This window comes from Camelus bactrianus, chromosome 29, assembly GCF_048773025.1.
Source record: "Camelus bactrianus isolate YW-2024 breed Bactrian camel chromosome 29, ASM4877302v1, whole genome shotgun sequence".
In the NCBI taxonomy this organism is placed as follows: domain Eukaryota; kingdom Metazoa; phylum Chordata; class Mammalia; order Artiodactyla; family Camelidae; genus Camelus; species Camelus bactrianus.
In genome coordinates this window covers 18216723-18455334 of record NC_133567.1, presented here as the reverse complement: position 1 = coordinate 18455334, position 238612 = coordinate 18216723, and the positions used below count along the sequence as shown (strand labels likewise).

Sequence of the window (238612 nt, the reverse complement as noted above, 5' to 3'; positions counted from 1 at the left end):
TGCTCTGAAAAGGGTCCCAAAACTATCACAAATAAAAAGAGCTTGGTTTGCAGAGCATCTGATAAGGTGAAGTAAAAGTTTTCTAGTAGAACCGGAAAGATCTGCCAGGAAAGTACAAAACAATGATTATTTACTCTCATCTCCTTCGTTGGCATTTCCTTGCTGTGAGAAATCTTAAATGTGTAGACCAGTACAACTTTCTGCTTAAGAAAGAGTTATTAATTTCACTCATGGGAAGTTAGATAACCAGGGTTGGGACTAATATACTCACAGCCAAGTGGATTTAAAGAAGAAGCTCCAACTTCTGGATATAAACCACTTAACAGGAAGATGCAACACAAATACAGATAATTCATTCACTCAACAAATACTTACTAAGCATCCATCTCTAATGTGATGACCCTGATCCCATGGGTACAATAAAAATCTGTGCCTTCATGGAACATATACTCCAGAAGAGCAAACAGTAAACAGTAAGTAAACAAAATTTTTATAGAAAACAAGTTATAAGGAAAAAAAAAAAAAACAGACTGGTAGAGAAAGGTAGTATTTTAGGTGATCAAGGAAGACTTCCTCTTTGAAGAGAAGACACCTGAAGATACTCTTATTAGTCTTAAACGATTTAACATATAATACATGACTGGCAATATTTATATGTTTAATAAATTTCATTGAAGGAGTCAAGTGATTTTACAACACAGATCGAAACAGAATACTTCAACTACAGTGTGTGATGCTGTCATAGAGATAAATTATGAAATTATCAAAGGTTTGACTTTGAAGTTGTCTGTTGTCCTAAAGCAGTGGTACACAAGCTTTACTTTTTAGTTGAAATAATTTCAGAGAGTTGAAATAATTTCAGCATAGAGATAGTACAGCATGTTCCCATATACCCTTTACCATAATTCCTCTAATGCTGCTACCTTACAAAATCATAGTACATTTATCCAAACTAAAAAAATTAGCATTCTTTGTTGTGGGTGTGGCTGTGCTATGCATTGTAGGATGTTTAGAAGCATCCCTGGTCTTTACCCACTAGATACCAATAGTATCCTCCTCTAAGTAGTGACAGTAAAAAAAAAAAAAAGTCTCCAGCCATTGCTAACATGTCCCAGGGAGATGTCTGAAACCACTGTCCTGGAAGTTTTTAGGGTCATATGTTTTACAATTAGGTCCTTGACTCATTTAAGTTATCTTTTAATATTAGGTGTGTATTAAGGTTCAGTTTTTTGCATATGGACATCCAATTGTTTGCCATTTGTTGGAAAGACTATACTTTATCAACTGAATTGCTTTTGTGCTTTTGTAAAACTCAGTTAAGTGTATTTGTGTGGATCGATTAATGGATGGTCTGTTCTATTCCAATGATCTGTATCTTTTCTCCAACACCACACTGACTTGATTACTATGGGTTTAAAATATCTAGAGATTGGGTTGAATGAGTCCTCCAATTTTTCCTTTTTCAGAATTGTTTTGGCTATTCTAGCTCTTTTGCCTTTCCACATACATTTTAGAATCAGCCTGTCAAACCACAAAAACAAACAAATAAAAAGAAAACAAAAATAATTGCTGGAAGTTTCATTGAGATTGCATTGAATCCATAGATTCATTTGGGGGAGAACTGACATCTTTACTGTATGTATTCTTTGAATTAATAAACACAATATATTTCTCTAGTTAGATTTTTGAGTTCTATCATCAGTGTTTTATGGTTTTAGCATACACGTATTTTGTTAGATTTATGCATAACTATTCATTTGTGTGTGTGTGTGTGTGTGTGTGCGTGCGTGCATGCCTGAACACTACTGGAGTTTAAAATTCAAATTCCTACTGTTTATTTCTGGTATACAGAATTGACTGACTTTTTTTTTTTTTTTTTCATTGTTCTTGTAGCCTATGACCTTGTTAGAACTAAACTTGTAAGTTCTAGCTTTTGTGGTGGATTCCTTGAGATTTCCTACAAAGACAAACATGTTATCTGCAAATAGAGGTCATGTCTTCCATGAATGTAGAAACTTCTAAAATCTAATTTTTAAATTCTTAATTTACCTCCAGAGCAGCTGCACCAGCCAAGATTGTCAAGCTTTACTTACGAGGTTTCGATTATGAAGATAGTAGGTATAATGAATTTGCTTTTTTAAATTATTCATTACCCTGCACCCCCAGCATCAGAAAACCTGGATGCATATTTCCCAGGAGTTTGTCTCTTGACTGCCACTGAGAATCTTTGAGCTAGACTAATACTAATAGAGAGTTGTTGACACAATCCTACATAAAACATTTCCCCTCAACCAGTTTTCAAATTTACTAGTTTGAAGACTATTACAAATATAAACAAATAACTTGTTTTCTGAACATGTCAATCATTCCCTGACATGACCACACCTCCTGTCAGGAATTCTGCACCTTTCTGCTAAGTGATGCTGTTCTAAACCATGTGAAATCACGCCTTTAATCTAACTAATAGGGGGACCGTATAGGGCATCTGCCCAAAGTACAACTAACTGGTAAGACTGGCTAATGATCTGTGATGTATGTTACGTAGCTTGAAAAGATGAACTAGTTCAGGTGCTCTGTTCCAGAAATTTGAGCCACAATCCTAAATAAATTTGCCCCAAATAAATCTGAAATAGAGAGGAAGTTTTAAGGTTTTATTAAGCTGGGCACTGGCAAGCTGAAGGAATGGGAGAACAGAAAATGTACACAGCAGAGAGAGAAGACAGGCAACAGGGAACGGACAGATGAACTTAGAGGAGCAACAGGCTGGCAGATGGACCAATCCTTAGAGCTTCCTCAGGACCTAATGACCTTCCAGTTTTAATTCACATGCATCTTTCATTATTTAATCCTCCCTCCCCCTTTTCAAGGTATCTTAGGATTTCTGTCCCTTACATTTGAAGGTTATGTTGAGAATATCATATGTTGATGAATGAGGAAATGAGAATGAAATGTTAAGTTTATGAATTATGAATATTAGGTACTATAATAAGAAGGTAAAATTAATGACTAAACTTTGCCTCCCTAAGTAAGATAAAGTAGCTGAGTCAATCACAAATAGGGCTGTATTTCTAACGTGTGGGAGATTAGGGGATGGGACGGTAGTGTTGTGAAATGAGGAAAACAGCTTCTTTTTGTGTTATACTCAGGTGGGGTTGGAAAGTTTCAGTTTGTTTTAACTTTAAATTGTACAGTATAACTCTTTTGTGAAAGCTGAGTGTTAAGAGAACTTAATTTGATCAATACATATGGACACTTCAGGGTAGAATGGGTGACAACTATTTTCTCTAGCCTTTTATTTCTCATAAATTTAGGGGCCAAAGAACACAAATTCAAATTATATATTTAAGCTAGATCACACTCCCCAATCCTGTCATACTCTGAGTAAGCCAGAATCATTTTAGTGGCCTCTGGAGCACGCACAATCTGGCTACCTCAACATTCTAATCTATTCCTTGCTCCACCATTCCACAGGTACTGGGCTCCCACCTCAGAGCCTTTATTCTTTTTTACCTTCTGCATAAAATACTCTTTTCTTTCTTTTCCACCTGCATGCTTCAACATATTAAATACTCTTTAACAGGAAGCACTAAAAGTTCAGGGAAACAATCCAGTAAAAAATTCAACACAGTACACAAAAAGGATAAACAGGAGGGGCTCAGCCCTCTTTCAGGTATGTGCTCCAACATCACTTTTGCAATCCCTGAACATCCTATTTAAAATTGTGACCTGCTTGCACCCTCCTTCCCATTTCATTCTGACCACCTCTTGCCCACTTTCCATAGCACTCATCACATTCTAATGTAAAATACATCTATTGATTTATCTTTTTTTTTTAAATCTTCTTCCACTAGAATATGAACTTCAAAAGGGCATGGATATTTGACTGTTTTGTTCACTGCTCCTAAAACAATGCCTAGGTCATAAAAGGAATTAAATATTTGAGGAGTACATAATATGCACATGATATAGTAAATAACTGATGTCATTTATTGACAGCCTGTTAAGTATCAGACATTGTGGCAAAGACTTTATACACATTGCCTATAATCCTCAGATTAGCCCTGCCAGATAGGTATAATTATACTCAAAGCATGTTTCTTAAAATATTTGTGATTCAGTTTGTGATTCTCTAACACCATGACTGAGATGAGGAAAGGTGTCTTAACTCAGGATGTCAAAGAGTCCCTCCTGTAGGATATGGGTTTAAGCCCTTCTCCTGTTACCACAGCCACTGTAAAAGGGACGCCCAGGTCATATCAAATGTTACCACTGAAGAGTTTTTTGAGTGCAAATAACAGATCCCAGTTGAGTTAGTTTAAGCAAAAAGGAATTTATTAAGAGCTATGAGGTAATTTACAGAATCTCTGGGAGAGTCAGCTAATCAAGTTTGGCAGTTATTTGGCCAGAAATGGGGAAATGTGGCTTTAAATTTTAAAGTTAAAACTAAAACAACTTCATATTGCATGAATCAACTAATTCATGAATGGGTTGATGAGTAAATATGAGACAGCATTCCTCTTGGCTTTTATCTATTCTAATGAAAGTTCCTAAGAAGTACCCTCTCGTGATAAGTGCTGGTTTGCACAGACTATGACAAAATTAATGTGACAGTAGAATACAGTAGGCCCAATTAGCTGAAGTGCCAGTACGTGCATCACTGAACTGCAGAAAGTTGAAGCTGAAAAGAACTTGACCATCAGACAGTTTGGTGTCCTCATTTGATGAGCACGTATCCCTGAGACGAGTGGAGACTGGGAGGTGGCACATCAGCTCTGGAGAGCTGGATCTGCTGACAGTTTTGGTTAATTTAACCCTCTTGCAATAAATCTGAAGTCCTGTGTTTCCCCCGAATTAATGAATACTTATTGCAGTATATGCTACAGTTTTCTCAAAATAAGATGTTGGGGAAAGTGTTAACATAGTCTCAATTTAAAGAAAAAAAGTAAAGCAACTTTAAATCATTTAGCTTCTGGACTTACATCTGAAGCTCCGGGCTCACATTCTAGGGCTGCTGTCACAGCTACCATGTATACAGAATAACAAGTAAGATTCCCAATTACCTTTGAAAAAGCATCATTCAACACTGGTATTTTAATAACCTATTACCTTTAATCCATTTGGTGTCATGTGACTTCTTCAGATGAATCAGATGCTCTTCCTGCTTTTCCCCTTGGCACAGTCACTGGTTCAGAGTTAAAGAGTGACAAGTCACATCGTGTAATAAGGGTGTCACTTCTCGACTCTGCCACAGCTGCCTTTGAAGCTAGATGTCTCTCCACCATCCTCAACAGAAAACCAGTGTCTGCTTCACATTACTTGCTTCAAAATCCAAGTCTGATGGGTAGTTCCAAGGTCACATGACTACTCCCTAGCTGAAAGAAAGGATGGAAAACTAAACTCTGGCAACGATTTTAAGGCAGTAAGATTCAAAACAGAGAATTCACCAAACATGGGATTTTTAAAAGATGCTAGCCACAAACAGGACAAATGTCCGGTTTAGGTTTAAAATAGAGTAAGATAATTTTTCACTACTAGGCACGTTTTGGGCAGTGTTTAATTTCTAGAATTGTTCACTGTTTTCTACTTAAATTATACTAAAGTATCTAAGGCAATTAATGATAAGTCCCCCTTCTCCTCATATAACAGCTTCCTGGTAATGGCATCAGTGAGAAACAATCTTTCTAGTGATACCAGAGGGAGAACCACAAAACTGTTGATTAAAAGCAAAGACCATGAGAATATAGTGCCTCTCCAGGGATGCAGAGCTCGTCTAGCACCTATGTTGCTCATTCAAATGGTGTTTTGATTGTCTACAGTAAGACATATGTTGAAAAACAAACCTATTGTTTTACAATTTCAAATTAATAGTTAAGCGCATGTGTCCAAAGAGAATCACCCTTGAAGAATTAAGTGTTCAAAATAAAATAACGAATTCCTGATGTTTCTTATGTGGTGCATATGAATTTCCCTATAAGAACGCTTAAGTTTGAGAAGATGAGTAAAAATAAAAATGTACTTTTAAAACTTTCTGGTTCTTAAAGTATTCTTTTTGACTAAAATAACAAGTAGAAGAAAATAACTTTAAAAAATCTTTAAAGTTTTAAAATATAATAGGTAAATATGTGAAAATAGATCTAAACGTTCTAAATATATTTTGCTCTCACAGCTCAACAACAGAATGGCAAAAAAAAAATCTCTAAAATACCTATACCAGGTTTAATTTTTATTTTATGCTCTATGAATTAAAAACTCATGTATTCCTTGGACTCTTCAAATCACAGCTGATAAAGTTAAGGGAGGGAGAGGTATATTAAAATGTAATATAATTTGAGAAAAATTAGGAAAAATAATCTTATTAAAATTATACACAGATTTGACAGACACCACTTTCAGCAACAAAAGTATTACAGAAACAAACTAGTTTAACTATAAAGGGTATCACCTACATTTGTGAATGTCAGAAAATAATGGAAGATGTGGTAGTGATTTAAATAAACTATTACCACATGCAAGTGATTCTGAAAAACATAACCCTATTTTTTAAAGACTACGGAAGTATTATATATATTTAAAAACTAATACCAAAAATATAAAGAGTATATAACATCATAAATCCTTTCAGTCGAAACAAGCACAATATTGAGGGATATACTTCAAACCTTTTTAGCTGTGCAATCCTTTACATAGTTGGAATCATATTTTATACACATTCACTACTTTAGGCTAGTTTTCTGTCCTAATAATAAAATATAATCTTGTTATACCATTAAAAATTATTTTAAAGTGATTTATTAACTTACTAATTTTTATCACTACAAATAATAGCACTATTAAATGTGTTCTGCATAAATATTTTTCTACACTTCAGATTACTCCTTCAAGAATAAATACACCTTAGAAAATAAAATTTCTGAGTTATGAGGCGTGTGTATTTTAAAAGCTTTTACAGCAAATTTAGTCAACTTCTTCCAAAAGCATCATCAATTTGTATCTCCACTGTCAGCAGATGAGGGCATTCACCTTAATGCCCCAGGCAGTATTCAGTTTTATTATAATTTAAGATCCCTGATTCGATGAACGAAAGTCAGCATTTCATTGTTGAGTATACTCACCACTGCTGGCAGCCTCTTATCCCAGCCTTATTGCTGCAAATTCAAAACAGACATAGAAACTGAAACATTTGAGCAGAGAGAGAGAAAAAAAAAAAAAGGAGAATGAAAGTGAAAGTGAAGAGTTATGTGAAGTAAGACTGAACAGCTGGAATTTTCGGTAAGTTTTACTCAGTATTGATTTTCTTCAGTCCTCAGGACAGCCCAAGTCGTTCATGTCTTGCAGCTCTGCGGGACCTCACCTCACACATCCTCTTCACTGCCAGTCACCTTTTCCCCACTAAAAGGTACTGCAGCTCTTGCTCATATTCTACCGGCGTTCCTCCTAAGCCCTGGGACAGGGAAGGGAAAAAAAAAATAGGAAATGGTCAACTGTATAACTTGTGATAAGGAAGAAGCTTCAACATTTGTAAAGCACTTTGTTGGTAACTTTATAATAAAGAAATTTTCCATTAAAATGAGTCCTTCTTTTTTCCTAAGTTGTAATTGTCTGTTTTTATTATCGGCTTCTCCAAATAAATTATCGTTGACTTCCAGGGACTTAATCACATCTTACTTCTCTTGATTCCTAACATTTCATAGAATGAAGAACATATAAAACATTTTTAAAAATGTTTATAAGTATAAAGCTTTAGCTTTCTGCATTTTACATTAGTTGGTCTAACCACTCATTTTGCTATTTAAATAGATGTCACTTGTATATGTTAGATGTTAAGTTAGGTTAGCTAACTGAAGGAAAAAAAACTTGAGAGATTTTAACTGTTGTGTAAGTACGATGAAATGTAATAGTAATAGTATAAGAATTATTTGGCAATGTGCATAAGCAGTAGTCTGAGATGCATAATTTTGCTAACAAAATTATGTGAGGTGTAAATATTAAATATTTCTATCAAAAACTACCAGGATGATGCCCAAAATCAAAATATGGGTTATTAAAGTCACAACAAAATAAACAACAAAAAGTACTCCATAAATCTCTGTCATTTCATGTTATCAAAAAGAAAAAAAAATCACATCTAGATTGCTGACATGTCTTTAAAATAATTGGAGGCTGTCAATATTAAATTACTCAAAAGCACCCTCTAGTGGCAAAAAAGCAATTCACATATAAGCCAAGCAAGCAAAGTTGTATAGAAATGAGTATTGTGACAATAATATTTAACTGAAAATGTTCTAAATGAAAATAAAAATGTGTGGCTAGCATCAATTTTGTTTTAATGATTCTCAACTGCTCTGTTCAATAATACTGTCAATCAGAAAAATCAACCTTAGTACTAAAAATATACTTACCATATAAAACTAAAAATATACTTACCATTTAAAATGCATATACCTGCATTGCAAATAAAGACACAAGAGTTCTGCTGGTGCTTTGTAGCTATGTATCTATTCCACTGAGCTTCTACTCATGGTAGAAGTTTTCAACTCTAGCCTAAGGAAAACTGAGTTCAAATTAAATATGTCTCATCTGATCATATTTCTACTAGACACAACACCTGTTTAAAATGTTAAATATGATGGTCGAATCACAAAGCATTCATCACAAATATTTTTTGCCTTTGAATTGTATATTACGTAATTACAAATATCCAAGTTTCCTATCAACCTTGACTTCTCTGTTTTCAACTGCTAAATTTTATTGGCTCTAATGTTTCTATGCTTTAAAAATCTTGTGAAGAAACATATCTGTAATACTTTGAAATCATAAAACACTTCAATTCAATAAAATAGTAATAACTTTCTTGAAAAGCTGATGGGACCAAAAAAACTGCCAATGAAAACTGTTTTCTCTTTGAAAAGCCTGTGTTTCAACTTTGAATATTTTCTTTATATTTCAGTACATTTCCATCTTTTTACCTGTGTCTAGATAAAAGAAAAGACATCAGTGATAATCAACTAGCATTTTTTGCTTCATGTCTTTATTGAATAGGTTCAAACGTGAAGACATTATTTGTAATAAAAAACAGAGTGAACAAGACACAACAGCAGCCATAATAATCTTACTTTTTCAAGCTAGTAACTTCCAGAATAACATAAAAGCAATTTTTACAATTTTAATTTAGGCTTACAGTCATTTTTTTTTTTAATTCTACCACACTGGCAAATACTTAGGAAAATAAATAAAAATAAAATAAATGATGCATAGATCTAGGAAAATTTCTTAAAATCTGAACTATTGCACAATAAATCAATGTGAGAATAATATATGCAAGTAATATAAAAATGCATTTAAATACATTGCATCAACATGTTTTATAATTCATAAATATATTTCACCTACTTACTGTTTATAATAATCTCTGGATTCTAGAATTGGATGATTTCTTAACAACTCATTCCTATGTAGTACATTATAACATTTACTTGCTACTGTGAGAAACAAACATGTGCCACTTTGTTTAAGCTCATTTACCTACCCCCTTTCTTGAGCAGACAAAAATTACGTGGTCTTTGAAAATCTACTTGAAGGAAAATAGTGCTCAATCCTCAGCAAAACAAAAGTTTAAAGTTCTTCTTCATATGATTTATAACAATTAGAACAGAAGAACATAAACTATTGAAATGCAATCCTAATACGTACATTATTCTCCCAAATTTATTACAGCTTATTCTAGTTGATGCACCCTTTCTTTTGACCAATATGACTGAATAAAGACAACCAAGAAAAAAATTAGTAGAAAGTCAGGAAAGAAATTATAAGGTAAACAATTCCACTAACTCTGAGTTATCCCCCGCCCAAATGAAAAACAAAATTAAAAAACTAATGAATAAAATTATAAAGTATAAACACATTGCAGAGAAAGTTATAAGCCACAAATTTCTACACTGATCCTTACAGTTGATCAGAATCATAAATAAGAGGCTAGAAATTGCCTGTTAAAGATTTACTTGTACCTTTGTAAGATCAAGGCTCTTTTAGGTTTGACACAACAGAAATGACTACTGAATTACTGAATATGGCTGTACAAGCAATCAAGGACATCTACTACTAAATACTATGTTACACCGAAAGTGACAATGATTAAAAGCCCTATTTTAGTCAAAGTTAAAGAGAATGTATAATTAATTTTTTGTGAATGTTTAATTACATAACAAAACAGCCATTCATTAAAGCAATACATTTTCAGTGGCTTTTTATGGTGATGTAAATGGTGTTTCAGCATTAAACACTAAAAAGAAAATGTGAGTAGGAAAAATTAGATATTCCCTTAACTTACTCATAACTACATCTAACTATACTTCAAGTGACTAAAATTCAAATACTTTTTATCTGCATGCCCTGCACTATTATTGAAACTACTATTTATTAGGTAAGATGGTTTGCTTTAAAACCCACTGTAATAATTTCTTCTGAATTCAAATACATAGAAATAAACACAGGATTCTGCAAGGAATTTTGTGCATCTTATATTAAATAATTACATTTACAAAGTTTGCAAAAATGAAGCTGAAGTTGTCAATTAAAACTACTCTTCAGACATGAGATTGTGGAAAAGAAAGAAAAAAAGTTAAATTTGAAGACAAAAGTAGAAAGGATATATGCTCAACTAATACACACTGAGCACACTGATTTAAAAAAAAATCATTAAGCTCTAACTAGAATAAGATACATTTGTATTTTCAGCCTTGTGTCTCTGAAAAGAAAATTGCATAATTACATTTTAAAGAATGAGTAAAGATCTCTAAATTATATAATCAATAATATTCCGAATAAAGGACAACATAGACCTGTAGGGGTTTTTTCCTTTTTAAAGTATTTATAAATTTGTTAAAGAGCTCTACAGAAAAATGACCTACATAACTAACTGAAACTAAAAATATTCTCTTCGGTTCCAAAATTCCAAGCATCCCATCCTGCAATGATACTATCTGAAAATAGGCACCAATAATAAAAATGTTTATTCTGATTTTTCTCTCAAGCAATGACCATCCTAAAGCTTGACGGGCTAACAAGCACTAGCGTTCGAGAGCCCGGGGAGGTATGCTTCATGTGCTTTAACAACAGCAAAAAACAACACCAAACGTAATGATTCCACTTGAAGTTACTTTCTGACCTATGATACGTGATTATTTCCTTGAATGGCACGGTCTGGGTTATCAGGTATTTATTATGTACAGTATATACACACACCTACACACATACATTAAACAGCCAAAGGATTATGCTCCAAAAATTGTTGAAAAAAGTATTTTGAATAATTTTAGCACAAAGTCACTTAGAGGAAGTGCTCTAGATGTCCCAGCAGTGAGTCGTAAATCTGGACTTAGCTCTTTTTCTTTGTGGATTCTGTTCACAGAACCATTCTTCGAACGCCACATTCACAGCAGAACTTTGCCCATTCTACTGGGTATTTAGTCCCACACTCGTGGCAGAATTTTGATAAGTGTCCTGTTGAATTTCCTTCAATGCCTTTAATGTTTCCGCCATTAAGTGAAGATACATAGTCTCCATCTGGCCTGGAGAGGGACCGAAAAAAAAGCAGAAACACAAAGTTCATGTCAGTAGTTTTTAACCCATAACCCTTGGGAAAGAGAACATAATAGTAAATATAACTAAAGCTTGCTTAATCTCATAGTTAATATTCTTCTAGTTCAGATTAAAAAAGAATCACAAATGAACTCGTTTACAAAACAGAAACAGACTCACACACATAGAAAACAAACTTATGTTTACAGGGGAGGGGGAGGGAGGGATAAACTGGGAGTTTGGGATTGGCAGATACAAACTATGTACAGAATAGACAAACAGCAAGGTCCTACTGTAGAGCACAGGGAACTGTATTCAATGGCTGGTAGTAACCTATAATGGAAAATAATATGAAAAGAAATGTATGTGTGTCATTGTAAACTATACTTCAATTAAAACAAACAAAAAAAAGAATTCATGGGGTCTTTTTCTAATCACTCCATCATGATCCACTATTCTATTTAGTTACTCTTGAATCAGTATCACACTTTCTTAATTACTATAGCTTCATAAATCATCCATGCATTCTTCTTTAACTTGCCCTAGCTAAGTTCATATGAAAAGAACTTCTCAGGATTCATATATTTTGCTTGAAAATTGCACTGAATTTATGCACTGATTTAAGGGATAATAGATAGCTTTACAAAAAGTTTCATAATATTGAATTTTCTATTTTATAAAGAAGGTACATTTTTACTTAGGTTTCACCATCTTTGAAGTTGTGTCATTCTCTCTATCAAAATTAAAGTTCTTGCTTGGTTTTCAGTTTTATTCCTGTGCACCCTGAATCTGTGTGTATCTGTGCATGGGTATTTCTAAAAACTGCATTTTCTGTTTGTTGCTGATAGACTGCAATAACTTTCAATATACTAATAACAAAACCAGTGAATTTACTAAAAGACAATTATATTTATTCATTCATTTTTTTGGATATTCTAAATATGATCATATTATATATAAGTTTTGTGTCCTTTCCATGTCTTGTAATTTTAATGTTTTTTTTCTTACTAGTTAGGTTAAAATAGAAATGATTATAGCTGACATTCTTGTGCTATTTCTGTTTTGACAGAAAACGCTTCTTTTATTCACCACCAAATATGAAGACTGATGTAGGGTTCTAGTAAATCTAGTGTTCTTGGCAATTTCTTCTATTCCTAATTTTCTAAGCTCTTCTTTTAAATTAAAAATAGGTGGTAAATCATGTGTGTGTATACATATATAAAAACTGACCAATTTTTTTAATCCTTTAATCTGTTGATGTGATTAAGTTATATTAACACTTTCTGAAATTAAATCAATTTTATTTTCTGTGATAAATCTAGAGAGTCATGAATTTCATGTTTGTGGATTGGGTCTGCTAAAATTCTTAGAGATTTTATGCATTTTTTCAAGTTTATAAGTAGGACTGATCATAATTTTACATTCTCTTATTAGTCTGGGTATCAAAGTTTCCTAACCTTTGAAAAGAAGTTGAAGAATGTTGTTTTTCACTTCCTTCCCCCCGGAAAAGTTTAATTACTGAATCAATTTCTTCAATGATCATAATTTCAAGTTTGTTTGAAATCAGGTTTTGTAAGTTATCTTTTTCTAGGAAATCATGCGTTTCATCTAAGTTTCAAATTACTGGCATGATGTTCTTGTAATTTTAAATCTCTGCTGTGTCTGCAGTTACATTTCTCTTTTCATTCTGCATATTATTTGCATCTTCTCCCGAACCAAATTTTTTGCTTTGTTAGTCCTCCTCATGTATTATTCATTCACTTATTTAAAAAAATATTTACTGAGAGCCTAGTTTCTGTCAAGTACTCCTCCTGATCCTAGAGTTAGAGCCGTACAAAACAGATTAAACTCCTTGTGCTTAGGGAGCTTACTGTTTTATGGAGAAGACAAAACACAGCATAAATAACATATACAGCATGTCAGCTAGCAAACAATAAAGCAAAGGGGACACAGTACAGGGTGGCAGTGAGATTGTTCAGAGCCCTGAGGACTGCAACACAGGGGACGAAGGATGAAAGAAGAGTCTGCAGCATGTAGTGACGACTAAGTAAATTAGAACAAAGGGCCTGGCAAAATTCAACTTGATGACAGTAGTGATGAGCAGGGAAGTTAAAGGTGAAGTATCACAAAGAACTCTGAAGTTCCCTCTCTACTCCTGCCAACAACGATGCAGAGGCCAAGATTCAGAGTGCTCTAATCAGGATCTCTAGCAGCTGCTGGGCACCATATTGGAGGAAGCTCCCATTGACCACCAGGTTTTTCCTTAATGCTGTTATAATCTTTTTATTTCATTAATTTCTGTTTTATCTTTACTATTTCATGTACTCAGTACTAATTTAGATTTACTTATTTGTCAACTTCGTTGCTCACCAGTCCTTCTTGCAAAATTCCACCTCTTTTGGACACTTTCCTCTTTTCTAAGGTACACTCTTTGAATGGTCTTTTAGTCATGGTCTACAGATGATAAATTTTCTCAATACTTTTTTGTCTGAAAATGGCTTTATTTCATTCTCATTCTTTGATAGTTTAGGTCACTGGTTCACAAGTGATGTCCTCAATCTGGCAGCATCAGCATTATCTGAAACTTACTATCAATGCAAAACCTTGTGCCCCATTCGAGACTCACTGAGTGAGAAATCCTTGAGTGAGGCCAACAAGCTGTGTTAAAATTAGTGCTCTGGGTGATTCTGATGCACAGTAAAGTTGGAGAACCACTGGTTCAGTTGGTATACAATCAAAGGTCAGCAGTTAACTTCCCTCAACACCCTGAATGTGCTGATTCCACTGTCTTTGGCTCCACAAGTGAGCTGTGTACTAGCCGGGGGATCCTCACATTGTCTAAGTAATATTCTTTCCCTGTGGCTGCTTTTAAGATCTTCTCACAGTCTGTCTTCCCAAGTTTCATTACAGTTCCATCTATATGTTGTTTTCATTTTATTCATCCTGCTTGGGATTGTTGTTCTTTGATTTTGAGAACTTGTGTTTTTCATTAATCCTGGATTATTTTCAGGTATAAATTATTCAAAAATGCTGTCTCTCACTCGATTTTCTTCTTTTGACCCCTGATTCAACAATCTTAGACTTTAAAAATTAAAAATCTCCCTCACATCTCCCTTCTCTCTTGGGACTCCACTCTAGATAATGCCTTTAAATCTATCCTTTAGCTTATTTCTCTCTTCTTCAGCTGTGTCTAATCTACAATTTAAACACTATATTTTGAGTTTTTTCCTTATATTGAGTTCTGTTTGGTTCTTTTGTAAAGATGCTCTAATCTTTTTGTGATGGTATATTGTCACAGAGACTTCAATTCCCTCTCTTTTTTCTTTATATACTTTAAACTGACTTACTTTATAAGATTTATCTGATGATTTCAATATTTAAAGTCATGGGTACTTGTGTTTTTTTTTTTTGCTCTCACTTATGACTGCTTATTTCTTCAAATAGTTTGAAGTTTCCATGTGTGATTTATAATTTAGAATTGTGAGCTCACATTTGCTCACTGTGAGAATCAGGAAGTCTAGGTTAAGGGTATTTCACACCAAAGATGATTTGCTTTGGTTTTGCTTTTACAGGCTCCAAGGGAACACCTAATCAAAAGTATCTTTTTTTTTTTTTTCAGTTAAGAATTTCTTAGAATATGCAGATACTGTACTTTTAAACCTTACACTTCCGTGCAGGTGAGCCTATAGTTAATCAATTATCAGCGGGAATTCTCGCATCCCTCTGAGCCATGCTAAGATAGACAAGTCTTCTTGGGTCTCTTTTCCTGGTTAGTGGATTTTTTTTTTCTAATCCACCCTTTCACTGAGAGATGACCCTCTGAATACTATGACAGAAGGATTAACACAACCTTTTCCACTTTTCTGTGGACCTATTTGACCTTGGGAAAACTCCCTAGCTCTGTTTAATGAAAATCCAACACAGGTGAAATGTCAGTTTCTAGGCAACAGCACTTATAAGCGGTCCACTGAAACTAGACATGGCCCTCAGGACAACCGGGAAGCTATGCCTATGGAACTGTTATAAGAGATACTGCTTCCCTTTGGGGACAAAGGATTGCTAATTAAACTGTCCCTACACCCACCTATGAGATCTTGCTCTCTCATACCTAAGCTGTCAGCTGGACAGCTAAGGAAGATGAGCTCCAGGACTGCTGCAAGGGCTCCCATGAAAGAGAAAACACCTGATGCTGCCCTGCTATCATCCCACATTTCCTGTAAATATTTCCAATGACAAAAGTAATGTACCATCATATGAGTATCTCTGGCCAAGCTTAAGACCCCTTGCTGAGCACTGCAACAACCCTGGCTTAGAGCAAGAGGCAAGGTGAGGAAGGGAAGGGAAAGTTGAGTTTTTGACACTGCATTTCTGTACCAGAAATTAATTCTTCTCTTCCACAATGACATTAAAACCCAAGCCTCTGCACAGTGAAAATTACTGAAAACCTCAAAAGCAACTGCAGTGTCACAGTTAAAATACCAATTTGATCTCTACCTTCCTTTATATTTTTATTCTGTGGCAGTTACCCTTACTTTCCTGAGAGCTAAGATATACGTTAAAAAAGATACTTGTTCTTTTCAATACAACATTTCTAGATGTTTTAGGTGGAAGGGTTATCCAGGAAATGCAATCTACCATACCTTCAGAAAAATAAATCTCTTGAGATTTCTCCATGTTATGATTATAATTATTTCTGTCTGGAATGAGGGTAGAGTATAAGTCAAGTGAATAAGGCTCAGGGCTTCCCATCACATATAAACCATTGAAAAAGAAAAAGAAAAACAAAAACAAAAGAATAACCCAAACTTATTTTTTTTAATGTGATGTTTTGCTCCAGCCTGTTGACACTTCTTTTGTCTACTTCTTTGGAAAGATAAAATAATCCTTTTATTTAAGCATATGTATTTATTAAGTTTTCCATTTTATAATAGAATGCTAACCCTATACTCAGCATTGATTCAAATCACATGGCTCCACACATATTCAGTAACATAGTAGAGCCACACTCCAGGACTCCAAGAAACCTAAGTTCACTTCTTTGATATTCAATGTATCAAAATCTCAGGTGAAACAAACAGCATTTATTAAAAACACCTAGCTGAAAAAACAGCAATTCACCAGTTCCTCTATAGTTCTCATTTTATGCATAAGCAACACCCTTAAAACTTTTTAAATGGCAGATGCCCAGATCCCACTCTCCAAGCCAAAGAAATCAAAATTTCTGGGAGGAACCTCAACATATTCATTTTTAGAAAGCTCCACAGATGCTTCTTTCTAATGAGCAATGAAGCTTGAGATCTACCATCTTAGATACTTGAAAAATCTGTCCCTGGATGAAATCTGAATAATGGATAGCTGTATATGTTATATACTTATAACAAAAGCAGACAATATACATATAGTTATACATAACACACCCACATTACAACTGTTTTTAGTGAATCATAGGATATCATGTTGTAGGCCTGCATCGAAGGCATCCTAAAAAAAAAAATTAACTAGGAAATCTATTGCCATATTTAGCATGGATTCAGTAGGGATGCTAATTAAGAAATTATCCATTAAATTATCCAGTGCTTCCTTATGAGAAATCACAGGAGAAATTTTGGGGCCTCAAGACTAGTTGTACTTTTAGAAAGAAAGAGATTTATTTTTTTGTTTCAGACATCATGAATCATGTAACTAAGTACTTCTATCTTCTCTTGTAAATTGGCTGCCAATTTTTGGCCCAGGGCTCATCTATCTGCAGGGCTCATGACAGATATTTTTGTGGACTAATCAAACTCCTTTTTTCACTGTTTCTTTTAATTCTTGTCTTTCCTTTTCCTATTCTTCTTTCATTAAAAAAAAATTATCTCACTATACATCATGGCCTTCCGTATCTTTCCTTAAAACTTTTTCAAATAAGATGGGATACATATAAAAAAATAAATAACTGGAACGATTTCATTATATGCTTAAAAATAGAGTGAATGTTGAAGTTGTGCAAATATTTTCACAGAATAGAAACAGAAGTACATGGATAATCACAATTTCAGCAGGGGAGTTTAAATGTATTAAAATGAGGCTGAAAATTATAATAGCAGTGGTATAAAGGGTCTATTATTCAATTTGTAAAGGTAAAAATAATCATGTTGTAGTTAAAATTAAGACATAAAAAACACCAAATGCATCTAGTGGAACTGAACAAATTGTCCCTGAGCATTTACCATAAAACTTACAAGTACAAGAAAACATTATTTATGTCCAAACTATTTCTTTAATGTATAATGTAAAAGCCAAATTAAATAATATAGCAAAGGAAATATTTGATTTTCTATGAATGGCCTGATAGAAATTTTTGTATATGTCCCTTGGAAAACTGCATAACACTCATTTTTATTTATTATAATATCAGAGCTAAATATACCTGGTCATGTAGTTCTCCGTATATGTTTTCCTTTTGCTTGTAAGCACACCTGAGGCAGGATTTCGAGCCAAACTAGGTGGTGTGGAATTTCGAGGTTTGATGTTAGCTCTAGAAGAGAGAAAGAGAGGCCATAATGAAAAAACTATTGAATAGTAAGCATTTATTTCTCAAATTGCTTATTTGCGTGACTAGAAAAATAATTAGAAGCTGTAGAGAAGTAAGTTCAAAAGATTAAAATCCAAATAATTATTTCAAATCTGAAATCCTTAATACCAAGGATAAACCAAAGCATTCTGCATTTAGTAACGGTGCCTGGGGCAAAAAATCACTGAAACATGTATATGTTCTTTACACGAAATTTATAAGTTAATCATTCTAAAAGCCTTCAAATTTAAGTTTAAATATATAGTTTTCTCAAAATAGAAATGTGTTTGTTCAGTGCCTATGAATAACTGTTAAATAATAATGTGAAGCATACGAAATGTGGTTAAAAAATTAGCTAACCATTTTAAGAGGATAATATTCTATTTATGAAAGTCTGTTCTTGGAAACAGCAACTAAAATAAGTGGGTTAATATAATTTTGCCTTTAAAGATTTCATTTCACCAACTATACAGCCTGGGCTATTTGTTATCAGTAAAGAGTTTTGGTTGGATCATCACTGAATTCCCTTTCTGAAACTTCAGGAATCAAAGAAAGCTTAGATGGCTATATGATGGTCTAATGGTAAAAGTAAAGGCTTTGGAATTCAGATGAATCTGGGTTCAAATCCCAATTGCTCTCTGAGTCCAATTTCCCTCATTTATAAAATGTGACCATCATCATTATCTTATAGGAAGTCAGATATATAAACTGTAATTTATATAAACATTTAGCATAGTTGATTATGATGATGGTAATACTATTATTACTACTACGGCTATTGCTACTACAAGTTAACATTTATATAAAAGTGCTTACTACATGTGGTAGAGCTACATTTCTCTTTCATGTAAAATTTATTTAATCCTCATAATAATCCTATGAAGTAGGAAGGATTACTAATTCCATTTACAAATGTGCCAACTGAGGAAGAGTAGTTAAGTAACTTACTCAAGGGGACACAGCTAGTATGTTGCAGAACCAGGGGTCAGATGTTCAATAAAATGTTAGTTCCCTTCCCCTCTTTAGAAATTTCGTCAACTCTTCATTTCAGAGATAATCAATGTTGTGTTATATGAACAATCAGAATACTTTAAAAAATTCCTTTAGATTGGAAGTTCTCAAACTTTTGCTGAAAATCTTCCTTCTCTACTTACATAGCAAAGTTAAAGACCTACCTCCCACATACAGGCAGGTAATAACATCTACTATTTTTCGAGCTGCAGTTACATGCCAAATACGATGCTAAGTACTATACCTATTTTGCTTTGTTTAATCTTCACAAAAATCTCAGAAGATAACACTCCCATTTTAAAGTTGAAGAGACTCATATTCAGACAGACTAAGTAAACTGCAAAACTATTACATGGCTAGAGTATTTGAACTTGAATTTAGGTGGGTCTTTTTACAAATCTTATTTTCAATACTCAATACTGTCACTCAAAGGGAGGCTCCCTTGAATAGTTACTTTAAATTATTTCTAAACTTGGACAGGAATCATCCTGATGCATGGATGAGTTACCCTGGACCGCTTCAAGAAATGGCCTTCAAATGATCACTACAAGTCCATCCATGAGGTATTCCTACTCTACTTTTACACAGCCCTGCTAGGGATGTTTCAGAACTGCCATGTGCCTTTTTAGGAATTCAATCTCTAAAAATTCATTGGAAGAACGGCAGTTCTTCCCGTAAGAGTCATAAGAGGAATGGGAAGCACTTTTTTTTTTTTTGGCTATAGAACAGTCTTGTTAGAAATCCTATCACCTTCACATAATGTGTACATGAGATATATAGAAAATACACTGGGATTTCAAAATTATAGAATAGATAAGCAAGATGATACTGTATAGCACAGGGAAATATATACAAGACCTTATGGCAGCTCACAGAGAAAAAAATGTGACAATGAATATATATATTCACGTATAACTGAAAAATTGTGCTCTACACTGGAATTTGACACAACATTGTAAAATGATTATAAATCAATAAAAAATGTTAAAAAAATACAAACACACCCACACATATACACACACAATTTATCAATAAAGTTATTCAAATAATTAGAAAATTATTTTAAAAATTAAAGAAAAATATGATTATCAACAACAGCTGCAATTATTAAATGCCTGTCATGTATTTTTAGTAACATCCGCTATGAGGTGAAATCAGCATGACAAGAACCATCCTTAAGAGACTGGGTAGAACTGTTTTGATCAGTACTTAAAACACATGGCCCTAGTCTCACATGGTCAACACATTTTTCTTTCTGGCCAGAGTCTGAAAAGTGCTACTCTTACTATGTGTCTATAATCAGCCTGCTATACAGTTCAAACAATAATAAAAGGAGGTTTAATTTTGGAATTGTACTTTATCCTAATGGCTAATCAATGTTTCTTTGAGATCTGCTTCAGAGGGTACAGACAGCAGTAGTAGTACAAAGAAAAATGGCCCAGGGCACAAATTCTTCCTCCTAGGATTTATCACTAACTACTTAAAAATAACACATGATGGCTGCTAACATATTAAAGACTTTTCCCAACTTTGTTTTATTGTATATCTAGTTAAATATATTATTTATTGGTAAGAATAGGCCTTGGTTTAAAAGTTAACCAAGGGAACTCTATTTAATAACATTTTTCAATTTTAGTAAGTAATTTAATTTATTAGATCCTAATTTCATCATTTTAAAATGAGAAGGCTAGACTTGGTTTTGGGGCCCAAACTAGTAAAGCTCGAAGACGTACTTGGAAGTTCCAAGACTGCCACTGCCACTCTAGCCTCTCTTCACAGTTTGCTGGGCCAGCATGAAGATGGGTGTCTGCCTGGCAGTGTCATGTCCTTTACCTGCTTTATGTGGAATTTGTAACCATCTAACAAAAAGACTGAAGATCCCTGAGTTGAATGCTTTCTAAGATCTTTTTTCCCTGCTTTTTTATATTACTCATCGTCTGTTTAACTAAAAGATAATCTAGCAATATTATACATTATATATGGCATAATATACCCTATACTCTTCTTTTTAAAAATATTACTCCAAAAAAAAAGCTTCATAAAAGTAACTATTGAAGGTGACTTCTATTTCAATCCTCTAAAAATTAAAATTAATGGATTAAAATGTACTCTTTAAAAACAGATTTAGTACAATAGAAATGCTCATCAAAAATTAAAGTGTTATAAGTCCTAGAAGATTATTTAGCACTTATTGGCTTAAAAATGATGAAATAAAAAAAAATTTAAGTATAGGAATGTACAAATTTATAGGATTCCATTATATAAAGTCTTTAAGGAAATATCTGAAAAAGATTAGCTATACTGCGTTACAAATACTTACTTGTAAATGGGTAATAACTCATGTCTTTTGATGGCACTGTCTGATTTTGTATCACTGTCATACAACCTTTGCACATGTCTTCCAGTTCGAAGTGGAGGGCCTAACTTGTCCATCTTACTATTAAAATATATAAAGGTGTACCCCATAAGGAGAATGCTACTGTTTGTGTCTTTATATTAAAAAAAAATTTAAGACATTATTTTGGTTCATCAGAAATCTACCCACCAAGCTCTTAATTATCTGACTACCAGAGTAAGGACTGATGTCAAAAAGAATCCTCAGATAATTCATACAATGTCTGTTATTAGATATGAAAATTCTGACTATGAAGGCCACCCTGCCAGTTTCGATAAACATCCAAATAAGTTCCACATTTACACAGAGCAGGACAACGGAATCAACAACAACAACACAAACTTAAGAAGGGCAACAACTGTTTCAAATAAAATTTATGCAGCTAGAGTTGAACTAAAAGTTGTTATTCTGCTAAATAAAAGACAGATTTGATGTTTGTTCTCATGGAGCTCACTTAATCCAATTTTCCCCTTCCCTAAATTCACAGAACTTTTCTCTTTTTCCTTCTTTATTATTTCATGACTTTTTCCACATTTAAAAATTCCAACTATAAAATAAGAAATCAACTAATACATATTATTATTTTTATCCCTGTCTGACTTTCTAACAAAGAATAACTATTTCTGAAATTTATCCAGAGAAATGTAAAACACGATCCTATGTGAAAAACATGGATGGCCATTCTGAAAAATCACAAGTCAAAATGTTAAGCGGACATGCCATCTGAAGCTTTCTAATTTTTTTTTAACCAAAAGCATAAAGGATCTCCATCTAGAAGATAACAGAAAAAACTGCAGGATTGCAGAGATTTCTTTGTTTTATATCAACGAAATAATATATATTACGACCAACCAATATCCATTCATAGTAGGTAGCAGGAAAAATTAATAAATTAGAGCTACCTTAAATGACACATCATTGCTTGATAATTTAAAAAGTATACTCGTTTTAAGGGGTGCTTGCTTACTCACTGAAATCCTGAGCACCCACTATACGTATCAGGCACTGTGCGACATTCAGGGAATATTGTGGTAAGACAGACAGACCCGATGCCTGTTCTTATAAGAGAGTGTAGTGTCTAAAAAGAATCTGATCATTTCTCTAAATAAGTATCTATAAGGAGGGACACGTTTTACCCACTATTCGTTCCTTCAGTATCCTACACACAGCAGGTATTTTGTTGTAAAAATTGACATTAATACTTCGCTGGTGGAGGTGCTTATATTAGATGGTGTTTACATTAGGTGCTTACATCACATTATTTAAAATATTTTAAATGCCTCCATTAAATATATACATATACATAACAAAAATTTCTAAAATGTTTGAGATTAAATTTTATAGGTTTTATTTGTGAAAGATTACCAGAAAATTCACCTATTTAGAATTTTATTTAATAAATCAGATTTTTGTTTGAATTACTTAACAGTAATCAAAATATTAGTAATCCAAAGATTTATTGTTCCAAATAGCGTTTATCTTATAAAAGAAATCTGTGGATTTGGAAAAAGAAATAAAGATCTTACTTTCTCAGAAAAAAGAGCTATTGAAATTAAAATTTAGAAAATTTTAAAATTTGGAAGTATTTAAAAAAATCAATTCCTTTAATATGATAAGAACTACTAAAATCTTACAAATAATACAACAAAGGAGATGGACAAAATCTAATAAAAATCTAAAGGTAATTGTCTAGTGGAAACATTACATATTTACCATATATAAGAGAATTGATACTATTTTCAGATTTCAAAAACCTAATTAAAAGGCAGGTTCCAATGATGATTTTACTGTATTACATACCCGTGTTATGAAATTCAACTCAATTGATCTACCTATGTATATGTATGTGTACACACACACACACACACACACACACACAATTCAAATGTTACTTAGGCTGAATGTTAGTAAATATTGTTACTAAGCTCAAATCACCTGAACTTACGTTCTGCTATAATTTGTTACCATTATGCTATCATCAAGGTCTAACCATACAAAAACAAAATTAAAAATCTCAATAATGTAATCAAGATCATATAATATCTAAATTTATGTTACATAAATACATTTTATATAATTTTAATGATAATTTTAATACAAACATATTTATATATAAGTTTTAATTTACATTCCTTTTAAGTAGTTTTATATATAAAATCTTGATTATATGTTGTTTAGATACCATGAAATTACAGTCAATGTTGGGGTAATTAATTTTAAAATTATCCTGGGACCTAATTAAACTTAAAAGCTTTTGCACAGCAAAGGAAACCATCAACAAAACAAAGACAACCTACTGAATGGAAGAAAATATTTGCAAGTGATATGATCTATAAGGCATTAATTTCCAACATATATAAATAGTGGATACAACTCAACATCAAAAAAATAAACAACTCAATTAAAAAATGGGTAGAAGACCTGAATAGACATTTTTCTAAAGAAGACATACAGATGGCCAACAGGCACAGGAAAAGATGCTCAATACTGTTAATCATCAGAGAAATGCAAATTAAAACCACAATTATTTCTTCCAAGATGCAGGGCCTCCCACTGTGTGCTGAGGAAGTTACTGCAACCCCTATCTCCACTCAAAAGAAAGAAAAACCACAGTTAGGTACCACTTCATATCTGCCTAAATGGCTATCATCAAAAAGACCACAAATAATAATGCTGATGAGGATGCGGAAAAAAAGGTAATACTCGTAACACTGTTGGTGGGAATGTAAATTGGTGCAGCCACTGTGGAAAGTAGTAGGGAGGGTCCTCAAAAATCCAAAAACAGAACTACCATACGATCCAACAACTCCACTCCTGGGGATATATTTTTAAAAAATTGTGAAAACACTCATTTGAAAAGATGCATGCACCTTTGTTCACAGTAGCATTATTTACAATTGCCAAAATAGGGAAGAAACATAAGTGGCCATTAACAGATGAATAAATAAAGAAGATGTGAGATACACACACACACACACACACACACACACACACTACACACAAAATAGAATACTTCTCAGCCATAATAAAGATATTTTGCCATTTGGAATAACATGGATGAACTTGGAGGTTATTATGCTAAGTGAAGTAAGACAAAGAAAGACAAATACTGCATGATAACACTTATATGTGGAATCTAAAAAAAAATGAAATAAAGTGATAAATATAACAAAAAAGGAAAAGACTCACAGATATAGAGAACAAACTAGTGGTTACCAGTGAGGAGAAGGAAGGAAGGAAGGGCAAGATAGGCACAGGGAATTAAGAGGTACAACCTGTTATGCATAAAACAAGTTACAAGGATATATCGTACAACATGGGGACTACAGCCAATATTTTACAGTAACTATAAATGGACTATAACCTTTAAACATTGTGAATCACTAGTTTTGTACCTGAAACTTATATAATATTTTACATCAACTATACCTTACCAAAAAATTAAAAATAATCATTTATGAAAGAAGACCTTTCAAATACTTAAATCTTTCCATAAACTATCTCAGATCATATGTATAACAGACCATTTCTTATGTACCATGTTCGTATATACATTTTAGTGAACATGAACACTTCCTTGCTTCCATCTCCTTTTCTATTGAACCCCTTCTTTTCTGTCCCTCAAGCTTCAGCAGCACTAAAGGTAAATCAAAGAATCAACAAGATAAAGGAATATTTGGAAAGAGATTGAAATTTTTACAAAAATGGTGACATATTTTCAAAAGGAATATAAAGTTTTATACCCAACTGACTGCTCTTCGGTTGAAATTTCTTCACTATGTCTTTCTTGGTCTTGCAAAACCTTCAGTAACTGATTTAAGGATGTGAATAAAATGAGTACAGGAACTAGGAAGCCTCTGTCTATTACATGTTTTGCCCTGTCCTCAGAGGCCTTACATGTTTTAGGATATGAAAAAAAAAATCACCTTTGTTGATTTTAATATTGAATTTATACATTATCTACATCTGGGGTTACTCTGACAATAAATTTTGGGAAAGTACAATGAAAAATCTACCTTATTAAGTATTTTTACATTATTCACAAAGTTTGAGGACTGTAATTTCAATTTAATAGTAACCATTACAAAACTATCATTATCAATGTTTTTAGAGTGCCTCTATGCTATTTTTCTTTTAAAGGGTCGAATTCAGTAATGATGATGATACACCCCACGTCTGAAAGAAACTGAGGCAGGAATAAAATCCATTCAGCAGTTAAAGTAGTCTTGTTGCTACTGAGGAAAAAAAGGAAGGTATTTTGAAGTCACCCAAGCACACCTACATAGTGTAAATTTGGTGCAGAGCAAGCAATCTGATATATAACGGAACTCTCGTATGAAATTCAAGGATAGGTCCCTAAATTGGCACTAGATCTAGTCAGTCAACATGAAAATGTAGTTGTAATAACCCCTCACTATTCTTTCAATTCAACCACAGAAATGTGTTTCAATGAATTTTTAAAAGTTAAAAAAAAAAAAAACCCTTTGGTTCTGTGGAACATTAATCTATGGCCTATCTTCCTAGATATTCCACATGACTTAAAAAAATCATTCCATCATTGGGAATAAATAAAGAATCCTTAAAACTCCTATCTTCAAACTATAAATATCTAATTCCTTCAATAACTTATTCTAAAAAAGGGAGTGGTGAACTTTTCCTACGAAAAGCCAGACAAGAAATATTTTAGGCTCTGTGAGCTATACTGTTTCTGTCATAAAGACTCAACCTTGCTACTGCAGCATGAAAACAGCCACAGACAAAGCAGAAACAATTGGGTGTGGCCATGTTCCAATAAAAACAGCTGGGCAGGATTTGGCCCTCAGGCCGTAGTTTAAAAAGATCACCTGCTCTAAAATATCAAATTTCCATACATGAGAGGATACCAGTATTTTAAGACTTGGAAAATCTAAACAAAACGTAGATTCCAATGATAATTTTTAAAATTTCACCATAATTAATGATAAGTATCACTACTTTATCCTGTATTCCTAGATAAAAATACATTACCTTTTGTCAAGCTGATCCATTTCTATAGATGATAAACTACTCAATTTTGACCTAGACTTTTAAAAGGACTATCTCTAGTAGGATGTAACTGCCGTGATATGAGTAAGATTATCTAGAAAGGAACAATAATTTGGCAGGCTTTCTAAATATTCATAGCTGAATGAGCATTTTCAGAACTATTTGGCACTGATATCAATCTATTTCTAATTTGGGATAAACAAACCCAGGGAAGGTCCTTGTTTACTGTTAATACTGTAAGAGTGAATTCTTAGAAAATAAGCCACTCAATCTTGTAGGCCTGTAACTAGCAGAGTAGGTAAAATAAAAAGATGAGTTTTGAAATAATACTGGGAAAAATTTTACCAAGTGATATTTTGTGTCTTTGTAGACATCCATAGCTATGACATTCTGAGGCACTCAAAGTTTTGAAATCTGTCATACTTCTACTTTTGATTCTAAACTCATCAATCCTATACGGATAATTTAGTATCTCAACTCCCTGGCGAAGTTAGCTTCCCTAATCCAATAGCCTAAAAATCATCGTTATCCACATAAGAAGCCAAACTCTGCAATTCTAGGTTGTTTTAGACATTTCCAGATCAATCATAAAAGACAGAGAAGTTTATAAAAATCTAAGTAATGATCCAAACAAACTACACGCATCAAAAAATGGCTTATGAGAAAAGCCTGCTTCCACTCATACAAAAATATACTTAAAAACTAGACATTTCTCCTCACTTTTAATATAAAGAATGAGAAACCAACTTCATTTATTAAGAAATGTTCCTCACATGCATTGTTTCTCTAGTTTAACCACACCTACTATAGCCTATCTCCAAAGTAAACTCCCATTTTTCACAGTAACTGAACAGAAGTAAATCTCTGAAACTGGATATTTTAGCTATTGAAAATTATCAGCTGAAATATCCATTTAAGCTGGTAATTAACCATTAAGAAAACACAATTCTCAAGGCATGACTGTACACTCTCTGACGCAATTCGAGTGTGGTAATATTTATTTTAAAATGCTGTTTCATCATATTTCTAAAATCTCCTAGGAGTAAAGAAAATCATCTTTTAGCATAAGAAAACAGTTTTCCATTGGGGGTATGCCTTGCTTAAGAAAAGTTGTTAAAATCAGTTGACCCACAGATTGTGAAGTTAATTATTCAAACATGAGAATTTTTCCTAGGAAAAAGATAAATTTTTCTGTGGTATGACCCCAATAAATACTAAATATTACAGAGCACTGGTTTGTATGATTAAAGCTGACCACAATAAAAATTTTACATACCAGGCTTTAAGTAATCCCAACCTACTGAAGTGACTTCATTTTCCTAATCTCAGAGGATGCTCAATTTCTTAAACAGTACAGCTAACCAGATGTCTGAATCCTATCTTTATTCAATCCTGAATTGTCTGTCCAATAATAATACTGTCATAAAAACCACAAATAATTATCTCACCAGTACCAGAACCATGATTTGGTGATGTGCCAAAAGGTTGACAAATGAGAAATTTAATTTACTGATTCACTATTTTTTCATTTATTCACCAAAAGTTTGTGTGCCTATGCCAAACATCATACCACATTTGAGAGCTGTACCTGTAAGCAAGGCAGACACACAGAACTTTGCCATCAGAACTTCTAATCTAGCAAGGGAAACACAAATCATGACCTCAATAATTCTAAAAAAGGAACAAGTTCTGCCACTAAAGAGGCAGCCATGATTGGTTCTATTTAATATACTAATGTCCCACTTAATATAGTTAATATATCTGTCCAATAATATTGGCCAGAAGCACATACCACTACTCTCTTTCCAGTAGTTGGAAACACTCCTATAATATGTAAGGATCGTATATAGAATGGACAATTGGGACTTAAATAGTTATTTTTGACAATTTAATATTGTATGGGACAACCAAAATTTTTAAATCTTTATAGCATTGTAGCAGTGCATAACTTATGAAATTATTGTGCCCAAAGTCTTTGCTTGTTAGTGAAAACATTTTCTCCTAGATATCAAAAAATGTTGGTCAGATTTCCTTAGATCAGTTGTCAAGGTGTAAGCAGAGTTACAGAATGTTGTCAGAGTGAGACAGAGAAAAGACCTTTGAACAAAGTCTATAGTTATTTAGTGACAAAGTAGGATCTAGAAACCTAGTTTTTGAATCCACAGTCAGTAACCCTTTTCACTATACCAGCCAGCTTCACATGCCCTACTAAAATTACAGAGTGTCAGTACAACTTAATATTGCCAACTGATACAATTGATAGTCAAGGCACTAAAAATTATCAGCCTTTTAATTCATAATTGACTATAAATGAAACTATTGTTTGTAAAGCTGAAACGTATTGCTATGTCTGTACTTTAAATATCTAATCAGTCAACTCAGTAGAGAAGTGAAAAAAAAATCAAATCGGTTTTTTTAGTGCTGGAAGAAGAGAACCTTTTACTTTTCAACCACCTGTTCTACTGATAACCTGTCTCTTTCTTAAGGATAACCTGTCTCTTGGAAGCACAACAAAAGGAAAAAACATTTAACTAATCAGATCTTGTTAGTTGACCGTTTTCTTTTTCTACAACGATACTTACATTAAACTCCTTTTCAGTCTTACACTTTCTATGTAGTCCAAATTAGGAGACAAAAGGGAGCTACTCTATTGATAGATACCATTGTATATATTTCCCACATAAAAACCAAAATAACATAGATTTGAAAATAATGTGTGCTGTATTTCCTAAATCAACTTTATCAGTATCTATAAAGACATAAGGCCACATTCTAATGCTCTCGTGGCAATCCTTCAATTTTCTGATTTATCAAAGTGGAAAGTGAGTTTCTACTGGAATAAAGGGACTTCTATTAAAATCTCTAGTGCTATCAACAACTTTTCCCATATTAAAATAACTGGTGAAAGCTTAATTATGCTACTTTATTAAAAGCCATGTATATAAAACTGAAGACAGATTAAAAAGTATTTTAAAAGTATTAAACAAACAGAAAAGAACCCACAGATAATATTTCAGCATATTTTCTTTCTTGTCTACATACATTTTTATAGTTTCTATCAAAGTACACATGGAGTTTGTATCCTACATAATTTGTAACAGCAGAAGAATCTTTTTAAAATGTGTACATATTTTAGGATCATATAATATCCCTTTGGAGATTTTCATAATTTGTTATTCAAAGCAAGACATACAGGTGATTCTACTTCTTTTTCACATTATTATAAAACCATGCCAGAGGAGTCCAGCATTTAGATCCAAAGAGACTCCATTTGTATTCCACTTCCAACTCTTAAGAGCTGTGTGGCTTCGAGCATATTACTTCGCTTCTCTGATCCTCTCATCCTATGGCAGTGGGGAGGTTTTAGTAAAAATAATGTAAAATGTCTAGCACAGTGTCTGATACATGCTTAATAAATAATGGTTATTATAAAAATCATTCATATTTTAAGTCATTTCCTTAGACTAGATAGATTCCCAGAAGTAAAACCATTCAATGGAAAATATGAATGTTTTTAAGGCTCTTGCTAAACACCACCGTATTTTCTTCCAAACTGGTTATATTAATTTACACTCTCAGCAGCAGTGAGCTCCTGATCAGCAGTATGTTAAAAGACACACTTAGAAAATTAAGATTAATGAAAAAGCCAATTACCTAAACAAAATAAAATCTTAGTATCATTTATATATGCATATATATATATGAATCACCAATAAATTAAATTCAATGTAGACTTACCCTACATGAGGGGCTGCTATCCCTTTATGGGAGGGAGATAAGGTCTGAAGTTTGCTTCCCAAAAAGCTGCTAACTGAAGACACTTTACCTGAAGGAACACCTTATAATAAAAAAGGTATTAGTTTTAACAACACTCTGAAAAAGAGAAATCACGTAAAACAGAGAAACTGACCAAGAAAACAATGCTTTAGTGGCAATATATTTTTGTGGCAATAAATAAAAACAAAAGGAACAACACACAGCAGCCTTCATTTCTAATGTCTGTATTTCTTTCTTACAACTTACATACAAATAAAGATACACTTTGGTAATCAATATCATCTTTAAACCACTAAAGATTTTTCCATTAAGGATAATTGTCAAGTTCAGAGAGGTAAATGCAGAAAAGAGGGGGAAAACACTGTGGTCAAAGAGTCAAGAAAAGAACGTGGCAGACAATTCTGAAGAGATGATACAGCAGTAACAGCATGAAGAACAGACATAGAAGCTAAAAAAAGAAAAAAAGAACTATAATATATCTAAAGTAGAAGCTATTGAAAGTTACTTTATTTTTACCCAAAGTAATTACTTACCCTCCACATTTCATCATAATTACAAATCTATTTTTAATAACCCAGAACAGACTACAATCATCATTTCCTTCTCTACCTACACTGTTTAAAGAAAACAAGTTATTTTATTGATTTCATTACCTACAACACTTTTGCTAGTGCCACTTGGCTGGGGTAGTCGTGAAGATCCTGCTGAGGTGGTTCCAGGAGAATTTGACTTTTTAAGTGCAGGTGGCTTATACTAAAATAATGAAAATAAAACATTTTATCAACATCACTTTTTGATTATGGATTGTAAACCAATATTTCAAAAGTGAACATTCCTTTAAATGAGTAATCTTTTTATTAGCTACTGAATTACCCAAATTGAGAAACTATAGATTAAAATACATCTCCTTAGAGAGAAGTTTCCCAAAATATGTTTCTTCTCAAAACTGGAGTACTAAAAGTTTGGCTCAAATGTTCCACTGCAAAAATAAACTAAGTGCAGCTTTTCCCAGTTCAAAGAAAAACAAAATAGATCAGATGGAAAAAATTTCCTCAATGTCAAGATTTTTAACACCAAACAAATAATAGAAAAACTTAGAAACATCCAGTGATGCTCACTTGGTGGTGCAGCTTTAAAAGTCAAGATTTTTCCACATTCCTGAGTGTGGTTTTATATTTCATATATTATAATCTAGCCACATTTCCTACTGATAAAAATTGGTTAGAGTATATATCAGTCTCAAGAAGTTTTACAATAGCTGCCTGATGGATTGCCCCAATGTGGAGAGAAAGAGGTAATTCTGGATTCACTAATCTCACCAGACCATGTTAGATGAATGGGATATGGACTGATAAAAGAGTATTTCAGCTTATGTTGTTTTGTTTATTTTCCTCTCCCCCTCCCACTCTCTAGAGGGATATCATCATTAATTTTATTTCACTGTATTTTATTTCAGTCAAATTTTGCTCTGTTACTGAACATGAAAGTATCTTATTGATCATTCACTCCAATATAAAGAGATGAATTTGCCCAGGGTTATACCCCAACTTAACAACAGAACAGGAATTAAGACTCATGCCACCTTAGTTCTAGCCCTTGGTTTCAACTATAAGGCAATTACTGTATTTGTAGGTGTACCTGGGCCCAATGCATTATTTAGATTGCTTTGGACTTCATGAAAAAAAACTGGTTTTAAACCTAATTTTCAAAAATCAAGTCATATTTACAACCAATAATCAGTATAAAATTTAAGATGCACTACTACCAAAAACTACTGGCTAAACACATTTTTAAGTCAAAAATGTAACTCTTCAAAATTCAGTATTTGACCTTTTATGAAAACAAATCTTGGTAAAAGGGTCATACACATATAAAAAAACCCCAAAAAACATGCCTATTTGGCACTATTATGCCAGAAACTGCAATTTTTAAAGCACTTGGAAACTAGGAAACTTTCAATAACTGTCTATCAAATGAACAAATGACTTTGGAGATGACCCATATAAAGATACTGTTTCTCTGAAAACCTAAGAGGTTTTTCTGGTTTAAAAGAGCATCTGGTTAGTGTTAGTCTCTCCCACTAAAATACCAATGAGGCTATTAGGAAAGACTTTAAAACTAGTAACTTGGAAAACAAGACCCAACAATGACTTGTGAAAATATTAGAGGCATGTCTACTAAAAAAACAGTCAATAAAACTGGATTAAGAAACAGGATTGGTGACCCACTCATATTGTGCTAATTGCCAAAGAAAAAAAAAAAAAGGAAAATGATTACCACAAATAAAAGATGCTGGTACAGCATATGACATATTGAGAGGTCAAGTTTTAGGCAGGAAGGGCCCTAGTAGCATTACATACTGGGATTTTTATGTACATATTAGGAATTACTAACCTAATGGCTTACAAACAGGAGAAAAAAACAGAATATTCCTTTCAAGAGGTGATTTGTTTTTTCCCCTCTCTTATTAGGCCTCCCACTATTTTACTCAATTTTTTAGTCAGGTTTTCTGAGATGATCAGAACCTAGCCCAACCTTACCTATCTCTTATAATATTTCCTATTACTTTCAACCAGAACTAGTTAGGTTAGTTTCCTTACTGAATTCTTATACCACTCTGAATGCCCCTTGTTTAAAACATGTTCACCTGCCTCTCAGTAACTTGCTGTTCCCCTGACCTAGATAATCTGACTCTTTACTGAGCTGTATTTTATCTATTCTACAATATCCAGCTGAAATTCTACCGATATTATAAAGGCTTTCAAGATAACTCTAGATAGCAGATTTTTGTATAAATTCATTTTAATGATCAGAAGAACAAAATTTATTTTTATAGTTATATACATTATTTCATTCGTAATGTTAGTATTGTTAGGTGATTATTTCATTTGTTCTCATACAGATCACAAATCTAATAAATTTCCTTAGTAAAATATTTATATTTACAAAGACTTTTTACTGAAATTGGAAAAAGCTTAAAGAACATGGAGGATGTGCATTTCTGATAAAACTGGTAGAAGGCACTATTTGGACCACTAGTTCAACTAAAAAAGTAAAAATGCTATCATTTTAAAAGGACTGAATGTCACATGAGAGGAAAAAGCACTGGCAGGCCAACACCATATGAGACTGTACAACAGTCTGTCCATCACATAGATTTGCTGAATGATTATGCATCACCAGGTGGCCGAGGAAACTAAAGCCAATAATTTAATTTAAAGAGTTCCCAGACTGGTAGCACTCGTAGATACCTGGAAGAAACATGTACAGATCTCTGAAAGAAGTTGCTTCCCAAGAATAATCCTCACGAATAACTTTTTAAGGGAAATAGCAGCAAACAGTCCATAATAATTACAGACTTATTGATTAACAAGGAACCATGAACAAGTAAAACAAGCAAGAACATATCCATAAAGGTCATATGATACAATTATCAGACACATAAGGTAAAAGAACTGTGCTTACTACATTCAAAGAAATTTTTAAAAAAACTTCTTTAGCAGAGAATTGGAAACTACAAAAAGTAAAATAGAAAATTAGAAAAATATTTGACTTCAAGAAATTAAAAATACAATAACAGATTACAAACACAGTGGTAGAGGAGTGAAGCAGCTGTATTACCCTTCTACAGATAACAATTTTTAAAAGACGATTTTTAAAAAAGAAGATTTTTAGAGATTGGAAATCACCCAAAAAGCAGTCTTTCTGGAAACCATGTACCTCTGGGTTTAACTATAGGAAATGGGAAAAAGAAGAGAATGGGAAGAGAAGAAGAAAGAGGAGAAGGGAAAAGGGGAGACATGAAAAGGAAAGAAAAATAAAAACAGTAAAGTATGACCCATGTTCAGCAAAGACAGTCAGCAGAAACTGACTCCAAGTGGGCACAGGTATGTTAGATTTAGCAGTAAAGAGTTTCATCTATAAAAGTAAACTTCAAAAACTAAAGGAACATATACACAAGAATTAAAGGGAAATACGGTAATAGTGAATGAACATATAGGGAATCTCAACAGAGAAATGAAGGTAAACTACAGGAATTTTTTCAGATAACCAAAAACAGAGAATTTATTGCCAGCAAATCTGTACAAAGGCTAGAGAAACTTTTTCAGGCTTAAGGGAAATGACAAAACATGGCAACTGAGATTTACAAGAAGAAATAAGGAGGTCTGGAAATGATAACATGAGTAAGTATAAAATGCAAAGTATACACATGTATGCACAAATACATACGTGTATGTATAAAACTGTGCATGGGCTATCTCAATATAATTTGTTCTTCCAAAATAATCAGACTAATTTAGCATATTTATTAGATGACATTTTTGGTTTGCTATGTCTTCATGGGTCTAATTTAACACAACTATACGTGAATTTGATAAAATTCCTAATGAAGACGAGTTATGAAAGTTTAACTAAATGGTAGAACTTGTTTTTTACTTATAGGAATAGATCTTCATTGTATTTGCATCATTATTTTGATCAGAGAAGGGTGGAAAGGTGGGCTGTAGTCAGGCCAGGTTACAGGTGCTAAATATGACAAGGGAGAATTTAAGAATCTTTAGGAAAAGTATCCTACTTACTTTACTAATACAGACCCAGTACTTGGCAAAACATCTGGTTCAAAAAGGATGCTCAAAAACTTCTTGAATGAACAGAGATGAGAAAATATGGGGTTAGTCTGAGACTATAAAATATACATGCCCAGCCATGGAATTGGAATTGACACTATTTAAGGTGGGAACTAGCAGCTACTTGGATTTCATATTCAAGAATCATTTGGCACCAAGTCGCTGGAATACACAAATCCTATTTCCTTTGCTTTACTGACTATTTTAATCTTAAAACAAAAAATCGTATTAGTGTTCTTAAGTGTTTGAAAGACATGTTGTTTGACATCTGTTTTGGAAATTCTTCAAAATGAGTTTTCTTTGCTGTTCTTTCCCCACAATGATGGCAATAGTGATATGCTCTGTTTCCAATAATACTAACAAAAATTCAGTAAGGTAACTATCTCAAGGAGGTCCCAATTATAATGGAGTCTTTTAATCCAATATTTTATTCCTAAGTAACAAGAGCAATTAATTTGATTATTTACTGGCTGGTAAATTTACAGTGCTAAAAAACACTGAATAGAAATGAAAGCTTTGTGAAAAATGAAATTTGCTCAAAAGTATAACACTATCAAAGTTTTCATGTAACAATACGTTTAAAGAAAAACAACAGTACTGTAAAAATTAACTCCACATAACAAAATCCTTAGATGATGTATGGTTCTCTAAGTGCTTTCACATACATCATTTCATTTCCTTCTCACAGTAGTCACATAGATTACCACTTCAAAGATGAAGAAATAAAGGCTTACGTACATGAATGTTATTGGCCTAAAAGTTGGAAAGTAGAAGTCTGAATTTGACCCCAGGTTTTCATTCTCTCAAATGTGTTACTCATATGTAACATGGAAACATTCAGTCTTTACATGCTTTTCAAATGTGGATTTTTATTGCCATTTTTTCACTTTTCCAACCCCTCTGGCTTCCTATGAATCTGCTTCACCGATTTTTAACTACTTTTCTCATTTTTTTCCTCTGTACTTTCAAGTCTATACTAACTTAAGTCCATTTCAAATTGTGTTCTCAATTAGCCAAACTTCTAACTAAATTTCAGAACAGTAATACATAAATTTTAGCAGGTAAGAAAATTGTAGCCAAATGTTCTATAAAGCATAAACACAAAATTGTGAACTCAAAGTCATTTTCTCATTTATTTGAGGAAATGATTACATTGAGCATGTTACCTGTGTCCGAGAAGCTGATTTTCCTTTGGTATCAGTAGAAAATTTGCCTTTATTACTAATACGTGCTGCCTGTTCTTTACAGAAATTTATATGCCTATCAGCTGCATTTTCATTAAATCTCCTCTGACAATATGGGCACTGAATATAATCTAAAACAGAAAAAAGAAACATTAATAACATCATACTTGAAATGGGACATAAAGAATTTTAAGTTTTATGAACTGTAATTTAAGACATGTAACATAAATAGTAACATTTGATAAGCAAAAACGCTCACTTCCTTAAAACTACCCAACCTGACTTATCTAAACTTAATAAAGAGGTTTAAGAGAAAAGTCTCCTATATGATAAATTTCAATTTTCTCCCAGCTTAGAATCAAATTTGAGGGAAAAAAACCAAATCCTCACTATAAAAAAAGAAAAATGTTCTTTTTTGCCTCTATAATACCATATGTTTTCATCATATATATTATTTTCATATGGTAGACTAGGTTAAGCAATAATAAAACATTACATTAAAAACATTTTAAAATTAGGGCTCATCTGTTAAAATCTCTCATTCTAATCAGAGAAAACCTGTCAAGAAATAGTTTAATAGTCTTTTTACAGTTTTATTTTCTCTTAGAGGCTCTGACAGATGGAAGAAGTGATAAAAATATATCTCATTAACACAACTAATTCAAATTTAAGAAACAGAGAATGTTTTAAAGGTAAAATATTCTCCCAAAATGCAATGCATACAGTAAACAAAATTTCTTTTAAAATTAAATCTTAAAGTTATCCCAGACAGAATCAAACTTTGTAGCACTGTAAAAGATTTCAGCTCTATGAGCTACTGAGAAGACATAAATGTAATAACTTTGCACTGTCAAAAAAAAAATCTATTTATTTCAACAGGTTTACTTGTTGAGATGGAGTTTGTCTTTTAGATTTCACACTCATCTGAAGCTCAGAAATCTGTCCTGCTAACTAGTGGAATAGGTCTAAAATCTCTAATAACAAATAAGTTTTGTCAGGACTAAGAGCTTAAAAAAATTTCTAAAGCCCAAATCATCCTGAAGAACTGCCACTATCTCTGACTTACGTAAACATGAGAAATACAGCTACGTTGAATAAGATGCAAAATACAAATTCCTCTAAAGCAAAAAGAGAATTCAACTTCATGTGGAAATTAAGGTAGAAATAGAAGAGACCCAAATAAAAATGGAACACCCCAGAAAGACACATAGCACTAAAGTTAATTATTAAGACTTAAAACAGAGGCTGGCAAACTAGGGACCATGGGCCAAATCCAGCCTGCCTGCTGCATGTTTTTACATATATAAATAGTTTTACTGGCACACAGCCACACCCATTCATTTACATATTTTCTGTGGCTGATTTCTTGCAACAGTGGCCAGGTAGAGTAGTTGCAACAGAAATCTATGGCCTGTAAAACCTAAGATATTAACTAGCGGCCCTTTATAGAAACTGTTTATCAACCACTCCTCTACAATAAAATGTTATAAAGGATCATATCTAACATTCTCTTTACTAAGAAATGAATCCCAATCTAGAATACTAATACAATTTTAACACAGCTAACTTGTTATATTAAAATAACTACCTCTTGAGGCTACTCTATTAACCAATGTTAAAGTGTCAACTGTGCTATTTTAAATCTTTCAGTATCTCAGTTATCTCATGAATGTGGTTGCCACCATCTTGCTTTGCTTTTGTGTAATAGTAAACAAGTAACTTTTACCCATCCAATGAAGAAAATATAAAAATACATGAATTCAGGGCATAATTTAGGTGTATCAGTCTAAATGATACTTAATCCACTAGAATGATACATCTTTAGAGGCAAAATTATCACTTTTTTTCTTCCCAAATGAGACGATACCAAAGAACTAGGAAACATAACTATCTGAATTTTACTGAATGACTACATATAAATTGACAGTATGCATGACTAAAATATTTCCTGGAATATTAACATTTAATAGTTACCACAATCATTTTTTAAATGATATTAAATGTTTTATGTTTAAATAAAAGTATTGAGCTTAAAAGACAGTGCATTTCTATGTTCAACACTGATGTGTCTTTTTAGCCTAAATGCCTGGATTGTCACCATTATTTTATAGGAAAACTCTTTTTTCACATTTTTTTTAAATTGAAGTAAACTGGATTTACAACATTGTATTAGTTTTGGTGTACAGCATAGTGATTCAGTTATACATATAAATATACACACATACTCTTTTTCATTTCAGGTTACTACAAGCCACTGGATATAGTTCCCTGTGTTGTACAGTAGGATCTTGTTGTTTATCTGTTCTGTACATAGTAGTCTGCATCTGCCAATCCCAAACTCCTAGGTTATTCCTCCCTATCGCCATCCCCCTCTGGTAACCATAAGTTTGTTTTCTATGTCTGTGAGTCTCTTTCTGCTTAAAATTTTTAAAGATTATGCTCCATCAGAGTCTATTATTATTATTATTTAATAGTATCTCAAAATTTATAGAAATTCTATCAATACTATCAATATTTTCTCCCCACATAAACATTTCTGTCAGCAATTCGCCATATACCAGGATCATAAGTAGGTGGAGGAGGGGGAGGAAGTTTGCCACCCTCTTTAAGTGCCTGATCAAGGCCTTTAGCTGCTCTTATGGTGGCAATGAACTCTTCATGCTTTCTTCTCCAATTAGATGGCTTCTTTGGTGGTTCAGGCTATAAACAAATTTAAAAAAAAGTTTCAAAACTTTTAAAAAATAAATTGGAATAAAATTCAAGAAATACCATATTATTTTAAATGTTCTCTTATCAGGAGTCCTTAAATGATCTCCTTCCCAAATTTATAATTTTAAAAAGAAATTTTATACAACTGTATTATATACAATTTTTAAAATGCAATTGTAGTTGTGACACACACTGCTAAACTGTCTCCTGTAGTTGTTATATTTAAGCCCCAACTAAGAGTGTACTGCCCTATTTTCCCATAATTTCTCTAACATAGTATGATACTGAACTTTTGGTTTTTTAACTGATTAGACAGGAGAAAAATAGTTCTCTGTGGTTTTAACTGGCTTTTCTCTTACAATGAGTGAGAGTGAGCATCTTTTCCTAGCATTAAATAATCATTAATATTGCCTTTTCTGTGAACTGCTTATATATGGCTGGTGGTCATCATTATGTTAGGTTATTACCCCCCCACCCTTTAACAACTTATGGTAACTGTAGACTACCCCGCCACAGGTTTCCTTTAACCTTGTTGAGGGTCTTCTGATATGCAGAACTGTGTTTTAAATGTAGTCTTACTCTTTTCTGACTCTTGAGCCAGCTCCTAAACCCACCAGTTATACTACCTCCAAAGATTTAATTAATTTATCTAAGCTAATTAAAGCTAATACAATCATCTATCTGGTAGGTTAGTAAGAAAAACTTCATATAATAATTTATGTACCTTATCCAAGCTTCTCCATCCTTCCCTTAAATATTCATAAACTGAAAAACAAAAATAAACTGACTTTTCTATTATCAAATGACTTTATTAATAAGACTAATTGCCCCATAGGGAAATATGTTTTCCTGTACCACTAGGAAAGTTATTACCACTGAAAGCTGTTTGTTTCAAAAATCTATTTAAACCAGGTACTCAAATTTTGACTATTAGAACTGAAATGACTCTTTATAACTATGTCAGACAAAGTATTTACATTATCTATTCTTAGCAAATAAGACATTGTGACGGGTAGTATTAAGGAGAGATTAGCATAGGAGATTCATTATTTTAGTTACAAAGAAGAAAATAAGCCCTCAATGGCCATATGTGAACAACTGAGCAACTGGTAAAACTTCTCCCTAGAGAGCACAGTAAGCTCACAAATGCTGAAAAATCAATAAATCAAGAGAATATTTATTATGCTAAGATGCTTGTAAATAATAGCTTTGCTGTTGTATACTATAGGGATTACACTTCCAATAAGAGAAACGTAAATTATACCTAAAGTAATTAACAATGACTTAGGAAGAACAAAGAACATGTGAGGACTTTTCATTTATTTCCAGCCTACAGCTAAGCAATTGGCTCTCCAATGCTACTAAAACCTTATTGTATTGGTTAAACACTATCTGGTTTCCCCTTTGCTAAAGTTTAAAGTAAACAAATCTCTGATCACTTCTAAATTGAGAACATGACACAGAATTCTGGTTGTTCTTCAACTTAGTACAACAGATAATTATAATTTTTTTCATTATATATAGCAGCAAGGTCCATACTGTTCAAGAGGTCACATAATTACCCTAGGTTTAAGAGGTTTTACTGTTGGAATATCAGTTCCTTCAGCTCTTTGTCTGCTTGAATCAAAAGTTTTCCGTTTTTTAGTGGCAGTTTTCTGGCAAATAGGTCCATGCTTTTTCTGTTAAGATGAAGAAACAAAACATGTAATTTTCTTTTCTACAAAGAGACTATAAAACTTTAAATTGTCATTTGAGACCAGTTTAAAATCCTGAAAAAGAAATAAATAATACTAATAATAAGTAAGACATAGCATGCTTTAACTAAAATTGTTAAAAAGTATATATAATACATGCTACAAGTTATCTTCCTCACAACAGGAAAGTATAGATAAATGCTCTTCCAAAATTCTATTAAGAGTTATTTAATACTCCTGGTGTTCACACTGCTGAGAATAAGGAATTAATGTAATCAAGTCAAAGCTATTAAAGTGGGGGAGGAGGGGCGTGATCTTTATCACTAAATACCTGAAAATAGATACTAGAAAAATAATGTAAATGGAAAACACATTAGCATTAGGATTACAAAACCTAACATAATAGTAATAGTTTGGATTACTCAAGTTAACATAATAGTAGTTTGTTAACATAAAATAATAGGACAAGGTGGTCAGATGTGTGTCCTTCCTCCACAATCATCCCGTTTCCCCTTCTGGACCTCAAGTTTTCTACTTTTTCTTTAACCAAAGATTTTTCTTGTGCTACCTAGTATTCCACTCCTATAGTTTTTTTGTTGTTGTTGTTCTAATATGGTTGCCCACTCATTCATTCAATCATTCATGTATTCATTTTAAGGAAATTACAATGGAAGCTCTCTTAATTGACCTCCAATTAACTACTGGATAAATAATAACTCTCCCTCCCCTAAATAAAACATGTTGACTAATAACAGAGTATAATAAATGTATTTTTTCTTTCATATTTTGATAAACAACAAACAAGCTGGAACTGTTATAGTTTATCAGGGAAAAAAGGAATCCTCAGAACTGCTTGATTCGATGTCATGGAGCCTCTAACGTTTTCAATACACAATCAGTAATCAACTGTTTTACATATTTGTTTTCAGATTTCATTCTGACAAACAAGCACAGTAATTATAACTATTAGGATAAAATCTCCTATATATTAAAAAAAAAAAAAGTGTGGCTAACAGGCAACTTTCTAGTAGATGTCTGTTCTCATATTGAGTCCTGTTAATGTCCAAAGCATGTAGCGCTTGTTCAAAAACTGATGTATTATACAAATTGTAATTTTTATATTGTTTATATCATTTAATTAAATATTAAATAAGTACATAAATTAAGACAAAGACATCTTTTTTCCTGTGAAAATTCAGCTTAATGCTTTGAAAATGGTTTGAAAAATAGTGAATTGACAACAACAACAAATTACTGAATTAAGCATGGACAAGATGTTTATAAAGGATTAAGAAAATAACTATTTACATTTAAAAGGAGTCTGTAGTCAGATGGACATTTGGGATCATTAATTTCTCATTTCATTTTAATAAAACAAACTAGAAATAGTGAGAAAATGTAAAAAATTGTAGCAAAATTCTCATCAGCAGACCCACACTCAAAGAAAAATCTTTATTCTACACCTAATTATTAATAATATATATTTATATTTGAAGTTAAAATAAAACATATAAGGCACATTGGCTTTTTAAAATTCTCTATTTAGCTAGATATTTTATATTAAAATCAGTTAAAAGTGCTCCTGTTTGTATATACTAAGTATCTAAAGAATGCATAATATATTTTAAAGGCACTTTTAATTGAAACTTTTTTCTTTGTACTATTTCAAACATACCTAAAAATTGACAGAACAGTGTAATTAGCTCCATTTACTCATCCTCTGCTTCAACAATTACCAATATTTTAGCAATCTTGTTTCATCCATCCCAGTCCCAGCTTTTTTTTTCCCTGAAATTTAAAGCAAATCGTATCTTTCTGTATCTTTAAATACGTTATTTCTTAAGAGTTCCTTTCTAAGAGCATTTCTAAGAGTTTTTTGTTTTTGTTTTGTTTTTGTTAAGAGTCCCACAAAAGAAGGAATACTTTAATACTTTAATAGAGAAGTTCTGAAGAAAGACCAGTCAAATTCTGAAGGAAAGAGAGCACTCTGGGAAGAATGACACAGATGGAACTGATACCCGTGAACAAAGAACACTAGCCAGTGTCTCTTCAAATTTTTCCAGAGGTTCTTTCCGTTGTCCTGAAGTTTTAAACAATTAAAGATCTATCAAACCCCAAAGGAAAAAGGTACTCACTAATGCCACTGGAAAGAATGTTCTTCCGCAAATCTTGCAAGGTAACAATTCTCCAACTTGGACACTTCCATTTTCTAAAACAGAAAAGAATATAATCAATAAATTCAATAGCTCAAATTCTGAAACTTCCAAATTTTAATGTCTTTAGTTTCTTACGTAAGTTGTCAGTTCTTGGGAAAAATGTGTCATTTTGAAATAAGCAACATTATCAATTAAAATGGGCTCAAGACTTAAATTTATTAGTGGTCAAAAAGGCAATGCCAAATACAGAAATCAAATACTGGAAATGTCTGGTTTTCTTCTATTTTAACCAAGTCAATTTGTCATGGTCTTTTAATTTATAGGCTGTCTCTGTTGTAAATTATTAAAGTTTAAAAACCAAATTTACCTGAAAGTTAATGTTATATATTATAAATCTTCAAAGGGTTAAAAAAAATAACATTGGTGGCTACAATGGGACTGGATAAGATGAGAGTAAGAAAACTCCAAGTTCACTTCCTTCCATAAACACAACAAAACTATAACTATTTACAGAGCAACTATCATGATGAGAACAATCTGAAGACTACAGAAAAGATATTCCACAACTAAAGACATAAAGAAGGAACTACAATGAGACAAGTAAGAGGGGTGGAGACATGGTGGTACAGTCAGACCCACGTACCCGCAAACATGAGGATAACCACAATTGCGGGGGTTCTCCCAAGGAGCGAGTAGTCGGAGCCCCATACTGGACTGCCCAACCTGGGGGGCCCTGCAACAGGAAGATCAGCCAGCCCCAAGAACGTCTAGCTTTGAAGGCCAAGAGGGGTTACTTTCAGGAGATCCAGAGAGCTGTGGGAAACAGAGTCTCCACTGCTAAAGGGTGCACACAAATCTAAATGCTCCGAAACCCAGGGCAGAAGCAGTCGTTTTAAAGTGGTCTTCAAAAAATTTGGGATGATGAAAAGTTTGGGAGATGGAAAGTTATAATGATTGCACAACAGCATGAATGGACTTAATACCACTGAACTGTACACTTAAAACTGGCGAAAATGGTAAAATTTTATGTCTATTTTTCCACAATACAAAATTTTTTAAAACTTATAAAAAAGTAAGAAATAACACTGGAGATCAGTGAGATGGCTTCCTGATATGATTAGGGAGTTTAGGATACAAAGAATGTTGCCCTGCCAGACAAAAGGAAGCATTATGCTTTAAGGAAAAGATCACCTAGTTTCTAAGCAAACTGCCTGCACTATGTGAACTGTTCATTATTTCCTACATATAACATTATGTTAAGATTCACTAGACCAGCAAATTGAGAAGCTCTGACTTAATGGGCACAATTCATTAAACAAGGAAGAAGCAGGTGCAAGTTTAACTCAATCAAAAATTTAAAAAATAATAATAAAATAAGATAAACAGCAAGGTCCTACTGTATAGCACAGGGAAATACATGCAATATCTTATAATAATCTATAATGAAAAAGAATATGAAAGAGAATATATATGTATAACTGAGTCACTATGCTGTACACAAGAAACTAACACAACATTGTAAATCCAATATACTTCAGTAAGTCTCTACTCTAAAAAAAAATAAATCTATCATGTACTTAAATATAACAAATTTCATCACACACATAAAAAAACTGTTCTTTGGGATTCCACATAAGTCAATTTTTCATTTTATTATACAGCCAAATATCACACCTAAATTTATTTCCATACTTGTAATTTCCATAAAAATGATGATATATTTATTATATTTTCTGCTGAATATATTGATTGTTAAAATTCTTTTATCATATGAAAGACAAGTAGAGAGCCATCTTCTTTTAGAAATAACATAAATAAACTCATGAAAAAAGTACAATTATGAACTTCTTATCATTTGTTCCAAGGCATTTTAGTGAGTCCACAGAAAACTAATCAGGAGAATCAAAATAGACATTGGCAGGAACACAATCAAACAGTAACAGAACTGTTTTGTTCTCTCATTCTCCTAGTACTCCACTGCCCTATTTCAGTGGTAGATAGTGACTCCCTGTCACTTCAGATGGAGGCAATGCCTGTATGGCGGCAGTCAGGTTGTGAACACTACAAAAGCAAAGCTAAGATTTGCCTGCTTTGTCCCTTCCAATAGCAGAGTAGGTTATTTAGGGAGAGCAAAGCAACTTCATTGATCTGTATCACTTAATTCCACTAATTATCCAGAAAGTTGAGGCAGTTGCTGGATGGACTCCATTAGGTACATTAAGATTAGAATGTCTTCATAATGATTGTCAAAGTGATACCACAGGCTGCATAATCTATTAGGCTTATTTATTAGACTTTTTATGTCTTCCTTTAAATGCCTAACAACGATTTAAAAATTTATCAATATAAAATGTTGAAAACTACCACATATTTTACTTGCTTAATAGTGTATTTCAATATTTCCTTGTTAAATAGATAACAAAGCAAAATCTTAACAAAAACATTAACTATTGAAGAAGTCTACCCAACACATGGAAATAACGTGAATGGCTACCTGAGTACGTACTACTTGCAAAGCATGTACCAGGTAATAGTGACACAAGGGTGAAGTTACACAATCATTGATTCATAAAGCCAACAGTCTACATGATTTAGTTCTTCACTATCTAAGAAGCAAATCATCTTCCATGTTTTTTAATACAAAAACTTAAAACTTTAACAGAACAGCAACTAGAATACTACCATATAGTAAAATCCAACTCCTGGATTAATTCCTATAAGTCATCAAACATGGTCAAATTGTCTTTAAAGGAAAAGAAAATCATTATCACTAAAAGGCATAAAAAAGAGGAAATAGCACTGAAAATATTTAAAAATAATTATCTCAAAAAAGGAAAATAGTAAAAAGTCATTACTTTATTCAACATAAATAAAATATATATAAATGTATAATTTCCTCTTTTATTAGCTGGTCATAGAGCATAGCCCTACAATCCACAAAATATGGCATGTGTGTTGGTATCAACACCCTCTGGAAAGAACTTCTATCAACAGGTCATGATAAGCAGCTGAGGCATTAGTCACAAAGCCACATTTTGTTCTAATGGCATTCATTAAAAATACACTGCAGTGTGGTAGAAAAAGGCACTGGAATTTGTCTCATATTATCTAAGTTCAAGTCCCAGATCTGTCACTTAAAACTATGAGTTGTTGGGCAAAATATTTAACCTCTCTGAAGTTCAGATTCCTCTTGTATAAAATAAGAAAGTTAGGTTAAATGACCTACGTAGTCCCCTTCCATCTCTAATATACCATAATAATTATACCATATTTAATAAAATCTACCTTAAGAACACATTAGTAAGAAAAGTAAATGGATGACAAGACACCTCCCTTACTTGTATTATATTAATTTTTAAAAGCTGGTCATATATAAGAATGATTAAACCAAGTGACCAATGACAGAGAGTAGAATGAGTGTTTCAGGCAGTGTACAGTATGTTGAGGAAATCACTTCTACTTGTCTCCATACAGAACTGAGAATCTGCAAGGACTTACAGCAAAGAACATGACGTCCCTCTCCTTGATGGAAAAATTTTCACTGAGTAAACTAGAAGAAAATGTATGACGAATCATATAGGTAGCCTCAAGTTTAATATCTGTTAAATGAGGATTACATCTGGTCAATCTACCTTAAAATTTAAGAGGATTTACTGAGATGTTATATATAAAAATACTTCACAACCGATGAAATAAAAACTACTACTCTCCAGGGCATGCAGGCAAACTCCACTACTCTCTCCTGGGTGGCAAAAGCTGGTTAATTGTGCAACTTACACAGTAAAAAGATGATATTCAGAGGGTGAGTACTGTAGTGAAGAACAAAGACTCTTGAAAGAAGCACTAAAACTGATGGACAGAACCAAGTGAATAAAGTACTTAATAGTCTATAACTTTAAAGAAGCCCATTTCTCTTTATAAAATTTATCTTGTACACATTATTGACTCTGTTATGAGCTGCTATATTGAGCAATTTCAAAACCTGCACAGTAATAACAGGCCAGAAAAATGGTAACTTTATATAATACTAATATATAGGTGATATGAAATAATGTTATCTAAAATAGCTATGACATTCTAAAATATGTACATTTAAGAAATAAAGAACATTTCCAAAAGAAAAGAAATCTTGGAAATTAAGAATAGTTCTGTCCTCTGTATTTATTTATGTCTATTCCTTCATCTCTGGTCACTCCTTATCTGAAATCAACCTTTAAAACTCAACAAATCACTATTTTGAAGTACACAGCATCTGTTTTTACCACTTTCTTCCTACAGTTCTTTTTAAAAATCTAATTACTCCAAGTCAACAATCCCGCAAGATATTCCTTTTCAGCTCAACCTAGATTTCAATATTTCAACATTCACACTTAACCTACTCAATACATAACCTTCACCTTCCACTCCATTTTAGTGATCAGCACTCCAGTTCAGCAAAAACAACCAGGGCTAAAACGACTCAGAAAGATCCACCTTTGGACTCTCAAAATACACAAGCTCTCACTCTAATTACAGACTTCTACCTTCTACCTTTCTCTAAATCAGCTTCTTGATCTGAGTGACTTGCATTTTCTTGATAATCTATTCCTTGCTGCACTTCGCTTCCTACCCAGTCTGAATCTGAGTAGTCATTTCCACTACTTCCACCAATCACTCTCAAATCCTTTGCTCATGGTCAAATGCCTGGAAAATGCTAGATTAAACAAACGGGTTTTCTTAGAGCAGAACTTCCTCAGTCTTCAAAACAAGCCAAAAAAAACAAAAACCAAAAATCAAAAACCAAAAAACGGTTTAGCATGCTGTTATTTCCCCAGTAGAAATCCTTTCTGCCCCTAAAAGGTATTTAGTGCCAATGGAAACAATGATGGAAAAAAACACAGACCCTGATCTTATGGAGCTTCTACTCTTTGGAAATAGGTAAGTAAAAACAATTCAATATATAAAATGTGGTGAAAAGCACAATGTAGAAAAATAGAGCAGAGAAAGGGGAGAGAATACAGTCGTAATACTACGTGTGCCTGAGAAGTGGGTAAGATCAGGGAAAGCGTCTTTAATAAAGAGGCATTAGAGTAAAGACCTTAAGAAACAGAGACAACTGATCACCATTAATCTATTAATTGTCAAATTGAAAGCCCTCTTTTGAATCCTCATCCTACTAGACCTTTCTACATCATGAGGCACTGCTGATCAATCCCTTCCAACTTTGAAGTCCTTTCTCTCGTAGCTTCAGTGACATTTCTCTCTCCCAAGTTTTTCAGATTTTATAAGCCAAGCAGAGTTTGACCTGGTTAATACTTAAATCTCCAGGAATAGCAGGTGCTATAGGCTTTTTCTAGCACATACTCACTACTCAATAAACATTAGTTCTCCCCCACTTCCCTTTCTTCACAATTTTTAAATCTATTTAAAGACTGCCCCTTAACTTCAATTCCCTGTTCTGCTCAATCCTAAAGCTGGTATCAGTTCCTCCCCAAGTTTTTTTTTTCCTTTTTTCCCCTTCATTTTGTTAAATATTGCTTCCCTGGGCAAACGCATCCATTTGTTGTCACTCATATGTTGATGACTACTAAACTAAAACCTCCAGATAGATATTTATAAGTAGCTATAAAACTTTTCCATCAGATATGCCCCAAGAACAGTACACACACAACATTTCTGAAGCCAAACTCATTACATCATCTTCCAAACTTGTCTTTCTCTTGGTTAAAGATATCAACATTTCCTTAGTCCAAGCTAGAAGGCTGCTTTATCTTTGATTCCTTTTTCCCTCTCACATTCAGCAGTTCTCTCTCATTTTTCCATCTCAGAAATGTCTTCTGAATCTATTCCCCCTTTTTAATTCCTGCTACTTTTGCCTCAGTTCAAATCCTTATCACATTTGTGTTGGTCCAGCCTCTCTTTTCTCCAATCTGTTCTGCTGCCATAATTATCTGGTGAGACTGCCCAGTCTCTTCCAAGCCTGCTATGTTTCACCTGTACTGAACCACTCTTAAGCTCCTAATACACTTCCTGTAATTTTATCCATCCAATAAACGTGTACTGGAGGGGGACTTCTATGTACTAGGCAGTTTGTTAAATGCTTTATATATGTTACATCATTTCATATTTAATATAGTTCAGATAGATTGGTATTTATTAGCTCCATTTTTTACAGCTGAGGAAACTGAAGTTCAGATCAACCAAATCACAGCACTAAAAAAGAAACAAAGCAAAGATCCACAGGCCTCTCCAACACACTGCCTATTATGATAACCTAGCATCAGATTCAATACCAAAAAAAAAAAAAAAACTAGGTAAATTAATAAAGATGAAGAATTATTCAGTAAACTAGTGCTTAGATTAGGGAAAAACAAAGCACCTCAATGGGACAGCATGGCTGTCTTCAACTACATCAAGAGCTATATTAGAAAAGAGTGATCAGAATTCTAATCAAGTTTTAGAGGGCAGTACACTAAGATCTACTAATTTCAGCAGTCCAAAAGAGGAATAGGCAGCCTGATCTCTGTCACAATTGTCAACAACTATTTATCAAGATCTTATGACAGGAAAAACAATACATATGGATAAAACCTGCTTAGGGTTTAGCATCTCTCCATTTTACAGATGAAAAGCTCATAAGAGACTGCAACTCTCCCAAGTCTGGAACTACTTCTGTTGCCCTTAGACATATCTATAGAGGACGAGATTTAGGAGAAAAGGAATTAGAGGCTTTATTCTAATTGCACATACAACACAGAAGTGCTCGGATACAGATTATATAGAATCATTAGCAATAATTTATACTTGGCTTTCAAATACAGTGTTCAGCCTAATAGTTCATCTCTCGGAAGCTTAAGTTCCAGAAAGACCAAAAATAATGTGATATCTGATCTATATGTAAGTAATTTTTAAAAAGAGTACGATAAACTTCAATAATATTTTACAGGGGTCCAAATATTTTCTGGTTTTGCAATCAAGATTAGTCTGTTAAATGGCTTCAACTAGCTTCTCTATGGGTCTATTGTCAAGCAGTAAATATTTGCTCAATTATTATGCTATATGTTAAGCAAACTTGAAGATTTTCTACTGGACACGGCAATATAATGTTCATCAGACACCTTCAAAGTGCTAGACTTTATCTTCCAATAGGGAAAAACTTTATCTTATATATCACTGTACTAACGTATCACTGGTTATTAAGTGAAGGCATGGATGACTGAATTAATGCATGGTAACCTTAAAACTCAAAACCGATTTTTGCAAAGTGTGACTTAACAGGGACCAATTTTAAAAGAGAAGGAAAAGAAGTATAAGATGAAAGAAAAGAAAGGAACCATCTAACTTCAACAAAAGATTCTTAGAACGTTTGTTTTATTAGTTTAAACCACTTGTAATTACAAATATTCAATTGTTTTGCCCTAAAAAAAGAATAATTTCATGTTTTAATTCATTACAATTAAACATATCATAGTTAATGACAGCAAATCATTTTGTTAAAAAAAATCAAACGAGTAAAGAACAAATATTGTTTAATGATAATCCATCACAACCTGGGTCCCTAAAATATGCCCATGATAACATAGCCCATTAGATCAGAATTTATGTATTTCTCCACCCATGTAACTGAATATTATAATGGGTTTTCATTATATTTTAAAAGCATTCATAGTAAGAGTTCACTAGTAATGTAATGTAATAGTAATGTCTTAGCACTGCTAAAATATAAGGTTCACTAAAAGGTAAGCTCAATGAGAGCAGGGCTTTAACTTTTTATTTTTGCTGCATCCCCAGGGCCTACAATGGTGGCCATCATAGACAAAGTCATTTATTTAACAACAAATATTTATTGAATACCTACTTTCAGTCAGACACTGTTTCAGGTGTTTAGCAAACAAATGAAAAATTAGGTGAAAACCTTTGCCTTAATTACAAATGTTGACTAGAAATCCGCAGAAAAACTGTTCTAAAGAACTTCATATGCATTACAACTTCATGAGAATTCCAGAACCCATGATCCCACCCACATTGCTACAATACCATGATGTTTGAAAATTTATTAAAAAATAAATAAACTGCCTCCAAGTTCTCAAAACAAAAGTGTCTTGAGTAAGGAATACTATCATTATAATTCCTATTTCATGGAAATGTGAGTGATCCGCCTAAAATAAATAAGCAAAGAACAAGAACTTCATTTGTCACAGCATACGGTAGCTGTCCACAAACGGAACATCATCATATCATCCTCAAGGTGTTTACTGTGAGTTTCCCCTCGGAGCAAAAGCATGAAATACTATCATATTCATTACTGCATTTGCTTTTTAGTGAGCTTAGGTCACTGCGGAAAGTTTTATTACTTTTCACTTCATAACCCAACCTGACAAAATTTACTCTACCATGCAACAAACAGGGCTCATATGCCTCTGCTTATTAATTCCACCTGAATCTATGTAAATTAAGAGAGAAAAAAAGGCTAAATCGAGACAACAGGATCCTTCAATTCTGCAGGCTTATTCTTCATCAGAAATATTAACCACAGTTTGGAAAGGAATCTTAAAACTGTCGTTGCTAATGCTAGCTGGTTTTTTTTTTCCTTTGTTGTTTTTAAAGGAATGCTGTATTACACAGGATAAAATGCGTGAAGAGAATACAGAAGTGAAAGAACTGGGAACAAAGCAATTCTGGAGTCGTGGTTACAGCACAGGGATAAACCTAAAGATAAGGAATCAATGCTGGCTCTCTCTAACAGAGTTCTCCTGAATAAGCCCTTAAATCCTTCTGTTAATCTATTGTCCCGGCTCTAAAGCTGGCCAGTGACACTTCCTTGAGAGATGCTCCTGGCATCTCTCCGATAGAAGATGCTCTAGAAATGCAAAAATGGTTACCTAGGGAAACCAAGGAAAGTATCAGAAGCTCTAGGTTGGAGACACACCCTGGAGCCGCATCAAAGGCTGGCCGTGGGGAAGCCATCGACCTTAACGGAGAATCCACTTTGCAAGGAAAATAAAATCTGGTCGGAGGCTGTGATTACCGAAAGAACACTCAGGGAGTGAGGCAAGAGGAGAAAATGGTAGGAGGGGATTTGCAGGCGTATACCAGAGGCAAGATCTTGCTCGGGGCGAGGAACCACTAGGTGAAGACCGTCTGAAGAGGGGCAGCCTGAGGATCATTAGCTCCACCGAGTCGGGGGCTGCAGGGCGCCCGCACGCCCGGGCCTTGGGAGAAGCGGCGGAGTCCACCCCTCCGGACCTGCCCTCGCCTCTTCAGAACTGAGGTCTACAGCAGCCCCCTCCTCCCCGCCACCTCACTCTCAGTCCCCCGGCCCGCACTCCTTCACCTCCTCACCTTCCAGCCCCTCCATTGCGCCACCGCCTCGGGCTCGGCGAGACGCCTAAGGCAACACCCGCCGCCGCCGCCGCCGCCACCGCCGCCGCCGCCGCCACCGCCGCCGCCACCGCCGCCGCCACCACCGCCCAGCTCCGGCTGTAGCAACCCGGCCGCACCTCCCACCCGCTAACATCCCGAGCTCCCATTGGTCCTGCGCTGGCGGGGCGGGGCTACGGCGGGGCGGGGGCTCGGGGAGGCGCGCCTTCAGCGGCCGCTGCACAGCTGCCTGCCGGCGCCGGGCTTTCGTGGTCGTCCTCGGGGTAGGCCTACACCGCTGCAGATTGCGTCCTGCCGCCCAGGGGCGCCTTTGTTCGACTCCAGGCTTGTTTGCCTCACGCCTTAGCTTCCGGTTTCGAATATCCCAGCACCTCAGGGTTCTCAAACCCAGTCCCTCAGTCAGTGCAGTTCTGCCTCCCCGTCTGTCCCTCTCTGAGGACCTAAAGCAAACGAGCGAACCAGACGCTCTTCGCAGCGTGACCCTCTCCCCTTCCCGCCGTTCAGTCGCGCGACCTCACCTGAGTGTATTCCCTAGACTTTATCCTCATACACAGGTGTCTGAGTGGAGGCACCTTTCTTCCTAGAGAAATCCTACTTTCCATCTGGGATTGAGGAACTGAGGTTGCTCTCAGCCCTTGGAAGCAGCTTCCTCAGCATGAAAGCTTGGGCCCAAACTTCGAGGTGAAAGCAGCTGTCCCTTCACCCCCGGCTCCTCTTGGCCTCCCCCGGCCCGGGCTTTATCATTTTTCAGCTAAAGTTTTGAGCTGGCCTCGCAGCTGATGAGGTAACGTCAGAACTATGTCTGCTGAGGGCTTTTAAGGGCGGAACTAACCTGGACGTGTCAGAGGGAGGCCTGTTTCTGGCAGGGTCCAAACCTCCAGGGGATGAAGGTAACTTCGAAACCAGCTAAAACCTCTGCTTGACAGCCTAACACCTTTCACCAGAACTAAATTTCTTGGGAATTAGCAGTGATAGGCCGTATTGTTAGTTAACTCTAGCATACCCACTAGCAAGTTGTCACTATCAATGTAATTTTCATAACAAATCTTACAGCTATTTCATTAATCTGTTCCGTTGCAAAGTTTTGAAAGCATTTCTCACTTTGTCCACTGTTGAAAGCATGTCTCTTACAAACGGGTAGCTTTTAGGAAGCCAGAGTCCTCCTCTCCACTCAAATGAGAGTCTTACCATCCAGTAAACAGGCACTGGAGGGGGACATCATCTCTTAGTGGGAAGGTGAGCTAAGTATGTTTGAATGGGGCATGGTCCATCTAAGAAACATGAGACAAACCTGCCTCAGCGCCTCCCCTTCCCCTGGTTCTGCCCTGGCTCTTTTGCTCCTCTTGAGATCTGAGATCCTGGGCCTAATTGGCCAGACGACAGCCCTGCCGACCACTTAGCCACCAGGGATTGAGTGTGCTAAAGGTCCCTTTTCTTTGGTGCTGCTAAAACAAGTTAGGATTGTGGAGGAATGGGAGTGCTTTAAAAGAGCTCCGAGGAGGAAAAAAAAAGCATACTTGGGAAGAAAAACCAAGAAGCAGTTTACGAATGACTAATTCTTGAACTGAAGTCAAGCCAAAATTCAAGTTGGCTGGTACACATCCTTTTGAGCATAAAAGCTACAATAACAACAAAAACAATAGTAATGATAACAGTAACAATTTTAAAAAATCATGTTAAGTATATGTTAGGTCTTTTTCATATATTTGCTTATTTAATCTTCAGAACAGTTCTACAGCGTAGGTACTTACAATTTTCATTTTTGAGAATTAAAGTCTTCATTTTCTAGATACCTCAGAGGATTAATTTTTTGATAATATTTATACTATTAGTGAATAGTAGCTTGAATTTAAACTCTGGTTGGTCTGATTCTACCTATGACAATTTCATGGGACTCCTCACTTCCCTCCCTCCTCATCTTGCTTTCTAGCTGCCTCAAATGTAAATCCAAATATTCAGATTTGTGGTTTAAGGTGTATTTATATAAGCATTACTACTGTGAATCTTAATTCTCTGAAACGTACCTGCCAATCCCTACAGGTAATGGGCTGTCAATATTTTTATGCTATAGCTACCCTGGCTTCTTCAGCTTTTCCCTGGTCCTGACCCCTAGGTGAAGAGGACGATTTCTTATCTGCCTTCCTAAATTCCTTCCTCTGCCTCCTACCTGCCCAGCCTGAGAGACTCTTTGGTCTTGGTGCTCTCTTCTGACTTGACTTCCTGTTGATCTGTTCCATTTTTCTGATGCATTCATTCAACAAATATTTGTTGAGCACCTACTATGTTTCAGTCCATTTCATTACTAGCCAGTTACTAAAAAGAATGAAGCTCATTTTGTTCTCTATGTTACTAAGTTTCATCTGTTCATAATTTTTTTTTTAGCTCTCAAGTGATCTTTTTAGCTGATGATAACATTCATAGGTAAATACGAATTAGAGATCTTCCCACCTCCTTAGCGTACAAAAAAGAAAGCAAAGATTCAGAGATGGTTACTGATTTTGATCCAGATTAGAAAACTATTAAGTAGCTGAAATAGATATTGTACTCTTGCCTCATTACATCATATCCCTAATGCTTTATGCTTTGCATTACTTTCCCTTCAGCCCCCTTTCCTGGAGCCCATCCACATCTCATTTGCACCTTCCAAAGGGCTGAGCAAGCTACAGATATCTTATTTCAAAGCTCTAACCTCCTGTTGGATCTTACACAAAGATCAATTTCCCTTTCAGAGACATCCTTTGGCCCTCATTCAGATCATTTTCAGAACACAGCTAAATGAGATTCTGAATGTCAGTGAGAAACCAGTTCATTTTATAAACCCACTATGGAGGGTATTTTTTCCTCCACAGTCTCCAGGGGAATGACCCACCACAATTTGGTATATAAAAATGAATTTATATATTTGGCAATTGTAACAAAAGCGATAGTTTTCATCAAAAACAAAAGAGATGTATTTCCCTTAGAAGTGGGAATGTGTTCTAGATTAAGGAGCTACATTTTGACTTAGCTGTTATGAGTTTTACTTTGTATACTGAAGTAAAACAAAATTATTTAAGTGTTTTGGGGAAAAAAACAAAACAGTGATAGTTTTGAACAAGAAAACACTAAGAAAAGGAAAAAGAGAGGGTCCTAAAGCAAACTTCATTGCCTTTATTAATTGGAGGCATGATAGTGGTTACTCTACATCTTTATCCTCCAGTTCCAAAAGGAATTCCAGTTCCTAAAGGAGCCTCTATTCTCCTCCACTTTCAAAACTAATTCCCAGCAGCAAAAGGATGATTTTTTCAACCTTCAACTATGATCCCATCTATCCATCTCTTGCTACTGCAATTCCAAATCTCAATTGAAAAATCTATTAATTCAAATACTTACTGAATTACTCCTACATATATAACACATAGGCACAACAGTGGGCTCGACGAAGTCTCTTTGGTCTCTAGGAAGTTGATATCTATTAGAGGAAGCTTGGGTGAGACATAATACAGAGCAACAGACGACAATATATTCAATGGATTATTAAGTTTTAGATGTTGTGATACAGCTTATACAAGTAATTTGCTTTAAATAAACATTCATTAAGAGATTCACCTCTGCTGCTGTATATAACACTAATTTATTGCTTCCAAATGTTGAAAAGTATTCTGCCGTATGCATACACCACATTTTATTTACCTATTTCTGCAGTGATGGGCACCCGCTGCCTCTAACCTGCTGCTACAATGAACATCTTTGTGACTGTCCCCTTACGAACCCGGAATCAAGTTGCTCTGGGATGCATCCCTGGAATGGATTACTGGATCATATTCGTTTCCGGTGAGTATGCCCAGATTGTTCTCTACCGTGTCTGTACCAGTGTGCACTGCCATTAGCAGTGTGCAAGAGTGCCCATCTGCCTATATGTCATTAATACCTGGCTTAGCTCTAATTTTTGCCAATCTGCTGAGAATCAAGAGTTGGGCATCTCTTCATATACTTGCTAATTCAGATTTGCTTTTCAGTGAATTGCCTAGTTTTATCTACATTTTATATTGTGATTCTTACCTTTTTTGTTGTAGATTTGTAAATTCCTTCTATATTCTAGATACTAACCTCTTGCTGATTTTTATTTTAAAAATCTTTTTCTAGTTTGTCAAGTATCTGATTATTTTGTGTATGATGCCTGTCTTTGAACAGAAATCCTTAACTTAATTCTGTCAAGTCCATCAATATATTTTCCTTATGAATTATGCATTTGAGTTTTTATTAATGTTCTCTTCACCTCTAGATTATAAGGATGTTTGCTTACATGTTTCTCAGTTAGTGTAGCCAAACCTAATCCTAAGAAAATGGAGACAGTTTAGATTCAGACTGGAGAGGACAACAAAAACATTTATTTCTAGGGTCTTTTATGTTATAGTGTAATTCTAAAAATTCAAATAAGAACCAATGGCCAGAACGTTGTAAGACATCGTGAACTTCAGCTTTGTCCAATTTTGCCTGTTGTCCCCAGGGAAGACAGGTATTTTCAGGTGCTCCTTTTCCCACCTGGAGGAAGAGAAACAGAAAAAAAAAAAGAAAAATATCGAGTCCTTTCCCCCTTGCTTTACTCTTAATCATAGAGCTTCTCATGGCCTTTAAAAGAGTTCCCTTTAAAATGCTATAAAAGAGGGGAGGATATAGCTCAGTGGTAGAGCACATGCTTGTCATGCACAAGGTCCTGGGTTCATTCCCCGGTACCTCCGTTAAAAATAAATAAATAAAAACCTTATCCTCCCCCCCCCAAAAAAATTAAAATGCTATAAAGTATTGAAAATAAATATATAATGTTGATGATGTCAGGGTATTTATACTAAGGACAAAGAAGGAAAATTCTCTATTATAAATCACCTAAATGAATATCTTGGGACTTCTTTATGATTTTAAAAGCCTTATGGCTCTGTTTCTTAAAGTAATTATTAGACACTGTAGTTTCTGCAGCTACCTTTTAGTGGAAACAGCTATACAAGAATTCACTCTATAAACACATACTTGTTACTAGTATAATTGATTACTTGGTTTTGTCTTAAGAACTAACTGGTAAAAGTGAAAAACTAAAGCTCTAATTTTCATTGTGGATACACAGTGTTTTCTGCCATTAGCTATTTATACAAATACCCACATTTGCAAAGCCATCTTTCTAAGAAAAGTTGCTTTTTACAGTTTTACAATAAACTGTATCATTCTGTTTGCTTACTTTTTACTTAGAATGAATACCAAAAGTATAAGTTTGATATATTGTTGATCTAATTTTGTCATATGAATCCAACAATTGTTTGCTTGCTGTTTCTAAGAAACAGAGGTGCTCAAGCCTGTGTACATTTACGTTTCTTAGCAGCTGACAGATAAGCAACAAAACAGAAATCAGTCTCCTCTAGCTGTTTTTGAAACATAATAAAATTTATATTTTCATAAGAAAGAGAAATTCAAGGTAATAAAATATTAATATTCATGGAAATTTAATTTACATATAATTTAAGGAACACTAGTTTTCAGAGAATTTGAATACTGTAAAAGACTATCTGGATGTCAGTAAGTCTTTGAGGATTTAGAGTTCTTAATACCTTTGCAGTGCATTTGTTATTATTATGAACATAAATGTGCCTTTGTAGTAAAGGTGGTTGTTGTCCTGTTCTCAAATCCCCTTTACTAGAAGATGCATTCAACCCCAGTTGTTGAGAATGTTGGTTGATAACCCACAGCTACTTACTTCCCCTGAGAGGTTGTGGCCCTCATCATCAGGGTGGCAGACCACAGCCAGTGACTGACTGACTCTTGGGTACAATAGGCCAGCTTTGACTCAAGGTGGGCTAAAGTCAGTCTTCAGGTAAGACCACATCCTCGCTTACCTTTTGTCTTTCCTACTGCACTAACCTGCTTCCCTCGGTAAAGAGGAGTCATCTCTAACAGATCACTTCCACAGGAATCTCCCTCTGAGTCCTTGCTTCTAAGGAACCTGATGTAAGATCCTTTTGTGGATAAACAGTAGTGCCAATTTAATGGCCTAGTGCTAATATTAAAAGTCACTCCATCCCATGCCCAGTAGTACTTGAGATGAAAAGACCGATACAGAATATTAACTATTTATTCAGTGCTTTTGATAATTCTCTACATTTCCACAAGGCATTGTTGTTTTAGAGAAACTTGGTTTAATATTTCAGTCAATGGCATTCAATAAATATTTGCTAAGTGAGGGAATAGATATGAGTGAATGGTGTGGTCTTCAAAACAGTTCTTTTAGGTAAACAGAAAGGTTTTATTTAACACATAATGGTTATGGTTAGTATGTTACTATGAAGAAACCATTTCCCATATAGTTTCATGTGATCCTCATAACCTATCTGTGAGGCAGGTGTTACTTCTTTCATTTTCATATTGAAGAAACTGAACTTCAATAAGAGTAAGTGACTTTTCAAAGTTACAATGATTTAAGTGGCAGGCTTAGAATATGTAAATAGATTCTCTAACTTGAGATACACCTACGGTATGTAGCATAACTGCTTTTTGTAAGTAAGAACACTGAGTCTGTTGAGCATGACAAAGGGAAGGCATTGGATTCCTGTTCTCTCTCAGATCATGAAAGAGAGGACTGATAAACTGTCCATGGAATGAAATAAAAGGGAGCCATCTGAATTATTCTTTATTTTCTTCAATGACAGTATCTATATGCGATAGTTCTCTGTGTCAATTTGGCTAGGTCAAATATTATTCTAGATATTTCTGTGAAGGTGTTTTCTGGATGAAATTAACATTTAAATTGGTGATCTTTGAGTGAAGCAGATTGCCCTTCACTCAGTGTGGGTGGACTTCATCCAATCTATTGACGGCTTACCTCCCCTAAACAAGAAGGAATTCTGCCAGCAGAGTGCCTTTGGACTCAAACTGCAATTCTGCCCTGGGTTTTCACAGCCTAATGACCTACAGATTTTGAACTTTCCAAACCGGTACAATCACAGGAGTCAATTGCTTAAAAATCAAGCAATCAGTCAATCAGTTGCATTCTCTCTGTCTTGATCTCTTGTTCTTTCTCTAGGTATAACTATAGAGATATAAATATAGATATAATCCTATTGGTTCTGTTTCTCTGGTTAATACACTATGCTTACCCAGGTAACTGGATAACCAACACCTGGAAAGCAGCAAAGTAAAACTAGGAATATTCTCTGAAAGAATTCAAATCTTTGTGTGATCTTTGCCCTTATTCAGATACTCTATTGGCTGCTTCCAGTTGTCAGAGTGGTCCTTTGTTCCCATCCTCTTTTCAGAGGTAGATAACTTCATCTCTTTGTATATAAATTTGGACACTGTAAAAAGAGGAAACCTATGACTCAATTTCAAAAAATAAACCTATAAACTATCTTAATCTCCTATCACAGTTTTACTCTGGAGAGATCCAGGAAGGTTTGTTAAAAGAGTACCCAACATGGATGGTTGGTTGGTTAAACCATAGACTAGAACCCAGGTCTTCTGACTTCTGGCCCTTTGCCCTTCAGGCTGTAACTTTGTGTCTCTTGATATACAAATTTTTACATAGTTCAGTTCTAGACATTTTAAAGAATAAAAGCCTGTGACTTTAGGCAACTTAGATTCGAGTTAATTGAGCAAGATCATGTGAAGAATATAATAATAACAATAACAATAATAATATTAATATATTACCAATAGCATATTGGACATAATTAAAGGATAAATGAAGGATATAGAAAATAATTACTAAACAGTCAAAGTGGAGAGATTATTTTAGGCTGAGTTTCCAGGGAAAGATTAGTGAAGAAGACTGGGTACTGAGAATGGAAATTTACAATGTAGATGGGGTAATAAGATAGAAAAAAATGCTAGGAATATATGCTAACACACAGAATACATACAATGCTAACTATACTTTAAATTTAAAACAAAGTTTGGGTCAAAAAGGCAGAGAGATTATAGGGGAAAAGATACCCATATAGGTTGGAATTGGAAAAGGGATTGTAGTAAATGGATTTTGTATCTTTTAAGATGTATAGGATTATGACAGGTATTTTGGGTAAGGAGTTGATCATAGGATGAACCAAGGCCAAAAAAGCAGGAATGTAAATGATAAGTTCAAGGTACAGTGAGAAAATGTTGAAGATAGAAAATTAATTAGACAAGTATTTACTGAGCACTTATTATATGTGGGGAATTTAAATTAGGCCCAGATTATAGAGGGTCATGAATGCTAGGGTTTCAGATTAAAATTTATTTCATGACATGCTATTTGTCATGAATTATTATTATTCATAGAAGGATCTTAAGCCTTGATGAATTTTGAACAGAATGAAGCTTTTTTAAAAAGTGTAATTTAAGATGACTATATCTGGTAGTAACAGTGAGCAGGATGATCTTTTGGAAAGACACTGAAATGACCCAAGCCTAACATGATCATGGTTTGGCTTATTATTGGCAGCAGAATTAAGAGGTCCAAGAGTGTGGTTTTATAACATTTGATATTATCATTCTCCAGGACACAAGTATATGAATCGTCCCTTGTCGATTACTCCAGCCTCCAATGGGTTACCTTAAGTAGATTATCCTTAAAAAATAGTAACAAATGTAAAATAAAGTGGTTATTTATTATTGGTTAATCTAATGTCCAATAATTCCATTGTAGAACTATAATAAAGTTTGGTGGGATTCCATATTGTAAGCATTGTATTAGTCAGCTCAGGCTGCTATAACAAAATACCATAGTTTGGGTATCTTAAACAACAGAAACTTATTTTCTCAGAGTTCTGGAGGCTGGAGTCTGACATCAGGGTGGCTACAGGGCTGGGTTCTGGTGGAGACACTTCCTGGCTTGCCGATGCCAGCTTCTTGTTGTGTTCTTACATGGCAGAAAAAGAAAGATCTCCCTCTCTCCTCCTCCTCTTTTTATAAGTCCATCAGTCTATTGGAGTAGGGCCACACTCTTAGGACTTCATTTAACTTAACTACCTTCTAAAGATCCTACAACCAAATATAGTCACATGAAGGTGGGGGTGGTTAGGGCTTCAGCATGTGAATTTGAGGGGAGGAGTCTATATATTCACTCTATAGAGCATTTATTTAGACATACTATTAAAAAGTTAAAACGTGACACAAAATGTTTATGGCACTGTGATTTATAATGACTAGAATAAAATGGCTATAATAATTGAAGATTAACCATAACTCCATGACTTTCTGACAGTTAAGGTTACCCCAACTAAGAAGAAATAAACTGAATCACAAGATCTCTTTATCAGATATTAAGAAGTATTCTGATTCTTCAGAAGACTGTCTCCTAAAATTGAATTATAAAAACAATTTATACTGGGACATGAGAATTGAAGGCAAATTAGAAAATTTAAGATGACTAGTTTGGAGGATTAAAAGAATGGAAATTCTAATGGAAGAAAAGAGAAATTGGCACAGAAGTTCATTTGAAACAAAAATATACATTTGGTAATTTATAATGAGAAATTTTACAAAATGAAAATAAAGCTAAATATGGTATTTTCAATCATGCAAGAGATGTATTTGTCCAAAAAAACTTCAATTTGTGTTGCTATTTAAAAATGAATTGTTAAAGTCACTGTATTTTTTATAGATATTTCTGTGGCAAGACATGATGTAGTAAAAGTTTTAGTGCTTACTAACTAACAAGTCAAACCATTTGTATTTGGGAAATTGTAGAATAAAGATAATGAGGTCTTACTAATTATCACATGATTGGTGGGTCAATTTCACCATCCTTTTACAGCAGGAGATTCAGCCTTAAGTGAACAAATGCGTTTTTCCAAATATATCCTAGTAGTACCAATGTAGCCATGATATTTAAAGTAAATTTTATTTTGAAATTTAAAATAAGGTTTAAATATTAATACTTTACGAATGGACCTTAGGCATGCAAAAATGAAATGGGACATTTTGTTTGTGTTAGAATTTTCTTTTATTTGCTTCCTTTACACAGAATGAACCATCTTCATAGCAAACACTTTATAAGTGTTTCCTTAGAGACAAAAACAAAGAAATTTCAAAATTGCTTCTTGTGCTCCAGCTCAATAACGAGCACTTTGCACAGTAATCCTGTGAAGTCTGGCTAAAAATTACAGCAGCATCATAGCAGTTACACAGCATTAAAACAGAATTGACCTATTTGAGGTCAGTCTGTCCTTTCAGAGTTTATTTAAATTGAATATTCTTTTCTGTGGGAAGTCTTAAGATTTTTGTCAATTTACAGACTTTATAGTCTCTTAGTCATAAGACTAAGACTTATGACTCCAAGGACATAGTTCTGCTGAATTATCAACTTTACCCCTGGTGCTTGGTCTCTTCCCCATGCTCCATGGTGGTCCCTTTGTGGAAGTCAGACTCTTTTCTTTGAATCCCTAAATTGCCGTTTCCATAAATGTCTGTATGTGCAATATAGCAGCTTTGTGAAACATATATTCTTGAGAATAACACACTGAAATCACAAGTTTTGGTCACAAAACCTAGAAACTAAAATATTAAAGATATAATTGAAGATTCTTCTACAAGTCTTTAGATAAAAAGTAGCTATTAAATTTTGGTTTTATATAACAGTGTTTAACAAACTTACTAAACAGATGAAATTAAAACAGATATCTCAGCCAGATCATAGATTAATAGCATTTTGTAATCACTGGAAATTTCTGTTTTAATTAAATCACTTATTCAAATTTTAAATTTTCATGTAAAAATGAAAAAGTAAGTATCTTCTCTTAATTGTTTTAGATGTATATCTGGATAGAACTTTCAAAATATCCAAATGATTTACAGGACTTTTCACATCTCAGTGTAATGGTTCACTCTAAAAAAGCAGTGTCATCTAAGACATTTTACCTTAACTTTTAGGAATATGGGATATAAAATTGAATGAAATAAAATACTATGTTTTCTAAGTAGAAGGGTAAACACAGGAGAAGACATGCTAATGTGGTAAAGTTTCATGTATCATGAATTGTAGGACACTAAATATCTGTAAATTGATAGGATTACATAAGAATACCATTTTGAAAATAAGATTTAGGAAAACTTTATAAAAGAATTGCATCAAATAATGTTTTCTCTAGGGAAAGACAGGTTACATTCACTTTTTTCTCTCTTCTCTAATTTGTCTTTACTATTTCTCAATCCCTCAGTTTCCTTTACTGTTTCTCAGTTTCTCAGGGCAGAAATTCTAGTTGGCTACTCAACATCAGTTTTCAATTTAAGTTTGTATTGATGTTAAAGAGCATTGCTTGAAATTTCAGGAGGTAATAGAGTCAGTGATCATTCCTGGGTAATATTTTCTGGCTGGCTGTATTTTTCTATAGAGATATTTGACTGGCTGGAAATTTATCTTGTTAGTAAATTATAGGAGTTGATATAACAAAAATAAACAGTGAAAAACAACATTAACAAAACAAATAATGACAAATCTCAAATTTTAAAAAAAACCCTCATTCTGACTTTAAAAAGTATACTTTTTTCTAATAGCATAATAATATAATCACAACTGATTCTAGTTATTTGTTGCAAAGTGAGGTCGAGTTCATAGGTCTTGGTGGAAAGAAAAAAAGGTGATTTGTGTGGGGAAAAGAAGTAGTACAGAATAGTGGTTAGACCTCTGGTCTCTCCAGCAAGGCTTGGCAAACTACAGTCCGTGGATTAGCTGCGTGTTTTTATAAATAATGTTTTATTGGAACACTGCCATCCACATTTATTTACAAATGTCTGCTTTTCTGCTACAGTGTTGGAGTTGAGTATTTACAACAGAGATTGCATGGCTCACATAGCCTAAAATATTTACCATCTGGCTCTTTAAGAAAAAGTTTGCCAATCTACCTCTGCACCACAAACCTTGATTTACACCCTTCGTTTCCTTGAAAAATGGATTGAGATCCTCTGAGCCACTCATTGCACACTTACAAGATATGGATAATAGCTAATTTATGAATTATTATGTAGGTTAAATGTGGAAGTTCAGGGGAAGAACTTAGTACATTGTGAAGTGTTAATAAATATTAGCTGGAATTATGAACTTGAATCAAGCCACACTTTCTTCTGGATTATCTCACAAACTTATTTATAGATGCTTCAGTTATTAGCCAACACAATTTGTAATCATCACTAATGTTATAACCAGAAAGTTGTTAACCTGTATCGAATATTTTAAAACAAAAAAGCCATATTCATAAAATTTAATATATCATAATCAATCATTTTTCTTAACAAGTGGCTTTATTCTGATTTAAAACATTTTGAAAAGCCTTCAGTACTAGTTAAGATAGAGTAAGGACATTCCACCCTGTACCTACCACTGAATGCAGCTAAAATCCCTGGACTGATGGTATGGAACAGCTATCTGAAGACATTCACCAAGACAGACGATATCAGTAGGAAATTTGAAAGAATTGAAATTATCGAACTATATCTCTGACCATAATGAGATTAAATTAGAAATTAATTAAAAAGATATATGGAACCCCTCCTCATAGTTGGAAATTAAACAATACATTTCTGAATAACCTGGGGAAAATGCAAAATGAAACCACAATGAGATACCTACCACTACACAATATTATACATTTCTTAGAATGACTTAAACAAAAACAAACTAACAGACAGACAATACCAAGGGCTGGCATGGATACAAAGCAACTGGAAGTGCTGTATTTTGTTGATGTAAATGCAAAATGCTACAGCCACTCTGAAAAAGTTTGGTGATCATTTATAATGTTAAATGTAAATTTAACTATCTGACCCTAGGAATCCCACTAATATTTATCCTGAATAAATGAAAACCTTTGTTCATACAAAATCCTACATGTGACTTTTATACAAATTGTGTTCATAATTGCCAAAAATTGGAAACAACTGAAAAGCTCTTCAGCAGATAAAAAAGATAAACAGTTGAGACACCAATAAATAAATAAAATGGAACACTACTTAGTAATATGAAAGAACAACTATTGGTATATTCAGCAACATGAATGAATCTCAAAGCCATTATGCTGAATGACAGAAGCCAGTCTCAAAAGGTTACATTCTGTATTATTTCATTTATATGACATGGAAGAGACAAACCTACAAGGGTGGGAGGGGGAGAGTGTACAACTATAAAGGACTGCACAAGGGAATATTTTGTGGTGATGGAAATGTTCTGTATCCTGATTGTTATGGTGGTTACGTGAATCTATACATGTGTTAAAACCCAAAGAACTGTACACCAAACAAAAAACAGTTTGGCTCCATCTAAGTTTTTAAAAATTATGACAGCAAACCAAGATGCCAGTTTGTGCTTTCTTTATTTACTGCATCAGTTAGAATAGCAGTAAGTAGGAGGCAGCAGAAAGTAGGTCGAAGAGGAACTTGTTGCTTCTTCAAGCAGTATAACAGACCTACTTAGCTGACCATTTGACAAAATGTTGGCATTAAAAGTGCATTTTTAAAATGGCAGAAGAGACAAAGCCATGTGAATAACTTCTACTTGATAAAATTTTTCTCTCTCGTGGTTACATTTGGGGTTTCTTGGTATATATGCTTTTCCATTATAATTCAAATATTTTGTAAAGATTACAGTAAAATTTTCTTTTTAAATGTAAGGTTCCTGCCATAGTAGTTTGGACTTGACTGTTTAAAGATGTTTGCCAAGAGGTTCAACATAAGTGATTTTGCTCCTTTTGAATTCCAATAATTCTAGTCCAGGTTCTATCACCAACTAGCCATGTAATCCTTGAGCAAATTATTGAGCAATCTCTGCTTTCAGTTTCTTCTCTTGTAAAACAAGCATTTTAATATTAACTCTAGGACCCTTTCCATCTGAAAACATCACATTTTGTGATTCTACTAGTATTCTGTAGCCATTTATGGAAGGAATAGCTCTGGGCAGGTTTTGGTCCAACCAAAAACTTCCTATTAAAGGCTTACCTATCCCTTGCCTGATGTATTGCTACATCAGTCAGTATAAAGCCTCATTAGTGTCAAGTATCATTAGTAATGCCTTGACTCTGAGCCAAATTGTTAAGGTTGGGCACATTCGCTATATAAAAAGGCTTTGTTGATTAATTGCTAGGTCTCTGGATACGGACAGATGCATGTTAGCATCATCACCTTATCTCCTATCGCCAATGACTTTCAACAGCCTCATCTGTTTCTGTTTCTTAACCTGTAGATAGAAGTAGTAAGATCTTTTAAAAAGGTTGTTGTGTAGAGTAAATCAAATAATACATGAATATTTCTAATACAATGCCTGGAACATAATTTGCAATTATTAGACGTATGTGAATTCTAATTTCTATTTTTTCTTGAAATTGCATAAATGAGAACTCAGAACAGTACTCTGCATTTTCAGCACACCAGACTGAAAAGCATAGCATTGAAGTTTCATCAGGAAACGCATGCACCACCACTTCTATATTTGTGGGAGGAGGGGCCAGGACAAATATATCTGTTAAAATGTGATGGAACTGAGAGAAAAACCAGGTGAAGAAATCAGTATCTTAAACTGTGAACGTTAAATCACAATTTCATTATTGGTGACATGTGTCACCAACAGTGAACATAAAAATAAAACCAAGGAAAATCTAGGAGCATTTTGGAAAACTTATCTGTCACTGACACTTCAATTAGGCCGTCTCCATTCAACTGCAAAATTTTGCATTAGTCATATTAGCAAGACCAAGCTCACAGTACTCACCATTGTGACAGGCCAGTAAATTGAGAGACGGGGTGTTGGAGCAAGGAAGAGCGAATTTATTATGAAATCCAGCAGACCGAGAAGAATGTGGACTAGTATCCCAAAGAGCCATCTTACCCGAGTTAGAATTCAGGGTTCTTTTATACTAAAAGCTTTGGCTGGTTATTGCAGACTTCCTGGTGCTGGCCGGACCGGGGAGGGGATGTGATAATCCTTTGTTTTTGCAGCCGTCCACCTAGTTTCTGGTCAGGATGCTCCTGTAAACCTCAAGAAGACAAATGTTACTCTGTTCTGCAACTTTTTGTCTTGATATTAATAAAAACTGTTATACCCCGTAAAGGTCAAGCCTGGGGGGCAGAGCCCTGAGATAGGGTTGTACATTTCAAGCTACAGGCAACATTCTTTTACAGAGGTGCAGAACCTGCATGACTCAGCACAGGCAACAGAGCACAGAGCTTAGCGCTAAAGGAATAGATCCAATATGGAGTCAGGTGTGTTATTTGTTACACTCAGTATACACATTTCTTATGTAAAGCTTTCAGTTTTACAGCTCTAATCATTTATGTATTTCTGGGCAATCATGATGATATGAAAGGAAGTCCCTTTGTGTCTATTTTCTAGGCTGCTGTAAAAAAAAAGTTACAACCTAAGTGGCTTAAAACAACAGACATTTAATTTCTTTTCCTCTCCTCTCCTCTCCTCTCCTCTCCTCCTATCAACTACTCTAGCTTGTTCTCATCTTTGAAGATAGAGACCATGTTTTTATATTTTATTTCAGTGCCTCATTGAATCCAGCATAGTGCCAGGCCTTGAGTGTGGGTTTATAATCATTACGGTTCTATTTTATGATTCCAAAATGTTTTGTTGCATTAAATTAAGTGTCCAAAGTCCTTGAAATGGAATATTTTGAGACAGCTATAAAGGAGAATTAGAAAACTAAGAGAGGAGGAAATGATATATACTAGAGGAGGGATTGTATATAATAGTAACTCATCTGTCTGTGAGACATGGTAGGAGTACTGTGAGGATGATGCACTTTGGCCAGACCACTGCTCAAGATGCAGAGCTTCTCCCTTAATAGTAATTCTACATTTATTGAGCGGAAGCTCTGTGCCAGGCATGCTGCTTAACGCATCATCCACAGTATCTCAGCTAATCCACTGAGCAATCCTATGAGAGAGGAACTATTTATTCTCCCCACTGTAGCTTAGAGAGGTTAACTAGTTTTCTCAAGGTCACACAATTAGCAAATGATAGAGCTTGATTTCAGAGCTCAGCAGTTTGACTCCAGAAGCACATTCTGCCTGGAAAATAAGAGGATGGCATTGGCTTGTTTATTTATAACAGCCTGTTTCATGATTCAAAGTCTGGGAGAATTGACAAGTAAATTTTTTTTAACCACTTCTCTTTCTTTTTTCACTGATTTAAATAATAAATATTTATTCCATTTTTGGAAATAAAAGTCTTCCTTATTATATAGTTGATTATTGTTTCAGAAATGTCCATAGATAATTTATATTTTCACAAATTTCTTATTAAGCTTCAGACTATTGAGAATGGAAATTATTAAAACTTTATTTTTAAAGATACAATTTTTCTATTTGTGATTATTAATACATATTTTGTTAAATTTTCTTAAGCTTCAGTAAAAAGTAGAATAAAACAAAAATTTATCTCTATGCCAACCAGTTGATTACTTTTCTCAAAATAGACTTAATGTTTATTGTTGTGTCTGTTAAATTAGCACATAATTTTTCAAATGCTAGGAAATGTTAAGCCTCGTTTCCATGTTACATATTTTATTTTTAAATTTATAACTTATGTAATATATAATCCCAGAGGGAATAAAAAATGCACTTCTGTAAACAATTCATTGTTCACATTTGACCTTTATTCAGATTTTAAGATTGCAACTCTTTAATCAAATGCTTTAAGTCCAAACAAAATGGGGGCTTTGGAAATACTTAAACCTCTGTGACTAATTTGTGTTGGATTAAATTTTGTTCAAACATTTCTAGTAACTTGGAAAATCTCCAGGAATACCTATAAATTAATTTATAGTGAAACATTTATACAATGTTAGTATTATCTAAGTACTATTAGTAACCAGAGCAAGAGAAGAAAAGGAAATGGTGCTTGGTTGCCCCCTAGTGGTTTCTCATTGGGAATTAACTGGAAGAAACTGCACTAGCACAGGAACCACACAAAAAGAAAATACAGATGTATTCACATGTATATGTAAATATATATTTAATTATGTATGTAAAATGACAGTTATTGGGATCATTTGATTATATTAAACCTTCATCATATTCTAAGATGTCAGTAAATAACTGTGGAAATAAATAATAACTTAAAAACAGCTTCTCAAAAAGTAATTTAAATTTTTCTTTTGGAAAATAAAATGTATTTAATAACTACTCATAGAACTGTCATAATCTTACTCTAAAATTACAGTTATTATGGGGTGTTTATTTTATTTTACTTTTCTTATTAACAAATTAATACATTTAGGAATTATGTTTATATTTTAATAATGTAACCAGATTTGATAGTGTCATTATTTACTGGATCTACTGATTTTTCATGCTGTTTTTTAATGAATAAATAATCAATTTTCAATGTCATTTTATACATGTATAAAATTTGAATTTTACAAATCTTATTTCTGATCAAAGTATAAAAATGCCTGAAATAAATTTTTAGGTTTTGAAAGTGAAGTAAAAAACCTGTTGTATCTTCCAGGATGAAATGCTTACATTTGCCTATCACTTTATAGTTTCTGATAGGCACTTATGTTCGGCAGTTAGGAGAAAAGTTTGATTTTTGAATTCTGTTTTGGCCAATTACCAGTATGGTTTGAGGCAAGTAACGACATTATATCTCTGTGTCTGTGTTCTCATCTGTGAAACAGAAATGCATATCTATAGTGAGAAGAAGATATAATAAGGATCAGATACTTTGTACTTTCAAGTAGTCAAAGGATAATATTACGACTTTTTTCTTGAATGTATTTCTATCCATATTAGCATCAGCTTAGTTTTTTTTAAGCAAAGAGATTTGCTTTGTTCCTTAGAATTATTTAATTTTTTGATTTTCATTTTTAATTAGTGTTGTTTAGCCTATGCCCAGTAAGAACAATGAAAGATATTTATAAAATGGATAACTTGTGTTCTGCTATGATTTAGAGTTTCCAAGTTCTGCAAAAATACTCTTGTTTCAAAATCTGAGAACTTTCTGTGAAATGGAGATTTGATTTAAAAAAAAGAGTGCTTGAAGAAAGAGCGGAGGATTGTAGATGTTAGGAAAGGGTGGTAGAAATAGTATGTAACCTTTGCCAATATTTGTAAGAAAAGAAGAAAGGTGGGAAAACTATTTAGATGCTATAGTTAGAGCATTGTTCTATTCATTATTTTTTACTTTAGGGCAAAAAAATTGGCGCCTGGGGTTAAAAAGAATATAGATACATCATAGAAGTATATTTCATATTTTATTTTTAGTACAGAAATCCAATAGTGGTACAGAAGATGTTTAAGAAGTGTAATCTTTAAAACTTCACATATGCTGAGTTCTCACGGTTAGGTTAAGAGTAATCATAATGCCAGCATAGTTGTTAACAGAGCTCTAGGCATTCCCATTTCTGATGGCCTGTAGGACATTTTCTCTTGAGTATCCTGTCATGATCTTAAACAAAATATATTTAAAATTAAATGTATCAAAATCCCCTCAAAGTCATTCTCATTTCAGAGTTTCCCCAATTTCTGTCAGTGATTAGTACCATTTTTCAGGGCTAGCGACCACAATCAACTTCAGTCTGTTCTTTTTTCCCTTGTGGTAAACTAATTTCAAAATAAAATTTCAAATCTGTGAAAGGTTTTAATTATGCATTTTTAAAATCACACTTGATGTAAACTTGCATTTATAACAAGGAGACCATTTGATTTGGAAGACATGTAGCTGATCCTATATGTGAGATGGTTATTAGGGGTAATTCAAATTTCTAAGTAAATCAATTTGAATTACTACTAGGAAACACTGCAACTAGCAGTAAAATTCATACTGGGAGAGGAAAGTTACTTTTTTCTACATGAAGAGCCAAAATTACTGAGTTAAACATTTAAAAATAAAAATCCTGTATTTCCATAATCCCTTTCTCCCAGCACATGGAGGAAAAACAGGAGGCAGCATCTTTTAGAATAACATGACAGACTTAGACCTTTTCCTCCCTACCGAAGTTTTCCTCCTTTAATCACACATGCTATAAGCATGGCTGTGAGGATAGTTTCAGGAACTTTAATTCAAAAACACACCAGAAAAACTGAGTGGATCTGGGAGGGTTCAATACTGAAAAGCCTAAGCAAAAGAAAGAAACAAAACACAAGGGCTATGTTGCTAAAAGCTGTCAGGACACACAGTATACTTTATTAAAAAAAAAAAAGATATTACGGTTGCTGCCCTCAAAGGAAATTACAATTTGGAAGATGGTTGTATTCACAAATGTACAAAGGAATAAACAAACACATGCTCACAGGAGGAAACTGAGGGAAGAGAGGAGGGTTTTGGTGGGGGTGTTTTTTTCCTAATAGGCTTTTAGACTGTCAAAGCAAGATATATCTACTACAAAAATATGAATTCTTCACAAATAAGGACTAGATGATAAACTGGATATCATTTTGGTTTCCTATTGCCCACATTATTGCTCTGTTATGGTGTGTTTAAGGATCCTCCCTGGATTCCTTCTAATAAGGCCTGGGTCTGTTGTGGAGACACAGTGGGGGCACTGAGTTGAAGAAACACGGGCAACAGTTGCTGCTAAATATAAACCTGACGCCTATGCAACCATTATACCAAGGGTAGGGGGAGTTGTTTAGTTCCTCTCCATGGAGCATGTATCAGAATATTTCTAACAAACTGAATTTGAACGTACAATACCAAAAAATCAGCCTTTGCATCACAAAAAGCAAATTCAAAGATGGAGGAGAGTTTGGGGAGCAAAGAAAAGAGCAGCTTTATTGCTTTGTCTGGCTAAGGGAGTCACAGCAGGCCTTAAAGACTGTGAGCCCCTGCTGGGGTTGGTGCTTGGCGATTACACAGGCAAACTGATGGAGCATATCAGAGATACCGAATAACAGAATCTTTGTTATCTGTGTCATGGGAACTTTTGGTGGTCCCTTAAGTCATTGCCTGAGGCCTTGGTGTTATCTGGTCTGATCCTTCTGGTGTCACAGGGGCTCCTGGAGGATCTGTTCCTTCAGGGTTATTGTTTATGACCTTCTTTTTGGAAAACAGCTCCTAGGTTTAAATACAAGTTAGTTACGGATAGGGTTGGGGTTGCTAAGCATGTAGTCACTCAGGCAAATTAAATGATAGCAAGGAGGAAAACAAGTTGGTCAATTAGAAGTAACTTAAAGCTGCCTTAATGTCGGGGAAGCCATTTGTGACTCGTTCAGGAGCTTTAGAAAAAAGAGCTCATTTCTATACATCTTAGTGTCCACTAGCTACAACACTCAGGGCTGCTATGAGGACCAGGTGTGGAGACCTTTCGCACATATTGGCCTCTCCTCTGCTTCCTGACTTAAAAATTATTCATTGGTAACAAACTTATTTTCTTAAAGTTGTCCTTGATATTTCACGTTAGCCTAAATTTACCTGCATGATTTAGGAGCTAAGAAGAAGAAGATACCCTGTAATTTGTCCAGCAGTACTCACTGGATGGCTCTTTTTATAGTTGAATTTTATAGTCTACAAAACTTGCAAAATATTTAATCTGTGACAATTTCGGAGCAGTGTGACAGGGTACATTTAACCACAATTGAAATCAAATAATTGCCTCAGACCTTTAATATTATTTTATCCCAAATCCTAAGGATAGTAAATTTCTGAGGCAACTATTGATAAGAGTTTCTTTCCTAAAGGGAATGTTCTCTGTGGATTTGTAGCTTTGGATTTATTACTAAACCTTATATTATTCACAATCATGTGCCTTTTTTTGTTGTTTTTTATGAAATAAATGTGGTCATTCTCAACCAAGTTTATGAAAGAATAATAACTCTGTTATTCTTTAAATTAAGATGCTTTCTATTCCCAAGCAAATAGCCTATCCTAGTAAGCAAACTGGGACATAAAGGGGCCATTTGATGTCTTGCTTCACAGACAAAGACAACTGCAGGACAGCCAGGAGATAAATTTAAATACTGTTAAGAATAGCAGGAAGTATTTTGGTTGTCAGCAGGATAGCACCACTTGTGGTTTTGTTAAGCACACAAGACAAGTCAGCTCAAGTCTGTGAATTTTTTGTGTGAATGGAAACAGCTTCCTCTGTCCTAGTACTTGGCACTGGAATGCTGACATATGCAAAGCTTGAGAATTCAGATCATTTTATCGGAATCAGCCAGAGTTTACTCTGGCAGTTGAAAAAAAGGAAACTATTTCAATAGTATACCTCAGTGTCCATTTTTATGTTAGCAGAAGGCATATAATAATATTCAGAAATGTGAGATTTGGTTATGTTGCTTTCATGGTGACATAAGTACAGTATGGTAGATGAAGAGAAGAGAAATCATGGTTAGCTGTTACATTTCTTAAATTTGGCAGAAGAACAATTAAGAAATACTATCCCTCATATTAAAATTCTAGAATGTAGAGAATTTATGAATCTTAGATTAAAATTCTTCATACATTTCACTAGTACTCCACAAATTTGAACCTTTCCAAGTCTGTGACTGTGATTGTGGGTCTTTCAAGTACTTTTGGGCTCTACTTCTGTTGACTGCCATGGGCACAAATGCTGCCCAGTGGAAAAAAATCAAGTGGAAAATAGAAGTATAATTGGTAATTAAGATAAAAGTAAAAATTTATTGAGCACAATCTAAAGATTGAGAATTATGTCTTATTTGGTGGACTTACTGAGGACTTAAGCCTGGGATACAGCCTCCGAGAGGTTCCAGGGAACTGCTCCAAAGAAGTAAGGGAGGGAGCCAGGATATTTATGAGTTTTTGCAAGAAAAAAAAAATCCAGATAGTTGGAATATCAGAAAATTACTGTTGGAAGATTGGCAATTTCTTACAAAATTAAACATAGTCTTGTCTGTTTAGACATATAATCTGGTAATTATGATTTTAGGTATCTACCAAATTGAGTTGAAAATTTTTGTCCACACAAAAACCTGCCCCTCAAAATTTACAGGAGTTTTTCCATGACTACCCAAACTGGAAGCAACCCAGATGACCTTCAATAGGTGAATGGATAAGCAAACTCTGGGTAGGGTGGAATATTATTCAGCTATAAAAAGAAAATGAGCTATCATGTCATGAAGAGACATGGATAACTGCATAGTGCTTAAATGCATATTGCTAGATGAAAGAAGCCAATCTGAAAAGGCTGAATACTATACAATTCCAATTATATGTCATTCTGGAAAAAGCAAAACTATAGATACAATAAAAACTTAAGTGGTTGCTTGTGCTTCTGACAAATAGATGAAGCACAGGTGATTCTTAAGTAGCAAAACTATTCTGTATGATATTGTAATAATGCATATATGACATTATGCATTTATAAAAACCCATAGAATTTTACAGCACAAAGACTAAACATTAATGTATGTAAATTTTTAAAAATTATTACAAAGTTAGGAGATCCCAAGGAAAGAATGCAAAATGTGATGGGACTCTAACTATATTACAAATGTACAAAACAGCCTTATTGAAGGTGGTGGAGGAAATGGTGCTGACTTGAGTAAACTTGGAAACAAATGGAGTCTGTAAGGCTAAAGGCAAAAGGAACTATACATATGAGCACTATAGTCTAGTTGATAAATTTGTGTCCCATGTAAATAACAATTCTGATAAAGTTATATATGTAAACTGGAATGGAACAATTAAATAAATGGATGGCGGATGGTGGGAGCAAGGTTTCTCTATTTTGGAATGGGAATTTATATATAAGCCAGGAGAGAAGAATAGGAAGATTTGTGTAGTAATGATTAGAGTTGGAGACCTCTGTATGAACTCATGTTTAATGTAATATATATACTGATAATTACATCTACAAATATGTATAGATATGTGTATATACACAGGTTAGAATGCATCGTATATTTGTCTGCTGTCTCAGCTGAGAAAGGTTAAGAGAAATGAGACTACAGTAGCAACAGGCACATTTAGCACTCAGATCTTGGTTTCTAATCCCATTCTCCAATAAAAGAACAAGGGCTTCTTGGGGAAATGACCAATTCTGAGATGGGGCAGGAAATATACAAGATATCCCTGGGTCATCTTGTAGCGCCAGAAAGGAAGTACTCAAAACTAAATCCACATTGGTAGGAATAGGTCAAAGGGGCACAGGAGCCAACTGAGAGAGTCCCCAGTGGCCAAAACTGGAATTATATAAGTAACAAGGAAAGCGGTATTGTTTTAGATTACATATTATATATTGTATTGTTTGGAATATAACCAAAATATAAAATAAAAATCTATGGTCCATAAATGAGACTGAATAAATAGGGAAAAGAGACAAATCTCTATGCAGAATTCCGAATGAATTATGTAGATATTCCAGCCCTAAATAAGGGGTTGCATCACTCTCCACTCAGTGTGGGCTGTGCACGATGATTACATATCTTCTTTCTAAAGATCAAACATCTTCTTTCTAAAGGGCACAGTGTGGAAAAGGGAAAGGATAAGAGAAACTTTACAAAGGAGAAGCCTGCCTAAAAGAACTATCAGGAAATCAAAAACAACAACAACAAGACATCAGCTATATGTCACATTGCTAGTATGTATCTTTGATATGATGTAATGAAAATGGCACTTTATCTTTGGGATCTTATTCCCCAAAACCCATAACCTCAATTTATGTTGAGAAAAAGCATCAGACAAATTTCAGTTGAGGGATATTTTACAAAATATCTGACCAGAATTCATCAAAATTACCAAGTTATTAAAAACAAGTAAATAAGCAAGCCATAAGCAAGAAAAGCCTAAGGAGACCAGACAATATACATATGCGGTAACCTGGAATAGAGTTAGGACATTAGGTAAAAACCAGGAAATATGAATAATATATGGACTTTAGGTATTAATAATTTATCAATATTTGTCAATTCTAACAAAGGTGCCATATTAGCGCAAGATGTTAATATTGGGAAAACTGTGTGCCACTTGCATACAGGAACTCTCTGTACTATCTGTTCAATCTCCAACTCTAAAACTGCTCTAAAGAATAAAATCTATTATTATAAAAAGGACTAGACACTTATCAATAATTAAAATACGCAGACCTATTATGAACCCATATTCAAACTAACTAATGATAGAATCATTTGTGAGACAGTTGTAAACTGGAACAGCGACTAAATATTTGATAGTAAGACTTTTTTTCTTTAGTTATGACAATGCTATTGTGATAATATATAAAACAGTCTTTATTTTTTAGAGATACAAACTGAAGTATTTAAAATTAGAACAATGTGATGTCTGGGCCTTCCTCAAATTAATCTAGTTGGGTTGTGGAGTGTGGTAGTGTAGATGAAACTAGATTCCCTAAGAACTGATAACGTTGAAGCTGGATAGTAACTAGATGGGAGTTCATCATACTACTTTTTTATTGATATATGTTTAATTTTTAAAAAATTAAAGTTTATATTAGCTGTCATGAGTAAGTGAATGTTTGTCCTTGTAAGTCAAATAATTTATTTGTTCTCATGAATTTATTGTTCCTTCAATGAGAATACAATCCTTTTATATTCCCAAAATGATAGTTAAAAAAAGAAAAAAGAACATTTCTGGTAGTGTTTAACAAAATGTTTTACATACAAGTTCGGTGATTTGGGATAAGTTAACTTACTATGTTTATTACTTATGTGAAAATGATATTCAATTCTTTCCCTTCTGCAGATCAGCACTAATCAAAGGAGCATTGTGAGATACGTAGAATAAATTATAATATTTTCTGTATCACTTTCCCAACTAAATCTTCATATTGCAATCAAAGGTGATTTAGGTGCTTAATCAGTCTTGAGTTAATTTATGTAAAAATTTCAAAATTACAGATTTTTACAAATTTATCTCAACTGTTAAGATTTTCTGTTGAAATATGTTTCTTTTATTCAAAAGTATTCAGTATCATAAGCTTATGAGTATTTAATTTAAATATTTAATAGTGACATGACATACAACATATTTTACTATTATTTCTATGGAGGCAACCCTTTAAAAATTGACTTAGATTTTGATAAGTCATGGTTTTAAAAATCACCTCAGTAAATTATTATTTTGACAAAACCTCCTGCATTTCTAACATAGTTTTAGTAAGCAATGCTATATTCCTGTGAAGGCATGTTTGATACTTCCCAAAAGGTTTTATTCTATTGCCAAGTAAAGGAATTTAACCAAACAAAGGAGCATACATTTCTTGGCCATATCTGATTAACACAAGAGATCTTACATCAGGAGAGTGTATATAAAGAATGTTCTATTTGGCTAAAAGTAATAAAGGCAAATCATACTGTAACCTTAGGACTTTGAGTCTTAAGATATTTGTGATGAATGTATTAGAATTATCAGGCAAACATTTTAGTTTTATCAAAACTGGTTTTCCTGAGGACTCGAGTTTATGTTCGTGTATTTATGCCGATTGAGTGAAAAGGGGGAATTGTCATGTTCCACAATGACCTTGGAAGGCATTCATCTCCTTGGCTGCCACTGCAGACTCTTTCCCTTCCCAAGCCAACCTATCATTGCTTTCCAAAGTGAGTAGCTTTCTAAACAAAATTCTAAAACAAAATCTATTTGTTGTGTTTTAAGAGATAAAGGCTATTTTTTTTTCCTGTAAGAACTGCATATGGCCACCAGGAGGCAGAAATCTATTACTTATTATTTATCAATATTAACAGAAATACAGATTAGAAAATAGAAATATAGAAAAATATAAAGGTATATTTTTAATTTACATTTGAGATATATGAATGATGGTTTAATTTTGTTAAATAACTTGCTTTTCCTGTCTGAGAAATGTACCTTATTTAACACAGAAATATTTATTCAAAGACAATTACAGTAAATATTGGATTAATCAGAATATATATTATATAGAATTTGCTTAGGATTAAGAGGAAAGTTTATTTAAAAATTATTATTTATAACAATAACATTTTAAAAGTCAACTTTTCTGGTTTAGTAAATAGCTTCATAATCCTGCTATATGCTGGCTGAAATTTAGAGGGCTTCAGGATCATTTTTTAAAAATCAATTAAAAAATACTTCTTAATGTTAAAAAAAAATACTCCTTTAGTATGTATAAATAAGGTGTGAAAATTATATTAATTATAAATTAATACTGTATGCTAGAAATAGATACTTATTAAAGTTAGCTTTCATGATATATCTCACTAGAGGGAGAAGAGTCTCAGCCTAGAATCTGGGATAGGAGGAAAAATCTATAGATGAAAAGGGATAATTTTCTGGATAGTGTCTCATCTCCCTTTAGAAAATCTCGTGAGTAATCAGAGGGCCTGGAGATCCTGACTGAAGTTAACTAGATTAAAATTAAGAAACCTTCCTTTAATAAGCCAATCAATCTGTCCTCTCTCTCTATTGTTAGTTACTCTTTTTGGTTTCCTTGGTGTTTACTAGACTATTTGCCTAGTCTCAGTTTTACTAAGGGGAACCAAAAGAAATGAATTTTGTCTGCATTTAAATCCGAAGTTTAAAAAGAAACTCTTAGGGGTTCCAGTAAAAAAATCAATGTCATCAAATAACTGAGTCTGTCCAGTGATACCCCCTGTTCTTCTGGTGCCGAACGCCAATGGCTTTGCATTTTATCTCCTAATGAGTACTTATGTCCTCCCCTTCTACTATCTGTTGACATTGTGAAAATGCAAAGGTAACGGTTGTAAGATAAAGTTAGTTTTCTTCTCTCTCTCTCTTTCCTCCCAGTTCAAATTTTACTCCTCAAAATTTGACTTTCCTGCAGTAGACTAGAGGAAATGCTCTAAGTATGTCAGTTGCTAGCATCCGATTAAACCAGGTTGTTTTAGTCTGTGAGCTTCACATGATCAGATATCGTCCCTGTGGTTAAACCATTGTATAGTTAGCATCCTGAAAGTATCTGGCATGTGGAAGGAACTTACTCACATTTGTACAATAAGTAAATAAGTAAAACCTCTGGGCCATTGTGTGGCACTACCCATAAAGAAGTAAAAGCCATTTGACTGTTCTGAGTTACCTAAGACTATAAATACATATTTCATATAACCACAGCAATAACAATGTTAATAGCTAATATTTATACTGTTTCAGGCACTGTTCTCAGTGCTTTATATATATTAACAAATCTCAACATTTAAAAATTCTTCTTACCTATTATTGAACATTCCTAAGGGAGCTATCATTATTTCCTTTCACAGACAAGAAACTGATACCCAGGGTAGTTAAGCAAATTGAGCAAAATCATACACTTAGTAAGAAGTCTGGGTTCTGAGCTCATGCTGTTAAAATCATTCTCTCCTAAATGTATTTGCCAGGTGTTCCTTAAAATTGTCAGGTCCACTGAATAAGCAGATGAAAAATCAAAATGTCTCTCTGATATTTGGGGACTTGTGAACATTTCTGACTTCTGGTGGTGGCACTGGGTATACTCTAACGCTTCTCCCATAGGTAATAAATGACTCATTGGAAATCTATAGTGATAGAGGTGAAAATACCCTTGCCACCAGTTTTATGCATCCCTCCCCTTCAATTTCCCTTATTCCCCTCCCCCTCCCCAATACCTAGGGCTTATTTCTATACCTCCAGCAAACTTTAGATTGATCCTAGAAACTTAGGTGTGGACCTCCTTTCCTTTTTTCTCTCTGCCATATGAAGTTAGGCAATGGCTGAGGAGTGCAGAAAGTGCTGGGCAGAGGGATTGAGGGGAAAATCTGAGATTTGGAGGATGGAAAATGACAGGCAGTTAATTGAGTATTCTTGAGGGTTGTAAGAACCATGAGGCGATAAAATGGAGGCAAGTGGTGCTAAGTGAGTAGGAGGAGAGGAACGTGGAGAGACACAATGTAAGTGAAGAAGCTTAAGTGAGAAACTGGTGGAATGAGGCAGGTGGGCCGAGTAGGATGGAGTCAAAGAGGAAGACAGCTGTGTTAGGATATTGTCAGATTGAACTATGAAGGGAGGAACAGATGGTCATGTTTTCCTATTTTCAGTTGCAAATGCTGTCTTTGCAAAGTCAGACTCATTCAAAATATTCTTGTATGGGCTGGAAGTACAACAAGGCACTGTTCTGAGAGCAGGGAAAAAACCAACACTGAAGCAATTGTGATTCCAACAAGTGGCAGGCCGAATATTGCTGGGTGTTCAACACATTGAGAATGTGTTTACTTAGGATTCATTGTAGCATGGGACTCAAGGATACAATCCGTTTTCATGTCTACTTAGGTTGGCTGGAGTTAGGAACTTTCTTAATTGATTTTTTCCCCCTAATTAAGCCAATGAGGGAACACATGGAAGACACAAATTTCAAATTTTCTTAGAAATTTATTTTAAATCTCTCCAATCTGTGGAAGGTAAATGACTAACAGGAAGAACAAATGCCATTTCCAAAGAATTGAATTTATAGAACCAGAGGGTACATGTGGTAATGAGAAGGGCTGGAGCAAAAGTTTGGGGAATTAAGTACCAAGGAAAAGGGTATAAGCCTGGGACTTATACTAAATCTTGTTCAGTAGGAAAGTGAAATCTGTGTTACAGACTGCACTAAGTTGTATCCTAGTATCAGACAGCTAAGAAGGGCTGAATGGAGATGGAGCCACTGGTTCAGGGCTGAATGGAGATTGGATCTGCCTGGACCAAAGGATATAGTGGTTTGAAGAACCTGTGTTTTCTTGGGTTAAGATCATTTAAAAGACAGATGGGCTAGCATGTGGTTTATTAGTTCTGGGGCTCCAAGTTGACCTGAGAAACCTGAGAATAAAGCCCTGCAGAGAGTAACCTGCAGTGAGCAGTAATGTATTAGGTGATAGTTCTGGGCTGAACCCCAGGGTCTGCTCTGTAAGAACAGATGTGGATTCACCATTTTGTCAGTCTCATGGGATGTAGTGGTTTGCAGGGTGTGGTGACTAGAAGGGAACCTGATGGGGGTTTCTAAGGTGTTGGAATATTCTGATCCTTGATCTGGATGAAGGTTACTTGAGTGTGATCATTTAAAAAAAAAAAAAAAAAAGAGTGCACTACTTATTACACTTCAACAAAGTTAAAACATATTGATGCCTGGACCTTACCTTGAAGTAAAATCAAAATCTAAGGAGATGGAGCCACGTTCTTAGTATGTTTAAAATTATTTTCCAGATAATTCTGACAGGAAGCCAGATTTGAGGATCACTGAGAAAGAACTACATACATATGTACCCTCTATACCCCTATGTCCCAAAAGTGAACCCTTTCTCTGCTTAACCCTTGGGAAGCAGAATAGGGTATATCATTTGTGATGGTAGCCAGACTACTTGAAATGTAGCTAGCCTGAATTGAGATGTATGTAAAACAGACACTGGATTTTGAAGAATTGATATCAAAATTAAAAAAAGGAATGTATCATTGACTTTTACATTGACTATATATTAATGGAAATACTTTAGATATATTGGACTATTTTACTGCTTTCTTTTTATTTTAATGTGGCTACTAGAAAATGTAAAATTGCATGTTTGGCTTGTGTTCTATTGGACAACTCTGTTATAGTTAAAAGAGCATGAAGATGGATATAGGTTTCAGTCCTGGCTTTATAACACAGAAACCGCATGGTCTTGAACAAGCAACTTGACCTCAGAGCCTTGGACTGGTCATTTATCAGGAGATGGTATAGTCATATTTCAGAGGGATTGTGAGAATCGGAGGTGTATAACCAAGCATCCAATACATGTTCAGAACAAGGATAGCTATTACTATCCTGAGAAAAGATCAAGAAGTCTTCCCGCTTCCTGTGGTGCTAAAAAGACCTTTTCTCCCCCTCATAGTTGCACCACATGTCGTCCCCTGAGAAGTAGGGTGCCTTTAAAAAAACTGAAGAGTACTTCAGGGCATGAATAGAAAGTGTGGATAAAGGACAGCAGCAGCTGCTTTGCCAGGCAGGGTCCTGTCTGTTCCTAGTGCTACGCATCTCTGCTGCTTCTCGCTTTTCCTCTGACGTCTGGCTTTTTCAGCTGCTGGATTCTTAACCTTGGAATAAGTCCTTGTGTCTACTTTCATCTCGAAGCCCTTAAATTGCCTTCTAAAACTTAACTCTCACTTTCAGAATTCTTTTGTTTCTGTGTTAGGCCCCTTGGTTTGGACTCCATCTGTGTCTCAGGGTCTTTGTCCCTGGGTCATGCCCCAACGCCCACACTTTTCCCTATAAGTGATCTCTTGAAGCTGGTCTGCCAGCACTGATGGGCTGTCAGCCACAATCTTGAGTTCACAGTGACTTTCATCAGCTTCTGGGGCTTCCAGGTCCCCTTCCTTAGGGTCTCAGATTTCTACTCCTCTGCCCGGCTCGGTGTCTCTCCTCTGACTTAACACGAATACTATGCTTTGTCTAACTTGGATTATTTAAAAAATATATGACCCCATGTCTTCCTACCTGTGAACATCAGTTTATTCATTTTTTTCTTCTGTGTTGAATGCCTACTCTCTGTTTCTTCAACAAATAAATATATTAAGAAATCATTCCAGTGTTCCCTGTGATCCCCAGAATCTACATGGGATATGCCATGTGCATCTATTATTGTTCATTATACATAGATATTTCTTATAGATATGTCTGTCCTTGTCTTGACATTACTGTAAATGAGTACATTTTAATAAACCGTAGGATCCCATGTAACCCTGTCTTTGTACGGAGCCACATTCAAAAGGAATCTCATCTAAAAACCAGAAATAATTGAAAAATATTCCCAATACTAAATGTACCTCTTTGAGATTATTAAAGAATGTCTAATTCACAACCTATAAAAATGCTTTTTTCTGTCCTTCCATCCATGCTATATTGATACATTTCTCTTTTTGTCTTCACTGAGGCCTCTTACTTGGCAAATCCCCTAAAGTTTCTTTTAGAAACCCGGTTTCATATCCTCTAATTCTTGCCTCTTTATTATACAAATTGAGTTAAACATGTTAGCTTGATAATTGTTTTGGTCTGCATTCACCATTAACTGATTTCTTCCCAATAAAGAATAATTCTGGTCCTGTTTCTTCATGAAATAAACCATCTTTTTCCTCTTAGCACTCTAACCTATGTCTGGATCTATCCTCCCACTTTTGTGTTACAAAGGCCTGGGCGTCAGCTGAGCAAAACGTAAATTCTCATTATAGAGTGAAATAGAAGAAAAATTCTTTATAATGAGGAATGGAGTGGTGATGGGGAAAGCTGGAAATACTGATAGAAAAAAATATGGTCACTATCACATATTTCAGTTTCTAGTGGTCAGAGATTTTGTGGTCTTTTTAAAATTTCACTTCTTACTGCACCTAGCACAGAGACTTATACTTACTAAATGCTCAATAAATATTTCCTAAATAAATCTGATGACTTACCAAATTTTATTTAGAACCATCTGGAAGGCAGGTTCTGTTTAAGTTGTCACTGCCTAGTGATAGCTATTTTTACATAACTTTTTGCTCTTAAAATTCACAGTTATATATTGTTTTATGGATTTCAAAGAGCGTGTGGGATAAAAGAAAACTTAGGAATTCAACAGGATAGTCATAATAGTCACACCATCCTACTCAAGTGAAATGTGTAAAATGAATCATGGTAGCCAAAGTGCAGACATGTGTTCTGTTAAAAATTACCTACATCATTACCTTGGCCATTCTTATTTCTTAGTTTCAGAGTCAAAAAGTATATAATACTTCTTTAGTCCTGTTAGAGTTACAGTGTTAATTTGATTATCACTATTTTTCTGTTTTTTCCAAATGATACAATATTCAGGAAAAAGAATTTAAGGTTCTATATATAAAACAATGTACTTTCTTCCTTGAGTCTGTAACAACATGTTTCTTGTATTATTTTTCCTTTTTTTTCCTATGGAGTCCTGCTATTGAAATTCATTATATTCTTATCAGAACTCCCATTTCTTTAGGCTATCAGAGTGTACTAGAGTACATTTCTGTAAATCATATTCTTAGAAACTCCAGTGTACCTTTGTTCAAGGCCCACAAATGTCTTCCCAGAGATTTTCCTCTCTGGCTAATGTGTTACTTAGGCCAGCAGATTAAGATACAACCTCCTTCTTTGGCTAGTGTGAATTCCAGAAAACTGAAGGAAATTTATACTACACAATGCCAAGAACCTCCTTTACCAAGGTCACTACTTAGCTGAATCGCATACTCTGACTTGCTCATTTGTTTATACATTGTACTATTGATCATTTCATCTCTGTAAGTCATATCAAATCTTGGTATGTATTTGTATAAATATATAGCATAGAGTTTGAGAATTAAATTTTAAAATAGTTACTCTATTGCATAGACCAGGAAAAAAGAGTGATAGAAATCAAGTGTTTATCTTCTGTAATGCAATATTATGCAGCTTTCGCTATTTTCAAACATCAACTTTATCGGACTTGCATTTTCCCTAATAATAGATCTCTGTGTAAATCTGTCTCTTAACTATATTGTGAACTTCAGGAGGGCAGACATTTATTTACAAATATTGATTGAGTATCTAATAGACAACAAGTATACAAAGATTAATAAAAGAGGGCTCCTGCCCTCAAGGAGTTCAAATTTTAGTTGGAGAGATACACATGAAAACAGATAACTGTGATCTAGTGAGGTCTATTTGCAGACCAAGTCTAGCGGAGCAAAGAATATACAGCAGTTAATTTCCTAGGGTGGGCCTTGGGAATGGGGTTGCAAGTCAAAAAGGCTCTAAAAAAAGAGTGAAATGAGGCATAATCTGAAAGGATAAATGAGAATTTGCCAATAAGCCTGAAGAAAAACATCTTGGGAACAGGAAAACAGCTAACACTGAGCAAGGAGTTATATAAAAATAAAATGTGGCACTTATACCAAAAAGTGTTGTCTGGTTAAATTTAAGTTTTTTTTTGTTTGTTTTTGTTTTTTTTTTTAATTAGAGGAGTGAAACCATCAGACTTATATATTAGAAAGATATTTCTAGTTGCAAGATGGATAGAAAGGGTGTCAGACAAGGCAGGCCATTGCTTAGACATTATATTGGATAAGTGATGATTTAAAGGGGTGAAGTGTAGGTAAAAAGAAGTGGGCAGCTTCAAGAAGTAGTTAAGAATTAAAACTGATGGACTGAAAAACAAATTGGAGGAAGAAGGGTTAAGAATTTTGATTTAACCTGCCAGTGCTACCATTATATGAGATCTGTAGCATATGAAGAAAAGCAGGGTCTGGAATGGTGTCATATACCGGATTTAGTGTTGGAATGTTTAATTTTAAGATGCTTTTGGGAAATCCATGTTGAGCTATCCAATAGTTCAGGTGATTAGGAGTGACTTCTAGCCTGAAGATGAGGATATGAGATTCATTGTGTAAAAATGATGGTTGACGTCTGCTGTGAGCCTGAAACTAATCTAAAAAAATAAAGTCTATTAATTAAAATTTTTAAAAAAATGGTGGTTGATGGTGTTAGACTGGAAGAGGAGTGAAGAATAGGATTGGAGAAGAGGAATAAGGATGGAAGTGCATTGAAGTAGTAGGGAGGTAGAGAAGGAGGATCTATCTAGTCAAGGAGATTGAGGAGTTGCCAGAAAGAAAGGGACAAAGGATAACTAACTAAATAAAAAAACAACCTGAAGAAAAAAAGGAAGACAAATGAAGCAATTCAATAACTGTTCCGTGGTGAATAGGATTAAATGTCATTGGTTAGGCTAATAAAACATATATAAACTATCCATTATATTTGACCATTGGTACTGATGCACTTGTTTAGGTCTAATTCAGAGAACTAGAGTGGGACCAGCACAAAGAAGTCAAGTGGTTTTGCTTGTATGTGACTGCTGTTTGGAGGAACTAGTAATATCACTGGCAGTCATCTCCGGGTATGATGAAACACAAAACTCTTAAAACATCACAAAATAATCTTGTCCATCTCGATATATGAGCCCAAGGTAAGTGCCTATATATGTAACAACCACCCCTATGTAGAAATGAGCACTGTAGGATCTGGGAATGTAGCAAACATAATGGGAAGAATGTGGTTAAAGAGAAAGGACACATCTATAACTAATGGAAGATGTGAACCTAGAGGAGAAGACAGACTTTTTCTTGAAATACATGGATTTCATCCTTAAGAAGACTTCATTAAGCAGCTATACCCTGTCATACTAATATCAACCTAAATTATATAATTATTAACCTTGATTTTAAGTAATGCTTGAGTCCTCTATAACATCATCAGTTATTAATTGCCACATTGTCCAGGGCTTCAGTGACAATTGCTGAGGGTCCAGGAGCTACTAATGACGTCATGATAATGAGAAAAAAATTACCTGGAAGTCAGATTGCAAAAGGATAAGAAATAAGGAAGAGAAGCATGGAAACAAGGAGCATAGGTTGCTATTTTGAGAAACTAAGTAGTGAAGGAGAGAGGGGAACTAGAAAACTGGAGCATGTTTATGGACAACGGTAGTCAGTGAAGAGAAAAGAATAATTAACACACCTCCTGTTAAAGTCAGAAAGAAAATGGTTTAAAAATCTCAGATGAAGGAATAATCTTAGACAGGAAGTGGTAAATGTCCTCTGTCCCCAGGGACATGAAAATAGAGAGCTGTACAGCACTTGTGTCTAAGCTAAGGTTGCAAACAATGGCTAAACATCGTTATACACTTTCTACAGTCATTCAGAAAACAAGTAGAGAGAAGGGAGATGGTTTGGTTGATTTTAATTGGACATTGGTGACAAGAAAGCAAGGAAATTGAAAGCACTGAAGAGAAAGATTATCAGGATTTCAGACTGGAAGGAGAGTTGCTGAGGAAATGTCCATCTTGATATGATCAGAAAGTAAATGTGATGCTAATTAGAAAGATAATGGGTGATAGTCAGGTGGTTTGTTAATTTCAACTTTACAATGAGAGATGGCCAGGATCCCAAGTCCCCGCATCCTGGATTAGACAGATGCAAAACATTTACAAGAGACAAGAGAAGCTAATATGAAGTGGTTGCACTGTTTGCTAGTATTTTGTCCCAAATCCCTATGTAGTGTTTTATCCTTGTGACCTGAGTAAGAATTTAAAGATCTACATCCTCTTATGCCTCTTTGACTTAAGTCCTTGCCTGGATTCAGGCTGAGTGCTGTCTGATGCTTTTCTCCTCAGCCTCACCCTGGTCTCTGCTTGACCTTTACTGCCTATATGGTAAAAGTAGTATTTTGAAAAGAGAGCGACACTAAGATAAAATAACTTAAACTCTCTTTGCTCCTCTACCCCAAGATGTTATTCTTAATGTGGTAAAGCTCTACGTGTCTGTGAGCAGGTTTGTTGATTCATTTTAAAACTTTTCAGTGAACAGGATGGGTGCATCAGGGAGACATGCACTTCTTCTGGGTCAGTGGTTCTCAAGTTGTGGAGGTGAAGTTGGGAGGAAAAAGGTATGAAAGTCTCACAGGGAATATTTCCAAGAGGTACAGAGTGTTTGTGCATGAATGTATCTGTGTGTGTGCGAGTGGAGGAGGGAGCATTGTAAAAACTTTCAGAGGATTCTGATAAACACCTGTCTTTCTTCTGGTTAAAAATCCCTGTCCTGCAGGTGAGCATGTAAGAATGCGGGAGTGATATTGCTGTTTAGTGTTTAAGAGGTGGAATGGCTCTGGTATGTGATAAGGTCCAGAAGTGGGCTACCAGAGTGGAATGGAGGTGAAAATTCTTGGAGCAGAGGCCAGGAAAAAGTGAGACTGGGATGCTGAGAATGTCCACCACAGGAGGGCTGAAGCTTGGGCTTTCTCTGTTATCACCCACAGCACTTTCTTGAGCACCAAGTACATAGTGTGTGTTCAATAAATACTCTTAATAGACTCTGTACATTTCAGAAAAATGTATTACTTTTAATATCAATTATGTGAGCATGCAACATTGCTAAATACAAAAGTCATACAAGCTCACAGATGACTTCGGAGACTGCCACTCTTTTAATTAAAGAACAATTTAAGGCCTATTAAGACATCATAAACATAGATCCTTTCCTGTTTTCACTTAATCACTATACATTTTCTCCCTATTACTCTTGGCTTCACTCAGAAACTTGACTGCCCGCAGTTCCATTTCTTTACCCTTTATTGCTTCTCTGAAGAGAAATAGCCATATCATTCACCTCCTAAAACGGTCCATTTGTACTTGTGTCTGAGTAAGACGCAAGTGTTGGGCATTAACAGTGTGCAACTCTAGGGATATAGATTAAAAATTGGAGGCTTCCTGTCTGTTATCTGTGGGAAAAACATTTTTGTGAATTTATGGTATCACTATATCAGCATAGGATGCTTATAATCAATTAAAGATAAATTTGAAAAGTTCACACTTGTTGCAAGTGAGTCAAAAAACTGAAATCATCACATTTCTAGTCAATTAAATAAAATGAGTAGCATGAAACATAAAAAATCTGAACCATGCTAAGTTTACAGACTTCATGTCAGGAAAATGTCTTCCGGGAAGTATAACACAAAAATACATTTTAATTAAATGTACTATTATTATTAAGTAAAAGTGCTAATCACATCTGTGTCATTATTCATCCAGGTAACCTTTAGGAAAATCAGTTGCCCTTTCTGGGACTCAATTTCCTCTTCTAAAATATGGAGGCTGATCTAGTCCATCTCTAAAAGTTCCCTTACAGATAAACATGCTCTGTAATTAGCTTCAATTTTAGGGCATGTGCAGTAGAAAACTCCCCGCAGACAGATAAACACAGGTTCAAATCTTATTTTATCACTTATTAGCTCTTCAAACTTTTAAAACGTATGCCTTATTGAGCCTTAATTTCCTGATTTGTGAAATGGTATAGACTTCTTCTTTAATCAAATTGTTTGAGGATTAAATGGGAGAATATGCGCTGTGAAGTGATGAGTATAAAGTCAGTTGGTTAATAGGCATTCAATGCATATTATCAAACCAATGCCTTAGTTTTCCACTCTTTTCTCCTTAAAAGTTCAATTCCATGTAAAGATATTATAATAAAATTTGGAAGCTACTATGAACTTTTGCTGAGCAACATTTGCAGAATGTGGGTGTTTTGGAAAGTTGATTTTTATTTTCTGGCTTGGGAATAGTTCTGGGTTTGAAATATAGCAGACAAAGTAGCAGTAAGAGGTCAAAATAATTCAAAAGCTCCATATGACTTCACAATTTAGCACTATTATCTATTCAAAGACAAGCATGATACCACATGCATTAATAATAGTATATCACATAGGAATATAAATCCTCCACATATACTCAGCACTAATCCTAAACTTTACAAAGTCACATGAAATCAGTTTAGAATTCCACAACTTTAAGGATGAAGAGAACTTTACCTACATTCACAAGAAAGCTATGAGGATATTGAAAAAAAATGATTGTATGGGTTGAATGTTTTAAATGGACTACCAGAGATTGTCTAAAATAACCTCAGGGACCTCTTTTCCCACTTGTGAGTCTATTAATAGGCAAATTTGTTTGAATTTTAACTGGACATTTTAGATCTTATTGGCCTAGACAGAAGGAAGTACTCTAAAATGTAATCTTCACTCTTTCTATTTTCTCAAAGACTCACACTGTTAACATTTTTTTCTAGTAATATATGATCGAGGACCAAGTGATACCCAGGCCCTTATCCCGCTCATTCAAAAAGTACTGTAATCTGAGGGCAGATTCACCATTCATCCTTTATGTGACTACAAGGGAGGCCTGAGTTCCTGGTATGTCCATGTAGATCACCTGTTGAAATGCTGCTTAATCTACTTCACATGGGACTGTATCTAAGACCTCGAGGACAGTTAAGTGGGTTCTTTATTGTAAAGGGTCTTCCTGTTGTCTGCTGTTTGTCCAGTAATTCATAAGCCACTGGCATATTACTGGTTCCTTATTTATTACCACTGAGAAATGATTTTGTAATACTGACCGGAGAGATTACACAGCTCACAGGACTTTCCATATAAGAACCATGATGTCAAAAAACAGGAGAGGCCATCAACGGTATTAATGAGAATTTTGTCAGCTTCTAATGATGATTATTATTGTATCAGAATGCAATTCACACTAATTATTAGTAAAAGTTTACAAACATTAAAAAGTGCATAATAACATTTGGATCTGATAGGGCTGAAAAAAGACATGAAAAACACAACAAAAGGGCTTTACTTTTGTGATTGGTGTTCACACAATTGCAAGATCATTTTCTCTGTCTTTTGCAACTCCATGGAGATAAGCTGTCCTCCAAATTTTAACAGTATCATACAGCACTATGGGAAATTATATTCCATAGAAGAAAATATGTTGATTGCTTGGATTTTCTTTCCTACCTTCCCAATTCTCCAAAATCCTCATAATTAAAAATAAAAAATATTAGTTGGAGAAAGTTCTCTGGGAATAAAACAAAATTTGCAGATTGAATTCTGGTGTGTGTAGACATTAAACAGACCAAATTCAGATAATATTCACTTAATGGATATTTTCAAATGCCTGTATAATAAGCAAAGAAGTCTTGATGAATGTTAGACTTAATTCATCAGCAGTGAATTAAGGGAAAAGATTAAGTTTTAAAAATTGTGTTCTATCCTGTGTACACCACCACACTATGGAGCAGAAAAAAAGGCAGCCCTTTTAAAAATGAGTGGTATAAAAATTCACAGTAACGTACATCATTTTTGTTTTTCATAAGCAATCAAAGAAGGGGGCAGTGCTGAGCATCTATATTGTACAATACAAAACAGTGTAAATAACACAGCAGGAACACACAGATACATAATGCTAAAAACAGTGCTTTCTGGATGGTTCTTTTACTGGGTGAATACTTGGGCCAGAGATATTTAAACTCTGGGGTTCAACCAACCCTTTGCGATTAGACACAAGTAAATCCTCTGACATTGTGAGGGGCCAGATGCTACAGGAAGAATCATCATCTAGGTCAGTGCTACTTTCTACAAGCATTTCATCATATGGTCAAGTGAAAGGATCCGTACAAAAACGACGTCCAAACACAAGCCACATGATTTCAACCATTGCTAATGCCAGAGGTAGAGAAAAGTCTGTCTGCAGCCACAGCTTCTGCCCCCATTTTTAACATGATAACACACAGGTTCCTGCAATGCAGCACAGCCTCTTTCTTTTCCCCCTTTTCACTCTTGGAAATAAATGCATTCCAGCCAGGCCTGGAGATTTGAGACATTGTCAGGTGTTGATGAAGATCAAAGTGGAGTGTTAGCTTTCAGACTTCGCTGCTTCTCCCTGGGCTTCCCCACTTTGTTCTGTCGAATTCCGCTGTGCATCTTCTTCACCTTCTGTTAGAGACATAAAAAAGGATAAAGGCAAAATGGAAACTAAGGCTTATACTTACTGATTCTCAATATATCATATTGGAAATTTCAGAAGTACTCAAGAGGTTGAAATCCTCACAAGAGTTTTTTCTTGGTAATCAATTTCCCATCAAGAAAACAGCTTAAGTGTTTCAAGGGCTAATTCTGGTCCTGGGACAGCATGGCTCAAAAACAAAATAACAACTGAATTTTTAGAGTGGTTAGTGACGCTCCATGCTTTTGATAAGTCCTAGGAAATTCATGGCATGGCATTTAGAGTTTCACAGGTTGCAGAAATCACAAGTGTCTTTAGGCAGAAGTCAGAAATTGGGGGCAAGTTTACATTTTGATGCCTGTCTTATTTTAAGAAATATTTTTAAATTATATGTTATATTATTTTGAGCACTTGATGATAACCTCACTGATTTCTCAGAGGTTTAATTAATTTAAATTAAAAGCAATGGTGGAAGGACATTATGTGTGCTGGTTAGTCCCTTATCAGATAGTTATGATGGCCTCTGGCCTGCCCTTGTAGAACATATGTACAACTCTAATAAAACCACTTTCATAACTGCACCCCTAGCAATAATTTCAGCCAGTGACAGAGTAAACACTAAAATTAAACAATGCTTTCTCTCCATATTAGGTCACTTTATCTGGGCGCAAGCTGCAGGTAATCATTCAAAGGTTCAAACGTTTGCATGTGTTAGTTTGTTACTAAACAACCAATATAGCTTAGTGGACAAAATATTTTACTGTGTTGCAATAATGTATATTATATTAATTTTTGCTAAGAGTTTATTACCATAATTTAAATGAATAGAGGTAAGTGGGGTGTCCTCTTTATTCGGATGGCAATATTGAAGGCAATTTCTCCTTACTCTTAAATACACACAAAACATCTCACCATACACCAAACTTTAGGGAAATTAAAAGCAGTTTCTCTACATAAAAATTATATTCTGTTCTAAAAGGGTTCCAAGAATATCACCATGCATTATTTATAATTTTCATTATTAGAGCAATGAACAAGCCCCCAATATGTGCAGATGGCCTGAATCTGAGATGTACAGATTAGCATAAAACAAGAACTTGATAAATAGGAGGAGCTCTTGGTAACCAAAGGAATGAAGTCATATTAGGGCAGATGCAAGACAGTAGAATATTAAGGATGAAAGTGACTGCATCAATACAAGGTGAGGAACTTGACTCCCGTGGGGCTTGGGATTTCTAAGTATCCAGGGACGCTGCTCAGGGCTCTGAATAATGCTATAAACACGGAACTATGGCTAAATAGATGCTTGTTAACAAGTCAAGATAAACATGGGGCAACAATATTGTTGAGCATAAACTAAAAAGAAGCTGAAATACTCAGAAATTACAAAGGAAGTCCCCCACTATCTCAGCTAGTGATACTTAATTTGCCACTATACAGTTGTCATTTTTTATATTTTAGACTTTCAATTGCACAGTTATTATTTTTAGCTCTTTGTACTTAGAATAAGAAAGAAAATCAGTACTGTTTATACTTTGCCTAGTTCTGGACTTTGTGATTTGAAGAGAAACAGAAAAATTTTTTCAAGGGCCTAGAGAATTGCAATTAACATGTAGAAATGTTTAGAAAATAATACATTTGGAGGCATAAAGATATCTGAATTATTTAAATTATTTAAATTATTTAATTATAACATTAATGTAAAATATAAAATGCATTTTATTGGTATCAAATATCAACTTATTTAAATTATAACATAATAATATAATATAATCTCTTGTATAAGAAAGGGCTTGGAGCTTATTGGGTCTCAACTTCAGTGAAAACAAAAAAAGAAGAAATTAAACTACACTATAAAAAAAGTCCTAAAATTAAGGGTGGCCAATATCAATGCAGATTATTTAAAATAGAATATTCATATAAAAATAAAAATACAAATGTATGAAAAAGATTGGCAAATTCTCAAAGATTACAGAAAAAATATATTTACTCAACTTATATCACCAAATTGGAGTAATTTCCTGTAGCCTTTCTCAGATCTATTTTGAAAAGTTAAGTCCGGTAGTAATAGAGAAACAATGAAATCTAAACCATACATCAGTCTATATGTTCCATGGTAGTGACTGTAAAAGTTTTATTTTCGACCTGAATTTGAAAGGACTGATCTATGACTTGCTGACCTGTAGTCACTGTATAAAGTTCTATCCCTAGGTATTTCAAGGTGATGTTGCTGAGCTATTTCATTAACACATATAAACTCTGACTCAACTTTCCAATAACTGGAAGGCTTTGCCATAAAAATTCTAATAGCAAAGAAGTATTGAGTGGTTTCCATGAGTCAGAAACTAAGTGATTTTCATGTGTGGTTTCTTAATCATGAACTACATTTTTTTTCACTTTTAAAGATTATTTTTGCACAAGTTTTTCTCAGGGAAATACATTCAGCTTTGATACTTGCAAAAGCTATGGATGGAAGAATTACCATGGGATTCATTCAAATACTCAGAAGTACTTTGACATGTCAAACCTGTTTCACTTTTTCATTGGTAAAGTTAGACTTGGTGGGCAAGAGTTCAAAGCCCAATAATAAGACTAATTTTTCAAACAGTCTATCGTGAAAGGAAAACTAAAAGAACTTTTTACCTAAGGCTTACTCATGTAATGGACTACTGTACTCCCATTCTCAATAAAATTGGTCCTGGAAACCCTTTTCTGCTGAAGTAGTTCTTAGAATTGAGACTCGTCAGACTCATCTGTGAATCTTGTTAAACATCTAGTGCTATTAAATGTTACAGGTGGCCAATATTGTCAAAAGTCGGAACTCCAGCTTTGTTAAATATTCTACATAAGAAATTTCAGAGCTTTTATAGAGATTAGGATAAAAAAAAAATGTGTTGTATTGATTACATTAGAGAAATCAGATTAAGGACTCTGCATTTGTGTGGGAAACCCTGTAAAGAGAAGTCACTGAAAACAGAGGGAGTGATTAAGAGATTAGTCCGTGACTTTCATCTTGCTTTTGATTGTTTATAACTTTTTCTATTAGGTTACTTTCAAAGGTGTTTTTTCATCCCTTAATCCTAATTAGTGAAATGCTGTAGGTCATTCCATGTGCATAGAGAGATGGGTGTCAAACGACTCACCTGTCTTGTTGATATCAAGACCTGCTAATTTCAAGGCTAATTCATTGCTGTTGCCACTTGCAGAGGAAACCAGGATATCATGTATTGCATTTCTTCTACCTGTTCTTCCTGAAGCAATAAAATCTGCATATGTAGTTTCCACATCAGTCATTGCTAACAAATATCCACATAGCAGGGGCTACAAAACAGAGAAAAATTAATAAGTAAATATAATGTCGGTCAATGGTAAACATTTAACAAAGATTATTCCATAAAGGTCAAATCATTTTGGACAGCTAATTTTGAGTAAAGACCTGATCAAAGAGGCAGTGAGAAACATTTTATAAAAATGTGTGGAGGGATTGTTGTTGTTATATGACTAGCCTGCAATATGAATGTGAAATAATTGTCCACAAAGCAAGTAATGCTTTGATTCTTAATCAAGCATCAGGGAATATTTTCTGTAAATGGCCTGATAGTAAATATTTTACACTTTGAGGGCTATGTAGTCTTTAGCCAACTATTCATCTCTGTGCTTTAGCACAAAAGGAGTCAATATATTAAATAAATGTAATAAACTGTATTTATAAAAATAGGTATAGGGACAGATTTGGCCTGCATGCCATAGTTTGTGGAGACCTCATTTAGATCATAAAGTTCTCATTCTCTAATAACATTGTAATCAGTCTTCTCTGGAGAGGAGAACTTGAAATCAGTTCTTTATCTTGAGATCACCAAGGTAATGAGGGGTGAAGTGGAAGTGGTCCATCCTAGAGGTAAGCAGTACCCAAGTGCATTGTTTGCAGAGTCTAAAAACAGTAATGAAACTGACCAAAATCCAGTTTATGCTTTATTATCACCATGCCAGCAATTCTAAACAATGTCAGTAATCAAATACTGCTCCCAGTCCAGGAGGACAGCTCCCTTGTTGCCCCTTTAGCAAGTCATTGCTTGAGAAGAAGAATATTCTTGACAGAATCTTTGAAATAAAATCTTCAGATTTACAAAGGACTCCATGAAAGTTAGTTTTCCCAAACAAACTTGGTAACACACACACTTAAAGACTTGAAGAAAATGTTTTTGATATAAAATATGAGGTATATGTAGTAACAAAAGACCACCAAATGTAAATCTTTAATTTCTTTTTCTACATTAAAAATGTGTAGTCATCCCTGAATGTCAAAAGAGGGATGAATAAGATGTGAAATAATGAATTTCTGTTGGGTTAATTTGTTTAAACACAACTTTAAAATAACATAACTTTCCTCCTATTCCTAAGCATTCCAATTACATTTTACTATAGTTTAAGATTAAAAGCCCATACCAATCATCAAAAGAAAGGAGTCTTTTCAAAATATAAGAAATAAAAGAAGAAGCTAAAAGGGTGGAACCCAAACATCACTATGGATATGCACTCTGGCACTCTGAAATAACTTGATGCCATTTACAGTGCACTTTAGGATGGCAGTCAGCAGCACATTCCTTAAGGCTTAATTCTTCTCCCAATGAATACTGAAAAGAGAGCAGTTAATTTAATCCATGGAAAACTTTTATCTTCTCTCTTCTTTAAGAGGAAACTAAAACAGGAAAGAGGGAGGAATAGCATAGTACAAGTTTTAAAATAGGAGGTATATGAATACTACATGATTTACTGTGACTATATTATGAATAACATTGGTTTCCATTCACTTGACTACATCTACCATTCTTTTTTATGGGTGTATGATTTAATGGTTGTTATCATGTTATTTAAAATTTCAAAATACTCCTCAGAAAATCCTAGGTTTAGTCCCAGCTCTGCCATTGGGTCATGGAATAACAGCCAGAAAAAATTACTTGAACTCCTGGTCTTCCATTTTCTAATAAGTAAAGTGGGACAGCTGGATGACATAATCATTAATGGCACTTTAAGTGAAAGTGTAAAAACAATGATCACTCAAAACAATCTCATTTCTAGAATCTTGAATTTTGGAATTCTCTTCTGTGACTGTAACCACCTATTCTTTTTCTCTTCCTCTTACTTGAAATGAATCTGTCCTTCCCACTGGTCATATCTTTAATTCCTTTAATCCTTTTAATTTCTGTTTCTTCTAGGTCCAGTTGAGATCAATTGCCCACCATTTCATGTAGCTTCTTAGTATCCAGAAGTCCCTTTGCTCCACTGTCACCTTGACCTGCCTAAGCCTCACCTGGAAAAACAGCACAGTGCACTTTCTCTGATCTCATTACTGGGTGGCTGAGTGTTACCAGAAAAAGTCACAAAATTGTGCCAATTGGCTCAACTAAACATTTTTTACTCTATTATTAGGATACACTCTGAGTTGTACAGAAATTCTTTTGTTCACCTCTAGCTGACTCTTCCTTATGCTTCTCTCTGTGGGGAGGGTTCCAAACCCTTTCTATTCCCTACAACTAGACACCACCTGCCTTAAGAGATACTTTGCATCTTCCTTCTTGGAGAAGATATAGGACATCTGCTGCAAGTTCTCTAAAATTTCGTCCTTTCTCAAATAATAAATCACTATTCTTTCATTTCTAGATAATCTAGCTGCTTTCTTTTTAAGCCATGCTATTCCTTCTATTTCTTATCACCTCCTGTAGGACCTTGCTCCATCTTTTTTTTTCTTTAATAATTTGAGTCTTCTTTCTCCTCTTAAGTTTAAAAGCATGTTCAGGTGTTCCCTTACTAAACAAAAAATGAACCAACCATTCAATCAAATACCCTTTCCTCAACTTTCATATATCTTTGCACTACCATCTCTTTCCTTCATTAAACATCTCAGAAGGGTTCAACTACTTTTATTTTCTCACTTTCCTTGAACAAACCTTTAGAAGTTTTGAATTCCATTGACTTTTATACAGTATGTTTTACAGAGACTACTTTCTTATAGATCACTGAAATGATGTGTATTAACATTAAGTAACTGCTCATTGTTAAAGGTTCTTGTGAGTGTCCATCCTCTTTGAACTCTCTATAATACATGACACTGCTAGCTATAGTCTCCTTGAAACTCTCCCAAGTTATAGAGGGGAATAATTATAGAGATCAGACCTACATGTATTTGAATTTAGACTTCCCATTTACTTGTTATGCTCTGTCTAATTCCTCTGTACTCAGTTCTTCATCTACAAATTGTGATAAATATACTTAGTTCTCAAGATGGTTATGAGAATTTATTTGGATTATGTATTTTAAGAGCATAACACAATGTTTGACACATGGTGGGTAAATGCTGATTTAAAAAAAAAAACAGCTGTCACTTTCTTAGCTTTCATGATACTTTTTACTATCCTGGCTCTATCCTATCTGAGCTTTGTATTCTTCACAAATTTCTCTTGCTAGGGTCACCTTTTGAAATACACATTTTGTAGGAATTTAGAATTAGTCATTGACCTTCTTTGCTTCCTGACTTGACTAACACATCTAATCCCAATGCTTCTAATTGCTCACTATGGATAATACAAAAGTATCCATCTCTTATTTAGACTGTTCTCCCAAGGTCCTCACACACAAGAGCAATTGGCTGCTGAACAGGTTTTACTTGGTTTTGCACAAGCATTTCAAATTCAGTAAAACAAAATAAGAAAACAACAAAACATACAAGTAGAGAAAACTGGCCTCATTAATACGACATGTTGGAGCATATTTTTACTTATTTCTCTCACTTGATATCCATGTCTAATCATTTGCCAGGTCATGTCGGTTTTTTATTTGATGTCCCTCATATTTATTCTCTGTAAAACATGGGAAAAAGCCTTACCGGGATTATTGCTGAGTTCTTCCACAATCTGGAAGGAACTCACTTTTGCTGCTTTAACTTTAACCACTCACTCTCATACTTGGTATGTTGCAGAAAAATGCACAATATTTTCCTAGAGCTTCTCTGATAGTGCATTTGTTCAAGTCTGCTATTCCACCTGGAATGCCTTCCCCTGACAAATCTGCTTGTTGAAATGGATTTAGTCCTCAAAATTCAGCCAAATGCCATATTCTCTTTGTCTTCTTGCCCCTATCTCTTCAGCTAGCATTCTTACGGACCTGTATACAGGGTGCTAAAATTCTAACTAGCATTATTGTTGCCTTACCTTCTACTCAGATCACAAGTTCTGCCAAGACAGGAACTGCATTTTATTAATATTTTAACTACATACAATTCCCAGTAGAGCCTTTTGCAGATAATCAGTGCTAAATAAAAGTCTGTTGAATAGAACTGAACAATGAGGAAGAAATATATTAATCACCTTTCACTGGTAGTCACAGAGAACTTCCCTATTCCCTGGTTATACTATATTACCAAATCCTAAAAACCTGGAAGTTTTTACAGACGAAGAATCTGAGGACTAGACAGTTCAAGTGATCTGCCTGTCTTCACATAGCTAGTTAATTGTTTGGAATGAAGGTCCGCAAAGTCCCAGTCCACTTTTTCTGTTTTACCAGGTTGCCTGTCTGCAAGTAAGGTACGAGTTTGGATAAAGTTTTTGACCTTGGAATAATCAACTGCTGTTAGTTATAACGATATTTTCATTACCTACACCACCACCATCACCATTAACCAACAATATTTAGTTTCCATGTTACCTTAAAGATTTAGAATTGGGCATCTTTACAGAGTTCTTTTTCTAGGGTCACCATCTGAAATAAGGTCACATTTTGTAGGAATTTAGAATCAGTCACTGACCTTCTTATATCTAGCAAATATATCTGATAAAAAGGGGAGGTGGATTGCAGAAAAAAGTTTATTTCACAGTCACCATTATTGCCTTTTACTCTTAGTCTCTTTATGGCTTTTTAAAATATAGGCTTTAAAACAGCACAATTGCTATTATTTCTCATCTGATAACAATGCTATGCAGTAGGCAAAAATATCCTCATTTTCAGTTGAAGAAAATAAGTCTCAGAGATGTTAAATGACTACTAAATAACACACAAAACTATGACTTAAATCCAGGTTTGTGGGTTTTGCATAAAGGACATTGCATTTTGTAATGAAGTCCTTGTTTTTTTGCCATTATCATTTTTTAAAAGGTAAACTGTCACAATAATACATGTGTATGTGGGGGTTTACATCTAGTTCACTTTGATGATAATAGTTTTAAGGAGATTTAGAATATCAGAGTGAGACAGAAAAAAGGGTGACATTTTCCATGAGAAGATATGAATTAAAAGATGTGCTGTGTTATAATTTGTATATCTGGGAATGTTCATTCCTGATGACAGTGGTAATTCTACTTGTAAGAGGGGAGCCAACAACTCACTTTGAATTTCACTTACTGTATGCCTAAGTAATGAGCATGTGGAAGAAGAAACAGGGTTGTGAAAGATATATTCGTGTGGTGTGTTCACCTTTAAAATGTGTATGAATAGCTTTCAGCTGAATTGAGTGAAAGACAATAATGACAATTGTGAAATGGAATTATTCCTGGAAACTCCTTTTCTCCTTAAGCTTTTATGAAATAAAATTTGCTAGATTGCTGTGCATCCAATTTTAAACCTCCAACATGACATAGCAACTAAGTACTAGGCCCTCAGTTATGGTAGTCATTATAATTAGTATTATAATAATAGTACTATAAAGTAGTACTTCATTTTTATTACATTTGCTTTCTCCAGACAATAGACTTATTTTTCTGTGACAAGAACAATAGCTGATAAATAGCACATATGTAAATACTTAGATGAAGGAAGAATATAATTACATTTTTAACAAAATACATAGATGCTATGAACTCTGTATCATTTTCACTCTCTCCATGATTATAGTTCGTAAGTGAATTTCCATTAGGTGCCCCCAAATAGTAATTTTTACATGCATGGCAGCTATGTTATTTTTTTCATTCAGCTAAACACTTAGACACAGCTCTTCAATTCAATGGTATGACAACCACAGAGTGGACATGTTTTACACCAATATATTACTGTATAATGACTTGTAGTTTGCTTAGAAATTCTGGGAAAACTGTTGCCAAATGATTATGTCTGACAAGTATTTGCCAAAAAATGACAAAGTCCAAAAAAGTCTAATAAATGTCAGCGGCTGGTAGAGGTTTAATTAAAGTAGAAATTAGCACACTTTCTGGGCTTATATAAATAAACTAATCAGAATAAAACTTAGAAAACTTACCAAAAGTGGGCTTTGATTCTTCACAAAAGTTTCCTGGTTATGTTGCTATAATTAGAATTTTATAGCTATGACAAAATGGTCATATTGGATATAAACACCATAATGTGATATTATACTTTTTTGTATCCAGTTATACAAAAGAGCCAATTACACTAATATCCAAAGTCTGATTATAGAGGAGAAAGATCATTTTATTATTTAAGTATTTTACTATTTAAAACTAGATTAAATTTTAAAGCATAGCTCTCTAAATACTGGTATGTAAAAGTCCAATGAAAATTCATGACAAAGAAATAAGCTTGTTCTTTCTTTTCTCCCTTCCTAAAAAAGTCTCACTTTCTTCCTCTTTAACAACAGAAGCAGTATATTGGTATTCTAAAAATTCTTTGTGTAATAGATTTCTAAACTGAAATTCATAATTCATGTTGGTCTTTTCTTTGTTTATGCCCTTTATCTTTTTAAATATCGTACACACATATTGAGAGAATAAATTAGAAGACTGTACCCTAGTAGAATTTATAGATTTAGATTGCAAAAGGCTAGAAAAAGTATGTACTTACGTCTCCTATATTAAGCAAATTGAAGTGTTCCACATAGATGTATCCTAAAAGAAGTTGGGTCTATGAAGCTGCTTAAATGATTTTTATAGTGACATTGAGTCATGAGCCAAATGGTGACTGGATAACATGCTAATTTTACTCCTGTAAATGGGGACACATGAAATGAGACTCACAGACTTGGAAGAAAGAATGGAGAGAATGTCATCAGCAGGCACTGAAGTCTTCTCTCTAATCTAAATGGTATGATTACTTTTAAAAGAGAAGGAAAATTCTTCCTGTCCCATAATTACAAATGCAATTACATGACTTTTCAATTGTTACTTTATGAAATAATGTGAAGTTTGTTAAGAGCCCTTGAGTAGTTTACTATGTACTTAAGGCTTGTTCCACATTAGTGTTTCTGAAACATTTCAGTTTCAGATGACCATTACATTCTCAAAAATTATTGAGAACCCCAATGAGATTTGTTTATGTGGTTATATCTGCCAATATTTGCCATATGAGAAATTAAACTGGAAAAAAATTAAATATTTATTAATTCACTTAAACTGTAAATAATAAGCCCATGTCATGTTTCCATGAATAATATATTTTTAGTGAAATGAAATATATTTTTCAAAGCCAAACAAAAAATAGTGACAAGAATGGCATTATTTTATATTTTGAAATTCTCTGGCTTAATTTTGCAACTGTCTGGCTTAATAAAAGACATCTGGTTTCTCATATCTGCTTCTGCATTCAATCTGTCTCAATATGTTGTTTTAGTTGAAGTATACAAAGAAAATCTGGCTTTACACAGATTTTTTAGTTGGAAAATGAGGAGAATTTTAATAGCTTTTTCAGACAGTTGTGGATTTTTTTTTTTTTTGCAATGTGGAATCTAAAACCATATCAATATGCTTTCCATGATGTTTTATTAAAATCTATTGTCTACTTTGCTCTTTAAATGAATCTTTTGTCCATGCATATTTTAAAAAATATCAGGCATTAGTCATTTGGAAAAATATTGATTCACTGGGTTATGCAAAATTTCCAAATGGTACCATATTTCATTATACAATATTACATTTGTTAGTAACACTGCCTATTTCATCAGAAAAGTTTTTAAGAAGTGGGAAATCGACAAGTTCACGGGGCAGATAATACATTTTCCAAAACTCTAATTTTTGTTTGAAAGCTCAGATTTTATCATTGGCAACAGAGACAGTTGGATTTTGCTTCCCTTGAAGTGACAAGCTCACTTTGTTCATTTTCAAGAAAACCTCTGCCAAATATTCAGTTTGAAAAACCACAGTTTGCCTGTCAGTTGTTCTTTCAAATAAAAATGGTGATTCATGAGAAAAGTAGCTAATTCAGTTCTCAACCTAAGCATAAGTACTTTACTTGAGACAACCATGTCACATAAGTACTTTACTTGAGACAACCATGCACTTCAGTACATGGCAAAAGTGCTCCATGTGACTTACCATTTTATCACACAGACTTATTAAAAGACCTCTACTCAAGGGTTGAGACTTGGCAATAATATTTTTTTACTGCTTCCTCAAGTACTTTCTTAGGTAAATTTTGCATTTTAAAAACTTTAACTGTGAGTGTGTGGTGGTGAAGAATACCAGGGTTGCTGGTAGAGTTTGGGGCTGCTGACTTGGTTCATGCTAAGGTGTCAGCCATATTCCCCACCGCGCTTTTGTACCACTAGTGCAAATGTAAGCCAAGTGAAAAAGGTAGATGGCATCAATATTATTATGAAAATTATTTTGAACTTGTGAACCTACTGAAAGTATCTCAGGGACTGACTGAAAGGGCTTTGGGGACATGCAGGAGTCAGAGGACCAAATTTTGAGAACCGTTGATCTGCATAGTAACAGGAAGCTATCTGATAAATATTACAGGTTACAGAAGGGAACCCTTTTGTAAACCTAACCAATAAAGTTTTTTGATTACTAAAATATTCTGAAAATATTAGCTATTTCCATGCTAAGTACTATCTTTTTCTCTTTTCCTGTATAAGAATATTAGTTATTTATCTAATTCAGGCTTATAATCAGTCTAGCTTATTTCTAAAACAACACCTCAATCTCACAAATCAGAGGGCTTCAAATTAAGTCTCCCGAGCTCAGGACAGGGTGCCAGAACTTGATGCTACCATAATTCCCTGTTTCCTTGAATTGGGCTATCTTTTAGTTACACTTTGGAGTGAGTGACAGCAAAGAAGAAATCAACAACCACATCCTGTTAATAGCAACAATTTGAAGATTTTCACAAAAGTCTCCTCTGTTAAGGCAGAATTATAATTCCTGCACCAGATCATGACATTGCATGCTCTAGAATACCATTTGGTATAACGGGACCTGTGTTGTCCTTTAAAAGAATGTGGATAATGTCCTATCAAAAGCATACTTTAAAAAAGTAATCTCATATACTGAGTTGTATCATAGAAAGATGCCAATACACATTAACTCTGTCAAGTCAAACGCTTTTTGTTCTAAATCCAAAGCATTGATCTCTTTAGAACAAAAACATTGCTAGAATAAATTTTGCCTAACATGAGAAAAATTAGTCTTTTTATGGCTTTCACAATAAGTTTTTGACTAATACTACTAGAAATAATAACCCATCTACCTTTGTTAGGACAAGTTCTTCACTTCTTCCCTGATTTTCAGTATATAATAAAAATTCTCAATTTCAAAAAGTTCCAGCATTTGATACTAATAGTTACTATGCTCAGTCTTTTTTCTGTCAGTTCATCTCTGATCCCCAGTGATATGACAACTGTGATCCTTACGCCTTCATTCAAGGTTTTATAGACGTATTTTTTCCTTGTTTTGACATGTGCACATTTTCATACTGTTTTTATAAATTCATGACCTAGTCAATTGTATTATTACTTAATTTCTTCTCTGAAACTTCCTTTAGCCCAGATTCAAATCTTTTTTCTTTTCTTTCCACAAACCTAAACAAATCAGATCTTTGTAATGAGAAATCTAAGCCTAAAAATGTTATAAAGCCAGAAGCACAGGCCATCTTCCTTGAGGAAACATTTTCACTGTCTAATTAAGGCAACAAGTGACCTCAGAGCTACTCATAAATCCCTTTGCTCATTTCTAGCTGACTTCTTTACCGTCTCTAACAACAGTAATTTTTTTTTTATTTTTTGTGTTTCTTAAGTGTTATTTATATTTCATTTTCTTACTCAATAGAAAATCTTGCCTAATGACTTTATGGGAAGATCGAGGTCCTCCTACATAAATTCCTTTAATTTCTCTTTCTTTTTCCTCACATCAAATTTGTCCATATCTTTGAGTCCTTTCGCCAACGTTAATACCTGACTAGTGTTCTTGTTTCTGTCTTCTCTCCTGTTATTGTTTCTTCAACTCTGCCTTGTGCTTCTGGAGTCTCTTCTTTTCCTTGCTTCACCAATGCCTGTAAAATTGTTTACATTTTCCCTTGTTGTAAAATATACTTTTCAGCTTTTAACTCTATGTTCTTTATGACACTCACCTTTTACTTTCATTTACTCCCAAACTTACAGAAAAAGAGGTAGGTACTAATTTTCCCACTTCCTCTACATTGCTTTATTTTTAATTTTGCAGTTCAACTTACATATCTATCAATTTATCAGAATTGTTTTCTCAGAGAACAACCATTACAGATTAATCACAAATCAATAGAGTTTTCACAATAATTGTCTATAACATTTTACATTGTTATTCCTCTCTTCTTGAAACATTTTTTCTCCCTTGGCTACCATCTACTCTTGGTACCCTCATAGTCATCTTCTTGTATTTCTTCTTGCTCTTTCCCTCGCTTACCTATTAAGTAATATTTACCCCAATTGTCTTAATTTCCATCTGGGTATAGAAGACTATCAAATCTATAATTTGGGGTGCTGATATTTTTCTGAAGCATAGCTTGAAAATTTTTACTGCCTATTGGTTACTCCACCATGGTTGTCCTTAAAAACTCAAATTCAGTAAGTTCAAATGTAATCTCTGCTGCATCTCCACCTCTACCCCCAGAGCTATTCATTTTCCTCATTATTTTAGTGTAGATTACCACTACTTTCTTAGGCATCTATGATAGGAATCTTAGAAATTGTGTTCAGTTATTCCACCTCACTAGTTCTTCACATCCAATCAATTCTCAAACCTCATTGTTTTAATTCTATCCACCCAATGTTTCTTCAGGATTCTTCATTTCCATTCTTTCTTTGGTCACTCCATTCATCATCTCTTTTTTGAGTATTGTAATTATAGGCTAACTATTTACTTAATCTAAACTTATTCTTCTCCAACTTACACTTTATACTATCCCCAGAATTACCTTTATAAAACATTAAGGTACTCAAAAATTTTCAGTGGCTCCTGGGAACCCACAGAACACAGTTTAACTTTTTTGCATGGCCTTCTAGAATTAGAAGCCAACTTTATTTACTAGCTTCTTTCCCTATACCATCTCTCCCGTGCACACTAAGATGTGATCTCAACAAGCACTTGCAATACCTCTGGTGTTCTCTTACTTGTTTCTCATGCTGTTTTTCTCAACCTGGAGTGCCCTTCTCTCCCAGTGACAACAAAATCCTTCTCATCTTTCAAGCCCAGTTTATTAGCCAAATTCCCTCCCCAGCCCAAGGTATGATGAATAATTTTATTATAGTATTTATTTAATTTGGCACTATGCAAGAATTAATTATTTCCATGTTACTCTTCTTCCTACAATATATTTTCCTTAAGATCTGGGTCTTTGATTTTTTGAGACCCCCAGAATGCTTGGCACAAGATTTTGTATGTTGTTCTTACATCTGCAAAAAATATATTGTAGATTTGTTTTTAATTATCTTACTCAAGATCCTTATTGTTAAAGTTAATTTGCCACGGTTATACCATTATCAATAGTAAAACTAGGCTCCGAAAACATGTTTCTTTATTCTTATTCAGTTTATTTTCCTCTCTCATAATACTTTTCATCAATTTAAGGAGATAAACTATAATCATTTCCTCTAATACACTTTCTCTTTTGTATCTTCTTAATTATGACAGAAGATTTTAAAAAAAATAACAGCAATAGACAGCCCTTTAAAATTTCCAACTAATCTATCTGATGTTCACTTTGTTGAGGGCTACCTAAGTTTTTTAATAAAATATATATGACTAAAGTAGCAAATTAATGCATGGAATGATTTGTTCTGTCCTTCTCTTGTTAAGGTTTTTTATATCCTTTAATATTTCAAAGGTTTTATAAATCATTTATCAGCTAATCTTTGCAATATCCCTGCTGAGACAGTCAATTAGCTGAAGAAGTACTGCTGGTTGGCAAGTGACAAGTAATAAGACTTGCATATTACAGATGAAGAAACTAAAGCAGAGAGAGGTTAATCGACTTGACCATGTCTTACACAGTAAGTGGTAGTGCTGATGTCAGAATGGGGATCTGGGGTTATTCACATCAAAATCACAAAATAACAAAAAAAAAATTAAGAGCCTGGGGCTGGTGCTGTTCTTTATTATATAATGCTTTCTAAAGCTTTTTTTTTTTTTTTTTTTTTTAATCTCCTTTTCAGGCTCTGTATGAGTCCAAGGAGGAAAGATATTTTTAAAATCTTTACCTTCTCATTAAACTAAGATTATTTTTCCTACATCAAATAAATACTTAGCTTTTGAAAGGATGTTAGAACATTGACACATATCTGCTCCAAATAACTCATTAACTTTTCCATCATTAAAATCAAAATGAAAAGTCAAATCAAGCTCAGTAGTAGTATTTTCTGGTCTGTTCCAAGTTGTAACAATGATCATAATAATGAAATAGCTATTATTAGTGCTTCTTTCAATAATAGTAACAAAAATATTAAGTATTTGCCAGATACAATAAGTTTATGTTAATTATGTAATTTAAATTTATGAACACATCTATCAAATAGGTATTCTCACTATCTTAGTATTAAAGATAAAATAATAAAGGTTTAGAAACATTGTCATGAAACTGATAGGTGATTTAACCACTTATAAAACCAGTTGCCACATTCCAACATTCATTTTGGAGCATATTAAGCTTCATTTTTTGTTGACAGTTTGCATCAATATTTCTTTTTAAGCACGTAAGCAGTTCACATGCTGTGTTGAGACATTACTGTTTAAGGTGATATTAAATTGACATCCCAAAAGAATTTGGCTTTTTAATGTTATCATCTGATATACATCATATTAATTGAAACTGCTATTTCTTCCTTGATTTCTGTATTTCTATATTTTTTTTCTACAAACACTGTGCATTCCAACATATCTGGTTTACTCATCCATGTAATGGTCTCCATCTTCAGACATCTTCCTGTCTGTGCTGTTCAGCCTTGTGACTGTAAAAGCACACTCATTAGGGACTAGGAGTTTGACAAAGACTTAGAAAATTGTTTGACACCTGAAAAAATGGTTCCAAAATATGAAAAAAAATTGCAAAACTGAGACAAAAACTTGTTTATATTTTCAACATCAGCATTAGTACCAGTCACCAGCTGCAATGTTACTCAGCTTCCATAGAGTTAGTTATCTGTAAATTATATTGAATTTGTGATTTGGGTACATTTTAATGCATTTGATAACATTTAGGTTGAAGCTTCCAAAAGTGCAATTGCCTAGTACTGAGGAAGGTTTACAAATGGCCCTGCTCACAATGAACTAGAAGTGACTTCAACAGGAGGCTGAGACAGTGATGCTGGGCTTGGAGAGTGACAGAGCAGGCCTACATTGGAGAGTTTCTGGTATAGGAGAGCCAGGTATTTGTGACTTACTGAGTGGGGAGCATGAAGGCAGAGGACCCTGACATGAGAATTCTGTGATTGCGTCTAGATTTCTAACTTGAATGAATGACAGGATGGTACTCTTTGGCGAATGCTTAAGGGAAGGCAACAGCAGCAAATGTCTAAGAATGGAATTTTAACGCCTCACAATGCTGCATTTAAAGTAAATTTGGCATTCTTTTCTTTTCTGAATGAATGAACATACATTAATTAAAAACACCTACATTTATACACATGCTATTATCTGCTCTTCTGCAATCATGTATTTTCTGCATAGTATCTAAATATCTATTCCAGTTGAAGTAGCGCTTAAACACTTCAATATGCCTCTTTTCAGCCAAAAAAGAAAAACTTTCTATAACTATGTTTCAACATATTTTAAATATATGTATAATCATTGCCAATTTATCTGCTTTGCAGATACTAGTTTCCTATACAGTATTGAATATTTCCCTTTATTGAAAATGTCATTTCTAAGTATTACAATTGATAGTTTTCATTTTTATTATGTCTGAATATGAGAATTATTAATTACTCTCTTTATTAGTGGAACAATCTTCAGCACAATGTTTAATAATCTTTTTTACCTTCTTTATATGTTATTTTAACGATTTTCCATACATATACTTTAAGTGGGACTTTCAGATTTTTCAGGCTTTTTCAAGCCAGTGGGATGGGCTCCACAGAGAAAAGGAAATACTGAAGAATAGCAATATGAATTAGACAAATTTATGTAATTGAGAAAGAAATAATCTATCCATTGAGAAATATATATTAGTATTTACATAATATATAATGGATATATAAATCAATACTTTCAAAATGAGATAATCCACTGAACAAAATATCTTAAAATATGAATTAAAAGATGTGGTAAAATCACTATATGAATAAAATAAGACAATTTTTATGAGCTGGGAAGATAAATAATAAGTGCACTTTTCTCCAGGAGACAAGTTGTTATCTGGAAAATCTCATGACATTTTGTAGATTATCAAATTCCCTTTACTATCAATCTTGAGCATTTCTTCTACCAACTCTATTATCAGTATTGGAAAGTACCATTATGATTCTATTTCATTATCAGGAACATTCAAAAAACTATTTAACTTGCTAAGCATTGGTTTTAACAAGTGAAAAACATCTCATCTGATGAAGATCTTACAGTGAACTGAGAAATTAAAAGATCTCAAAGTAGAGAAATTTCACTGGGAGCAGTATAAACTACTTGAGGGTGGAGAGTTCCTATTTTTCTTCTTTGCCCTCCAAATTTTGGAACAGTGTTATATACGCGGAGTAGGATCCTAAGGAGATACTTAACAAATGAAAATTATTGAATTCATTACCTTGTGGTACAAATTAGGATTTCTTTCGCACTGACATAACTAGAAGATTTTAATTTTAGCATTATGAACTACTAAGGTCTTTATCTAATGCTGAAGTTTGTGTCAACCAGACTTATCTGAGTGATAATTAGAAGACTTCATGCTTATTCTATCTTACAGGATTTCATTTTTGCATATCACTTCATTAATTCACACTTTTGATATTTTTATAGCACAACCAAAGACTATAAAAACACACAGAGCAAGCACTTGCCAAAGAACTCTAAATAAAACAGGTCTCAGATATGAAATTTTTAGACCCATGCTTGGTTATACTTCCATCTAAGTGCTTTATCTAAAGAGATACCTCCCAGGGTGACTTTTAAACTTACCAACGGCTGGCCCCACTATCCTGTCTGATTTTTGTCTAGATGGTAATAATTTTTTGATCAAGAACTTTATCTTACTCGTTGCAGAGGCAACACACTAGTTGATAGCAAATGTGCACACACACACATACACACAATTCTTAGTGCCTTTAAAAATTGTGGGGCAGAATTTATCATAACTATTGAGCTTAAATGCCATTTACCAACTTATTAAAGTGCAATCAAGAAGGGAAATAAGTTAAAGACAAGACTTTTGCTTTTTAATTTATTTTAAAAAGTTTTGTAGAAACTTTTAGGAAATTAATACAAAATGGTGGTACACAAAAATCTTTTTGCTTTGTTTACTCCCTCATCTGTGGCAATGCAAACAACAGAAGTTAACCTGGAATTTAAATTAAGGAATTGTATCGTATTAAGTTTAGCCAAACATTGTCTAACTTGCCATTATATTTTTTTCAAACTAATAAAATTTCTATTCTTTTCCTCTCTTTCCCTATCTCCCTTTAAAGTATGTCAACCCTAACCCACCCCCACACCGTGTTGCCTCTGACACTTATCTCCTCTACTAGAGGTGTTTCCGTACTTACTACTATGCAGTAGTTCGACAATAAAAGATAATAAATACAGGCAGAGGTGTTTCAAGAAGGAAGGAAAATGCCCTTATGCATTTTTAACATAGAAATGACATTTTTCAAAAATGAGTTACAAAACAGCAAAATTTTTGAAAAATAGTTATAGCTAAAATTTGCAGATAATGTTATCACTCCTCTTAAGAAAACAAGAGGAATAAGGTACAGAAGGAATGTGGTGTTAACAGCAGTGAAAACTAAGCAGTGAAAAATATGCTGCCTTTAACGGGTTTAGAAGACAGAGGTTTGCATGCCGTCATTATTACTTGTTTGGCATCTGATGCTGGGCAAAATGTTTAATTTCATTGGGTTTAAGTTTACATGCCTCTAAAATGTGGGTTCCCAGGCTAAATCTTTTCTAGGTCTAAAAGTCACTAACTTTTATTATGACTGTGTACTCTTTATAAAAAGGCCACATTTCACAAAACATAGCATTCTTGTAAAACACCTTTAGAGAAAGGGGAAGCTATATTTAGAAATTCCACTCAGTGTCCAGGGGTGTTCTCAAGTCTTAACTGCTATTTATAACCAGGTGTAGGTCTGTAGGACAACACACTTGCTTTAACTAATAACTGCCCAGTTTTCTTGGAGTTAAAGATAAGGTTTTCACTATTCTAAGCGTTGGCCTAAGAAATTATTGAAAACAAGAATTGTTTTAATTTACTTACTGAATTGACCAGTTGATACATGGCCTGCCATGAAATGTGATTGAAAAGGTTGCATTTAAGTTTGGATATAAAGTCTTCATCTTACTGTTTCATCATAAACCTCTTACAGGATAAACATGTGCAACCATTTTGAGTTTCTGAGTGTGAGTGTTCCTTAGTTTTTTTCCTTATAAATTTTGTACCGACTTACTCCAATTTGAATGCAGGTAGAAATTTATAAATTTCTCCAAGAACTTATTTTTATTCTTATGAATCTTACTGATTTTATTTTAATACAGATGAATTTACCAAGTTCATAGACATTTGATGGAATGAAAAACAAAAGCATAATTAGGAAAAAACAAACAAACAAAACCCCTCAAGTGCAAAATAAGATGTTATGGTGTTCGTAGCAGAAATTAGCACAAATAGACTGAGAAGCTAACTACTGTTGGCTACCATTGTAAACTGGGGTTTTTAACTGCCAGTTGCCAGGAAAAGGAAGATTACCTGACTCAGGAATCTTTTCTTTTTTCTTTATATATATATATTTTTAACAATCTTGAAAATTACAGAAAATTTGAAATGACAATAAAAATAATTTATTTCCCAAACCATCTGAGAGTAAGTTGCCAACACAATGCAAAGTCTCCCCCCGATTCTCTAGTAGTCCTTATAAACATATACCCAAGTATAATAATAAAAATCAGGAAATTAACACTGGTACATAACTTCAGTGCTATCTAATCCTCAGATCCCCTTCAAGTTTGTCAATTCTCCCAATCATGTCCTACATAATAAAAGGTTCAGCCCAGAATCGCATATTGCATTTAGTTGTCCTGTCTATTTAGTTTTTTAATCTGAAAATTTTTTGCAGACTACCCTTGAATTTCATGAACTTGAAAAATTTAAAGATTACAGACCAGTTATTTTGTAGGATTTAGCTGTCTGTATTTGTCTCATGATTAGATTCAGGGTATGTGTAGTTGGCAGGAATAATGCAATATTGAACCTCTGTTCTCACTCCTCCTATCAAACAATTTTTGTAAACTTTTAACTTGTAACCTTACTGGAATAATATTTTACTCATTTGATTAAGGGGTATTGTCCAATCTTCTCCACTGTAAAGTTATTTTTTCTCCTTCATTATTAAAAATTTTTACAGTAGGGCAGTTTGTAATTATTTAAATGTCCTGTTTCTTATAAAACTTATCATTTATTCAATTAAATTATTGATTTCAGTATGAACTCACAGACTCCTATTTTAGTCAATGGACTATAATCAGTTTCTACCATTATTTATTTTGAGGCTTAGATTGTCCAAGACTTGACCAGTGGAAACCCCTTCAATCTGGCTGATATATCCTTTGATATTTACCCATTATTCTTTGATACCTTCCTGACTTCTTGAAAGAATCATATGTTCTAGGATTACCTTATACTTTCCCTACAGTAGCTCTGGAATCAGCCACTTCTTCAAAGAGCTCTAGTTCCTTCAATTGAAGAATTGTATTTAGAAACCAAGATATGGACACTAAGTGTGTTCATTGCTATTAGGAAGTAGCAGTCCCAGGTACTCTCAATAGGCAGAGCTATGGGATTTATGTATATGTATATGTATATGTATATGTATATGTATATGTATATGTATATGTATATACACACACACATATGAAAACCATATTCATCTATATTTATATACTCATACTAACATAAACATTATGTCTCTGTTTCTATAATGTCTATATATTAAAAATCATGAGTTCACATTAATATCCTCCATTCCCTTTCAACACCAAAGAGTTCATTCTAGTTTTGCCCATGTTATATTTTAACTTCCTCCCTAGATCCTGGAAAACGCTGATTACCATATCCTTACTTATTTGATCAGTCTTCCTGTATTTAATCAAATACTTGTAGCTGCCACCCTCCCATCCCATACATTTTCTCTATCCAGCACAGGATATGACTATCTGTACAGAGTGGTTGCTGTGGCCACTTCCTCATGTGGATGCCCTTTTCACACCAATAAGACTTTGACAGCCCACCCTAGGCTCCCCTATATAGACATCCTCTCCCCTTTCTTAGGCTCTGCAGCCCAATGCCAAGCCATTGTGGTTCCCTGCATGCCCACCTTCCCTATGACAACAAAGGTTATTTACCTCACCTAATGGACTAAATTGTTCAAGAAAGGAAGGGACAAGAAAGGGGATGAGGAAAGAGAGGTGGGAAGGGATGAACAGATAAACAGGTATCTTTTTTTTCTAAATAATATTTGAAAAGGTCCCTCATTTTGAAAGTTATAAAGATTTTATGAATTATAAGCTGAAGAACTGAACTTAGACTACATCTATTTACATATCTATATGCCCTATATCTATGACACATGTACACATAATTTTACAGCAACAGAATATATGTAATGAAATTTATGATGCTTATCTATTTATTTTAATATCCAGAAACTTAAAAAAAAAATGTAGTGCCATTTGGCTGTCAGCTATCAGTCCATTTATGTGAATAGATTTGTAAAACTACTAGCCAAGAGTGCTTGGGATAGCATCCATGCTGGTCCTAATTGGACCCTTTTCCCCTTTTGTCACTTAGGTTTGAAGCCATCTATTGTTCCTTGGTTGCATCTCATTAGTGAGTTGCATGATGATTGGTAATCATATCTGGTCTCCTTGTATCTGAGCAAATACACCAGCCTGGTATCTCTCAAAGGGCTGTCTGCAAACCATTTGCAACAGAATCAACTGTGGTACTTATTAAAATTCAGGTCCATGGGCCCTGCCCTGATTACCTACTCAGAACCTCTGTAAGAGATAATGGGTATTTGGAAAACACCTCAGCTGATTCTCATGCGTTAAATATTGAAACCATGGTGTAGCTCACATGTCTACAAGTCCTCAAAGTTCAACATTTAAAACACGTAGATCTCACCAAATACAATTCTTTTGTTTTAGCTTTATCAATTTATATTTGTTATTTAACTAACTTGGAAAGTATGAATAGTCTCAGAAGTAAAATGTATCTATCTTTTGCAAAATGTCTTCTACCAAATGTTTCTACAAAATGAAATGTAAATGACTTCTAAGATCTCATTTGGAGGAATCTTACAGATTTTTTAAATCTTTCAGGTTTTAGGGAATAGCAAGTGCAAAGGCTCTGGGATGTTGGGAAAGCCTTTGTGGAAGAAAATCTGGATGTGAGTGTGTAAGAGAATAGTGTGTTTCAAAAGTAAGGCAGGAGAAACTTTGAATAAGAGGATGTAGGACACGTAAAAGAGTTTAATTTTTATTCTCAGAGTGATGAGAATAGGTTTTGAGAAATAATATGATCTGATTTATGTGTTTTCTAGATTATTCTGGTTATTGTACTGGTTATAGACGGTAAGGACCAGGGCAAGAGAGGAAGCAGGGAGGTTGTGGAAGGGGCTGCCTATTGCATTAGATGAGGCAAACAATGTTGGCTTGGAGTAAGGCGAATAGCGAGAGGTAGATGGATTCAGAATGTATTTTCAAGTTACAGCTAGCAAGAATTTCTGATGGACTGGATGTAGGAATTTTAGGAAAGTAGACTTTAAGGATGAATCCAACATTTTTGACCTGAACATCTGGATGAGTTATGGAGTCAGGAAAAACTAGAGTGCAAGGGTGGATCAAAGCAAAGTACTTTCTTCTATTTGCTGAGTCTGAAATGTCTATTATGCATAGAGTGGAGATATTTAGTGGGAAATTGGAATTAGGAGTCTGGGTGAGTGGTTAGGGTAAGAAGTATGAATTTGAAAGTCGGAGTCATCTGCCCGTTAAAGTAATGGGACTAGATTAAAACTCATGAGTAGTTAGGATTGACGGAGAGTGAAGAGAGCCAGGAATGAACATTAGGGCATTCTAACAGATGTTGAGGAATGGGAGGCATCACCAAAGTATGCTGACAAGGAATTGCAAGTGAGGAAGGGAGAAATCTGAGTAGAATAATGGCGTCCTGATAGCCAATGAAACAAAACATTAATGCTGGAAATTATGAAGCTCATTTTCCAAAGGTTCCTGAATAAATGATAATTTGAAACTTGATATTTTAAAAAGAGCTTTAGCAAACAGAAAAGGGAATAATTTTCTATCATGAGTGATTGATTTCAATAACATGGGGAACAGAAAAGTTGTGAAAAGGGAATCAACAATTTAGGTACAGCACAATTTGCAATAAAAGTATTCAGTTAAAAAACAAGTACACAATATTTAGAGATATATTTTGTCTTTGTGTCAATTTCAGCTACAGTATGCTGTATGTGAAGGATTACAGCTTAATACCAGATCAGGGAAAAAGGTGAAATACTTGAATGATTTATAGATTTTTTAATAGATTTCAAAACCTCTATAGGTTTTTGAGTATTATAATATTTTAAACATAATTTTCTAAATAAATAGAAATTAAATTTCCACATGGATAAATATGAGATTTTAGGAGAAAATAATAAAAACTGCATTTATAAGGTCGTGACACTAGCTAAATGAAATAAAGACAACTATCATGGGAATAGTATATAATTTTGAAGGTGAATTTTGAATATGAAGACTGATACAGATTGACATCCAATTACAATAAAGACCAGATAAGGTAGGGTAATAAGGGCTTCTTCTTCCAATCACAGCTTATAGGAAGAAGAGAACAATGTCCAGCATAGTATCCATTAGCCTCATATGGCTATTGAATACTTGAAATGTTGGCTAATTTGACTAAGGAACTGAAATTTTAATTTTACTGATTTTAATTTACATTAAAGTTTTTTAAAAAACAGGTGACTAATGGCTATAGTATGGGACAGCACTAAAAACATTTCCATTACCACAGAAAGTTCTATTGGCCAGAGCTGACCCATAAATTTAAAAAAATTACATTTATTCCTCTTTGCCAGGAAAATTCTCTCTTATTAGTAAGCAATCTTAGCAAGGTGGTTAGAGAGAGGTTCAGGATGCAAATACCTATTGTATTTCTATAGAACAGCAACAAAGAGAGAGCTTAAAAGTCATTTAAAATAGAAAAGAGAAGTTACCTAGGAATAAATCTAAATAATGATGTGCAGAACATTTATGGAGAAAATAACACAACGTTATTGAAAGAAATTAAATAAGTCTTGAGTAAATGGAGAGATACATTTTGTTTATGGATAGAAAGATTCATCATAATGATGTATATTTCCCCAACTTTATTTATATGTTCAATATAATTATGAAACAAAAAATACTTAACAGAGATCCTGCAGAATGGTTAATTCTGAAATTTATATGAATGCTCAAATAGACTAGATGAGATATACCTAAAAAAATCCATTCATTCTGAAATGGCCTTGGAAAACTTAATTATTCTAAGGAAACAAAGAAATTGGATAATACACACAAATCAATTCTAGATGCATTAATGGCTTTGAATACAGAACAAAGACACATAGAACTCTTAGAAGAAAATTTGCTCTTTCTATATAGCTTAAGCTAAGAAAGGACATTTTAATAAGAAAAAAAGCACTAACTTAAAAGATAAATTTTATTTCATTAATATTAAGAGCTTCTATTTATCACAAGACAACACTAAAAAAGTTAGAAGACAAATCATAGCTTATCTGTGACTAAATATAAACGCAACTACATATGGTTGACAAAGAATTATAAGCTTGTATTTAAAGAAAAATAAGAAAATAGTAAGAAAAAGATAAACAATAAAGAAATGGACAAATGATGTTCTCTGGAATTTCACAGAATAGGAAACATAGGTAACTATTAGGTAAGTGAAAGGATTCTCAACATATCAGTAATTAGGGAAACACAAATTAAAACTGTTACGGACTGGATTGTGTTCCCTAAAAGTCATATGTTGATGCCCCATCTACCAACGCGGCTGTTTGGAGATAGGGCATTTAAAAACATAATTATGGTTAAATGAGGTCCTAATGGTGGGGCCCTAATCTAGTATGACGTGTCCTTGTAAGAAGAGGAAGAGACCCCAGAGCTGTATACACACAGAGAAAAGGCCCTGTGAGAACCATAGCAAGAAGGCAGTGGTTACTGCAAGTCAAGGAGAGAGGCCTCAGGAGGAACCAAACCTGCCAACACCTTGATCCTAGACTTCTAGCCTCCAGAACTGTGGGAAGATAAATTTCTCTTTTTTAAGCCACTGAGTCTGTAGATATTTTGTTAGGGCAACTAGAGCAGGCTAAAGTAAAGACCAAAACAGAATTTATACTGACTAGATAGGCCATTCTAACTGGTAAGGCTACAGAACAAAAGGACTGAAAATGGATTCCATGACTTGGGAAAACATTTTGGCATTATCTTTTAAAGTTGGATATTTGAATTCACTCTTAGTATGTCTTCTCTTATGTTAAAATAAATCTTGCGCAAGTGTACCAGGCAACATTAAAATAAATGTTCATGGAAGTACTGGTTATAATAGATCCAAAACAATCCAAATATCGTCAATGCAATAAGAAACACATTTTCTATATTTATACAATGAAATATTATACAGTAATGAAAATGAATGAACACTAGTTAAAGCAAATGGATGAACCTTAGAAACATAATATTGAGTTAAAAGAGCAAGCCCAGAAGAGTAAAGTATGGTATCAATTTTATAAATCTCAATAATAAGTAAAATCACATAAAAATTAAGTGAATGTTGAACATAAAGCCAAGGTCAGAGTGATTTTTTTGCTGAAACCAGGAAGGTGGGATCAGGGTAGAGTACAGAGAGAAGATTCAGCAGTTTTGATTCTAGTTCTTAGTTTTGGTGGTGTGTTTGCAGGAGTTTATTTTATTATTTCTCATAAATTACATACATTTGAATATATTCTTTTGTATATTATCTAATAATATTTTAAAAATCGAAGTCCAGTAGTTACCAAAGATAACCCCTAGACCTTAATTATAAAGAAGAGAGTCCACTTTGAAACAACATACATATTTACTCATAAATCTTCTGTAATTGGAAACTTCAGCAATGAATTTCTTCCCCATTCATGTGAGGACTTTATGTTTCATAATGAAGCTTTCTACTTTGGGACAATTTTCCATCTTTATTTAAGTGGTACAAGTCCTTTGGCTGCCTAGAAATTTTAAAAACAACTGATAACAACATTCCTGCCCCCAAGAGAAAACAGGAAGAGGATGCAGCAGGGGAGGCAATGTCGTACATTATGGATAAATACATACAAAGACAATATGGGTACAAAGCTATTTCTCCATCTAGCAACTCTGAATTTTATCAACAAGTACCTATACATGTCAAACACTAAAAAATATAATTCATCAAGTATAAGTAGATTTCCTGTTATTTTGCGATGAGTTCCAGGGTAATTTTAGATTATTACTTCATATCTGAGAGAGTTTATGTATGTGCCTTTGTGTGTGTCTTTGGTTTTGTGGAAGCTTCATTATGCTAAATTTTACATTTCTTTCTTGAGTTAAATGGCTTTTATTCTCCCTTGGGAATGCAGAAGAGAGTGATAGTAGATTACTACCTACCTGTGGAAAATTGTAAATAGCAATTTTAACAGCTAGTGATTCTGAAATTGCTCTTAACTTTGTCATTATAAAAATGCTCCCCAAAATCATGTTTTGCATGTCAGGGGATTTTCTATCCATATTCAAGTCATTTACAGGGACAAAGAATGTTGCCTTCCATATCAGAAAACAAAGGATGTTGTAGCCATCAAGCCATCAGCCACTGCAGATGCCCCATCCCAACCCTCCTGGCAGTACACCCTCAGGGGGATTCAGGATGGAGAAAACAGGATACTGGCCCTAAATAGTGAAGATGCATATTAAAGAAATGATTTCAATGAGCCCAGACTCTTGCATCTTCTCATACATAGAAGAATGCTAATTTCATTAACTTGATATGTCTGGTTTCTTTAATTAACAGTAATGGTTTGATGTTCTGACTATCTGGTTTTTGTTGCAAAAACTCCTATAAATACTGGCTCCTCCTTTACCTCTTCAGAACAGTCCCTCAGAGCTCTCTGAGAGGCTGTATCCCAGCTTATGTCCTCAGTACGTCCCCTGAATAAAACATAGTTCTCAACTTTTAGGTTGTGTATTTTTTTTCAGTTGACATTTAATAGTATGTCTTATGTAGCTACTATGCCTAAATGTAATGGGATGAGCTGTAAATGATTAAAACTAGATAAATTCTGTCAGTTCTATCAGTAGTTGGGATCCAGACTTTCATCTCGTGGATACGTCTGCCATAGACCTTGGCAAATATGGGGTCTGTGTTGGTCTTAAAATTATCCTTAGACTCATTCATTCTTTCAGCAGATTTTATTGCTTACATTTGATGTGTCATTACAGTGCTGGGTCCTGAGAATACAGAAGTCAACACACAAGAAAATAAAAAGGCTAAAACACATGTTCCACCATATTAACTTTTTTTTCATTCACTCATTCATCTGTAAGTCTTTCAACATGTGTCTTCATATTGAGTACTGATTGGGAGTCAAGTGCTGTGCTGAACACCAAGTATATAACTGTAAATGAGATGGATAGGCCCTGATTTTGATCTTTTGTCCTGCCATATAATGGGACATCTTCATTACTCCCTTTACCCTAAGTTTTTATCACAAATTGCTAATGAAAGTAAAACTATTAGTGGAGTTTTGACAGGTAAAGGTAAATGAAACAGAACTCCTCTTTCCATGTGCCATTTTCCTCCAACTCCCTATGTGAACACACTTTGTGCCAAGACCAAGAAGATGTGCCCCAAAAAGAACAAAGCTGATTTCCTCACACCATTGACTGGGGCTGTTCTTCACTTAGAAGGCTTGATGCTTAATGATTTGTCTTGGGAGAAAATATCAAAGGAGTTAATCTGCTATTCTACATGCCTAACCTCCTGGGATTAACCACAGGCACAAGGATTGCTAAGTGTACTTGGCAACAACGAGCTAAAAATGGAAAAAAAGCATCATACTGTTATTTTATTCATTTTCCCCCAAGGTACTTTCTGAAAAACACCACAACCTCCAAGGGATTGGGACCAGCTTCCTTGTAATGGTAGGTTATATATCCATCTTCTTCCAAGCAGTTGTATCATACTCAGTTATCAGCATACCTTATTTAATGTGGTTGAATGTATGAGATTGTGTTCCTACCTGATTGGAAACCTTCTTGTCCTTACTTCATTGGCTGTACTGGATCTTTTTTTCTGGGGTCAGACCTTCAGATTTCTACCAGAAATTGCTCCTTTGGGGAAACAAGGCCTTCCCCAAAACTCAGGAAACTGAAATGGAGACAGCAAAAGAAAAAGAAATTACTTGTATAGATAGATCTCAATTTTTAAATTTTAAGTAGATATCCAAGCATACATCTTCTAAACAGTATAATAACTTAAGGGAAATTCATGGTTTATAAGTTTAAGTACTCAAAAACAGAACATATTATGATAAAAGTACAAGTTGTATTTTTTCCTCAAGTCAAGCAAAGACTTCAAAAAAGATCCAGTTATCCTTTGTTCATCAAGGCACAAAGTAAGGGCAAAAAGGCAAGTTTCTAAGCATTTTTCTTTAAAATGTACTTCCTTTCTTAAGTCTTCACCAAGATCTTCTGGAAATTATTAATTTGACTAAACTTAATTATTCATAAAATAAACATAGGAACCTGCAGAAGGATATTTCACAGAGACTTGTAATGTACAATACCCATTGCATACATGCACCACAAGCTTGTATTTTCTAGCATCGTCATACATAAAAATGTGTGTGTGCCCATGTCTGTCTCTTTTTGAGATGGGGTGGTGGGGATAGGATAAATCTGTTGGCTGTTAGTGATTTAGAAAGATAATTACTAGGGTAAAGGGAAAGCTACAGCAAGTAAAGCAATAAAATCTTGAGGTTGTATTTCCATAATAACGATAGCAGTTTTCTGAGTAACCAAGGGAGCAGTCTCCTCAAATTTATGGTAACACCTGTTACAGACCATCTGCTCATAAATTTCACACTATCATTAATGGAAAACAAATGGCACTGTCTCTCCTTCCCTTTATCCACTGGTCATTCTCACATAAACTATTTTTTCTCTTCAAGGTCATGCTCTTTCCTATCTGTTTAAAAACATTAGGATCTCGGAGGAGTGACACATAATGTGCCATGCCTTGATATTTTTACCAGTGATGGTTCTGTAAAGAGCACTGGATTGTTGGGAGGTTATAAATTGTTGGAGATAGTCTTAGGTGGAATTCCCCTAGAAGCAGAACCTGAAGCAAGAATTTGATAGCAAACTGTTTATCTGGGAGATGCTTCCAGAAAACTCAGAAGTGGAGTGGGAATTGAGAGTAGAGGCATGGAAGGAAGCCAAAGGAGGTGCATTACTGAACAGATCGTCCTGCAGGGAGCTGTTGTCAGTCCTTCAGGGGAGTTCTTGTGAAACTCTACAGAACATGCCTAGGAGCTATCCCAAGGATGGGTGAGAAACTTGAAGTACTTATCTTCCAATCCCCCTTTGTCCTTGGTTGAAAGCTCCACCCAGATACATTAACTCCTGGACACTTCTGGCCTGCCCTAAGGTGGATAATTGCAGCTGACAGCATGATTCTATCAATATACACTGGAATGATGAGTGCGGGGGAGATACGAGTGGAGCACTGGCACCATCTGATACAATGGGGACAGGAGATATTAATCACTGGCTTGCAAGTCCAGATGGATAACCTTAAGTTTCTGGGTTAATGGTTTTACTTTGAGGTATTTAAGCATGATGTATCAGTAACAATTTCTTCTGTTAAATCAAGTCTAGGTTGCTAAGTCCCTAATCTTCTGGAAAACTGTGTGTATCTTTTGACAGTCTTTTAAAAAGTAAAATGATTAAGATTTCAAGTTGACCATTCACTCATTCACTCATTTAACAAACATTTACTGAACATGTGAAATACGCCATGGGTTAAGCTAGGCACCAGCGTTACTGTTACTAAAATCATTATATTACTATCTCGAATTCAATGTATTGGGACATCCAGATAAGTAAATCCATAGTTACAGTAAAAATTATTACAGACTGCTATAGGAAAACATAGTGGGACCTTAATTCACATTGTAGACAGTAGTATATAGGGGATATCAGCAGGGCTTCCTATAGAAGGCAATACTTGAGATGGATAAGTAACATGAAGGAGAGGTACATTTTTGAGGCAAAGAGAAGATAAATTCATGGTTGCAAGGAAATGAATGGTGAAGGATCAGACCATAAAGGAGTTTCAGGAGTTCCAGTTACAATCAGTATAAGAAATGTTCACTGGAGTATAAGAAAAGAAGACAATGTAGATAGTGGTAGAAGCCAGCTCATGAATGGTCCATGTATGTATAGTAAGTGCTGTGGTCTAGTCTTTGTGTCTCCCTCCAAATTCATATGTTGAAATCTTAATTTCTGTAAGTGATAGTATTAGTAGGTGGGTCCTTTGGGAGGTGATTAGGTTATCAGGGTGGAGCCCTCATGAATGGGGTTAGTGCTCTTATAAGAGACCCCACAGGACTCCCCAACCTCTTCTGCCATGTGAGAATATAATGAAAAGTCTCTGACTCAGCAGAGGGACCTCATCTGACTATACTGGCACCATAATCTTGAACTTCCAGCCTCCAGAACTGTGGGAAATAAATTTCTGTTGTTCATGAGCCATCCCACCTATAATATATTCCTATAGCAGCCCAAATGGACAAAGAGTTAGGATGTGAGATTTTACTCCAAGGACGAAGGGTATCCATTGAAGGATTGTAACTGGAAACTTAGAAGAGAAGAGAGAAAAGTTGTATAACATGATCAATTGTTTTTATAAGAAAAATTCATTTGTTTCAGTTTTAGAGATCCCTCTGGAAATACTGTGGCTGGATTGTAGGAGAAGGCTGATGGCAATCCTGAATATAGAAAGATGAATTAGTAGTGGCCCATTAATGTGAGTCAAATAAGAAAGTGAATATAAAATGTGTGAGTTTGTGACTGACAGTTCTTTTCCTTCAGTACTTGAAAAATGTTATGCCAAGGCTTCTGACTCCGTAGTTTCAAAATACAGATATGCTGTCCTTGGAACTGGTGTTTCTCTATAAGTAATGCATTGTTTCTCCTTGTCTGCTTTCAAGATTTTTTTTCTTTGTCTTTACTTTTCAGAAGTTTAATTATGGTGTGTATCTTGGCAAGGGTATATTTGTGTATTTCCTTTTTGCTCAGATTCTTAAGTGTGTACATTTATGTCTTTTAAAAAAATTGAGAACTTGCTCTCTCTTTTCATTCTGGGACTTGGGTGATATGAATGTTAGCTCTTTTGTTATTGTTTACAGGTTCTCCAGATCCTGTTCCTTCCCATTCCACCTCCCAGTCTGTTTTTCTCTGTTTTTCACATTTGGTACATTCTTTTGTTCTCATGTTCATGATTCTAAGCTTTGTCATCTCCACTCTATTCTTGAGGTTGTCTAGCAAGGTTTTTATTTTGATTATTGTATTTTTCAGTTCTATTATTCTCATTTCTTTTTACTGTTATAACTTCTAGTTCTTTGCTTACATTTTCTATTTTTTCCCATTTCTTTCAAGAACACGTAATTGCTAATTGAAGCATTTATGTGATAGCTTATTTAGAATCCTTGTCAGATAATTTCAATACCTGTTTTGTCTCAGTGTTGATGCATGCTCTTTGTCTTTTCTCACTTATTTTGTGATTTCCTGGTTCTTGGTATCATGAGTAATTTTTGGTTGTATTCTAAACATTATGAATATTAGATGATTCTGAATCCTATTTAATTTTATGATTCCTTTTTTAGCAAGAAGTCCCCCTATACTGAGATGTAGTAGGAGGGCTGGGTGGGGAGATATGTACAGTTTTCCACTTGGCCCTGCTGACAATACCCCAGCAAAAGTGGGCACTTACGTTCTCTTACTGAAGACAGAGTAGAAGTTCAGTTCTCCTATTGGCTCTTCTGAACCTTCCCCCAGAAAGTGGGACCATTCATTTCATCGTGCTGCTTCTAAGTGGGAGTGGAGGTTCAGCTTCCCAATAGATTTCTTGACACCAGAGGAGGGAGAAGTGAAGTGTTAGCTGTGTTTCTTCCCACCACCTCATTCTGTCTTGTTGATGCTCGGTGTGGGCAGAGACTCAGCTACCTGCTGGGTCCCACTGACACCAGGGTAGGAGGAAGAGAACTGCCAACTAGCTTTGCTTTGTGCCATCTCATTCTGTCTTATTGCCTCAGGATGAGTATGGGGATTCAGCACCCCACTGGGTCTCACTGACACCAGGTGTCAGGGGACAGTGGAGTGCCTACTAGCTCCAACTTGCAACACCCTATTGTTATTGATGTCAGGTAGAAGTGGAGTGTAAGCTCCCCCATTGGACCCCATGACTGTGGGGCAGCTCAGTGGTAACTGGCCTGTCAGGAACCACCTTTTTAAGTCTCTTTGATGATGGAAAGGGATGGAGGCTCAACTCACAATGGACCACATGGAGACAACCCTGGTGGGGGAATCAGAGCACTGCCTCTCCTAGAGGGCAGGAGTTGGGTTGTGTGGAAGATAAATCCTCGTTTGGACCAACCGCAACCACAGGGCATAGGGGATGGTTGCGATATTTCCATTGACATTTGGCTCAAGTAGTGTGTGTATTGCCAAACAATTTTCTGTTTTTAGCAACCCCTTTCCTCATACTTTGGCAAGGGGAAACAGGGAAACAGGTTTTTTTTTTTTTTTTTTGAAGCTTTTTGTCTGTTCTATTGGTAGTTATGGATTAGAGGCTCCTGTAGTACCTGCTCCAGGATATATAGGAAGTAATAGGAAACATAGGGGACACATCACCATGTTATTCCCCAGGTCCCAATGTCCCTAGTAAGTCTACCTTCTCATTTCCACCTTTCAATGTCTTCTTATGCTTGATTGTTGTTATGTTCAGGGTTTTAGTTTTAAGTGGGAGAAATGGGCTACTTCATCTTCTTGGAAGCATAAGTCTAGAGATCTATTGATGTTAGAAAGTACTGCTGACTGTAAATTGAAGTTTGATGATGTACAGTTTGCCCTTTAAGAATTATCCTGCTAGATAATGTGGCTTCCCAAAGTTGCTACAATTTGATTTTCAGACTTTTAAAAGTCAAATATTTTGCTGGAGTTAAAGATTAAAGAGAAGCAAGAAATTAAAATTATGTGGTAATAATTAAAGTAGGAAACATTAATATACATGCATATTTAGCTTAATATTGCTTAATATTAGTTTAATGCACATGGTTATAGAGATATTTAAAGCTATGTGTATATACATGGTTAGTATACATATATACAGCTCTTTGCTCTGTTAGCTGAGAAGACCCATAAACAATACATAGCAGCAACTAGCACACCTCACATCCAGACCCTGGTGTCTTACACCATTCTCCAATAAAAAGATCTAGTTCTCCTTGAAGAAAGAGCTGGTTCTAGGACTGGAGCAGTAAATATGTACAAGAAGATCCTAGACCATCTTATAGTGTCAGAAGGTAAGGAAAGCACTAAAAATCAAAAATAAAAAAACCCCATGTAGATGGGGTTACATCAAAGTAGCACAAGAGCTAATTGAAAGAGTTCACAAGGGTCAGGACTAGGACAATTTGAGCAACAAAATACATAAAGTAGAATTAGATTATAACCCAAAGCATAAAATAAATATCCATGAGTTCTTTTTATCTAAATAAACTGGATACATAAATAAATGAGAGAGAATAGACAAATTTCCAGTGCAGAATTCCAAATAGTTCATTAGTATGAAAAAGGGAAAAGAGTAACTTTGCAATAGAGAAACCTGAAAAACACTACCTCAGCCAGGTGATCAAGGTCGACCTGAGCATTCATAGTGCATATTATATGATGTACACTTGATGTGATCTGACAAAACAGCCCTTCTACTCTGTGGTCTTCCTCCCCGAAACTGCCAAGTATCCATCGACCAATAATTTACGAGCTTCTTACTATAAAGATAATTGTTAATCATATGGCCAAACTAAGGAGCTCTCACTTTTGAACTAAGAAATCTAAAGGCTTCCAGAAGTTGAGTCCAAATTTTACACTTACGTCAGAAACCTATTACATAATTTCATAACTGAAGAGCTCTGAAAATACTGGCAGCATTCATATTAGTATGATTTCATAATGCAGATAATAGGGATTTAAGAAATTGGCAGATACATCTGCAGGCTCATTTGTTATCATTTCTCTGAAGGGCAAGATAAATGAATAAAAATGAGAAAAGTGGAAAAATGGCTAGCAATTTTAGGCAGTTTGCCCAATCTCCATACTAGGAAAGACTAAGCAAAAAAAAAAAAAAAAAAAAAAAAAAAGATCTTGAAATTATATTTTTAAAGCACCTACTAGTATTTATGATCTTTTTATACAAAATAACTTGGAAGTATGAACTATCAACTAAGTAATCTCTGATGATAAAATCTTTGATTTATTTGAAACTATGAAATGTAAAATGAGGTAATAATCAGAAAGTCTTAAGAAAAAGAATAGGAAAAAAAAACTCTGCATTACTCCTCTTAAAAAGCAAAATTATAAGAAGAATCACGTTAAACATATTTTGAAACAAAGAGAAAATCCCCATTACTGTTACAGATCTTTTAAAACTTTATTTTGCTTTAATTTTTAACAAATATTGATATGTTTACAAAGTTACTGTCACACAGTGACACAATTTTAAGTTAGCTTTCTTCATTCTTTCTTCTTTAAGCATTATTCAATTTTGTTTCATAGTCTTCTAATTATAATATAATAACTGTGTAATTTTCTACTAAGTGGATATAATTTTCTAAACTATTTTCCTGTTGTTAACAATTAAGGTGTTTCCAATTTCTTGTTATTACAAATGACATGATAACGAACACCTTTATTTATGTAATTTTCTAGATATAAATTATTTATTGGCAGAAGCTTCCAGAATTAGAATGAATGTATAAAAAGCTATTAACATTTTTATCTTGCTAGACATTGACAAATTACTTGTCAAAAGATCAAACCAAATTATATTGCAATGAACTTTGCCAACAAAATACATTAATATAATTTTTAATTTTGCTAAATTAATAAACTAGAAACCCATGTTCCATTTCTTTGAATTTTTTGATAGCTATTGAAATTGAATATCATTTGTGTATTTAAAATACTAATTGTATTTCTGGAAATATTGCTATGACTTACCAGTAACTTCTTTCTAATTCTCCTTAAGGACTATTTTCTTAGAAACTTTACCCACTCTCCTCAAATTTCCCTCCATCCTCTCTACTTCCTTCACTATCAGCTGTTGAGCTACCTTGTATCTCATTAAGAAAATAGAAGTCAGTAAATAGTCCTCTACCAAGTCCATTAATTCATTAGCATTTGCATTGATCTTTGTATTCCCTTTTACTATGGGAGTTAAAGTTAAAAGGCTGTGAGCACTACAGACAGTATTTCATTTTCTCTCTTCTTCTCAAGTACTTCACAGTACTGCATTTTCTGTAACCCATCTCCTTTTATGAGTGATTCTCACCAAAATTCACACTTGTTCTAGACTAATAACTCCTACTTACAATGCTAAAAAAAATACATGCAACATGAAACCCTCCCCTGACCCTTCCATATCTTCTTCATCTAATTCATGGCTGAGCTTTTCAAAATTATCTTCATATATTGTTTCCACTTCCTCATGTCCCATTGACTCTATAATTTACATCTATCTAGTTTCTCTCACGGCAACTTCTTTGCCTACTGCTCTGAAATTTTACTTACGAAGGTCACCAGTGATCTCCATGTCAGTACAGCCACTGGATACTTTTTGTCCTATTTCTAGCCTCTTTCCTTCTTTAAAAAAGAAAAACAACTATTTGGTTTTTTGCTTCTGTGCTTTTACACCTTCATTATCTTCTGCTTTGGTTTATTTTACTGGCTCTCCTTTAATCTGATTTTTAAATATTCTATTAGTTTCATTTATCTTCAGTGGAATATACCCCTATATGAAGGATTATTCTCAACATTTAGTTCTCGTAATAACAGTACATAGCAGCAGTCAATACTTCTGTAATGCTTACCATGTGCCAGACACTGTTCTAAGACATTGTTTTATATACACATTTATAGACACACACATATATGAGTTTATCCTCCTCATAAACCTATGAGATAAGCCTATTATTATTCCCATATTACAAATGAGAAAACTGAGGCACTGAGAGGTTAAGTATAATTTGCCCAAGGTCACACAATCAGTACTTGGTGATGACCCTGCTGAGTTGATGCTGGAACTTTAAAGAAGTTAAATCAATGTCTCAGAGATTAGTCTTAAAATGAGTAAAATAACTTAATGACTTATAAAGTATCAGGGAAAAAATGTAACATTTTATACTGAATGGGAACTACTAAGTCATGTATCAGTAACTAAGAATGATTGATTCTTACTGAAAACATTATTTTTCATTACTCCATTCATTTGAAATAAAACTATTCTTGTATTAGTGTTTCGCAGTTTTTATCCAGTCACATATTTATTCATTTATTCAACACACATTTCCTAAACACTTTCCATGTACCAGTGTCTGTTGCAAGCCTTGGAAGATTCAACAAAGCACAAAGTCCTTGCTCATAAGCAAATACCCCAGAGGTGGAAGGAGGCAAGTAAGCATGTAAATGAATGTCGTACAGTGACAGAAATATGACTGGGTTGTGGGATGGAGAGGCACTGAAGAGGTAGGTCTCTTTGGCTGAGATTGTGATGGTAGCATTTGAACTGAGACCTTAATGATCAGAGGGAAATAGATCTGGATAGAAGGATTAGCCAATCCAAAACTGTGAGAACAACAAATAGAACTTGCTGGATCTGAGGGCTTGAAAAAGGCAAATGTGCCTGGAATCAGGTGAACAAGGTCTGGGAAAGATGTAGGAAGTGGACCAGAGTACATGGTGCCTGTAAACCTTGCTATATGTTGAACATTTAGCCTCTTCACAATAGATAGCCTTTAGAGATTAGAAGCAGTCTAATGATAACATCAGATTTGTGCTTTTTAAAAGATTACTTTCACTGTTTAGTCTTCTACAAAAACAATATATGCTCTACCGACTGTAAAGACCCTAATTGAAAAGTTCAGAATTATACATACGTGGGTACAACTAACCCCAAGGCTGTTTGGGACAGACTGGCTGCTTGAAAAGGGCTGGGTTTATTAAGATGCACTTATTAAGAAGACTGTGAGGGAGGGTCCAAGAACACACTCTCTGCACTAAGGGGCAACAGAGTAAGAAAGAATTAGCCTACAGCAGTAGGCAGGCTAACAGCATGATGCTGAGGACCAAGAAACAGTTTTCCTCTCCCCTTTTAAAAAATAATTATTAAATTATTTCTACTTCAAAATATCAGAAAGAAATCCTAGTACTATGGACAGTTTGTGGAGCCACTTTAGATTGAATCCTGGCAAGTGTAGCCTTCATAGTACGCCACTGGCACCTAGGTGTAGTTAAGTAAGGTTTCATTTTTCTTTAGACCTAAAGCAAAATAATTTTCTCATAGGTATAATTTAGGAAAGTCTTCAGAGAAAATATTTAAAGCCCACCATCTCAGAGGGAAGCAATTTTGCGAAAAATCTACCAGCAAAAGCAAGGCCCAACACACCAAGTGTTTAGTGAGATTTGTACTGTTATAGCATTGCTCATGTTGTTCCTTTACGCATTTTTCTGGAAGAAGGCTCTTAATGTTTATCAATTCTCAGAGATATAGACCCACACTGATGTGTCAGAAAGAGCTTTCCTTTGGTTTTGCTACTTACTAGAATTTGATAACTTTCTTAATCTTTCTGAGTCTGTTTCCTATCTGCAAACAAGGATAACATTGTTACAGAGGGAAGTGGTTAAATTAAATGACATGTATAAATGTATATAACCTTCCAGACAGAGAACATGCCTAGTAAATGTTACGTGATCTGCAAACACTCTGCTTCCTTGAAACAGATGAAACTTGTTCTCATGTTCTTAACCAATGGACTTAATATCAAGGCAATATTTAAAAATTGTATTTGTTCTTTCACTGTCTATCTACATTTCTAATATATTCTAACATATTCTCCTTGATGAATTGTGTCAATATGAGTAACATTTATCCATTTAAGCTATTACTGTTCATAGGTTTGAGATATTTCAATGTGAGATAAGCCATTACTCAAAGGGATGACTAAGTCGGCTTTGTCAAAGATTTCAATGAGATATAAATACATCTCACTCAGAATTAACTTTCACAGAAGAGGAGAGCTATGATTCAAAATGTGGATAGGAAAAACTTTTCTTTTTGTACAAAATATTATTTCCATTTGCTCTACTAGGAAAAAAGAACAGCTTATAGTTAGTCTAATTTACACTTTATGCTTAGTCTAAAAGAGTCACATACATTTAGAATGATTAATCAGTTTTCTTTAATCAGTAATGCATATTTACAAATATCCTTTTCTGAAAAGCGCCAAAAGCAAGCACTGTTTTGCCTGTAAGTTCCCAGCCTCCACTCTAGTTGTAAAGGCTAATAACTCTAAAATGCAAATAGAATCAGAATGCTACATGTGGCAATCGGGAAATGATTTGTGCACCAGCTATTTTAACAAAGGCTTGCAAACAAATAAATGAATAATGAAAGGCAAAAGAATGCCAAATGCGTGTGAAAGCAGAACATACAGAATTATTAATTATCTTTGGGGATTAATTGTGTGACTAACTCTTATTTAAAGAGCATACACAGTGGGGGAGGGTGTAGCTCAAGTGGTAGAGCTCATGCTTAGCATACACAAGGTCCTGGGTTCAATCCCCAGTACCTCCTCTAAAAATAAGTAAATAAATAAACCTAACTACCTCACCCTCCAAAAAAAAAGGTAATAAATAAAATAAAAAATAAAGGGCATACGCATACACAGAGTCAGGTGATCTAGGTTATCATGTTGATGCTATGACATAACCAAAAATCTTCATGTGAAGGAATTTGTGGTAGGAATGAATAAAACATTACAGGAAGAACTAATTAAATGAGTTAAGATTCCACAATGTGATAATCACCTCACACCTATTAGAATGGCTATTACCAAAAACACAAGTGAGGATGTGGAGAAAAGAGAACTATTGGTAAGAATGTTAAATTGGTGTAGCTGCTATGGAAAACAGTATGAAGGTTATTAAAAAAAAAAAAAAAAGTAGAACTACCGTATGATCCAACAATTCCTCTTCTGGTTATATATCCAGAGGAAGTTAAATGACTATCTCAAAAAGATATTTGCACCCTTATATTCACTGTAGCATTATTTACAATAGCTAAGTCACGGGAAACAGCCTAAGTGTTTTGAGAGGTGAATGGATAAAGAAAATTGGGTACATACAATTGACTATTGTTCAGCCATGAGAAAGAAAGAAATTCAGCTATTTGTGACCACATATGTGGACTTTGCAGGGGGATTATGCTAAGTGAAATAAGTCAGAGAGAGAGATAAATACTTTATGATCTCACTTACATGTGAAATCTAAAAAACTGAACTCATAGATAGAATGGATTGATGGTTGCCAGAGTTAGGGGTTGGGGTGGGAAAAATGGGTGAAGATAATCAAAAGATAAAAACTTCCAGTTATAAGATACATGAGTACTGGAGATGTAATGTATAGCCTGGTCACTACACTTAACAATACTGAACTGTATGTTTGAAAGTTCCTAAGAGATTAGATCTTAAAAGTTCTTATCACAAGAAAAAAAACTATAATTATGTGAATTAATTAATGTTAACTGAACTTAACCATGGTAATCATTTCACAATATATACATATATCAAATTGTCACATTGTACACCTTGAACTAATATAACATATATTGATTTAAAATATTTCATTTATACTTTGGCATAAATATATCAAATTGGGTTTCTTGACAAGATTAATAATAACTATACATAAAAGGAAATAAGATTTTTTTGTTGCTGTTGTCTGTTTTTCCAGAGCATAAAACACTAAAAAAGGTGAGGATTGTCTATGGACTTTCAAATACTGTCCCATGGATTCTAACTCTGATAGAAACATTTATTCCAGACCTGAAAGAGAACTTGAATCATTCATTTCAACACATCTGCAAAACAGTCATGTTCAAATATAAAGAGATGAATAGATACCAGTTAATTATTTTTCACACTGCAAGACATCTGCCTTCAGTTTTCATCAGAGCCCAATTTTGGGGTTATCAGGGTCCACAGTTCTTAAGCAAGCAATAAAATGCTTACACCAGTGCTTTCTCCCTACTATGAATAACTGTTCATTCTCCCCACTAGTCCCCATCCCTTCTCTCCTTAATGTCTTGGCCAAAATTCAACTATCAGCCCAGGAAACTCTTTCCCAGTTTCATTGCCTGTACGTGATTGTGTTATTTCAATCACCTTGGCACATTTATATTACCTCCTTCCTAAGGCAGGTAGTGTATGTGTGAGATTTAAATAAAAGAAAGCGTGTAAAGTACTTAATGCTCAGCTCCTAGCACAATACTCGGTAACTGCTAAGTAGCATTATTATTATTATACCATTTACTTTAAAACTAACCTGTACTAGTTCAGGTAATTGCTTTACCATTCTACATTTCTGTCACACACCTGTATACTTTGTCCCCAGCTGCGGTAAAGGAAATAAACAAACGTTTATTGATTATCTACAGTAAAAAGCAGTGCAGGGTAAAGAATTAGTACTGTTCAAGCCTGCATTTGAATTCCAGCCCTCTCACTAACTTGGACTTTTCTATTCCCCAGTACCTTTACTGATAATTAGATAATAGATATTTCAGAGAATATTGTAAAGATTAAAAAGAACTGCAACAGTGTTTGGATCCAGAAGAAGCACTTATTACCTCATTAAGTGTAAACTATTAGATTGTTTTATCAAGTTTTGAGAATCTGGTAATGCTCCGCATCCCTTCCCTAGAAGTAAAGATAACTAACAACAAATAAATGAATAGATAGAGAAATAGAGATAGATAATTAGATAACCACATACTTCCAGGGATTTGTTAATATGAAGATCAGTCAAAGCCTTCAGTTGGCACAAACAACTCAGAGAAATTGTTACAGGGGCAAGAATTATAGTTCTTGTAAATATAAACTCTCAACATGGAGAAGGACATTTTAATGTGATCAAAATTTGAGTCAAAACTACATGCTTCCATAGTGGTGCCTCCACCAGGTCCTGATTTGACTGGAATTGAAATTCCTAACATTACTGTCCCCATCACAGGCTTGAAAACCTGGCAGGTGATCAAGTTCAACCTATGATTAAAGAGCCTTACTCGCTTGTCTATAAAATGGGTATGTCAGTACCATTCTGAAAAGAGCATTATGTAGATTAAGAGAGCACAAATAAACTCTCCTAGCACCTAACAGTCATGTAATTCACCTTTCAGCTTTTTCACTTCTTTTTTTCCTTTTCTTATTTTCTTCCCTGCACTAGTTCTCACTTTGTTTCACATCTCACAAGGCTGAAATCATAATGCTTTTACTCAGATAATCTCATGTAACAAAGAAACCCTAAGAAATCATTAAGGTAAACAGTGCCGTTATTACATTAAAACCTGATTTGTCCAGAAATGTAACTATGTGATTCTCCTTTACTTCTAGTTATTCACCATCCATGGGCACAAACTGGATGTGTATCAAATACATTAACTCCTTGGAAAATTATCTGTGGTGCCATTTTGGGTTCTGTTTATATACTACAGCTTTCCCCAAACTATCATTTTTACCCCTCTTCTGTTTTAAAACCCTCAAAATATAACTTCTAATTAATAGTTATACTAATTGGCATTATATTCATTTTTCTTTGCTTTTTCTTTGATTATAACAAGTATGATCTGATTCTTAAGTTAATAAAATGAGTTTTTTTGCATATGAAGAAGTTTGAAGAGGAAAATAGGATGCATAGTGTAAGGAGATATTCACTGTAGAATTAGAGAAAACCTTAGCAGTTACAAACATAGTGAAATTGAAGCTAATTAATTAGTAGTCAGTGAAATTTTGTCATGTGTTGCCATTAATTGGCCAAGGAGAGTAATTAGGCTCACAAACAATAGACAGCGAAGAGTGGAAAATCTATTGTTCTCACCAGCTTTTACTGCTTGTTATCAGAGTCATCTTCAACTGGTTTATAAAACAATAACAGTTTAGTATCCAAACCTAAATGTCATTGATACAATATGTGGAGATAAGTGAACTCTACTATTCTTTCTTCATAAATCTAGTGTTACAGGATCATAAATTTCACAGTAGAATGATTTAGGAGAAAGGTAAAATTCATGCAAAGTATACTAATTGTTTAAACTTTTAAAAAAATTAAAAAGGATTTCTGACTATGTCTTGGCATACTTTTCTTTGTAGAGTATGTTAGAGCCAGTCTTTTTTGGATTAAGAGCTACTGTTCTAAAGTGAATACTTTTATTCATAATCATCAGGCAGATCAGTGAGCTGACTTCCCTGTAAGTCAGTAATGCTTTTTTCCTCCCTTCTTAACAAAGAACAGAACATCTGATAAGAAAAATAAAGTGCTTCCTTTTTTTATTTAAGTATGGATGATTTACAATATTATGTTAGTTTCAGGTGTACAACAAAGTGATTCAATATTTTTATAGATTACACTACATTTAGTTATTACAAAATAATGGCTCTATTTCCCTGTGCTGCACAATAAAATCTCTCTTTTGTTAAAAAAGTAGCAAATGATGGAGTTAGAAAATTAATTTTTTTACTTTCCATGAATAATGATCAAAAACTATGAGATAGTGGCCCATGCAAGTTATATGGATTCTTCTTTTTTCATATGATTCTGAATACAAAATGTACCCATAATCAGGAATCATTTTCAAAGCAAATTTTTTTTTATAACTAAATAGCTATAATGGGTAATAAGATCAGTTTGTTTTAATTTACATAACTGCTAAATATAAACTAATAAGGTGTAAGTTTTTTTCACTTTTTCATTTTAATTTCGTATATGAGACAGAGAAAACAAACTACTTTCTATCATATTATAGTTTTTGCTCAACTACAACTACCAAAATTCTTGAAAGAACCTGTTTGTGTCATTTCAAAACAAGCCCCATAAAAAAAATTCAGTAGTCTTGAGGGACCTTTTAAGGAAGCCATTGTTATTGATTCATCCCTCAAATATGACCCAATTTAGCAATGAAATGACGTTAAAGTTTATCGTTTCTTCTCAGTGCATTACTAACTTTGGAAGGTGTAAATTTCCTTTCCTAGATGACAGAGGTGACTTCTTTACACATATACAACGGACACATACACATGCATATCATCTTGATATCCCCTGTCCACCTGTAATTCCACACTGAACCTTCCCTGCCATCAATCCATAACCAGTGCCACATTACTCAACTCCTTTCCTCTGCCAGCTGGTTTGGATTCAGGAAACAGGGAGCAATTTTAGTGCCCTTTTTAGTAAACCCTACATCCTATTTATGAACTAAGAAGAAATGGTTTTTATTTCTATTTTCTGGTGTCTTGATTCTTTCCTATGATTGCATCTCTCTCACTATATAGTTTCAGGACTAGTGTTATGACTGGAGTTGTGGAAAAGTTCTGATGCCTAAAAATGTCTTCCCATCTACTAACTGATGGTTGGCAGTCAACTCTCATCCCTTTATCTTTGAAATCTCATGCCTTTAGCTTAAATCTTTCTTTCCCGTTGAAATTCAAATATTAGCTGTGCTTTAAGGTCTTAATCATTTTGACCTCAGTCTGAATGATCCAAAAGCAAGTTTAGATACATGAAGGAGGGAGGAGAACTTGAGGGCATAAGGTTTCTGCAGAGGGTATTTGGGAATAGAAAGGATAGAGTAATAAATAGCCTCACAGGGGAAACTCAGAAACTGGAGCTTGATGAAACAAGAAAACAAGGTCTATTCTAATTAGTTGGAAAAGAAAGTTCTGAAGGTGACGGTTATTCCTGTGTAAAAGCTTGCCTGAAAAGTGTAACATATGAGTGATTTGTGCCTCTGCACATTAGGGATGCATAATGTTATTCAAACAGTGCAAGGAAAACACAGATCATGACATGGCCTCAGCCATGCTCCGTTTTGTTGCCAGCCCACTTTGAGCATCAGAAAATGGACTGTAGAAATCTGGTTCATCTTATTTTAAACTTCTCGTCCCCAAATTTGAAACAATATTTATTTAAACACCAGGCTCTTTAAAAAGACCACAAAAAGACTACAAAGTTATTCATTTACTACTGTAGTACATCATGTACAATTTATTGGCTATTTCTCCTGTATATATTTATGTATTCCATAATCTAAAGTGTATGTTAAGTATAACTATAATATGATTCTGGTATCAACTATGAAAGCCTTTCTTACAAACTGGTGAAATCCTTTGCTACAAAAATATGCCTCTGCCTTATATTGTTGTTTCAATATTAGTTTTCACATTTGCCAGAAAGTTATTTTTCATCCTGGTAAACTTCCAGTATGCCACTTCCTTGAATCATGGATGAAATACAAATTGCAGAGAATTCTCCATTTCTGTTCATAATTTAAAAATTTTAACTAAAAGTATAAAGCCTTCCTCAATTTCTGAAGCCTGCTCTTTTCCTAAATCTACTTGCTTCTTATGTCAATATTAAGTTTCTGGTTTTAAACATCTGTGGCCCTCCTTTAAAGGGTTCTCTATTAAAGGCTGCTTCTCCCTTTAGTTTTACTAGTAGGGAAGTGGTATTTTTGTGGGAAGAAAACAGCTACTACTCAGCTGTCAGGACAGTAGGGCTACATCCTCAGTTACAAAATCAAAATCCTGGCCTGGCATCAACAACTGAGATTACAAACCACTTTTTCACTTCCTTGCAATTAAAATATTTACATCAATTTCTCTTTGTTGTAACAATGGCATATAGAACCAAGTGCAGTTGTGGCTTGTGATTCTGTTTTTCTGACTCATGATCTTAGACTTCTTGCTTCCAGCTTCCTGATGAGTGCTCCCTTTACCAATTGCTGGGGGGCCAGATTTCTTTGCTGCTGTTGGTTCCCGACAGTTAAGTATCATGAAGCTTATCTTGAAATTATTTCTTTGCTGTGTCTACAAAGTAGTTCTCTCCCTTGCCCTCCCTCCACTCTTGCGTTCTGTTGCTCATTTAAACTTAACATCTGTAAATAGTCCACTGGGTTTACTTTGTTGGTGAACTGGCTGTTTTCCAAAATTTTGTTGTTGATCTTGTCTGACATTTTAAGGATGACCTTTTGGTGATGTTATAAAACTTCTCAAGAAAAGGAAAGCAGATGTGCTCATCTAATCTTTTTCTAAAGACTGTGCAAAAAAGCCAGTTGTTTTAAAACAGAATGGCTTGTGATACAAAGGGCTGCCACATATTTACATCTGCACCTGCGTGTTTTCTAGCTTCCAGAAACTAAAAATCAGCTCTGCAATATATAATCAGACACAAAGACAAACCAAAAAAAAAAAAAAGCTGGTATTGAAATTCTTCTGCCTGATATTTGAACGTTCTGGTGAACAGGCCTGCTACTTCTAGTATTTCCATAAAGACAGTGGTCAAATAACCAATTCAGTAAAACAACCAATTCTTCCATGAGAAAAAAAGCTACTTAGAGTTGATGGATATAAACTTTAGGAGTTTTAGACCTGGAAAAAGTCTTGGAGATTTTCTTTTACAGATGAGGAGTATAAGATCCAGGGTGGTTAAGTGATTTGTGCAAGCCAGAGACAGGACTAGGGTTGGAGTTGGGGTTTCCTGCCAGGATATTGAGCTTATTCTTTGATTGGACTTGCTGGGTATTTACACATTACATCACGACAGCCCATGTACATCAGATTTGTTTACATCTACTAAGAGAAGCAAGTCAGTGCTTTTATAGGTATTGTAGTATAAGGTCAGCCTATTCCATAAAAACTAGTCAAAAATTAGTGAATCTGGTATTCCCAAAAAGACAATACTTTGTAGGCTTTTTTTTTTTAAACTGGAAATGGGACTTAGATAGATAATGCATGTTTGTGTGTATGTAGTTACATAAAAACACATACACACACACACACACACACACACATATATACTTATATGTTGTTCAAATTTAAAATAAAACAATTTTATTTTTATTGTCCAGTTATATATGATGACAAAAATAAAACACTTGTAGTTAATCAGATATATTTGTAGTATTTATTTACGTAATTTTCTTTATATATCTCTACAATTTTAAAGAAAATGGGACAGCATAGAAATATTATGCACTTTCAAGCTAATACTGATAAGTAGTGTTTTGTAAGTGCCTTACATTATGTATAGACTAAAAGTACCATTGTTCTATCTATTCTTTGGAATATGGTTGATGTTTAGCTATGAAATAATGCTGTACCAATCTCAGGAAAAAATTCTTAGGTTAAAAACTCATTCTCCCCCTGACGTATTGTCTTTTCACAAAGATTTAACTCAAAGAATTTGCCTTTGTAAGATTTCGATCATTTTCCACCATTGTTCTATGCCCGTTCCTGTTAAGCGTGCCTGATTCTGTTGCTAAGCAACCTTGCAGTCTTGTTGGGGCATGATGATGAACTAATAATCATTTTACATATGTCTGTTTGGATATAGTCTCTTTAAGAACATCCTGATATTTTTGTCTAAGAGGCTGTGTAAGAGGGTTCTTCATTTCAACTTACAGTTCTACAGGAATATAAGTAATAGAATTATGTTTTCCAGAAGAGTTGGAAGAACACCAACAGTGCACTAGAAAATCACAAGGTCTTATTTCCTTACATTATGTGTCTTTCTGGGAAAGGGTAAAAATCGGTCAGAACACAAGTCAAGAAATTCACCAAAAAATTTCAAAGACATACGAGGAACATAGACATTCCTTGTATTGACTAGATTAAGTTAACTTTTTTCTTCTCACCTCAAATTCTTAAGAAAAATTGTCGAGCCATATTATATTGAAAAATAAGTTCCATATAAGCCTGACATGGGTATTTGAATTTTATCAGGCTTTCAGATCAAATTAAATTGTTGTTAATCCTCTCCATCCTGCTAGCTATTCTCCCAGACATCCCTCCCCGGTTCAGGAATATCCTCCTTTAAACAGTTTATTTAACCAGATGGGGCTGATACCAGTAGGCTTAATAGTTCCTGTCTGATATATCAGGATATAGAAGGGGACTCCTAGTACTTCTCTAGCACAGAGACTTAGTAAATAGCATTCCCAGTGTGTATCTGAAAAAACAAAAAGGTTGTTCCTTCAATCTTTTTTTTTTTTTTTGGTGATAATGCAATCAGATAAACAAAAATATCTCATTACTAAAGAATCACAGAGAATAGCCTAAGTATAAGAGAAGAGTCCCTCTAATGTGATCTCAGTGTCCATCTAACCCAGTAGCACAGAGCGGACAGTGCTGCCAAGAGACAAAGTCTATGTGCTGACACCATCTTCAAAAGCTTTGGGAGGTACCCCCAAACAACATCTGTTTTCTTTACAACCTTCCTTGTCCCTAGTACTTAGGAGACATCAGATACTGTATTGATTCTATTTCTAGTTTGAGGATGATCCCTTCTTAGTGCTATATCATCTAATATTGTAGGCATCTCTAACATGAAAAGATTTGAACACTTTTCCCTTCCTCTAAAACTTAAACTATTATAATTTATGTTTAAGGCAGCCAAGTTTAATGGATTTATGACCTGGGTTTAAAAAAGTGAGGGTTTAAATCTTGGTTCACTGTTTTGTAGATATATGGCCACTCTAGGTATCGGTTTCCTTACGTATAGGGTTTACAATGCTTTCATCAGAGATAAAGGATTAAATTTGGTATGCTAACATGGTGTGTACCATACAGTGTACATTAAATGTGAGCCCCCTTTCCTATCTTCACTGGGTGTAGCCCACTTCTAGTTTTCTAGGTTTTACTAGAAAATTTCATAACCTTCTAGGAATATATGGCTTCTGATCATATTCCCTTACTATCTTCATTGTACCAAACTAAAGGCTTTTAATTCTTTTGTAATTCCCATATTCTCATTTCTCATCTCAGTTACCTTTCTCTAAAATTTTAGAATTCAGTTTATTTTAGCAGGCATTAATTGAGGTGAGGGGCATTACAGTAGATCCTGTGGTTACAAGTATAAACAGGATCCTTGCCCTCATGTACCTTAGAGTCTAGTGTCAAGATTAGTAAATGGACAAAAAAATTCAATTTGACCTGATAAGTTCTGTGATATTGGCAAACTTGTGGCAACACAGAAGTAAAATATCTAAATCAGATTAGGAAGAAGGGAGATTCATGTACTTGCATGCTTTTCTCTAGAGCTGGCAAACAGATCTATACCTGTGTTCCAGTTTTGGATTGACAAAAGACAGCCTTAACATTCCTCTCAGCTTTAGACAGGTTTCTTCTTGACTATAGACCCCTGACCTCCCCTCATTTACAGCATTTACTCTAAAAAAACCTTGCAACTCTAAATTCTTTTTCTGCCCCTTTGACACGTGTATCTTCTTCCAGCGATCTTGCCAGTTTTACAACCAAGGAATGTCTTTCTCAAAGACCTGGGAGCTAGTTTTTTTTGGAAATGTAATCATCAAGAAAGATGGCACCCCCACCCTCTGTGTGAGGAGGCCAAGAGTCTGACTTCAGTAAGTGCTGATTAGCAAACATAGCCTAATCACACTGACCAGTCTCCCCCAGTGTCTTCCCATACTATCCCACTAGCTCACCCCAATTGAAAAACTCTCCTACCTTTTGTTTCAGCAAAGTTGAGTCCAATCTCTCGCTTCTATTGCAATAGTTTTGAACAAACATTCCCTTGCCTTTTTGATTCTTTCCTTTGACAAGATGCATCCAGGTTTTGTACAAGGGGGAAAACTGATTTTTTTGCCCAGTATTCTACTCACTGACACCTAGCACTTGGTCAACCTTTGTAATTGCTGATTAAAATAAATCCATCATGTCCATGTCTGGGAGAAATGTTTTCAAAAGCTCTAAACTCTTTCACCAGCAATAAGTGAAACCTCAGAGTTCACCAACTTCTAATTGTAACTAGAATTATTTTTCCAGAAATATATTTCTTTACACTTATGCACAAAATGTGCCTTTGCTTTAAAGAGACTCTGAGTAAGCTGAAGTATTCATTCTTCATAATAGCTTTATACTCATTCTTTTGGTATTTTGATTATTTCAAGGGTTCAGAATCATGAATAAACGGGATCAATTCATGACATTCATCATCTGTAAATTACTCAACAATGGGTCTCCCTGCTATGCTCACCATGAAGCTCTCTATAGGATTAACTCAGGTACTGGCCTCATGGGCAGTCTGGATTGAGGCAGGATTTCAAAAAATTGATGGTTTTAGCCAAAATTTTCCATTCTAAATATGGATGTAAATGCTAACTCAATCATAAAAAATTACAAATTTTCTTCAAGGAAGATGGCATAATAAATATTTCTAAAGATTACTGCAGAAATTAAGTTTAAATTCAAATTTAGTTCTAATGTAAATAAAAATATTTACTGCATTTTGGTACTTTTTTTTCGTTATAAAATTTATAAAACCAGAATTTTGCTTCTCATGTGCACATTTGCTATTTCTCTTTCCAAAAAAAGTTTTACTAACTTAAGGACATATACAGCATATGGCACCCTAGAATTAAGGAAATATGGGAGAATGATTTTGATTACCTCCTCATGCTACATGAAAACTCATTACTTCAGACTTTCTTGGACAGTTTTTAAAAAGATGTCAGTCGTCTAATTCACACAAACTTCCATATACATATGTACATCTTTATTGTTGGGGAACAGACTTATATTAGTGTAAATAAGTAGTAATTAAAGTTAATGTGTTCACTTTTTATAGTTATCATTTAAGATACAGTAGAAATATGGTTTGAATGTAAACATGTTTACCTTTTTTAAATACGCTGGAGACATATAACCACCTCACAGTGCATATATTTTGTCTATTATGAAGTTTAGACTATGCTTCACTACTTAAATGAATTGGGTATGATATTTTATAACTATACATTTGCTTTTATCACGTATTGTAGATTCAGAGTCTTTGGTCAGAAACATAACCTCTGCATTATAATAATATCACCATAGGAAAATGCAGTATTTTAATATATAATTTAACATGAAACAAGGACAGATTTTCAGCAAAACAAGGGAGTTGCATACATTTGGCTTTTGTTGGCCGACCTGTTTCTCCCCAGTAATTACCCACTCTTTACATATGCATTAAGGTTCAGTGCTTTTAAGGAAATATAGCTTTATTTGCTCTTTGATCTTTTCTTCTCACAAAATACTTGGAAAACGCATAGCTATTAGTGTGATATGAAGTGGTTGTATATATCATTTTTTTTTCACAAGTCAGTTTAACCAAGGTACAAAGGAATTTTTCCAGAATCCAAAACAAATCAGTTGAAGAGCTAAGTGTGAAAAAATTCTTTAACACACTAGATTCCAGTGAGCCCCAGTTTTAATTTGTATCACTTAGCAAACTCAGATTGGGTCTCTGGATCTTTATGCAAATGCCTAAGAGCACACTTTAAATGCAGTTACACACTGAGACCATGATAAGAAATACAAGAGGAATACAGGCAAAGAAGAAAAAAAAAATCACTCACATATGCCCTGATTTTTTCTGCCAAAGAGAGAATCTGAAAACTCCATAATGAGAATACTAATATATTACTTGTTTCTGATAATAAGTTCTTATCTTTTGAGAAAGCATTAAATGTTATATTTGTGCAGCTTAATCCTTCTTAACTTGAGATATACCTTTAGAAATAATATGTTGTTACTATAACATTTTGAGAAACTTCAACTATTACACAGCTATTTATCTAAATATTTGTGTGAGATAAGTATGAAGGCATTTTATTAATAATTTTATGAAGAAACTGTACTAACAATTTAGTCTTAGAATTTTAGAAAAGAAATAGACCAATAAAGGTACTTCTCCTGGTTCAAATTATACAAATGAAAATTCTGAAGCTAAGTAAATTAGACAAAGTATATTGCTGTTTCACAAGTTAAAGAAATTGAATTTATTTAGTTAAAATTTTTAAAAAATTTACTTATATTTGATTGGTTTATAACACATCAGTTTCATATGTGCAGTATTATATTTTGACATCTATATACACTACAGTGTGCTTACCACCAAAAGTTTAATTTTCATCTGTCATCATATTGTTGACTCCTTTACTCATTTTGCCCTCCCTCCACCCCTACCCACTATGTACCACTACTCTGTTCTATGTATCTCCTTGTTTGTTTCAGTTTGGTTTGTTCATTCATTTTGTTTTGTTTTGCTTTTATATGCCACACAAGTGAAATCATATGGTATTGGTCTTTTTCCATTTGACTTATTTCACTTAGCATAAAACCCAAAAGATCCATCCATGTTGTTGCAAATGCCAAGATTTCATCTCTTTGCTTCTGAGTAATATTCCATTGTGTGTGTATATATACGTATATACACACATATACCATATCTTCTTTATCCATTCATCCATCTATGGGCACTTAGGCTGTTTCCATATCTGGTCTATTGTAAATAATGCTGTGATGAACACAGAGGTGCATATATCTTTTCAGATTACCGTTTCCATACTCTTTAGATAAATACTCCTACATAGAATAGCTGGATCATATGATAGTTTTATTATTAATTTTTTGAGGAATCTCCATAGCATTTTACATAATCGGGGCATTGATTTACATTCCCACCAAAAGTGCACAAGGGTTCCCTTTTCTCCACTTCCACTCCCAATACTTGTTATTTCTTGTCTTTTTGATAATAGCCGTTCTAATGAGTGTGAAGTGATATCTTGCTGTGGTTTTGATTTACATTTCCCTGATAATTAGTGACGCTGAACATCTTTTCGTGTGCTTGTGGCACCTGTATGCCTTCTTTGGAAAAATATCTATTCAGCTTTTCTGCTTATTTTTTAATTGAATTGTTTGCTTTGTAGTTGTTGAGTTGTATGAATTATTTAAATGTTTTGGATATTAATCCCTTATTAGATATGTGATTTGCAAATATCTTCTCACATTTGGTAGTTTTTCATTTTGTTGATGGTTTCCTTTGCTGTACATAAACTTTTTAGTTTGATAATAGTCTTATTTGTTTAGTTTCGCTTTTGTCCCCTTGCCTGAGGAGACATATCCAGAAAGACAGTGCTAAAACTGTCAAAGCAAATGCTGCCTATGTTTTCTTCTAAGAGTTTTATGTTTTCAGGTCTTACATTTGAGTCCTTAATTCATTTTGAGTTAATATCTGTGTATGGTATAAGCATGGTGTACTTTCTTTCTTTTGCATGTGGCTGTCCAGAGAAACTAAATTTAGATGACCCCCATTCTTTCATCACATTTTAAATCCATTCAGATTAATCTGGAAAATTTCATCAAGAGATTTGAAGGTAGAGAATTTTTTACTGTCTGGCTGATTTTTAAGAGTGATTAGGGCAGAGTTGTAAATCAAAATAGAGCAAACAAGATCCTGGCTAGTCATGTGAGTCACTTTCCTAAATTTCAAGGTTATTAATTACTCAAATTATGACTTTAAATTTAGAAAACCTCAAATTAGCAACAAATTTTCACATGACTCAAAGCCGTAGGGGTTTTACAGAATGATTCTGTTAAATTAATTTTTTTCCCTCATGGAAACATAGATAATTAAGATATACATTAATTTACTACAGAAAAGTCATTATTTTTCAATGGAAAATGTCTTCCCTTCTGTACTCCCTAGGGCTTTTTGTGTGCAAAATTTAACAAATATTTGTTCCACTCTTTTTTTTTTTCTGATTCAGAACTTTAATATGAGTGACCATTAGTTGCATGACTAATGAGACAGTAATCTCAGACATTTTTTAACCCATTAGTACAGTCTTCTATATGAAGCAGCAGCTCAGTAAGTGTTGAATGTCACTTCCCATTCATATACTATCAAAATGGACAGATCCCATTCAGACAGAAGACTGAATTCTTTTTTAAGTATCTGAGGTTTAATTTTGTGGTCAAATGCTAAAAAATAGAAATAGAAGTCAAACTTCCTTTTGATTTATAACATAACCCCTGTCCTCAGTAGACTGTTAAAAAAGTTCATTTCACCAGTGGCTTCAGAAAATATACTCATAAAACATGGTGGGCAGAACCATGATATTTATGGTATATATTTGATTGGTTTGAGATCAGAGTGAAGAGATACTGCTTGTAAGGGCAGTCTGGTGCCAGTTTCAATGATGAGGCCTGAACTGCAGGGATTTCAAATTCAGCCCTACTCCTTGCTAATTCTGGCTCAACTCATAATGCTTCCTGATGCTGCCACACAGCCCCTTATTTTGAGATAATAAGTGTTTGACTGTGTTTTTTTAATGTTACATGGGAAGCTAGAGTCAAAAGTTTGTATGTGGTAGGAGAAATATGATGCTTTGGCTATGGTTATTTATGATAAACCCAGATTTACCTAAGTTTACCTCAAATGGAAAAAAAAATGCTAATTAGAATTTTCCCCTTAAGTGTAATTACTGACAATCTCTTCCTCCTTAACCATATGGCCCCATATCTAGGCTGTTTATTTGGGAAAGATACCAAAGTGGTTACTACTGGCAGAGGCAGATTTTCCAAATGAGGTCAAGAAACCACTCAAGGTTTTAGCATTATCATAAAATTAGCAATTTAGGGCATTAGTTGCTATATTGAACAAAGCCAGGGATGTCATTTGCTATTGAGGAAAACCTTCCTTGTATAAAGAGAACTTCCACATGACCAGTGGGCTGAGTCAGTATTTGCAAACTACAGGAAACCTGGGTTCATGAAATAATCTAAGGGGCATTCTTGATCTAAACTCAAACAGAATGGGGTTAATACATAAATCCTGGCAAGAAATCTAGACACTGAGAAGATCTGTCACTTAGGATGGCAATTCAGTGTAACAAATGAGCAATGAGACTGATGGAATATGCCTTCTTCAAGGAAGACATTACAATGATTTCCACTGATGTGATCAGTGTTTCCGCAGGCCTCAGTTTCCAGAGGGTTATATATAGTATCACAGGAGAACACTAAGAACAGATAATTGAGCCTTTTTAAAGAATCAGAAAAATATATTAAATGTCTCTTCACAAGGAGAATTGAACTCTTTTATTTATAATAATGATTATTATCATTATATAATTGTTATATTATTTTTCATATCTTATTATTAACTAAATAATTATTATCTGCAGGAAGGACAGATTGGAATCACATAAGTGTTACATCACCAAAAGCTAATCAATGCACAAAATGTGCTAAGCCCACACTAGGGAGACTCACCTCTGATCTTAAGTTTATGCCAGTTTACCCCAATTTCTCAACAAAACTCTTTATCAAACTTATTGTATCTAATCTCTCACTGTATCAGAACTATTTCAAATGGATCTTGTTAGTCATCTCCTTAAAAGGAAAAAGAAATCCAATCCATGCCTTTTCTATGAAATCTTTGGAGGTTGCTATGACAATGTTATTTCTAGCTCGGCCCACAATTCATATTCTTCAGCTCTTACCCAAAGTAACCTGGTTCTATTTGCTAGGTGTCATCTCCTAAGACTCCAAAAGATATTGCCAAAGTTTCCTCCAGAGACTGGGATTGGAAAAATGATGACATTATTAAATGCTGAACTTTAAAAAATCATTTCTATTTTGAGTACTCTAACATAACTATCTTCATTTTGCATAATCCTTTTTTTTTAACAAGTATGAGCATTTTTACATGGTTGCAATTACAGCAAACATACAGCTTTGCTTTATTCCTTCACTATTTCCAATAATGAAAGCATATTCCATAATATTACAGTTTGGGAATTATTTTAATATTAAAGAACATATGACAGTTACTGAATAGAATCAATATTTAATTTAATCAGGTCTCTATTACTAGCTATTTAATTTGTGTTCTTTTTTCCTTATTACAGGAAGATTCACAAGTAATATTACTATGAATATTTTTTCCCCTCAGTGAATTTGTTTCTTTAGAATGAGTCAAGGGGCTATGGTTAGTATGGCTTGTATGATAGTATTTATAAAAGTGTAAATCTGAGTGTGTTTAGGTTAATATGTAAGTACCTATATTTCCCATTACTTTCCCTCAGGCCAACACTGCACATTTAGACTACTTGCCTGACCCTGAAAGCATTTGAATTTTTGACTCCTGGATTACTGAGTCAGACTGTAAGTATTTTTATGACTTTCAATAATAAATATCATTTAAGTCCTCAAAACCAGTTACACATATATTTCAATGTCATCAACTTTCATTCATTCAAGTGCTTTCTATATGCTAGGTGCTATACAGCCATTGGGGACACAATAATAAGACAATAAACAGGGAGTACAATGCAGTGTGAATTAACAGAACTTAGAATAGGGTGCTAGGGGAAACCCATAAGAAGGGTGGAAACAAGTCTTCTCCAGACAGGGTCATTACATGAGGAAGTGGTGGCAAGTAGGTAAAGTACAGAGGAAGGAGAGAATTCCAGGCAAAGAGAGCATCACATGCAATGGCCTACAAAATATAAAGCAAAGCACATTTTAAGTATTATGAGAACGTAGAGGGTGAAGTTAGTTTTAAAAGACATGAATATGTATGACTGTGTGTATATATATATGTTGGTTTTATAACAACATGGTCGTCATTAGGTGTCGCTTAATAATAATTTTTTGTCTAGTTCATTAATTGTACTAGCATATTACATGTAAATTAGACTTAATATGCACTGCATCTGAGAAAATCAAATTCCTGGCATAATCAAAAGAATGAAAAGGGACACAGAGATTAGAAAACTCCGCAGCATTTGAGGGAAGAGAGGTTTGTGCAGTTTGATGGCAGCACAGGCCTGTGTGTAGACAGGGAGGTGATGGAGCTGCAGTGATGGGCTGGAACAGCTGAAGTATCTGGAGTGCCAGGCTCAGGAGTTTACTTTGGGTTTACTCAATGGTCAATGAAATTACACAGAGATTTTTGAAGAAATAAAATTGTAATTTAAGGAAACACTAACTCCTTTCACTAAAGCAAAATTCAGAACATCCTGCTTTTAGCACTGGAAAACAATCTCCCAGGTAATTGAAGCAGGGAAATCAGATCCACTTAGGGGTTCTCTCATTTTGATTATTACTGCTACCACCATGCCAGCTTCTAGGCCTCCAACCTAACATTTTTGTCCACATATGGAAAAAACAAAAACATCTTGGTTGGTTCACTTTAGTACAAATGATCTAGAACAGACATCAAAAGTATTTAGGAAATGATAAAAGAATAACTGGGAAGGAGAGAGTGTGAGAAATACATAAACAGTCCAGTTTACAAAGAACCAGTTTATTCTTTATAGAGCATTGTTAGTCTGTAGTCCATGGAACTCTACATTCGACTCCAAGTATCTGTTAAACCTATGAAATGAATTAGTAAGACATTATGTGCGCTTGTGTAGTCTTTGTATGAAGAATGAGCTAGAAGAGGACCTCTACCAATAGAAAAGAAATTCTTGCACTTGTCTGTTATGCAAGCCACAAGGGGATTAGGCAATTTGGCAGAAATAATACTATACAGGATAAAAGTAATTTGGTCCAAGTACACAGCTCTGTGGGTTGCATTAATCAAGAGTAAATTTTAGAATGTCTGGAAACAGAGTTCTTAACCCTTATGCTCAAGATATACAGGGTTTCTGAGAATCTCTTTGAAATCACACTGTACATCTTGTGCACATGTATATGTGTATGTATATTTTCTGAGAAGTCATGAAAAGGCTCATAAGCTCTTCTGTGGCACTTCCTCATTTCAATTCTATGCTGGGCCTCTCCATTTCTGAAGGCAGAAGCTCCAGCCTCTGACATTTTGGGCACAAGTCAGCAGGTGGTGACAGCTTTCCCCCCAACACTCTGCATCTTTGAAGTGTTCTTAAGAAAGCAAGCAGCCATAGTTATGAACATCATTCAGATGATGTTCTATATGTATGAACTCTATTTCACATTAACAGATGGAGAACTGATGGGAGGTGAGTAAGACAAGAGACTAGGGCTTAGATGAAAATGACAGAATCTAAACTATGATTGTAACTGAACAGAACCCTGTGGGGCCTTGCCGGGACCAACTCCTCCCCTATATCCTCTGCTTTAGCTCCTCTCAGACATACCTAGATAATCGTATCTGAGGCACATTTCCTGAGTTGTTTTACAGATGCTAAAATCACCACCAAATGGAAGAAATTAACTACTTGATGACCATGAGCACATAGCCCACAGGCCTACTGGCACCTAAGGATTGATAATGTTAACCCCTGTGACACTGCCCTGTTACCTCACCATCAGCTCATCAGAGAACTGTGCACAAGGTGATCACATACGCTGGGACACCCCTCTCTTACCTCGCCTTTAAAAATGCTTTGCTGAAACCCATTGAAGAGTTCAGGCTTTTTGAGTGCTAGGTGTCCCGGACTCCTTGTATGGCACCCGACAGTAAATGATGCACTGTCCTTCACCACAACCAGGTATCAGTAGATTGGCTTTACTGTGCATGGGCAAATGGACCCAAGTTTGGTTTGGTAACATAATGGGATGATTGGGAATACAAAAGTGAGAATGGGCAAATCTTGGTATTTGATAGATATATATCACAGTATTTTTTTCACCAATTTGTCATTCTGTGTTTGGAAAACAAATTTTTCAAAAATTGTCACTAATCGGGAAAAAAAATGAAATCAAAGAGTCAATCAGTGCTTGGCATGTAATAGAAACATAATAAATTTTGGAAAGAAGCAGACTACCATGGTGAAACTGCAAATTTTAGTATAATCATTTACTAATTTACAGAACATATAATACTGGACTTTTATATTACTAATGCTTATAATACTTTTTTTTATTATTGTTGCAATGGAGTTCTAATAGCTTGAATTTTGAGATGCGAATGAGAGATGAGGTCATGGCATAGATGAAGATAAGTAATAAAATTATAAAGATGGTAAGAAGCTGGGAAATTGTAGTTGACCTCGTTCAGGAAGGTGTAAGTGGGCACTGGCTCTGGAGGATACAGGAGTGGCTTGAACAGAGAGAAGGCCAACATTACTTCCTAACATTAAGTTAGAATTAGGGGAATACAGAGATGATAGAATAATAATCAGAACGTGGCACAAATGTAACAAGTAGACTGGCTCTTCTTACACTAGAGAAAGAGAAAACTAAATGTCTGTTGGAGATGGTAGGGGAATCATTTGAAACAATCCAGGTTTCAATTGAACTGAAAAGTTCAGAAAATATTAAGGATAAAGAAAGCTTAGTTTATTCATCAGGAACATGGAAATTAGAGTTAGTGAAAGCCAGTGTTAAAACATGGCTTTGCCATGCATTATCATTTGATAATTCTGGACTCATCAGAAAAAAAATATAAGTTGTAGTGCACATTAAGTCAATGTTGAGGAAGGTGATATATTTATGAAGTGCAACTTGTTGGTGTTTTGCAATGCTTTAACAAAAGTACACATTAACAATATATATACTTTTATATATAGTATATTATAGATACAGATATCTGTATGTATACTTTTTAGCATAAGAAATCACAAAATTTAAAATAAATGATTAGATCCCTTCTCATAAAGTTCTGAAATTAAAGAAAAAGTTATGAAAATATAAACTAAATTCGCTGAGTTTCTGAAATAATCAGAAAGTTTGAAAGAGAGATTGTGTTTAATAATGATGTGTTGTTGCTTGCTTCAATGGTTAAAGAAATAGAAAAATTTAATGAGACTACTTTTCCATTAATCATTCCCCTCTGGTGGCTGGTGTAATAAGGGAGCCAATATTGGCCCCCCATTTCCCTTGAATAGGGTTTAACTTCTTCGGAGAGGGTTTAACTTCAAGGTTAAGAGCATGGCCTCTGGGCTCAAACCCTTTGTGCCTAAATCCTACACTTGCTACCTGCTAACTTTGCAACTTTTGGGAAAGTACTTACCCTTTCTCAAGTCTCTTTATCTTTACTTATGTGATGTGGATAATACTTGTGAGGATTAATTGCCACTGACAAACAGGAACTGTTATATATTTAAGTGCCCAGTAAGGAGGAGTTTGGAAAGTAGATGGGGATAATAGATGGATTCATAAAGGAAATGCACAGATGTTGAGGTTGGGCTGAATTGGGTTGGAAAAAACAGTTTCAAGAAAGATAACAACTGAAAGGAGACCCCCTTCTCCTTCAGCTGCCAGAAAAAGAGGCGTGGTTAACAGGACAGAGAAAACAGTTGAAAACTGGTGGTCCTGTTGCATTTGAGTAGGGAAGCATGTTTGAAGTGTTCTATACACACAGACAGAAGCAGCCAAAATCTACCATCCAAAAGAGGTGTGGATATATACTTATGTATGTTTGTAGGTCTGTTTGTACAATGTTTCTCTTGAGAAGTCAGCAGGACCTTTGAAGACAGAGTCCCATCCTCTTTGACACATGTTTGGGGCAGGGCAGCATCAGGAGTAGCAGAGAAATCTCAGAGTGAAGACAACCTAGGATACCTGCAGGGACAGACTTACTACTCCCCCACTTTGCTCCTAGCACCAGAGCTCTCAAGGTCATTCGCACCCTTTCATTGCCTTATTCATTCTCCCCTTGCCTCTTCCACAGTGAGGCTTCTGTTTCACATTTTTTACTTCACTTTCTTCTGTGATGTTGTAATTGCAAAAAGAAGCAAACTTGCCTCAGTCTTCTTTCTTCTTGTCCTCAGTGAACTATGAACTGGTATTTTTTTTTTTTTTCTCTTTCCCTTATCTAGAAACCCACTCTTTAGGGTGTGAAATCCTATAATGCGTAAGACCAAATTGTTCTCATATTATATTTGACTATGTATATATAAACCTTCACATTCATTATATATACGATATTCCATTGTTATTCATTATTTATTACATTCATGTACATGCACAGATATATAATGAATGTGAATATTAAAATTATCCCTTTAAATTTAAGCCCTTCAAGTGATCAACATTTTTGTGTTTAAGAGCTACATACATCTGTCACATATTCTGCTTTCTTTTTTCTTTTTCTTTTCTTACAACCTTTTGAAAATAACCGTTCTGAGCCCAAGAGTGGATTTGGCCCATAGGCCAAAGTTTGCTTACTGCTGCTTTAAAATAAAAAAAATCCTGAGTTTGAGAAAAATGTAACAAAACTCAATAATCAGTTCTTGATGTTGGATATTGTGCATTTTAATGCAAGTGAGAGACAACAAGAACTATGTGAGAATATGCTTGTCAGTTTCCAACAAATCTGAGAAGTAAAGGTAAGTTATGTAAATGGAAAATCAAAATGGAGTCAGGATTGCTAGGGAGAGCTCTCCAAAATGGAGCCTCTGGGGAGGCCACTGAGGAAGTGTGACTTATGCACATCTCAGCTGGGGTGGAATCTGAACTTTGACCACCTGTTGTTGTCTTAATGCAGGCATCCAGAACATCTGCCCAAGTCTCAGAAGCTTAAGATACTTATCAGACCCTCAGCCTAAAATGAAACAGAGTATCCCTTAAGGACAAATACTTGCTTTGCTGCGTCAGAGTCCACTGTAACTTCTGCCAGGCAGCTTTAACAACCTTGTGCCTTTTATTTTCACAAGCCCCTGACTCCTTCTCTTCCATGGAACACTCTTTGAGTTTCACCCTGAATCTATGTCTCCTGAATTGCAATTCTTCAGACCTCTTTATTCTCTGCAGCCTCGATACTGGTTATTGTTTGACACTTGAGCCCCATCATTTATGAATAAATGAGGCAAGTTATTATTTCCTGGTTCATGCCTCTGAGACTCCCTTTTCTTGTTTTATTTAACTTTTATTTCCTAACAATGATTCCTTCCTTACATCGAGGTCGAGTTCTAATTTTCCCCTTAGATCTAGTCATGTGACAAAGGAATTATTTTACTCATTTTCTCAATCTCTTACGGACTGCATTCTATTTTGATACAGCAAAAATGTTACTATTGAGAAAATTATTTCTTTTGCCTGCTAATTTGATCTCATCAACCTTTTCCTGCACATTTTCTATGCTACATTTAATCAACTTAAATTACTCACAGCTGATTGTCAGGTCTATCGGTATATCACTTCTGCCTTTCAATACTCACTCACCTTGCTTCTCTGCAGTTTTTTTCTATCATTTTTGCTTCAGATTGCTCGCATTTAAAAGTCTTCTTTTGATATCACACATAATTCATTCACAGGTGTAGGAGAAACAGATGTAACACCTTTCTGCCAAGGCAAAACACTCATTCATAGTGCCCAGTGGTTTGACAGGGCTGGGTGTTTATCACCTTCAAATGTGCAAGACTAAACCACATATACTACATTAATCTCCAAATTCTACCAGTTTCCCAGGCTATACGGGTTAGAACAAGCTTTGACTCTTAAGCATCTGCTATGGTCTGAATGTTTCATATGTTGAATTCATGTGTTGAAAACCTCATGCCCAATGTGGTATTAGTAGGTGGGCCTTTGGGAAGAGCTGGAGCCATAAGGGTGGAGCTGTCATGAATGGGACTGGTGCCTTATGAAAGGGGCTCCAGGGAGATCCCCCGCCTCTTCTGCCATGTGAGGACACAGGGAGATGGTGCCAGCTTATGAACCGGAAAGAGGGTCCTCACCAGGAGGCAACCATGCTGGCACCTCCATCTTGGACATTCCAGTCTCCAGGACCATAAGCAATAAACTGCGTTGTTATAAGCTACGCAGTTGGTGGTATTCTGTTAGAGTAATGTGATTAGAATAAGACAACATCTTCTACCCTAGGGGAATAGTTCTTAGACTAATTACATAGTAAAATTTGTGTATTACCTCAGCATACACCAAATGATGCAGAAACAGGGTTGCTGAAGAATTTTATCATGCTCTCCTATCACATACCCGGGAGACACTACACATTTCATTTTTACTAGGAGCTTCCTATGGCAGTGGTTTTCTCCATGGCAGTGTGGACACCGGCATCACTGCTACTTGCTCCTCCTAGAGGAGCCTGGATGCCTCTCTCCTCTTCCTTGTTTGAGAGCTATTTCAGTTAGCTTTGACTTGGCTCATCTTCAAGCTAGTTATCCTAAGTGCCCATTCTCATACTCGTTACGCTCGTATCACTCAGGGCAATTTTTAGCAGTTTAGAGGAATGAAGAGTAGCTTTTTAGGACAGTGAAAAATAAGGTGGATTGTTGGTCATTTATTCAACGTGCATAAGTAGTTGTCATGTGCCAGGCATTTGGGCATTGTGCTTCTGGTATCCGAAAGAGCCCCTGCTTTCAAGTGGTCTGCGGTAAGGCTGGCATGAGTTTCCAGTAGACAAGAATAGTATAAGGAGTGGATAAGTGGCAGGACAGGGTGCCAGGTTGGGAAAGGGGACACAGAGAAGGAACAAGCTTATCTTTAAATATTTTTGAAGAGCAGAACACCCGATTTGAATGAAATGAACGAAATGTAGGAATTTAAAAGACAACAAAAACTTTTTAGAGACGAACATTCTAGACAGAGGCAGCAGCAAGATTTAAAAAGCAAGGAGGGCATAAAGAGCAATGGTGGTTCTAAGGAACCACCAACAGTATGAGTGGCATATAAGATCCATTTGAGCAAGTGATGAAAAAGTAATGCCAAAATTCACAGTGGATAATCAACAGTAATGATATAGCACCCTTCCTTTTTTTTTTTTTTTCATTCTTGAAATATTTACTGAGTGGCTCTTATGTGTCAATGATTGTTGTAACCAATACTTTATGCTCATGGAATTTGCTTTCTACCTGGAGAGACAGAAAATAAATCAATACCAAAATATACTGTTTGGCAGATGGGAATAAATATATGGAGAAAAGTATATCAGGGGTGGGATGGCTCAGTGTGTGCACCTGCATGGGCAGGCACAAAAGTTATTTTTTATAGGATGATCAAGGCCTCACTGGTGTGGTGACATTTGACCAGAGGCTTGTAGTCTTATCTTATTTACTATCATACCTGCTAGTATAATATTCTATTTATATGTGTATGAGTTACTTTTCTAGAACATTTCTAGAAGATGAATTTGTAAATGCAGGGGCCTTGGGATGGGAAAATGCCGAGTGTTGAAAACACAGAAATAATGCTGGTGTTCCTGGTGTGGAATGAGAAGAGCAGGGCATACACAGTGGAGAGCTGGTGGTGGAGCGGGGTGGGGTGCAGATTAGATAGGGTTTTTTAGAGTCTCTTTGAGCACTTGTTCCCTGGTGGCTCCTCACCTGTTAGGCAGAGTCAAGAAAATATATAGCCCCAGATAGTGGAGAACAGGTATTTGGCATTTATTGCTAAATAGTTCAGCTTAAAACCTTAAATATTTATGGAAAGAAAAATTTTGCTAAATTTTTGTAGCTCATCTTGGCTACATTGGGGTGGTGGATGGGTAAATCCAGAGAACTTTCCATATCGGGAAAGACCATAAAGATTTGTGTATTTTTTGTTTTGTCTTGTTTTTTAAAAGTAGGGGAGAGAAATTACGATTACTATTTTAAGTCTGAGAAAGACGAGCAAAGAGAGTGAAATGGTTCATTAACTGCAAACCTGGGCTTAAGAGTGGGAAGGTTAGGAGTTCCACACGCTGCCCTAGGCCAATTGCTTACAAAGAGGAGAGCCATTTTCCTCAAATAAGCTCCCCGGGGCAGTAGTGATTACCTTCCCAAAGAGCTTGGGCCACTCTGTGAGCTGAGTTCCCTGAGGTTGCCTTCAGCTTTTTATCGCTCTCCTTTTCCACTTCCTAAATTCCCATTCCTTTTATTTGAGCAGTCAAAGTATCTCCTAGAAACTTGTTAAAAATGCAAATTCCCAGCTGAGGCCCTGGAAATCCTTGTTTTGACAAGCCTTCTGATTCGCACTAGAGCTTGAGACCCATTGCTCTCCTGGTCTGAGAGAGAAGGAGAGAGGGAGAGAGGGAACGAGAGCAAGAGGGAGAGATAGAGAATCCCAGGAAAGTATTCTGGAAAGTAAATTCAAATAGCTTTTTATATTGAGTTTTTACTGCGGTCATTTACGAATGATTGAAAACAACCACAAATCGAAACATGTAGTTACTTGAAGGTCTCTTTAGCAGAAATCAATCTTATATCATGACAGTTCTCCTATACTCCGATCTGTTACTTAATAGATCATTTCCTCATAGGGTTGACTAACAGCAATTCAACAGAAAATGCTCTTTATATTTAAATAGCACTTTCTGTCCCAAGATGTCAAAATGCTTGACAAGTAGTCAAAATGCAGCTCACTGATATTCTCAAACCCATGGCAGTAAATAATCCAGCATCTACCAACACTGCTATTTACTGGTGATTTCTTGGCTGTGAAAGTGGAAGTGCCTTGGCTCTCTGCAGAAAGTCAATGACTAAAGGAGGAAACATCATTCATCTTGGTTCACAAATTGATAAATTACTCTCTGACTTCTATTATTGCATCTAAAAGACAGATAACGATGCTCATCAAGGACAAATCCCAAAAAACATTCTTGCGCTTTCTCTGATTAAACCTGATTTTTGAAAATCATCTGGCTCAATCTACATTTAATTATGGTATGAATGCTACATAATTCTTTATTACTTCTGATTGCACAGGATCGATGGCACTTGAAGAGTAAGAAGCAGATGCTCACTGGGGTCTCCTTGGGAGCCAAGTCAACTTTGACTCCCTAGTGACCAGCTTCATATCTAGAATAATACATGTGATCAATAATTATTTCTTGAATGTATGAGATATGAATGAATCAAGATATTTTTAGAGTTGGAGTCATGGATCAAGAGGAGGAAAAGTAGTTAAAAAAAAAAAAACTATTACATTCGCAAAACCCACTGCTGGAATGAATGCTAATAACAACTTGACAATGTCCTCTGTCATTGCAAATAATGTAATATCAACATGTACTAATCAATCAGAAAAAGACTTTCAGAATTCAATTTCAAATGTAAGCCGGGAATTCCTCTCACCTACCTTTTCTTATGATAAAACTAGGAACTGTAGGGTCAACAGATAATATGCCAGTTTTTCATTTAAAATTGGACAGTTTAATCCAATTTTGGAGACATGAAATAAAACTAATGCGCAAATATTAGAATTTTCACCAATGAAAAAAACTGATTTCCAAAATGCTAAAGGATCGTTCCTCAAAATATTAAAATTGCCTCATATCATCCATCAAAGCACCCTATGTTTACTAAATAAGGAACTATAAAGTTGCATAATTACTGTCAATGATTTTTTTTACTTGGTTTGAAAAAAAATGGCTTGTTTCAAGTAAAACAAAGTTCAACTTGACTATAAGTATCATTAATCTTGTAAAACTTTTGCTAGATTTCTTCTATCTCCAAAATGCCAACCATGCATATTAAACTGACTTTTTTTATTGTGTATGATTTCTGTACATTTGTCCTGTTTGAATTTTAATGTTAAGAACTCTTTCTTAACAATCTTGTTGAAAATTAGAGTGTGGATTGTAACTTCTCTGTTTAACTCATCACCCATACCTAGAAGATTGTCCGCTACATAATTACCACTTAAAATTTCTAAACTATCTTAATAAGATCCATCCTTATCCTAGCTTTAAGCACATGATGACAGAAGCAGTTTCCAGTGGCATTAGAACACATTAATAATCCAGAGTAAATGTTAACTATAAATAAAGTTTATCTGTTGATTAAGATACAGAACATGTCTGAGATTTGGAATTACTTCCTGATAACCCTGAGTCAGAGTTGTGGTAAAGGCTTACTGGGGGCATGTTACCATTTTCTGAGTACATTCTGAAGAAAGAAGTTGATGAGAGACCATGCAAGATTTTCCAGGCTCAAAACGGAGCTGCATGGAAATAGCCAGTGAAACACAGAAGAGTCCATTGTTCTGCTGGATTAAGCTCACCCTGGAACTAACAGAAAAGAGACTGAGATCTAAGTTTTGAGCATCTTCACAGTACTTCCCTGCTCTTATAGGACCAGGCAGTAGACAAGACAAAATCTGGGAACCGTCACTGTGTACCTTTAAACAAACACAGGTGACCCTCTGTAATAGTAAAATGTGGCTCAGTGAATGTTCAATTAAATCTGAATAGTAAGAGTAACTCCTTCTTTCTTGTTCTAGTAAGTCTGATAGAAGTGGACAGAGCTGGGCATGGCGTGGCAAGGGGGATTTTTTTCCTTTCTCCTACCTACAGGCTTTAAACTTCACTTTTCCTATGACTTAAGCCTAACTAAAATTTATGGACTTTTGAAAAAGGGTAGGAACTAAAATTAAATAAGCTGAGTTTTGAGGGTGAAAAAAATGATAATAATTGTAAGAAAAGGTAGCATTATTACTGTGAGAATTGATAGAACTGTTTTTGTTCCAAATATGAGCATGTTATAGCACTTTCATTATGATTAGAATTAAATAGAATTTCACTTGCTATCCCCCTCTGATAATATTACCAGAGACTTCACTTGAGGAAATTTAAAATATTTATTCTGTGTAAATCTCTACAAATCCTTAAATTGAATCTTATTATGAGCTATATAACACATGGTATCAATAAGTTGGCAGGATTTTGACAATTTTCCTGCCTCCCTCTAGTCCTCCTTATTTTCCTCTTCCCTTTGCTCCTTTTCTCCCTTCCTCCTCCCTCCCTTTGTTTCCACAAAGACAGTGGGCATATAACAAACAGTAGGGATCAAAATCTTATATCCATTATAGGGGTTGGGAACGTACACTCTCACCAAAACAGAGATTTGATTTTAAACACTGTATCTGTGCCTTACTAGCTGTGTGATCATGAATAATTTAATCATTCTGTGCCTCAGTTTGTCCATCTGTAAAACAGGTAATAATACCTATTTAGGTAATGCCTACCTCTTAAGATTGTTGTGAGGGGGAATTCCATTTGGTTCTAAAACAGTATTTAGCACAGAGGAAGCATAATAAGTATTATTTTTCACTTCTCAGAATATATAAAATGTTTAGTACCAGGATTCATAGCCTCAAAATCTAACATTCACTGATGTGACTATCTGATTAGCCAGATGTAGGAAAAAAAGTGATAGTAATTATTTCTTTAGTTTCTCTGTTTTTTTAACTGAAAACCAGAATCACAATTTCTTGGCATTATCTATTATTAACAAATAATATAAGACCATAAAATTATTTTTGAGAAGGCCTTGAATATTTGAAATGAAGGAAGCTAAGGAATAGTAGTAAATAAACCTTTTGATTTTACTAATCCCAAGTGAAAGATGAAATTAATGATACATGTGAAAACTCTGGAGAAGTCATACAGAAAAAACCTCAAGTACTTACAGAATGCTTGAAATGCAAATGACAGCAAATGACTAATTCTTAAATCAAGAACCTTTCACTAAAATTAAAAACATAAACGCTTTCTTTTTCTTGCTTTCTTGTAGGAGGTAAAAGAATTCTTGGTAGGTGTCAGACTATTTTAAAAAGCAGGTTATAGTGATATTTCAGGAGCATAAAAATACTAAGACAGATCTCATAATTGACCCGTTTAAAATAGCTTTATATTTAACAGAAACTTAGTGAAATACACTACAATTGTCCAATGTAATTATAGGAGAGTTTTCTGTGAATTTTAATCATTACTTTTTAAAATAAGAGATTATATGGCCATGTGTTGCAATTACATAAATAATGTTCTAGCCTGGAGGAAAAATTATTACTTAACTTAGACCTAGTTAAGTGTCTGTGTGTGTGTGTGTGTGTGTGTGTGTAAATAAAATGATATCATCTCATGAATGTCAGCATTATGTCAATGCAAATTCGGTTGGTATATTATTTAATTCAGGTTAACATCAACATTGTCAATGTTTGTTTATTAAGCAGTTTGATCCCTTAGGTAGGAGGCATGGTTCTTTGGAGAAGTTGGTAGACACAAGATACACAAACATGGTGGAAAAAAACAGACATCATAGAGTTTTTAAAAATTAAACCTAGAAACTTATTTAACATGCCCATTTCTTTGGACTGAAGAAAGAAATCCATACAGATTTTCCTAGTTCAGGCTCCAGTGAGGTCTACAGGTAAATTTGTAACTAGTTGCAGATTCTGGCCTATTTCCATTTTTGTGATTATCTCTAAACATGTCCAGTTCCTACAGCATAGAAGAAAGCAGATTGGCCATGGCATGAAACAGGCTTGAATTATGACCCTGCAACTTAAAAACTGTGCACTGCTTAAATGGGCAATTTGCTAAACTTCAAGAACTTGGATACCTCCCATCTGCAAAATAAGTTTTATCTTTTTTCTCCTAACTCTAGAGAGTTAGGATGGTCTGATGGGAGTATGTATATAAAAATGCTTTGAAAATTATATAGTGCTTTAAAAAATACTACTTATTATCATTATTTCAGGATGAGGGAAAATTCCCCCTCCTCTAATATATTCAGTATTTTTATGGCCAGCTTGGATCTTTCAGAAATCTACATAAAAATTGACATTTTAACAACATTTGGCAATGTTTAGATGTTAAAAAACTCATCCAAAGTGGCATATTTCTTAAACAGTTTTAAAAGTAATACATAGATATTGCAATGAATTTGGAAATACAGAATGAGATCAAAAGGAAGTAAAGATAACCCTTACTCTACTTCTTGAGTAAATGATTGGTAAATGATTTTTAAATTTTCTTTTGAGTCTTTTTACTGTATGTATGATATTCAAAACCAAGTTGTGAATATGCTGTATTTATTTTTAACACTCTTTTCACTTAACATTCACAGAAATAAATTTTAATTTTAGTTTCTATATTGTTTCCCATTATAAGCATCTTAAAATACTTAATAGTGAAGATTACCTGTGAGCTATTATGTTAATAAATAAAGTTCAGCATAGATAACCTAAATAAATGTATTAGAAATTCATGCATTCTAAAGGACACCCCTATGTTTTTGTGTTTGATAATTTCAAATACTGCCTACACAATTCCAATATTTATATTTGATTTAAAACTGTAAATTTTTTTAGTAGTTTTTAAATTAAAAATGTTAAATAAGGACTACTTCATTTAAAAGTTGACATAAAAGCTTTAGAAAACTTCCTTCTAATTAAGCGAGGTGGTAGATATAAAAGCACTATAGACATACAGATTGTACTTGACTTTAAATAAAAGTCTGAATAAATACTACAGCATTGTTGCCTACCTAATATTCTGTTAATAATTGGTAATATGCATATTATGGAGAATGACTGAACATTGAGTCATATGTTAGCTATTTAGATCATATTTTGTGTGATACAACAAATTTGCAAAAGTAGAATATCAGGTATATTTTATTGTCAAAGTTTGCCTGCTAACCTTTGATAAGTCATTTCATATGCAATGCCTTAAAATATATCATTTACTGATATCCAAGAGACATCTTAGTTTGTGATTGATAGAGCAGAAACTCTAAGCCAACGATATTTTTGTCTTTATAATTTATTAATTTTTATAGTATATATAATTATTAATATTTATAATTTATTAATTAGAAACCATAATAATACCAATAACCTTCATTAATTTTGATCCTAAAGTTACAGTAATTTCAAACAGAAATTAGTATATATACATACCAAATTAAAATTTCTAAACCAGTATTACAATTGATGCAGTGTTTATATGAAATATTACATGTATAATACATTCTTAAATTAATAAAGTGAAAACAGAAAAGAAATATCATAAATGTTTGTATACTCAAAAGGATTTAGGAGGAATTTCTGGTAATATAAATTAATACATGATTAATCATATTGCCTTTATTTATAACACACCCAAACGTACACACTTCTATAAGATTATATGTCTTTAACATTAAGAGAAATGTATTAGAGTTAATTTTTTTTAATTGTTTTTATTGTGTTTATATTTTCTAATTTAGAGGTCTGGCCTTTAAGCATTTTTAAATCATAGAACTAATCAGATGAAAACAGGAGAAAACCCAACAATCCAACTCACGGTGTTTGTTAATAAGCCTCTGTATAAAAGTGTTATGAAACTAAGATAAAATGAAAAAAATAGACATGATTAATCAAGAAATGGCTATTTTAAAAAATCTAGTTAATAGTATACCACCTGAGTTAGGGTGATGGGGAAGACTAAAATAAATGCCAAAGTTTTATTCTCTTACTTAAAAAAATTACTGTATATTGGGTCTATGTCCTAATTTGGGACTATGTAACTGCCACTCTCATATTTCTAGTTTTATTATGAGAGTGCATTTTTCTTAGGGGTTAAGTTTAGAAAAAGAACTGGAATGTTCCATACTACAATTTTCTTTCCTCCCTTTCCTGAATCATTTTCCAACAGAAAAAATGAGAAATACCTAATGAACACATCTGATGATTCAAAAAGGGACAAGTCTCTATTCTGAAACACTATTCAAATGAGAACATTCCAAATTAGGATTTTGTGAGACACTAGAAAATTATGGCATGAAATATAGATGTAGAAGAGTAATTTCTTATGCATTGTAAAATGTATTCCTCAAAACAAAAAAGCTGATGGAAGGCCAAAGTACCTACCTAATGGACAAAATATAATTAAATGAAACAGAAGCATGTTCCAAGCCAAATGGCAACTATACCACTGTTCTCACATAATTGGATAATAATTACAATCCAGTAAGATCAAGTTTAAAAACATTTAAGTATATAAATAGAAATATATATATACATACACATGTATATATAACATATATAGCAACCTGAAATAGGTAAATACATATTTATATTCATATCTTAAAGAATCACTTTGAAATTTAAAAAATACTCTTTTATCTTTTGAAAAATAAACAGGCAGTGAAAAAATAAGTTTTCTTTGTAAAACTTTACTCTAGAAACAAAGATTCTTCAAATGCTTCTTCTCCAGGAATGTATCTGTTTATTTTAAATGAAATCTAACTAAAATGTAATCAAATATTTGAAATAGAAGGAGAACATTCATGAAAACAGACATATATACATGCATATATGTATATACATATTTATTCACACACATAATTGGTTAAATATAATTAATGTGTAATACATATAAAATACAGCTATTCTTTGACTTACTATGGGGTTACATCCTGATAAACCCATCGTCAGTTGAAAACATCGTTAAGTTGTAAATACATTTAATACACCCAATCTACCAACCATCCTAGTTTAGCCTAGCCTATCTTAAATGTGCTCAGAACACTCACATCAGCCTCTAGTTGGGCAAAATCATCTGATACATGTCATGTAATTTATTGAGTACTGTAGAGAAACTGAAAAACAGAATGTTTGTTAAGTGTCCCTGTTGTGATGCCGTGGCTGACTGGGAGCAATGGCTCACTGCTGCTGCCCAGCATCACAAGAGAGCATCAGGCTGCATGTCGCTAGCCTTGGAAAAAAATCAAAACTCAAAATTCAAAGTATAGTTTCTACTAAATCCATATCACTTTCATACCACTGTAAAGCTGAAAAATCATAAATCAAACCATTTTAATTTGGAGAATGTCTGTATATAAACTTTTGTATAATTATGTGTATATATTCACGTACTTGTATACTTATTTAAAAACAGGTATTTTCATTGTATGCAACATCTCACCTTAGAATAAGACTATGCCCAAAATCTATGCCTCAAACCTTTGGTGAATAGCTAATAATTTCAATATTCAAACAGGGATTAAAAATATTGGTTTGGAAATTTAGCACAAACTTACTCCTACACTGTATATATGTTTTACACTTTTTACTTGAAAGAATAAAATTAAATATACATGATTAGGCTCTACCAGGTGAAATAAATTATTGAAAATTTGGCTGGAGTTTTTGATTACCACAAAATTCTCACTTGTGACCAACTATGGCTTAACATGTTAAATGGAAGGCTCTAGGCAGTTTTTATACTTGTTTCCTTAAACCAAAATGCTCCATATCAATCTTAAAAAGTCATATAAGAAAAAACATAAAATTATGTGCTTTTCAAGCCCAACAAAAATTCTTATCATACTGAAGCACGTGTGTGTACTAACTGCAATTTTTATAGCAGGTGTTGCTGGTACTAAATTTTTTACATTAATTGAGGCTGTATTTTTGATTTCAGTTTAAAGGTGTTGCTACTGATTGAATCTCATCAGTAGCACATAGTAATGAACAAGACAATATTAAAATGCCCACATGTTCTCTCTAAATTCTTTGAGCTGCAGTAAAATAGAAAGATAGCACATACCAAAAAGAGCCCTCTGTATATAATGTACAATGGAGTTGCAGATTAATTTTCCTTTTTGGACAATTTAATGATATGCATTAGCAATAAGAAACTTCTTCAATAGTTACATATTAAAAAAAAAGATTCTGGTATAAAGCAGATAATTAACAAGATTATCTTCAATGGCTTTTGTTAGAGGAAGTGAATGTTAAGAACTCTTTTTAAATTAAAGTTGACCTTTCCCAGGAATTTCAACACTGTATTACAAAAAAAAAAAAAAAAAAAAAGACAAAAAAATTGTCAACTATTGCTTTTAAGAAAGGGAACCGTCACATTTTCTATGACATTTGCTTCTGAAATCAACACCCTCATTCAACAACCTTGATATTCTGAAAATGAGTCAGTGAAAATAGTGATTAGACATATGGTACAATTCAGAAAGAAAAGAGGATGAAGAATTATTAGACAATTGACTTTTCCCAGGGCATCCAATCAACTACTCGCAGAGTTAAAAATAGAAACTAAGTCTAATTCCCACAGCTACCACCACATCAGAGCCTGACAACTTCGCATTGTCAGAGCCTCAACTTCTCACGCCCCTGGGATTACGTGCAATGAAACATCTTCCCATGAGGTTCAGAGTCATTTCAAGGCTTGGTTTAAAATGAAGAGGGGTAGGAAAATGTTCATAAATTTGGGGGAAAATTTGTGAAAATGAGATCTGGTTGTAAACTGCCCATGAGAATTACAAAGATAAAAACTGTAAACATTTATTGACCCTTAACTATGTTTCAAACACTGCGGTAAGTTCTCTTTTTATGTTATCTTCTTAAATCTTCACAACAGTCCTGTGATTTTCTTGTTTTAAATATGAAGAGACAACTCACAGAGGTTAAGTAACTGACCCTAAGTCACATAGATATAGAAAACAGGAGAGGTAGTATTCAAACTAGGTAGGATTCAAAGTTAAAATTCACTTCCTGAAAGACATGATTTGGACATAAGTAGCCAAAAATCCCCAAAATAAATAAAAAAATAAAAATAAAGAGAGAAAGGGAAGGAAGATGCCTAGTAATCAGCATACCTTCAAGATAATATTTAGAGATTTTTGATTGATGTTAAAAATGACCAAAAGCTGCCTGAGAGCTCTAAGAATAAAAATTTTTATCAAATTAAAAAAGAAATGTAGATTTTACATATACATATTTTGAGAGTAACCCAATGGCTTTGCTTTTATAACACTGTACTGCCATTTTATTTCATTTTCCATTTTATTTATTAAAGGGTAATTAAACACAAGTATTTTGACTGAATAGGTTAGTGATTTTTTTTTTTCATGTAAATAATGACCAAGAGGACAATCTTCCTCACCTTATTCAATGGACTATTTAGTGTCAGATCATTTTAGTGTCAGATTTAATTTTGGGGGTGAAATAGTGATTTTACCAACCCTGGAAGATGTTATACGTCCACTATCTCAAACCTGCATGCAGGTGGAAAAAATTTTCAACTGATAGAGATTTTGCTTTTTCTATGATTGTGTTCTTCACAATCAATGAGATTGAAAAGGACATGGAGATAAGAGAACTGCTGACTAATATTTTCTATTAAAATCTGTGTCTTGCATTTTGAATTTTCTAAAAGTCCAAATCCCTTGTGGTTGAAGAAAGAAGAGTAATGTCATAGGTTTTCCTGTCCTGTGTAAAAGGACCGTGCTTGGTTGAGTGTCTTGAACTGTCTGCCCATCATGTCTAATTTTCTAATTTCCCCCTTACCAAAACCGCAAAGGGAATAGAGTATGGTTTGGCAAGAAAAAGGGAAAGGATAGTGCCATGGCTAACTCATTCCCAGCACACCTACAAACATAATCGTAATCAGCCTGTGCAGACTACCAATTATTTTGTATTAGGAGGGCAGCTTTCAAAACAAAATAGTGTGGTTCATTTTGCTGTTCAGCAAATACCTTGTAAATGTCTATGGTAAACCCAAATACCAAACTGACTGACTGAGTTGCAGAAATTTTTATGCCCTTCATATTTCACTATTTTAAAATTACAGTTTACATTTGTGTGCTTACCATAATCTATGATACCCAGTAAGCTCCCTAGAAATTAAACATTTATGAAATATACCAAATGCTACTACTGTCTCATGCCTTACTTTGCAATTCTGGGTTGCTCTCTAATATGGAGAGGATGTAAGAAATGTAATTTAGATATCTCTTTTAAAGGCTCACCAGCCATGTCTTAACTAACTTTTATCAATGGAGAATCTCAGGAGGTACATATTTGTATATTATAAAACCCTTCAGCACTGACCATTAGGTAATTCTGGTAAACGTGGGTGTGTCACAATAGTTAAGCACGTCAGCCTCATTTCATTTCAGCTTAATGCACTGCAGGAAAGCACGAATTAGATGAAAGCAATTTCCCCAAGAACGACTCACTTCCTTGAGATGAGAGATAAACTTGGATGAACGGTGATTTCTCACAATCTATTTTTGAGGGTAGTGGTTTAAAAAAGTGCTAATGTAGTCTTTTCAAAATAAATCCTTCTAAAATGCATTATTCTTCGATTAATATATCTTATAATTGAAAACCCATACATACAATTATATTTTCTAAAATATATACATATAACATATATTACATATCTAGCAAATATTAAAATCTTTACAACCTTTAAAATTTACCTTTAAATCTGAACTTGGATTCGGTGAATCTGACAGCTTATTCTCAGTGATTCCATTAGGTACCCACCAATTCAAATTCAACATTATTTCTGCAAGTCCTAGTAGGATTAATTTCTCTGGCTGGATAGACGGTGTTACCATCCTGGTTGTTTTTCACTACATTTCAATTACTAGAGAACCCGCATGTAAAAGATCATGAAATGGCACTAAAGATATCACTGATTTCTCTCTATTTACTCAGATTCTGCAACATACAACAGAAGGAAAGAAGCAGGTTGTGTTGCTATTACTATTGAAATGACCAGAAATCCTCAGTCTCGTAGCCATTGCCGTCCATTGTTTAAGATCTGGGTTTGTTGTTGCTTATTTAGGCGAAGGTCAGAATGCTTATTTGTTTTACGCCTGTTGTTTAATGAGGATTTGATCAGACAGTTGTAAAGATGAAAGTAAATAATAGAAGTGTTTAATACGTCCCTTTATTCCAATTAACCAAAGAAAAGGCATACCTTAAAATAGTGTTGTGAAATGTCTAGGGTGTGTCTGTCTGTGTTCTTGCAACCCTTCAGTTCTAAGTAATTTTCAAAAGTATGTTATAAACATGTTGCTTCATCCTTGCCCTTTTAACATGTTAATGTCTAATTCAAGTAATACATGATGCAATCCCCAGCAAGCTCTGTTTCTCCTTTCTGGGACAATGCAAATCAAGACAATCTTCTAAGGAGTGTAGTTAAAAGTCTTGCCAATTCTGTTTATACTTCAGATATTCCAATATTCTATAGTTCAGCTTATATAAGACACTCTCATCATTGGGCTTTAATTATTCTGTTTCAGAATAAATTATAAAGGATATGTTAAAGAGAAACTAAGAAAAAACCCAACAAAATAAAAGATTTATGATAATGGAGGTGAATAAATTTGAACTAAAATATAGTTTTAGATTAAAAAGTAGTCTAACAATTTTTTTTAGTTTAGGCTGGATACAAATGATCAATTGCTGAAGCTTAAAAAATATATATAGCTATAGACATTTCCAGTTTTCTACACTGTTGTTACAAGACATAACTGACATCTGTGATGTACTCTGTAATATTTTTGCAAAGATGAAATGTGTGATTGAGAGACTTAAAATCTTTCAATACTTATGCATTGGATTTTTCTTCCATGAACTAAAAATGAATATTTCCTTGCTCAGATCATGTTACATGGATTCCCTTATATTACTTGTATTCATTTTTTAAGATAGAAATGGTCACAGAAAATACAGAAATACTATGTGTTAAAACAGTTTATGATTTTTATCATCAGTATACATACTCAAATTATAAATGTTTGTGCATAATTTATGATCCAACAATACCACTTTGTACCACTCTTAGAATTCTTCCATCAAAAGTAAAAGCACCAAAATATAAAGACACACTTCCATGTCCATTACCACATAGCGTGAAATCATAAAACAATTTCAGACTTGACAGATGTTTATCAATGGGTTTTGATTGAATAAAATTATGGCACACTCATGGTACACATTACTGGGCAACTAACAAAGGTAACATAGTAGTGTTATATGCTAGATATCTTTAATGTAATATAAGCGCAATGCAATGAGAGTATTTTCCAACTAAAACCTAACATATATGGTATATATATAATATTTTATCATAATAAAAAATAATAAAAATCTATAGCATAAAATACAAATTTGCCTCATATTAAGCATATTATGAAGTTTCCATGAAATTGCACTTACTTAAATAGCTTATACAGTTATTATCATACATTGGGAAGTGTAAAGAAAGAAACAGTTCACATTGTCCTCTTGAGTCTTCTCTCTCTCCATCTTTCCATCTCTGCTTTTTCTAGACTGATGTTCCAGTCATGCCTCTCTTCACATGGATCAGCAGGAACCACGCTAACTAGTACTGGTTTCCTCAAGTATCAGCTAAGAATTTTAATGCATTTTTATGCTGGTAATTGTTTTGGAACCTAGGAGGGATGAACATAACTTTTCATTCTTTTCTTAACTTGGCAAAAGCAAATATATTATTGTAGATAGAATTACTAGAAAGAAATAGTAACTTCGAGGCAGACATACATCCATCCTAAGATAACTAAATATATTTCAAAGTAGACTACACCACTCAACTGCTGGCAAAGTTCTACATATTTGGCAGTATAGTACTCTTAAGTCTGAGAACTGTTTCTTTTTTGTAAAAACGGTTTTGATTGGAAAACTTTAAATAAGTCATCTGGAATGTATAATATTCAGAGCTCCTTCTGGGATTCTTTTTCCATTAATCAAGGTTCTTTGACTCATTATCCTCACTGGCACTTGCTTGCTAGTCATGTCAGCTGCATTGGTGCCAGTGCTAATGAAGAGCTCTCATTTTAAGTCCTAAAGCATGGAGAGCAATAGAAAGGGAACCTCATTTCAGGTACCAGAAATGTCTGGGCTAACTGAAGGGCACATACATTGTCAAAGTGAGTCCAGAGTAGGGTGGCATCACCAAGATGGTGAAATAGGTCATTTTGGGCTTTGTTCTCCCTCACAGAAGGAACAACTAACAACTATTTGGGAATAAGACACCACTGAGAGAATCCTAGAACATGGGGTGAGACTAAAGCATTCCCTTGCACCAGAGACCAAGGCAGACTGCATTAGAAGGGTGGAAGTGGCTGCACATTGCCTGCATTGCCCCTCTTCCAGGCCTGCACAGCACCACACAGTGAAATCTGCCCTGAGCTTCTGGGAAGAGAACCTGCGAGGACAGCCAGCACACCCCCAGCATTGGGGTTACTTTGTAGGAGCCCCTGCTCTGATCTGCCCTAAAGGGTTTACAGGGGGATCTGGAGAGCTTGGCCACTGAGTTAGACTGTGATGAAGTAGGGAGGGATGTGCAACAGCCAGTTACAGGGACTGTGACAGAATGAATTCACACCTGCAGTGCCCAAGTAGTGATCACAACCAGTGGCTTTGCTCATCAGAGCCAAGTTGAGGGGTGAACTATAACCAGGGAACTAGGTGGGGTACAGATTTGCCTGGCTGAGCAAAGGTGGGAGGACAGAGCTGACTGCTCCCAAAGCAAAGCCAGTACCAAGTGTAGAAGGTTCCTGTGCTATGCACAGGCAGGAAGATTAATTAATAGCCAAGGCTGAGGGTAGCTCCCAGCCTCTCCTGACTGGGAAGCCTGTTTAACAAATTAAAAGTAGCCCAGAGTGGCTGCCCTCCTCCTACCCAGCCAAAGGAGCTGAGATTAGCCATCCCACCTGCTGGGAAATGTGTCTTCTTGTCCCATCTGACTAGAAGGGCTGGTGATAACTCCTGGAAAATGTGCAGCTCAGCAGTGCTCAAGCCTAAAGAAGGGTAGGCAGAGCTGACAGTTTGCCAAGCAAAGCCAGTGGCCCTGTGCAGCCAGGGAACTTGAGGTTTGGGTCAGCTTGAGTTAGGACAACAAAGAGCTTTAGTGGTCTTAGAGCTGCTTCTCATGCTGCACCCAGGCAGGAAATCTAATTCACAGCCTTGCTCATTGCTGAATATAGCTTTTAGCCTGTCCAAACAGGAAGCCTAACCGGAGCACATGGGAAGCTATGTAGCCCATTCAATAGCCCTACACTTGAACAGAGACCACAGCCTGTGGCCTCCTCTATCTACAGAGCAAACCCAGTGTCCTTATCTGACCAGGGAATTCAGTGCACATTCTGGCCTGATTTGAGTTCCTAAACAATGAACTATGCAAACCCTGATTCCTGTCCTGCTGCCCAGCTAGGAAGCTAATTCATAGCCCCATCCACTACTGAATATAAAGTATTCAGTAAAGTCTGGAAGAAGAGCCTGATTACTCAAATGTGCAGATACCAATGTAAGAAATCTAGGATTACCCAAAATCAGGCAAATATGTCACCACCAAAGGAAACTAATGAAATTCCAATATCTGATCTTAAAGAAATGAAGATGTATGAACTATCAAAGAATTTAGAATATCCTCATAAAGAAGTTTAGTGAGCTACAAGAAAACATAGATAACTAAAGGAAATTAGGAAAACAATATATGAACAAAATGAGAAGTTCAGCAAAGAAATAGCAACCATCAGAAAATTCCAAACAGGAATCCTAGAGTTGAAAAATATAGTAACTGAATTGAAAAATTCAATAGAGAGTTTCAAAAGTAGATTTGACCACGAACAAGAAAGAATCAGCAAACTGGAGAACAGGACCATAGAAATTATCCAGTGAGAGGAACAAAAAGAAAAAAGAACAAAAAAGAGTGAAGAAATCCTGTGGAAATCCTATGGAAATTATTAAAAAGAAACAATATTTGCATTATGGGAGCTCCAGAGGAGAAGAGAGAAAGGGACAAAAAGTACACTTAAAGAAATGATGGCTGAAAACTTTCCAGATTTGGGGAGAGAGATGGATATCCAGATCCGTGAGGCCCAAATTACTCCAAATAGGTTGAACTGAAGTAGGGCTACAACTGAGACACATTGTAATTAAATTGTCAAAAGTCAAAGATGAAGAAATAATTTCACAAGAAGCAGTAGAAAAGAGAGAAGTTACAAACAAGGTAACCCCCAGAAGGCTACTGGTGAGTTTCTCAAGGGAAGCTTTTCAGCCCAGGAAAGAATGGAATGACATACTCAAAATATTGAAAGAAAATAACTGTCAACCAAGAATTCTATACCAGGCAAAGCTGTTCTTCAGAAACAAAAAAGGGATAAAGGCTTTCCTGAACAAACAGAAGCTGAAAGAGTTTATTACCACCAGATCTGCCTTACAAGAAGCGCGAAAGGAAGTAATTTGAGTAGAAGTGAAAAAAAAAATGCTAAATGACACCATAAAAACATAAAAAGGTAGCATAAATCTCACTGATAATTGTAAATATATAGTCATAAATTTGCAATATGGTAATAGGGGTGCATAATTCACTTACAAGTTTAGTTTCACAGTTAAAAAATAGCAAAAATAACCATAACTACAATAATTTGTTACTAGTCATGCAGCATAAAAAATAGATAAGTTGTAACAGCAATAACCTAAAATGTAAAAGGGAGAAGAAATAAAAGTGTAAATTTTGCAGATTCTATTGAATTTAAGTTGTTATCACTTTAAAACAGGGTATTATAAGTTTAAGATGTTTTATGTAAGCCACATGATACCCACAAGGGAAAATCCTATAGTAATAACACAAAAGAATATGATAAAGAAGTCAAAGAATACTGATACCAAGAGACTGCAAAACACAAAAAAGAAAAATAAAAAACAAGGAACAATGGATCTACGAAACAACAAGACAACAATGAACAAAATGGCAGTAATAAGTCCTTGCCTATCAATGCTTTAAACATAACTGGATTATATTATCCAATTGAAGACATAGAATGGCTGAATGGATTTACAAAACAAGATCTAATAATATACTGCCTACCAGACCCTCACTTTTGCCTTAAAGACTCATATACTATGGGTGGAGGAATGGAAAAAGACATTTCAAGCAAATGGCACTTAAAAAGAAACAGGGGTAGCTATACTTATATCAGACAAAACAAAATAGACTTTAAACTCAAAATGATAAAAAAGAGAAAAAGAAGGTCATTACATAGTAATTAAGAGATCAATACATCCAGAAGATACAATTGTAAATGTTTCTGAATAACCAATGGCTCAAAGAAGAAATTAAACAGGAATTTAAAAGTTACTTGAGACCAACAAAAATGAAAACACAACATACCAGAACTTATGGGATTCACAAAAGCAGTTCTAAGAGGGAAGTGTATAGCAAAAAACACCTAAATTAAGAAGCAAGAAAAATCCTCAATAAACAACCTAACTCTATACCTTCTGGAACTAGAAAAAAAGAACAAGCTTAGTCCAAAATTAGCATGAGAAAGGAATTAATAAATATTAGAGCAGAAATAAGTGAAATAGAGAACAGAAAACAACAGAAAAAATTAACCAAACTGAGAGTTGGTTTTTTGAAAAGATAAACAAAATTGATAAGCCCTTAGCTAGACTGACCAAGGAAAAAGAGAAAGAAAGGATCCAAATCAACAAAATTATAAGTGAAAAAGGAGACAATACAACTGATAACATAGAAATTCGAAGGATTATAAGAGGCTACGATGAGCAACTATATACTGACAAACTGGACAACCTAGAAGTGGAAAAATTCTTAGAAACATACAACTTACCAAGACTGAATCAGGACGAAACAGAAAATCTGAAAAGACTAATTAGTAGTAAGGAGATTGAATCAGTAATCAAAAATCTCCCAATGAAGACAAGCCTAGGACCAAATGGCTTCATTAGTAAGTTTTACCAAACATTTAAAGAAGAATCACCACCAATCTTCCTCAAACTCTTCCAAAAAACTGAAGAGAAAAACTCATTTTGCCAGGCCAGCATTATTCTGACACTAAAACTAGAAAAGGACACTACTAGGAAAGAAAACTACAGGCCATTATCTCTGATGAATATAGATGCAAAGAATCTATAAATAAATAAAATATTAGCAAACTGAACTCAGCAGTACAGTAAAAGGATCTTTCACCATAATCAAGTGGGGTTTATTCCTAGGATGCAAGGATGGTATGATATATGCAAATATGCAATGAGATACAACACATTAACAGAGTGAAAGAAAAGAATCATGTGATCATCTCAACAGATGCAAAAAAAAAAAAAGCATTTGACAAAATTCAACATCCATTCATGATAAAAACTTTTAACAAATACAGAATAGAAAGAATATACTGCACCATAATAAAGGCCATCTATGATAAGCCCACAGCTAATATTATACTCAATGATTAATGGTTAAAAGCCTTTTCACAAAAAAGTATTATTTGATCTAATTTATATAAATTTGTATGTTTGTGTGAGAGGGAAAGAATACAAAAACACAAAAAAGTTATTAAGTAAAGTAAGAATGTGCTCAAGTTTATATCTCAATCTATAACAATTAACTTTTTAAAAAATTTTAATAGGTACAAAAATAAATATTAAACACTGAACAAGCAAAAAATAAAGTAGATGAGTAGAAGTCCTTAAACTGTTTGTAAAGGAGGGCTTTATCAGGTCCTTAAACACCTGTCATTATATACAAAATTCTGTGTGTGTGTTTGTGTATGTACTTGGGGAGTGGATGTATAGCCCCTATTGAATTATCAGTGGGGATGTTAGGACCCAAAAATTTAAAAAACACTGGAAAGACTGATCACAAAACAATTTTAAACAACTCTGATGGCTTGGGCGGTATGTTTTTTATCATTTTCCTTTACCCTGTTACACTTCAAAGAGCAGCATGGTAATGGGGAAAGTATCTCTGTGATTTAGGTGACACTTCTGAGTCTCATTATAAAAATAGCATACAGTAGAAGGATGAAATGAGATACCATAGATGAAAGTACCCAGAGAGGGCCTTAAAACTCGATAAGCACTTATATATAAAGGCATCTGCTCATGCTTAGTCTTTTTCAATAGAACGCAAGCATACTGAAAACAAGTACAATGTCTTCTTTAAAGTTTTGTTTTGTAACGCTTACCATGCTTTTTAATATGGATGAGCTAATACCCATTTAAGAGCATGTAGGCTCACAATAACTTTTGTTAAATGTAACTGTTTGAATATACTTTCACTATATTTATTATTATATAAGGATTTTAAACAACTAAAACGGTATTTACACACATATTTAGAGCCTATCTCGACTAGTTGAGTAGGTAGATGTACACCCCTGGAAAATACTGAACTTGTTCACTTAAATCAAATTGTTGAACATCTGTCTACCTTGCATACACATAGCTAAGCACTGTACTATGAGTTGCAGATAATAAAAAGTTATTAGTCACAGACTCTGCTCTCCAGGGCTCTTTTAGAAGAGCAAAGCATGTTCACAGAAAAGGACAGACCAAGATAGAAAGTGCCATAGGAATTTAGACAAGGGTGAAACACATTTGACGCAAGAAGGAAGGTGGGTACGGGGAAGGCTTCACGGAAGAGGCAGTATCTGATGTGAACAAAGTTTCAACATGCGGCAGAGTGAGTGAAAGGAACAGAAGACATACAGGCATGCATCGTGGGGCACAAACGGGAAATGAAGACAGGTTGGCTTAGGCTGGTCATGGGGTAATTTAAGGGGATTAGTGAGAAGCTAGATAAAGAGATATCTCAGTGCCTGATACATATTGACTATTGATAATACTTTTATAAGCATTTAATTTAAAACAAAAAAAGAACATAGGAGAGAACTTAAAAAAATAAAGACGATGAACAGGGTGAAACAACACAGAAATCTGGCAGTGAAAAAACCTTTGACAACTTTCAAAATAGCACTTTTTCTACCCATTCTCAGTGGAGGCAATGATTAAATAGAAATGACAATTCTTCTTCAGCGTTATTAATCCTACTTTTCTTTTTCTTTTTCCATTTTTCAAAATCTCAGAATAGAGCTCTTTCAATTGTAACTAAGGGCAGCAATACAGCACCAGAATATGCCTTTTGTTAGGAGAGGGCAACTTTGACTCCAAAATTTGAACCCTCTTAAGTTACTAATAACACCTGACCACGCACCAGACTAAATATTTTTTTAAATGTAATTAGAAAGCCACAGATTGATTTCAATTCTATCTTGTTAAAACTACAAAAAGTTCCTACGGTTCATTTAGCACCTAACAGTGCACATTCTTCTAGTTTGTATTCCTCCTTCATTTCTTAACACCAGGCAGTTTTTCCTTTCTCCGAGAAATGTTTAAAAAAGGGAAAGAAACTTATCAATCAGTTTCAGTCAGGAAATCATACAAACATTTCTTCCTAGGGCTCTGAAATTGGGAACTTTCTTCTAAAATTGTTTAAATATAACCAAGTCCAAATTCAGAAATCCTCTAAATTTAATTATCTTAGTTACACTGAAATGAGAAATTAAATTTTCTGTTTTCTTTATTCCCCAAAAGACTTCTCCAACCCAGTCCATCACTAAATGTATGCATCTTAGCTGTAAAATACTGGCAGGTTTGATGCCAGCCTAAATAGCACCAGTCCCCTAATCCTCACTCATTTCTTGCCAAAGAATTCAGCTCCTCCAAAAACCAAGTAATAGACACTTTTAATGTTTAACAATCATTAGGATATTTTCATGCATTACTCTTCAACATAAAGATGCTTTTTAAAATTACAGAAATTTTCATTATACTTAAGATCATTTGCACTAATCTCTATTTCATATGGTTTGGGATACTTTCTTAAAAATGAATTAGTATTTTTACTATTTTTTCACTTATTATTCAAAATAATTATTCATATAGTTCAATATTTTATGATTAGGCAAGAAAGGGGATACAAGAATGGGTTTTGCTGTTCTTGTTCTTTGTTCCCTCTTCTAGTTGGTGGGCCTGAGTTAAAATTTTAGAATCTTGAAATTTTGGTATTCTAAATCCAAACAGCATTCAACAGATTATAATAACAAAAAGCAAGCCAAAAAAAAAAAAAAAAAAATTGGTCCTGAGAGGTTTTCAAGGTCTAGGGAAACAGTTCCTGAATTGGGCTACTTGGAGTGGGATTTGCCCACCCCCTCCATTCCCTCTGCCTCATATACTGAAGGTAGAGACAAAGAAACCAACTCAAATCTTTCCAAAGTGCATTTATAAATAGAGAATTCATAATCAGAAAAACAATAATGATATATAATAGAATTAGCATGATTTTTCAGAACCAGTATCTTTGTTTAAAAGAAATATTAAAAAATGAAAATAAGCAGAGGTAATTTTTTTAGTTGTAAATCCTGCCCCTCTTCTCACTGATCTCCTGTTTTGATTTGCTAAAATAAAATTACATGGCTGTTGAGTCAGACTGTCTCTTTAATTTCAAATTTAAAGATAACCAATCTCCCTTCAAGTAGAATACTGGCACACAGACACCCCCAGTCTGGCTTATTGTAACTGTTCTCCGTTGGTGAAGTGGCACATTTGCAATCCCCATCACAGCCATCTTAACCATTTCACAGCATATCATTCAAATGTAAATCTCTAGGTGGCAACAGGAGTAGGCACTTGCGCTCAGAAGCAAGGCTTCTGTGGCAAAATCCTAGGTCAGAACCCCTAAAAGGGGAGACTAACTTGAAGGTGCTCAAATAACTTGAGGCTTAGATTGGCCAGTTCCACTGGCTTGCTAACTGCCTGTGGGGAAAGCCTCTCTGGAAACTCTTTCGAGGTTACTGGGGAATCCTAGGACAAACACACTGCTTGCTTTGGGGGGAGGACTAGCCCCATATTCTGCCCAGGTAGGTGACTCACAACCCCGCTGGACTTAAAAAAGCTTCAAGAAAAACTGGATAGACTGACATTCTCGTTTCTACTTCTACCTATTCCTACGCACAGGGAGTGAAATATGTAGGTATAACCCTCTTTCTCATGCCCCATCAGATTCTGCTGTCCCCTAAACGCCTCTGGTAGCCGCAGTGACTACAATGAAGGGAGTTATCGGAAACCATGTTGGTACTGGGCTAAAAGGATTTTTTTTTTCATGCTATGTATTTGGGGGAAGGACACAGGTAACAGTGTATAGAGAGAATACCAAAAGTGGTGTAGGGCAATGCCCTTTCTGGGTGCTTGACAAAATCAGTCATGGAACAGAGGTGGTAGACAGGAACTGACAAGAGTTGGCCTGTGAATGGGCAAAGCATCCCTGAGGGGGGTAAAAAATCAATGAAATGATTGACAGACAAGATGGTAAATGAAGGGAGAAGTGGAGACAAGTGCTGCTCAACCCAAGCTGAACTCCAGGAGATAAGTTTCTCCTCTAATTTGAGACTCTTTCTAGAGATTCAGTATTGAAGTGTTTGACATTGAAATGTGCACAGACCCATTTCGATAACTGGAAAGGGAGAAGACAGAGGAAGGCAGGAGAGGGAAGATTTCTGATTACTTCCCCGGGCTGCTGTCAGGGACCTGCGGCTCCCAAACCAGCAAACAACCAAGTGAAGGTTGAAGGTAGCAACGTAAAAGTGCAACTCAAATTATTTTACATTTTGAATCCTCTTTCATTCTCTAAGCGAGTCTGGCATTGCAATGGTCGATCATCTTTGAGTACAGAGGGCTGACCGCCTTCTTTGTTTGCCCAATAACACTGCTCCTCCAATCTCAGGCACTTGGCTGATTAACATTTCAATTCCAGTTGTTGCTCCTTTTCCCACTGCAGAATGCAGCAGGGATATTTCCCTTTCTTCCCTCTGTAACACAAACCCCTTTATTAACCGAGCGGAAAGCAACGCGCATGGTGGCGGAGGCTCATAATAGCGGAGCCGCTTACCTTCTCCGGATCGAGTCAGCGCAGGTCCCCGGCGCCCGCTGCCCCGGGGCCGCAGTGCCGCCGCGCCGGGCCCTGAGCGTGGTCAGCTCGGCCGGCCCCCACCCCACCTGCCAGCTGCAGCAGCTGCTCCCGCCGCCGAGCTCCGGCCGCATGAAGTCATCCCCCGCCCCGGGCCGGATCGCCACATTCCGCGCCTGCCACGGGGGGAGAGGGACCTCTCCCGGCGGCGGGGAAGGACGCCTGGAAACTGCGCGGGACGGTCGCAACCCGTCCCGGTTTTAGGATTATTTTCTATTAATGCTTTTACAGAAGAAGCGTCGCCGGATGATGGCCCGAGAGAGAAGAGCCAGAGAGACTTTCTCTGCATCTCGCCTTTCCTCCGAGCGCTCCCCTGTCACTTTCGCGGCATGGACAGCTCCATTCCACTGTGTGGGTTTCCCACCCTCTACATCTTCCTTATCAGTATTGTTCATTTTACTGAATTTGAGAGTGGGATTATCTTTTAAGGTAAACATTCGAACACTCCGAGAGTGTTTCAAATAGACAATCAGTTTTTCTAAACCCCTTGTAGGAGGCTCCAGTTCCCCCCAACATACACACAATTACGCGCACGTACACACACAGCCAAACCACTCACAATTATGAAAGCTGGGACCTCTCGCCCTCTTGCCTACGTAATGGAACAGGAAACTCCCAAAGGATTGGAGAAGTAGGACTGACTAGAGAAAGAACTCAAGGAAAGAGAGATGGGTCGCCCTAGGATTTTTTGCTGTTTAGTGGTGCACTTAGTGGACAGATGTTCCCTCTCTAAACCCCCACACCCCGCCCTACCCCAATTGGGATGGCTGTTCTGGTGACAGCTATAACATTTGGAAACAAAGAAGCTGAATCCACATTAACAGATGGCTGTATCTCTCTTTCCCGAAGGTATCAGAATTGGCTTCAGGAATAATATGAGCATATATGCATATAAGCCTTTCTCTCTTTAAATTGGCACCAGCTATTAACAGGTCTCTCTGTCTTTCGTTCTGTCTCAGTCTTCCTCCCTCCCTCCTTACCTCTTCTTGCTCTCCTAAACTGACCAGATCAGCAGTTTGAGGATTTAAGGGGGGAGGGGGGGGAAGGTCAAGGATGACCTGTCTTTACAGCTGAACCAGAGTTTCTTTTCCCAATATTGAGCCATTCCCAAGTAGAGAGGCTCTTTGACACTAGGATTCTGTGTGAGTGGAGTTCTCACATTCAACTTGCGTTTAGAATTAATTGCCTGTCACTAGGTCTGGGCCAGCTTTACCCTTGGATTTGCCCAGCAACCTAAATACTGCAATTACACAGGACCGAGGCAGTACTTTTGATCTATGAGGTGTTCCCAACCCTCTGTTTAGCAGTTCCAAAATTGGGAGATAGTATAGTAAACAGAGTTCAGCAAAACTCAGTAAGAAGTCTTGACCCTGGAATGCATACTTTTTGAAAGCTGAAACAACCTAATTCATCAATCTGAGCTTTACTTTCATAAAATTAGTCCATAAATATGACCAAAAAGCAGGGGGTTCTTAATATGCATCAAAGGGTATGTGGAATCTGGAAGGGAATATTGCATCTTTAATTTCACTAACGTCTAACTGAAATTTAACATTTCCTCTAAATATAAATGCAGACAACAAACACAGTAATATTAGAAGTATGTGTGACTTTGTCACCAATAGATGTCACAGATAATTTCCATTGCATTTTTTTTTTTTTGGTATCTCAAAATATCACTACCCTAATGTTACAATGAAATCATTGTTACCTTTTTTGTTTTATTTAATAGACTTTTATTTATTTATTTATTTACTTGGGGTATAGTCGTGTCAATTTCTGGTGTTAAGCATAATGTTTCAGTCATAGATATACATGTATTTCTTTTCATATTCTTTTTCATTATAGGTTACTATAAAATGTTAAATATAGTTCCTTGTGCTATACAGAAGAAACTTGTTTATCTGTTTTATATATAGTCATTAGTGTCTGCAAATCTCAAACTTCCAATTTATCCCTTCCCACCCCCCATTCCCCTTTGGTAACCATAAGTTTGTTTTCTATGTCTATGAGTCTGTTTCAGTTTTGTAAACAAGTTCTTTTGCGTCTCTCTTTTTTTTTTTTTTAGATTCCACATATGAATGATATATGGTATTTTTCTTTCTCTTTCTGACTTAAATTTACATAGAATGATAATCTCCATGGATGGGCCTAGACTATATATTTTTAGAATGGTTTTAGATGTACAGGAAAATTAAGGAGATAGTATGGAGTTCTTACGTATCCCATTCCCAATTTCTTCTATTATTAACACCTTATACTAGTATGGTATTTTTGCTACAATTGAAGAACCAATATTAATGCTACAATATTAACCAAAGTCTGTACTTCATTCAGATTTCCTCAGCTTTTATCTAATGTCCTTAATTCTGTTTCAGGTTTCCATCCAGGATACTGCATTTCATTTAGTTATCAAGTTCCCTTTGACTCCTCTGGGATGTGATCGTTTCTCAGGCTTTTCCTGTTTTTGATAACCTTGATAGTTTTGGGGAGTGGTGGTCAAGTATTCTGTAGCATAACCCACTAATGTCATGTGTCTGATGCTTTTTCCATGATAAGACTGGGATTATGGTTTATTGGGAGGACAACCACAGATAAAGGGCCATATTTATAACATCGTATCAAGGGTATATACCATCAAAGTGATTTGACTGTTGATGTTGACCTTGATAACCTGGCTGAGGTAGCATCTCATATTTCTCCACTCTAGAGTTACTCCTCCACTCCTTCCGCACTGTACTTGTTAGAAGGAAGTCACTCTGTCAAGCTCACACCTAAGGAATGGAGAGTTATGCTCAACCTCCTTGAGGGCAGAGTATGTACATAAAGTATTCAGAATTCTTCTGCAAGATTTGTCTATTTTCCCCTAAATAGTAGTTTATTCAATTATTTATTTGTATCAGTAGAGATTCATAGGTATTTATTTTATACTTGGGTTAAAATCTAATACCGCTTTACTTTGTTCAAATTATTCCAAAATTGTTCCAGCTTTGGCCTTTAGGAGTTCTTTCTGTTGGTGCTTTTGCTTCTTTGGCATACTCCGTTTGATGTGTGTGTGTGTGTGTGTGTGTATGCGTACTATTATATGTGTTTACATTTCCTAACCTTCTGGTACCACAAGATGTTCCAGGCTCATTTTGCATATTCCTCCCCAGTCCTAGACTCAGTCATTTCTCCAGGGAGCCCTGATTCCTTTTATTGGAGAATGGTAACAGAAACCAAGATCCGGGCTCTAGGTGTGCTAGTTGCTAATGGGGTATCATTTGTTTAGGCTCTCTTAAATGAGAGAGCAGAGAAATATATGTGTATGAACTCATGTATATACACATATATGTAACTATCTATGTCTATATTGAGCTAAGTGAGTGTATACTGATATCTGCAACTATAACCCATTAACACAGATTATTTTCGCTTCTTCCTCTTGCTTATGTGTAATTCACACTTCAATAGTGAGAAATGTGGCTATCACCATCCACCATCTATTTACTTTATTGTTCAGTTCCAGTGCATGTGTATCAGAATTGTTAACCCATCTCCCAACATCACTATTTCTTAGTAGTTCATAGAATCTCTGTTACATCTTGCTATTTAATGAGTCTAAATGCTCATATATTTCTATATCATAAATTTGGCTTTTAAAATATTCTAATAACTGCATTTAAAAATTAGCAATTAGTTTCCATTGAAATTCTATATACTTTATGAATTTAAAAGTGTTATTTTGCAGGGAGGGTGTAGCTCAATGGTAGAGTTCCTGGGCTCAATCCCCAGTGTCTTCATTAAATACATAAATAAATAAACCTCATTTATCCCCTTCTAAAAAACAAACAAAATAGTTTTAAGAAAATGTTATTTTAAGAACACTTAAGTGGACCGATCCAGATTGTCAGAGGGAGCCACGGTAAAAAGAAGGTGAGGATCCCGGCCACAGGAAGTTATTGTGAGGGGCTGTGATGAGTGTGATGATGTGAAATGCCTGGTGCAGATGTTACGGGGAGCTCATACTTGATAAATGTTATCTTTGTCCACTTGAGCAGGCTTCTAACTCCTTTAAAGTTCTAAGTACCTTTGAAGAGAGAACATGCTAGTTTAGTTGAAGGGCTTGCTAGGTGTCAGGTGTTGGAGGTAAAGATTCACATAAAGTTAAGGGGGAATGAGAAGATGAGGGGAACCAGAAGACTAGGATGACTCTGAAGGTCAGGGGTTTTGTAGGTCAACAGACAAAGGTTTGGATCTTTCCATTCATAACCCGACTGTGTCTCATTTTTGAAATAAGGAGAGCAATGGCTATTACATAGGCTTGTCCTTAAGAGTGAACGTAGATGTTTAATCTTTTCTTTCAATTTATGTGAGGCAGCGGGGAATTAGTGTGGTGATCTGGGACAGTCCCAGAACATATTGTATTGTCCTTCCTGGTAGAGTTTGCATTCTGTGAAGCCAGACTTACTGAAGGTTTAGACAGTTTCTCGTGATAACTTAGGTTCCTTCAACCATCAAAGTACTCTTACCAGATTCTTTCTACTCATGGAGGACAACTGATGTTGATGGTGCTAGAGAAAAGACAAAAATTAAAGATGTTCAATGGCAGGAATGAACTGCTTCAGATTCTACACCATAGTGAGAGGCATAAGGGAACTAGAAAGAAAAAGAAAAAAAAAGAAATGAGAAATGTCTTACGTCAACATATTGGGTTTGATTTTGTCTGCTTGGAACTTGACACACACCAGAAGGCCAGATAATTTAATTTAATGAGTAGTGACTAGAGTGACGTGAAAGAGATCAATTTTTTACTCCATGACTTTTCATTGCACAATCCTTTTAAAAACAAAACAAAACAATCTTCAGATCATGACTTGAAGGTCTGCAATGCTTCCTTTCTGATATGCTGGAGTTAGAGATCAAACACCCTAATGATATCATGAGTCTCTGCAACGACACTCTGAAACCAGAGCCAGAGGCCCTGTATGAAAGCTGCCAGCATTCAAACCACCCCTTTAGGTTAAGGAGTCCTTCCAGAAAGGTCCCATTTAAATGCAAAAACACTATCAAGACGAGTGACTGAGTACTCAGTATCTCATTAGCAGCCATTAGCAATGTAGCAGAGATTAGCTTCTCAGATTTATTATGGAGAAGAGCTGTCAGGGTGATTTGGCCCAGCGTCTGTCACCCACTGACTGCCAGGTTTCACGCTCTTATCACCACATGGGGGGTCTGCCTAAAGCTGGGAACTTAGTTTACTAGAAAGAATTGGGCACTTAATGCACAATAATCAATATTGTTTTATGTAACTTTGACTTACGTGAAAGGGTAGAGAAGAATTTTTATAATAATAGCACCTTTGTGTGTGTTGATTAATCATGCTCTACAGAAATCTTAAATTTTATGATAAACATCTACTTTGTCAATGAGGTCAGAAAGTACATCATGTAAAATATGCACAGACGTAATTCAGGGAAAACAAAGCTATGGTAACAGAAATAGAGTTGCATTCAAGGAATTACAGATAGACTAAAAATTTTCTGCATTAATATGAAAACATTGATACAACAGTGCGAGAAAATGATCGTTCACATGAAGCTTGGTATGTGATATTGAATATCTGTGACAGAGATAGGAATGTGAAAGGAGAGTAGTGACTACAAACAGAACAGCATCTGTGTCTTTAGACATTGCTAAGAATTCACGTTGTTTTTACTGGTAGGAGCTGACTGACGTATCAGTGTAAGACAGGTAGTATCCTGTAATTGGAACTCTAGACTTAGTTGTGAAATGCATATTTGCTTAAGTGACATGCTTGGTAAATGGCATATGATACATTCAATAGTGTGATGTAAGGGATTCTCAAACCCTTGTGTAAAGCATCATCATGTGGGGTCATGAAGTAAAACCATCCACTTTGGCAATACTCTGAATTTTTTTAATTTTAGGTCTTTTAAAGAGTTTGATGAAACCAATACATCCCTTCTGCAGAAAAGTAGACTCTACAGAAAGCTTTTTGATTGTAATCAGTAGATTATTGAGTAGTATTTATAAAGAATTATGTCCCTGTAATTATTCATTTTTTTCAAATCCAATTTAATTAAAAAAAAGGAAATTTAAATGTGATTAAAAAGTAAGTTTCAATGAACTGTTGTTTGGTCATCAGGCAAACTGATATTCATTCAGCAGATATTAATGGGGTGTCTAATATGTGCTGCTGTTCTAGGCACTGGAGACACAGGAGTGAACAAAGGAATCTCTTCCTTATGGATCTTATGCTCCAGTGGAAGGAGATGAGCATAAATGCATAGATGTAGTTGGTGGAAAGGACCATGAAGGAGCAGTGTAATGATGCAAGGGTGGGGCGATTATATAGGGTGGTCAGGGAACATTTGAGCAGAGATTTGGAAGAAGTGTGGGAGCAAGCCATGAATACATTGAAAAAGAGGTTTGGCATATGCAGATAGATGGGCTTCTGCTTTATGTGTTTCAGAGATGGGCAAGTTAGTTTTGTTTGTAGTGAAATGACCAAAGGGGAAATTGATGAGGTTAGAAAGGTAGGTAAGTGGAAATCATTTAGGGCCTTTTAGGCAATGGTCAGGAGAGATCTTTAGGGGACTAGGAGTTTGTTTTTGGACATGCTAGGTTTGTGATGCCTGTCATATCTTAGTGAATCCCGGAAGCAGACAACTGGATATACTAGTCCAAAATTCAGCAGCAAGAGATAGCATGGCTATAGATGAAAGTTAGTAAATCATCATGGTATGAAAAGTCTTTGAGATGAAATCACTTTGTAAGTAGGTATAGGCGGAGGATAGATGACTTTGAAAGACTGAGCTGTAAGATACTCCGATATGTAGAGGATTCTCTAGGAGGGTACGAGAAGGGCATGGGAAGAAGTGAGCAGGAAGATAAGAGTAACTGTCCCATGAGCCAAGTGGAAAGCTGTAAGAAGGAAGAGGGAGTGAATATTAGTCCTCCTAATAAATTAAGATGATAGGACTTGGAAACATAGATGTAACTGATAACGTTGAGAAGAAAAGTTTCTATGTAGTGGAGAGGGCAGAAATAGGTAAGTGGGAGAAAAAGTGGAAATGTTAAGTAGAGCTATCTTTTTTGAGTAGTTTTGCTATAAAAAGGAGCAGAGCGTGGGGCAATGATTAGATTTTTTTTTCCTTTAAAATGAGAAACATTAGATCTTTGTATACTGATAGGAACATCTAGTAGAGGGCAAATAATGGAAGGTGTGTTACGGAAAAATCGGTCACTGCACCCCGAAAAGTGAATTCAAACTCAGAGGCAGAGTTTTGGGAGCAAAGAAAAGAGCAGCTTTTTTGCTCCATCCAGCAAGGGGAGCCACAGCACGCTAGCGCCTTAAAGACTGTGAGCCCATCTCGGGGTTGGGGCCTTGAGGTTCTATAGAAAAACTGGATGGAGCAGAAAAGGTGATAAAAATCAAGGCATTTTATAGGGTGCTCCATTCCTCTTAACCTCAAGAAATCTTCAGGAGGAACTCCGGAGGGTCTGCCCATTCTTCTGAGATTATCAGCCTGTTATCTCCTTCCTGGAGCATAGCCTCTGGTTAAAGTGTTTCTCAGTAAAGAACAAATCAGCAAATGGTTTTCGCCTCAGGGAAGTCAGTTTTTCAGTTTGCTTTGTACTCCTTCAGGTGCAGGGAAGAGGAGACACAGGAGAAGAGAAATCCCTGATTAGGCAAGAGGGGAGACATCGAGTGCAGAGTGGAGGGCTTGGATTTAGAGGACAAACATTTCTTCTGCTAAATTAGGATGGAAGGTAGAACAGGTGGTTTCAGGTAGACCCAGGTAGGTTAGCAGACTTGATGTTAGGAGCTTATGGATATTCTATTCTGATCCCTCCCGTACTGAGAGTGAAATAAGAAGCAGCTGAGAATTTAGATAAAGAGATGTTGTAGATGTAAAGAAAGAGGAGTTATGAAATTGTCATCTAGAACAGAAGAAAAGAGAATTAAGAAGTCAGTTTTCCAGTAAGCACTAAGTTCACAAGGGGTAAGTGGCCATGAATTTAAATGAGATCAGTTAGCGCTGTTGCTTGTTTTTTAATCTAGCCATGTTTAGGGGCTTGGCACAGTGGCTGAGTTGGCCTAAGATTCTATTTCACTAGGTCGGGCATTTTGCAAGGCCAACAGGGCTGAGAATGAGGGCCGAGGAACTTCACAGAGTCTACACGGAAGTGTGATTCTAATGATGGACCGTGGACTCTAATCAGGAGAGGCAGAGAATTGAGGAGTTAGGCCTGGAGCACTACACTTGGTTTTAGCTGTATGTCTGGGTCACAAGAGCTGAAAATCTTGACTGACAATTATGACAAGAGCAAACACAGTGATAACCCCCACAGTTCACTCAGTTACACAGGATCTCTGTGTGTTTCTTTCAGCTGAATTCCTGTCTGTAATTTCTTGATCCTTAAGTCGATGACATTATCTGAGATGAGGTAAGCATTTTTGATAAAGTCTTTCAGAAATGAATTTTACAAGACTATTTTTAATTTTAAAGTTTTTAGAATAGAAATTTGTATAACAGCTTGCAGTGATTTCAAGTGCTTTGCTTCTCTGTGAAGAGACATTAGTCTGTTACACCTGGCTCCAACCACCAGGAGTGCTTCCTCTGGCACTGAAAATAGGAGTAAAGTGTAAACATTAAACAAATATCTTATCTTTAAAGCATATGTAGCAGTGTTTCCTTTCTAATATGGGTCAAATGTCACTATTAACTCCACTTCCATTTTTTCCTCAGTGTAACTAGTTTATTACCAAGTTTCTCTTCATTGTGTGTATAAAGCATGTTTGCCCCCTTGTGGATGTTTCTGGAACTGTCGCTGAACTTTTTTCTTGTTTTTGGTAGGGGAAAAAAAGACTGAAAGTGCAGATATTGTGGTCAATAGGAATTATTTCTGATGAAACCCTGAGGCTGACCAAAAGCGGTTGAAATCACTAGGTGTTTACCTTCTTCTAGTAGCTTCAAAACTTGGGCTTATGTTAAGAGCCACACTTTAGCTGAATCTGGAAGAAGAAGATAGTTAAAAAAGTTAAAATTTTGACATTATTTTAAAATATGAGAATATACAATTGTGAAAGAAAGCTAGTCAGTCTTTCCTTTATATAATGTTAAAATGCTTAATGTCTCTAGCTTAACCCGGAAGGATCAGATGGCTTTTTTTAAATTAGTTTAAGATTACATAAATATAAATAAAGCTTGCCATTGATTAATTTCACTTGCTACATACAGATTTATACAAGTTATGAGAAAGTCCATTCTTAAGACTGCGTGAACATCAACAAGTCTGAATTTTCAATAAGAGTTTTCCTTAACATACTGGAAAAAATAACTTAACTAAGCATTTATGACATGAGCTGGTACTGGTTTAGGTTCTGGGAATAAGACCCAGTTTCTTTCCTCAAAAGAGTTGCAAGCTGATGTAGAGACAAAAGTTGCAATAAAGTGTCATACATTCCACTGCAGAAGTTTGTACTTGATATAAATTGATAGAAATGCTAGCAAGTTATTTTAAGTTTATTCTAGAGAAGTAGTTCAGAATAGCTTCATAGACGAGAGGACCTGAACTATCTTGGGAGATCTTTAAACACATGAGGAGTGGGAACCGGAGGTGAGAAGGCAAAGGCAGCCTAGCCTTAGAAAGGAAATGCACACAGGCATGATCCTGTGGCTTATTCACCCATTCTTACAGGCCTAATAGGGACACCTGCTGGTAGCTGCATCACTTTCATCATCATCACCATCATGTTAACAATGAATGAATACTTGTCGTCAGGTAGGGAAATGAGCTCTTAACACCTAGATGTTTTCTACCACCTACCTTATGAGTTCAATATTGTAATTATTCTCATTTTACACGTACAAACATGAAGGCTTAGAAAGATTAAGTAATTTGCTCAAATTAAGTGAGTACACTTCAACTCCATGCTCTGGACCTCTGTGCTTAACAGGCTAAAATGACTGGCACATATTAAGGGCTCAAATATTGGTTAATAAGTATAATAATCTCATAAAAGCTGAAGTGATCTACTTTGAAGCATATGATGCAATTTGGTGAATGCACTTGAGTGCACATAGATGAATAGTACAAGTGAGATACACACAAAAACAGAGAATAAAAATTCATATATGTATATCTGTTTGGAACAAAGAATATTTTTTCATGTCTAACTTCTTAGTAAGCAGCAGGATATCCCACACACATTGCTAGGCAGCATCAACAGGGCAGTGTTACAGATGCACAGAGAGAAAATTTACATTTCCTGCACATTACAGATATGTATGTGCTCTGATCACTTCTTAAGAATGAAATAATTTGAATTTTTAATTTTACTTATCAATGGTGTACATGAATCATGTTAGGTGAAGAGTTGTTGGTTGATTGGAAATTTTATGTTTGAATATTTTACAGAAAACAGCAAACAACTCCTTTTAGTCTTAAAACATCACATTCAACAAATAAGCAATTATGCTGAAGAAAGTGGCCAATTCAGTACAGTGTCTGGGATCTAAAATATATGATAATTACTTGAAGGAACTGGGAATAGATGAGATAAGGCCAGGAGGGAGCTAGGTGGTGGCTGAAGCTTTTAGCCCGGGTGGCTGAAGGTTTTAGCCCAATAGCCAGGTTCAGGTTGGTAAAAGGACGACTATTTTAACAACTAGAACTTCTTAGCGACAAAGTAGACTGCATTTTACAATCATAAACTCCCTGTCACTGAAGTGGTTTAGCAGAGGTTGAAGTTAAGAAGTCGGAAAAGCAGAGCCTTTTTACAGTGAGAAAACTCTATGATTCTATGGTTTCGCAACTCCTCGTAAATTTGTATAGTTCACACGTGCCACTCATGGTGACACTTAAGTATATGATGTCTTGAGATGGCCATTTGAAGTTGTTTCCTGTGCCACACTCTACAAATGTCAGGACTGTTCCTGTGCAAATCTTATTTCCCCCACTGAATCAGTATTATCCCTAAACAAGGGGCTTTCTTCCAGGAGGACATGAAAGAGCCGTTCAGAAGTGTCCAAACTGAGTTTTTACAAAACTGTGTTATCAAATTTTGTTTACAGCAAAATTTCAAACATAGCATTATGAGTTCCTGTAATACCCTTTACCCAGTTTCCCAAAATGTTAACATTTTTTATTACCATAGTACAATGATTGAAACCAGGAAGTTTACAATGACATCATACTATTAACAAATTTATAGACTCACATTCAGATACTGCCTATTGTCTTGTGGCCCAGGCTCAAATATAGGATCCCTTGTTGCATTTACTTGCCATAGCTCCTCATTCTTCTCCAGTCTAGGATAGTTCCTCAGTCTTTCTTTGTCTTTTATGGCCTTGAACTAGTGGAAAATCCTAGCCAGTCATTTTGTAGAATTTGTCTCTGTTTGGGTTTATTTGGTATTTTCATGTTTAGACTGAGGATATGTATTTCTTGACAAGAACACTTCAGGAGAGATGCCATGCCCTTTTCAGTGCACTGCATTAGAGGAGCAAGAAGTCTGCATGTCTCATCACTGGTGATGGTAACTTTGATGACTCGATTATAATGATAGCTGGAAAGTTGCTATTTTTCCTTTTTTGTAATTATTTGAGGTTGTTTAAGTATCCTGCTTTTTGTTTAATTTTCCCACATTGATTTTAGCATTCATCAATACTTCCTGGCTCCAACAATTATGTGGTGTTTGAGGAACGATCATTTCCAATTCTGATCATTCCTTCTACATTTATTAACTATAATTTGACTGTAAGGAAGATTTTTTCCTTCTCCTTCATTTATGTATTTACTTGGTTATTGTGTGTGTGTGTATGTGTGTGTATGTATGTGTGTGTGTATATATATATCAGTGTGAACTTGTGGATATCTACTCTAGTCTATGGGTTAAAATCCATTACTATCACTAATTATTTTGTTTCTCAGTGTTCCACATTTGGTCATTGATACTCCTTCAGGCTGTCTTCTGTGTTTTTCCTATGTGGCCATTCAATTTTTGGAGTAGTACTTTACTTTCTGGCACCACAAAATGCTCCAGACCATCTTTTACTTTACCTTGTCCTAGTCTTGTATCAGTCATTTCTCCATGACATTCTTTTTCCCTGCATTAATAATGGTATTTAGAAACCAGCATGTTGGTATGAAGTGTACCCATTACTACCTAAGCTACTCCATTGCCCTTTTAGCAGATAGAGCTAACAACACATATACAAATACATACACATATACAAATATATCTGTCTATTTTCATATTTATCTAGTGTGTGTGTGTGTGTGCATACCCACACAGGCACACGTACACATACATATGTAACTTCAAATTGATACATGAGTTCAAACTGATACCTTGATTCCAGTTCAACACCAAAAGGTTTATTCTAGCCTTCCTTATCCTTTCCTTATTTGTAACTTTTTTCTCTACCAATTAGAAACCTAATTCTCCTATTTACAATCTATTTACATATTTGTTCAGTTCTGGAATACACATAAAATACTTTAATATCATTGACCTTTACACTTATGAAAAAACAATTTACTAACAAATTCAGTACTTGTGTACAGTTCTTTTTGTCTTTAGCTTTTCAGTGTATATTAAGTGTATTTTTAATTACAGTATATTAAAATGCTGTTTTCCAGGGTTAGTTAGGTCAGTTCTTCCCTGCCTCCTTCAGTGTGATTTTGTTATTTATTTGTAAAAATCTTAGGCTTATTTGTTACTGTTTGTGATCCAGTTGGTGATCCTTTCAAATCCTGCATGATTTTAATTATTTGTTTACTTGTCTATGCAAAAAATGCTCATAGATTTGGTCAGAACTGTTAAAAAAAAAAAAGGCATATTCAAGTGTCATCCCCTCCTCGTTCTTTCTACCTCACTCCTATTCTTCCTTTCTTTCTGCCCAGTTCCCATCTGCTTCCTGAGACGTTAGTCACACTAGTCTCTGGTTTTTCCTTCTTGCATTTCTTTTTGCACTGATGAGTAGATACATGCGTTTTCTTACATGAAAAATAGCACACTATACTCCTTTGAACTCTGCCTTTAATATATTGGAAATCACTCTGTATCTGTTGATAGAGATCTTCTGTATTCTTTTTTTCCCCCTGTAGTCTGAAAAAAATCCAGCACTTTGTGCTCAACTCAGACTACTGAACCAGAATTTATGGCAGAATATGTGATAATCCATATATATAATAAGCTCCCCAGGTGATTCTTTTCCTTGGGGAAATTGGAGATACACTGCTTGGCATCTCTGCAATTTACATGTCTAAAATGGAAACTTCAATTATTTCTTCTTCCACGCCGTTCCATCCTGGAAATCCTTTCTTCCTTGGTACTATGATCCATACAACACAAAAACCTAGGAATGATCTTCAGTTCCTTACTTTTCTTCACTTTCTATATGTGTGTATATATTCATACATATACACATATATATAATATTTTTCTTCATATTCATTGCCATCATCTCAGTCTGAGCCACTATCATTTCTCCTTTGTTCTATTTGAACAGCCTAGTAGCCACACAAATCTGATTATTTCAACTATGTTTTCAAAATCATTCAATTGCTTTCCCTTGCTTCTAAGAGAAAATCAAAATCTTTAGCTTTATAGATTCTGGCCTTGCCTTTTCTTCTTGTATTTTCATACTTATAAACACACACACTCACACACACACACTCACTCACACTCATACACAGATACATAGTTAGTATTGTTTTTTTAGTCTTTGTTTTCCCTCCCATCCTGGCTTGAGAAAATTAAGAAACAAACTCACAACAAAAAAATTAAGCTTTAAAAATAAATTGGAGTAGTGTCCCTCCAGAACACGTCTCTGAAGTAGTGCTGGCATCACTAGCAGCACAGCCCAGGTTTTTTCCCTTGGGCATAAAAGTGTGGTGAAAACGTCTCACTAGAAATCAGAATCTAAGCTTTCAAAGTCCAATTCTATCTCCAATCTTCTGCAGTATGCCTTAAGGATTAAAGCACAGGAATTAGAATCCGAGGTCTGGATTGAGTCTAACCTTCTTTCATATGAATTTTTTTTACCTTAGACAAATCATTTATCTTTTCATGCCTCAATTTCTTCATTTATGAATGGAGATGTTAAGAGTATTGATATTCAAGGTTAATGAAAATAGAATGAATGTAAATATCATTACACAGTTTTTGAACACCTAAAGTTAAATGTGGGGGGATTGGTAAGAATGTGGAGCACCTGTAGCCCTCATATACTGCTTGTGGAAATGTAAAATGGTGCACTCACCTAGGAAAACAGTTTGTCAGTTTCCTAGAAGGTTAAATATGTATTGACCACATTGATGCATCCATTGCACACATGGGTATTTACCCAAGAGAGAGGAAAGCATAGGTCTATAGAAATGTACATGGACATTCAGGCATCTTTATTTGTGACAGCTCAAAACTGGGAAGCAACCCAAATTTCCATCAACAGGTGAAAGGATAAACAAATTTGGCATGTCCATCAAGTGGAATGCTATCCATGACAATAAAAAAGCTATTGATACAAAATCACATGGATGCATCTCAAAATAATTATGATGAGCAGAAGAATTGAGACAAAAAACTAATAAAATGTCAGAATGCTTAAGCTAGTCTATACTGACAGAGAGAGCATTGTATTCCTGGAGGTGAGCGGTGGCAGTGAAGGGAGGGAAGGAGAGGTTACAAAGGGCAATGAAGAAACTTTTGCGACTGAATAATATGTTCCTTACCTTGATTGTGGTAATTATTTCACAGCTGTATACATATGTCAAAACTTGTTAAACTTTACCTTTAAAGGAATATAGTTTATATTATGTTAATTATACTTTTATAGAATGAATAAAAATGTTAGTAATAGCCCTCTCGGGTGCTTAGAAATGATTATTTTTTATTTTTAAACTTTTGTTTCTGATTTTCCTCTAAAGTTTCTTAAAATCAAGATTATTATTTCTATACTATAAAAATGAGCAAATTTTAAGAAAAAAAATTCATTATTTAAATTCCTGTCTTCTTCTAAAATCCAGTTAGGTGTTCTTTCATTAATTTTTTTTTACTTGAAAACATTTTAAGCAATACAGAATTTGCCAGGATAGTACAAGGGAGATCTGCATACTCTTCACCTGGATTCAGTAATTCTTAACATTCTGCCACATTTGCCTTAATCTCTGTCTCTCTCTCTCTCTCTCTCTGTATATATATATATACACACTTATATGTATTTATGATAATTATTATTATTTTTCTCAAACATATGAAAGTTATTTCTGGATATTATGACGCTATCAGACACTATGACACTTTGTCACTTCCACACACATAGTCTGGCTCCACTAGTTGGAGAGGGAGTACCAAAATGGCACCTACCAGCCCTGTGCTTAGCCAGGGAGGAAGAGATTGCAAAAATGCTGTCACCCTGTGTCTCTGTCCCTGGAAACATTTCCAACATTTTCCTGTCTCTCTGCTAGATACTCCAAGATTAGTAAGAGGGTCTCCTTCACCTACAGTCTAGGCTCTTTTCAAACTGATATTTTTGTGCTGGGTCCTAGGGTGAGTATGTCTGTGTGTGAGCCTTTAAGAGCGGGTTCTCTGTTCCCTACAGTTTTATGGTTTTCCTGAACATATTTCCCATTTGGTTTCAGAGACAGGTATTTAGAGGTCGTGTCCATCCTGTACTGGATCTAATGATTGGAGTGCCTGATGTGGAGCACAAACCAGTGCTCCTCAAGGAGAAGTTCTGCATTCTGAGATTCCTCTCTATTGTGAATTGCTATGGCTGGGATGGTTTTTTGTTTTGCTTTTGTGTTTTGGTAAGACCGTGTCTCTGCCTCTCCTATCTATCTTGATGCTGCCCTTTCATCCTTCGTTGTGGAGGTTCTGTTCATCCAGTTTTCAGGTCTTTCTCAGAAGAAACTGTTCCATATACAGTTGTGGATTTGTAGTGTCTCTGGGAAGAGGTGAGTTCAGGATCTTCCTATGCCACCATCTTGAACCCTTCCCCACATTCACTCTTGAGTTGAGGTGAGCAGGAGGTCTCCTTTATAATTTTTATGAGGTGATTTTCTATTTAGTTTTGTTCCATAGACGTTAATTAACAACTGCCAACACAAGTCCCTGAAACATTCTTTCTTCTGGATTTCTATTCTTCTTCTTGCAATGCTGACATGTCTTCAAGTGTCTTCTCTTTTGAACCTTCAAGTCTTTTCCTTTGCAAGCCATTCTGTCATGGGGGACATGTTTCAGAAATTCTTTCGTGGCCTGCCCACATCACTAGAGCTCACTATTCCAAGTCAATCCAAGCTATAATTCCATGTAATATCCAGAGGTTTTCAACTAGGTATAGCAGGCTTAAACAGTGATCGAGTTGAGATAACTTACATGTTTCCAATCTCTTAAGTATGCTTTCCTGCTCAAATGGTTGTTAAAGTAATTAAAGGTATGTGTCTTCTAATTTCAAGCAAATCTGTCCTTTGAGTGAATTTAGCTGAGATTTGCATATGTTCTTGACATCCTCTCTCAATCTGGAATTAGTTGCACTGTATTTGGCAGCTGTTATCCATAGATTATGCTACAGGCTTAGGACTATTTTTTAATTTCATTAAAAAAAGAAATCCTTTATCTATTTTTCTTTATTATTATTTTTAGTTGGCACAAATTAAAAGAATAAAGACATCTTTGTGTTGAAATCACCAAGATTTCAGTCATCATTTTATTAATGAAAACAGATACATGAAATATTTTTATGTATTTATTTGATGGAGGGGGAATATATTATTCTTGTATTTAGATTTATTATTTGTTTTACATTACTAACCTATAATTTTCTTTTCATTCTTATATATATATATTGCATATATGTATTAAATATCTAAAGGAATACTTCAGCTTCAGAATTAAATTTGTTTTATTTTATTAGATTTCAAATTTGGAAGTGAATAAGCATTGGTACAACATATATCAGTGACTTAAATGAGAGGTTTTATTGAAACATGATTTTAAGCATGTTCAGTCAAGTTTAAATTCCTCCTCTAGGAATTCAAAGCAAAGTTATTTTATTTGTTGTAAGCTTGGAATTTTTAATTGCATCAAGAATCAAATTGTGAATACACTTTGGATGACTTATTCTCAAATTTATTCTTCAGAGAGTTGTGCAAGTTGGTTCTGATGCTCTAAATCCTAAACAGAATTATATTGTAATTGCAGATAAATATTTGTATAATTATCAATATCCTAACAAATAAAACACACATAAACATTCACATTTGTATGTGAAAATTTTAATCATTGCCGATATTAAACTCAGTCCTAAATGTTATAAACAGATTATTAAATCTACTTCTAAGAGCTTTGCCTTCCAGAGCACATGGCTAGAAGAGTAACCAATTTAAGCAACAAGGAGCAACATTATCTTGTTGCCACTGCTCCAGCTACTCTTGCTAAAATGCTAAAATGCTGATCCCACTTCTATCTTACTTTTTTTTTTTCTTATTTCCCTTTTGTACGAAGCCTATTTGTATATGTTTTTTCTCTGCATATGTCTTTGGTATCATACCTAATCAATCGTTGCTACTTAGTGAATATTAATACTATTCTAACCAGTAACATTCTATCTAAAGAGGAAGTACGATGTAGTGTGGTTGGGTCCACCTATCTGCTGGATTAGGCAATTCAATCATTTGAATTTTCTGAAACTCAATTTTATAATCTTTAAAAGTAGGAGATTAGATAATCTCTATTATCTATTGTAGCTCTATTACTTTTGTAGTAATTTCTGTAATATAGTCTTGTTGGAGTCTTACTTAAAAACAAGTGGCGATTATTTATGATCTTGTAAGTAAGAAACAGAGGAGTGAATGCAAAATCACTCTCCAACTATAGTCCCAAAGAATCCTTTATACCTCTATTTTTTACCTTATAGTTCATGTAAATGATATCCATTACTTAAAATTTCATAAGCAAAGACCATCTGGTCTTTATAAATGCTATTTCTGCTTTACCAAATATTGATAAATTGGGCAGCTTTGTGCTGCCAAATACTTAGGCCTCTTTGTCATGGCTTCATACCAATTTCAAAATGAATATTGAACATGATTATTTAGGGATAAAAGAGTGATAGTAAATAAAACCATATGCTTACTATTAAAGAATTTTATTTGAATAACTCTTAGTAGCATGTTTTCAAAACTTGGTCCACTTGCAGTACTGGAAGGGTCCCGTTTTCATTTGATTCTGAAACTATAGCTCTTGGGCAATAAGCCCATCTGTAGTAATGGTCCAGGCTGAATTGAGCTTGATTAGTATTTGAAATTGATTCTGTCCAGATACCAGATGGCCCACGTTGGTATTTTATTTGTCACTTTCAAAGGAAAAACATTTTTTTTTTACCAGTGGGAATGAACAGATTCAAGATGATGACTGTTCTCCCCCAGGTTTACAAATAATTGTTGAATGTTAGTGCAGGGTTCATTGTTAACTGATGGCTCTGCTCCAGCTACTTATGCAATGAATCGTTCTCTTTGTCATGTAGCTTCTTTAGATTTTACCTTTCATTCCTACTCTTTTAAAAGTCTACTTTTTTAACTAGAATATTATAGCAAGTCCATGCTATAAATGTATTCATAGCCTGCCTTTTAGAGAACACAGTGAAGAGTCAACTGACTTATTGACTGGAGTGGAGGATTTATAAAATGATAGTAGAAGCTAAGATGAGAACAGCTAATGGCATCTAGATTTTTTTTTTCAGTGTAGGAAATAGCAACTGCTCAAAAATTGTTTTCAACAGGAAAGTGGGAGAATAGAGCTGGAAGTAAGGGTGGAGAGATATTTGTATTAAGCCAGGTGAGAGATGATCAGGATTTCCGTTTGGCAGGTGTCCGTGGCAAAGCAAAAGAAGGGGCAAGTAAGAGTTCCTTTGAAAGAAGAATCAGTGGCAGATATGACATAGATGATGAGGGGGCTGTGCTGCCGTCTTGGCCCCTCAGCTTCTCACATCCCGAGCAAAAATACATGGAACAGGATAGATTTGTTGACCCCCTTTTCCACAAGCTCCCGCAGGCATTTTGAAGGAAGTGCAGAAAACTTTTAACAATAAAAGTTGAAACTTAAGCGGCAGTCATTTTCCTCCCAACTGCAAATAAAAGTAGTCAGGTGGGAGCAGAGAGCTGGAATTTTCTCTTTCAAACAAGAGGAGATTCAAATTCATGATGTACCAAATAATAGCGTCCTATTTCATTTTATAAAATTCTCAAAATTTCAAAGCAAAATAAAATAAAATGCACAAAGGAGGAAATATGTTTGGATATACTGGAAAACATGCAGTAAATACATTTCGCCCCTCCTACCACTTCCTCACTCTGATGAAATCCCGTAGCACAGTCTGTTTTACCGGGTGGTCACGTGAGCGGGTTTGACGTGCAGGAATAGTAATGAACCACAGGGGCAACACTGACCGGTGAGAAAAAGGTGTTGGAAGAGCCCTCTCCTTAGTTTTCCTTTGCTGGACTGGGGTTTCTGCAACGCTTCTTTGGAGGTGTATCTTGCCGAGTAAGCACCGGGCTGACCGTTTTGTGAAGACTTGTCCTGCTTCCCCTCCTTCTCTGCTTTGCTTTTTACTCACTCCGTTAAAACTGCGTTTCTCTCAATAGCAATATCCTTCAAACTTAGTGAAACTGAGAATCACCTAAAGAGATTTTTTTATACCCTCGTATCTGAGCTCCCCCTAGATATTCTGATTCAGCATGTTTGGGGTGGGGGCCCAGCCCTTGTAGTTTAAAAAGCTGCAAGGCAACGCAGACGCAGCTGGTGAACAGACCACAGCTGAAGTGCTGTAGACCAGAGCATTAGCAATTAAGTTTATCCTCAGCCTCTAGGGTTTTTTTGTTTGTTTGTTTGTTTATTACTATTGTTTTTAATAGTAATTCTACATATTTAAGATGTACATCTTAAGAAATGATAGTAAAAAAAAATAGATGGTAAAATGATTACTGTAATCATTGACTAGAATATCCATCTCCTCAAATAGTTATCTTTTTTCTTTTTTTGTGCTATACATTAGATTTCTAGAATTATTATTATTATCATTCCTCTTACATAACGTAAACTTTGTACCTTTTGATCACATCTCCCCGTTTCTCCCACCTCCTCAGCTCTGGTAACCACTGTTCAACTCTCTGCTTCTATGTGTTTGACATTTTTAGATTCCACATATCACTGAGATCATTTTATTTTCTTTCTGTGTCAGGCTAATTTCACTTAGCATAATGTCCTTTAGCTTCATTCATGGTATCACAATGGCAGGATCTCTTTATGTTATAAATGTATATTCCACTGTATAGCCATATCACAATTTCTTTATTGATTCATCTATCAATGTACATTTAAATTGTTGCCATCTCTTAGCTATTGTAATAATGCTGCTATGAGCATTGGAATGTAGCTATCTCTTTGAGGTGCTACTTTTATTTCCTTTAGACATATACCCAGAAGAGGGATTACTGGGTTATACGGTAGTTCTATTTTTAATTTTTTAAGAAGCCTCCATATCATTTTCCATAATGGCTGTACAATTTACACTCCCACCATCAGTGTACAAGGATTGCCTTTACTCCACATCCTTGTTAACACTTATTTTCCTTTTATCTTTTTGATAATAGCCGTTCTAACAGATGTGAAGTGAAATCTCATTGTGGTTTTGATTTGTATTTCCCCCAAATTAGAGATGATGAGTGCTTTTTCATATACCTGTTGGTTTTTTTGTATGTCTTTGGGAAACTGTCTATTCAGGTCCTTTGCCCATTTTTCAGATACGTTGTTTGTTTTGCCATTGAGTAGCATGAGCTCAAGCTCTATTTCCAAGTAACCTAAGACAGCATTAAGAGCAGAATTATAAATTGCCACCCTTATTACTAAACCTTTTTACATATAGCTAATTGTGATGAGGTAGAGGTGGAGGTTAATATATTGGGAGAAGGGAAACCACTGCATATACCAGATGTGAGGGAGATGATAATTATACGATTGTGAAGTAGGTTGGTTCTTTTAAATGGCATTGAAAATGAAGACTTCCCCTCCCCTCAAATGATCAAATTCAACCAATTAATTACCAATTTAAGGCATGCTTGAAAAAGTCAGAGGGCACTCTGACGTCACTAAAGGTGATTCTCATTTCCTCCAGCCCTTAGTGCCTCATTGCACTGAAAATCAGGTCCAGAGTGTTATAAAGTGAAAAGAGCTGCAAAGATTAGATGCGTGGTGTCTACAGACCTTCTGTGTCCAAGTCGGGCCCTGATAAGTAAAGAGTGTTACTCTGAAAACTCATACAGGACTCTTTTGGTGATCAGAAGCAACCTTTTTTTGACTTTATCAGAGAATAGCAACTTCCCATTGCCTGGAGAACATGAAAAGAAAAATGTTACTTGAAGCAAGTGCCTCACAAGATGACACTGTTTTTCTCAAAGCCCACCTCCAACACTCCCATTAGGTATAAGACTTTAGAATCCAGACGTTCTCTTCTGGGAAAAACATAGTAATATGTCAATGGAATTTGAAGACCTGTGAGCAGAGAACAGGGGAGTATATAGAAGAATGGATCTTCAGAGTCTTAGGACACTTTTGGAAATGCACAACGTAAGACTGCATATGGAGAATTCCTTGATAGGACACTATTCATCATTAATTCAAAACTCAACATGGAGTTGGTCTCAATTATTTGCTGAGATGACTCCTTGAATATTGGGCTTAATGACCTATATTAATAGAGGCGTTAGAACTTTCTTGGAAAATTATTGTAGAAGTGGACAGAGGATGCAGAGAAGGTGGAAATATTGGAATGCATTTGTTGTGTGAAAACTAAGAAACCTTTGAAAAGTCAGTATAAAATACACAGTAGATTCTGAAGACTTAACATGAAAAAATATATATAGCAGGCTTCTTTCAATTCTAAAATTTCATGGAGAATGAGGAAGATAACAAAAAATCTCATTTAGTCCAAGTGTCTTACTGTCCTCTAATGGTTAAATATGGTATAAGTGCAAAGAGAGGAGAATGCCATAGTGCTTTACAGCAGAGAAGAATCTTAGGGAATATTTAGCCCAATGTTTCTAACATTATGGGTTTTATGAAAGTCTTAAAAGGAGCAAAAAATATTCTTATGATTTCTTTGGTATTGACAAACTATTTTTATTATCACACTTCCTAAATATGATTAAACATAGGTAGTATACTTATAAATTCCTATAAAAATTTACAACCAATACAGATTAAGATAATAAACATTTTATTGGGGGTTTCAATTAATGACATTAGTGTGACATATTATGTACAACATTAACATGATAGATATAGTTCTTTTGCTAAAGCTAGATTTTGTCTCAAACCTGGAAATGGTCCTGACTCTTGTTGTGTATTTTTTTTTTTGCCTTAGGCATATTCATATTGCCCATGCTAATATATAACTTGAGAAATCTCAAGTCTTCTACAATAAAGAAATGGTGGAATGGATATAGATACGTGGAGGGGGACATACAGAAGGTGGAGAGGAATATTTAAAGTTGATCACACTTGACAGTTTTAGTTATCTCAGTAAAACCTGAAGCAAAAATATAACCATTGTTTCTTTCTTTTTTTTTTTTTTTTGACATTTTTGACCTTGAATAAAAATAATTATTGGTATATTCCTAAGTGATTTTTATTGATTTTAATATTAGCCTTCTATCTTGACAGAAGATACTACTTTCCCATTATTAGTAGATTATTAGTAAAACAAAAGTTCTTGGATAATGTCATTTAAAGATGAATTCAGTTGAAATAAAATAGCCTCAGAGTTCTGATTTTGCTTTTGACTGTCCCCACTTTATCAAAAACCCTCTTTGCTGTAAACCATTAGAAATTACGCTTTCATCACTGCTGAAAGATGTGTTTTCATTACTAGCAGCAGGGAATAAAATGGGAAGCTAATTTAGCTGAAAATTATTTTCACAGTAACTCCATTTTAAGCAAAGAAAAAGAACAGTTTATCTTTTAAAGTAGAAATTAATATTAATAAATTATACATTATTCTTAATTGCAACATGTCAAAGAAATTTTTAAAAATGAATTTTTTTTGGTAATAAAAGAAGTCTTTTGATTGGAAAAACCAACCATGGATTGTTCTCAAACAATAATGCCTAGCACAAAAGGGAATTATATGAACCAAGGGAATTATATACTAGGCATTTATAGCTTTTCAGGTTTTTCTCTTTTCCTTCTAACACATACCCAATGACACATTTTTTTTTTTTCCTATTTACCCAGGGTTCTTTACCAGTCCTGAGTTAGTCTTAACCAGATCCATTCCTTCCAATTCCTCTGTTCTGCTCTGGGTCTTGGGAAGGCTGACTCATGCAGGCTGTGTAACTAACACTCCCTTGTTGAGGGTTATGGTAAGTTTGCACAGTGAGAATCATTGGCCAGAAATTGGAAGGCAGCAGGAAGGGAAGAAAAGCCTCAGGTGTACCATTTGTGTCTCCAGCTCCTTATGGAAAGGAGTGATAGGGTTCCACCCTCTACCAGGTGACATTATCCCCAGGCTTCTCCCACATGGTCTCACCCATTTGTCTTTTCCACTTAGGGATTAGTAGTGGTTCCCTGCTGTTGGTAGTCTCTGAGTTTCTTCCCTCTTCCCTCTATAACTTGTGTAACTAATTTTATGCATTAAATAATTTCTGTTATAATTAGACTCTTTTCTTAGATCCCTTCTGAATCAGGTACTCAATTCTCTCCTAAATTTCTTTCCCTTCTCCAAAACTGCATAATGAAGTAAAAGCAAAAGATGATGTCATTGGAGTAGAAAGGAGCCATCTCAGCATGTGAGATGAATAGAATTATGATGAGGTGACATTTAAGTATTTGGACACTGGAAAGCATTTACATATTTGAACATTCTTTGACATAGGAATAGCCTTGTCCTGCTCCAAGGAGGTTATAGGTGATCACAGCACTTCTTTTCATATAAAATGATGATGGCTCCCAAGCTTCCTCCCTCAGACTGGGGGCCTTTGAGAATTTTATCAGGGCAGAAACCACGTCTTTTTTTTTTTTTTTTTTTTGGTAACTCTTGCTGGTAAAAGGGGCCTTTGATGCTATTACTGTGGAGGGAGATTTTACTTCCCTTCATCCCAGGGATAATGTTAGAAATAATGATCCATCTTGAGCAACGTTACAGGGGCCAAATGAGGGCAACATATGCCCAAAGCCAAGCTGGGATTAGCACTGTGATTCTACAGAAAGAATGCTGGAGGCCAGGTCACAAAAGGAGATCACCACTGACTTTAAATGAGAACAAATTATTACATTTCTACATATAAAATCTGTCTCTGAGACAAGAGAAAGAAAAGAAAGCAATTCAGGCTGCCTTTATTATAACTGAAGTTGATGGTGTTTCTGAAAATATGATGGTAATTCTGAAAATATGGAAATACTGCATAAAAGTGTGAGGTATGAACAAGATGGGAAAATGATGTGCTAAGAACAAAAGCCGGTAAAAGTCAGTTCAGCAGTTTTATTTTTTCTCTGGCTGTGGCTTTTCCAGTAAATAAGAGAAGCTGAGCTAAGCAAGACATATGCATACTGAAACTTTCCAGCCCTTAGACAGAGAGTCCATACCTTACAGGTGAAATTTGTGGGGCTTTTCCACTTCTAAATGTCACAAAGGTAAAATGAGAGAGAAGTAGGTCAAATTTTGAAGACCGATGGGAAGAAATCAGATTTGGCCTGATCAGGCGTCATTTAGGGACCATATTTTCATCATATGAGAAAACTTTAACCATTCACACACAAAAAATTATATGGACTAAGAAAGTAGATGAATAATGAATATTTTGTACCTCTATTGATGCCTTTAAAATAAGGCTAAGAATGGATGTACTATGAGTCAGGGATAATGATACAGATAAAACACAAATAGCAGAACAAGTGTATTTGGTAGAGACTTTTAACAAAACATCTTTTTGTAATATTTTAAATGTACTTTGTAAAGAGTTCAAATACTGAATCACCTGATAGTGATTCATACTTTGATTCGTCTAGGTGCAAGGTTCTTAAATAGCATTAGTTATTCTTTCTGAAAAATTGCTTTGCCGCATTCTTTCTATTGTCATTTGTCCCATTCCTAAAATGGCATATTCTCTTCCTGTGACATCATAACATTGTGCTTTGAGATCTCTGAGGAACTTTACCATACATGCTGCCTTATGACACTGTAGCATAAACAAATAAATATTTGAAGCTAAAATATTGATGTGATTGATTTAAAACACTCTAAAAGCTTTAGGTCATGGCTATGTAACTTCAAAATATGAATATTTTATTGATTCCAAATTCACAGTTGTAATTTCACAGTTGCTTAAAAATTTAAGGTACATTTTATTCCACTCAGTGAACTACCTATGTAGACATATGAGCTATGATTTGTTGGTTGGATGGTTTCAATTATAGTAAAAGTAATTATATTTCTTTCTGAAATAAACTTTCATTCTCTGGATAATTACATTTTGAGTGAAAAGAAAATATCAAAACCTTGGGTTACCCTGGAGATCTACTTTTCTCAGTACTTTGTTATTTTGGCCTCATGATGGCACCAAAGGGTAGGAAATGCCTTTTGAATTCCCATTTACTTACTGAACTGCCATAAAAAAATAAAATTAGCAGATGACAGCTGAGTTTGCTAAACCTTTCACTTCAAATAAGGAAGGTTGTGGGAGTTGTTATGGTTTTGGTATGCCCCCTTTGGTGTAGATGTTTACAGTTCCCTCCTACTTTTCTCTGTGCAAGACACTTTCTCTCCTTTTTCTCCAATTATTTTTGTTCCCTTCCTCTTATCCCTTCTTCCAGTTCATCTCTTCAGTTGCAGCGAGGAAAATGTATTGATGAAAATAAAATGGCTAGATTTAATCATAACAAGAAATTCGTGTCTGAATAACTTTGAAAGATACATGATTAGCAGATGGCCAGTTAAGAAGATGACTCTAAAAGGAAATACACACCATAAAATAGAAAAAAAAAAATGCCCTTTAAGTTGATATCTCACTCATTTTCCAGTTTCTTAGAGAATCAAAATTTAGAATCTAACTTGACACCATAATAAATCTTACTTAAGCTTAATGGTAGCAATCTCAGCTGTTGTCTTATATTTCTCATTGGTAGATGAGACATAGTTAAGGTGTATGTTCAAATGAATGCCCTGCTATGTGTGCACCTCTGTATATCAAGCCTGTGCTCTAGGTTTCTGTTACATATTGAGAGGGAATCAAATAAATGTAAGATGTGTTTTTTTCCCCTTCAAAGAGACTTGCAACCCCGCTTGAGTGACAATATATCTAAAAATAACTAATAGTAATGGTAGATAGCAATTTGAAGGCCTTGGCTATTAGGAAATAGAAATAATACAAAATGGCTTTTGGTTAAGGAAAAACTTAAAGTGCTATATATCATGAAATATTCTCCTTCAATGTAAAAAAAAAAAAGGTTAAGATGAGCACATTACATTTGGTTACACGACTTTTATAACCTGCAATTCACTCTTTCAATTCATGCAATATAAAGATTTTTACATGTTAACTCTATTTTCTCAGTCTTCATAATCTTTTGGATTAGTACAAAGCATTACAGAAATAATTATAACATAGCACCCAATCTTTTCTTTCTAATTTCTGTGGGATTTGGGTCCTTTTCACAATGTTTTTCCTACCTCCCCTCTATAGCATCTCTTGCTTCTGTCCACAACCAACCTTAGTAAAAGTGAGGAACTTCCCTGCTTCCCCAGAGACCCCTGGTCAGCTTGCTCAGACAGTATCCTCTGGTTTTACATAATGAGTATTATTCTTCCTTTTTTACTCTTATTTACCCCCACAGTAAATAAAATATTCATTACTGAAATTTGTGAAAAACAGAATAGTTCTTCACTCCTGGTTTCTTATCACATCTTGCATTTGTAAATGTGCATATTCCCTCACATCCTAAAATCCCTGAGATCTTTGAGGTTGGGCTAGAGGCTAATCTGAGAAGCATAACCTTGAGTCACTGTTCAGGATCAAGTCTGTCCCTTAAGTAGGTATTCCTTTTGAGGAAAGTTCCTTCTCTATTCATCACAGTGCCTGGGTACCTAACGGATGAGCTTTGTCCCTCAATAGCCTGAATATCTTTATTTTGGGGGTTATGTGGGTTAGTTACCTCTCAGCCTCTAAATCACTATATCCATGAGGCTTATTGGCATTCTCTTTAAAATCAGTCTTTAGTAGGACCAGCTTGTCTGGACTAACTCTCTCTCTCCCAAACACATACACACACAAAATCTTCCTTGACTTAGGACTTAACCTATTGTTAAGTTGAAAATATCGTAAGTTGAAAATATTTTAAGTTGAAAATGCATTTGATACACCTAACCTACTGAACATCATAGCTTAGCCTAGCTTACCTTAAATGTGCTCAGAACAGTTATATGAGCCTACAGTTGGGCAAAGTCATCTGACACCAAGCCTATTTTATAATAAAATATCAAATATCTTACATAATTTATTGAATAGTGTACTTAAAGTGAAAAACAGAATGGTTGTGTGGTTACAGAATGGTTTTAAGTATGTTGGTTGTTTATTCTTGTGATATCCTGACTGACTGGGAGCTGTGGCTGCCTGGCATCAGAAGAGTATCATATGGCATGTCACTAACTGAGAAAATATCAAAATTCAAAATTTGAAGTATGGTTTCTAGTGAATGTGTATTGCTTTCATACCATAGTCGTCAAAAAATTGTTAAGTCAAAACATTGTAACCCTGGGACTGTCTGTATATATATATATATACTCAAAATTCTAAGACTATATACTGTAGTGTATTCTATTATATAAATTGCTCTAAGAATATATATGTATTATAGAGGTATATATGTGCACATATGTATGCATTTATGCATTATATTTCTGTCTCTATCTCTATCTCTATCTATACATTCTTAGAGTGTTCATCTAGACCCTCATTCTAGGTTTTCTGTTTCTTTGAAACAGTCTATAGTTTCAGGTGATTAGTAAAGTAACACAACACAGAGAAGCATTACTAATTTAAAAAAAAAAGTAGTTCCTTTTTCATAAGTCACTTATTTTAATGAAAAGTGTAGAAAAAAAAAAGAGTTTGAAGATCTCTTCCTTGTGGGTTGACTTTTGATATAGGCATGGAGATATGTTCTTGCCAGCTATTTGTTTCATAAAGTGTTTTTAACAAATATCTTTCAAATGGAAAGCCTTTTCCTAAGAAATGCTAGAGACACAATCCATGACCATAAAATAACAGTGATATAAGTGTGATTGAAATTGATTGAATTGTATAGAAAGGAATATATTCATGTTGGATGTTGCAAAGGCACCTAAGAAAAGGTACAGTATCCATTAGTCCAGAATAAATGTGGAATTTTTCAAGGACATACCTAGCACAGAGGTAAGGACTTTGAATGACTTTTTTTCTGCTAATCTGCTTTAAATGATTTCCATAACCTTTAATATGATGCTAATTTAGGAAATATTTAAACCTATAAAAGGGTAATGTAGGTATAGATATAAGATTCCTGTAATTTTATTTTAATCACTTTATCTTTATCAGCTTCTATAAATTGAAAATTTTTTGCCTGGATTATGTTAAGTTGTATACTTGTAGAAATTAATGATAGATATGGTTTTTAAAATTCATTTGAATAGAATCTCTTCTATATGGACAAAATCATACATGGATTTCAAGATTTGAAATGGGAATGATACTACTAATCAAACTGGTGCCTCTCACCTTTAGGTGAAGAAACCGAAGAACAGGAAAGTTAATACGTGCAGCTAGTTGATGGTGATGCTAGACTGGAATCTAGAACTGTTAGGGAATTGCTGAGTACTGTTTGTTTTTGTCCACATTTTTTCCTCAGAAAAATAAGGCAAACATATTTTATCTGATGAATAAAAAGAAGAGGATCATTTCAGAAACAAAATCTCATTTTGTATTACTCTAAATATATGGATCTTTTCCCTTCTAAAATTTTCATCAAAGATGGAAAATACTAAGATATACTGTGTTTCTACATGTTTATTAGCCTGTTCTTTATCTATCGTAGATGTGAGAAAAATAGCATAAGTTCAGTAATAAATTTATAATTATTAACAATTTATTGATATATTTTAATAAATTCATGGATAAACATTGTTTTATTTTGATTCTACAATATGATATTCATATGATAAAAATAAGATTTTATATATATACATACACACACATATTCATAAACATACATATATAATACATGGATACACACAAGAATACATACACATACATATAAAACCTCTATTATTAGCTACCTAATATTTGTAAACTAGTTAGAATTTTCAATATTTCTAAGGCTCTCAAAACAATAGCTGGCATACTGTGAGCATGACAGACATGCTTCCTTTTAGTTATGATGATGTAGTCTGCAATTTAACAAACTATATTTCAGATCTATTAAGAACAATTAAGACACATAGTCCTATTTTGCTTTTAAAAAAATATAGATACATTTTCTATGCGAAAGGATAAAAAGCCTCTCCACAATGGCTGCAACATTTCTGAAAACATTACATCTCCACCAGTCAGTAAATAATAAGTGCTAAATGAGTGGTATGGAAAATAAGTCTTGTGGAAGTTCAGAAGAAGGAAAGATTGTTTCCAGATGAAGTGGTCAGGGAATGCTTTACAAGAGAGGCAGGATTTGAGCTGCACTTTGAAAAATAGGCAGGATTTGGATAAACAGAGCAAGGAGGGTTGGGTTGAGATGTGTTGTAACAGAAGAAAAGTGTAAAGGCAGAGTTTAATTTTCATCTTTCTCTGCCTCAGGGTTGATGAGAGGAGATAAATATATTTAAGCATAAAGCCAAGAGGGAAATCTCCTTTCTCTGTTTCCCTGACTTTTGAACCCTCTCCCACTATCACTATATTTTTCAAAACAGAGATCCCTGGAAAATTCTCCTATCTATTATGCTCCCTTGGATAATAATATATTCACATCTGTTGCTTTAAAAAATAACGTATTACCATTGTTATGATACAATTTTATATTTACAGTGTTGAAATGAAAGCAAGTGTGTGTGGGTTTCTTTATAACCTGAGTTTCTCTAGTTCAAAGAAACAAGGAATCTGTCCTCCTTTATTCTGTCAGAGAAGGGTGAAAGTTATCCTTCTTACTCAAGCAAAATAACAATTGAAGTACAGCTGGGCGTCGGAAAATGCAGAGCACACTCTGTTTAACAAACTTCATGGAAATCTGGCCACAAGGGGTGGCTATGGAAATATTTCTCTCCTCAGAGAACAAAGCTCTATTCTCCAACTTCAAACAGCTCTGTTATACCATCTTCCCTGGCAAGGGACACACTCTTGTATATATTGTATATATTGACTAATGAAAGGTATGTGACAATTTAATCATTAATAAAATGTATAATTCACAGAATCTTAACCTAAGGAAAATGAAATTAAGAATGCATGTCTGCTGAAAAAAAAATCTTAAATGCATATCCAAGCTGAAAATAAGTGATTTGGGGATTTTCTGCTGTTTAGGATTATCTGCACCAGTGAGCCCCTCTATTACTGTTTGTAACAGAGTGTTGACTTAGTTTGTCTGCTAGAAGGCTACCCCAGCTGCAGGGTATGTAGTAATTACAGTAGATTTGAGTTATCTGTCAATGTAAATCCCTGAATCAGTTATGTACACAAATAAAAGTATTTTATTTCCTATTTTTATTTGGTCGAAGTTGCTTTGAAACATACTCAAGGTGAATTTTAGGTTAGTATATGAAAAGATTGCCTTAGCAAATGCCAGATTGGTGAAAATTAGCTGGATTTCATTTTCTCTAAATAATGTAGCTTCATCTGTTAATATACACCAGTTCAATCTACAATATTTATTACACCCTTTTTGTGAACAAAACCTCATGATTGCATCACCTGAGGAGTTATTTAGACACGATTAAAGCCTAGAATTTCAGCTGGACAAGCCCACAACGTTTGTGGCTCCACTTTGCACCTTAAAACTTGCATTTGCACCTGCAAAAGGCTGAAATGAATCGCAAGTCAGCACATGTGTGTTCCATTATCCATTTTTTATGAGCAGATGTGGGTGATGTGGGCAAAGAGCTAGATGCATCTTTAATTGAGAAAACCTGTGGTAAAGCTATCCCTAAATCTCTTCTAGGGAATTGACTTAGAACACGACACACTGTGATTTGGAAACTACGAGTCAGACCCAAATGTTGACCAGACAACCTAAACTTGAACATAGGCTGTCAGAAATGAATATTGAGGACATTAATCCTCAGATTTTATTCCTTTCAGAATTTCTCTTTGAATAATGCTGTATGCATTAGGGTTTTTTGCTGTTGTTGTTGTTGTTCTAACGTTCACTTTAAAATAATACAAACCATCAAGATTAAAGGCATAAGATCCAGCGACATTCATTTGTAGAAAAGTAAATTGGGTCCCAAACTCATTTTTCCATGCTTCATTTACACAGAAAGACTCTTAGAGTTGCAGAATTGAAAGATGTTTTGTTTCCTTTATGCTTAACACATATTGAATATTTATTTTATAGAAGTTATTCCTCTAGCTGCTAGCAATGAGGAGTGGAGGTAAAAGTGAACGTGACCCAGAGTTTGCATAATGAAATACATCTTTTAAAAAGCACAATTTATAAAGCTTGGCTATTCTCAAAATTATGATGATGATACAGTTCCTGGTCAGATCAAATAAAATTATACATGCAATTGAAAATTAGATTGATTGCTGCCAAAAACTGCTATACTATATAAGCTAGTGGAAGTGTTAGGTGTTGGTTGTAAGCCCTTAAGGAATTTATAATACAATGAAGGAGAACAGAGTGATTAGTACTAGGATAACATGTATGAGGGAGTGGTGGAAAGCAATAGGAAAAACACCTCCCTCACCACTGGGGAATTTTGGAGACAGAAAATGACATCCATAATAGAACTGAAAGATGAGTTGACATTAGGCAGTTTGGGGAAGGCAGGGAAAGGAGATCAGGGTAGAGAAAGGAGCATGTGGAAGATACAAAGATGGGAAAATATGGTGACTTACAGGAACAGCAAGGAGATTTGTCATATACAAGCATAGAAAGGGAAATAGGGAAGATGAAATGAGAGAGATAATAATCACAGCTAATATTTTGTTCTATTACTGTGTGCCAGATAGTATTCTAAGAACATTAGAGGATGTATCTTATTTGGTCTTCACCATAATCATATGAAGAGATATTCCCATTAAAAAAAATGAGAATTTGGAGGCTTAGAGAAAGTAGGTACTTGCCCAAGACCCACAGCTTTTAGATGACAGAATTCAGACTGAGGTTCTAGGCTCCATGTTCTTAACCACTGCACTGTGTGACTTCAAAGGAACAAGCTGAGACATGTTGAGGGGTTTCTACTTTATCTACAGAGCATTTGGCAACCTTTGACGAGTTTTAGGTCTTGAATTTTATCAAAGTAAAACAAATAACAAAGAGTGAGTACAAGATTGGAGGGGATGATTCTGCAATCAGGAGGACCATCTAGGAGGCTATTTTAAGATTCCAGAGAAAGCCTGGAGTGTAACTAAGATACTGGCAGAGGGACGGTGAAAATTGGAAATTTTTAAGTGATATTAAGGAGGTAAGAGGCAGCATCCACAGAACTTGATGGGGAATAAGTTGGAGTTATTTGCTTCCAGTTTAAACATTTTGAAAGGTGATAGCACTACTGATTGCAATAGTGATAGCACAAGTCTTATATGCCCTTGGGGGCCTTTTCTGTGTCTGCTTCCTCCACATGTGTCTTGCACCACAGAGTTGAGCAGTAGATGCCTGTTCTCTGGGTTTTTATAGCATCCTGAGGACACCATTATCCTTGCTGGGCATCATATTGCATAGCCTTCCCCACCTGACTCAGACTCATTGACGTTATCTTTTATATACAGTATCTCCAGAAGCTACTATATATATATATATATACTATATATATACTATATATATATATATATATATTTATTTATTTATTGAAATATAGTCCATTTACCATATTGTGTCAATTTCTGGCATACAGCACAATGCTTCAGTCATACATGAATATACATATATTCATTTTCATATTCTTTTTCACATTAAGTTATTACAAGATATTGAATATAGTTCCCTGCACTGTACAGCATGAACTTTTTATTTATCTATTCTACATATATTAGTTAGTATCTGCAAATCTCTAACTCCTAATTTATCCCCTCCCACCCTCTTCACCCCCCACCCCTGTAACCACAAGTTTGTTCTCTATGTCTCAGAGTCTGTTTCTGTTTTGCAAGTAAGTTCATTTGTCTTTTTTTATTTTAAGATTTCACATATAAGTGACATCATATGGTATTTTTCTTTCTCTTTCTGGCTTATTTCACTTAGAATGACAATCTCCAGATCTATCCATGTTGCTGCAAATGGCATTTTACTCTTTTTTATGGCTGAGTAGTATTCTATTGTATAAATATACCACAACTTCTTTATTCAGTCATCTGTTGATGGACATTTAGGTTATTTCCATGTCTTGGCTCTTGTAGTTGTTGGGGGGAGGTAACTGGGTTTAGTTATTTATTTATTTTTAGAAGAGGTACTGGGGATTGAACCCAGGGCCTCATGCATGCTAAGCATGTGCTCTGCCTCTTGAACTATACCCTCCCTTGGCTATTGTAAATAGTGCTGTTATGAACATTGGGGTGCAGGTGTCTTTTTGAATTAAAGTTCCGTCTGGATATATGCCCAGGAGTGGGATTGCTGGATATATGGTAAGTCTGTTTTTAGTCTTTTGAGGAATCTCTGTGCTGTTTCCCATAATGGCTGCATCGAACTGCATTCCCACCAACAGTGTAGGAGGGTTGCCTTTTCTCCACACCATCTCCAGCATTTATCATTTGTGGACTGCTATCAGAGACTTACTTGAATACTTGCTGAATGTGTACAATGACACACAAAAGTGATAGGGGGAAAATAGGGGCTCAGGAGATACTAGACATATCTGCTACCTTAGGAAATAAAGTGAAGGTATTGGAAATAGAGGAGGCATTTTTCTCATAAAGCTTGGGGTTTAGGAAGAGAAGGAAGAATATAGGGAAAGATGATTGGCCATGTATAGTTTATTGAGACATAAAATTTGCCTCTTTGGATTGTGGCTTAAAATATTGCAGGATGAGATACTTTTCCCTGAGGATGAACTGCATCTTGCATTTTTATCAAGACCTCTTCAAAATGAAAATTCAATGTCCAGATGGGGGAAAACTAAAAAAAATATTGTTATGGAAAACGTTGGGAATGACCTGATAAGAGGATAAAAATGGGCAAGGTAGTGAGGATGAGATAATTACAAATGGGGCCTGGAATAAGACTGGATACAGCATGGGAATGCAAAGCATGGATATGAAACCAGGCGAGATTGTGCTGAGCACTAGGGTGGAGCACAAGGAGCATCTTATAGGTGAGCTTGATGATGCAAGACTCAGCATTGTCTACTTCCATTAGGCATGCTCTTTGAGTGTAAGTCCTCAAGAATTTTTCCTACCCAGAACTGGGTAACTTTGTTGGTCGAACGTTCAGTTTGGGGCTCTGTAGTTGACTGATGTCTTATTTGAACTCTCATCTCCCATCTTTCAAGCCCTAATTACCCCTTTGTAGCACCTGACTACATGTCCTTCTAAGTCTTATTCACCTGATTATATGTTTATCTGTAAGTGCCTTCATAGGTGGAGAGCAATTTTTCAGAGATTGTATATTACTTCTATCTCCCTCACACATCACATGTAATCTTGTGCATAAAAGGCATTTGATAAGTGTTAAATATGTAATAGAAAAAATGTGATGTAATCACTTTACAGTCATTTTGTAAGGAGGATTGATCCAGATAACAAATAGGAGGATCTCTTATTTGCTGCCCTTTTGTCAACTTGAAGACAGTATAAATAATGACTCTGGAATGCAATATATAGGAAGAGAAAAATTAATCCACGTTTGAAAAAAATAAAGATATAAAAGGCCATGGTAGAAGTGGAGCATATTGGGAGAGGGGGTAAGAGAAGTTGCAGGGAGAGACTTTAAAATGAGAGGAGCTAGATGCTATGGACCTAACTCAAAAGGGAAACAGGCACTTTGGAAGTAAAGGTCCATGCCCTGAGTTATGGAAATCTCTTCTACTAATTTCTTTAATAATATTTAATCAAATTTCTATTCCTGAGAAGAATATAGCAGAGATGTGTTGGAATGGTGGTGAATGAGAAGAACTGAGTCCTGATCCTAGAAGCCAGACCAGAAATTTCCTCTGTGGTGCAGCTGTATTAGTTAGAAAAGTAGAGGGAGGTAGGTATAGAGATGGAACCAGATCTGCAGGGAGAAAAGCCAAGTAACCCTGTATCGTCCCTCTCTGTCTTTAAACAAAGAGTCCTCTGTGGATGAAAATAAAAGGGAAGTAAATAGGTGTTTTGCCACCATGGTAGCCAGACAAGGGGAAGTAGGAGTAATGAAAGATGTCAATCTCAAACCATCACTTAGCAGGCGAGAACAAGGATAAGACTTAGTTACTGTCAGTGGAGACAGCCATGTAGCTCTGGTCCTGCATTTTATACTCTGCGGGAATCAGTGCATTCAAAAAGTAAAATCTGAGATACTGAAAGATTAAATAACGTTAATACATGAAAAAACAAAGGTATGTAGTACATAGCCAATGCTCAAATAATGTTTATTTCTTTTCCTGAAACTTCAACTTTTCATAATACAGTTGTTGCTAAAATTTCTATTTGTGTTTAATCAGTGAGAAGGTAGAATGATGAGACCTACTGTCAACCTAACTTGTAAAATGAAGGAAAATGTTTTTTAATATGAGAATAATGGGGACCTTTTGAAAGGGCTGTGTTTCTTTATAGTTTCCAATTTTCAGTTGTTAGTGAATGGAAATGCTGGTCATAATCAGACATGTGCTCAAAATACTATAAAAGGCAAGTTAAAATTCTTCAATGGGAAGTAGTTCCCAGACAACATAAGCCTAGGGATATGGTCCTGATACTAGATAATCATCATCATTATCATCATCATCCCACTGCTCTTTGGCATTGTCTTTAAAATTGCTACCTCTGCCACTTCTGACTTATCTAACTTCCAGGGTAGAAAAAGGATGTTACAGTTACTTCTAACCTGTTTCAATAACACTGTGTAACACTCAGCTACAATTTAAGAAATATACAAAATGCGGTTTTGTTCTCTTCATCTTTGCTACTACCAAAGCTCACCTTTGCTGAAACTTCTTGGCAATAGCAGCTTCTTCACTGACCACAAGGAGGTAGCTATTGTCAGAGACTGGGTGCAATCACAATTACAGAACACATCTCCACTGCTTTAATGGTCCTTTTATCTGTCTCCCTTGGGACTAATAGGATTATAAACTAGATTGAACTCCATAGAGCTTGTCCTATCTACACAGTTCCTTCCAGGAAACTGTTTTATTTCCATTTCCAGACAGCCAGGATTGTATAAGATGATCTGACTTAAGTCATAGCATCTCTAAGCTTCTGCCATAAGAGATTTGATCCTACTGCCTGACCTTTTAAAAGGGCAGATAAGTTTAAAAGGCTGGGAGCCTCCAAAAATGAATATCAGACTCCATAATGGTAACTGATCCAAATGAAAAAGAAAATGAAGAAGATAATATATAAAGATAGATATGGCTGTATAGATAGCAATTTAGTAAAACATGATTTAAAAAAAAATTGGTAGAAGAGATGTACTAGATGATATTTAGCTAAGGATGTATATTAGAGTGACACTGAATGATACAAGATGAATCTGGAATGCTGAAACCTACAATGAGAAAAATGTATGGACAATAGAAAGGTATTTTTGTTTTTGCTACTTTATTAAATGCATGAGGATTATACAGTAAATCCACAAGTGTAATGTAAAGAGTTGAGAAAAGTAAACATGCTTAAGCACCTTCATTTTATTTTCATGCTGAAGAGAATAGGTTTTAGATGAAGAAGTTTAGGATAAGCGTTGATGTAAATCATGGTTGAGTGAAAAGACTGTAAAAGACAATTTAGCAGCTCTTCCCACTCAGAACAGTTGGAGCTTAGCTACTATAGGAAGTTGCATATGCACTTGAAATTTTCTGTGATCTCTAAAGATTCAGTGGAACTAAAAAAAAAAAATACAGGAAGACAGGAGACAGGCACCTACTGTCCCCATTTTCATTGAGGCAAAGCTAGAGACTGCGATGTAAAATCAGTATGTATGGCTTCAGTACTGGACAAAACTCTAGGATGGCTTATCATATAGGTGATTTGAAAGAATATTTAAGATTTAGAACAATGCTAGCCTGAATTCAGCATATGCTATGTTCTAGGTTAGCTTCATTATTTTTATAAATTAGATGAGATTCAAGAAGTGTGTAGACATAGTTCTTAGATCTTAGTGAGGAATCTGAATAAGTTTTCCACTACATGATTTGGAAGAAAATGGAGAAATTAGGTCTCTGTGATAGAAAACAATATATTTTTTGTAAATTTGTACTCTTCTTGGAAAATTTACGTAGAATGGGCTAGGTCAGAAGTGTCTTAAAGGAAATGAGTATCTTTTATTTATCCTGAGACACCAGCATGGAGCACATTGTAGATAAATTTTAAAAAGTTAATATCTTACTAGGTGAAGGAATGAATGTTGAAAAAATCCATTCCATAGTAGTTGGTTGTCTAAGCACTTTTGAGTAGGGACTATGCTTAAAGAAACTCTGCCTGGTGGCTTTTGGTTAAGGTTTCATGGATACTTCTGGACTTAATACTTGCTGACAGTGATAATGTCAACTCTGAATCTGCTTTTTATTTACAAATATACTAATGATTATTATCAGTTAGACGAGACATTTGTGTCACATTGTAGGCAGTTATAGGTATAAGACACAGAAAGTGGAAGCTCAATGATTGATATGCTCTTTTAATTTTTTTAGATGTACGTAGATCTTTTGCAGAACTACCTTACATTATATTTTTGCTCGAAGTATTGGAGGCCTTGTCTCCAGAACTGCAGTTATTTTCTGTATGTGATATGGTGACTAACTTGAGGTTGTATATTTAATGAGCTCGAAATACTTTAACTTAATATATCTAGTTTCATTTTGCAATGAGCAAGGAAACTTTGACCTCACAATGAATGGATCAGAGCTGGCAAGAACTGTGCATGGGAGTTTTGTGATGCAGATTTCAGCTAATGGACCATGTAATTAAGATGACCAATTGCTAATGCAGTTGGAGAAATTCCAAGAAGTCTGATACGAAGCCTACCAATTATAGTGCATTTCCCACTACTATCCAAGGGATTAATAATTCCTTTCATTGGCTTTATTGAAATTCTTCAACAAATTTAAGAATATTTCAATTCATAATGGAAGAAATAGTATTATATCTGCTTATACAGTAAAGTAGAGGAAATGAGGGAGGCATAGCTCATCTCTAAGTATCTATAATAGTCCTATCAGGTACTCCTTTATGTAATAGTACTTTCATTATTGTATTTTATCTCTCTAATATTGAGTATATATAAATGAATTCACAATATATTGATTTTTTGTCAAGAATTAATAAATAATCCAAACAGAGGTGAAAGGCAGGGGATAACATACACAGATGTGTCCATTTTTTTTAGACATACATTGTCAGTAAGGAATAAAGAAGGTTTCTCATAATTAGAGCATTTTCTTCCCCTTCTTTATTTTCACTGCTAGATTTTTTCCCTAGGTGTTTGATAAATGTTTATGGAACAAGAATGAATCATCTATAACACAGTCATAGTAAAATTTTACTCTGAAAGCCATAGTTCCATTATTGACCTACATAAGTGATTTAAATCTCCAGTGCTAAGCATTGTATAAAATATTTAATTTTGAGTCAAGGTATGTTAATTAAAAGAATCCTCTGCTCTTCAATTAGTTCTAATTGGAGGCTATTTGTCTTGGCAACATTGTATTACTCTAAAAGAAGATTGAAGCATATACAGAAGAATATCAACATTCTAATATCTGGGTTGTCAGAACCTGGCTGTTTTATATTATTCTCTTTATTTTTCTATATGTTTAAAGCATTCAGAAATTTAAAAATATTTAATATGTCTTATTTTTGTATTTTTCTTCAATCTGAACAATTCTATAACATTTATTAAGAAAAATTTTTGTGTTCATACTGTATGAAGTGGTAGGAATATAGCTGTATGTAAAAACACACATAGTTTATTTCTTTCAAGATCTTCCTCTGAAAAACACAGGCATGAAATAAACTAAAATAAATATATTTTTATATTCATAGCTGAGTCCTCATGTAGGTAAAGAAATCTTTAAGTACCTCCTCTTTCCCTAATAACACAGAAAGATTTAAAAGCTGAAATCAAAACTGCAAGCCAATAGGGAATCTGGGCATTTCTTGGGGCACAGGGAGGGAGAACATGATGATACAGCAACCTAGAATTTTAGGGAACAGCTAAATTGGGATGAGGATGTTAGGTTTGGGCGTATGGAGCTGGAGGAAGTCAGAGGAGAATTTTCATAAAAATTGATCCTCTAAGGGGATATACCCTCAGTCAAAGGGCAGGATGAAAAAAGCTGTTGACCAGAAATGAAAATGGACATGAAAGTCTGTTTCTTCTGCCCACAGCTACAGACAGGCGGATTAAGTGGCTCTTTAGGATGTGTGTTTTAGGCTTGCCTCGCACTGGTTTAGAGTTCTACCTTATATTACTTGCTACACTACTGGTCAGAGAACCCTGATGAAGCTGAGGAATTAAATTACAGTTGTCCCAGTTTGCTGAGATGCCTTGTCTGCAGCAGAAGTCTGTAAAAATCCTCTCTGGAGGGAATCATCCTTAAATCAGGCCCCTAATGTTCTTCCATAGACAAAATTTAATCAAAGATGAATATACAGCTGAAAAAACTCCACAAATTTTCAGATATATGCAGGAGAAAACAACAACCAACAAATTTAAATCCTAAGGACATCAAGTATTAAAATTATTGCTTTTAGAGTATAAAATAAGAAAAAGATAAAATGAATATTCAAAAAAGTGACTGAAGAATAAGAGGATATAAAAAATAACCATATAGAATTGAAAAATAATGAATTCAAAATTTGTGTTAGTCAGGATGAGCTAGGCCGTGCCACAGCAAAATGAAACACTAACAACAAATGTTACTTTTAAAATTTATTTTATTTTATTATTTTTCTTCTAGTTTATTGAGATATATTTGACATCTAGCACTGTACAAGTATAAGGTATACAGAAACATCATGAAATAATTACCACAGTAAATTTAGTGACTAACCATCATCTCTTATATAGATACAAAATTGAAAGAAAATAGGAAGAAAATAGTTTTTTCTTGTGATGAGAATCTTACGATTTATGGTCTTAACTTTCATATATAACATACAACAGTGTTAACTATTTTTATCATGTTGTACATTATACCTCTAGTATTTACTTATCTTATAAATGCAAGTTTGCACCTTTTGACTACCTTCTTCCAATTCCACCTCCCCTCAGCCCCTGACTCTGGTAACCATAGATCTGGTCTATTTTTCTATGAGTTTGTTTGTTTTTGACATATAATTGACTTACAGCACTATGCTAATTCCTGTTACAGGGCACAGTAATTCGATATTTGTATACATTACAAAATGATCACCAGGACTAGTCTAGTTATCATCTGTCACCCTACAAAGATATTACTTAATTATTAACTATATTCCCTGCATTGTACATTTCAGAGGAGAGGGGGTTGAGGGGAAGATAGAAATAGGTGAGGGAGATTAAGAGGTACAAATTTCCAGTTGCAAAATAAACAGATCATGTGTGACAAATGTTACTTTTATTTCCTTAAAGTTGGCCAAGGATGAGGAGACTCTAAGGTGACTGTCTTCTATCCAGCAACTTAGATAACCAGGTTGATTGAATGGCAGGGCTCTGCCATCTCAATGTAAGTTTTTCTTTCTGACTAAGGCTATGGGACATCTGAAGGGCAGCAAACAAACTTATCTGAGATTCTTCTCGGAAGTGACTCATGCCATGAGGGCTGAGAAACATGTGGAACATAGAGAATATTTTTTTAGAACTGAAAAATTTAATAATTTAAATCAGAACCTCAGTTGATGGGTTAGATAAAAGATATAGCAGAAAAGATAAATCATAAGCTAAAAGATAGGTTATAAACTAATGATAATAAATTATTATGCATAAAGTAATAATAAAACAAAGTAAATGCAGCACAGAAATGCTAGTATATAGAAACCTTGAAGAACAGCTTACATGGCATACCAAAAGAGAACAAGAAGACAACACATGTCTAATTGGAATTCTCAAAGGAGACCAGAGAAGATAGAAAGAGACAATGATAACCTTTATTCAGAATTCATGAGAGGTACAAATTCAGATTCAGAAATCATCACATGAGCTAGACAGGATACATATATAGGAATCCATAGTTAGTCACGACATAGTGAAACCACAGAACAGCATAGACAAGGACTCATTATAAGAACCACCAGAAATATAAGAAATGCCATTAATAAAGGAGTATCAGTCAGGCTGAAATTGAACTTCTTAACATTAAGAGGGAGTAGAAACGATTTGTTATGGAGAGGTGTTTTTATCAGGAGTCTCTAGAGAAACAGAACCAATATGATATATAGAGATGCATATACAAAGGTGATAGTAATAACCATGAAAACTCACAAATAAATACATAATTAGCTAATTATGTATTTATGCATAATTATGTAACTCCTTGAGGGAAAAGAACAGGAGAATAAAAGAGAATAAGATGGGATCTGCTTAAAGACATTCTGAGGAGGTAGACAGAAGTATAGAACTTGATTTTGTTTCCGTTGCCTGCAACTTATCTCTATAATGCCAGTATTCACCTTGACAAATACTTATAGGAGCTCTTATGAAGTACTGCAGGGACAGTGTAGATGAGTCAAGGAGGTGCCTCATCTCACAAAATGCATAAACTGGAACATAGATTGGCAAGCCATGGTTTGTGGACCAAATCTGGCCTGCTACCTGTTTTTCTATGGATGGTGAGTCAAAAAGGATTTTTACATTTTTAAATGGTTGAGAACAAAATCAAAAGAAGAATAAATCCTGTGTGGCATGTGAAAATTACATGAAATTTAGAATTCAGTGTCCATAAATAAAGCTTTATTGGAACACAGCCGTGCTCCTTCAATTGTGTACTGTCTATGATTGCTCTCACCTTAAAATGGCAGATTTGAGTAGCTGGGAAAGAGACCAGAAGGCTGGTGAAGCCTAAAATAGTCATTCTTTATAGAAAAAGTATGCCAGGTCCTGGTCTGGAGTGTAGGTAAGTCAGGCATTTATCTGATCTTGGAGACTAAGCACAGTTGTAAAATTACCATCTAGAGAGACTGTCTCCTCATGGAGATCAAGAAAGGCCACACAGAACAGTTAGCATTTGAGACGATCTTTAAAGAAAATGGAGTTAGGATTGCACTGCTCAGAAAGCAGGAAGAAGCTCACCAACAGGCCAGGTGCCAGAAGAGCTTCTGCTGAGTTGGTTCTTTGTTAGGGATTTTGAAAGCTGAATTTAGTTATTTAAAAAATTGGAGAAAATAATTCTTTTTTTTTTTTTTTAAGTTTTCTTGACTCAAAGTCTTAAGGATAAAAACATCGCTAATAATTTTATGATTTAGGTTTTTTTAAATATAAAATGTATTTCTTCTGAAGATAAATCTCTTGCTGTCTAGAGCTCTTAAGTTGTTCTAAGTGTAGAACAGTGTCCTTGTTTTTAATCTCATCTTCTTTTGTTTTACAAATACTTAATTTAAACTATTAGAGTGTATTAATTACCATCTCCATTTTGCTAAGCCCATTTTGGTGTTTCTCTGTCCCCTCCCTTTATTGAAATTATTATCACCATTTGACTCCACCTCCCCGCAAATGCCCAGAGGCTACTTTGCTTAAAGCGAGTGTCCAGCAATCCATACAGGAAGCCCAACTCCTTACCTTGCAAATGCCCTTTTTAGACTCTAAACTCTGTATTAGCTAACATCTTTACTAATGTTTTAGCTGTTTATTGTTGTAATTGAATCTCAAATTGTTTTTATTGTGTTCTGTAATACTACGGGGAAATACTTTAATTACTATAATAGTTATTAATATTAATGACTGGTGCTGTTTCACAGGTCAGTTGCTGAATTAAGCTCAGTTATGGGTTCATAAATGTAAAATCATCAAAGCTTGCACAGTGGGAGACTCTGGTTTCCTTTCTCTGCCCCTGGTTGAGCAGGTTAACTCGTTGTTACGTTGTTCGTTGCTAATTGTGAAACGAATGCTTTGCTTTTTTTTTTTTAGATCCCAGTTACATCTAAAGAAAGTGACTTTCTTGATAAGACCCTCTAAAATTAGAAAGTTGTAGAATTACCTTGTAATATATGTCTTAATAATTCAACTTGTCATGGCAACATGCAATTAAAATTTCCCTGTGGGACTAAAGTGAAAAATCCTCATTTCTTCTAAAGAAGTTTAGCCAATACATAATGAGAAGAATAATTCAAGTAAATGGAACTGTATTTGATGGAGAAAAGGAAAATAAAAGCAAAATTTTTAACAAGGAAATTTTTACTGCATTTGGTAATTTTACAGTTTTTAATCTCACTTATTAGGTCTTCTTTTTGTTGTTCCCAATTACTATTATTTTTTACTTGGTAGAGAAAGGAGTATTACATTTCTTTCAGGAAACCACCACCTAAAATAATCCTTTTTTTGTAGAATAAGCATAACTGATACCAAGTATTTCTTTGATTTAAAGAGAATATATACCACCAATACTACATTCCACTAATCTAGTGGAAGCATTTTTATCAAGATTAACCAAAGAACAGTTTAATTTTTATATATTTATATTTATATCAATATTCATATTGACATTTTTATATCCTTTGTATCTGATTATTTTTATATACTTTTTTTAATCCTGTAGTAAGATGAGTCATTTTGTTTTAAAAGCTAGAGTGTAAAATATTGAATTATAGCCCATGCGAACAATTTATTTTCTGTGCTTACTATTGTAACTAAATTGTCTATAGATCATTTACTATATTTCTTTGATTCTAAGTGGCCTATTTCTTTTTTTCACAGTTAACATCTCTGAAATAAGGATGCACCTTATAGTAGATGACCTATCATAATTGAATTGCCAGCATTTTTTCTTTCTAGATGGTTCAAAATATAATGTACTGATATATATTTCATAATCAATAGCAACAGATTCAATGGAGTACCGAGTATTAAGACTACCTCTCAGACTATAGCATAGTTTGGTAGACTGCCTGTTGTCCTAAAAAGTCATTTTCTTTCTTTTTCAAAATTTTAACCAGACATAGCGCCAAAAGAACAAATTTTGCCTGACCGCCTTAAAGGTTACTGTGCTGCTTTGCTAGGGCATCTTGACAAAGTGCTACAAACTGATTGGCTTAAACAGCAGAAGTGCATGGTCTCAGAGTTCTAGAGATGTCACTTGGGCCATGCTCCCACTGAAGTTTCCAGGAACAGATCTGTCCCAGGCCTCTGTCCTAGCTTCTCGTAGTTCCTTGGCTTATGCAGCTTAATTCTAATCTACACCTGGTATTTCCCCTGTGTTCATGCCTGGCTCTGTGCATGGCATTCATTTTATAAGGATACCAGTCATATTGGATCAAAGGCCCACCCCACTCCAGTATGACTTCATCTTAACTAATCCCATCTTCAATGACTCTAGTTTTAAATGAGGTCATATCCTGAGGTGCTGAGGATTAGGACTTCAACATACGAATTTTGTGGGACACAATTCAACCTGTAACAGTGACTACCTTCTGGTCAATGAGATGTAAGCAAGTGTGTCAGTTTCCAAAAGCCTTCCTTAAGACATAGTTGTCTGGTATTCCTTACTGCTGTTTTTGATTCTTCCTTCATCTTTCTCCCTAAAGAGAGATACTGCCATAGAATCTGGGGATAAAGGACACAGCACAGGTATGTTAAAGCAGTGACCTGCAGGAGTCTTGGTTCCTGAAAACTTTGTGGAGCACAGCTGCTTTGGGTTTAAACTATTAGCCTTGGGTTTAAGCCACTGTCGTTATGAAGTTTTCTGTTACTCTCAGCCAAACTTAATTTGGCTTGATATTTGAAATTTTCCAGCATCAATTAGAATCTTGGTTTTACCACATGCTAGCTGTGGGCCATTCAGGTGTATCATGAACTTTATACAACTCATTTCCCCATTTGTAGAAGGAAAATAATTACATCTACCTTTTAAATATTGGTATTAAATTTTTAATGTATGCATAGCACTTAACATAGTACTTGACACAAAAGAGGTTGCTATTGCTGTTGTTAGAGGATTTTCATTTGAGTGGAAAGTTGGAATAAATGTTTATTAAGGGCCTTCCAATTGTCTGTTTTTATTATTGAAAAATATTATAAATGCTTGAAAGGAATTAGATATTATCAACTTGCAGTAGCATTCATTTGACCATTCAACATACCTTTATTCAGCACCTTCCACGGACCAGGCACTGTATTAGGCAATGCAGATGGAATGGGGAGCTCACAAAATAGTCCCTGTTCCTGCCTGCAGGAGGCTTACACTCAAGTTGAGTATAAAGCTGCAGAAGAAAAGTGATGGTCATGGTGGTGATGTTATATGTGTGCCCTCTGATCTCATCTATCTTGGAATGTGTTAAATTGTGGAAATGTAGAGCTGTGAGAGGAAAGCACCGTGCTTGACAGAATCAACCTGGGCTGTGGATGTGGTGATGTGAGAAAGCATCAGTCCTGTTGTCACTTGTAATGACAGTGGCTTGCCAACACACCTGACATTGAACCTAGTGCATTTTGGTTTGCATTTGCTCTGATTCTTTTTTTTTTTTTGATCACACTACTTTAATGACATTTACAGCAATGAAAAAGCCAGTGAAACACAAGCTATCTGTATCAATAAATAGACATTCCACGATTTTAGTTTGCAGAAGAAAAAAAAAACTTTTTTTATTACCACTGACAACAACAATTACAGTAGTTATAACTTTTCTTGAGTGCTTTATTCTGAATTATATTCCACCAATGCTGTACATAAGTAGTTGTCTGTATCATCTTTTCATCTTTGAAGAGAGTTGTGCTCTGTCTCTAACTTTAAAGATCATTATTTTTGCTATTTGCTTTTTCCTTCCAGTAGAGTTGTTTTTTTTTTTCCCTTATCTTACTGTGTTTTCCCAGCAGGAATACTATTTTAAACAGATTGCTCTGTTCATATGTTCTGCTGCTGGAATTGGCATGATTATGTCTGGGCCTGTAGTGGGAGAATTACTGGAAGTAAGGAAGGTTTCAGTTTGGTACAGCTAGAACTTGCTTTTCACCATTTTACAACGAGTAATAATGGTTTAGATTGTCATTTTTGAAACCTAACACTCCAAGCAACAGATTTGTCATAAAAGATATATTTTCAGAAAGAATTATTCAAATTGGCCATATTAAATTACTTCCTAGTTAGTAAAAGTGAAATGAGTTTATCTTTTGAATAATGTTATTGTAGAAACTGAAAAGCCAGAAAGATCAAGCCTCCAGTGACAGCCTAGTGGGAGACTGGACACCTGTGGCTTTATTGATACATACTGTCTGAAAGTAAATAAAGCATAATGCAATAAAGGAACTGCTTTGCTTATGTTTATGTCTTCCCCAGTTTATTCAGTTTATCATTTGAACTGGGCTCTGCTCTTCTCAGTTACATACTTTGACTGTTAGAGCCTAAATATTTATGGAATGAATGTCCGTCCATACCAATTACAATAGCTAACCATGTCTTTCTACCAAGATAGAAGAGGTTTAGGTAATATAAAAGTATACCGTTATCTATTGTGCCAAAAGATTTTTATAATTCAGAGCTACTTGTAATAAATATATTTTCAAAATTAACGGATTATTAATGTAGATCCTGCTTTAGAATGATTGCACATTGTTTTATTATTGTTTGTTTGAAATTACACCGTCTGTGATGAACAACAGCAAAAAAACCTGTATGCTAATTTTCTAGCCTACAGATATGTTCAGCTGTGTTTACTTCTTTTTCAGTGCAAAGAATGTCTAAAATATTTTCTGACACTTTATGCCTTCCTTGGTAGGGGGAAGTGAAAGAATCTTAGAGTTGTAGTTTGTATTAGATATTAAAGCATTTGCCAAATTTGACTTATAATGATGTCCTATTGAATTTCAGAACCTCTGGATCTTCACTCAAAACAGAAGCCAGTTCTAAACCTACATGCAGTTTGGGTAACCATTTATGGGTGCGCTTGAGCCATTGAAGCATTCCTCGCTATTGGCCCTTGGGATGACTGCATTAATGTGGTATGGAGACTAATTCATTTCAAACCTTTCTCATAGTCACGACTGGGAAGAATTTCATGCTTTAATCACAGGCTTTAGTTCATATAAATTAATGTTTTCTCCTCATAGTTCAAAAGAAAGTTGCATAGATTTGATATTCTCCCAAACTGACTTTAAACTTTGAAAGAGATGGCATTTGGAGAGAAGGAAGTAGCCAGCATCCTCATACAGCATCATTCCTTTCTTGAACATTTGTCACGTATAGCCCTTTTGTGCCTTGAGCAATAAAGGCATATGATGATGGTTATTTATGGTAGAGATGGTCCCATGAATGGAGATGAGGAAAGCAGGAGAAGAAGAAAGTTTGGAGAGTAGTTTTAGAAAATTTAGTGTCTATGCTCAAAACCAATATTACATAATAGTGGAAGAAGTGGTAAATTTGTTGGGAGAACAATTACACAGATCTCCCTGGGAACCAGTGAAGATGTTTGGAGAATCAGACAGAGTCTGATTTCCTGCCAACCACAACTACAAAATGATTACTCTTTTGAATAATTTAAGATATACTTGGAAAAGTAGGCAGGGAAGAAAATGCAAATCTTGATTTTTGCCTTAATAGGAATTGAATAATAACTGTTTTTGTCTAAAATTTATGTGAACTACTTGAATTGGGTAATTATTGAAATAATTTGGAGAATGAAGTCTGTCTAAAGGGCAAAATACTGGGTAGAAATTTACAGTGAAAAGGCAAAAAGGGTACAAGATATTTGGAAGAAAGGAGAGGAAGGATAGAGAAATGCCAGTGACAATAAGACATTTTGCTTCCTTTGTACTGTTACTTAGGGCTGACATCTTAATTTTTCTAAAGGACCTGGTTTAGGTCCTTCATTCATTCTATAAATACATGTTAAGTAACTACTATGTTCTGACCACTGTTAGGAGCTCGACATACAGTGATGAACAAGAGAGTTAAAGGGTCTGCCTCAAAGAGCCTACATGCTACACTGAGGAGAAAGATTAAACTAACAAATTAAGAAATAAATAATTACTTCAATTGAAAAAAATCTTAGAGCATCAAAAGGTATCCAGTTGACCCACTGAGACAGAGGCAAAAGAAACTTTATAAGAAAAGAAAAGAATGCTCAATTTCTTGATTAAAGCTGAATAAAAAAATAATTACAATAAGTTCAGATTGTGATTGGTAAAGTAAAGGAAATTAACAGTGAGGCATGAGGAAAGTAATGGAGGTCCTTACCTTGGTTACTCAAAGAATCCTTCACCTAAGAAGGTATGAAGCAGTGTTCATGTATCGTGCAGTGATTGTTAGAAGACTCATGGACAGTTTATGGACAGATATTTTAAATTAAGGAAACTTTTTTGGCAGAATGAGAGTCACTAATATATGCCCTACATTAAATAAAATGAGAGCTGTTAGGATATACTTATGTATTTTGGGGAGTAATCAGGCATGACAGGAGAAATTGATGATGCTAGACAAAAAGAGCTAGTTGCCAAAGTGGGATACTGAGTGGCGAAATGGGACGGGATCTCGAGCAGGAAAAGCCACAGTCTTTGGTAGGAAGTGGACATTTCTTCCATTTCAGGGGAGGGAAGCTGAGTGCCTGGGGTCAGGTGCAGTTAAATTAATAGTTTTGTTGAAAGGCAGAAATAGGACCTCCCTCCTGGGTTGTTTTCTTTTTTCCTGTTTCCTGTTTTATTTCAAACCAAGTAGGGAGAGAAACATTTAAATTGTTCACAAAGATGTCCTGCTGATTTCCAAACTTTTAAATACACTTAATTAAAGCTTTTCCCTCAAGTAAGAAATTCATTTTTAATGTAAACACGGACATACTGAGTAGAGTTTATATTCTGACTTCAAAGTTTGGAGAAAAATGTCTCATATAAACTATTAGTTCTATAAGCAGGTCTATGCCCAATGCTGAGCAATTTCGTGAATCATTGGTCCCTGCTGTTGCACACAAGGACAATTTCTAGATTATATCTAAAGTACTGTCATGTAACATTCTAGTCATGTTTGTCATGACTGCAGGGAAACATTAAATATTTTTTATAAACAAAATATCTTAGTATATAAAAATAAAACATTAGAAATTTACTTTAAGAAGAACACAAAACACAAAATTAGCAAAAATTTTCTATACTGAGAAAACAGTTCTCCAAAATGTCAATCTTATTTTTACCTAAGTACAAAGTTTTGATATACTGGAAAAGTAAACTCAAATTTCAGTGTAATTCTTCATTTGATTAACATGGTAAATATTCTGAGAGGTCTGCATCCCAAATATCATTTGAATGAATTATGATTAGCCTTGAAATCATAATAATTCAATATACTGATGAATACTTAAATTCTGTTACTTAAATACTTAAGTAGAAATATAAATTTTTTTAGTTCTCACTTTCTCTAGGACTCAAGTAACTTGAAATCTACATCTTCAGTTCCCTCTGCCATCATTCCTTTTTAACTGTTTGTTAACTCTATGAATATAACATTTTGCATACCAAATTTTAAACAAACTATCACTGTATACAAATTGTGGAAAATACTGGGTCAATTCAAACTTTCCAACTTCCTTTCTCAAATTCAGTCATCAGACTGATAGGTTAGGTTTCCTTTCCTTTGTTCATTTATGATTAATTAATTAATTCATTCAATAAATATTCATTGGTACCTAATATGGTAGTGTTAGATATATAGAAGAAAATAAGACAGCAGAGGTCCCTGGCTTAGTGGACCCGTTGTTTATTGGAGAAAATAGATATAATATAACTATATAATATATATATAACTAATAATTTCAAGTGTGATGAGTACTAATAAATGGGGAAACATAGGCTTTGTGGAAGTATAAGCCTTGTCTGGGTTTCAGGGAACAGAAAAAAGATGGAAACAATCAGGCGATACAAACATAACCATTGTCCAACAATCCTTGACCTTGATTTTCAAACAGTGTTTTTTACATTTTTGGCTGGGAAATACACTTGTATAATTTTGAAGAATGATGGTACCCTGGATGGTTGGCCTGAGTACCTTAATAACTTAAGTTCATGGAGCAAAAGTAATCCTGATTTATACATAATTATAGCATATTTGGTTCAGTCCGATAATGAAACTTTATCTACAGTTGTCCAAACATCTTGCGTCTAGAAATAGCTGTCGGTCTCCAAACAAATCATTTCTAATTTTTGTGCAGTAAATGTAATGACAACTTGAGAACTAGCTTCTAAATGAATAATGTCGAAAGATGTATCAGTGTTTCTAATTTGTATTCTTTTTCATTCGGCAGATAAACATTTTCAATGGTGATGATGAAATCAGTGCAGACAAGGCTGCTTTTATTTAAAGAGGAATGAAACGCATGCTTAAAAAAAATGAGTGGATTGGCAAATGGAATCAGAAGTTTTAAAGATCTGGCTGTTGCTCGACTGATTTAAAGGTATAGATGTCTCGAATTACTTCTAACCTTTTCAAAAAAATATGAAACCACTGTAAGACTAAGCTTGATAGCTTTCCTTAATCAGGATCAAGATACATAAACCTTTTGCACTGTTCCATGTCACAAGAAAATTCTTTGTGCGACCCCTGCTTAATGAGTAGCATTGTACGAAACTGTTTTACATTTTAATGAACCAATGTGGATGGCTGGATCTCTGTATAATACATGATATATGAAATCATTTTGAAGTGTATTCAAAGGATTTAGTTTACCAATGACAATACTGCTCCTTTTTCTGGTTTACCTGCTAAAGGTAAATAGGTAGGTCTAGCAAAAATATAATAAACTGAGATAAATTTTTAGTGGATTTCATGTACTAAAGAGATCAATTTTTCCCATATCCTAAATCATTTTTAATGTATTATAAATTCTAAATCATGTATAGTAAATTCTACATATGAGCTAATTTAAAATTTTCAGTTAAAATACGTATATATGTGTACATATATATTTCTATGCATACATATATGTGAATTACATTGCTATAATCAAATAATGGTTAGTACTGTCAGTTGCAGAGAGAATATGTAGTCTGAAATTGCTAGTTAGAAACTGAGATCTAGAGGGCACTCCCATTCCAATGTGAAGAGAGGAAACAAATTTAAGTTGAGACTAGAATCTAGGCTTTATTATTTATTTATCTACTTATTTATTCCACAACCATTTATTTATTGGGATGCATTGCAGGTCCCAGCCATTTGCCCTATGTGCTAATGCTTCTAGGCGTCCCTATTTCAACCCTTAAACTTCTTCCTAAAAGCGTTACAAATACACTAGAGAAGAAACAGAAAAAAAAAAAAAAGAAAGTCTGGAGGATAAATTTGGAAAATCTATAAGAAATTGAACAAAATGACAGATGGAAAAGAGGAGAGAAAATCAGAAAGCCCATTCAAGAGATGTGAGGAAGAGGAGTTCTAAAAGGACCAGACCAGAGAAAAAGTAGAAGGAAGAATCATGGAGGTGGATTTCCCAAGACAAAAGACACATTTCTTAATGGAAAGGACTCACTAAGCACCCAAGATAATGGATTAATTTAAGCATATCATGGTGAAGTTAGGAACAATCCTTAGGAACAAATATATTATTCTCATTGCTTGCAAAAGAATTTTTTTTTAAAAAGACAAGTATGTATATTTTTGAGTCAGAATTGCTTCAGAATACTCAACAGCAGTGCTGAAAAGTAGATTGATGCATTCATATGTTCAATATCCTGACGAAAAATGAGATTAACAGAATTCTATATTTGCTCAAACTATTAAGTAAAGGATAAACTAGAGACTTAGAGAAGTGCACAATCTCAAAAAATATGTGTCCCACACACTTTTTCACAAAGCAACTGTACTATAAATTCTACAAATATGAGATAGCAAACAAAAACCAAGGAAAATATGGGACACAGAAAATAAGAAATTCAATTAAGGAGAGAGGTGAAGGGAATCCCTGAAATGATTTTAAAAGGCCATTAGCTGCATGACTGTTGTACCCAAAGCATAGAGAGACCCAGTCGTGATTTCACTATGAATGTGTAGATCTATGTAGGTTAGAACCCACAGGCACACCACACTTTTCTCTGAATGAGCAGATTAGCACAGTCAAAACCAATGAATCTCACTTTTAGATAAGATGCAAAGATGACATCTGGGTAGGACAGAATAAAGAGACAATAAAGATCACACTGAACCAGGCTTCTCTTTTTTTAACTCTCTTCATAGCAAGAGACTTCAGTTTATTGCAGACTACAATTCAGAAAAAAAAAAAAAAACCCACACACAATTCTACCCTAATAAGAGGAATTATCCTCTATATGGCAAATGTTCATATATGCCTAAACTGCCCCTGAAAAATGTCTAAGAAGCTGGTGACAATGATTGTCCCTAGGAGGGTGAAATGGGTGGCTGTAGGAAAAGTGTGTAAGAGAATTACTTTTCATTCACCACTGTTACTTTTGAATTCTGCACCAAGAGCATGAGTTATCTAGACATATGGTAAAATTAAAATGATGCCAATAAAATGCATCCTTTCACCAGAGTCTTCAGGCTTATTAAATGTCTCTTTGAGATGTTAAGAAGCTCACCAGTTCCACATAAGATTCCACATAAAAGCTGTCTGTTCCAGCATGCCGGAGCCTAAACTTCCCCAGGAGTCAGCAACAGCATATGTGTCTTACTTCTTTGTTACTAGGAAATGAGTTCAGGAGAGGAGGCCAGAACATACCTAAATACAATAAGGGACCCCCCTGCCCCACAAAATCACCTAACCACTTTAATTGGGAAGAATAGGGGTGACTATATATGCACTGAAACTATTTATAATGCTAGAATAATTTCATGAACATATAATTTGTAGAATATTTATGAATTTTTCAGGGGATGGGACAGATTTACTTTTCACAGGAAACACAAAATTCTGCTAATGAGTTTTAATCTTCTGAAGTTGTGTTTTGGGTCAGAAATTAATGCAAAGCTTACCATCATTTCATTTCACTTATGCTAAGTTAAAAGTGAACTAAAAAAACTGGAATAAATGTGACAATTGATAATTAACCTTAACCTTATTTATTAGGAAAAAAATGTTATGTTTTGAGGTTCATCTATGTTATCTTGCTACAACGTTGTAACACTGAATTTGCGACATCAATATTAGCATGGCCCAAATATGCTCTTGAAACAGTCCCTAAACAGATAAGCATATGTCTATAATTTCATAATCTGTTATGTTAAATTTTGTACCATATGAGAGTACTCACTTGGCAGCACATCTACTAAAATTGGAATGATGCAGAGATTACATTGGCCATGGCAGAAGAGTGACATGCAAATTTGTAAAACTTTCAATTTATAAAGAACTTGAGATTTTTTTCCTAACAGATTTGTGCTACAAGAACTACTAAAGAGAGTTCTTCAGATGATAATAAAAGGACACTAGAAAGTAACTTGAATCCATAGAAGAAATAAAGAACCCAATAAAGGGAACTACAGAAGTAAATATAAAAAAAGTATAAATTTTATGACACTTTTTTCCAGTCTGATTTAAAAGACAACTATATAAAGTAACAATTATAAATCTACATTTATGGGCATATAATATATAAAGATGTAATTTTTATATCAATAACAGCACAAAGGAGCACAATGTAATGGAGCTACATATAAGCAAAGTTTTTTATATTATTTAAATTAAGTTAATATTAATCAAAACTAGGTAATTTTAAGTTAAGATATTATTTGTAATCCTTAGAGCAAGCATTAAAAATATAACTCAAAAATATAGTAAAAGATAAGGAGATTGAAATTGTACACTAGAAAATATCTATTTAACAGCAACAATAAAAAAACCCATACAAGTCAGTAATAGAGGAAGAGGAATTAGAAAAAAATATGATACACAGAAAACAAATAATAAATGTTGGACATAAATTCTACATGAATTACATTTAATATAAAATTATACAATTAAATATTAATTATATTTGATATAAAAAGGTTAAACATTCCAACTAAAGGCAAAAATCTACAGAATGGATAAAAAATAAGAAACATGTTCCAAACATACTTTCTACAAGTGACACACTTTATAGTCAAAAACATGTATAGGTGGAGTGTAAAAGAATTGAAATATATGTGCCATAACAGTGACAACAAAACAAAATGACAACAAAACTGTAGTGGCTAAGCAAATGTTAGAAAAAAATGTATTTTAAAACCAAAATTTTTACTAGAGACAAATAAAGATATTTTATAATGATAAGATGGTTATTTCATCATGAATATATAATAATTATAAATGTATATGTACCTAACAACAGAACTTCAAAATACAATGAAACAAAGTTGGACAGAAGGGAAAGGAGAAATAGACAGTTCTACAATAATAGTTGGATACTTTAATACCCTTCTTTCAATGCCAGATCAGGCAGAAAATCAGCAAGAAGGTACGAAATTTGAACAACATAATCAACCAACTAGACCTAACAGACAACTATAGAACATTCCACACAAGAGCATCAGAATATGCATTCTTTTCAAGTGCACAAGCATAGCCTGTATGTTAGGCCATAAAATAGACTTCAATAGATTTAAAAAGATATAAACAATATGAAGTATGCTCTCAGATGACAACAGAATGAAATAAGAAATTGTTAACAGAAAGAGATTTGTGAAACTCACAAATATGTGGAAATTAAATAATATATTCCTAAATAATTCATAAGTCAAGTAAAACCTCATAAAAGGTATTTGAAACACTTTGAGATGAATTAAAATGAAAGCACAACAGATTAATTCTTGATTGGTCCCAAACACTCTTTTTAAAAGCAGGGGAATTAGACAAAGATCTAAATAACTATGTGCAATAAGTCGAGGGAAGTTTGAAGTCTGTGAACAGCTCAGGAAGAGCAATAGCTCACTGAAATGCTGTGTGAACCTGTGCCACTCTCCTGAGAGCTTTTAACTGTTTTAACTCCTTTAGTTCTCACTGTAACCATGTTAATTAAATACCATTATTAATCCCAATTTGAAAAGGAAACTAGGGCAATGAGTGATTAAATAATTTTTTGAATATACTTGGAGCCATAATCAGAATCCATTGTCTTAATTTTTAAATGTATCTTGAAAATATTTTGTTAAAACATATTTTCAAACCCCACATAGAAAGTGATGCCTTTCAGGATTCTTGGAACAGACTCATGGTAAAGGAACAAAATACTGATGGAAAGCAATCTCCACTATTGTTAGGTATATATGTCCTGGAACTCAGTGGGTGGGTAATTCCTTAGGTTAATAACTATGAGGAAATAACATTAAGTATTATGAATGGCAGAAACTCAGGGACAAAGTTTACTGGAGAGGAGATTATAATAGGTGATAAATGTCAACAAAATTTTAGAAGACGAACAGTGGATGGATTGATGTGATTTAAATGTAAATTTTCCTCCATCTTGCAAAGGTCCTTCAAGGGAGACATGAACAAGGATTTAGCTGATTTGTCCCTAAAACTTTGGTAAAGCTCAGGAATTGGAAATACTTTAAAACAGACATGCACAGTGGACCTGAAAACTGAGAAGACTACTTAAAACTCTGTTTAAGGTGTAGATAAACCCACTCCCAAATTTCCCAATCCCAAGCAAACAAGTGACTCCCCTTCTATTGTAGCAGAGGCATGGAGGTTTCTATTGAGAGGCTCAATCAGAGAGTCTCTGGATTCTGGGATCCTATGCAGGGCTGAAAGGGGAGTGACATAATTTATTAAAAACAGAGACTTTGAGTTAAAGTCAGTATAATGAACTCACTGTTTATTCCCCTAGATGTAAGTTGCCAAGTTGGTGTTCTTTATGCTGGTAAATGGACAATTCATCCATGGGGAAATTCAATATCCAAGGAGAAAGGCTCACTGAGCTGGGATAACACAGTGGAATGTCCCTGGCCCCGCCTAGTCATGACTGCAGCCACTTGTCAGCAGTAGAAATGCCATTCATGTTCACAGGTCAACTTTTTAATACCTTATTCTTCAAATTAATAGATGATTAAGTTTAAAAGACATTTGCAGAAATCGCTTAATCTAATAGATGCAGACCAAACAACAAATAAGCAAACAACAAACAGTAAAAGGGAAAACAAAAGAAAAATAGACAAAACAGTGCAGACAAAAATTAAAAATACTAAATTAATATTGTCTGAAAAACTTTGTAACAAACTATATCTATGTGTCTAATACTTGTGTGTTGCAAAGCTAAAGAAAAACACCATTAAAAAAGTCATGACATGATAAACAAAAGATGATTACGAGGCTTAGAAGACACAGGAAATCTCCCAGAAAATAGAACTACTACAAAACAGAGGTGGAAATAGGAGAAAAATAGTAAGTTAGAGCACCAGTCTCAGAGGTACGACATCTAACTGGTATGCATTCCAGAAAAGGAAAACAGAGGAAAAAGACTAGGGAGAAATCACCAAAGAAATAATGTTAGACAATATTGCAGAAGTGAAGTGAATGGACTTCCAGATATAAAGACTCCAGTGTGAGCTAAGTAGGATGAGTTAAAAACTTCAAACCTTTGTTCATTATTATGGAGTGTCAGAACTTTGAGGATCAACAGAAGATCCCAAAAGATTGTTGACTGTCAGGGGAGGGGGAAGAGGACAGTGTGAAAGAATTAATATGAAAATGATGTAGGACTTCTCAGTAGCAGTACTGGAAACCAAAACAATTACTTCAAAGTTCTGAAGAAAAATATTTTTCAATCTAAAGTTGCATATCTAAGCCAAACAAACAATTGTGTATAAAGGTGGAGTTGAGACTTTTCCAAATGTATCAAATATTTCACAAAACTTGGCTTCCTGTTCTGTTTGATCCTACTGAAAGGAGTTTTACAGTTAGAGAGATTGAGATCTCCATAGTTAGAGAATCTGAGAATAATTTAATTATAGATACACAGAAAGCTAAGCAAGCTGATAACAAAAATGAGGCAATTATCAAGTCTAGGCGTAACCAAAGTTTGTATAAAAATGTAATTATATTTTGCTGTGTGATTCAGCAATGAAAAATATTTGCATGATCAAAATAAAGCAGACAATATTGATTTAATAGTAATTTTTGTTTTGGGAGGAAAGGAGAGTGAGAAAAAACTGATAAAACAGCTAAATACAAATCTTATTACAGACCAGTGGGTAATGTTTAAAATGAAATATGAAATAATGATTCACGATGTAAATATGTGATTTCAAATAACAGAAGAAATTAATTTTTCTAAAAGTATCTTTGTGGTCAGAAAGACTGGGAGTTGAGATGAATAAGGTAAAGGATTGCTGTTTTTTGTTGTTGTTAAATTGTTCATAAACTTTGTATTAAAAATGTCTCTTTAAACCATGCACAGCTACTGATTAGATAAGTAGGAATTAATTTTTAAAACTGTTTATTTTCTGGGAATAAGAAGAACTGGGCTTTAGTCTCAGCTGTGCATTTATCTTTGTATCTGCTGATGATTCAGGAATATTCAGCATACGGGGTCAAAATACAGTTGCCATCTCAGGAATCAAATTCGGCCAGCCGAGGGAAGAAGCATGCTTTAAGGCTGCGTAACAAAATACCACAAACTGGATTGCTTAAAGAACAGAAATTTATTCTATCACAGCTCTACAGGGCAGAAATCCAAACTCAAGGTGTTGAGAGGGCCCTGTTCTTTCTGAAGCCTCAAGGGGAGGATCCCTCTTTGTCTTAACCAGCTTCTGGTGAGGGCTGGCAGTCCTTGGTGCTGGCATTCCTCGTTTTGCTGCTGCATCACTCGGGTCTTTCCTCTGTTGCCACAGGGAGTTGTCTCTGTGTATCCTTGTCTGTGTTTTCTCTTCTTATAAAAATGCCAGTCATACTGGATTAAAGGTCCATCCTATTAATCTCAGTTTAACTAATTATATCAGCAGTGACCATTATTTCCAAATATGGTCACATTCTAAGGTACTAGGGGTTAGATTTCAATATATCTTTTGGGGGACACAATTCAACCCGTAACAGTGCATCATGGCATTTGTATGAGTCCTTAGGTTCAAGGGGCCTTTGGGAGTCTAAGCCCACCAAACTATTGCCATTTTATGATAAGAATTTCTCCCTTTGCCACTGCTATTTGTAACCTAAGCAGAATTAGACCACTTAATTAAAATAGTTGATTGAATTTTGGCAAATGATATGTTTGAATTGTGTGTTTCCGTGACTGATCTTAGCAATATAGTTTAAAAGGATTGGTGGGTCACATTTTCATTGTCAGATCAGTCCCCAGGTAAATGTGTGGGTGTATGTCCATCCTGATAAGCCCATTAAGGATGGGGCCGCAAGGATCTGATCTGTGTCATGACTGAGTGGGACCCAGCTTGCTGAGTTGCTATCCCTCTCCCAGCAAGGGAGGGGGCCAAGTCAGTTTCTCAAATCTTAACAGGCTGCAAGGAAGATTTTTAGTGCCTTTTCTCCACTATTATGAACATGTGTAACTCCCAGTTTATTGATACTGGCTTTTGCCTTCCATAGGGTCCAAGCATGTAGAACGAGCATTAAATTTTACTTCTGTTTAACTTGGAATTGATAAGACTCAGTGTAAATAAATGCCCATTGAGTGGGAAAGTGAATCTTTTAGAGTGATGCTTCGGAGTCTAAAAAATTAGGCTTTATATCAGACCAATATAGTCACACCCCTAACTGGTCCTGCATCTGTACTCTTCTGTGTCACTGTGATTCAGGGTCCCCTGGTCTTGGCCTCACTCTCCTCACCCTGCTCCCACAAAATTTCCCTTTCCAGGAGTTTCTGTTAATTAAGGGTCATGTGAAGGAAGAAAAGAGCAATAGGTAGGAAAATCCTAACAAGTTTCCTCATTAAAAGATGTAACTGAAATTTAAACCTTAAAATTAGCATGACTCGATTGCATTATAAATTACGGAATTTATAAAGGAAACATGGGTAATGAGGATACCTTTTTCCTATAATTACTGCCAAAAATAACTTGGAATCCTGAAATTTCTTTCAAGATTCCTGCATTTATAATAATACATGTCCTACAATATATCAATAATTTTGCATTATTATTTGTAAAAATTATTCAATGTAAAAATTATTCTGATTTAGTGTAATTTAGAATTATCTTGTACCTCTTGTATATATTCTTTTAGTCGGTGATATATTATTGAACTACTAAGTATATTGTATTCATATTTGTAAGAAATACACAGGTCAAAAAGGCACAGTTATTGATCCCACGGAACTGCAACTCAGAGTTGAAATTATATGCAAAGGAACACAATTTATAGTCAATCATGGCCAAATGTAAAAATTTTTAAATATTTTTTACCCTTGGTTTCAAGAACTGCTATTGTGTTGTTCAATGGAAACACTATTTAAATAGAAATTTCTATTTTTAATAAACAAGGTATTAATTACCATGCTCTCTTTAGATAGTTCCTCTAACTTACACCTGCCTCCATTTCCCCATATGTATTTGAGAACGAAAGAGGAATTCCTGTCCGCTGTCATGTTGGAAACTACCCAAGAAAGAATCCCTAACACTGTATTTTACTAGAGATGCTGGTTATCTAAAATGCTTGCATCGAATGTAAAGTCTGGGGAAATTATCACCCAGTGTCTCTCTTCTAGAGGTATGTTCTAAATGATGAGTCACATTATTTTATATTGATGAGGTTTGCTGACATTATTGATTTGATCCAGAATCTATATTTTCCCTCTAAAGAAAACAGTATTCTCTCTCTACTTTTTTAAATATATAAGTTAAGACTGATGTCTTAAGATTTGGCTAGTATTACAAGACAGTCAAACATTGGCTGGGCTTCAGTATAGTCCTCAGTCCCTTTGTTCCATTGAGTTGCTGATCTGAAAGCCACTGTTTCCTTACATTCCAAACACCAAATAAATAAAACAAATAAACAAACAAACAAAAAAGTCATGAAAAATATTTTAAAAACCAGCTGTCCTTTCTCCCTTACT

General features: G+C 34.7%; 2 protein-coding genes and 1 long non-coding RNA gene across 7 annotated transcripts; 1 reads left to right on the top strand and 2 right to left on the bottom strand.

Annotated features, from left to right (window-relative positions):
- Positions 1-9006: 9006 nt before the first annotated feature.
- On the bottom strand, positions 9007-52159 carry ZC2HC1A (zinc finger C2HC-type containing 1A). Of its 2 annotated transcripts, XM_074355037.1 has the most exons (10): positions 52031-52159; positions 42689-42762; positions 40422-40538; positions 38709-38850; positions 36133-36281; positions 30992-31091; positions 30300-30399; positions 21462-21578; positions 17987-18094; positions 9007-11567 (listed from the first exon to the last, which is right to left on the bottom strand). In XM_074355037.1, the coding sequence occupies exons 1-10, from the start codon at positions 52044-52046 to the stop codon at positions 11402-11404; spliced, it is 1089 nt and encodes a 362-aa protein (XP_074211138.1). In that variant the 5' UTR covers positions 52047-52159; the 3' UTR covers positions 9007-11401. The 2 variants fall into 2 exon arrangements, with proteins under 2 accessions (XP_074211138.1, XP_045370358.2); XM_045514402.2 differs by lacking the exon at positions 21462-21578.
- A 111-nt stretch (positions 52160-52270) lies between these two features.
- Positions 52271-237469, top strand: LOC123615784 (uncharacterized). Of its 2 annotated transcripts, XR_012503263.1 has the most exons (7): positions 52271-52959; positions 55754-55882; positions 119827-119883; positions 146999-147077; positions 186541-186597; positions 225507-225637; positions 228925-237469. It is a non-coding gene; the product is annotated as an uncharacterized LOC123615784 (long non-coding RNA). The 2 variants fall into 2 exon arrangements; XR_012503264.1 differs by lacking the exon at positions 119827-119883.
- PKIA (cAMP-dependent protein kinase inhibitor alpha) lies at positions 87783-178220 on the bottom strand. 3 transcript variants are annotated; one of them, XM_074355135.1, is made up of 4 exons: positions 178066-178220; positions 119982-120109; positions 94390-94567; positions 87783-91236 (listed from the first exon to the last, which is right to left on the bottom strand). In XM_074355135.1, exons 3-4 carry the CDS (start codon positions 94538-94540, stop codon positions 91157-91159), a joined length of 231 nt encoding a protein of 76 aa, XP_074211236.1. In that variant the 5' UTR covers positions 94541-94567; positions 119982-120109; positions 178066-178220; the 3' UTR covers positions 87783-91156. The 3 variants fall into 3 exon arrangements, with proteins under 3 accessions (XP_074211236.1, XP_074211237.1, XP_045370029.1); XM_074355136.1 differs by lacking the exons at positions 119982-120109; positions 178066-178220 and adding exons at positions 100491-100535; positions 101051-101124; XM_045514073.2 differs by lacking the exons at positions 119982-120109; positions 178066-178220 and adding an exon at positions 101051-101202.
- Positions 237470-238612: the final 1143 nt, after the last annotated feature.

What these genes read in the sequence shown, in the direction of transcription:
- PKIA (XM_074355135.1), bottom strand. Translation starts at nt 94,540, where the DNA reads ATGACTGATGTGGAAACTACATATGCAGATTTTATTGCTTCAGGAAGA. An exon ending in TCTTGATATCAACAAGACAG is followed by an intron (nt 91,237 to 94,389) that starts GTGAGTCGTTTG and finishes TGTCTCTAACAG; the next exon opens with AAGGTGAAGAAGATGCACAG.
- ZC2HC1A (XM_074355037.1), bottom strand. An exon ending in AATCAGCTTCTCGGACACAG is followed by an intron (nt 31,092 to 36,132) that starts GTAACATGCTCA and finishes TCATTATTTTAG; the next exon opens with TATAAGCCACCTGCACTTAA. An exon ending in GAGTTATTACCCATTTACAA is followed by an intron (nt 18,095 to 21,461) that starts GTAAGTATTTGT and finishes TCTCTCTTCTAG; the next exon opens with AGCTAACATCAAACCTCGAA.